The sequence below is a fragment of the Aulonocara stuartgranti genome, assembly GCF_965226115.1.
Source record: "Aulonocara stuartgranti genome assembly, chromosome: 18".
Classification (NCBI taxonomy): Eukaryota; Metazoa; Chordata; class Actinopteri; order Cichliformes; family Cichlidae; genus Aulonocara; species Aulonocara stuartgranti.
In genome coordinates this window covers 14,263,480-14,509,209 of record NC_138954.1, presented here as the reverse complement: position 1 = coordinate 14,509,209, position 245,730 = coordinate 14,263,480, and the positions used below count along the sequence as shown (strand labels likewise).

General features: G+C 39.5%; 12 protein-coding genes and 1 long non-coding RNA gene across 28 annotated transcripts in view; 7 read left to right on the top strand and 6 right to left on the bottom strand.

Moving 5' to 3' along the window:
* The first annotated feature begins 9,360 nt into the window (after positions 1-9,360).
* Positions 9,361-10,883, top strand: LOC309693327 (chemokine XC receptor 1-like). Its single transcript, XM_082512435.1, has 2 exons — positions 9,361-9,472; positions 9,877-10,883. The coding sequence occupies exon 2, from the start codon at positions 9,887-9,889 to the stop codon at positions 10,856-10,858; it is 972 nt and encodes a 323-aa protein (XP_082368561.1). The 5' UTR covers positions 9,361-9,472; positions 9,877-9,886; the 3' UTR covers positions 10,859-10,883.
* A 14,953-nt stretch (positions 10,884-25,836) lies between these two features.
* Positions 25,837-29,381, top strand: LOC309694479 (chemokine XC receptor 1-like). 4 transcript variants are annotated; one of them, XM_082514585.1, is made up of 3 exons: positions 25,849-25,883; positions 26,098-26,203; positions 27,371-29,381. In XM_082514585.1, the coding sequence occupies exon 3, from the start codon at positions 27,403-27,405 to the stop codon at positions 28,414-28,416; it is 1,014 nt and encodes a 337-aa protein (XP_082370711.1). In that variant the 5' UTR covers positions 25,849-25,883; positions 26,098-26,203; positions 27,371-27,402; the 3' UTR covers positions 28,417-29,381. The 4 variants fall into 4 exon arrangements, with proteins under 4 accessions (XP_082370713.1, XP_082370710.1, XP_082370711.1 ...); XM_082514587.1 differs by lacking the exon at positions 26,098-26,203 and having other exon boundaries at positions 25,837-25,883; XM_082514584.1 differs by having other exon boundaries at positions 25,844-26,203.
* An 833-nt stretch (positions 29,382-30,214) lies between these two features.
* LOC309694086 (chemokine XC receptor 1-like) lies at positions 30,215-31,651 on the top strand. The gene is made up of 2 exons (XM_082513833.1): positions 30,215-30,241; positions 30,388-31,651. The coding sequence occupies exon 2, from the start codon at positions 30,398-30,400 to the stop codon at positions 31,406-31,408; it is 1,011 nt and encodes a 336-aa protein (XP_082369959.1). The 5' UTR covers positions 30,215-30,241; positions 30,388-30,397; the 3' UTR covers positions 31,409-31,651.
* Positions 31,652-33,224: 1,573 nt separating this feature from the next.
* On the bottom strand, positions 33,225-35,408 carry LOC309694417 (pescadillo-like). The gene has a single exon (XM_082514495.1). The coding sequence runs from the start codon at positions 35,275-35,277 to the stop codon at positions 33,529-33,531; it is 1,749 nt and encodes a 582-aa protein (XP_082370621.1). The 5' UTR covers positions 35,278-35,408; the 3' UTR covers positions 33,225-33,528.
* Positions 35,409-39,667: 4,259 nt separating this feature from the next.
* LOC309693335 (chemokine XC receptor 1-like) lies at positions 39,668-43,358 on the top strand. Its single transcript, XM_082512441.1, has 2 exons — positions 39,668-39,717; positions 41,375-43,358. Exon 2 carries the CDS (start codon positions 41,415-41,417, stop codon positions 42,396-42,398), a length of 984 nt encoding a protein of 327 aa, XP_082368567.1. The 5' UTR covers positions 39,668-39,717; positions 41,375-41,414; the 3' UTR covers positions 42,399-43,358.
* A 21,230-nt stretch (positions 43,359-64,588) lies between these two features.
* On the bottom strand, positions 64,589-66,182 carry neurod6b (neuronal differentiation 6b; the record flags this gene model as incomplete). Its single annotated transcript, XM_082513832.1, has 2 exons — positions 64,589-65,598; positions 65,954-66,182. The coding sequence occupies 2 exons, from the start codon at positions 66,180-66,182 to the stop codon at positions 64,589-64,591; spliced, it is 1,239 nt and encodes a 412-aa protein (XP_082369958.1).
* Positions 66,183-81,562: 15,380 nt separating this feature from the next.
* Positions 81,563-84,488, top strand: LOC309693263. The gene is made up of 3 exons (XR_014272603.1): positions 81,563-81,592; positions 81,676-81,852; positions 84,285-84,488. It is a non-coding gene; the product is annotated as an uncharacterized lncRNA (long non-coding RNA).
* A 321-nt stretch (positions 84,489-84,809) lies between these two features.
* pde1cb (phosphodiesterase 1C, calmodulin-dependent b) lies at positions 84,810-205,347 on the bottom strand. 9 transcript variants are annotated; one of them, XM_082512253.1, is made up of 20 exons: positions 205,105-205,347; positions 204,672-204,916; positions 171,686-171,733; positions 170,900-171,065; positions 148,614-148,640; positions 115,415-115,528; positions 110,717-110,899; positions 108,685-108,751; positions 108,343-108,459; positions 107,911-108,051; positions 105,969-106,069; positions 104,264-104,392; positions 103,700-103,801; positions 96,574-96,694; positions 94,964-95,045; positions 93,941-94,061; positions 91,494-91,669; positions 90,765-90,998; positions 89,704-89,766; positions 84,810-88,054 (listed from the first exon to the last, which is right to left on the bottom strand). In XM_082512253.1, exons 1-20 carry the CDS (start codon positions 205,161-205,163, stop codon positions 88,038-88,040), a joined length of 2,313 nt encoding a protein of 770 aa, XP_082368379.1. In that variant the 5' UTR covers positions 205,164-205,347; the 3' UTR covers positions 84,810-88,037. The 9 variants fall into 9 exon arrangements, with proteins under 9 accessions (XP_082368379.1, XP_082368382.1, XP_082368381.1 ...); XM_082512256.1 differs by having other exon boundaries at positions 90,856-90,998; XM_082512255.1 differs by having other exon boundaries at positions 204,672-205,009; positions 205,105-205,159.
* Positions 155,232-157,168, top strand: LOC309693223 (uncharacterized protein). Its single transcript, XM_082512262.1, has 4 exons — positions 155,232-155,483; positions 155,606-155,754; positions 156,470-156,634; positions 156,712-157,168. Exons 2-4 carry the CDS (start codon positions 155,698-155,700, stop codon positions 156,877-156,879), a joined length of 390 nt encoding a protein of 129 aa, XP_082368388.1. The 5' UTR covers positions 155,232-155,483; positions 155,606-155,697; the 3' UTR covers positions 156,880-157,168.
* A 2,700-nt stretch (positions 205,348-208,047) lies between the features above and the next one.
* On the bottom strand, positions 208,048-213,265 carry viml (vimentin like). The gene is made up of 9 exons (XM_082514494.1): positions 212,639-213,265; positions 212,299-212,359; positions 210,463-210,558; positions 210,030-210,194; positions 209,309-209,434; positions 208,894-209,114; positions 208,732-208,775; positions 208,570-208,655; positions 208,048-208,472 (listed from the first exon to the last, which is right to left on the bottom strand). Exons 1-9 carry the CDS (start codon positions 213,163-213,165, stop codon positions 208,431-208,433), a joined length of 1,368 nt encoding a protein of 455 aa, XP_082370620.1. The 5' UTR covers positions 213,166-213,265; the 3' UTR covers positions 208,048-208,430.
* A 7,048-nt stretch (positions 213,266-220,313) lies between these two features.
* Positions 220,314-234,294, bottom strand: LOC309693215 (uncharacterized protein). 2 transcript variants are annotated; one of them, XM_082512241.1, is made up of 4 exons: positions 234,222-234,294; positions 229,779-230,462; positions 227,601-227,760; positions 220,314-227,199 (listed from the first exon to the last, which is right to left on the bottom strand). In XM_082512241.1, exons 1-4 carry the CDS (start codon positions 234,252-234,254, stop codon positions 221,120-221,122), a joined length of 6,957 nt encoding a protein of 2,318 aa, XP_082368367.1. In that variant the 5' UTR covers positions 234,255-234,294; the 3' UTR covers positions 220,314-221,119. The 2 variants fall into 2 exon arrangements, with proteins under 2 accessions (XP_082368367.1, XP_082368368.1); XM_082512242.1 differs by lacking the exon at positions 234,222-234,294 and adding an exon at positions 231,394-231,486.
* An 85-nt stretch (positions 234,295-234,379) lies between these two features.
* tcea1 (transcription elongation factor A (SII), 1) lies at positions 234,380-243,385 on the top strand. 2 transcript variants are annotated; one of them, XM_082512244.1, is made up of 10 exons: positions 234,380-234,763; positions 237,429-237,491; positions 237,579-237,684; positions 239,739-239,841; positions 240,189-240,334; positions 240,439-240,495; positions 241,048-241,202; positions 241,636-241,782; positions 241,952-242,023; positions 242,985-243,385. In XM_082512244.1, the coding sequence occupies exons 1-10, from the start codon at positions 234,689-234,691 to the stop codon at positions 242,991-242,993; spliced, it is 933 nt and encodes a 310-aa protein (XP_082368370.1). In that variant the 5' UTR covers positions 234,380-234,688; the 3' UTR covers positions 242,994-243,385. The 2 variants fall into 2 exon arrangements, with proteins under 2 accessions (XP_082368370.1, XP_082368369.1); XM_082512243.1 differs by having other exon boundaries at positions 234,383-234,763; positions 240,186-240,334.
* A 1,383-nt stretch (positions 243,386-244,768) lies between these two features.
* rgs20 (regulator of G protein signaling 20) overlaps positions 244,769-245,730 on the bottom strand; it is a 13,497-nt gene continuing 12,535 nt past the window's right edge. For all 3 annotated transcript variants that reach the window (XM_082512245.1, XM_082512246.1, XM_082512247.1), the window contains one exon: positions 244,769-245,730. This exon is cut by the window's right edge. The gene's annotated coding sequence lies outside the window, so the exon portion shown is untranslated.

The window sequence follows — 245,730 nt, the reverse complement described above, 5'->3', positions numbered from 1 at the left end:
CCCCCTGACAGTCCTTTTGGTTAAGAGTCACCTCCTCGTGGTTGGCAGATATGCGCTCAAATTTCACCTCGCATGGGTCACCCTCAATGCAGCGGCCAGGACTAATAATGCCTAGTCTAGCCTTAGGTGGAAGCCAGACATCCTCTTGTGAGATGTTCATCACCTGTACTGGGAATACCAGGCTGTTAGTTGACACTAGAGTTGGGATCACCAATAAGCCACCTGGGAGCTGAACATTCCCTGGTTCAACCAATGCGCTACCAAACTGCTTGCCATGGCCCCTTGCATAGACAGTGGTCAGGGATGAGGCAGGCACCCGCACTTTGTGTTTGCTTGCAACACGGGCAGTAGACACCTTTTCCACAAGCTCAGCAGCTTGTACGCAGTGGCAGGCCTTCCTCCAGCTGGACTCCAGCTCTCCCCCTAGAGTGGTGTCAAACTCTGAGAGTACTAACTGTCTACATCGTTTTGCAATGTTCATCCCTATAATGCCATGGGGTGACAAATCCAACCATTTGGGATTGTCTCTTTCTGTTTTATCATCTTTGATTATAAGAAAACCACATTCAGGTATAGTGAGCCCCATGACCTGTACATCTAACTCTACATAGCCTAAATAGGGCAGCGGCAACTGGTTGGCTGCTGTGATTTTAAGCCACTTGGCAGTACAGTGCATATCTTCATCCTCTCCCTGGAGATGATTTCTGAAAAAGCTTTCTGTCAAAGTGCTTACATTACTTCCTGTGTCAAGCAGACATCTAAGGGATACACCACCTATCTGGATATCTACTTCAGGGCACTGACCAACAGCATGTTCTAGAAAATGTTCCTTGGTTAGAGCTTCCTTTGAGCCTTCTGATTTGCCTCGCATTGCCCGGCTCATAGCAATGGAGGGTTCCCGTTTCCCGTTAGCGAGGAACTGGACATGGTTGCAGACTGGCTCGTAGGTTGTTGGGGTGCATTACAGTGTCTGGCCATATGTCCCACCCCTTCACATCGGAGACAAATAGGCTGACCCTCTCTAGTGTACTTAGGCTTGGGCTTAGCTTTAACACCTCTACTGTCTTCAGAACTGGCAGTCTGTGTTGTGAGCTCCCTCACTGCATTAGTTAACTCCCCTATGGCTTTACCCTGTTGTGTGATTATTTTAACCATCTCTTGCAGAGCCATGGTAAAGTCTGTCTGTACATCACTGGTGGAGGTTGTCTTTTCACAGCTTTCATCTGGCCTGTCACTCACTATATTTCTATGTCTGGCTACATTAGTGCTGCGTGGACGATCTTCCATAGTCCACATGATTGCCTCCTCTCTAACATCAAAGAGACTACACTCAGGCTTGTCCCTAGTGAGCCTACGTAGTTCACGCCGAAGATTTGGGGCATGCACACCTTCAATGAATTGATCCCGAAGTGCCAGCTGTGTGTTGGGTACTACATTAGGGGACTGCTGTATTGCAGCGTTGAGCAACTGAGAGAGTGCATGTGAATAATCTCGCAGGTCTTCCCCATCTAGTTGGCGGCGTGCATAGAAAGCATGCAAGAGCTGTGGTGTGGTGCGCTTCTCTCTAAATGCCTCCCTCAAATATGAAAAGAGATCACTCGGTTGCTTCACCTGGCCTGCCATACGTAACTTAACTTCCTCTAGGGCAGACCCTTTCAGCTGTGAGAGGATAAAGTCGGTTTGATCCTCTCCACGCAGACCCCTAGTTCTTATTGCTCTTTCCACCTCTTCTATGAATTCATCAACAGTGTAAGCATCTTTAGCTGGTTCCCCACTAAAAGGTACAATCACCTTTTCTCTTGGAAAGTACACGACAGATCTGGTTGGAACATTACCCATGTTAGCAATACTAGACATAACAGCATCATGTTTCCTACTCAGTTCGTTAATCTTTGTTTGTAGCTCCACCAACGGGTTACCTGCACTGTCAAACAACGAGGCAGCTTGACTGTCTTCAGTGGGGATAGCTCCGGCCCCTGAAGGACCTTCCCCTTCGTCCTCTTGCGACATACTGCAATGTCTCTGAGTCTTTACTGCAGCAGATTCCCACAGTCACTTGTAGATGAGATTCAACAGTCCAAAATCTGTGTCAGGCGCCCTCCTCGTCCAATGGCTGAAGCAGGCTCCTGTTGTACCAACTGCCACTGCACCGAACCACCTCAGGACGTCCACACTGCGATTGCCGCCCTCTGGGAAGGACTGGGATCTTCTAAGCCACTACTGTTGTCTATAAAGCCCCACTCACTGTGTCTCTCTATACTGAAACTCAAAACTAACCTGAGAATCCCACTTCTGACACCAAACTATGTGGCCCGGTCATGGGGAATGAGACAGGACACAGGAAATACTCTTTTGTGGGCTTTTTTATTCTCCGACTGTACTCGGAGGAGCACAGTTTTAATTCTGTAGTTTTGAGTGAAACGGCAAAATTTAACTATTCCACTGGCTCAGCCTAAACTGCCTTTCAGGGTCTGAGACAACAGTAACTATCATATGTACATGTTAAATCCAAACAGTATAGACAACAGTAGTGACCTGTCAAGAAACAAATACAACAAAAAAAGAGAAAACAAAACAAATAAACACATTGTTTACATCCCACAACTTCGCAGGTCAACTGGCAATAAAGTGCACTGTAAACTCTCTTTTAAACATACATTTCTATGGGAGAACATCATGAACTCACTTCGGTTTCTCCACACAGCTACTGTGCTAGGACAAGTACACACGCAGGAATCACACAGCAAGTGATCTCCCCTCTGAATCAAACAGAAACATACAGAGTTATGCAAAGTGAGTAAAAGTATAAACTTAACAACTTTGAAATCTGTTAGGACACTGTAACTACTCACGCCAACCCGCTCTTCAGTCCCTTTCACAGCACGTGACCATTAAACATGCACCCGTCGCGCGTTAAGAACTGTACAGAAATGGTCACAAACATGGAGTCATTGCTAAAGAAACTTAGCTAATTACAGTCTACTACAACACTGGTGACAATATTTTGCAGTATGCTACACTTTTTAGCACATTTACCTCGTGTGTAGCTAGCCACAGAATCTTTTGCAGTCTCTAACTCTCCAGTGCTCCCGCTCACAGCGCTCAGTGTGACACAAACTTGAGTGCATGCGTGCTCTGGCTTACGGCGGCTCTTAAAGGGACAGTATACCCCCAAAACGCGAGGTCTAGTCATCACCATGACAACCCTACAACAGACCTCCGGTAGACAGGCAACCAGTCAAAAACACAATTCCCTCTTTTTAAACCCTTTCCATGCGTAGTATTAGTTCACTTGGCTACATTTAATTTAACAAGTGGCTGTTTAATGGAAGGTTGTGCAATTCCAACTGAACGGCAGATCTCTGTGCAGTGAAATCTACAGTCTGACCAGTGTCTGTCTCTCTGTTCTTCCTGCACACATTTTCACTGCGCAAATGATTCAACAGATGCTTTCACAACTTCTGCGAGAGCATACACATCAGAGGTTTTACCCAGCAATGAGAATACGTATGTTTTTCACAAATATTGTAAGCGATATGCTAGTATTCCTGTGCCTTACAATCTTTGGGTATATAGAAAGAGGTGATTAAAAGCCAAATATGGTATGGCCCCCAGCAAATGAAAAAGGCTGCAATAATAGAGTGTTGCACCACCCTCCAGAGAGTGGTGCGGTACTCTGAACGGATAATTGAAGGTGAGCTTCCCTCCCTCCAGGACATCTACAAAAAGTGGTGCCTGAGGAAAGCAGGGAGGATCATCAAAGACTCCAGTCACCCCAGCCACAAACTGTTCAAACTATTTCCGTCAGCCAGGAAGTACTGGAGTATCCGGTCCCGAACCAGCAGACTGAGAGACAGCTTTTTCCATCAGGCAACTTTGACATTATGCATACATCTATGCAATTTCTTTTGCACAATATTCAACTGCTGACCTCTGTATATTTTATTTTATTTTATTTGTATATATATAATTAGTATAAATATCTAGTAATGTGCATACATTCTTATATTTGTACATATATTTATTCTTAAAATTCTGACATTCCTGCTCTTACATTTAGTTGTGTCTTATGTTTATTGTATCACATCTCTGTTGCTTGTGAAGCTTGCACACAAGCATTTCACTCATATGTGCTGCACCAGTGTACCAGAACATGTGATGTGACAATAAAAGCAGAGCTATAATCCTGTACCTCTCTGCCACCCTCAAGACGGTTTTGCGAGGCTTAGCAAAACCTTGCAAAACTTGCATAACAAATGTATACAGCATGATCACTCACTTTGTCATCAGTGGATGTGAAGTTTGCCATTTTGAATTTTCTGGTAAATATGAAATTAAAACACAATTGAACACAATGATTGAGCAGTTTTCTCTAAAATGACAGAAACTGTTGATTTTGGTTCTATTTTGTATATTATATTGTGGCAGAGCTTTGTGTGCGGTGCAGCTGTGGGGGAGGTGAGCGGTGTCAACACACACACCTCACCGGCATAAATAGACCGAACTAGGTCCTGTTGTGGTTGTTGTTGGTATGTGGTCGACAGTGAGCTGAAAAGCATGAAAATGCGTTTGGGTCTGTTGTGGATCTTTCACATATATCACACCAAAAGGACTAATAAAGTACCAAATTTCAGAAAACAGACACAACAACTTACTTCAAAAAACAACTGTCAAGTCTTCCATTAAATTTCACTGTTGTGAAAATGCTGTGAAATGGATGTTCTTTTGAAATGTATTAGTTCCTGTTTTTGTTTCCCACTGAGTCAGAGATTACACAAAAAACCCAAAAACGACATCATGAAAAAAAAGGTTTAAATTAACTTGTGCAACAATTTTTCACATGAAAAATGAAACTTCATCAAAATAATCCTGGGAAATAACTGTCTATTGTGCCAGCTATACAAAACCCATATGGTGACTTGAGCAACATCCTCTTTTTTCTTTACACTGAAAATAAACAATAAAATCTTTGTTTATTTTATATATTTTTTTACTAACTGAAACAGACTCAAAAACAAATGTAACTTTTGTTCTGTTTTTTTGTGTAAAGCATGAGGGTATCTAAAATTAGAATAAATAAAAAGGCAGAAACCCCAGTATCCTTTTGGAAGGAAAGTATTTCTTGCTGAAAATATGTAAACATGATATTACAGTTTTTACCGAATGCCTAAACACTAACTGTGATTCCTGTAGCACAATTTCTAAAACTAGTCAGACGTATAGCAAAACCACTCACTGAGTGTGCAAAACTAAAAGCACAAAAACTGCTTTGCACTCAGTTTGCAATTTTGTAACACACACTTTGCAAGACTCTAGTCACAATTCACTGCACAACACTCAATTTCCAAATTTCCAACACACTCCTAGCAAAAGTATACACATGTATGGCTATCATTAACACTAATTTGCCAACTGTCTGGCACACTTTCACATGTGAAAACTTTCTTAGATAATTCGTTCACTTTGCAATCAGCCTAAGCACTATAATCCAGGTAAGCTGTGTGTGCGGAGTACAATGGTGGGAGCAGAAAGAGTGAGAAGTAGAGGAGGCCGAGGAAGAGGACGTGGAGGTGAAGAAGTAGGATGAAGAGGACGACAAGGACAAGGAGGAGCAAGAGGAAGACGAGGAGGGGGCAGAGGAAGCATGTTCACTGCAGACCACGTAACCCATATAGTCATTATGGCGATTGCAAATAATCCTATACTTGGAAATAAACACTTGTGTTTGTTTTGATGTGTTTGACTAAACACCAGTACTTGAAGTTTGGATCCCTCCATGCTTATGGATCTATGACAGAAGTATGAGCTCAAACTGACATAGCCTACCTTGTGCACAGAGAAAGCAAACGCCAGATGTGTTTTGTATTCATACCATCGGTGTGCAGTTGGCGCATTGTGTGCTTAGTAGATGATGGCTTGTGTGTACTGTTTGATACGGAAACACCATTTTTACAAAGGTGTGAAGAGTTAATCTAGCTGTGTTTGCTTTTGCAAGAGAACTACAATGTTTTGATTATTGGGTGACAGGTTTTCTTATTTGTGTGAAGAGTTTTGCTAAATTAGCCAATAGTTACAAAAAATGTGCTTAAGCAATCAGAAAAAACTGTAATACACATAAATGCAAAAACATAACATCAAACACAGATCATCAAACTGATATGGGTTAATGACATTTCTAAGGCATAAAACAGGAGACAAACATACTAAAATTAAACTAGCACAAAGCTACAGATTTTATTTCCATGTTTTTTTCCCATGGTTCAAATTTTCAAATTGAGATATTTTCCTCACATGGTATATTGTGGTTATTTTCATATCCTAATTTCATTAAAAATGATTCCTAATAAATTCATACAACTTAGACCAGGGGTGCTCACACTTTTTCCGCATGTGACCTACTTATAAAATGACCAAGTCAAAATGATCTACCCACTACAAAAATCCAAAACATATACTTATTTATAAATATATTGAGGATTCTTTATATCTACAATGTATATACATGCATAACCGCAATATCCAATATTTCACAACACAATTAACTATGTAAATTTTTTGTCATTACCTGAGTTTACTCTGATGACTTGCACTGAATTGAATCAGCCAGGGATGCATAGTCCGGACAGTAGCTGCTGACGGCCAGGTTTAAGAGAAAAAACCAAGAGCTAAAAATTGGAGTTAACTCGCTGACTAGCTTGTCAGTTTTACTACACTTCGCGCCGCTGTTTGCGCATGCGCAGCGACCTAAGCGTCAGAAAAAATCTGCTGTCATCTGACTGGCTTCCCTGTATCAATCAAGTGACGGGATGGATGATAGGCTGGCATCTATTTTTTTAATGCCATGCGATCTACCAATACTACCTTTGCGATCGACTGGTCGATCGCGATCGACGTATTGAGCACCCCTGACTTAGACTTTTTAGGTTGCTAAAATTTTGTTAGATATACAAGCAAATTACTCTGTCATTGTAACAGGTAGGTTTTCAAAACTCACGAGCTTAGTGTTAAGTGAAGACATGAGCTGTCCACTGATTATCACTTGGTGATTTGCTAGATTACTTTATGGAGGAAGAAATCCTGGGCACCCAGACATATTAGCTGTGCCTCAATTCAGGAGTTGCATCCTTTGGAGGACCCGGCCCACATAGACCGTGAAGGCCGGGTCCTTCAAAGACCTCTGAAATGGGACCGACTAGCCTTCAGATTTGCATCACCGCTGTCTCGGTGGAGTTTAATAAACCCAGCCGTCTGCTCCTTGTTATCTAAAATATAACAGGACAATGGAGTAAATTCTCGACCATCTCACACTTTTGTTTAATCAGTTTTCTGTTTGATGTTTATTCAGCTGTATAAAAACTGTAACTTTAATCTCAGCCAAACCAATTTACTCGCAAACAAATAAAACACTGAAAAAAGCCAAACAATACAATTTTAAAGTTATCTTAGTGACTTATATATCATGTTTAACCCGAGTAGCAAGAGACCCCGCGGGGTCTGAAAACGATGTGCCGGGAGTCCGGTGTTAGCCGGCTCTATTGAACCTTGACCACCTGGTCAGCTATCGAGTTGGTGGGTAACTCCGAAAACGTCAGAGCACTTTTGCAAATATGTGATGTCTCGATAAACTGAGCAGATATTTGAAGTTTACACAGCTACATTCTCACCTAAAAATATGGGAAAAACCTGTCCCAGAAAATTCTGGGATAGGTTGGACCACGAAGGATACACCCGACCCATCGTTCAAGTGCAGCGAAATGAAGGACGCATTTGTCGGCCACATTTGGAGCAGCGTTCGAATTGGGACAGCCTTCGTCGCCTTTCTGTGACATAATCGGCCTTGAAATGTGGCCTCCGAAAGATGCAGCCCCTGAACTGAGACACAGCCACAGTGTGCTATTTTCCACCGTTTATCTTCTACTGATGAGGAGGACGTCACTACGTTGAATTATTGAGGCAATTCTTCTTATTGGATGAAAAACAGAGAAATCCAAGGTAACCGGTTTGGATCCGTATGAGGCAGAAAGGTGAGAAAAGAAAAACAAAACAAATCAAACAAAAAAGAACAAAAAACCTAGTATAAAAGTAGGTTTTCAGTGCCATTAAAACCCACTAACAATGTTTAATAATAGTTAAATAGATGCATGAAATAAACCTTTAATTCAGCCAAAATTACTGAGTTTTGGTTATGTAAACTATGAGCACCATGACTGACCTCACTCGTGCATTAACATCCTAATGAGAGCGTGTGATCTGCATGTTGGAATACGGTTACCAAGAAGCCTTGATCATTTTAAGATATTATAATGTAACATTTTTATAAGTAAAATAGCTTGTTGCTGAGGAAGCTCCTGTTAGTTTACCCAGTTATTGAGTTGTTTATAATGTTTATATTTACTTTATGTATTCGTTTGTGTATTTCTGTGCCTAGTTCTCATTTTCTTCAGAGTTTAGTTTTTACCTGAGTGTCCCTTCCTCTTGTGTCTAGTCTTTTGTATTTAGTCCAGTCATGTGTCTGTTTTCCATGTTCCTTTATGAATTCCTTATGCTTTTGCTTCTAGTTTTGCAGCCATGACTTCTTCTGCTGTCTTGTTCGGCCGTCTCCACTCATATAATCACCCATTTAGTCGCTGTCTCCCCTTTTTCTCATGTCAGAATGTCTGATTGTATTTCAAAATCTGCCTCATGCCTCATTTTTTTTGGTATCTCCGGTGTGTTTTCTGTAGTTAAATATTTCAGTCTGTGTATTTCTTTAATTTTAGGTTTTGGTAGCTGTAGTTTCAGTTTCACTGTTTTGGATTGTGTTTTTTGCCATTTTGGCTTTTGCCTTTTTGGATTTCAACAGGCTGGTAATTAATAGCTTGCTTTAAAATTTACCTCACTCTACCTCTGCATGTCTGCATATTGGTTATCCATTCAATATTCAGTCTGCATGTCTTGCAAATTACGACAGTTAAATTAAATGCAACCACAGTTTCCTGAACAAGAGGACTGATATCTGATACTTAGTTTGTGACTTATTTCACAGAAGTGGCTCTGAAAACAGCCTAACATTATGCACAGTATCATTTTGGAGTCTTTGCAGTTATATTTCTATACTGACTGCACTTGCAAGCTGCATAAATTTAACAGAAAATATATTGGGTGTTGTTGTTCGGCTTATTTTTATTTTTTTTTACTGTTGCCTTGCTTAAATGGTTGAACTGCTGCTATATCAGCCTATAGCATCTCTTGCTCTCACGCTCAGTGCACAACCTGTATGTTCAGGCCAAATGTAAAAAAAAAAAAAAGCGGTGATTGTTTTCATATTGCATCATGTGGGGAAGGAAAAAGGTTGCCCAAGTGATTTTGTTTTTTCATGACATGACATGGTTTTTGTAACGCGGCGTCTCTTCTTGTTTTTTAATCTCCAAAAACATCACAGCTTTTTCGTCACACTGAAATTCAACAGAAGACATGACAACTGATGCTTACGGTAAGTTTATCAGTAATAGTTATACTCTGAATTTGGTACTTAATTACGCTTCATGCTTTACTACTATACAAAAACTAAAGTACATGTTTCTCTCATTTAAGGCAGATTTGCTAAGCTAATGTGTTTAATTATAGAAAATTAAAAATGGAAAACAACATGACAGCTAATGATGGAGTGAGGGATCCTGTACATTACATTTGTAGAGTTGAATTTCCAATTTTTACTGGGACTTTCTTCATCTTAATCTTCATCAGTGTTTTTTTCAAAAATTGGGTACTTTAATCCCTTTGGTTTTATCTGTTATACAAAAACTAGAAACAAAATCAACAGTTTCTGTCATTTTAGAGAATTGTGATTGTGTTTGGTTGCATTTTATTTTGTATGTATGTTTTCTTTTTTTCCAGAAAACTGAAAATGGCAAGCGTCACATCTGGACTGAGTAATGATGCTGAATACATGTGTGATACTAATGCTCCCACCATCACTGGACCCCTTTTCATTTTGATCTTCATCCTCAGTATCATAGGCAACAGCCTCCTCTTATGTGTTCTTTTCATCTACGAGGGCCTGAAAAGTATCACAAATATTTTCATCCTGAACCTGGCCTGCTCTGATTTGATCTTCACCATCACACTTCCATTTTGGGCTGTTCATCACCTACACCACTGGGTCTTTGGGGACTTTATCTGCAAATTCATGACTGCTGCATTCTTTGTTGGTTTGTACAGCAGTGTCATTCTGCTGACTGCCATGACAGTGGCACGTTTCATTAGGGTGGTGCTGCCAAACTGGAAAAATAATCGTGCTCTAAGAAAGAAGTGTGCAGTTGGTGCTTGTATAGCTGCCTGGATCATCAGCATCTCAGCGTCCCTGACGGATGCAACAAAAGTAAAGTTTGAAAACTTGGATGGTGAAAACTATTGCTATGATGAATCTGAAGACAAGCTTGGACATTATCTCCAAGTGTCACTGCTATTCTTCCTCCCACTGGCCATCATTATTTTTTGCTATTCTGCAATCCTCAAGACAGTTTTACAAGGTTTAAATAGAAAGAAGCACAAGACTATAGCTGTGCTGTTGTGTATTGTTGCAGCCTTTTTCATTTGCTGGGGGCCATACCATATTATGCTTTTAATTACTTCCCTTTATAAACCCAAAGGTTGCAAGGCAGAGGAACGGTTAGCAGTTGCCTACCATATTAGTGAAATGCTTGCCTATTCTCACTGCTGTATGAACCCTCTGCTATATATGCTCTCAAAGAAGTTGCGAAAGCATCTTTTAAATCTTTTGCGCTGTGAAAATGTGCGCAGGAAGAAGAGAGAGAGAGACACCAGGCAGAATGTGGCTTTCACTGCTGACAGTCCACATAGTCAGTCATTAAATTAAACATTGATTCAGTTTGTAACTGTAAATGTAGAGACTGTATTTCTTTCATATATATATATATATATATATATATATATATATATATGTTTATTTGTGTCTGTATGATTAGTTTTATTCTGATTTTAGTGTTTGCCTGTGAGTGTAGTTTTGATTTTATTTGCATGATTTTATTCTGATATTTGTATTGCATGTTTCTAGTTGTTTGTTTTATTATATAAATATATAACGTTGTTCTAATCCATTGTGGGCTGGCTGGACATGGGACTGTTTAGCTAATAGCAGGCACCTGTTGAGGCGTGAGATTGGAGTTTTGTTTGTTTTTTCCCTCGTCCTCCTGGGACTAGGCTGGGGTGGTCCCCACGTCAGAAGAGGAGTTCCTGTCTCTAACTTTTACACACAAGGAATATTCGTCTTGGGTTGTTGGACAATTGACTGGCGGGAATGTGTGGGATTTTGGTGTACAACGAACAACGAATTTTATGGCAAGTTTCTTTTTTTTTTGTCTTTTAAATCAGGTTTTATTATTGCTTTCTGCATCTGGGAATACTTTTTTTTCCCAGTTAGACGTGTTTGGTCTCTGGGTTTCTGATTCACTTGCTTCCCCGTTGTATTCAAAGGACCTCCTGGTATGACATTTTGGCGCACCAGCTTTAGGTTCTACGTGTGTGAATATATATGCAAAAACTTACATTCACTGCTTTTATTTGCAATGCTGCCTCTGTACAAAATAACAACAATGTAATCAGTCAAAATATAAAATACAGTCAGAATGTTAAATAAAACTTAAAAGTAAGGAAGGAATTGTGCTATTAGACAAATCATAAAAATGTGCGGGTATTTAATTTTTACAAACGAAATGTTGGCGTTGTGATGAAAGCAGCAGTGGGTTTTTGTTTTGTTTTGTTTGTAACGATTCGTTTCATTGAGTCACAGTGACCCCTGTAGATTGTTGTCATTTATAGATCTCTGGTTTCATGTCATTGTGCCGGAACACAACATCTAAAGTTGCCCAACTTATTTAAATTTTAGTCAGTCTTCTGAATATGGATGGAAAAATAAGACATCCCAGATCTGAATGAATGAAATATTCTTATTAAATACTTTGTTCTTTACATAGTTGAATGTGCTGACAACAAAATCACACAAAAATTATCAACGGAAATCAAATTTAACAACCAAGGAGGTCTGGATTTGGAGTCACACTCAAAATGAAAGTGGAAAAACACACTACAGGCTGATTCGACTTTGATGTCAGGTCCTTAAAACAAGTCAAAATGAGGCTAAGTAGTGTTTGTGTGTTGCCTCCATGTGCCTGTATGACCTCCCTACAATGCCTGGAGATGCTCCTGATGAAGTGGCAGATGGTAAGTAAGTAAAACTTTATTTATATAGCACCTTTCAAGATAAAAATCACAAAGTGCTTCACAGAAGCTAAAACCTAAAAATAAAAATCAACCAAAAGCAAGTTTAAAAAGATGGGTTTTTAGCTGTTTTTTAAAAGCGACCACTGAGTCCACAGATCTCAGGCTCAAAGGGAGAGAGTTCGACAATCTGGGGGCCACAATTCCAAAAGCTTTGTCGCCTTTTGTTTTCAGCCTCGTGTGTTGGACAGCAAGCAAGCCCTGGTCACATGACCTCAGGGACCTGCTGGGAATGTATGGATGTAAAAGTTCACTTATATATGTTGGTGCTTGTCCATGCAGGGCCCTGAAAGTCAAGGTCAAAACCTTAAACTGGATTCTGAATTTAACGGGGAGCCAGTGCAGCTCAATCAGCAGGGGTGTGACATGGGAAAACTTGGAGGACTTGGTCAGAAGCTTTGCAGCAGCGCTCTGAACAACTTGTAGACGCTCCAAAGAGGCTTTATATAAACAAGTAAACAAAGAATTACAATAGTCCAGACGAGATGAAACAAATGCATGAAGGACAATTTCTAATTCGGAGCGCGATACAATGGACTCAGCTTAGCAATGTTTCTCAAGTGATAAAAACAGGAGCGAACCAAAGATTTTACATGAGCATCCAAAGTCAGAGCTGAGTCAATACTAACACCAAGGCTCCTGATAGACGGTTTTGCAAATGTAGCAAGTGGACCCAAGTTTTCCATAACACTAGGTACAAATTTTTAGGAGCACAAACAAGAACTTCAGTCTTCTCCTCATTTAGTTGAAGAAAGTTTCCAGCCATCCAACATCTAATGGAGTCTATGCACTTGTGCAAAATCTGTAGCTTGGAAACATCATGGGGCTTAAAGGAGATATATAACCGAATATCATCTGCATAGCAGTGATACGAAATGTCCTTAAAGTGCTCAATAAGTGTTGAAGAGGAAGTAAATACAGTAAGAACAATAAAGGCCCCGAAACTGAACCTCTGGGGGCCTGGGATCTGGGAGTGATCTCCTCCCAGGCCTCTTCCACACTCCCTCCCCTTACCCCCAACCAGTCACGGGACATGGCTGTGCCTCCCTGAGCCTGGTCAAGTAAAGGCTTTGACATATATATCATTAGTAAATCTGGCCCTCTATGCCCCTCCTTCATAATCCGGTGTCAGACTGTTAAAGAGAGAAGTGTAAGGTCATTCATATTCTCAGCAAACCGTTCTTCTCTTTTCCTGAGGGCTTATCAGTTCTCCTAGTTTTCATTGAGGTGTAGGAACCATGAGAAGGAAGGGAACGAAAAAAAAAAGGTTAGGAATAGAAGATACTTTTGAAACGCACCCTTTGTGTTTCCCTGATGATCATCAGTGATACAGATTCTTAGATGCAATTAAGGACACCTACACTATGCTTGGTGACCCCATATCTAATTTATATGTTGACTATATTTGAATGTTTTTTTAAAATATATTTAATCTTTACACTCAAAAGTTTTAACAGCGCTGAGACTGCAGCTGAAACAATAAAAAGAACAAACTGATAACATCCGAAGTGGTTGTGGTCTGAGGTTTCGTTTAAAATCAACTGCAAGCGCAACGTTTTACCTTTAGTTTCACTTTGATCTTGAGCGAGGAAACTGAAGCGATTTTCTTGTTTCCGTTAGCAGGTTGGGAGACATTAAAGTTTCAGAGATGCCGTTTAGTCCTGTATAGGCCATCTCCTCCCTGTATCCGTCTGACCTAATGTAGTCTTAACTTGTTGCAACTAGATTTTGTCGTTTTCCTCTCACTAACTGTTTACTTGTTTTATCATGCAGCACAGGGACTTTAGGTGGTATTTGATGGCTCATAGGCTTACTGTGGAAACATGGTGTCCTCCTGTGACCCAGAGGAAAAACAAGTTATGATACTTATTTATTTATCTTTTTAGAATAATGGAAGCATTGCGTTTAAAACAAACATATTGCATTTTTTTAAAACAAAATTGTTATGTATTTGTTGTTTTTATCATCTGTAGTAGAGTATATTGTATCAGGTGTTGTTTAATCACAGAATGTTGTGATGTAATAATGTCATACATTTTCAAAATCTATGTGGATTTCCGTTAAAGGAAATTTTGTTACATATTGAAGCAATTAGACAGAAGCAGATGTAATTACTAAAATATCATATTGTGGCATGTTGGGAGTGGCTAGTTAGCTCCCATCATGCCTTGGGAATATGTGTTGCTGTTTAAGATGTTTATTGTTTTGTGACTCTTAACTGTTCTTGTTGATGCTGCAGTATAAATTCATTGACAGTTATTGTTTGATGGAAATAATCTTGTACCATGAGTGAGTTCAGGCATGTAGTTATTGACCCTCTGAAGCACAGTGTAATACAGCAGAAGCGTTCAGTGAAGTTCTCCCTTTTTCTGCTTGGGGTAAGATAACATGCTCAACCTCAGCATGGGTTCTTTACTGTTAAGATTCCTCAGTTTGGCACAATATTAACAATAGACAAATAGACTTCTCATTTTAACTTTTGTTTTTGTCAACCTTGCTTCTGCACACCTATACACTCATATCAGTGTTAGATCGTTTCATCCACAAATGTCAAAGGACCGGGAGACAGAAAGGATTTTACTCATAACTGTGGAAGTGGAGTTGTTCTTAGAGCTGTCAGGAAATGAGGTGGAGGAGGGCCAGACATTAGAACAAGAAGGTAAAAACTCAGAGGGGGAACTTTCAAGTTTTGAGGAGCCTTAGAAGTAGGGGTGGGTTTTGATTATCGATTTTCTGATGAAAATCGATCCTAGCTTGAATAACACGATATCGATTCATTAAAATCCTGAATCGATTTTTAAATATAACTTTATTTTATTTTGCCCCGAATGACAGAATCTCAGGTTAAACCTCACCTGGGAATATTAGGTGCTGCAAGCGCCTGGGTGGCTGCAGCTCAAGAGATAGAGTAGGTCACCTACTAACTGAAAGGTTGGTGGTTTCGTTCCCCAAGTTGATCTCCAGTGCGTCCATTGGAAGGTGAATGGTAGATAGAAAGCATTTACATACAAAAAATTGCTTGTGCGAATGACGCACTACGGTAGTCTACGGTAGTGCAAAGTCTACGGTGACTGTAGACCAGGGGTGTCGAACCCCAGGCCTCGAGGGCCGATGTCTTGCAGGTTTTAGATATCACCCCGGGTCAACACCCCTGAATCAAATGATTAGTTCATTACCAGGCCTCTGGAGAACTTCAAGACATGTTGAGGAGGCCATTTACCCATTTAAATCAGCTGTGTTGGATCAAGGACACATCTAAAACCTGCAGGATACCGGCCCTCGAGGCCTGGAGTTCGACACCTGTGCCGTAGAAGGTTACGTCTTTTCATTGGCCCGGAGTCTTCAGTGACTGTAGACACTGTAGACTCGGGGCCAATAGGAGCGCCGAATCCAACTGTAGACTACCAATTGTATGTCGACGGAAGTTGCGTCACCAAAACGACAACACACGGTGGGACAGCAAAGAAGCCGGTGTTCTGGGAAAAAACATCCTACCCAATGGTTCTGCGCAGACGCGGCGCATGCGCACAACACCAACGCCGAATTAACGTCTTTTTCTCTCACCCATCCGGAATACTTCTTAAGGTTATGGTTATGGTTATGGTTAGGGGCAGGGTTAGGTTTAGTCGCAAGTCACCGTCAAATTATAATACGGGTAGGACGTTTTGTCAGAGTAGGATGGTTTCTCAGAACACCGGCAAGTCTGCTATTTTTTATGGAAACTGGAATTTCTTTTATGTTTACAGTAAGTGATAGACTCTAAGACGCTCCTGGATTTAGCTGAAATTACACGAGGCTGAATAGCCCATTTAACTCTTTTACTTCAGGGTACATCTAATGTATTACGCCCATTTCTAGTCTTTTCAGTGGCTACAGCTGATGATGATGACACTAGCAGTTCGTGTTATAAATCCAGATGCCCCTGCACTTCGTCAGCAGACCGGGTGAGAAGTATGGTCTTCACCAAACCTCCACAGGAGCTGCTCAGCCGAGTCGTTGCATTCACTCACGCACAGAAGGTATCCACGCGCCTTCACGTGGTGCTTTCGGTGGCTCGTTACAAATGATGTGAGATATATGAAGTAGTAAGTGTATTGTGTATTTAATGGTAAATGGCCTGTATTTGTATAGCGCTTTTACTAGTCCCCCCTAGGAACCCCAAAGCACTTTACACACCCAGTCATCCACCCATTCACACACACATTCACACACTGGTGGAGGCAAGCTACAGTTGTAGCCACAGCTGCCCTGGGGCAGACTGACAGAAGCGAGGGTACCATATCGCGCCATCGGCCCTTCTGGCCAACACCAGTAGGCGGTAGGTGAAGTGTCTTGCCCAAGGACACAACGACCGAGACTGTCCGAGCCGGGGCTCGACCCGGCTACCTTCCGATTACAAGGAAAACTCCCAACTCTTGAGCCACGATCATGATATCATACGAATCTGCCTAGTATGATATTAATCATACTAGGCAGATTTACTGCACTGCCATTTACTACCCATTTACCCATGTATGGCTATTGTCAGTACATGTTGCTCATAAACTTTCTTTAAGTGTGTAACATTCACAGTGATATTGTTGATGGTAACGTGTATGATTCCAGCATACCTGACAGGCACTTTTGACTTTTTGTACACAGTTAATTATGTAAAGTGTGACACACTAATGTGTGGTCACATCAGGAGTAGTACTTGTTAAAAGAAAGAGAGACTTGTCACCGAAGTGAACCATGTGTAATGAGGTAGTTGCACCCCCCAGCCTCCGGGTGGCGCATTGTTCAGTGAGACAGAATAGCGAGGTCATAGGTCCTCCTCTCCAATATGGCAGAAGCGAGGCAAAGAGAAACTTCACCAGTCGTCTCTGTCTCATCATTTCCCTGTTTTGCAGGTTTGTAACCGGTAAAACTATAGTAAAACGGTTGTAAAATATTGATAAGAAACATAGCTAAATGTGGGGGTATAAATCAGCGGGTAAACGCTGTTATTGGTTACGTTTTATGAAGTAGAAGGACTGAAAAAATGCCAAAGCCCAGCCAGCCGCGGGCGCCATTTTGGTTTCCTTTCTTCACTTATTTCGGGTCGTTTAGCTGAATAAGCTCCTTGTTGTGTCCTGATATTGTGAATATGAATGTTAATCTGCTGTTGGCAGTGAAAAACGACTGTTTACTGGTTCTGAAAAGTGATTTTGAGAATGTTAAAGCTAAAGCTAAGCCTGTCGACATACACATGACTCTTTCATGTATTTGTGAGCCACTAAGCTAAATTGATTTAAGACCAAGCACTGGTATGTTGGTTAAAACAATCAGAATACATAGGTATTTGGGTTAAAAGTTAAAGAGAGGTAAAAATGTATTTGAACATGCATTTCATATTGTTTTGAATTGTCATTCAGAGAGAATAACCGAGTAAATGATGAAGTATCCTTGTTTCCCATGTAAAGATCGTGGTATTGCAGCTTGAACACACAGACGGTTTTACTGTTATTTTTGTTGTATATAGAGAATGGTGATGCTGCAAATTAAAAATACATGTGATTGTATAAATAAATATGGCAGAAGCGAGGCAAAGAGAAACTTCACCAGTCGTCTCTGTCTCATCATTTCCCTGTTTTGCAGGAACATTTAATCTGTTTTACCGGCCCAAACTCTGGGTCGGTTACAGATTCTTGGTGGCCCGTACGGGGATTGGTTCCACATCATCAATGGAGCTGATCCTCACACATCCGTAAGACCTGCTGCGGAGCTGATGGTCCAAGGAGAGTTGGTGTAAAGCGGAGGAGCTGCTATCCACTACAGAGGGAAGATCCAGTTTAGAACTACCCATCGCAGAGCAACGAGGAGGACATCATGGCTGACGGCGTAAGGAAGAGCCTGGTGTGGGACATCAGGAAGGGCCTTTTCGCGCTGATGCCGGATCAGCTTTTTGAGATTGCTGCAAAGGTGGGTCCAGTACCAGGCAAGGATCTGTCAGAGCTGTCAAGTGATGATGCAGAAGGAAGCTTCGAGTACATCAACTCCTTCATCTACAGCAAGGCAATGTTAGAAGCTGAGGACAGTGGGATGGGGAAATTGTTAGCGCTAAAGGACATGGTAGATGAACTTCTGAATCCTACCGACAACCAGACCAGTGCCGTGGAGACAGATGTGGAAACACGGACGCCAGAGCGTGCACCCCACCCTACCTCAGAGCCCAGCCAGTTCAATGCAGCTCAAGTAAACATGGATCAGTCTAACTCTAGCCTTAACATCCCACAAGAAGAACTCCTTAAAATGATTTCGGACTATGAGAAGGTTGGTAGGACATTGCAAGGTTTAGTAAAAACTCCTGCACTACAGCAAGCTCAAGAACAACTCACCTCACAAAGTAATGTTAGACCTCCCCCAGGCCCTGTAGTTTCCCTCAAAGACCTACCTTATCTTCCGAGACGTGAGTTCAAGGTTCAGGGAGGCCAAGTAGGAGATCACATGTCAGACATCAGCTACAACAGTGTGTGTAGGCAGATAGAGGAGGGTCTAAAAGAGAATTTTACAGAATCTGAGATTGTTAGAGGGGTGTTAAAAATAATTAAACCAGGCAGTTTCAAGGACATGTTAGTTAATAAAGATGACATGACAGTTGCCGGGTTAAAAGGATTCCTGCAGTCCCATCTTGGAGAAAGGAGTAGTACAGAGCTGTTCCAGGAACTGATTTGTGCCAAACAGAGAGAAAATGAAACAACACAACAATTTCTCTACCGCATAATTGGCCTAAAACAAAGAGTTCTTTTTGAGTCCAAAAAGACTGATTCTGAGATTAAATATACCCCAGAAACAGTTCAAGGTGTCTTCTTGCACACAGTTTATCAGGGGATCGGACATAAGGACAATGATATTAGAAGAGAGCTGAAGCCCTTGCTGGCGAATCAGTCAGTGACAGATGAGATGATTCTGAAACATGCAATGAAAGTGACCAGTGAAGAATCTGAGCGTCACCGGAGATTAGGTTCCACACCCCGAGCAAAACAGTTCAGTGCTCATGTTGCCCATGTGGATGAAGGGAAAGTCAAACTAACAAAGAGAGAGGTTGCAGATCAAAAGTCAACAGCCGACACAGTAAAGCAACTGGAAGAGAAGATTGATGCACTCACTAGAGTAGTAGATTCACTCGCAGAAAAAATGAAGAAAGAGTCTTCTAGCAGTACAGCTAGACCAGCTGCAACAAAGACTGAGAGACTTTATGCATGTTCTACATGTTCACAGGTGGGCTCTAAAAATTGTAACCACTGCTTCTCATGCGGCGAAGAAGGCCATAGAGCGATTGGCTGCCTCAAACGTCCAAAGCAGCCGGGAAACGAGGGCCGGTTGCTGCGGAGGGACCAGCTGTGACCGGGACAACATCTGAGTCCCACCTTGACACAGAGACTGAATCATGTGACAACACCAAAGTGCACCAAGCTAAACTCAAGACACAGAAATCCAAGAAGAGCAAAAATGAGCCACTAAAAACCACTGTAAGCAACAGAGAGCCAATAGTAAGACTAATAGGGAAAAAAGCAACAACAAAATGCCTTCTTAATGGGTTAACGGTGACCGCTCTTGTAGATACAGGGGCTCAGGTTAGCTTGATAGACCGAGCTTGGAAAAATAAATACATTCCAGATGTCAATGTTCGTCCGATAGCAGAGCTCATAGAGTTAACTGACTATGGGAAAGTGCCAAAGATTTATGCAGTTAATGGGGAATCTCTTCCATTTGATGGGTGGGTAGTATTAACTGTAAATTTGCCAGGCAATGAAGACCCAGAGCTTTCCATGAATGTGCCGTTTCTAATTAGCTCAGTGCCCTTAGACACACCACTCATAGGGTTCAATGTGGTGGAAGTGTTAATCCAGGGAAGCCCAGCACAGGCTGCTTCTAACTTAGCTAAGCTACTTGGGGGTGCACTGTCTATTCCAGTCGATGAAGCACAGGGAATGGTACATTTCATCCAGACACATCAGGAGAACACAGCTCAGGGGCGCTTGAGGGTGGGTTACAGAGACACAGTAATTCCTGCTGGCAGCACAACCTGGGTAAAGTGTAAAGTCCCACCACAGCTTGACCCAAGTGAACGTTTAGTCTTGTTTGAGCCTGAAGAGAGTTCTGTCCAGTTGCAGCAGTTAGGATTAGGAGAGGGACTCTTAGAGATCCAGCCCGGCAAACTACCTTATGTAGCTGTGCCTGTAGAAAACCACACTAGACATGACATTGTTCTAACAAGAAAGACTGCTATTGGTAGCGTCCAGGCAATTAAGAAGGTGATAGAGACAGATTCACCCATTGAAAACGACGCTAAAGTAGAGGCAACTACTGTTTGTCAGGCAGAGACAGGTTCCCCTAGAACTTTGTGGCAGCCACCAGTAGATCTAGGCCATCTTGAGAAACAGCAGCAAGACATTGTGGAAAAGATGTTATGGGAGGAGTCAGGCGCTTTCGCTAAAGATGCTCATGACATTGGTTGTATTCCTAGTTTGCACATGTCACTCAACCTCAAAGATGACGTCCCAGTGCAGAGGGCCTACTCCTCTGTCCCAAAGCCTTTGTTCTCCGAAGTGAAGGAGTACATTCAGGACCTCCTGGCCAAGGGGTGGATTGTTAAATCCAGGTCACCGTATGCTGCTCCAGTCGTCTGTGTCCGAAAAAAAGACGGCTCGTTACGCCTTTGTATAGACTACCGTCTGCTGAATCAGAAGACCATTCCGGATAAACACCCTCTTCCTCGGATCCAAGACCTGACCGACACTCTGGGGGGGCATTCATGGTTCAGTATCCTTGATCAGGGAAAGGCGTACCACCAGGGCTTCATGGCGGAGGGCTCACGTCACCTCACAGCCTTCGTCACCCCCTGGGGCCTTTATGAGTGGGTACGAATACCCTTCGGCCTCTCCAATGCACCTGCGGCTTTTCAAAGAAGCATGGAGGAGATGTTAGATTCGCTCAGGGACAATTGTTGTATCCCATACCTGGACGACATCTTATGCTATGCACCAACATTTGAAGAGCATGTTGAGGGTGTGAGACAAGTTTTAAGAGCACTCCAGAGGCACGGAGTAAAACTAAGACCCGAAAAATGCGAACTGTTTTGCAAAGAAGTAAGGTATGTTGGCCGCCTTGTATCTGCAGAAGGGGTAAGGATTGATCCAAAAGACTTAGACGCAGTAGAATCCCTAAAAACTAAGACACCTCAAACAGTTGGTGATATAAGGCGTCTACTTGGCTTCTTAAGCTACTACAGAAGCTACGTCCAAGACTTTTCGAGGATTGCAAAACCTATCTATGAACTGTTAAAAGTAAAACCGGACATGCCAACCTTCCCATCGCGCCAACTGAAGACTAAAGGTCCCCAGTTGTCATCCAAGGCCCCCGTTGCATGGACTAGTGAACACCAGCATGTACTTGAACAGCTAATTACCATGCTTACGAGTCCCCCAGTTTTGGCCTACCCAGATTTTAACTCACCGTTCTGCCTCCACACAGATGCCTCAGAACAGGGCCTCGGTGCTGTTCTCTACCAGCGCCAGGATGGAAAATTACGGGTAATAGCGTATGGGTCCAGGACATTGTCACCAGCAGAAAAGAATTATTGTCTCCATAGCGGCAAGCTAGAATTTCTGGCACTTAAATGGGCAGTGTGTGAGCGTTTTAGAGACTATCTGTACTATGCTCCACACTTTACCATCTATACAGATAATAATCCATTGACCTACGTTATGAGTACTGCCAAGCTTAATGCCGTGGGCCATCGCTGGGTCGGGGAACTGTCAGACTTTCACTTTGAGATCAGATACAGGCCTGGCCGGGCCAATGTTGATGCTGACACATTGTCCCGTCTCCCTCTTAACATTGACATGTATGTGGGTGAGTGCACTGAAGAGTTATCACCTGAGGTGGTCCAAGCAGCCTGGGGTGGAGCTAGAGCAGCTCGAGAAAGTGATGTTGCATGGATTGCTGCCCTAACTATCGCTGAAAATGCAGCCCGGGAGCCACATCCAGTTTTCCCTGCAATCGACCAAGATGAGCTAGCTCAAGCACAAAGAGAAGACAAAACGGTTGGAGAAATAATGAGGCTAAAGGAGAAAATGACAGTCTTAACAAATGACATCAGAAACACAGTGACTAAAACAACGAGGAAAATGTTGCAGGAGTGGGACAAATTAAATTTCAAAAACGGACTGATGTATAGACAGACAGGTGAAAGGCAACAACTAATCCTCCCCGCAAAGTACAAAGAGACGGTGTTAAAGCACCTGCATGATAACATGGGACATATCGGCACAGAGAGAGTACTGGCACTGGTGAGAGAGAGGTTTTACTGGCCGTACATGAAACGGGACATAGAAAGCTATGTTACCAGGAAGTGCCGATGTATCATTAGCAAGAAGCCAACAACCCAGGTACGTGCTCCAATGGGCACCATCACATCCACCTCGCCTTTGGACCTGGTCTGCATCGACTATCTCCACCTGGAGCCCAGCCGGGGGGGATATGAATACATTCTTGTCGTCGTGGACCACTTCACCAGGTTTGCCCAGGCGTACCCCACCAAAAACAAGTCTGGGAAGACAGCAGCTGAGCGAATCTTTGGAGAGTTCATTCCGCGCTTTGGGTACCCAGCACGACTTCACCACGACCAAGGGCGCGAGTTTGAAAATGAACTTTTCAAGACACTGAGGGAGAAATCAGGTACTGGACACTCGAGAACATCCCCATATCATCCTCAAGGTAATCCTGCCGAGAGGTTTAACAGGACACTTTTACAAATGTTAAGAACGCTAGGTGAAAAAGAAAAGGGGAATTGGAAGGATCATTTGCCACACATAGTTCACGCTTACAACTGTACGCGCCATGAATCCACAGGTTTTTCCCCCCATTTTCTACTGTTTGGGCATCACCCGCGCCTTCCTGTAGACATTTTATTTGGTCTAGTTGGGGAGAAGCAGATAATGTCACACAAAAGCTACACAGACAGGTGGGCGAAAAGAATGACAGAAGCGTACAGGATAGCCAGTGAAAAAAGTAGGTTGTCTAGTATCAAAAACAAGTCTTTCTATGATAAAAAGCTGAGGGGTGTAGTGTTACAGCCTGGTGATAGGGTCCTCGTAAGGAACTGCAGTGAACGTGGGGGACCAGGGAAGCTGCGATCTTACTGGGAGAAAACCATTTATTTGGTTAAAGGGCAAATAGGTGATAATCCAGTTTATGCAGTCTATTCGGAGGGCAGTGATGGAAGTAAAACCAGGGTCCTACACCGTAACCTCCTATTACTGGTTAACGACCTCCCAGTTGAGGCTCCGCCTCCGAGATCTGAGCAGGCACCTAAGAAACCGATTAGACAGAGAGAAGCGGAGTTAAGTGAACAAAACAGACAGAAAAGCGATTCTAGTGACTCAGAATCTGATGAGGATGCAGGAGGGTACTGGTTTAGGTTCCCCAGAGAGGCTAGACATGTTGAAAGAGACATCCATTATAGTCAATCTGGCGTACCCCCAACAAGCCAAAGCCCTGAGGACCACAGGAACCGCTTCCAGTTACCAACTAGAGACAGTGAAAGAGAAAGAACCTCCAGCGAACATGAACAGACAGGAATAGACAGTCAGATGCCCCCTGTCCCTGAGGTACAGGCACAGCCGAATTGTCTGGAAGAAGAAGGTGAAAGGTCCACTTTACCTGGGCAAGCGCTACCACAGATACCAGCAGGTGACCCACAGACTGAGTTAAGAAGGTCAGCCCGAGAAAGGAGACCTAGACAAGTGTTTACTTATGAGTCACTGGGAGAACCGGCTCTACAGCCACAGGCCATAGTATCTGCACTAGCTGCGCCATTCTTTCCATACCAGCCATGGACACTAACACCTTTTGTACCATTTAGCCCAGGGTTTGCATCTTGTGTGCCTTATCCAGTTGGGCCATATACTTACCCTGCACATATGCCATGTTGAGTATTTGACTGTATTACTTTTGAAAATGTTTGTATTTTTGAATGTCAGGAGCCATTTCCATTTGTCAGGGAGCGTGTGACACACTAATGTGTGGTCACATCAGGAGTAGTACTTGTTAAAAGAAAGAGAGACTTGTCACCGAAGTGAACCATGTGTAATGAGGTAGTTGCACCCCCCAGCCTCCGGGTGGCGCATTGTTCAGTGAGACAGAATAGCGAGGTCATAGGTCCTCCTCTCCAATATGGCAGAAGCGAGGCAAAGAGAAACTTCACCAGTCGTCTCTGTCTCATCATTTCCCTGTTTTGCAGGAACATTTAATCTGTTTTACCGGCCCAAACTCTGGGTCGGTTACAAAAGCCCCTTGCATTGCATTTATAATCAAGTTCACTGATTGACTATCCTGCAGTGATGTTTTCCTGTATTCCTGTTTCATCCACTTACATACAAACATACAAGTATAAATAAATACAATCTATAGAAAGAGAAATATGTTTTATATGTTTTTTATTTAGTTGCACACAAATAGCCTTCTCTGCCAACAGGTTCAGAAGACACAACTATGTAGAAACACATAACAGACCAGAACCACAGAAGCAATGTGTACAATCAGGTGGCAGACACAAGTTTTTGTACAACACAAGCCTCTGCAACAGCTTCAGTGTTTCCTGGAATTGATTCGGAAACACTAACAGAGCTATTATCTGTCTGTTATGACACTCAAATTTCCCCCAGATAGGTTGAGGTCTAGTGACTGTGAAAAATATGATCACACCATTTTCATAATCATCTATTCAGTGACCCCTCTTCAAATACTTACGTCACAATACAAAGATAATCTCTCATAGCAACTTTGTACTGATTTTACGACTCGTTTCTCTTTGAGAAGTGGACCTTAACATGGCAGCAAAGTGCAACAATGTCTCTCCGTGTGGGGGTCAGAAGTTCAGGGTATGCCTTTAATTTTCTTGCTTGTACAGACAAGTACAAATGACAGTACAATGGTATGAATAATCCTTCTCAATTTACCAGTATAAAAGTAAAACAATTACATTGTCTCATCGGGGCACTCCTCCTATGGCCAGTCTTTGCACATCATAATAACACAGAAGAAATGAAAGCAATTCATTCTCAATTGCTGTTAATTTCAGGGGATTTTCCAACCTGTTTTGGTTCAAAAGAGCCAAAGGAAAATCCTCATCGATGTTGGAGTAAAAACTAGATGCTTTTATTGTTTGTACACTGATAATACTGTGCTGTCATTGTAAACCACTCAAAATAAATAAATAACACATTGTGATCATACTGAAGACCACAAACAGCAGTCCAGGCATCAGTTGCGATAAAGGAGCTGGAAACATCACCTGATAAAGAAAAAAAAACAACAGACTGAATGAAAAACAGAAGTTTCCTTCATTGCACTATATTCACCAATCACAAGGCTCTTCTTTCCCCTTTTGCCACCCTAGACTTTTGACCAATCACCGATCTGGATGAATTGCACTACCGTACTGTCCATCCCCTTTCTTTTCTTCTGTGTTATAATGATGTGCAATGACTAGCCATAACAGGATTCTGAGCTCCTATCGGGCCAAGTTTTACAGTGTCTACGGTCACCGTATAGACTTTGCGCTACCGTAGACTCGACGGGTATGTTCTCCTGAAATTCAATTGAAATGACATGCATTTTTTCATTTTAATGCGCCAAGTAAAAGTAAAATGTATGCGTTTAAGAATCTGCACTTTTTTACTGCACTTTTACAAGCAATGCTGTTTTTGTAAAAAAGAAAATGAAAAGAAAATGTTGCTGAAATCCAGTGAAGCTGTTTTCACTTCTCTCTTCTCTTTGCACATGTCATGATAGGCTAGACGGAAAAAATGCAATGAAAGAAAATTTCTGTGGTCATATTAGTACGAAGTGTAAGTGTATTAACACAATCAGTGAGGGAAACACAGAGTGCATGCACAAGGTAGGCTCTTCTTGGCTGTCTTTCTCTTTTGAATTAGGTGATAACACTCATGAGAAATGATTCATGTAATAATAAAATATTAATATTTATTATTTATCTTAACAATTATTTATTTATTATTAACAAAAATAAAAGTTGTGACAGAAATATAGGAAATGTAAGGAAATGTAGGAATATGGGGTGGAATTTGATATTACTGCGATATGAATTAACCAGGGAATATTAAATAAAACTTCAGTGCTGTTATGCAAGCAACATTATATGTTGTGACCATTTTCTTCACTGGTTCACAATAACCCCCGTGGACTTGCTTTATTTGCCATTCATCTCTGATGTTGTCATGGTCCGGAGTCTGTGATTCCGTGTTTATGTTTTTATTATTCTGTGGTTTTGTTTATTCTGGGTTTTTGTACTCTCCTTCTTCACGTTTCATGTTCCTGCGTTCTGTGTTCCCCAGTCTGTGTTAAGTTTGTGTGTGTTGTGTCATTACATGTATGTGTTCCTGTTTTACTTTGAAGGTGTCTGTCTGACGTCAGTGCGTTCTGTGTATGTTTCCCCTGCCTCGTCAGCTGTGATGTCTCCCAGGTGTGGTTCCCTCCTGTTTCCCATCCCCTGATTGCTGGTGTGTGTATTTAGTGTGTTCCCTCGTCCTTGTTGCTGGTTTGTCTGCGTCTCTCCGTCCGTCATTCTGTGTATTTCCCCGTGCCTCCCTGCATCTGGTTAGTTTTTCCCAGTTTAGGTTTTCTTAGTTTCATGCTCACCCTCGCCATCTCTGTTTGTATCTACATTTGATTAATAAACTCACTTGCACCACAGCTGCCGCATCTTGGATCCTAAATAATTCGCACACTGCTTGCCCTGGCAACCCGTGACAGATGTCATATCATTCTGATTAAACACATTTTATTTAAAATGGTTTATTTTGAGACAAAATTCAGTATCTTCTGTTTTTATTCCATATTCTTGTTTCTACATTTAATTTTTCCTGAATGCTGTTGAAGGTATGAATATTATGCTGTTTAACTTTATAATCATTGGTTCTAAACTGCTTTAGTTTTTATCTTGACTAACATATTTGTACCAAAATGCATTAATTATGTTTATATATATAAATAAATAAAAAAATCATCTTCACAGTATAAGATTTTTTTTTCATTTCCTCAACAGTACTTTCCTCACAAGACCTAAACAAGTAAATCATGGCCTTGGACAGTGACAGTTATGATTACATACACTTTAATGAGACTCACAGCAGTGAGACCGAGTATGACATTAAGATATCAGAACTTTACTATCCTGCTGCTGTCAACAGTCTCGTCTTCTGCATCAGCCTGCCTGCAAACAGCTTCCTGCTGTGGGTCCTCTGGACGGAACAAGCTTGGAAGATCACATCGGATATTTTACTTCTTCAGCTCACAGTTTCTAACCTCTGCCTCACTGTGACATTGCCTTTTGCAGCCTGTAATGCACTCCATACGTGGGTCTTTGGAGAGTGGGCCTGCGGAGTAGGTGTAGGGATTTATTTTCTGGGACTATTCACCGCCGTGGTGATCCTCACTGCCATGTCTTTGCATTCTTATGTTACTGTGGTTCAGCCTTGGTGCTTGTCTGCACAGGCCTTAACAAAATATGGTGTTCTCATAGGTAGCATTGTGATGTGGCTGGTGTGTGCTGCTGCAAGCATTAAACTGGCTGTGAGTGGTCGAGTCATCGAAATCGCTGACATGAAAGTGTGTGTAAATTTTGTGGAGTCACTAACCATGAAACTCACTGAAATCTACACACAGATTTTTCTTTTCTTTCTCATTCCTGTCCTTATCACTTCATTCTGTTATGTTCACATGTGGATAATGGCGAAGCAGGGCAGGATAAACAGCCAACAACAGCCTTCAAAATTGATTTTAGGCATAACTGTCAGTACTTTTCTATGTTTGGCCCCTTATAGCATCCACATGTTTATACAGTCCTTGCTACTATTGGATTTTTATGAGTACACACATGAACTGATATATGCATTGCACTATGCTTGGTTGATCATTCATTCCATCATTCACATCTACTGCTGCTTTATCCCTTTGGTGCATTTAATAGGAGTACAAAGGTTTAGGAGGTATCTTCCCATGCCGTGCAATACATTATCACTGTGCAGAGATGAAACTAAAACTGACAGTCCAATGGCATTAATCCCTCTCCAAAATGAGGAAGAAATTTGAATTTACTGTAGCATGCATGCATTAGGATGAGACGGGTAGATGCTGGAGAATTTGATTAGATAAATTAGCTGAACTTAATATAGTACAAGCAAAAAAACAACAAAAAAAGTTGGCAGCACCTATTAATGATAGAGTCTGACTTTGTTGATGCCAAAGGGGTGTACCACACAGCAAGATTAAGTTTTCTGTTACAAAAGTGACTTTGTTTTTACCTGGCTAAATCACCATGGCAACATGCTTAATCGAGGGCCAGTGTCCTGCAGATTTTAGATCTCACCCTGGGTCAACACACCTGAATCAAATGATTAGTTCATTACCAGGCCTCTGGAGAACTTCAAGACATGTTGAGGAGCTCATTTAGCCTTTAAATCAGCTGTGTTGGATCAAGGACACATCTAAAGCCTGCAGGACACCGGCCCTCGAGGCCTGCAGTTCGAGACCCCTGATATAAAGAGAAACAGAAGTGACAATTTCAGTTTGACATTGTGTTTCAATACCTTTTCTTAATGTTTTTAACTGTGTTTATATACTTTCTAATCAGAATCTTCTATTTTAAACTTCCACTACTCCAAAATGATCAGTTGATTATACTGTATTGTAGTAGTGATACTGTAGATTGGTCACTATGATTACATGTCTCCAAAAGTTGAATCTGTTCATCTGGACGTAGCGTTTTCAGTGGGAGAAATGTTTTGTCACTCATCCAAGGGACTTCTTCAGTCTCAGCCGACTGCAGGTTTCCCCAATCTTATAAACAGTACATTTGCATAATGACTGAAACCAGCCAACTGAAAGAACAATGGGCTGGGAGGTCAGTTCCTTCATCATAAATATGCAAATTCTCATGACCATTGATCAAAGACCACTGATCATTGGCCATGAGTACCATTCACAGAGAGTTGGGGAATGGCTGCGAACACAGCATTGTAAAATGGCAAATGATGTAACCTTAGGCTCCCTCCTCCTTTAAAAAAAAAAAAAATCACTATAAAAGTTGTTTGTTTATATACATTTGATATTATGATTATTTTTCTCAATGAATTTCATTAAAAAAAATTAAACTAACTTTTGTATCTTGTTGAAGTTTATTTATTTTGAAAGAGATACCTTTTAATATTTTCTTAACAGCATACTTTCTTTTTCAACAAGCGAGCAACTAGCAAATAGACCTGTCGACTTAAGAGGTCGATTTTGTAATCATGTTGGACCAAATTCCTGGTGCAGATCAGTTAGAGTGTAGTGTGAAGAAGCCTCAAATAACTCACTTAGCATGATAATAGAAAAGGCTCAACGATTGATCCAGTGTGTTAACATCTTCCATGTTCGGTTCAACAAAGCAGGCAAGTTCAGCAGGTGCAGACTCAGCCATCAGATTAGCATGTATGAAAAACAAACTAGGGGTTTTAGGGGTTTATGTTATTATATCAATTAGTTTTACAAAGTTTTTTTTATTGTTTCCATTATTTTCAGCAGGATATATTTTCTTCCCAAAAAAGTAGCTTATTTTCAAACTTTATATCATCAGCATTTTAAGGCTTTACCAAATAAAAATAAAAAATCAGATAAATAAAACTTTATCTTTATCTTTTGATCAGTGCAGCAAAACTGTAGACAATTAGTTGTGAGTGATATTGAAACATAGGTGTAATTTTGTTTAAGTTTCATTTTAAATGTGGACAAAATGTTTGTTTGTATTTTTTTTTGGTTTGGGCGTTATCTTGAACTTAGTGTGAAACAGAAAGAGGAACTGTTGGTTTGCTTAAGATCATCGCAGCTTTTCCTGAACAGTACAGTTCAACAGAACACTTGCTGGCAGATACAAGAGGTAGGTTTCTGTGTTTAATCCCCTTTATTAGTCTCTGTTTTACATATTAAACTAAAATCCACAGTTTCTGTCAGTATAGAGAAAACAGCTAAGTTATAGTATTTAAATGTGTTGAAAAAATCTTATTTTGTGTTTATATTTTGTAGAAAATCGACAATGGCAAACAACATGACAAGCGATCAAGTCCATTTTCTTTGTGACAGTGACTTTCCCAGTATTACTGGCCCTTTCATCATCTTGATCTTCATCCTCAGTATCATAGGCAACAGCCTCCTCTTATGTGTTCTTTTCATCTACGAGGACCTGAAAAGTATCACAAATATTTTCATCCTGAACCTGGCCTGCTCTGATTTGATCTTCACCATCACACTTCCGTTCTGGGCCGTTGATCACCTACAACAATGGGTCTTTGGGGACTTTGTCTGCAAATTAATGACTGCCGTATTCTTTGTTGGTTTGTACAGCAGTGTCATTCTACTGACCGCCATGACAGTTGCCCGTTTCATTAGGGTGGTGCTGCCAAACTGGAAAAGCAACCGTGCTAGAAGAAGGAGGTATGCAATCAGCGCCTGTATAGCTGCCTGGATCATCAGCATCTCGGCATCCCTGAGTGATGCAACTAAAGTAAAAGCCATAAACTGGGATAATCAGAACTATTGTGATGATGAATCTGAAGACAAGCTTGGACGTTATCTCCAAGTGTCACTGCTATTCTTCCTCCCATTTGCCATCATTATTTTTTGCTATTCTGCCATCCTCAAGACAGTTTTACAAGGTTTAAGTAGAAAGAAGCACAAGACTGTAGCTGTGCTGTTGTGTATTGTTGCAGCCTTTTTCTTTTGCTGGGGACCATACCATATTATGCTTTTAATTAACTCTCTTTATAAACCGATAGGTTGTAAGGCACAGGAACAGTTAGAAGTTGCCTACCGTATTTGTGAAATGCTTGCCTATTCTCACTGCTGTATGAACCCTCTGCTATACATGCTCTCACAGAAGTTGCGAAATAATCTGTTTAATCTTTTGAAATGTAAAAATTTGTGCAGTAAGAACAAGGAGGAAAATATTGGCCAGAAAACCTCTGGTATTCAGAATGTAGCTTTCACAGTAGACAACTCTTCTGTTAACACAGAACGACGCAATGATCCATTTAAAAGTCCCTCTTGAAAGTAAACACTGATTCAGTCTTCAAATACTTTTACAAAACAAAGGTTGTATATAATTTGACATGTTTTGCATATAGTCTTGATATCATATACACAGATTTTGTTTTAGGCTTTTTAATGTGCAAGGTCAAAGATGTTTGTAAAATTGTGCATTTCGCTGGTGTCGTTTTATTAGTATTTTTTGTAGAAATGAAAATGTTTCTGAAATACAGTGAAGCTTTTTTCACTTCTTTGTTTTTGTGGTATGAAAAAAATGCATTGACAGCAGTTTTCTGTGGTCACCGATAGAGTCAGAGTAGTGTGTAGTATAAGTATATTAACATATTCACTAAGGGAAACCGTGAAGCAGAAGGGAAGTCACTTGGGCCTTTAATCTTTCTTTGAAATGGATAATAATGTAATGAGTCGTGTAATAAAAAATGAGAAACGTTTTGGAATATGGACATTAATATTACAGGAATATAAATCATAATAGAAAAAAATTACAAAATGTTAAAGCTTGGACATATGGAATAAATTATGCTTAACTGACAATTCATACAGGTTTGCAGGTATTCTACAGGTATGCTAACTCTTTGTTTCACTGACTCACAGTGACCCTAGACTCACTTTATCATTTATAGATCTCTGATGTCATCACATTGTTCTCAAACACAACATTTAAATTGCTCCACTTTATTAAAATTCCATTTAGCCTCCTAATTTTTCTTCCATATAGTTGACTTCATATTTTTTAACTGTCACTGATGACAGGACACGTATGCTGACATGCTGGATAAATGTTATGATCATTCTGGATGCTTTTGAGCAGGGTTAGTTTCATCTACCTGTGGCCAATATAGACCTGACACAAAAAGTGAGGCAATGTTTGCTGTGCTGGAAATGTTGTAATATTCTTAAGCAAACTAATAGCTTCTCTGTCATAATCTCCAGGGTGTTTAGATTTGAAGGTGAGTTGAACCCAAATGCAGACATGAGCAGAAAGAGGTTAACAAAGCGAACTGTGTATTTGATTGATGGCAAAAAAGGAACGAAAGCAGCAAACATCCAAATGGGTGAAACAAAAGCTCAATGGGGAAAACAGAAAACTAAACATCTACGAAAAAACACAATGAGGTGGCATGACGAAACACACTAGTACTGAGAAACACAAAGGACAACGGAAAAAGGAACTACAACAGATACTCTGACAAAGGACAGCGCGCAAAGGACACAGGCTCACTAAAATAAAATAAAACAGGAAGCATAAACACAGAGAGACAAGATACCCAAACTTGACATTGACAAAACTTAAACATACATGGAGACATGAAAGACTTCAAGGAGACACAAAAGAATAAAACACAGACAGATGTCTAAAGGGGCAGGAGGAGAACTAACAGACAAAACAGACTAAACTAGAGACATAAAATAATAGAATAGGGAACTAGTGGGAATAAAAAAAAGTCATAAGCACAAGGAAACCCAAACAGAACTAGAAAAAATTTGCATTTCCTGTGAAAATGCTGTGTGGATGCCTTAACGCTGAAGATGTCTGCTGAAAAAGAAAAAAAAAAAATGTTGCCCTGAGCAGGATTTGAACCTGGACCTTGTGGTCTCAAGGCAGCTACTCATGTCACTGCACCAAACTCTTGCTCACAAAGAAAAGGTGGAGAGACTGACAATTCTGCTGAAATGAGCAGAAGCTGCTGAGAATTGTGGTGATAAGAGGTGAAAAGGCTGAAAACTTTGCAGAAAAGAGATGAATCAGCAGAATTTCTGCTAAAAAGAGGTGAAAATTCTTTTTTTTTTTTTTTTTTTCTTTTTCTTTTGCAATATCACAAGTAACAGGTTTAATTCAGTCCGTTTAACTGTAAAATGTTTCGGTTACAGATTTTAAAATAAACAGGAAGTTGTATTGTACAATACAGAAAAGTGGAGCACAGATCAAACAGTTACTTTTACAATAATAATCACACAACTAGCATTTGTGACAACCTGCGCTGTTTGAAGTTCTGCAGAGGTCATTAGAGTGCATGTAGCACGCAGAGCTCTACTGCACTTTCAGGTTTTATGGTATGTAAACCTGCAATGCACTGAGTCTCAAAGTTAAAAAGAAAGTCAGTCTGAAGAAGGCACCAGTTATTTTCGGGCCTTTTTCTTTTTTGCTTTTTCTGAATCATCGTGAGCCTTCCTCTTGGCAGCAAGCTTGTTAGCCTCACGGACTTTTCTTTTCTTTCCAAACATGATTTTGTCATAGAGGTACTTTTCCTTTTTCTTCATCATCATAATGGCCAGACGCTTCTCCTCTGCTTTCTCCTCCTGCTCCAAGCGTGCCTTATTTTCTACCTTCAGCTTTCCAGGTGTCACTTTGACATGTAGAGACTTGCCCTGGGATCTTTGTTCTTCCATTTTCTTAAGGTTTTTCTCTTCTGCTACTTCCTCTTCATCATCCTCTTCATCACCATTGTCATCCTCTTCTTGTTCTTCTTCCTCTTCCTGTTCTCCCTCCTCCTCCTCTTCTTCCTCATCCTCCTCTTGTTCATTGCCTGGTTTTTCTCCTCGCTGTAAGGCCATCATCTTCAGTTTCTCTGGAGGCACATAGTCACCTTCCTTCTCCTCCACAAACGGAGACAGGTGAGGGGGTAGAGTCACCCCAAGGAAATAATCCTCCACAGGCAAGAGAATTTTGGCATTGACACAGTCGTATAGCCACTGGGGTTGGATGTAGTATCTGTTGATATACTGTTTGCCAACACTGGGCCTGTCAATAATTTGATGAGTGATGGTCTCATCTGTCACATCGTATGTGCTACCAATGCACACAGACTTGTCCCAGGATACCTGACCTCCAAAACACCTGATGACGAATGCCAGAGACTCTCTGGGAACTTCTCTGTTGAGGTAAAACTTGAGTCCCTCAAAAAGCTTCTTCTGAGCTTCTTGCTGTTTCAGTTCCTTTTCCCTAGCCTCCATCTTCTCCATGTCCTCCCCTTCACTGGGAAACTGGTCCAGTTGAGCCTCCTCCTCCTCATCTGCCAGACTGGCACTCAGAGCTGACAGTTTCTCTAAGTAACTTTCTGAATTCATGGCATAGTCATCCTCACTCTCTTCCTTAGGCTCTGACTCTCCATTACTGTCCAGCTTTGGTGGGTAGACCAAGTTGAGGGAACTGTAGAGCCTGAAACTGACAAAGCCCAGCAGAGTGGTGTACAACTCTGTGAATGTTGCCATTACTCTGTAATCAACATCAACGGGGTGAACATGGGAGAACTGATATGGCACCACCCATGTAATGAGCTGTCCCATCACCTCAGCCTGATAATATATTCCCTTGATGGACAGGAAAACCTTTCGGAGAGAATGTGATGCGATCACATAGTTCATCCACTCCACAGTAAGGCGCCTGCACAGCTGGATTGTCTGCACATGACATTTTCCTGTTCGAGCAAAAGTAGAGAAGAGGAAGCACATGCAGAGGGCATCGTCGATATCACGGAGGGCATCAATGAAGGTTGGATACCTTTCTTTGATGATGTGATCCAATTTATAGGTCGGCTTGTTCTCTCTCAGTCTTTCCACTGCAGACCACTCTGTTTTTCCATAAGCCTTCTTAAGCTTACGCACAAATATCTTGTACTCTCTGAACTTTCCAACAATTGGCTCATGGAGCAGAAAGCGGATGTCTTTGAGCAGGTAGAAGGTCCTTGGGGCTGTAGATCCCTTGTTCACCTTCTTCTTGTGTTTTGGCTCATGAGGGTATATGCCTTTGAGAATGCAAAGTCGCCTGAAATCTGGGAGGCTGAGCTGCAACTTCTTTCGAGCTCTGTTTCTTGTGATGTAGTTGGTGGCAGAGCCCCTCTCAAACTTTTTCTTTTGAAGACCTCCCATTTAGAGACAGTTTCTAACCCTCCACGGAGTTTTATCCAAATGTAGTTGTGTACAAATTACACAATTCGCAAGGGTACACAACAACGACCGACACAACACGCAGGAGATGCACGTGTGGCTTGACATGCGCGAAAGAGGGCCTCTCTTTCGCGCATGTCAAGCCAAACGCAGTAGGACCCCTACTGAGGTGAAAATTCTGCTGAAAAGAGTTCAATTAGCAGAATTTTTGCTGAAAAGAGTTCAATCAGCAGAATTTCTGCTGAAAATAGTTTTTTTCTGAAAAAAGCAGAAAAAACTGAAAATTTTGCTGAAAAGAGTTGAATGAGCAGAATTTCTGCTGAAAATATTTTTTTTCTGAAAAAAGCAGAAAAAACTGAAAATTTTGCTGAAAAGAGTTGAATGAGCAGAATTTCTGGAAAAGCTTAAAATTCTAATGAAAACAGCAGAAGAGGCTGAGATTTGTGCTGATAAGAGGTGAAAATGCTGAACCAATCAGAGGTAGTGCTTCTGTCTGCTTCATCAGGCTGTGTACTTGTATGTATTTCTGCCATGGACTGTTAACAAGAATCTGAGGTCCATATTAGAAAAGCTGGTAAAATCATAAAACTTTGCAGAATTGTAATAAATTATTAATATGAATTACTTGTCTGTGATAGTGTATTAATTTGTAGTGAAAAAAAAAAAGTCGAACAAGGTGGGATTGAACCCAAAAACTTTGGTCTGAAGATTCGTTTCATTACCAATCGACTGTATCTCGGTTGCGGAGATATGACGAGAGAAGAAACGGCTTCATTTTCGGAGTTTGAAAAATGAGAGGAGGACAGATTTCCTCCCCTCAAACAAACGTAATTTATGGCTCAATGGTAAGATGACTGTAAAAACTGCTTCGACCTTGAGTGTCAGCACTGTCTGAAGATGAATTGGCACAAGCCTCGTGTCTTAACTTAAGGACATATGACGATTTGAAAATGCCTCTCATTAGAGAGTTCCAGCTGTGATTTTGAACAAAGTCCCCATTCACTTTGTTTGGAGAGTTTTCAGACATTGTGTTGCTCTGAGGCGATTTGATAAAAATCTGTAACTTCCACAACAGTGATAGTGACATTTTCTGAAAGCCAGCAAAAATACCTACGTTTTGATGTATAATTTGAGGAAGTTGAGTGGAAATTTAGCGAGTAGCAAGAAGTTGTTTGGACATGAAGAGAAAATTCACAAAGTTTCACTGTCCACTCTGAGTTAATTGCATAGCAACCATAGCAACACATGTATTTTCTGAAAAATCACAAAGCTGCAACTGAGAACTTAAAGAGGCATTAAATAAAAACGGTAACAGATATGAAAAAGCTGAATCAGACAGGAATAGCCCAATCATTTGAGAACGTTTTAAAGTTTGAATGGAGTTTCCAGGTGAAAGTATGAGGAAGAAGTTAGGTTTCAAAGACAAGCAAGTTTTAGCAGAATTGTGGAAGTTTCCCATTCATTTCAATGGGACAAATTAAAGGAAAAAAGTGTAATATTTTAAAAAGTATAATAGTAATAAGTACCCGTTTGAATGGTGAAAATCGGCTGAAAACTGAGGGAGTAGTTAAGCGGCAAAGAAACGGAGCAACTAGAATAATAAAGGATAAAGAATAAAGAGAAACAGGATCTCAACAGGATCTCAACAGGATCTCCACACAATTAACAGAGTCTGCAAACAAAGCCCACATCACAAAATCTGTAATGAAATTGCAAAAGCTCAGAACCCTTGGTCACCTGACCCATAACCATGACATCCTCTTTTTGTTTTGAATCAACTCAGAGATACTTCCTTAACTACAACAATTTACTTAAATGTTTTGTCAGTAAAAAGACATGCGTGCCTAAGTTGGTGCACCAGCAGGTGCATCAGAGTATTCCACAATCCTTTCCTATCTGACATTTCTGCTGATGAAAAACCGCTGTGTGGCGTGAAGACAGTGAAGAACTGAGGAGTTGTGGGTAAGACAGTTTAAATATATATAAAACTGCATCAGTGAAACTAAAGGTCAAAGGTAAAAACATAAAGGATATATGACTTTGACTATGACTGATTTCAGGCAACTTGTTGCGATCCCTAGAGTCCGGTGCTCTTCCCAATCCTCCTCATTCACTTACTCTCTGTAGCTTTCCCTCTTTTGCTCTCTCCTTGCCTCCTCCTCTCCTGCATGCAGGCATCACTACATTGTTCAACTAGTTTGATATAAGGATCAGTTTGGCCTTAACGTGATTTTAGTTTGAAATGCTTATTTTCTCCCAGGGAAACCTCTATGTCTTGCTGTGCTTCGTGCTTTCCTCTTAGATCTCCCCTTGGCTGCAGTTTGGCTCTGAAACCATGTTGGAAAATAAAAAGGTGTTAAGATGATAGCGCCTTGCTTTCCTCCACCATCTTGTGCAGCAGATTGATAAAAGCACTACAATGTAGGAACCCTGTTAGATGTCTGCCTGGCCATAATATCCTGCAGTTTCTGCATTTCATTCTCTGAAAGATATAAACTAATACAAACTCCCCCTTTAGTTACAACTATTATAGCAAGGTGTCATCTTAGTAAATAACTGAAAGTTTTCTGGCTGGGTCACAGTAGGAACTTTCTCAGTGGACTTTGAAGTACTCACTACCCCCCACAGAAAATGTCAGCTATTTTTAGAACACAAAAAGGAAGTCGAAAAAGCACAAAAATTTATAAATAATGTGCAAACATGACCCATTTGAGTTTCAGAGAATTCTGAAATGTAAGTATACCATCAGAGTCTAAGGAGGTGTTTAAGAGAGGAAGAGAAACACTGAGCACCAACAACCACAGGGTACTTTCAGTTTTTCAAATGATGAAATAGGGATTCACTAATACCTTACCAATGCTTAGTAGTGTGTCGTTTACCATATCTTATGGTGTAACAAGTTATAACAAAATAAATGTGAAACTCTTTGTGTAACTAAAATGTCTAACAGTATGCAGATTTAATGGGTAAAGGGTATTTTAACATTACAGTTTCATCATAAAGAATAATGTAAAATTTCCTGCTTCAAACTCAGTATGAACACAGAGAGAATGCAGAGGTAACTACTGGGATTGGCCTGTTTAAGATGGAAACATGGTTATTTCCCTTTTCCCTGTTGTTCAAGTAGCAACATACATGTATGCTGCTTACTTGAACAACAGCACCTGAAATGACATGGCCTCCTAAAATTAGCCAGACCAGACTGAGCTAGAATAACACAAAAACTTGTTGGTGTTATTTTTCATGGTATTGCATCAGGTTTCCTGAGTAATTACACTTTTATTAATTTGTTAAAAGTATTAGCCTTCAGCAGGAGCTTAATCTTAGCCAGTATAGAAGGAGCTTAGTCAATAGGGATATTTTAGCTTTCAGTAAACTATTGCCCCCTGCTTATACTACAAGGATACAAGTGTGACACTCACATGATGTCCTCTAGTGGACCAGCCAGTGTAGTACATATTTTTTCCATCTTACTGGGCTGCTGGTCTTTAGTGAAATGAACTGACTACATGTTCGTTTATAAGCTAATTTAATTATTATTAGTAATCACCTGTACGATAGCACTGATACTGGGTTGTATGAAGACCAGCAAAAACTGCAGTGGGTCAAAAACGACAAATTAATGCAGCTTCCTCATCTGGATGGATCCTGCACTCCACCTGAGAATGACTATATATCATGTAAGTGCAGTTTGCAGTTGAAATTAGGATTAGATGCTTTGTGTTAGAATTAGATAAATTACCTGAAATTTATATCAACATCAGATTTGTTATAATAAATAAAGCTGTAACTTTTCAGATCATTTTCCTTAACACTTCTTTTGTCTGACAGTCAGAAATTACTGATGATTGGGTCTTTATCTTTATTACTGGTTGCTTATTGCTATCATTTGATTAAACATGAATGTACTAATTTGTTCATTTATAAGGTATATTATTTCAGGTTAAAAAGGAATGTGACCTTAGTGATTTTAACCTTTTAGTTCCATAAGAGCTGGCTCAAGGACAAGGACTCAGTTAAATGTTACCCATTTTGGTACTTACACAGCTACATCAGGCATAACATGAAATATGTTGTTTTAACCTTATATTTTGCACAATTTGCAACAAATTATGTCCCCAAAACTCTAATCATGTTTGTATGATTCAATTGAATGCAATTTAAATTTGCTTATTGTTTTCTTTGTGAGTTGATCTCTGTGTAGAGATGTAACTTAAGCAGGAAGCAGTTTTCACTTCTCTGTTCCCACAAAATGATTTTGGTATGTCACAATAAACTGGACTGGAAAAAACAAAATGCTCAAACAGCACTTTTCTTTAGTTCATGTTAGAGTGAAATTAGTGTGAAGTTTACGTGCATTAACACTATCACTGAGAGAGGCTGTGAGCAGGACCTAGCCTGACACATGAGCACATGCACAAGGTAAGGAGTCGATTTGTGTAAATGGGAACGTTTGGGAAAAACTTTAATGAAAAATCCAAGAATATGGAGTGAAACTTATATTACAAGAATGATAATGAAAATGGAAAAAAAGTTAAAATAGACTCTTTTTTTTTTTCTTTTTTTTTTGCCTGTCCCGTTTGGCTCTTTTGCCATCAGAATTGTTGTCTAAAGGCAAAGAAAGATGCCCAACGGATTTACTTTACCAAATTGACCATCCCAGCCTTGCCGTAATGGTCCATTTGATTCACCTTTTATTGTTCATTTTATTTTCACTCACTGAATACGGGACAGACTTGACTGGGGGAAAGAAGGGGAGAAAGAAAGAGGGAAAGAGAAACAGCTGAGAAGAGGGACGGGGGAGAAGGGCAAAAGACAAAAACCAACAGAACGGGCAGAGAAAAAAAAATGCATATATCGATCACCTGGATCACCTGATAGATAGACTCTTAAATCATCACCATGAAAAAAAAACATTTTGATGTTGCTATGCATACAATAACACTTGTTGTGACAATTTTTTTAATGACTCACTATAACTCTTACAGAATAGGTTTATGTGCCATTTATGGGTATTATAGTGCTTTAGCACATTTCATTTTATGTGGTTCATTCTAAGTTAAAGGCATGATATATACGGAATTGTGATATTTCTAATAAATATCATTAATAAGCATTCTGATCACTTTGACTGTTTATGGTTTGCCCTACAAAAAAGGCAGTATAACACAACCTCTTAAACACTTAAAGCAGTTCAAGCTGTGTATTAAAAGATAGGATCTGTTACGTTAGGCTACATTAGTCTTTATCTAGGTTGGCCTAAAAATAATTACTTTATTAATGTATATACTACTACTAATAATAATAACAATAATATATTCTCACTTCTTTGCTAGATCAACAGTAATGTCCTCACAAAGACTCATAAAGAAAAGCCTCAAACGGTGATCTTAAACTCTTAATTAGACTAAAAGTCTAGGTTGAGGTTGAGCTTCATCATGGTTTCACTAGTAGGGATCCCAAACCCAACTACACATTACAATGTTTAGTGATCATGAAGCAACAAGCTGCAGTGGCTTCTGGACTTGGCAGATCCCCAAAGGGAGCCCTTCTAGGAGCAGAATGAATGTACATGCACTTGGCAGGTGGTCCTGAGTGTAATTAGAATGAAGAGAGATGCATTTCGTGCTATAGAATTGTCCTGAAACCTGACAGCAGTGCGTGGAAGGTGGATGAAAAGAACCGGTGTCTAAATTAGACAAAACTGATGCCACTGTGTTCACCTTTACTACACATTATAATTCACAGGAATAGATGGGGATAGGATACAAGCGCAAAAATTACATGTTGAATAAATATTATGATTACTTTGAATTAACTGCTATTACATTAAAAAGCACTCATGGTATTTCTTATAAACATTACAGTATAACACAACAGTCGCTCCAAACAACAGATTTCCAAATCATAACCTTTAACTTTCAACACTGTTGAAGTTTGTATAGTGTTGTGTCTATTACACTGGACTGGATTAGTTTTTATCGAGATTTGTCTGATAGATTTAAACCACAACAAAAAATGTAATCATTTATGTATATTTAAAAAAAAAACTAACCTTATATCTTTACTTCTTCAATAGGTCAGCAGCTATTTCCTTACAAGACCTCAACAAGTAAATAATGGCCTTGAGCAGTGACGAGTTTACATTCTTTAATGAGACTGAAAGCAGTCAGGATGACTTTCCACTGTCGGCGCTCGAATGCTATTGTGCTGCTGCCATTATTATTTTCTTCTGCATCAGCCTGTCCGGAAACAGCTTCCTGATGTGGGTCATCCGAAAAGAACAAGCTTGGAAGATCACACCCGATATCTTACTTCTGCAACTTACAATATCTAACCTTTGCATCACTGTGACCTTGCCATTTGAGGCCTGTAATTTACTCCGTAGCTGGATCTTTGGAGAGTGGGTCTGTGGATTCATGACAGCAGTTTATTATCTAGGACTGTACGCCTCTATTTTAATCCTCACTGTCATGTCGTTGCATTATTATTTTTCTTTTGTTCAGGTTTCACGTCTGTGTGCACAGGTCTCAAGAAAATGTGGTGTCCTCATTACAAGCATCTTGGTATGGCTGGTATGTGCTGCTGCAAGCATTAAGCAGTTCATGTATACCGAAGTCATATTTGAGGTTCAACTGTGTCTGTTTGAATGGACCCAAGCTCGAGTCTACACAGAGTTTTGCCTTTTTTTTCTCATTCCTTTCCTTATCACTACATTCTGTCATGTCCACATGTGGATAATGATGAAACAGGGCAAGATAAACAGGCAGCAACTGCCTTCAAAAGTGATTTTAGGGATAACTTTTGGGACTTTTCTTTGTTTGACTCCTCTGCACGTCTGCGACTCTGTAATGTCATTTATAATCTGGGGTTTTGTGAAACACACACATGCAGTGATGGAAGCATTGCACCTTTCTTGGTTTATCCTTTATCCTCTATCTCAGTTCTGCTGTTGCCTTAGTCCTCTGTTCCATATAATTGGAGCACAAAGTTTTAGGAGGAATCTCTCCATGCTACGTAATCCTTTATCACAAAGCAGAGACGTTAGTAACGATGGGAGTTCAGTTGCATTCATTTCTCTAAAAAATACAGAAGAAATCTGAATTTGTGATGCTTAGCATTAGATTAGATGTTTTTAGTTCCGATAAGATATTACTAGATCTCTAATTAGATTAGATAAAAACAAACAACAATTAAATTGAATAGCACCTGTTTATAACAGAGACTGATTTTTGTTAATGTGAGGATTGAGGAGGATATTATGCAGTGGTTAGTGCTGACAAATATACCAAAGATACGCAAACCGCCAAACTTTACAACAAGGCCAGGTTTCTTGTGCCTCATTCATTTGTGAGTGAGGTTGCTGGAGTTCTTGTATTAAACTTGAGAGGCTCGACAGTTCCATGTATTTAGTTTTTCTAACAGGAAACATGCCTAAATTGTTCTAATAGTTTTGTATTTTTCAAAGGTTTTTTTTCTCCACCAGAATGCCAATTTATTTTAACTATTATAAGTTAACCTAGTTTTTTGCTTTTTAAGAGTGTGACCGTGATAAAAAAATATCCAATACTAATTTATGTTTCACAACCTTTTCACTTTAAAGAAAGGGGCTGGTTGAACTTGGATGACCTCGCGTAATACGTGTAATGTGTAACGTGCTGTGTTTCGTAACGTTTTGTTTTTTTATGTAAATATCCGTGCCGATCACATTTCTGATCAAACTCTGTTGTGATCAAGATTGTTTTTATTTTAATTCTCATCTTTTCCATATTTGCCTTAGCTTATATATTTTATCTATCTTACATGTTTTTATTTGCCAAGTCAAAAATGTATGTTTCTGAAATCTGAATCTCATTCCTGCATTTCATTTGCTGTTTCTGAAATGCTGTGAAGCTGCTTTCATTTATCTAAATAGTGATTTGAGTATGTTACAATGAGCTGCACTGAAAAAATTGCAATGACTAAAGCTAGTTGATGCTACACTCTGGTACTTTGTTTTGTTTTGCTTTAACAAAAACAAACAACAATGAAATTAATGGCAGATGTTTATAACAGAGTTAAAACTGGACATTTGATTTCTAAGATTGAAAATGAAAATGAATTTTAAAAAAAGAAATAAAAATAAGTGCTCTGACAATGTTTGATTGATTATATGAATAAATAAACAGCAAAAGGAACATTATTGTAGTACAAGTCAACAATATTAATTGAAGTATATGTCAGTAAAATGCAGACAGCTCATATTTTCCCTGACCTTTGACCTTTGACAACGACTCCTTTAGTTGTGATAGGACACTTTTTCAAACTTTTTTCCTTTCTATATTATGTTGCACGACAAAGGTTGATCAAATATATGCTGGTTACAGTACTGTTTGTAGGAAAGAGCAAGAATGACTTAAAATTTATCAGAAAAAACATGTGACTTGAAAAAATTCACTTTAGGCCTATAGCTAAAGTAGATTATAATGAAGGAAAACCGTATCACTGCAAATGATTTAGTTTAAAAACAATGAACAAGCTCATCAGTTTATCTTGTAGCTGCAGTTGGCTATTGTTAAGCTCTGCTTGTTTCATACTAGTAGGAAACTGTAGCTATCTCAATTTTATGTGTTAAAGCTCCTACAAACATATGAAACAATATGATCCTGGACATGGACATTACACAGAATATTAAAAAAAAATAAGAAAGAAAGAAAGAAAGAAAGAAAGAAAGAAAGAAAGAAAGAAAGAAAGAAATCACTATTTTAGATTATTATTATTATAATTTGTATCTCAAGTAGAATGAAACGTACAAGATGCATTTTACTACTATTGTTATTATTTATTACTATAACACTGTAACACTATTACCGTCTTTTATCTCTGATATGCATGTCATGAATGATAGCATAACTGCAGGTTACATCAGTGCTGGTAATCTAACTGTTCACTGATCAGATTTTTGCTTTTCCAAAGACAAAATTCAACCTCTAAAATATGGAGGGATTACCAATTTACTTTACCTGTCTTGCTTAAACCAAACCTTCATCTGCAACACAATAATAATATTTCATCTTAAACTGTAGGCTAGTCTTTAATTTTAATAGAATTTCAAAATAACACACATTGAAAGGCATCAAGGGTAACAAACAAACACAAAAAACCCCAGCTCATTCATTGTCATATGTGTAAAAGAGAAAAATGTGAAAATTCTAAAATTAAACCTTTGTATATTCTCAGTTGTAGTTCTTCTAATTGTTACTATCACTGTAATTCTGTAATTACTGTACTGAACAAATCAACCCACAAGGTGGCAACAAAAATGACCGTAATGACAGAAAGTAATGTAGATGGAAATGTCTTGTTGTGTGTTTTTCTACAGAGAAAACAGACATCATTATTCAATGTTATTATTTGTGATTATTTTTATTTTAATATTGTTAATATTTTTGCTTTGATTTAACAAACTTAAAATCAGATTTTATACATGGTGTTTATACAATTTAGCCCTATATTTTCAATTTAACAATAAAAAAGCACAACAAGACAAAATGACTGAGAGTGTTATAAAGCATAACAACTGCATTTGTTAAAGATCCGTGTTTTGTGTTGTGTCTCTCACAACATATTTTCAATCTGTAATTTTTGCAATAGCATAGATATTATATTAGTTTTCTATTCTCTCTGGCATGAGCTTCACTATTTGACACACATGCAAAACAAATTAACTCTCTGAATTATCAGTAGAATAATAAATTCTCCATATAATTGATTAAAGTCAAATGAACATTCTGACATCCCTGCATTTACCTCAAAGTATGTTTGGGAGAAAGTCAGTTATGCCATATTATTTCAGTAATATGAACACTACATGAACCAATTCCCTGTTTATTTATGGCCCAAATATTTTAACTTTAATATAAGCAATGCATCACTTTTGGGGTCTGTCAGTGTTCTTGATTATGGTTGACTTGTAAGGCCATGATGGCTCCACTGGGGGTCCTGAGAAGAGTGTATAGGGACAGCTCAGTGGGCCTCTCTAACAGCACTCATATCTGTCTCTAGGGCTAGATTAAGCTTAATTAACTAAACCATCCAGCACGCTTGGATGAATGGATACAAGTCAAGGGCAGAGCAGTCGGGAGTGTGTTCACACTTTCTCTGGCAGAGAATTAGGGAGGGTTTTGTGCCAGATATAATTTCAGTACATGTTGTTTGTGTAATAGCAAAACATGAAATTATACTGTAGCATGATCAAGTTATGTTTGCACAACTCAGCAAAAATAATGGGCTTTTTTAACGTGTACTATCAGTGACCCATCAGAGCCTACATTTGGTTCCTCTTTCCACACCAATTTGAGCAATTCTCTTGAACAAATTTTGGAGTTATCAGCTTTTTCTCTATTTGAGAAGGAAGTGAAAGAAGTATTTATTGATCAGATTGTATCCTTTCATGGAGACAAAAGTTTCCTCTTCTTTCTTCTTTTTTTTGTATTTGTGTTTTTACATTCACAGAAAACAACAGATTTAATAACATCAAAGACTGCAGAGAAAAGACAAAAGTCTAAAACCTACCCCACAGAGTCATCCCATTTCTTATCTTTGAGCCAGTACAATCTCTTTTCCCAGATCATTTTCTTAGCAAATGATGTTGTTGTTCAATCCTGTTTTTAGCCACGAGCGAAACAGCTGTTGTTGTTTTCTTATGGAGTTTCTGCTACTAGCCTCCCTGGCCCTCACATTCACTCCCTGCTCTTCTTTTCTCCAGGGCAACTCACCCTCCTTTTTCACATTGATATCTCCCCTTTCATTTTAGTTATCTATAACGATAATTACTCCAACCATATGTGAATTTAATTGATGCCTAGCAAATGTGTAAGTGCGTGTGTGCATATTGCTAATAAAGTCTTATTGCTTGTTAATCTGGACTGTCAGGGAAATGCGTGCAAATCGATTAAGTGTGTCAGCCTTATAATTACAAACAACTGTTTTAGAGAGACAAATATAGATGACTTATCATTTCGTGACACACAGTGGCATGTAAGACATTTCACTAATGCACCTAATCCTGATCGAATTTGTCATGGTAGTCTTTTTGTCTTTCCTTTTTGTTTTAAGGCGTAAAATACTTAAATTTACACTTACCATACACACTTTGCAATTTTTTTTCAATCAAGAATTCAGGTGGGTGACATGGAGCTTTTGAAGTTCACTCTTAAGAAAAAAAATATACCTAGAATTGATCATTTGCCATCTTTCATCCAGCATCTTGGCCTGTCTTCTGCCAGAAAGAGTCCTTTGCCACTTGCAAGGCTACAAGTCTCCACTAGAGGGGACGTTGGTACAGGTTTATGCTGCTTCTTTCTCCACAGTATAACTGAACCAATTGTACTTTCATTTGAGCCATAAATAAATGAAGACAGAGATGTATGCTTTAACAGATCTGACAAAAAATGAATATTCCCTAAATGACTCCACTGCTGTGAGTGGATTTCTGTGTTTATTTTGTTGACTGAACAACTTTTTTGGCTGCTGGCGTGTTTTTCAAACATGAACCACAAAGAACAAATGCAGCTTGTCTCCACATGTATCAGATCTCTATATTGTAGGGTCATTCTCCTCTTTTTACCTGCTGTTGTCAGATGGGGAAAAAAACAACATGATTAACTACCATGGAGACTTAATTAACAAATCAAACATCTGGATATTCAGACTTAGCCTAGCTGCCTCAGAATGGCCATTTGATGTATCAAACAGTGCGTCCTGATGTTTCTTGCAAAAATTTTCCATCTGGCTTGTTTTGTGTCTGGACTTTTTCAGCTTCTCTTACTTTCTAACTTTAATTTTTAATGTCTCTCATTTCTAAGTTTTCCCCTTTTTTCTGTTTACTTACTTCTGGCATCGTGGAAGAGTTCATCATGGATCAGAGGAGAGATGCAGAATTAAAAGACTGAAAAACTGCCGATGATGACCTGAATGCAACCAAGTGACAACCTCTAGGACTATAAATTAAGGAGTGAGTCCCAAAAGCTGCACATGATAACATCAGAGTTTGATCAAAAAGTAGATCAGCACGGACAACTACATAAAGAAAAATGTTATGAAACAAAGCACATTACATATCTGTATATCAACTGGATGTCTCACATCTCTCCTGGTTTTAGTGCACATTATTCTGTTGTTTTGAGTCACTGTTAAGTTTCTAAGGTAACTTCTCAATGTAAGCTGAACCCAAATGTGGTTACATATAATTATAACAACAACAAGAAGGCGATAGCCAGAAATTCCACATTTGAAACTTCGAAACATTAGTTCACAAAACAGTGGCTGACATGGTGGCTATATTTGCATTTTGTATTACACTGTAATAAAAAAATGGATTAAAAATAATGACTTTATTTCAAGCATAAACTGGTCAAAAAAGGAAAAATGAAGGTAATGAATATGTGCCTAAGGCTGCATTACTTCTAATGACCAGTAGGAGGCAATTCTTTTGCAAGTCTCAATTTATAGGACTGAAGGAAAAAACCCTACTGCCTCAGTCGAGCCTTCATGGTGGTCTCAGTCGCTAGTTTCAGATCAAATTGTATACTCATTTTAAGTTAAAATAAATGATAAAACAGAGTATTGTTTTTGTTTGTTTGTTTTTTTTTGGGGGGGGGGGGGGCGTAGTTTGTGATTGACAGTTCACTCCCCTGTGAGCGTGTAGGATCCTCGGTTTCACAGCTTGAGGCGTCACTTTTACATTAGTTTTCTTTTTTATTTGCTTTGTTTGTTTATTTGATTTTTATTATTATTATTATTATTATTATTTGGGGGTGGCATCTCTAAATGTGATAAATATTTTTATGTAATATGAATAATATGTGAACAAAACTCCAAGATGAACTAAACTCGTCTATTTGGGACAGGACCTTGTTCCTGAGTGTGAAAGCGAAGCCGGCTGTTCCTACCCTAAACTGCAGTCATGAGCTGTGAGATCAGAGACACAAGTGGCAGAAATTAACTTCTTCTGAATGGTGTCTGGGTTCTTCTATAGGACAGGGTGAGGAGCTCTGTCATTCAGCACGGGCTCAGAGCTGCTACTCCACCCCATTGAAAGGATCCAGATAGTTGAAGCTGACTAGGATGCCTCCTGGGCACTTCTTGGGTGAAGCATTTTGGACTTGTGCTACTGAGAGGATGCCTGGGGCCATCCCAGAACACAGACTGCTCTCCCTACAAACTGGACCTATGTAAGTGACAAAAAATAGAGACTAGATGGATAACAGATACGGTGGCTTGCAAAAGTATTGGGCCCCCTTGAACTTTTCCACATTTTGTCACTTACAGCCACAAACATGAATCCATTTTATTGGAATTCCACGAGAAAGACCAACACAAAGTGGTGTACACGTGAGAAGTGGAACGAAAATTATACATGATTCCAAACATTTTTTACAAATAAATAACTGAAAAGTGGGGTGTGCGTAATTATTCAGCCCCCTGAGTCAATACTTTGTAGAACCACCTTTTGCTGCAATTACAGCTGCCAGTCTTTTAGGGTCTGTCTCTACCAGCTTTGCACATCTAGAGGCTGAAATTCTTGCCCTTTCTTCTTTGCAAAACAGCTCCAGCTCAGTCAGATTAGATGGACAGTGTTTGTGGACAGCAGTTTTCAAATCTTGCCATTGGATTTAGATGGATTTAGATGGACTTTGACTGGGCCATTCTAACACATGGATATGTTTTGTTTTAAACCATCCCATTGTTGCCCTGGCTTTATGTTTAGGGTTGTCGTCCTGCTGGAAGGTGAACCTCCGCCCCAGTCTCAAGTCTTTTGCAGACTCCAAGAGGTTTTCTTCCAAGATTGCCCTGTATTTGGCTCCATCCATCTTCCCATCAACTCTGACCAGTTTCCCTGTCCCTGCTGAAGAGAAGCACCCCCAGAGCATGATGTTGCCACCACCATATTTGACAGTGGGGATGGTGTGTTCAGAGTGATGTGCAGTGTTAGTTTTCCGCCACACATAGCGTTTTGCATTTTGGGCAAAAGGTTCCATTTTGGTCTCATCTGACCAGAGCACCTTCTTCCACATGTTTGCTGTGTCCCCCACATGGCTTGTGGCAAACTGCAAACGGGACTTCTTATGGTTTTCTGTTAACAATGGCTTTCTTCTTGCCACTCTTCCATAAAGGCCAACTTTGTGCAGTGCACGACTAATAGTTGTCCTATGGACAGATTCCCCCACCTGAGCTGTAGATCTCTGCAGCTCGTCCAGAGTCACCATGGGCCTCTTGGCTGCATTTCTGATCAGCGCTCTCCTTGTTCGGCCTGTGAGCTTAGGTGGACGGCCTTGTCTTGGTAGGTTTACAGTTGTGCCAACTGGTCACAGTAGATGGCCGCCCCTCCCTGAGCCTGGTTCTGCCAGAGGTTTCTTCCTGTTAAAAGGGAGTTTTTCCTTCCCACTGTCGCCAAAGTGCTTGCTCATAGGGGGTCATATGATTGTTGGGTTTTTCTCTGTATCTATGAAGCGCCTTGAGGCAACTTTTGTTGTGATTTGGCGCTATATAAATAAAATTGAATTGAATTGAATTGAATTGAATTGAATTTCCATTTCTGAATGATCGCTTGAACAGTGCTCCGTGGGATTTTCAAGGCTTGGGAAATCTTTTTGTAGCCTAAGCCTGCTTTAAATTTCTCAATGACTTTATCCCTGACCTGTCTGGTGTGTTCTTTGGACTTCATGGTGTTGTTGCTCCCAATATTCTCTTAGACAGCCTCTGAGGCCATCACAGGGCAGCTGTATTTGTACTGACATTAGATTACACACAGGTGCACTCTATTTAGTCGTTAGCACTCATCAGGCAATGTCTATGGGCAGCTGACTGCACTCAGACCAAAGGTGGCTGAATAATTACACACACCCCACTTTTCAGTTATTTATTTGTAAAAAAATGTTTGGAATCATGTATGATTTTCGTTCCACTTCTCACGTGTACACCACTTTGTGTTGGTCTTTCACGTGGAATTCCAATAAAATTGTTTCATGTTTGTGGCTGTAATGTGACAAAATGTGGAAAAGTTCAAGGGGGCCGAATACTTTTGCAAGCCACTGTATGTATGATAAAATTAACTGGTATACTTTTGACTTTTGATAAATACAACTAAGCAAGCAGGTACACCACATCAGTACAGTCCTCTGGAATTTTATTATTATTATTATTATTATTTTAATAACAAATATTTAATCCTCTTTGGAACAGTGCTGACTGAGCAACAGAATAAAAGTTTCAATAATTTATTCAAGGAAAATATAAATATATTAAACATTCTGCAGTGGAAAACAAAAGTACAGCCTTGGTCTCTTAAGTAGGTAATACCTCCTTTAACAGAAACAGCTGAATGTAGGTGTTTTGCATAACTGTCTTGGTGAAACAGTCTTTCAGTTAAATGTATCTATTTAGTTACATGCATTTGTTTAAAGTCTCTCCCTCAACATTTCAGTAGGATACAAATTCTGGGCTTTGTTTAGCCCATTCTATAACACTCTATTCCTCCTGTTTCATTCATTCCTAGACAAGATGTTTGCTTGTGGGTTTACAGTCATCATCCTGTTGAAAGGTCCCCTTCCGGTTCAGTCTTAACTTACAGACAGATGGTCTCATAGCACTTTAAAGTATATTGTGACTTGATGCAGAATTCTGAAGCTGAATCAGTAACTAGAAGCTTAGCATTGCCTAAGGCAGTGAAACAACCTAAATCTATAACATTTTCATACTTCACATTTGGAGCTCTTCTCCTGAGAAGCTGCCTTTGGTCTGGGCCAAACAGAACTATTCTTACTGCTGCCAAACGGCTCTATCTTAGATTTCTCTGTCCAAAACACATTATTTTAAAAGATACTTGCCTATAAACTCTCTCTGAAATGAGTTTGTGAGTTTTTCATTTTTTATGGACAGCAATGGTTTTTTTGTGACACGTTTCTCATACGAGTAAAAATTGTGCTATATCCTTCTGATTGTGCACAAGTGTACTTTGACACCAACTGTTACAACAGTTGCCTGCAGATCCTGTGCTGGACAGTTGGGAAGACTTTGGGGAATGAATTTACTGGGGCAGTCAGTCCTGGACAAACTGGCAATCATTAAAATTTTACCCCACATAGTGACAGTGCAATCACTGAGCTCAAATAATTTGGAGATGTCTTTAAATCCCCTTCCAGATGAAAGGCATCCAAAATATTTTCTTTTTTTGTAGGCCTCTTTCAAGCTTGGCATGAAAACCTCACACACTCCAGTATTGAAGAGAAGAGCAAGCCCCAAGGGTCAGAGGTTTAGATGAGACAGGTTCCACCAATCACGTCACCTAATCTGGAAGCCAGGATTCAGAATCATGGTTTAAAAGAGCAACAAATGTAAGGAGCTGCAGACTTTTTCTCCATATATATTTATGCATTTAGATAATAAAATATAACTGTTAATAATTATATTATGTTATTATATAATTATATAATTATAAATTGTAAATGACATTTGAATTAATAACACTTTTTCACATATATTTTGCACATGATTGAATTTTCTATTATTAACATAACATATAACATAACATGTATGAAATGCTATATTTCTGGTCACACCTTCATATAAGGGGCATAAAATAACATCACAGGATATGCCATGAAACGTTTCCTCCACTGTTGTTTTGCAGACAAATGAAAGCATTAATCGACATAGACTAACATGACTTATATTTAATGTCTTAGATCAATGATGGATCTGCTGTATTCCTATTTATATATTTCTGTACCTATTTTACCATATGGGAAAACACCTGGTATATATGCTGCTGGAAATTAAAGATTAAGTCATTATTTAATCATTTATATTATGAAGTGCATGTCATGCATCATATTACATGACATACTTTTTGCTTTAAAGTGCTTTGCATTAACATGAATGAAAACATTTTTATCTTGTATGGTCCCAGTGAGAACCTCCAGACCTGGCACTGACTCGTCAGTGCTCTATTCACTGAGCAAATATCCTACAGACCCTGCTTTTTGGCTTACCCTTCCTTAGCCTCAGGCTGCACCAGCTGCTGTCTACCTCCGACCACACTTCACGCCCCTGATATGTTGTCCTCTACCTACCTCGTCCCTCCTCCTCCTCATTTGTAGGTGTTCTATCTCCGATTTTTGGCCGCAACTTTCCAAAAGGTGAACAGAAGTGATTTTCGATAGCACCGTGCATGACTAATGGTGGAAACATGTTAAAATCATCGCAGAAATGTCCTTGGGAAGACAAATGAATTTTCAGCAGAATAATTAACTTAATTAACAAATTTGCATGCATATTCATCAGGGCCATTGAAGTCTTTCCAGCTCAGCTTGATGAACGTTGCTGTGTAATAACCAGCTCATTTACATTCTGCCATCCACTGCCATTTGTGTGGATTACTGAGAAAAGGCAAAGTGCGTGTGTGTGTGTGTGTGTGTGTGTGTGTGCCTGCATATAATGCTAAGGCTACAATCTATGTGCGCACACTTTCCTCTTTCCTTTAACATCTCACACTGAAAGCTTGATGAATTGATTTGACATACAGTTTTGTTGGATGTACGCCCCAATATTGGTCCCAGCTGTCTTTCCTCACATACGCAAACACGCGCTGATAAGAGGAGAAGCATTCATATACGTACACATGCATGCACACATACCATGAGGGAATGTGCCGAACAGAGGCCTGACTTTATGTGCGCGTGCTCCTCTACACCCATAACTCTCTTCATCCCCCTCCCCCACACCTATCTCTCTGGTGGGCAGTTCTTGGCACCGATCCTGAGTTGTAAACCCTCCTGGGTTGCCAGACTGTGCATTGTTAAAAACGTGAGGCCCTCCGTACCCCCTCCCTGTCTCTGCAGGGCAATCTTTAAAGGCAGCAAGGTGTGACGGCACAGACTGGCAGCTTGGCAGCCATGCCCGAGGATACCAACACTCTGTCAGCCGTGAACGGGCACCATCACATGGGCTCGCCTAACTAATATGCTCGCCGTACATGTGCCTTTCTCATGCCTCATCTGTGCCAGTCAGAGACAAAGGAATTCATTAAGAAATTTCACATGGCATTGTTTTGTCATTTTGTCGGGATATAGTTAATTGGGAATTTCACACAAATAAGGTAACTGAGGGAGAGATTAGTTGGGAAAAGTTAATTACACTCACTTGGCTTCCATGCCCTTGATCAGGTTGGGCAGAAAAAACAGGAAAACATACTTGTAAATGATTTTTCTCTAACAATATGTTTCTCTTTCACATCTTGTTTTTTTTTTCTCCCTCTAATTTAGGAGCTGCTGAACACCATTAGAAACAGATCCTTCCCAGCATGTTACTTTCCAGCCTGTCAGAAAACTGCTGTACCAATAGAATTTTCCCCCGACATAAACAATAATGCAAAGCATATTTCTTTGCACCTTTAACATAATCAATATGGTGCACTGTCCCGAGATTTTGAAATAGTAATTATCACATTTAGAGGAGGAAAGAAATGCCTCGCTTGACATATAAAAACTTGCGATATTCAGCATACTTTCCTCTCTTTGCCTCCGTGATAATTTCTCCTTCACTTTTTATGCAGACATATGTGTGGCACTTGAAGCTGTTATCATAGCTCGAAGTGTGAAAGAGAATTGTTGCAGTAATATGCTGCTCTTGAGTGTTGTGACAGGAAAATGCTTTTCAGATACAGAATTGGCATTTTCAAGCCTTGTCTGACACAAAACTGTTTGTCTTCCATACTGATAACAATTAAGCCAAGTTTGCAAATTAATTTCTGCAGCATTGCTTTGATAGTCTCTTTGGAGAACAAGTTGTGTGATATGTTGAAAGACTTATTGCATTTTTAATGACATGTTTTACTCATAAAAAAATCTCGTTTATAGCGCTGTCTGACCCTCTTTGTTTTGAAGCTTCCACTGAAGCAAGACGAATACAAAACACAAATGGACCATTAAACTGACCTTCAAACTGGGCACTATGAAAATCAAATGGCTGTCAACACAATGATGGGGAAATTTACAGAACTGCAACCTGTTTCCCTCCAGTGAGACTATGAAAAGTACAGATCAGATACACATTTTCATGATCTTCCTGTTTGAAGTAACAACTCTCTCAGCTCAAGTGAATAAATTCATGAAAGCTTCGATCACAGAACATGAAAGGGGAGTTTGCTTGGATGCAAACGGAGAGCATCCTCGGCAGACTTGCTTTGTTGGCCCGCTGATGTGATTGTTGCTTTTCTAAAGCAGCAGCACATTATCGTTAAAACTCTGATCTCTGGCACAAACTCCTGTTCCATCGCAGACATGTCTGAAATTAAAATAAAACCTGGTTTGCCGTGGAGGAATCTGGATCTCCCTTCCAGTCATCTTCCCTCTTTCAGCCCGTGCTCTGACATTTCTGTGCACGTTAACAGAATACTGCGACTGCCACATTAGCCTCGCTAACTCGCCCAAGTATATCAGAAAATAAAATCTTGTAACTTCTTTGTAACCCCTTCTTTGAGGTAGAGGGAGGCTATATTTGACTATGGTGCCGTTTGATGGTGCAATTGATGGGAAAGTTCTGAAGAAAGTCCCAAAGCCTCAGAGGAATTTGATTACCTCCATCCATTATCTGCACAGTGAGCAATCGCGAGGCTCACCATCTGTCATCCGTTTCATTTGCATCGTCAACACCTGCCCTGCCTGTTTATGCCTTCACATTTTTTATAAGCTGCCTTTCATGGCAGGGAAAAATGTTGACTTTTCCTTCTAAATGCATTAATTTCACAAGTTCAAAGAACATATTGAAGACGAATAACTTTGTTTATGTCTAATAGAATCTGGAAATGCTTCATTTTTATTTCTGCATTTTTGCAAAAAAAAGACAAAAAAACAAGTTTCTCTTACAGCTCAGTGAAGAAAGATAGATAGATAGATAGATAGATAGATAGATAGATAGATAGATAGATAGATAGATAGATAGATAGATAGATAGATAGATAGATAGATAGATAGATAGATAGATAGATAGATACTCAGTTTCAAGTCCTCCTGTCTGTTACCAACACATTGTGCCACATAAACTCCCTCTTCTCTCCCTCCCATCCTCCTCAGTCCTCCCCCATCCATCCATTCCATCTCCCATATCCCCAGGTGGTGCCGACGGCTGCGGGGCCCATTAGCGACAGAATTCCTGCCTCCAGCAGGCCATGCGTGTCCCGAGTGACACATTTTTGGACCGGCACCAAGAATCCAACCCTCCACAGACAGCTCACTTCCCTCTGCTGCAGTCACCACAGTATGAGCATGTGTGTGTGTGTATGTGTGTGTGTGTAAGAGGGAGGGAGAGAGAGAGAGAGGCCTTGCGAACACAGCATGAGTCCCACAGGAAATACTTGAAAGGCAGTATGGGACAGATTGGTGATGGCATAGAATGGACTAGAATACTAAATACTAAAAAGAAACTGAAAGATTTTCTACAGCACCAAGATCACACACCGATGAGACTCTAACGCCAGGTTGGGACATTTGTTATAGTCGTAACGTCCACAAAATCCCCAACTGTGCATCCGCATCTCTTACAATGCAAACTGCATAGAAGTAGTCTCTTTCATTGAAAAGATTTAATTGGATTTCGCTGATGCACATTGTTGTTTGTGGATGCTCTTTGCCAGCTGATGCATGTGTACCAAGTTTTATCTTACAAACACATCCTGTTCAGGGAAGAGAACTACTTCAAAATGAGATTTTTATTAACTTTGCATTCACTGCATGAGAGTGACACCTCGTCTGAAATGATCTACACAAGTGATATTTGATGCTCGATCAATATTCTTATAAATCATAAGGAGGCGCGATTATGAACCAATACGTTATGAGTTAAGACAGAGGAGCAAGTGGTTTAAGAATAGATATTATGAATGAATTCTTTCTCCATACTAATAGATAGTTAATTATCTACCTAATGACTCCTCACAAAGCTCCATTTAATTAGTCTAGATGAGCCGAGAAAGTTCCTCCTTGTTCTTACATGTTTAATGTTGGTTATTTCTCACTTGCAAATGGGAATGTAATATCTATCTATCTATCTATCTATCTATCTATCTATCTATCTATCTATCTATCTATCTATCTATCTATCTATCTATCTATCTATGTTGAAAAATATCCATATGGATAGTAACAATCTTCATTGTCTTAAATAGAGTGTTTTCTCATAACAAAGTCAGTTTGCTCTCACAAACACTACCAACAGAAATTCCTACAGATCCCACAGGTAACGTTTGAGACATCTCAACATAATCATTTAAAATGGATTTACAGATAATTACATAGAAAATGTATAATTTATTTGACAAAAAATGGAAAAAGGTTTATTTTGATACATTTAATCTAAACCATGTATCATGGGGAGTACTTATTACTTAGCATCCTGGACTAGTAAATTGAAATGTCACTCTATAACGATGGTCTCTGTAAATATTATTTTATTAAGGGTAATAAACTAGGTATTTATTTAATGTGGAGTTTACTTTGCATTTACAGTTTTCTTACTGTGTTGTGTGACACTTACCTTATCCAATACCACTCAAAGAATTCACAGAAATAGTGGTCCTGATGTCTAAGCTGTCATTGCCCCAAACCATGACCCTTGTGGAAATGGGAATAGGCATGTTTTCTGTTTTGTTTTGTTTCATTTTGGGGAGGTTGCGTGTGTTAGACTAATTTTGTTATCTGATTGACTTTTTTCTCCCTAAAATTAAATGTTTCATTCAGGTTCATCCCCAATGAATGCTTAGACATCAGTGGGTTAACAGGATTAGGTAGCTGTTCACTATCAATGTTGCCTTTTCAGTCATTCTCCCATCAACTTCCAGTTTTTCTCAATGTCTCATTTTTGAAGTTCTCAGCAGACTTTAGACTTGCCTTTCGCATCTTCTAAATTGAATAAGAGTCTTTCCCCGCAGTATGTTTTCTCCTCTAACACTGAATACCTGCTGTCCAAAACTATGATTTGGAGGATAACTGCTTTTGTGTATGAAACTCAAGCAGCTTCAGATGCTGATTCATGAGATCAACACAATACATTCTTCTTTTCAAAGCAAAAGCCCGCCTACATGTATTCCACATTATATTACAGGAAAAAAATTTCCTGGGAATAGCTGACTTACTGTACATTTGGCACCAGTTTCTCAGCAAACACCTAAAGCTCTCCCTTACAAAGTAATGGAAGAGATTCAATGTTTCACTGGTTGTTTTCTCCACATTCTGACTTCACTTTCTCCTCCAACCCCAGTGAAATGAAACTACAATAATTACAGACACAATTTGTATCTGTGGAACTTAAAATAATTTACTTATTTGGTAGATTAGAATTTACACGATGCTAACATATTTTGGAGGGTAAAACTATTCAACTGAGAAGCATAACTTATTTTGGACATGCAAAAACCCAGGATGTTTTTTTCATGTTGCACTTTTTCATTTGCCTAAATGTGTTAAAATGTTTGCAAATTGTAACAAAGAATGAGAAAAACTCTTTCTGCTGTGAACAAGCATCAAAATGTTGTGAAAACGTTCGCATATTTTGTCAAGAATTGAGCCAAAGCAACTGAGAAAAACATTCTTCTCTCCTTATTTAGAAGAGCTGAATGGTTTTTTTTATTTTTTTATTTTAACAGATGACTGCTTGAGCTAGTGAACAGTGAGTAATATGATTAATTCTCCAGAACACCAAGATAACAAACATGACCTAAACACTGCTCTTCAGAAACACCCTGTCTGCTTGCCTCGGTTAGAGATCGCGTAGCTACAGCTCTGAGGATGCATTTCACTAAACTAACCTAAAACTATAACTAGTGTTTCACAGTGAAGTCAAGCATTGCCTACACAATAAAAAGCTCCTGGAGCTGTGTGTAAACCAAGGCAATCAAAATATTCACTTTAACAGAATGACAGCGGATTCTGAAGGTGCGTCTCTCACATTTAGATTTTCTTGCAGTCTCGCCCTGCGTCTCATCAGTGTAACCGAATGCCTGCTGTATTAAAATGCCATTTTTTTCTGAGGATAGTTAATTTGGTTAGTGTAGGAAAGTGAATAACCTTCAGATACTGATTTCAAGAACTTAATGTTTCACATTCTATTTCTGTTAAGAAAAGGAAGTCTGTCAGTTGCATATAATGTGAGGAGAAATATATTTGCATACAGCTATTTGTCCAACACAGTTTCAGAAAAACAAAAAAATGACACAGAACTGTAAAGAACAAAGCAACGTGTAGTATGGACAAAAAACAATGGTCTGCTAAGTGCAATGGAGCGTAACACGAAGAAAAAAAGTGCTGTGATTCTCTGGACATCCTGTATCTCCTGTCCCTTTGGTCACAGACTCTCATCAGCGCTCGTCCCTTCACCGATTCTTCAGTTGATTTGCAAAGTAATGGGAAACATGTATGTTTGAACCATCCTCTGCATTTCCAATTGTTTTGAGTCCAAAGACATAAAAGAAATATGCATTCAAAATTCACTCATGTCCACAGTCGTGTGCGCACTTTACAAACTGTTAAACCTGTCAAACTACTCCTGGAAATATAATAATAAAATATTATAGTGACCGATCTTGACCAGTGTGTCCTCTGCTGTGCTAAATTTAACCAACATGTTATCCAACATTGTACAAGCCGCATGTAAAATGACTGAGACAGGAGTCTCTTCTAGACACTCTAAACCCACCAGCACAATGTACATTTCAAATTCCTTTAATTTTAAATATGTTCATATTGTCTATTTTGTAAACTCCTCAGATTGTCTACTCTTATTTAATTCGCTTAATATACAGAATTCACCTGCTTGCTGCATACATGCTACTACTGCACATTCACCCAATGTATGTATTATATATAATGTTCTCTCCCCACCCCCTTTGCACAAGTCGAGGAGTGTGTCAGGTTACATTTCACTGTGTGTTATACTTGTATAAACGAATAAAGAACCTTGAACCTTGAAATGCAAAATGATCTGGCGAGTAATTCAGCAGTTATGAGCGTTTTCGCAGCAATAGTGAAACATTTCTTTTTGATTGTTTATGACAGTTGTCTGGAGCAGTTGGGTGCATCTGAGGATTTACACAATATCCATGCTCATAAATTTTGCCCTTTATCACATTACTCATCATCTGACTTATCCATCTTACTTACTTCTCATGTGAAAGTAATATTGAATCTATCTATCTATCTATCTATCTATCTATCTATCTATCTATCTATCTATCTATCTATCTATCTATCTATCTATCTATCTATCTATCTATCTATCTATCTATCTATCTATCTATCTATCTATCTATCTATCCAGCAGATGCTCGCATTCACAGTCGAGGGAATGAAACCACATCACCCAGTAGCACCCGTCTCTTTCTGCCCTGAAATAGGGTGTTGCTGGGGTGTCAGAGGATCACACCCCTATGTGTTTCCCACCTGCTCCAAAACCCACCCTATACTCTCTGGTATTGTAGCCACAGACACACAACCCATACACGCTCACTCGCACACACTCAACTACAGTACCCCTAGACAAAGAGCACAAAGCACAAAGGTGATGTAGTGACAGATGCTCCTGTCACATGCTTAGCATATCTCCACCTCCAAAACAGCACAAGTGCAGAAGTCAGTCTGTCTCTCTCTCTCTCTGTCTGATTTCACTCCGTGGAAATCATCAGCGCTACTATTTTCATGCATTTCTACTCCCCAACGGATAAAAGCGGCTCTTAAACTGCAATCCTTTACCCAATATTTATCCAATCTGACCAAATACTATAATTAATGCCTCTGTCTCTCCTCTTCTCTCTCCCCGAGGCCAATATATCCCCCACATCTCCCTCCCTGTCTAACCTTTCAGTGCCAAGTTCACAGATAGAGAGAAAGTACTTCCTGTGAGAGGCCGGGCTGGCTGCCAGAGAGACTGATCCACCAATCTGACACGTTAATGAGATCCTGGCCCGTAGTACTGGAGTGTCAGGCCTCCTCTGCTGCAGCATCAGCCCTGGCGTGACCTGCGCCACACACACATCCACGCACACCGAAGCCTCTGCTCATACGTATAATTTTTCTCACACACTCACAGGAATATAAGCATAAATGAATCAGAGTGTTTCTACACACACACACTTTAAAGGAGAAAGGGGGGCTCCAGCTCCTTAAATCTGTCTAATTAAAACACCAAATCCCTCTACTCCCCTCACCCACCATCCCAATCCTCACTTCTCATCCCCACCCCACACCCCCCACACCCTTCTTCTGCACACACACAGGCACCCAGCCCTCCTCCATCCCCACTGCCACCACCCCCGATTCCGCAGGAGAAATGATTATTAGGAATTTAATGGGGGAACGTTTCCCATCCCACACCATCTGGGGCTTGGGAATGGCACAAAATTTGAGGATGCTTGCCGACGTGGCGGGGAACATTATTTTCATTTTTCTTGACTGGTGCTCAGATTTTCAGACATCGCAGGAAAATGTTCCTGATTACAATAAATTACCATAATATATCACAAAGCAGTATATTTTTATATATAAAGATGCATTTTTTGCGCACGCGTTTTTCTGCGCGTGGAGATTGCACTAAACTCTTCACAACTTCTCTGATGATCATTGTCATTTTGCAACTCATCGCTATAGAAACGCGATGATTGTTTTTGCACTAATTATGACACCACGTCTCCGATTACAAATGTACCTCCGTACAGTACCTATATACCCCACATTACTGTCCTTCACCTCCCACACAGAGCCGGGCCATATGCTCGCTCGCACCCTCTCCCCCTCTTTCTCTCTTCCCCTCTCCATTTCTCCTTTACTTCTTTCTCCAACTGTCTCTCTCGCTCTTGCCACCAGGCTTAATGAGCTGCATGAATTGAATGCGCCTGTACACGTTTGACCCCGTGCTAAACTGCAGCACGCCGCCCTTTGAACCCTGTGGGCGTGTGGCACCCTCCTCCCTATACTCCCACTCACCCTCGTCAGCTTCTGTAGGGAGCTCCACGAGGGATTTGAACCTGCTTCTCCTCAAAAAGAAAAAAAAGAAAAAACACGCTCGCAGACACAGACACATACACACCTACACTCGTGTTAGTTGGACTAGGACTGGGAATTTAAAAAAAAAACGGGTGTGGGTTAGAGGGGAGCTCTAGCAACTCTTTTTTAGTTAAAATAAATTTTAAATTGAGTTTTTCTTCACTGTTTTTTTGTGGGTTTTTTTATTTGATTGTTTTTTGTTTTTTGAGAGGATGTTTCTTGATTTTTTGGAAATAAAGTTCTGTAAATACAGTTAGAGTTATACTTTCGACATGAACGTAAATAACAAAAATAAAATGAGTTTGGTTTTGTCTGGTTTGTGAAACCACTTAGAAGTTTGAAATCTGACTGTCACTCCCGATTTGCGATTTTTTTCCATGACGGAATTGGACATTTATCAAATGCACCGACAAAATTTGCGCAGTTACTTTAAGTCTTACTTTATTTGTAACACACACACACACACACACACACACACACACACACACACACACACACACACATATATACATATATATATATATATATATATATATATATATATATATATATATATATATATATATACATATACACACACAGTTAGGTGATGATTTATAGCCAAACTTTTCACTTTCGGTCCTCTAACTTCCGACGAGTTGAACAAAGAGTTCTTCAGGTTCTCACGTCGTTCATGTTAAAAGCTGTACAGTTAGCCTGAGTTGTTTTCTGCTAATTCAATCTTTCTTCAAAACGTAAATCCTGCAGCGCCAATAAGGTGAAACTGCTGAGAGTTTAACTAAAACAGGGAATTGTAATATTTATTGTTTCATCGTTGATAGTGATACAGTAAAGAAAAAAATGAATAATGAGAATAAAACCCCGGATTCGTTATACATCTAAACCGCACAAATAATACTACTAATAACAATAATGCGCTATGGAGGGCGAACTGTTCTTTATCGCGATGACATAAAAAGGAGGAACCTTCCCTTTCCCACTTTTTTTCAGTTAAATAAACAGAATAACTTCACATGAAATTTTAAATCACTTTGAAAAAAGTAACTGTAAAAATGTCCCGACTAAGACGGTATCAGCAAGTGTACCCTCCGTTAAATTAAATCACATCATCGGAAGAGAAAGAAAGGCATGTACGGAATAATTTTAAAACACTGGAAATGTATCTGAAGTTATTGTTGTTGTTGTTGTTGTTATTTATTGTTTTTCTTTTTTGCTTCTCTGTGAATTGGACTGTCGGATTCACTTTTTTCCACACCGGGAGCTGTGGGATTTGGATGATAACCAACAGCTTGTGGGCATTTGACACAAATCAACCATCTGATCAGCTGAAATTAAATTAAATTTTATCAGGAAAATCTTTTTAGACACAGAACTTCAAAATCAAATTTTAGAGTTCTTCAATATTATTATTATAATTATTTTCAATGTAGGCGTGTGTATTTTTAACATGGCTTGCTGGAAACTTGAGTCTGTGGTCGCTACGATAGCCCTGTGTCACCTTCGAGGATATTTCACGATTCATTTTCCTAAAAATAAATACATAAAAACGCTCGGGGCATTCTTATATTCATTTTTTTTCTAACCATTATTATTTTTTCTTAATTGCCGTCTGCCGTCGATCACTTTCACAGAAAGCTGAGAAGCTGGGCTACCACATGAAGCCTCTCACAGCCTCTACATTTTATTGCGACAAACACATCACAAAACATTAACACATTACTTCACGAATATTTCGATCCATAACGAGTTTTCGGGAGTGCGCGCGCGTGTGTGTGTGTGTGTGTGGTTGGGTTGAAGGGAAAGGTTATCAGTAAATGCAGAAATAAAGGAGAAACATCCAAAAATCATTCAGCATTCGGTTAAAGTTACAAAATCAACAGAATTTATGAGCAGTCACCAACATTGTGCAGAAGTACATGAAGTGCATCACAGTTGCTCCTCGGGAGGAACAAGGAAGAGTAAAAAGTTCACATCAAACTATCCAAAACTTTCATTTCGTTGCATATTGATGGTCATCGTCTCTTTTTAAGGCATGTTGTTAGGATTCATAGTTTTTGATGCATTTTGTTCACCTGACAAAAATGCATTTCTGCTGCCAGTGCTGGACTTTCAGCTTGTGGTGAAATTTATCACAATGCAATGCAACGTAAACAAACTTTAAATGCGTGGAAATGCACATAAGAGTCAACACTGTTGATTTTTTTTACAATATTTTTATAATATATTATTCACATTCATTAAATAAGCTCAAATAAATAAATACAATAAAAATTTACATTCACCGCGTTAACACACTCACCTCTCCAAATACGAAAGCGTTCAGCTGTGACGTGTTTCCCCCCGCAACTTCCTGTATTTATAGGAGCAATCCGGATGACATCATTGGATGACATATCTCCTGAATTCACTGGCTTTCTATAAAATATCTATGTGGCTGTAATTGCCGTCTTTTCAATTAATCTTAGATTAAGCGGGACGCCTTGTGAGGAGAAGTAGACATATATTATTTTTAATAAGCAAAGATTGCATTTGGCTGCCTTGCATAGCTAAATTGACCTTTATTCCTAGGAGACTGAATCTCTGAACTCCAATCATGTCTCAGTAAACGTCCCCGATAAACTTTTATTTGTTTTAATTTTGTTTCTTTTGTTTTGCCTCAAAAATCGTTTTAACTGACTGCAGTAATGTTTTCAAATAAGCAGAAATTTTAATTAATCATATCGGCTTTATGTAAACTCAATTAGCGACATCTGCACTATGGCCATTAACGAACACGTACAAATAATGCACTGTAACTGCAAACGATTTACTCCAAATCTGCACCTTCAATTAATTATTTTAGACCACATCAGTTTGAAAACAAATGCTCTGCGTTGTACCAGTAAATCATTAATTTGGGCCTTCAGACAGATTTCCCCCCTTTTTTTACGAAACAAAACCTTCAGGTGGTGGGGTGTGTGTGTGTGTGTGTGTGTGTGTGTGTGTGTGTGTTTAAAGTTTATATTGAGACGAATGAAACTGAACAACAACAAGAAACTTGTGAATCCCTTTCATCTGAAATTCTGGCTTCGTGTCATCTTTCAAAACACACAAAAAATGACTTGTTTCAGTTGGCATTTTTGCAGTGCATCAGCCTGTCTGAGTCAATTTCATTCCACTCACGACATCTGTGGGGGGAAATTGCATCGCTTCTCAAGCTTGAACTTTGTCCAGCTGATTGATTAATTGTGGAAAGAGCCATTAACTTCTCCTTGTGCTTGGAAGGACTGGCTGCGGACGTGCAGATCGTAAGGGAAACGGGCCTCTGGGGAGACTCGGTACATGGAGTTATGCGCAAGAGCCGTGCGCCCTGGCGCACCGCAGTAGCGCATGCCATAGTGGCTATTTTTGCCGTACTCTGGCGGGTCGTCGTGTTTTAGGGAGAAAATCCCGTTAAAGTTCATTGGTGGGCTCAGCTGGCCGTCGAAATGCGGGCTCCCGCTCTCCGGGGACTGGTTCTCATAGTAGGGTTCGTAGGCGCTGCTGTAGCTGTAGTGACGGAACGGCTTGGCGCTACTGTCCAAGCTGCTCCCGCTGTGGCCGGGGGGTGTGTTCATGTCTGATCCAGGATACGGGTACATGGCATCGTAGGGCGCCCTCCCAGAGAACATCACCTCTCCGTTGTGGTCTGTGAGGAAGTTTCTCGCGTTCAGCTGTAAACAACCTGCCACCAAATTGGTCGTTGGTTGAGATAATCCTTTACACAAAGTCTGTACGAAGGCGAGGAGGTCCGGTCTCTTCCCTGCGCTAAGAGTCTCTGACAGGGCCCAGATGTAGTTTTTAGCCAGTCTGAGGGTCTCAATCTTGGACAGTTTCTGAGTTTTGGAGTAGCACGGCACAACTTTACGCAGGCTCTCTAGCGCAGCGTTCAAGCCGTGCATCCGGCTGCGCTCTCGGGCGTTGGCTTCCTGGCGCCTGAGTTTGGCCCTGTCAACCTGCTCTTTGCCCGGTTTCTTTTTTCGGGGGCCTCGCTTTTTAGGAAGCCCGTTTTCATCCTGATCGTCCTCTCTCTCGTCCTCATCTCTGTCGGAGATGTCGTCCTCGATCTCCCTCATGTCTGAGTTGGATCTGTCAGGGTTATGTTGTCGCTCCTGCTCCAGGCTCTCAGGTAAGCTTTCACGGGGATAATTGGCACCAAACCGCGGCTCACACATTATATGAGGTTCCTCGAATGGCAGTGTCAACATATTTCCTGTAAAATCAAAGCGGAAACATAAACTATAAGGACAAGGTAGAACCCCGACGTCTTTTGAAGGTTGTCAGTTAATTACCTCGTGAATGAGCCCTCCCAAGAGGAAGAGTAACAAATTGGCAAGCAAGGCCAGTGTCACAGCTTGCTACCTTTTCAAAGGCATTACACTTAATTGCCTTTAGATTTGTGAAAAATAGCCATATTTTAAACCTTATATTACATCACATTAAAGTTTATGTTTGCTCCAAATCAGAGTCCAAAACTAGCCAATTGTACGCCACGTATTTAACCACGTTTTAACCCAGAATAAAAGCGCATGATCAGTCAACAAATTGCGAACAAAAACATTACTAACCTCTGGTCAGCATGTACCTTGCATGTTCCCGAATATCTCCTCTGAAACTGCGCCTCAGCTTCTTCACTTGCAAGCTACCAAATTGGAAGAAAGAGCTTAATTCTGCGCACTCTCTTTTCTCTGCCTTGCTGTGATCTGCTCTTCCCTTCCCCTCTCTCACTCTCCCTCCCTCTCTTCCCTTTCCCTCTCTCTTTGAGGAATGACACTCATGCCAACAGCGGGTACCCATGCCATCTGCCGCTGACGTCTTGTGGCAGCCGAGACCACGTGTTCATTGTCCCACGGGACCTCCGCTCCGTACCGATCATCTGGCAGCTCCGGTAATGGGCACCGGGAGGCCCGCGTTTACCGTCAGAAACAGAGACCGGAGAGGGATAACAACTAATATCTGCATCTCCCCGTAAGAAAGATGAATTAATGTCTTTTTGTCTGGAAAATTGGAGGGAGTTTGCAGAGATTCTCAACAGGTAGACAGATTATGAATTTCCGCACTATGTGATCCATGCAGAGCTAAGTATGCGCAAATAAAAGCTGTGCGGCGGAGATGGAAAGCTTAAAAAACCCTCTCCTACATCCCAAATTAAACTACATTAATAAATTAATTAAAACAATTGGAAATGTATTTGGGTGCAAAAGTAAATGAGGGGGGCGGCGGGGGGAAGCTCTTATATTTGGGTCAAAGGGGATTCAATAACAGCGTTTAGTCTAATTTTTTGATAAGGGTTCAGGACCCACTTTAACAGCATGAGCGTCACAGGTTTTGTGAGAATTCCTCGTGAGCATCATTTTTACTTGACTTTTGGAAATGACTCATTGCGTGTCTCAGGAGCAGCAGCTGTAAAACAGGTGAAAAACAAAAGATGTTCTACACATGTGAGTGAGTGAATCTGTGAGTGATGCACTCTTTGCATCATGACTTCTGTCAAATATTTCCAAAACATTACAAAAAAAATAATCTTTGACCTCTCTGGCATCTACAAAACCCCAGATTATATCAGTAACAGTGGTAACAGTGTTAATTTCTGTGTCTGGTTCTTGTGCTTTTGGAAGCAAAAGCAATGTTTTTGTTAATGCAATGCTCATATGGTCAATTTACTATTTAATTACCCTCACTGAATGCACCGCCCTCTTGGTGGCAAAGGGAAGGGTTACTTCTAAAACGCTTAGTTAGTTAATGAATACTTTTTTAAATTCTCCTCTCAAGAAACAAAGGAGAAGCTGTTAATGCAGTTAGCAAACAATGTACTTAAGCTGGAGTGCATAGAAAGTATACATAATGATTGTTACTTACATAGATGGAGTGTTTGGGTCTAAGGTCATATCTCCCATATTACCATCACTATTCTGGCTGCCAGTCAGATTTTGAACTGATTTCATAATTGTTTTTTAGGCATTGCTTGGGTTGGCAACTTTTTACCTCTCTAACCTTTGAAGTTGGCATGCTCCCTCCAGATTACGGAAGTCTGAAGCTGAGCAAATGTTCCTAGCTTTCCCGAGCTCCCGATTAAAGCACAGAGGAGATCGAGCGTTTGCAGCTCAGAAACTGTGGAACAAACTGCCCCTTCACATCAGGACCTCTCCATCATGAGACACTTTTAGAACCTGTTTGAAAAGCCATTTTAATTCTTAACTTTTGAAATCTTTTATTTTAAATTAAGTTTTCTCATTTTATGTTTACATATTAGAAAGGTAACATATTAACTCGAGTGGTATCCAGCAATGCAGTTAGGCTTTCCTGTATTTTATTATTGTTTACTTGTTTTAGTGTCTATGAGACAACCAACACTAAGATTAGTTAGCCCACAAAAGAAGTCATCTATTTATCTGGTGAACAATACTTGATTGTTGGGTCTGTGAAATAAAATAGTTTTCACATTTTCCAGAGATGCCTTTCCTTATCCAAGCACAAGTCCAAATCTCCAAGATATTCAGCTTACTGTGATGGGAAAGATAGCAAAAAACAGGTAGGTTCAAAATGGTTTAAGAAATTCCTACAGAAACCTCAAATGCAAAGGATGGTAAAGAGGTGCCTTGCGCAGTGTTATTACCTCAGTACCATAGACATTAAGCACACCCAGTGGAAAAGGCCCAGTGGCACGCTGCCAATTCCACACTGGGGCACAGCTGGCACTCGATATGGGTATATGCACACCTCAGTTATGTGGAACACACATACACAAGCGCACTGATTCACACACACACATGCAAATGTATGTGTGTGAATGACCTTGTTGAAAGGATAATCAATTAAAACAACTTATCAATCTCTCTGTATTGGACATTACAAGACATCGATCAGCAGAATGAGCCACGGAGAGCTGATTACATCTTGGTTTGACTTCCGAGCACTGAGGCCCAAGTAAGTCGCAGTTTCTACGGTGACAATGACAGCATGTACACACAGCACCGAATGTGCAAACACTTAGTCTAATGTGTGTGAGACAGGCTAGTGTGCATGTGGGCCAGCACATATACTTTACAAGAACACATCCAAAGTACATGTATAGATCTATGAAAGAAAAAAAAGCATCACTGCCTTCCCCCAAAAATGCCTCAGCTGGTCTGCTCAGCGTTCTGGTCCAGCAAACACACACACACACACACACACACACACACACACACACACACACACACACACACACACACACACACACTGAAGAGTCAAACTCCCCATCTCAGACTAATCAGTTGACTGCACTAATTGCAAATGCAAATATGCAAATTTATATTAATTAATTACTCACTAATTAGTTCTCTTGTCTTTTCAGGTAATAAATCATGGTGTGGTTGAGAGAGAGAGAGAGAAAGACATGGCAGTGATCTTTTGTGTGTTAGAAACCCTTGTTTCAGATGTTTACTGGGCAGATTTTATCAAACTGTCATCCACCCAGACTCCTTAACTTCTCCTTCATTCACAGCAGCTCTAAATTCAGTCATTATTGCATTTGATATAATACGTGTACACTTCAAGGGTGGAAGCATTGTAATTTGAGAGGTTTAATAAATAGCAGAGGTTGGTAAATCAGAGTGTCTCGCTGACAGTTCTTGCTGTCAGCTCTTTTAATTATCACATTATCAGCTTTTATAGGCACGGTGCGTGGTGCAGAGCTGCAAATGAAGGCGCCATGGATCGCACGCTGAGTTGCAAGCATTTCTCAATTGATGTCAGCAGTTAAGGGGAAATTGTGTCTGGATGATGAGTGTTAGGTGAAGTGGTTGGAAAAGATGTCAACGGTGTGGTAGTAGAACGTGATCCTGTCCGAAATGTAACGTGGAGTTTCGTTAGAAAAAAATCTCTGCGTCTGACTCTGATCTCACACTGACGATGTAATGAAGCCTTTAATGCCAATTTTCAGTGTCTCAGTGGTATCTTTATTGCATTGCCTTAAACTGAGCTGCATGTACAATTACCCCAACTCAAAACACAAAAGCTAAATGAGGAAGTGCTTACAAAGTGCCACATACGAGTGCGAGCCATTTATTTTGAGTACTTGTTGATACCCAGATGAACACTTCAGTTGCTGTTGATAATAATTCACACTATAAACCTGTTGTTGGCACACTTTTTCTTTTAGTGTTGATGATAGCATCCTCCCAAATCTATTTTGCTCTTTCGTAAAGCCTCAAGAATATACTGTCCTTTTTACTCTTTTCCCCTACATTTAAATAGACCAAGCTGCACAACCTACAGAATCAGTCACAAAATATAATGAGAACAAAAACTGAATTTTAAGTAAATAAGTCAAAGTAAGTCAGTTTTAACTGTTTTAAATTCCTAATGAAGCCCTAACTCTTTCTGAACAATAGTGATTTTAATGCCCAAGAATAAATATTAGCAAAATAATTCATACTTTTGTAATTGTGACCAGATATTGTGCGCAGTAGAATGCAGTGGATGTTTTACCAATAGACTCAGCATGAATGCTTGAAACTTGCAAACAAAGAAAACAAAAGGTTTTTTTTATTATGATTGTTATTATTATTACTATGTAAATGCATTGTTTACAAATACAACAGGCATTATGTTTGTTTGTCTGTCTGTCTGCTCATTTTCTGTTATTACGATAGTAACGCTGGTCTGTTTGTCAGGAGTTTCTATGAACATTGTGCTTCACATATCCAGAATAAAAACAATATTTATTGAAAAAGGCTTTGGTTAGGAATTTAAGCTTTCGATCATATTAAGCATTTAGTGGACGTGGAAACAGTGTGAGGTGATTGCCATCATTTTCTGGGAAACATTTGTAAAACCTGACAAGCAGAACCCAGTTTGCAATCTCAGCATATTGGAAAATAAATAAATAAAAACAAAAACAAAACAAAGAAGAATTTGTGATTTTTATTTCTTTGTTGTGGAGCAGTCACTCCATGACTTGATACTGACATCGGCAGGGGAGAAAACAGTTAACCTTAAGCACTCCGGTATGCAGGGAGTTAAAAAAAAATTGAGCCCTCATTTTTGGATTAAACATGGCTATATCATGAGAAGAAAGGACACGTGTTTATTTTAGATTTATGTGTCCATATAATACACACATACATAAAAAAAAAAAAGAAAAAGGTAAAAAGAAAATTTAAAAAATCTATGGCACACTCTGGGCACAATGGAAAGATTGCATCGTGTGGCTGGTTTGGAATCATCTTGTTGTCCTCCTGGAAAAGCCCACAATTCAGATAAACAGGAGAAAAGTGGATGGATGGATGGATTTATTATATATTACACAATATGTTTTAATTTGAAGTTACTGGCTACCTTTCTCATTACTTTTTTACACAGCTCATAAAATAAAAGACCTTATCACATCATATTATATAAAGCAATAAAACGGTCTGCCTTGACCATTCACAGCAGTAAAGTGCTGCACGCATGCAAGCATTGCTGAAACAGGAGCCGTTCAGAATTCTGAGCTCTTTTAATTTTGATATTTTGCCTTAAATTCATGAATGAGGTCTTCTTATTGCACGCTGTGTGACATTAGTCTACATTGAGTCATGCTCCAGCTGAAAACCTCTAAGTGGACAAATTTCTTGTTGGTTACAGTGTTGAGACTGAACCCCACCTGCCCGCCTATCAGTGGCTTGTATGCAGCCTGGCGGATGTGCAGAGGAGGGCTGAGGATTGTGGGACTGATTACCAGAGGCCAGGTCCTGGACTGGAGTCCTCCAGCTGTGCTGTTCTACCCAATTAGAAACTCCATATGCTGCCCCACTCAGCTGCTGAGTGGCCACACCCCCCACCCACACAGGTGGAGCATTGTATGTGTATGTGTGTGCACTTGCCTTGTTACCTATCAACAAAATCACTCTGGTTCGAGGTAAAAGGGAACTTTCTCCAGAGTCCTTTTGTGTTTTGAATCTAAAATGCCCCAGTATACAGCAATAAAATCACCTCATAGATCTAATTAAATTTTATGTGATGGTCGACCACTGCACCGCTTTCTTAATCTCAACTCATTTCTTTATGCACAAAGTAACTCAGACTGTCACTGCTCCTTTGATAGCAGACACCCAGGTATTTAGGTGGGTGGCACAGAAGTGCTAATAGCATTAAAATATGGAGATATGAATAATGGATATGTTTTTGAAAATGTATAATGTAAAGATGTTGGTCCCGTTTTCAGACAGAGTCGGGACGCAGACGTGAGATGTTGCTGCAGGCGCTCGTTTCTTTTTCAAAGCACAATCTGTTCACACACGCTCAAAGTGGCTGCGACAATCTGTTGTGGTAGAAAGCCACACTTCCATACACAGAAAGTGATAAGATAAATAAAAATGTGTCAGATATCATATTTAAGTAAGACTCACATCTTTACTTTTATATAAGCATTGCATGATATGGATGAGAAATACTATTTGCTGCAGTAGAAAAACAGAGGCGGTGGCGCCTGACACCAGCAACTATATACAGTGTGTCGACACAGAGCATAGGTGGAGAGACATGAACATGATGCATAAGGCAGCAGACAGAGTGCTATTTTACTTTACTGAGGGATCAAAAATTTCAAGTGTTTTTAGCGTGTGCACGACTTCAGTGATTTGCCAACTTTTACACATTTTTTTTGTAACAGCTCAGGATTTTTTTTCTCAAAGGCCTGGGATGATATGATTGACAGGGCTGTGATGCTGTTTCCTCACCTAATTGACACTTTTGGTGTTGATATGACTTTTTCTTCCTTTCCCCTTGGCTTCACTTTTCATCTTTTAATGTCCTCATCCATTCCAGCAGTTCTTATTTTTTTGTTATGTTTTTAGTTTTCACTCATCTCCTGTGGTCTCTTTTGCCTTCTTTTGTTTTTCTGTTGTCCTTTATGTTTGCTGTAAGGCTTTGAAATTTTTAAAGTTCTTTATAAATAAAGCTTTTGAAACTGAACAGTTTGAACATAAAAGAGAAATAATTGAATTTGATCATTTTTAGTTTAATTCAGTTTACTTTGTAGTGGTAGATACTATTGTGTCAACTGTCACCAGCCTGCAGACACATTCGTCTCATTACTTTTAGTGTCAATTTTTGGTGTAGGCTCAAGCTTGTTTTCAGTTTTATTCAGGAAGGGAGGGTAAACTGTTAAAAAGATATAAATGCTCCATTTGATTGGACACCCTTAAGAGCTGGGTGATATGTTCTGTAAAAAAAACAACATGTCATCCTCCTTGTTCTGGGTACAAAATCTACAATAAATATTTCTGCAAAAAGACATCTGGAAACCAGGTCTCACAAGATTTTCCTAACAGAGCTCATATTCACTGATAAAGAAAACATTTTGGCAAATGTGCATAAACATTGTCTTGCCAAATGAAAATTGAGTATCACTCTCCTGTCTGCTTATTAAATATGAAAAAGATGGTAGAAGGTTGGCTTAGCGGTGTTTGGCTCTGTCCAAATCTCAGTGCCAGTCCTGAAGGATCAGCTGATAATCTTTTACACATCCGATTGATAAATCTCAGCGTGCTATTTAAGCTGCTTTAGCCTGCTCACAGCTTCTGCGTAGCTGCAAGCCACTTCGCCACCCACCTCTACACCAGCTCCTTCTTTTGCACTATATCTTACCAAATCATTGCCATTTGTCTCATTACCGATGGTACTGTTATGTTGCTGCTCCTCTCCACCCCATCTACACATGGAAAGGCAGGGTGCCATACCAAATATAAAATTACAGCAAATGGAAATAATGTTCTTTTGATTGTAAGGGTGCACACTTAAATGCCAGTCATTTGCTGACAGTCTATATATGATGGACAAAACCACAGTGACCCCACCCAGTGATTTTTTTAAGCCCACTTTTTGAAGCTTTGGTAGTCACAAGGTCGTGACTTTTTGCAAGCTTAAAAGCATACTCTACATTATCCTCTTTTTCAGGGAACATAATTTGCATAATTAACATCATGTTTTATTCAAGAAGACCTGAAATTAGCGATTGAGATCATCAGGGAACTATTTGCTGAGTCAGAGATTACAATAGTAGAGTTGTTTTCGGATAGACTTCAATAAAATGTGATGTTAATTTATTTTATTAATTTAAATCAGATTGTTTTCCACCCTGCTGAACTTCCTCATTGTCTTCACAGACTACTCCATCTTTCATTTACTGGCTGCCACTAACACACAGCTGCTTAAAAAGGTTATTTAAAATGTATATATTTGAGTCTTAACAGACAGAAATTCATCTTAGTAGGTATCCCAACACATTTATGACCAGCATCAAAATATGTGGTCAGCCACATGCAAGTGGATGCTCAGTTATAGTCTAACAGATAGACATGATTACTACCTGAATTCATGGGTCATGGGTTACCAAGTTTCTAACCCCGTTCCTGTTTCTTGTCGTCATAAATAAGAGTTTCAGCCTTCTAATGTGCTGGTCAACAGAGCCTTTAATATTTATTTAAAAGCCAATCATCTAAACTATTTTTAATTCACTGTCCAACATTAAATGAATATTTGGAGATTGTGTATTTTCTTCCAGAGAGTATATGTGCTGAAGTCTAGAGGAATGAACTGGGCTTAGAACAAAGACTGTGAGTGTTGGGGCTTTATAGTCAGGCTTTAATGAAGGTTATTGCCCGAGGTACCTGTGAGACATGAAAAATGATCTAGGAAGTCCACATCACCTAACAGTTCTGTGATGCTGAAGGTTATTGAAGGATAATAAAACACTCACACGTTTGTTTGTTTTCATTTTAAGACAGGGATTCTCAGCTCTTCCTCCCAATGCTGGGGTGGTACTGTCTCTGTGCTACAGAACTGCTTTCTATCAATGGAAGAGGCATTTAAGATGGTCAAAAACAGCCTTATTAATGTGCTTGTTCATTTCATTAATGTGATTAATGTTTGTTCATTTCTGAGGGGAAGTTTTGAAAGCAAGGATTAATGCTTAGGGGTCCATCACCAAAGATCATTTTTCAGTTGTATATAAAAAAATGCATAAATAATTTTGTTTCTTTACAATTTCATGCACCATGTAATCTGAAAAAATACAGTAAACATAACAAAGAAACATTAGTAAATGCAAGCAAAAGATAACAGGCTTTTAGTACAGTGACATCACACAGGGCCAGTTCAGTTCTCACATTGGATGTATTTAGTTCGCAGCTGAACACAAAATACTTTTGATATATCTTTTAATAGAAGGTACAAGCTAAAAAAATGTTCGACCAACATTCATGAAACTAAGAATGAGTAAAAACGTGGGTCCAATGAATGTTAGATAAAATAAAACCATCACTTTAAAACATCCATGTAATTTTCTGTCAGTACATTATCTGCTCTTTTTAAATCAGAATCAGAATCAGAAAGGGTTTTATTGCCAAATGTTGAGCGGGTTTACAACATTAGGAAATTGCTGCGGTGCTTCAGTGCAAACATACTGTTATAAATTAAGCTTAAATAGACATGAAAATAAAAATGAGAATAAGAATTAAAAGTGCTAGATAGATAGATAGATAGATAGATAGATAGATAGATAGATAGATAGATAGATAGATAGATAGATAGATAGATACATGAGTGCAGGTGGTGAAGCAGATAAAGCAGATTATTTTTAAGTTTCCATAAATGGTAAATGGCAAAATGCATTATTAACATGGAGGATTTCTTCATTTTAAAATGATTTAAAATTTATCATTCACCTTCTTATAATTAAAAATTTGTAAGAAATTAGCACAGTATAGTACAGTATCGATTAAAACAAGTCACCCATCTCCCAGCTTGAGGACTTGTCTTTTATATAAAGATTGAGGCAAAATTGCATTTGTATACTTAAGTAAGGTGGTGTAAAGATTTATAATAATAATATATGCAGTGTTCAAGACAACTCTTCAAAACACAGGAAACCTCCGGTATAGTCACACTAATCCACAACAGAGGACAACAGCAGGTGGCTGGAACAATATTGATTTAATTAGTGATTTATTTTTAGAGTATAACATATCAGAAAATATGAAAATGCCATTATGAGTGCTGAAGGCTCAAAGATTATTTTCAGATTATTTTTTTATTTATTTATTTATTTTTAATTTAAAGTAAAACGTTGTAGAAACACATTGTGAAGGTCAGTAGTGACCAAACAACATAGCAACAAACCATATTTCTACAGCTCCTGTATGCATAACTAAACAACTGCTTTCTGAATTAAAATGTGTTCACACTTGCATTCGCTGCTCTTCCAAATGAGCTGCTCACAGTTGTCTGGGATGTTGGAGTTTTTCTAAGCCATTACCGCTGTAGTCTTTTACAGAGGATCTTTGTCTTGAGACATTAGGGAGCTCAGTGCCCTCTGTGACTTGCATCATCTGCTGCGTGTCACAATGCTGCAGCCATGATGAGGGTCTGTCCTGCCCCCTGTGCTCACCTGAGGGGGTTACAGTTGGCAGCCACCACTCCTCACCTGACAGGCTTCCAGAAAAGCAACCACTTGGCTGCCAGTAGAAATAGCTTCTTCCTATTTGGGGGTCGGCCCCCAGTCAAGATGAGGAAAGCTTGGCTCTTTAAGATTTGGGCCAATTCCCAGACACACTAGCAGCTCATGCCACAGGCCCCTTTGATTCTGGGCTCTCGATCAGTCACTCTAAATACAGCTCTGTGCGCCTTCCAGTGGATAGAAAGGGTTTAATTTTTATTAAACAGCTTGATATGCAATGTCTACTTCACACACCGAATCAAATGACCGCGTGTAGTTAAGTGGCAAAAGCGTGCTGTTAATTCTGGTTAGGTTAGAGAATGGCGTCCTGAAAGGTCAATCGTTGTTTTGCTTCAGTGTAGTACCATCGCATTAGTGCTCCATTTGTTTTCTTATGTGATGGTAAACTGAACATATTTCGATTGTAGATTGATAATGTTACGACACAAGCGATTTGCAGATGTCACTCTTGAGTCCTGGGAGCATTTGTGTCTATTTTATAAAGCAACATCATCGATGAAAATAATCTTTTCTCTTTTTATTAACATTGCATTTGAGTGTATGAGTCTAAGGGTGTTTCCACATCAGTGACATCAGTGCTGCTGTTATTATTAATATGCAATGTGCAGTTGAGCATAGCCTCTGTGCAGGTGTGGCTGTTTTCCTTTTGATGAAAGAAAAGCAAACAGGTCCAGGTAACATCAGAGCAGCGGTTCCTGCCAGCGGCTGTGTGATTAAATTACACAGAGCAAGTCTCAGACAGCCGGGTAACGAAGGTAAGGGCCAGTGGATGCCTTCACACCCTCCTCCCACCACACTTCCTCCTACTCTTACTGCATCAAGCAGAACTGGAGCTAAACCCGAGCCTGAGGAGTTGGGGAGGACCACGAATACCAGCACATGCTCCCTCACACTGTATGCACGTAGCCCTTTGCTGAATGCACTTCTCTTCATGACGTGTACGGACTTCTGTTTGAGCACATTTGAAGACCTAAAACATACAAGTCATGAGCATGACTCCACAGTGCACATGCACAAAGTAAGAAAAGAGTGACAATATGATAAAACAATCACCACAGGATGCACACTCTATTCAGTCACCCTTGACTGGAGTTAATACAGCAAGGAAACCCATTTGCACATTATACTTCCAAGCTGCTTTAATAGAGCAACTACAAAAAACAACAACAGCTCTGTAAATCAATAGTGAGCCAAAACAACAACAGCAGCGGCAAAAATCTCTCAAATCTTACATTTCAGCAGCACCAGATTCCTCAATCAAGCCAAAAATAGGCATTAAAAGCTCTTTAAAATACTGTTGATGGCTTTTGGTTACAGGCAGTCTCCATTCTCATGCCTGGCAACGGTCTTTTATGGCTAGGGACCTAATACAAGATTTCTGTTCTAGTGCAAACACAGTGGCCATGGGCACCAAGGAACAGCTGCCGTATAATTGAATTAACATTCGCCTTCTGCTCCGGCACTCAGCACTGAGCTGAGAACTCGTACACATCCCTCCACGAGCTCCATCAACCTGCCCATGAATATGCATGCTACTGGTGATAAATATGCAGTCACGGTGTAATGTTTGTGGAGTTGCCTATATGGTGGATAAAGAGCTATACATGGACTATCTTGGGAGAGTGACACAATATACATCAAGTCCGTTGATCATTTTTAGTACCACAGGCCCTCCGAGGGAGAGAGCTGTGCTGTTGGTGGAGCTGCAGTTTAATTCAAGGTCTAACAGAGACACCTAGTGGACTGCGTATTAGCAAGTAAGTCAAGATACAGTTATTGTCATTTATAATACATACCGTGCACACTCAGTAAATATTAATAATATCGGACAAAGACAAAAATTTCTTTTTTTTCTTTACATGTGTATCGTGTGTATGTAAATCTAAAACAAAGAAGAACATTATGATGATAAAGTTATCTTAAAATGACAATGACAGAACACATGGCATTTAATTTGACATTTTAAAATGGGACTTAGTCATTTAAACACTAAAACAATAGGCACGAGGACATTTCTGAGTGACATATTGTGAAATATTGTGTAACACTGCAGGAATGCACATGCAGGAATATTGGGAATGTGCATATGTTACGTTTCGGTGTGTCAGTGTTTTGTTTTTGCATGACTTATGTATTTCCTGCTTTACTTTGAAAGTCTGTGTTATCTTAGTGTGTTCAGTTTACATTTTCCCTGTCTCGTCAGTTCTAATTTGCCCCAGCTGTGTTTCCCTCCTGTGGTCCATTTCCTGATTGCTCCCTCTATGTATTTAAACCCTGTGTTTCAGTGTGTCATGGTCGCGATCTCCCCCGTGTTGTAAATAGTTTGGTGTTTTGTTGTAAAGAAATAGTCTGTTGTAAATAGTTGTGAATGGGTTTGTTAATACTTTCGTCATGGGATATTTTCGTTTTGGGATTTTGGTGGAGAGCCTTCGTGGTTTTATTTTCCTTATCTTTGTTTTTCTACGTTGCACCCCGGTTGCCTAGGCCGGGGTGTAACAGCATAAAACAACTTGTAAATACATGGTGCTATTGCTTCAGTGCATTCTGGGAGGTTTCCAAACATAGCTACCTTGGCAAACGTAGAATTGCACCTGTGGTGGCTTACCAATTATGTGTACTAACCTGTCACATATACACTTTATTAGGTACACCTTGCTTAATTCTTTGTGGCATAGATTCAACAAGGTGCTGCAAACGTTTCTCAGAGAGTTGGGCCCATATTGACATAATAGTGTAAGGCAGTGACTGGAATAAGGCATAAGGTGTCGCTGTTGAGCTGCATATATATATGGTAGATCTAAGCAATTTTGACCATTTGTCTCTGCAGGACACCGTAGTTCAGATTTCTCGTTCGCGCGGGCGCCATCTTGGTTCAGTGTTTACTGTGATTTGCAAAGGTAAGCACTGTCAGTGGTGTACTGCATTGGTTTTTTGTTTAAAAATAAGTGTTCCACTGTGTAAAATGGCGGTTTGCTAAGCATATATTGTGTTTGTTGGGAGGTTCATGTATTGTCTGATAAGAGTATGAGCAGTTTGTGTGCATGTTTCATTTGGTAATATCTGCTGCAATTTCGGGCTACATTCCCGCTAGTTAGCAGAGCATTCATTCGGGCAAAGTAATGCAAGATGAAGCATTAGCTTTTCAGCTACAGTTTGCTGGTAATCCTGCTATGTTAGTTTTGTGTCATACTCATTCCTGAGACCGAGGAATTTTGTAAAGACATGATTATTTTTGCTTAATGTGTTTTTTATATATTTGTTGTTGGCTTTTACTATGTTGATAATCACGCAGTGTTTACTGTGATTTGCAAAGGGCCAGCAGCAGAATTGGAGTGGTGTTTGCCCCAGCATCTGAATAAACGGTGCGGTCCGAGCCACAAATTGAACGCCTGTGTCCAACTGGTCTCTCTGCTGTGCACCCCAATCCAACACAAACTTACACAACGTAGAGTCCAGGGTGTAGGGAGGCCCCTGCACTGGTTGGGTTACAATAGCAAAACACAGTTCCTGCAGATTTGCAGATCCATAATGCAGATTTTCCATCCCATTCTAATATGATTTAAGCTTTATGACATAACCTGCTATCTTGCTAGAAGCAGCCATCAGGAAATGGTTACACTATGGTCGTAAAGGGATGGACATGATCAGCAACAATGCTTGGGGGGTCTGTTGTGTTTAAATAATGCTCAGTTGTTATTAAGAGGCCTGAAGTGTGCCAAGAAAACATCCCCACTCCATTACTGTCACGGCGGGGTGCGCTGGTGTATTTTTTGAAACAAGACCCAAAAGCAGATGTGGACGAGGAGTTGCAGGTTTAAACAGAAAGCGATCCTTTATTTGGATGATAGCAGGAGTAAAGCATGGCACCCTAAGTAAACTAAAAAATACTAAGAAACAAATACTATGAAGTTCTATGACTATAACAATGACTAAGACAATGCTGGGGATAACAGACAATCTGACCACGATATTCAGAAAACAGAGGACTTAAATACACACATGAGGTGATCAGGGGAAGTGGAGACACATGAGGAAACAGCTGACTTGGATATACATAATGATGCACAGGAAAGAGTAAATTAAATGCAGTAAACAAAGAACAGACTCTTTCAAAATAAAACAGGAAACACGGAGGGGAAGATGACAGAAACGACAACATGAACTTGACAACATAAGACACACAGACATAAACACATGAACGGCAAGGGAGACTTAACACAAGGGTAATATAATAAGAAATGAGCTAGAATAACTTAATGAACCTAAACAAACAATAAACATCAAAATAGACTAAAACTCAAAACACTGGGTCGCATGACCCAGGTCCATGACACTTACATCATTTCTCAGCAGCTTCACTCGCTCACTGGATATTTAATATTTAGATTTTCCCAGGAGGGTGGCACGGATGCCCCTCCAGTGGTCCTCCTTGGGCTCTCACATTCTGGGGCCTCTGGATGTCTGGATTCTGGATCTCCTCCATGCCTGCTTCATGCCCTGGGGGACAGGGCCCCATTACATGGGGAAACCTTTTGAATACAAGCGCACTGATCCACACAGGTGTGCACACAGGTGTTCACTGTTCATAGACATAAACTACACCTTTATTGGCTGCTATTTCCAAGCACATTATGCACTGTCGGTCCTACAACAACATTCAATATTTAGTATTTACTGCTGTTTACACTTAGCTAGATTAACGTGATGGTGTTGTGTTTAGTATGTTGCTCTGTTGTTGTTGTTTTTTGCTTGTTTTCTCGTCTTTTTCTCTCAACAGGTGATCCAGGAGATTTTTTTCCTCTTCTTTCTCTTTTTAAGTGCCCTTTCTCACTGTCCCTCTTCCCTTCTGTTTTTCTTTTCCTTCATCTTTCTTTCTGCCTTTCCTATCCCTCAGTCATGTCTGTCCCATCTGTAACAACTGAAAATAAAATAAAATAAATAATAACAACAAAGGTCGATCAAATGGACCAATACGGCCAGGCCGTGATGATCCATTTGGCAAAGTAAATCCACTGGGTCTCCTTGTTGGTCTTCAGACAACAATTCTGACGGCTAAAGAACCAAATGGGACAGGCAATAAATAAATAAATAAAAATTTAGATTTTCAGACTAGTCTGTAAATTCCAGAGGTGGTAGTGTGGGAAAATCCTATTTGGCACCAACAACCATGCCAATTTCAATATCACTTAAATCACCTTTCTTCCTCATTCTGGTGCCTAAATGCACTGAGTTGCTGTCATGTGATCGGCTCATTGGATACTTGCATTGATCAGTGGTTGAACAGGTGTACCTAATGAAGTGGCTGGTGAGTAGGGATGGGTATCGAAAACCGATTCTTGTTGAGAACCGGTTCCCACTGTTTCAATTCCTTGGAATCGTTTGCCACTTTTAAAAACGATTCCCTTATCGATTCCAGTCGCCCCGAATGACGTCATCACGTTGAGTAGCGTCTTTTACCCAGTAGGAAACACGGCGCCTGAGCGGCACAAACGCTCAAAAGTTTGGTTACACTTTATGAGAAAGGATGACAACGGCGCAACGTGCAATACTTGCAAAGTAGAGATTTCATCAAAGAGAGGAAACACTACGAATATGCAAAAGCATTTGCTCAAAAAACACGCGATTGCTTTCAACGAATGTCGTGTTTTTGATCCGCTCCGGACTAGCGAAGCTCAACCCAGCAGCAGCGGTAGCATTTCCACGTCCTCTCCCGTTAATACTGCAGGTAACTAATCAATTAGCATTGCATATTATGTTAGCGCGATTTACCTTATTACAAAACCTGCTATTACTGTGGGTTGCATTTAGATAACCATGATGAGAGAGACAGAGTCTGGCTGGCTCAGATGCTGGCAGTTCTCGCTGCAGTCTACCGGTAGCGTCTCCTTTCAGGCCAGGATAGACGAATGTCACCCAGCAGTGTCTAAGTTTGTGGTCAAAGGCTTGCACCCATTTGCCACAGCAGATGTCCCCGATTTCACTTTGGTAAGTGAATGTGTTTAATTGTAGGCAGGACATTACTGGATATTCTTGTGTAATTGCTACAGAATAATTTATGTTAAACTTTGTTATTGCTACAGGAGAATATTTATTTTATTATTTTACATATACTTTTTTTTTTCCTGGGGACCCTGTGACACCCCATTGAAGAGCCATAGGCTGTGGATCTCTTAAGATCTCACTGTTGGGTTTGTAAGGCCATGTTACTCCTAAATTTCTATCTTGTTCAAAGAGAAGATATAAAACACAGTTCTAAGCTAATCGACTTTAGTGTTCTCCTTTTAAAAAAAAAAGAATCGATAAGAGAATCGATAAGGAATCGAATCGTTAAACAGAATCGAAAATGGAATCGGAATCGTTAAAATCTTATCAATACCCATCCCTACTGGTGAGTGTATAAAAGTGCCTGCTGATAAGAGAAAACATTGCTCAAAGTCTGTTATACACCATCACCTTAATCTAACTAAAGTGTGACTGAACACTGTAAAGAAAATAAAACTTTCTGTCAGAAAACTTTTCCTTTCATACTTTACAAAGTTAACACTCCTAGTTTGAGATGCAGATTCTCCTGTATTTTGCAGCTTAAGCCAGATCTGTCATGCTCATCTCAGCTCCACTGTTGGACTTTCTTCTTTTAGTTTTGCATAACTCACGATTTTAAGAATTCCATACTTTATATTGGACTTTCATGAGTTCATCTACCTTGTGAATGTACAACATAAGTGGCAAATGTATGCACAATTGTCACTAAGTTAGTAGTGAATATACTGTTGAAAATATTCATTTAACTTCTTTACTTGGGTTAAAGTAAAAAAGTACAGGCTCTGAAAAGTTCTGAAAGTGTAAAAGTAAAAAGTCTTTGGAGCACCTTTCTACAAGATATTTTTGTGCAAAGCTAAAATAAAATAATATTAAGGAAACCTTTTTCAACTTAAATTCTAATTCTAATGAATGTTGACTGTTTAAACATCTGTCACGTAGAACAAAGAATTGATTTATTTAATAGCTCTTTTTGCTTTTGGCTGTGTTAATACAAGGTTAATACATTGTGGATGGATGACTTTGTTTCCACACCTTAAAGTGTGGTGTGTGCTGCAGGAACTCCAAGGCTGGTTGTAGTGACTCATTGTGGGGAAATGAATCAATTATTAAAAGTCAGAATAATTTCTGTTGTGAGTGGCAGTAGTTTCTGTGTACAGCCTGTGATCAGCTGACCTGTGCTGCTGCTCTTGTTGCAGATGTTAAATGAGCTATCGAGGCTCATTTCCAACTCCAACTTAAACAGTATAAACTAGTACTAGTACTATAAAAGGTAGAATTCAGTGAATCAGTAATCATCTTAAACTTAATCTGATATCTGTAAACTGTGATCTAAGCCAACATTAACCATGAACACCACAAATGAGCTGCACCACCCCAGTACAGTGCCTAACTGTAACTCCAGTGCAAACTAGACAGTGTGGCCTGCATTAGACGTCCTAGTATTTCCCTCCAAACTGAAAAATGCACAGCTAGCATACTTAACTTTGTTTTACAGTGCATCTGACAGAACATAACTTCACCAACACATGCATGGATCTTATGTTTATTAAAAACAAATGCCAAAATTAATAGGGACATTAAATGTAAGCTTTAAATTTCCAGTTTATCAAATATCACTGCATCCTTACCTTTAAACACATCCTCTCTTCTTGCTTTTTTGTCCTGTTTTCTTTTTCCATCTCCAATTAAAGTTATATATACAGCAACTGTACCTTTAGCTAACAGACACACTTTATGCCAAGCAGCACAGAAGTATTTAGTACTTAGATAACACTTTATAACATGCCCCACATGCTGTATCATCGAGTGTTGCAGTACTTGTACTTTGTTACTTCCCACCTGTGCTGTACACAGTATAAAAGTTAGACATATCCACCATGGTGTCACAAATTGGTGTCTGGACCCGACCACATGGGTCTTTCTGGAGCCAAAAGTACCCATATTTGTATAAGGGGGAGAAATTGTTAATCCGAACAACTTTGGTTAAAAAATGTATCTCCATAAACTATACTTGTGTAGCATACAGACACAGACACAGATGAAATATTAGAAATGTAACTAGCAGGCAAATAAACATTCACTCACCAACACTAAAATCCTGTCCCAAGTCAATGGACATATCCCAGATAATCCACCTTGCTGGAGACTTGAATGACCCAAATTCAGATACTAGATTTAAAACTTTATTAATGGCTCTAATTAATCAATGGCTTTTGGTAGTTTACACATCTGCAATGTGGTTTAATCAAAAGAGGAGACAAACTTTTTTAGAGGATCATGTCTGAAAAGAGATCTGGTGTAAAAGTCTACCAAATCAAACATGTGGATCTACTTGCTGTGACATTCTCTTATGCTTATTACCATTTTATTTACAGCAGCATGACCTGAAATGAAAGATTGAGCCCATAAACTCATCAGGAAAGTGTTTGTGCAGGTCAAGTCCAAGTGCTGTTTTCTCATAGACTTCTATGGGACCAGAAGTCTTTGAAACCAGAAGATTTGCCCCTGAATGGTAAAAGAAAATGAAAGAAAACAATGCAGGTTTAACACAGATCAGGACTGTTGTCTGTGAGGCCAAAAGCAGCAAAGCCCACAAACTGGCTGTTTCACATATTTTTACTGTCACCTGGTGACAGTAAACAGCTACAACATGTAGATGATCTGTAAAGCCATTTATGTGATCAAACACATCCTGTGTCATGTAAGAAAAATTACTTTTATATATTCTAACCCAGTGATTTGAAATTTTCACCATGATTCAGTAATGACTTTTATATATATAATTGCTCCGGTCATTTTCTTGAAAAAGATACTCTTATGTATAAAATATGTAGAGTATCTTTATATCTTTAAAAATGTCAGATGGTGTTTTGCAGAAATGAAGACAGGCAGACATGATCTGAGCCCTTTGAATCAAGATTTATTGATACGGCTGTGCAGTCACAGAGCATGGTGGCACACACGGCCGCCTGGCCGGCATGGGACAGCAACACACACGCACGCACGCACGCACGCACACACACACACACACACACACACTCAGTCAGTCTGTTTATTCAGGGATGTAGTAGAGAGTAGTACAGAACAAAGTGAAATTCAACATCTTTAAAATTATTATTTTTATGTCACCTATCCTTTTTGTCTCAATTTAACTTTGATATTATGAATGCTTTTTATAAAAGCAAACATATCAGGAGTATTGGCCTGATGGAGCATTTAAAACTAATACTAGAATAGATTCAAAATGAATTGTTCACTCAGGTTTACACAATCCACTGCATCACTTTTTGTTTCTCTCCCACAAACACTCATCTCATCATACTCTCATCAACAGAGAAGATCACAGTGAGGAGATCAGAAAATGCACATTAAGTATTTTGTGGCAGTTTCTCACACACAAAGACGCACACACACGCACGCACACACAAATCCTTCAAACCCATCTAACCTCAGTCATTTCAACAGTTTGAGATCAGTCATTATAGAGTGAATCAGACTAAACAAGGAGGAAAAAAAGCATTAAATGAACAACAAATGATTTGTTTCATAGTAAACATTACAAAACACCATGTTCAGAAGTCTTTACATGTCATAACAGCTATGTTTCCTATTATGGTTGGTATAAATTCCTGTTACATATTCATACAGTAGGCTATCACAGTAGCTAGTGGAAGGTAGAGCAAACTACAAGACTGTACATGTGTTGGTCCCTCAGTAGGGCAACTATAATCTGTTTTACCAAGCAGCCTATTGTGAGGATGCAATAAATTTTTCTTTTCAATCTAATTTGGCAAGACTGTTAGAATAGAAATTTACATTTATGAATCTCTTGAATTTTTCTGACTTCAAAGTTGGTGCAAGAAAACATCACAGTGACACAGATAGAGGAGAAACAAAAAGAAGTCCCTACATGTTACAGACGCACGTTTTTGACAATCCATCCTCCAAGACAAAGGAGGAGCAAAACGGTACAATAAAACAACAGAGGGACAACATACGTACAGCACAAAACAGCCAGAATAAACGCATCTAAATGAAATAGAGCAAAATATGCGATCATAAATACATTACTTCTGCTGACTTTACAGAGACAACGTGTGTTTTTCAAATCTTGAGTGTGTTGGAAGATATTAACTGGTTTGTTTGACCTTAACCGGATCAGCACAGATTAAAATGACATCACAAAATTTTCCTACAGATGAAAGGTGTGAAAACGGAAGTACAGATAGAGGCACACATTCAGTCAGTTGGCCTGATAACCAATGACTCTAGTTTTTTCTTTTCTTATTTTTTCCTTTTTTTAGGTAAAAAGCAGCATGTGATTACATCGCGTGAAAAACTGCCATACCCCTCCAGAGAACTGATGTTCCTGTTACAATGAAAAAAATGAAAGGGGGAAAAGGTAATAACCCCTTTTAGAACGCAGGATAATATATACTATACATATCAGTAGCTGTGTACACATGTATAGTATACTTACAACTTATTGTAAAAGCCAGCTAAATGCCAGGAATTTGACCTTAGCACAGTCAATTTGGGAATTTCCAAATAAAAGAATGCAAGGAAAATAAAATAAAAGTGCACTATTGTGGAGAAAGCATAGCCATCATACTGCAAATACTGCCGCAATGCTTCTTTTCCTTTCTTCCAATTATACGTATTACATTAATAGTAAAAGCTGAACCTGCATTGCAGTGGTTTAATATGTTACATTTGCACAGTAAGCAATATTTGCATCATCTGTACACGAGATTACAAGCCTTAAAAACCTTGGCAAACAACCAAGAAGCGATACAGTGGGGACTCATAGCCTGTGATGCATCAGATGGATTCAGCCTGCTAATAGGTGTATGAGCACACTGTAAACATGTACATTAAACACTACGCCCACAACCTAGAAGGTGAAGCTGCTGTTATGTAACTGTGCTGGAAAAGGAAACAAAAATACATATAGAAGATTTTTCAGCAAACAATGTTGACATTTTGCTACAGCTTTCATCCATGTAAGAAGGCATCGAGAAGAAGACAAACTTTGTGAGGATCTTAAAACACATCTAGGGCATGATTCATACGTGACATGAGCAATACAAATTGTTTTACCAAAAAAAAAAAGTACTGAAAAGAGAATTTTATATCTTACAAAAACTTGAATGGATTTGCGTGTGTGATATGTCTTAAATTGCACAAGAGGCATTCCCATTGTTTTCAACTATTATTTTAAACTATGTCAAAAATTGTGGTGGATTGTGGATAGATTTCTACTCCTTCTCCAGACATATACAGACTGTCTAATATATACAGTAAAGAGGACATCAACAATATGTTCCTGACTGCAAGGAGCACAAATGTGTTAAAACTTCACAATGTCTGAGGAAAGCACTACGGAAGGAAGCATTGTTCAGAGGAAAATGAGCCACAACCGGTGGTGAAGATTGCATGTTAATGTGTCTAAAGTGGCTTCAGCGGCCATAAGAAGCTCCCAACAGGAACTTCCAAATCAAAGGGGTAGAGCGTTTTACGTGAGAATAAAACAGTAGTGCTGTACACATGTCCGTATACTGTACATGCTATGTAGCAGATAAGAGTCCCTCTGAATGTGCATTTACTCTGCATTTCAAAACAAGTCTGCGTTTTGTCTGTGATTGAAGAATTAAAATATGTGACTGCTTAAAAACACAAAAAAAGGTTTTCAGTTTTATAACCAAACCATGAAGAGAGCTGCTGAGGCAAAGTGGGACTTGTACAATGGCTACGTGTATGTGGCTATGTGAAACATACTTATTGAACATACTTGGAGAAAAGTAAATCGATGGTATACTTTAAGAAAAAAAGAAAAAATCAGGTCATTAAATCATCTTAGCTGGCTTTATCAGTAAGCAGGAAGAAAAGAATAATGCACGTGAGAGCCTGGGAGCAGAAACGTGATAAAAGCAAAAGAAAAGAAAAAAAAATGGCTGATTATAAAGACAGGGAAGCAAAGGTGGCTGTTTCTCAGTGTCCTGTAGAGGGCGGCACAGTCCAACTAATGACTCTCTAACGTGAGTCTGAGTTCTCCCATGCAAGATTTAAAGCAGGTTTAAGTTGCAGCAACAGTGACAACAGAGTGGCACTGGTACTCCCCAGCTTACTTACTCCATCACGACCTCTGTTTGGGGGCAAACAGGAAAGAGATATTAATCATTTAGGGAAATAAATGATATATTTGTGTTATCTTCTAATCAAATACTCCAACACTGTGATTCACAAAATTAGTAAGTTACCTTATTTCAAGGGAGATACAGTGGTGTGGAAAGTATTTGCCCCCTTGGTGAGTTCTTATTCTTTTTGCATTCCTCACAACTACATGTTTCAGATCACTGAAACAATTTTATTATTAGACAAAGATAACCCAAATAAATGCAAAATGCAGATTTTAAACAATTATTTCATTTATTAAGGGAAAACATTTTATCCAGATCTGTGTGAAAAAGTAATTGCTCCCTAAACTGGTTGAGTCGCTTTTGGCAGCAAGAACTGCAATCCAGCATTTGTGATAACTGCCAATGAGTCTCTCACACCACCTTTCAGGAATTTTGACCCACTCCTCCTTGCAGAATTATTTTAATTCAGCCACATCGGAGGGTTTTTGAGCATGAACAGCCTGTTTAAAGTCACGCATCTTAATTTGATATAAGTCCAGACTTTCACTAGGCCACTGCAAAACTTTCATTTTGCTCTTTTGAGCCATTCAGAGGTTGTCTTGCTGGTATGTTTCAAGTGAACTTCAGCTTCAGGGCATGAATTGATGGTTGGACGTTCTCCTTCAGGAATGTCTGGTGGAGAGCAGAATTCATGGTACCATCACTTACAGTAAGTCCTCCAGGTCTTGAAACAGCACAGAAGCTCCTGAGCATCACACTACCACCATGCTCGACTGTTGGTATGATGTTCTTTTTAAATGCAGTGTTAGTTTTACACAGATGCAACAGGAATAAAACCTTTCAAAAAGTTAAAGTTGGTATTTTTTGGTCGACAGCATTTTTTTCAGTCTCTTTCACGTTGTTGAATCATGAACACTGACTTTAACTGAGGCAAGTGAGGCCTGCAGTTCTGTAGATGTTGTTTTGGGTTCTTTTGTGACCTCCTGGATGAGTCATTGTTGCTCGTGGGAAGGCTCTATGCTGTTCCATGTTTTCACCATTTGTGGATAATGGCTTTCACTGTGGAAGCCTTAGAAATCACTTTGTAACACTTTACAGACTAAAAACTGTTTGTGTCTCATCTGTTTCTTTAAATTGTGGCATGACTCCTTTGAGAATCATACCACGGCTCCTTTTTGAGATCTAGCCTACTTCACTTTGTCAGTTTCTATTTAAGTGATTTCTTGATTCAGCAGGTCTGGCAGTAATCAGGCCTGATTGTGGGTAGTGAAACTGAACTCTGAATGCTTTCCAAAAAATGTGGTTAATCACAATCATTCATGCAATCATGTATGCATACACAATTGTTAAATCATGTACACGTACTACATGTATGGAGGTAATTACTTTTTCACATAGTGCCTGGTAAGTTTGGATAGCTTTTTTTCCCTCTTAAAAATGAAATAATCATTTAAAAACTGCATTTTGTAACAGGTGGTCTTTGTCCATTATTAAAGTTTTGATAATCTGAAATATTTACGTCTGAAACAAACAAAAAAAAAAAATCTGGAAGGGGCAAATACTTTCCACAGCCCTGCATACAGAAATAGATGGAAATAAAGATATTTCAGTTTTATTTTCTATCAGTAGCTTCAGGCTGCAGGGTTACACTCACCCTCGACTGCTTTGTTTTTGTCTTTTTCACCTTCTGGAGACTCGGCCCCTTCTGACAGCTCTCCTGAAAAAAGAAATGGTTGTGTTACTATTCTGACTGTACTTATACATTTAAAATCAGCATTTAAAAACATGCAATAGTCCAATGAGTAATTCTAAAATACAGACCCACAGAATGGTCTGTATAACGAAGGCAGCATTAAATTATGTACAATCCCCAAATCTACAGAATTTAGTCTGATGGAAAGTTGCAACTTCCAAACAGAATATTTTGCTCAGTGTAAATGTAATGCTCTGTATAAAGAGATGGAACAAGCTGATAATACTGTCAGAAAAACTGAATATGATAATATTTTAAAACTTGAAGCAAACACTGGGAAAATGAAAATGGGGAAATTTGATGCTCATAAGCTAAAAATATGATTAAAGGAACTTTGCATTTGCTCTCTTTTTTCAAAATTTAAAAAATTGGATAGAAAAAATCCTCCTTGTGTTTCTCATTCTGTTCTAATACAATAACAAACCTATTCTTGGATTAAAAAGCTACAACAATCCATCAAACTGATTAGTCAGTCCAAGTGACACGTATATTTTAATTTCAGCTTTTCATATGTGCTGATGTGAAGCTTTTTCATCTCAAATGGGATACTGTTCACAGTATCTGGACTTCAGAGTGCTGCTTTGATGAAACGAGACATAAAGATCCCATGATTTGCTTTAAGGGTGGGTAGTTTTTTATTCTGACTTTGAAGGGAGGGATTTGGTCCAGTCTAGTTAGGAATTAACAAATATTTTGTAAACATTCATATGTACTCGAAAGATTTCATTAAAACGTTACATTTTGGAAGTTAATCTAAGACTACACTGATGCACTGATCAATATCAAATTCCATGGAAAAGTTAGCTATGTTCTGCAAACTTTTATGATCACTTAAGCTCCCAGAAAAAGTTTGCATGTCAGTAAACTGTATGTACTGACTGCAACATGTAGAGGATCAGGCCTTAGGTCACGTCTTTTAAAAGCCGGCCATGCTGTGGGATTACATAGTTTAAAGGAAGTACCGTTCTGCAGTGGGGGGCTCTTGTGCGTGGCACTCCCAGGCTGTGCTCCCTGCTCTGTTTTCCCTGTGTTACCATCTGGTGGTGTGCTGACCTCTTCCGACTCGGGCGACTCTCCCTCCAATTTGTCCTCCTTTGGTTCAGGCTGTTCAGATTCTGCTTTGACCTCCTGGGGCTCCATCGACTCTTCCTGCTGTGCTCGCTCCTCTGCTTCCTTTTTAGCTCTTTCCTCTGCTTCTGAGGTAAAATGGAGTATGGGAGCAGTTTAGAAATATTCATAACTCCTTATTTTTTACTTTAAATGAGGAAAATTCGAGATGAGGATTAACAAACAGTGTTTTTGTTAACACACTGGAGCTGTACTTTGTGGACTTTAAATGTAAGTCTAACATTCTTTCTTTTAGCTCTGTTTTTGGTCTCCACCAACTCACAAGACATATGTAGCTTCAGTCTAATGTTTTTTGTGCTACTGTAGTATGAAGTAAATTAAATACAAATTAATCCACACTGACATACTGATCAGCAGTGGTGTATTATTTCATCATGTCTCAACAGATCATGTTCCCACCAATGCTGTTGTTGTGCAGGCCAGTTAAAACCTCCCTATAAGTCGAAAGCAGTGCAGCTTTTTAAAGCCAATTTTCTGTGGAGAAGGTCATGATCTGTTTGGACAGATCAGATTTACCATGGCCATAAATCACCATATTTTCACTAGATCGAACTGTACTATACCTTTAGCGGCCTGGGCTTTCCACCTCTCTCGGTTTTGATAAACTTCTTCATTCCACAACGCTTTGAAGTTCTTCATGTCCACCGTCAGGAGAGAGCCCGGGCCCGATGAGCTGCTGTCGGAGCCCATGCTCTTGACACTGTGCCTTTTGCTTTCATCTGAACTAATACTGTTCAGACTGGACAGACAAAAAAGAAAAATGTAAACAAGAGATAAAGTATCTAGAGGTATTCAAGCAGCTCTGAGAGACTGAAATCGGGCCACTTTTACCATCACTGGGCATGTATCTGCTGAAAAGAGGTTAATGCAGTTGCATGGCTGCAGCTGGTGGTGTTTAAGACAATGGAAGCATTAGCATCATTGCACAAGACTGGCTGAAGATTTTAAGGAGTTTTCAAGAACAATTTCCTAACGGAAAAGATGTCAGATATTTCAGTCAAATAAAAAAAAAACACATTGTGTAGATCATCTGGTCTTTCATGGGAGATATTGATGAAAGACTGATTATGCAAATCATAACCAAATTGTAATACCACAAGCCAGCAAAAGCTGTTTTAAATTAGTAAACCAATGTGCCTACTCAGTGAGCGGCAAAGTGGCAAAGCACATACTTGAATTTGTTTCTTTACTTTTACCATCAGCCTGTGTGTGATTCTGTAGTGATATAGAGAAATTAGTTTGGGGAGTTGACAGTAGGAGGAGGTGCCACTGAAAAAGAATACCCCAGGGCAGCGCAATAAAAAAATATATACTCAAAAAAAGTTTAATGCAATCTGGTCTGATGACATCTATTAGCCTGGTATACAGTATTTAGTTTATACCAAGGACATCTTTCTTAACAATTCATTATGTGAATAAATGAACCTTTGATTTTATACATCACAGTTACATTTTACTCGGAATTATTGCTTCATGCTTTTTGAGGGTAAAGAATCGTTGTTTTGAATTTATCTGACCTAGTTCATATCTGTGATTGTGAACTTACTTCAGGTTGGTTCATTTTAACTCTTTGACCTTGCTCTTCCATGTTAATGTACCAATTGCTGCCATCATATTTGTTAATCATGTCACACTTTGAAAGCTCCTGTTTTTCAAACAAAAGTCGGGCATTTAGAAGGTGCTCATGACTGACTGAACAATGGGACTTTTTATTACAGGCACTAAAAGTCACAGACCTCCAGCTGCAGGGAATTGCAGTTCTACACTGCTGGAAGACCCCTTTTAATGGATCAGAAAAGATATTCCAAATCTATTATGTAAGGTACAAGAACGTCAGCTTCCTGCAATTCTTTTAATAGTTGCAGATATTTAATTCAAAGTTACTAATGTCAGTGACGTTAGCCCTAGGAAAAAAAAAATCTATGGGATCTTAAAAGTCAGAAGGAATCTGTCTCTGGGGACCATAAATGTCAAAAAAAATTCTTTTTCAGCTAAAAAAAAACTTGAGCTTTTAGATTTGTCTGCGTGTTGAAAAAGCAAGGAAGAAGCAGAGGTGGATAATCATAGGAAGCGAGACAGACATAGTTACAGGTGATTGAAAGCAGCTATAAACGGTGTGAAGAAACAGTCCAAGGAAAATCAAAAGCACCCAGGTGTGTACGTAGACAAAGAGACTGCACAAGTGGCAACACTATCTGAGATTTCCACTCGGTTAGCTTTGACTAGAGGCCCACTGAGTGATGCTAATGACTGCTGTTGAGGAGAACAGGGAGGATGATATTGATGTGCAGGTGCAACAAAAGATGCAGAGCCAGACTCCCCAAGTACTGCTTTATTTTGCAATGAGCCCACTTAACAAAACATAAAGTTTAAACAATTTACAGACTAAAGTTTTTTAATTATCTTTCTCGTTATAGTTTAAATATTATGAACAAAAAAGCAAGCGGAATGTACTTTCTTATTTGGGAACTTTGAAAGCCTTGCACATACGTGATTGAGTACGAGGCCGGAGGAAAAGTATTGAGCCAATTAATTAAACCAGTGAAGGCAAAATCGCTTCCTTTTGTATCTCGAGAGGCTTTTGTGTATGCCAATCCAGCACCACAGCTCATTCTCGATCACGGACGGTGAGGTGAACTCGACTAGCATCCCTAAAATGTCAATTTCAAGGTGTGTAGCTCTGCTTGATGAAAGGTGGAAACATTTCCACGCACAGAAATGGATTACTCATGGGAGACTCATCTGCTGTTCTCAATACTTCCATTAGATATGCCGTTATTGCAGCAGGGTTGTTGAGGTCTAATCTTGTCATTGAGCAAGTAGTTTCTTGGAAAGGTACACGAGGAGAGAAAACAGCACGTTTTTTTTATTCTTGATCGACGAGGCTGGTTGAATAAAATGTAATGTGATTTACATACAGTCACCCACTTCCATCTGCTTGGTTTTCCGACTGAGCTGCACAAACTTTTTTATTCCTAAATGATCTCTGAGAGAAACCACTGCAGCTTACCTTGAGCGTCTGAAACCAGTCAAACCGGAATGGGAGGCCTCCTCAATGAGTGGCGTGACAATGCGCTCCATCATGTCGGTGAGCACAGTAAAGGTTGGCACTACGATGAAGTCTATGAATCCTGGAGATGAAGACGTCGGCAAAGGTAATGTTAGCATGTCTGCGGTATATAGTCACAGTCTATTTTGTGCTATTAAAGGTTAAAAAGAAGAAAAGAAGCCCAGAGCAAAAAAATAATAATCTTTTTAACGTTAACTAGTAAAACGGGCAAACAGCAGTTTGATGTAGTGTGTGATGTAGATGTAGATTGCACAATGTAATAATTATAGAATAATGACACATTCAGACTGGTTGGCTATAAGCCTTCCTTTCTTCCTTGCCACTGGGTAAGAAATCTATCGGGAAAACTAAAGCAATAAAAAACAGAAAGAAGACAGTTCTTTGATTTTTCCAGTTAGTTGGAGGTCTGAAGGACAGAATTAACTAAAAACTATACCAGGTACAAGAAAATATTCCTGTTGGCGAAGCAAATAAAGAAGTCAAGATGAGAGAATGATAGAACCAAAAGTGAAATAAGAGTGAACCTCAGAGGGAACTCAAAACCTGCCTGCTTATCAGCAAATATTAGCTGCTGTTTCAAAATAGATGCCAGTTTCCTATATGATTAGTGTTTCTGTGGAGACAGAATAAAATAGCTTATTTTGGTTTATTTTTATTTCTTTTACACATTTTTCCGATATTTTCTTGTTCAAATGTGGCAGACTTCAATTACTCGAAATAAAAATTAGCCTTTTTAATAATTTGTGATGCAAAAAATATCAATAGATTCAGTAATCTTCTGTGAAAACAGTAAATACACCTTTGGCCTATGTAACCTCTACACTTTTAAACGTGTTCTAGCTAGTTCAAATGTTTGTCCATTCCTCAGTGCAAAATTCCTTCAGTTGCAAGATGTTTTTCCCAAAAAAAAGTGGCGTACTGTATTGTGCAGATGGTTTATGTGAGGGTGGGGAAGCCTCTCACCGATTTGTGACTGTGCCACCATCGTTGACTTTCGGTCACAGAGTGGAGAGAACGGCAGCCCGAGCTCAGCTTCTTTGTCCCCCTGGAAACACAAGAGCTTCTTAAGTCAAAATCCTCCTGTCTTTGATATTTTTGGGCAAATACGACGCACCCTGCAGACATGCACACACACATCTTTGCCTACACACTTACCACTGCACACCATATGCTCACACTTCTATCAACAGACCTTGGATTCGTCTGAGCCCCTCCCCGAGTGCGTTTGGGCCGCAAATGTGTTTCATTTTCTCCTCTGTTTTGTCACAAACAGATGAGATGTGGAGTCGGGAGGCAATGTTCTTTGGAGAGGCTATTTATCGGCAATTCGTATCCCCAGAGACAAAAGGCTCGTGAAAGCAACCACAATAACAATAGCACTGATAATGGGAACAATGTGGATTAATAATGGACGAGATTTAAGCAGTGTGGCACCATTTAAACGTCTGTCCTTCTTTATGAGATTTACAATTATGCCATTTATTATTTATAGCATAAATTCATTGTCACGCTGTACATTTTAATCTTCTATGGAGCACATTGTTCTTTTTAAAAACACATTTGCTGGTGTGACTGCATATTTCTCTTGTTGGTAGTGTTTTGCAAAAGCTTCACATTAACAGCATTATTTCCCAATATTAATATTTCATTTTTTTATGTCACACTCACATGAAGTGTGTTTCACACTTCATGTGAGTGTGACTGAATCAAAAGAATAAATCGCTTTTGTTGACATAGCACCCAAAAACTAATACAATGCACCAGCGACAAAGATGAGCAATGACTAAAACCAAAAGATAAATAAACTGCATTTCAAATCATGTGTTTCATCTATCAGCAAGAAATCTCAAGATATTATTTCCAATGCCTCTCTTCAACCTCATGTCTTCATTAAGGCTCTGTTGGACTGCGCAGTAGCACCTCAGAAATTTTAAATCTCACGCCAGCATTTAAAAGTCGATAAATCTTGCACGCTAGATATTCAATTCACCTCTAGGTGCTTGATATTGTAAGGTAAAGAACCTACAATAATACAGAGAAAACCCCAACAATCAGACAACCCCCTGTCAACAAGAACAAGGCAACAGTGGGAAGGAAAAGCTCCCTTTTAATAAGAAGACTCAGAGAGGTGAATCCATCTGTCGCAATCCGCTGGGCATAAGGGGAGGGAAGATATCATTTTTAATGTATAACACCTTAGGTGGTTTTTTTTAATAAATTAATTCAGCAAATTTAACAGGTGTCAGTTTGTCAAAATATAATCAAAGTTATAAAAAACTCAAACATAGATAGCTACATGTGGCTTATTGATCATGGCAACGATATACTTCCGATTTATGACCCTGAATTCCAGAATTTCATGAAATTGGAGAGCATGATCTTCCCCCAAAGGCTTGATTAGTTCTCAGCATGACTACCTAGTAAACTGCCAGCTGAGGGTAAATTTGACCTTTGTGTCTGAGGTCAACTGAAAAGCATGCCATGTTCTCTCTGCATACATTTAAACTACCACTAAACCATACACTGTACCACCATCATCCAACATGTTACTCTGACGTAACAGAGGAACTCACCTGTCTGAAGAACTCCTCTAGTAGGGAGGTGGTCCAACGGTGATGGAGGTCCCAAGTCTTGGCCGGGTGGCTGATGTCTGCTGTGTGCAGCAGCAGGGACAGCGCCTTTGGCTTGTCGATGCTAAGAGAGAGAAGACAGGCAGTTTTAAAAATTGCCATCACGGCTGTTTTCTTGAAAAGTCTAATGGTTTATGTTTTGTATGTGTGTTTTTATAAATGAAAAAAGAAGCTATTGTTAAAGAAAAAAGAAAATGATAGAAGGAAAGAAGGACAAATAACCATTTGCAATGCAGCCAATTGATTTTGGAGGTATCATGATAAACTGTATTGATTGAGATCATTTTTGTGTTTCTGGCTTTAAAAAATGAATGTGAGTCAGAAGTACAGTGGGGCAAAAAAGTATTTAGTTAGCCACCGATTGTGCAAGTTCCCCCACCTAAAATGATGACAGAGGTCAGTAATTTGCACCAGAGGTACACTTCAACTGTGAGAGATAGAATGTGAAAAAAAAATCCATGAATTCACATGGTAGGATTTGTAAAGAATTTATTCATAAATCAGGGTGGAAAATAAGTATTTGGTCAATAACAAAAATACAACTCAATACTTTGTAACATAACCTTTGTTGGCAATAACAGAGGTCAAACGTTTACTGTAGGTCTTTACCAGGTTTGCACACACAGTAGCTGGTATTTTGGCCCATTCCTCCATGCAGATCTTCTCGAGAGCAGTGATGTTTTGGGGCTGTCGCCGAGCAACACGGACTTTCAACTCCCGCCACAGATTTTCTATGGGGTTGAGGTCTGGAGACTGGCTAGGCCACTCCAGGACTTTCAAATGCTTCTTACGGAGCCACTCCTTTGTTGCCCGGGCGGTGTGTTTTGGATCATTGTCATGTTGGAAGACCCAGCCTCGTTTCATCTTCAAAGTTCTCACTGATGGAAGGAGGTTTTGGCTCAAAATCTCACGATACATGGCCCCATTCATTCTGTCCTTAACACGGATCAGTCGTCCTGTCCCCTTGGCAGAAAAACAGCCCCATAGCATGATGTTTCCACCCCCATGCTTCACAGTAGGTATGGTGTTCTTGGGATGCAACTCAATATTCTTCTTCCTCCAAACACAACGAGTTGAGTTTATACCAAAAAGTTCTACTTTGGTTTCATCTGACCACATGACATTCTCCCAATCCTCTGCTGTATCATCCATGTGCTCTCTGGCAAACTTCAGACGGGCCTGGACATGCACTGGCTTCAGCAGCGGAACACGTCTGGCACTGCGGGATTTGATTCCCTGCCGTTGTAGTGTGTTACTGATGGTGACCTTTGTTACTTTGGTCCCAGCTCTCTGCAGGTCATTCACCAGGTCCCCCCGTGTGGTTCTGGGATCTTTGCTCACCGTTCTCATGATCATTTTGACCCCACGGCATGAGATCTTGCGTGGAGCCCCAGATCGAGGGAGATTATCAGTGGTCTTGTATGTCTTCCATTTTCTGATGATTGCTCCCACAGTTGATTTTTTCACACCAAGCTGCTTGCCTATTGTAGATTCACTCTTCCCAGTCTGGTGCAGGTCTACAATACTTTTCCTGGTGTCCTTCGAAAGCTCTTTGGTCTTGGCCATGGCGGAGTTTGGAGTCTGACTGTTTGAGGCTGTGGACAGGTGTCTTTTATACAGATGATGAGTTCAAACAGGTGCCATTCATACAGGTAACGAGTGGGGGACAGAAAAGCTTCTTACAGAAGACGTTACAGGTCTGTGAGAGCCAGAGATTTTCCTTGTTTGAGGTGACCAAATACTTATTTTCCACCCTAATTTACGAATAAATTCTTTACAAATGCTACCATGTGAATTCATGGATTTTTTTTTTTCACATTCTGTCTCTCACAGTTGAAGTGTACCTCTGGTGCAAATTACTGACCTCTGTCATCATTTTAGGTGGGGGAACTTGCACAATCGGTGGCTGACTAAATACTTTTTTGCCCCACTGTACTTTATCTGCCAAGTTCCAGCTTCAGGTTTTGCCAAAAACCTGGCAAAAAATAAATAAAAAATAGAAGTTGTTACAAAGACATTGCAGATTAATCTTGGATAAGATTAATGAAAGACCCCAGAAAAGATGCAAGAAAATGCCAATAACGGTAAGTATCCCTGGCACAGCTGCACAAGAGTCTGCAGCTGTCCAGAAATGAGTCTGTACAAGAAATTCAGTCTAAGTGACAGGTTAGCTTTTTATTGTCTTTTATGTTTTACTGCACATTCACTGGCTTGAGTTTAGTTTTTCGTCCCCAGTCACTTAGAATATTAAAAAAAAAACATTATTCCAACATGACAGCAAGACAACAAAACTGGTTTTGTTTTCACTTTGCGAGTCTTCAAGTGTGTGTATGTGTGTGTCTATGTGTGTGTGCATGTGCAATTATAGTATAACGAGGTCCTGGAGACACCAACTGTAGTGAGAACTACTACAAAGGCGGCTGTGAGGAGTGTGGCAGGTGTTTAAACAGTATGACTGCATATCTGTTGTTTAAACGTAGATTATTTACTAAATGCGATAACATAGTTGGTATTGTTTGCACCTTGTGGGTCTGTGTGTATGTGTGTAATCATAGCATAATGTGATCCTGGACATAACAAATGTAGCATGATCCAGAAAGCCCGTAGTCTGTAGTCGATTTGAGTTTTTATGTCTTTCTGTTTCTGGGCTGACCACACGTGCAGTCACAAGGATTTACAGATATTGGCTTGAAGCCAAAATAACGGCCAATTGAGTGATGACTGTGTTGGTCACACTTTTGTGACACCAGTTCTTAGATCACAAAGACATAATCATGGGTATCACAGTAACATATAGTACAATACATACAATACATGTATAATTTTGTATTTATAACTATCTTAAGTGATCGTGGCTCAAGAGTTGGGAGTTCGCCTTGTAATCGGAAGGTTGCTGGTTTGAGCCCTGGCTTGGACAGTCTCGGTCGTTGTGTCCTTGGGCAAGACATTTCACCTGTTGCCTACTGGCGGTGGTCAGAGGGCCTGGTGGCGCCAGTGTCCGGCAGCCTCGCCTCTGTCAGTGCGCCCCAGGGCGGCTGTGGCTACAATGTAGCTTGCCATCACCAGTGTGAATGTGTGTGTGAATGGGTGGATGACTGGATGTGTAAAACGCTTTGGGGTCCTTAGGGACTAGGAAAGCGCTATACAAACACAGGCCATCTCCCATTTCCATTAAATCTAATTTTCAGTACTCAAAAAGATGAAATGCACTATTTTCATTACAGTAAGGAACCCCCTACCTCCAGCACTATGTGTCTATCTGTATAGTCTTCCATCCAGCCATCCAAAAGTCCTCTTCATTCATATTACTTCCACATTAAAACACAGTATGAAGATCATCTCAGCTCTAGAGAAATCGCAACCTAATATCAAAATCTCATGGTAAACGGACTGAATCATGAACAGACGCATATAGAAAATAGGCAGTCACATGAAAATGCAGGCACAATAATACATGCATAGCAGAGGTTAAACAGAGGTGAAAAAGACTAGCTCACGTTTTTTCCCCTCATTCCATTTGTGGCAGATTGGGTCTTAAAGTGCACTCTAAGCAGGCCTGCAGCAGTCTGGTTTGAATTACTTCACATTAGAGTCTATTCAGCATCACAGCTCCCTGCAGACTGCAATCTCTTATTTTGGTGCATGCTTGCGTGTGTGCGTGTGTGTGTGAGCACCCAATACTCTCCCTTGACGATTACCTTCAGGTCAGCAATTTTCAAGTTATATTCACAAATACAGGGAACACAATATTGTTGATACCAATATATATTTTTAGGAAGCCACTTATCTACATATCAGTGCCTTCTGAGTAATTTTCAGATAAGTGCTCGGCATTATCACGGTGAAAAGAATACCCTGAAGGTCAACATGTTTCTTGTCAATGCGGCAGCTGCATCAGCACTGATGAGTCATCACATTGCTTGATAGTGTTTTTATTTCTGTATGCACGCTGATAGGTTTGTAGCTTGTACCTATCCGCTGGAACGTTGAAGACAATATAATTACACTGCAAAGCAAGACACAAGCAGGCTGGTTTACTCATGCATGAGGGAAATCTGGCTGGAGCCAAGTGTCGTCCCACCACCTAGCCTCCATCAGACTCTCAGCCAGGCTCCCCATAGCACTCCTTTTATTGTGGTTACATGAATATGCATAGGGTCATTAACATATGACATCTTACATAGGTATACATGTGAACAAAGAATACTGTGTGTGTGTGTGTGTGTGTGTGTGTGTGTGTGTGTGTGTGTGTGTGTGTGTGTGAGGTCCAGATGTGACCCTGTGAAGACTCCCCAAAGCTGGTGCCAGGAGTCTAGCGGTCCATCTGAACAAAAGGCTCTTATACTTAAACAGATATACGTGTGTTTGCTATACCATATATCAGCAAGAGAAGATACGGCCTTTCCTAGGAGGTGTGTAATCTATGCCGGAACACTCTGTAGAGGGAGTGAACGCACTCCCCCTTCATGCTACACAGAGCTGTTACTTTAGGATGAAACATCCTTTCAATCCACCAATGATTATATACACTTCTAAGCATATATGAGTAAATATTTCTAAGCATAAATGACAATCAACAATACAAATCTAACACACGCTTCAGCTCAGTGTCTGCATGTACAACAGTTATCGGTCACTGCAGTCGTGTTAGGGTGCTTAAAGTGCTTAAAAAGATGCACACCATTAATGCACTTAAAAATACCAACAGAGTATTATGTAGAACTTCTAAATGAATCAGGCACATATCTAACGTCATTCACTACCATTTAGTTTAAGCAAAGCAGGGCCTAAACTTTGTTTTTTATATAGATTCACTGCAAGAATTTTAAAGAGAAGCAAAGTTGTAGCCATTCTCTCTCGGATAACATTAAGAACCACCTCAGCATAATTTGCCATCCATATTTTTTATGTGTGGGTCTTTTCTCTGCACTGGTTCACAGCTCTGTGGCTCGAGTCATTTTTTACTCAGGAACAGCAGCCTGATATTAACTGTCAGAGGTACAAACCTAAGGTGTCCATCGCAGTGAGATTGGATATTAAACAGGCCTTTATATACAACCCCTTTAGTACGACATCCACATAATATCCGACCAAGCCTATGTGAGAACAGAGCAGGCAAATATCTACTGAATTCACAAAAGGCGTCACGTGTCCTTCCTCTTGCACGGTCTCTCCAAACATTTCCCTTTGCCTTAAGCAAACAGAGTATTTGCAGTAGTGAGAACGCATCTTAAGTGCGCAGTCTTGCTGAAAAAGGGCAACTCCTGACATTTTCTTACTTTATTCTCTGGATATTTTCCAGAGTTAAAAACCTAAAAAACAGCGTCTTTGCAAGGTCACTTGCGAGCTGTAGCCCTACTTTGGCTCCCACTTCGCCTCATTAACGCTACATCACATCTGTTGCCAATCTATGAGGTTTGTAAAAATAAAAAAAATACACAAGAGATTGCATGGTAGCCTTCTTGACAAGTTTACTTCATTTTGTAGTCTGTATTAGATTTTGGGAATGCACTTATGAAAGTTTATCCCATAAGTGACTTTGTTTTAATTTTACTCTTTTCCTTTTTTTATGATTATTCCATTCTGGGATGAAATTGTGTACCATTTATTTTCCCTAGTTTGTGTCAGTTAGGCATCCCTGTGGCATAATAAGAGATAAGAATATAAAATGTGAACATCAGCAGTTCACAACAGCCAAGTCAGTCTGTGAGAGAACCAGCTCTGTTAGATACTTTAGTTTTTGTTTTCTACTATCAGGGACATTATCCTGCTTGGGAGGAAGCTTCCATCAGATAGTGTGTAACAATGTTTAGGTGGCTGGTGCATGTAAGAATAACATCCACATGAATGCCAGGATTCAAGGATTCCCAGGGGAACATTGCAAGGTAGAGAGATAAAGAGTGTTATTCCCTCATTGTTTCTGGGTGATGTTATTGATAATTTCTCTTCTTGTCTTCCTCTTGTCTAAATTGTTTAAGAGAGGAAACAGTTGAGAAGTTCCTTTTTTTTCATTTCTCCATTTTTGATTCTGCTCATATCTTCTGCTGTGCAAAGGATTTCTGATATTCTTTACCAAAGTATAACACCCAGAGAATATTAGCGACTGTAAAGTGTGAGGGAGCATTAATGCTAAAGAATACAAGCAGCACAACAATAATTCTGTCAAAGGAAGTGCTATATTTTTTTTCTGTGAAAACGAAACATTTTCTGCTAGCTCATCAGCAGTAGCAAAAGGACCGCATGCCAACAAACCTGCCAGCAATTTCTGGCAGCGGCTCTTTTTTTTTTAGCCACAGTGTGTAAATAAATTTCACCCTGCCAAATCTGGTGTGACTACACCGTAACTCTGTTGCAGACGTCCAGCACAGAGAAGCAAGCTGCGTTTGTGCCTGAGAGGCACCGTGGTAATTCTCTGTTGAATACCTGCACTGTGTAATGTGCGACATTTGGTACTATTTGGCAGCAAATGACTCGTTGAATTTAATTTTTTTATGTTGAGTAAACAAATGGCCTGTAAATGGCCTGTATTTATATAGCGCTTTACTAGTCCCTAAGGACCCCAAAGCGCTTTACATATCCAGTCATCCACCCATTCACACACACATTCGCACACTGGTGATGGCAAGCTACATTGTAACCACAGCCACCCTGGGGCGCACTGACAGAGGCGAGGCTGCCGGACACTGGCGCCACCGGGCCCTCTGACCACCACCAGTAGGCAACAGGTGAAGTGTCTTGCCCAAGGACACAACGACCGAGACTGTCCAAGCCGGGGCTCGAACCGGCAACCTTCCGATTACAAGGCGAACTCCTAACTCTCGAGCCACGATCGCCCCACAACACCTGAGCAACAGAAATCCTCCCTTGTTTTTCATTCCAGAGGTCCACCTGATATAAAACAGGCCTGTTTATAGTGTTTCTCTCCATGTGCCTCCTTTGGGGCAGGATTAATTAGGTTGTAAATGGCAGGTGGTTAGTAAATGGTGGCTGATAGCGGGGGTAATGGGTATGTAAATTGCAGGGGCAAGGGCGCACATTATAAACTGTAATGAAGGAAATGGCAACTGACCCCTCCGGTTGTTGTAGGAAGTTCTTCATGGCCTTAACTTGCTGGAAGTGGCAGGACATGTCTGTAGCCAGCACCATTTCCACTACTAAAGCCCGCAGCTCTCTAAATGAAAAAAGGAGAGAAAACGTGAGCCATGTGCAGCATAAAAAACGGTCAAACCTGCGGCTAATAAAAGCTGACTTATTTTGAAGTCTTTGTAATTAGATGAAGGCGGTTTTTGAGAACTATTTATATCTGATTTGACAGTAGCTTATGCTGTATGTAATCAGATTAGAGATTCATATAACAGTTCCATTTCTATAAAGTTGTTGAGCCTTGGAGGTAATCCAGCTTTGCTGATTTTGACTCTGTGTTTCTACTGTGTATAAGTAGCCTGGAAAAACAGGAGCTCAGTTTACTTTGAGTAGATGTTCATTGTGAGACTGCTTGACCTGTGCGCTCTGCTTGGTTTTATTCATGCTTTGTCTGTTCTTATGTGATATTTTTACATCTGACTTTTAATCCCCTTTGCTGTCACTCACCTATCCTGCACCCTTCCTATCATTCTCTGTCTGTGTTACTGACCTCCAGTCATCCTTAGAAAGGTTGTAGAGGATGTTCATTTCATCGTCGTCCTGCAGCAGGCGATAGGCTGCGCTGACATGATGACTCTCCAATACTGAACGATCATTATACAGGATAGCTGTGTCTGACCTGTCAGTCCAAAAGAAAGAAAACTCTTTTCTTGGGCTATTGCAGGGAAATCAAACAGCTCAGAAAACACACGAGGGATCCACAGATGTTACTAAATCCTTTAAACATTTTTGCAGATGCTAGTCAAAATCAAAGATCCAAATTGGTTGCCTACTTGAGATTCATTTAGCTGCTTCTGTTTTACTTTAGTTCAAAAACTGTAGCTTGATGACACTATAAAGAGTGCTGTGCTCAAAACACTGAGTGCACAACAAAGCTATTGCTGCAGTCTGGTAACTAGTGAAAGATCTGACATATTTCTTTCCTGGCAAATCCAATACGACATGGTCAAAGACTAAAATTTGGTTGAACTCTCACCTGCCAAATGCAACAGAAAAACAATGAAAAGAATAAACAGAAAAAATAAAGAAATAACATGTGGAGGGTATTATTTACTTAAACCTGCATCAAAGCTAACATATTTTTTAAAAAAAACTTTCATTATTTATTGAAAGGCTAAGGAACACTGACTCTTCTAAGGTTCTAAATCAAAATGAATAAAATGACGTTCATGCATCCTAAAAATAGGAGGGCACTGGTCAAAAGAAATAATTTTGTTTCTCATAATAATAGATTTTAATTGTTGTGTTAGGTGAAATGCCAAAAAAGTTTCAAAGGACTCTATCTGCTGCTGTGAAAATGTAAGTACACCCCCATGATTTTAGGCCCATATTTTGCCCTAAAATGTTCTGTGGCTGAAAAACAAACCCAAATCATCACCTCTCTGCCACCATGCTTGACAGCTAGTATGAAGTGTTTGTCATGATATGCTGTGTTTTCACGAAATGTGACACTCTGCATCGTGGTCAGACATCTCCACCTTGGTCTCATCTGTCCAAAGAACACTTTTCCAGATGTTTTTGGGTTTGTTCAGGCCCAAAAAGAGAAGAGGTTTTCTCCTGGCAACCATTCCAACTCTGCAGCCTTCTTCCAACTGTACCGTCAGGAACATTAACATTATATCTGTGTGAGTTTGATATTGTCTTGGGGTTTCAAAATTTCTCTTAGCACTGCAAGGTCTGACCTTGGGGTTAATTTGCTGGGGCATCCACTACTCAGAAGATTGTAACATGTTGTTAACAAACACCTAAATGCTTTAGACCTGTAAGCTGCCAAAACTTCTGCTTTTACAGAGATGGTCACAGTTGCTGATGATCAATTAATCAAATGCATTTTATTATCAGCACCTATCAGCTACTTATCTTAAGTCCTATAGAAGCTGTAATGGTATACTTAGTTTTTCATAGCTGTATATAGAGTCCTGTGAATTGTTTTTCCTTTTTTTTTCCAAATGATGGTAAATGTTTTTCTTTCAAGTTGACAAGAGTGAAAAATGCTGAGCAATTCCTTGTTTTGTAGAACAGATTTTTTTTTTTCAAGAGGATGAGTTTTGGAGTTCATCTGGACTCCCAACCAGCCCCAGTGTTATTACTGCACTGCAGGCGATCACAGTGTGATTGTAAAGCCCTCTTGCTGCAAATGAAAACATTGATCGGGCGAGTCAGTGCCATGCATTTATGATTTAATGATCCATTACCTTGTCTGAATGTGGAAGTTGTTTGTGGTCCCCGTGTGCTCGTAGTCATGCACCGCCGCCGCAAAGATCATGGCAAAGATCTCAAGCTCAGTCAACCAATGCTGGAGGCAAAAGAAGAAGAAAAGAGGAGGACAAGGGAGCGAGGGAAAAGGAGGGGTGAGGTAAGGATGATGATGAGGAGGGCATTAAGACGGATATATAAGAGGGAACGGTGTTCAGGAGAAGAGGTAACGACATGGAAAAGACAGACATTGACAGGAAAAGGAGGTGGGGAAAGTAATGAACAGAATGGACAAAAATTAGAGAAGAGAGATGAGAAGCAAGTGAATTGAAAAAAGAGAGACGCAGGGAATAGAACACCAAGCCATAAAAATGTAGAGGCGAAAAGTGATATAAAAGATCCAGAGAAGTATGCAGCATGAGAAATACATTACCGTCAGGGATGAAAGGAAACAAATGGGAAGAAGGAGATAGAGGAAAAGGTTAGAAAAGCAAAAAAGAAAACTTCAGATAAGACAAGCTCTATTGAAAATTGCATTTTAAACTCTCACTTCATCACTTCTGGTTTCAGTTTCTCTGTGACGGTCTGTCAATCTGCTTTGTTCCACATATGTCACCAAATATTACAAAAAAAACCCCCACAAGTCTCTTTTTTAAGTTTACTATAAGTTTAGTGTCACAAGGTGAGACTACACATCACACCTTCCTATGTGTGTTTTTGGGGCATGTTGTAGCTGTTTGATGTGCGATTCATGATTACAGCAAAGAAGATAATGTCAGTGCAGCAGCACACTGTTGCAGGAATAGTTTGAGATAATCTTATTTCATTTCTGGCCAAGATGTCAGTGAGGAAGATCGATAACAACTCTTCAATATATAATTAGTTAATATTATTGGTGGATTTGCGGATTTTTTTTCAGTGAATCAATCATTAGTTTCATCTATAAAATCTAAAATCTAATCTGTAATCAGCACACTGTAATCAGGGCTTTTTCCCCTCTAAGATGTGCATGCATCTGAGTGCCCTCACATACACAGAGTGGGGATTTAGCTCAGGAAGCCCAGTCGATATTGGTGACTAATCAACAGTGGGGGGTGGAGGAGTCATTAAAAACAGGGTGGATGCATGATGGCTGATCCACCACTCACTGTATTTCCTCATGGGTCTGCTTTATGAATGACCTGTTGATTGTTGATTTAATGGAGTCTGGAGGGCCTGCAAAATGATAGATGTCCCTCACCTGCTCTCCAAGGAGCCTGTGGTTCTAGCAGTAATGTGGTTTTCTCCGCAAGGCACTGCCCAGAGAAACATACCATGTCGACAGCTGTCGCAGCCACCTTATTAAGGTGATTAAATAAAAACACTGGAAGCGGGGGCAGCCGGCTGGTTAGGGACTTTGAACTCAGGCTAGTGTTTTTTATTCCTTTTTTGAATAAATGCTGCATCAGAAACGCCCTAAAGTCACCTCGGTGCAAAGAAGTGAAATAGGTCACCTGATAGTAAAAAGAGCAAAAGCAGCAAAATCTATGGAGCAGCAATGATATACCCAGGAAAAAAAGGCAAGAGGTAATATTTTATTTTATATTCGGTGCCTATTCCTTAGATGTTTTCAACCTTCCTAGAATTAATTTTGGCTCTTGTTTATTTTTTTGTCTAAAAAGATGGTTCATGGATTCTTCAGGCTAAAAAAAGCCATATTTAAAAGCTGAATGTCAAGCAAAGCTGCAATTAGGCTGACAGAGATGTTCTGAATACCATGTGGATAAAATCCCCTCACTTTCACAGACTAAGCTTCGATCCCGTGAGCCTGCTTTCTTGGAACTAAACCAAGATGGTCAACAGTTTTTTTTGGGGTTTTTTTTTTTGCTTGTTTCTTTTTAGCAGGTTACTGTATGTATGTGTATAACATTATGTTACCTAACTTGTCCATGTTTTACTCACCACCATGCCAGTCTTGAGTAGCAAGTAGTGCACAGTCTGTGTGACATCAGCAGCATGAACCAGGTTGTGGTAGGGGTTTTTATGTTTGCTGTATCCGACCTCAAGGGCCTCAACAAATGACACCACCGCAGAGATTGGGATCTGACATTAGACAAAACAACAAGAAAATGTAAACAGGAAACCCTTCTCCAAGATATCTGGTGACTTGAATGATGTACTATCAGTTGAGATGAAATGTGGCCAGCCCCCTTCATATAATGATTAAAATTTAGTGAGATAATCTTATTCTAAGGTGGAGAGGAGAGTGTGCCCACATCCATCAAATAAGGAACAGTGAAGATTCTTACTCATACTGAATAGTTTTTCTTGTTTTAATGGCATAAACCACCACATATCAGTTTCAGGTGGTACATTATTTCCTTGGGGCTTTACCTTGAAACGACTAATGAGATCATATCTTGTGAGCAGCTCGTAGAATATGAATTTAAGTGCGTGGTCTCCACTGGCCTCATTCAGAGCGAAGACATCAAACGACCACTTGTCAACATTCTGTATGAAGGAGAAACATTTAAATAATGACACCATCCTTGTCAAACAACTTATTCATCCTCTACCAACACAAAAGGAAAACACACAACACAAACAAACGGTGCCAAAAGTCCACTTCATATAAATATTTCAGAGTATGTCGATTTTCACAGCGTGTATGTGTGCACCAAGTAACTTTTCCTTATGCGTATGTTTCTTTTTGAATGTGAGTGCGCACGTTAATACCTTAAGCACAGATATGACAGAGGCCGGGTAGCTGAGTCCCACCATATTGGAGGTACGCCGGTACATCCTGTTTGAACGAGATAAAAACATCAAATGAAAAGCACTGCTGAGTGCAAACAGCAGAGGTTACTACACCAACCCCAAACCACAGCCTGCTGGTTTCCCTAAAGCTTCAAATATGCACAACTCACTGTGAAGCTATATTAGACAGGTTAGGTTGAGAAGAGGTAAATGCTTTGCAAGCTAGTCTTTTTTTCTTTTTTTTTTTACATGCAAAAGCTTTATCCTCACATATGAGGATAAAATATGGTTTTACTTCATTGCAAGCTGCAACACAAGCTACATAATTCCCCATGAGACCAACGAGTCATTAGATTCAGTTGGATGGCTACAAAATTAGTGTGTGGTGCTCAGCATCTCGCAATTTAGTGGAATAAGAACAGATGCTAGAGATTCAAATTTAGCATCACAATAGTTGTAATGAACGGCAGATATCTATACAGATAGTGGACAGCTCAGAGTGCACCGCGCTGTTCCACATTTTCACTTTAATCCTCCATTTTCCAATATGGCTTCACTGTAAAACAGATTAAGAAAGATTATAACTCACATGTTAGAGGCTTACTGATTTAAACAAATACATGTTGCATGTTACTGTGTGATAAAGCACAGCCTAGAGCTGTATGCAGCTCTCCGAATGATTGTGCTTAGCCAGGCTTGCCAAGGAACTGATGATGTATTGTTGACTCAGGTGAGAGAGCCAGCGTTCCGAGGATGCACACACATTTCCAGCAGATTGAAATTTTAACCAAAGAGTGTGGCTTTAAATTTTGAATTATTTCCTCTCTCTCCTACTTGTCAGTCGCTCTCATTCAGTTTGGTGCTCACACGTTCAGATAAGGCAGTCTTAAGTAAGAACTTCATCACCTATCAGCAATAATATACCAGAGATTTACATTGCAAGACAGAAAAAATATATTATTTACATATGTATATATATAGTAATTGAATAATAAATATGCCAAACGGTTTGCCTCTCTCACCTTTACTGCTTTGAATCCTTCCTCCCTCTGCTGTATACCTAAGTATTTATTAAAGCACCAACAGATGTAAATAAAGAAAAACCTAAAAACAGACAACCCTCCTCCTCCAGCTTTTGCTTATCTATTCTAAGAGCCTCTTATATATGAGCTTTACACCTGCCAAAAGTAAAGTCTCAAACTATTTTTTTGGCTACAAAGAACTACTATTTCCCTCGGTAAAGGATTCTACTTAACCTGCACCCCTGCCTCTCACTATAAAGTCTTTTTTGCTTTTTAGACACCTCATACGTCTTCATCTGAACTAGAGTAAAAAGACCTGCGGTCAAAGTCTCCTGTCATGATTTGATTATCTAAAGATTGTAAACAATGACCAGAGGAGAGGCACTAGTTCCCTTCCAGACCACTTGAATTACTATATGCTGAAAGGTTATTATTGATCTTTTTGTCTAGTAGTGCCAAAAACATGTTGCCAACCCCCAGCTTTAATAACTACTCTTAAATTATGTACAAAAGAAAGTTCTATTACTGCATTTTAGTATTTGCCTTATTGCCTTCAAATGTTTTTCATGATTCATCTAAAAAGACTTATGTCATATCAAATTTACACATCAACATATCATCTATCCAGACACAAACAAAAGCAAACAGCATGTGCAATAAAATGGGTGACTTAAAATAAGTTTCGAGCCTCTGCATAACTCAGTTATTTACTATTCCTCATTAAATTACACAAAACTTTGAACTACTTTAACAAACAAAAGCAAACAAAACAGCTTTAGAACACCATGTCTTCTATCCATTTGTTATGCAAGGCCAAACTAAAGACGCTGATTGAACTGCTTCAAGTCGTGACACTGATTTGGATGCACCAATAATAGATTGGCAAGGGGGGAAATAAAAGGTGATAGGCCATGAATTATTTAGGGATGATGGCTCCAGGCTCGGATGTGATCGTGGAAGTGTTTTTGTGCGACACAAACAAATTCTACCTCTCAACAAATATTCCAGCCTGAACGGCGTGGACGATGCTTCGGAAGCGAGGTTTTTCCTCGTTACGTCTTAGCATCAGGCCCATCTGTCGGGTAAAGGTGGAGGCCAGCCAGTCTCGCACTTCTGAAGGCACCGACTCGGACTGAATGTCACTGAGTTCATCTTCTGTGTCCACCAAGCGCCTGGAAGAAACCACATCATTATTATTAGTAGTAGTGGTAGTAGTAGTAGTGCAAGACAGAAATAAAGGTACAAAAAAGGAAGATGCAGAGACCAAAGATTTACTAAAATATTTATTGTTTATTGCACATTTACATTCACAAAGGATAGAACTCAAATCCTAATGCTGTCCATCAAATAATATTGCCTCTTATGTAAGATCAAAACAACCCAGGCCTCTTGAAACACCGGGACGCAGAATACCAATCCAATTTATAATTCTCCACAGCCACCCTGTTGTGTTGACATGTATGAGGGATCAAGAGCAAAGCCTGCAAACCCTCTGAACTAAATACATGCTCGCATGGCAGAGAGAGTGAGAGAGAGATGGAGAGGGGGGTGGGGGGGAGAAAGCATTCACAACATAGGTTTTATGGCGCTACATGGATTCTGCACTGGATAGTTCATCATCCTCCATCCTAGGGTGGCGCTGCCATTGCTGACCCTAATCTGACTGGATCTAGATGATGAGAGGTTTTCAAAATTCCATAAGCCTGGTCGTATCTCAGATTTTGGACCTCCACTGGACTTTTGAAATATACTGACCTACTATATTTCCTAATAATAAATGTTAAAATGTGCAGTGACACCAATGATTCTATGACTTTACCCAAGTAATTTTCTATTTTTAAACTTGGCCAGAGGGGCAGCAGAACAGAAATTATTTGTATTTTGTTCTTTTGAAATTTAAAGACCACTTATTAAATGTATATACCCCTTGCCCATGTTTGTCACAGAAAACTTCAGTGGTAAGTGAAGTACATGTATTTATACATTGATGAAGAGTAAATTTCTCACGTTGAAGGTAATGCAGGTCATTTAAGGTAAAAAAGCAAACTTGTACCATCCCTTTGTCTATCTGATATTGATGCTTGGCCAATCAGCAGCTATGTCAACCTCTGAGAAAAAGATCTGGCTGCCACTTGAAAGTGTGAAATGCAAAAATATTGATTATGTAAAATGACTCTGATATCTAGATGATGAGAGGTTTTCATAATTCCATAAGCCTGGTCTTATGGAAGACCAGGCTTATGATCCAACTATTATATAGTTGGATCATTATTATTGATCCCTAAGTGGCTTATTACCTTGTTGTGGCTGAGGGCTTTATCTTTTACCCCTAAACTTCAGAGGATTCCCTGGTCCTTCAGGTAAGATCCACCAATCATCCAGCCTGGACTGGTGACTGTATTACAGAAATTTTTATTTTTGACTATACATGCTGTCGGTTAAATGTCCTATAAAAAGAAACTATAATTGGAAAAGAAAATTGTATCAGGAGGTCATACTTAGAAAAACATCAGAAATTGTAGTTGTTGGCCAAGAAATTGCAATCAGTCCATTTATTAACATCCCTTTCCTGTAAAAACATTTGTTGTTATTGAGAAAATGATGATGAGAAATCCACATCTGTGTGTAAATGCCTTCACTTGCCTTGAAGAAACAAATGAGGAGGGCTTGTTGTTCTCATCATTAATTAACGAGCTAACTATCATTAATTAACAGTAGTAACAATATTTTAATGTTCCATTAAGCTGAGGTGCAGCAAACATTAACAACTTATCTACTTCTGGGTAGTTTATGTGCCCCACGTTTTATGTGATAGACTCCAGCCTCACTATGACCCTGAACTGGATACACATGAGAAAATGAATGAATGGATGTTATAAAAATGTGTTGCTTGTAAGAATCTGATCCGAAAAGTATGAAAAATCTGAAAAGCATTGATCAGCCTTTTATAGTATCAGGATGATTATCAGAACTGATGTTCTGAATCTTTCCAGTTGTCTCCAAATATTTACTGCTTACAATTTATTACAATATCCTGCATTATAACATAGCAGCATTATCAGATTGTTAATATGCCATAAAAGAAAGGAGAACAGGAGGGAGTTGCAGTGTCGAGACGAGGTGTTATCTATGGTAGTACAGATGTTGCTGAGGCAGACGTAGATGTCCACATTGTTATGATGTATTTTAATGATGGCAGTTTATTTACATGGCTAAGGTTAAGCCAATGAAAACAACCAATCTTCTGTTGCTGTGTAGCATGAGCACACTAGCAGAGAACCTGTTTCACACAGCCAGCCAAACGTGTCTCCAAATTGCTGTGTCAGTGCTGGTCTGGCAGCACACATTTTCATTCTGGTACAGGAGGAAATCATTCTGGCTTCTTTATATTTCTTTAACCCAGTCACACCTGTCTCTGGTGGCACTGAGCCCAGGATGCATTGATGCAAAACTCCACTGGAAAAATCTTGTTTTGGTCTACAGGAAGGCAAGCACCAATATAATAATGATCAAACTCCTACATGTAAAGATGCCCCCCACAGGTTTTAGTTTCTTTTAGGTAGCTAGCTTAAAGGTTATTTTTTCCAGCTGCCAGCAAAGAAGGAGATTTAGAATTTGCTAACATACAGCCAGCAGGAAGCTACGGCTGAGCTAGACTGAATCAGCTGGAGAGATGATCTGTGTGATTAGTTGTTATGTTGTGAGGCAATGTGGGGGCTGCTTTTCTGTGATTAGTTATTATACCAGTGGCTGTATGTAAGTTACTTGTCAGACATTCTAGCACAGGGTAGAAAATTAAACCAGTATTTCAAGTTCTGGTCTGTAAATTCTATTTAGAGTCATAAAAACTAATTAAAATCATGACATATGACTATGGAAGACATCCTGCATCGTCCCGGTCCCCAAAAAGAACCGGCCCAATGAGCTGAATGACTTCCGACCGGTGGCACTGACGTCACATCTTATGAAGACTCTAGAGCGGCTCTTCCTCAACCTCCTCCGACCACAGGTACAACATGCCCAGGACCCACTACAGTTTGCATACAAGGTGGGTGTCGGAGTGGAGGATGCCATCCTGTACCTCCTACACAGAGCCCACTCACACCTGGATGGGGGAAAAGGCACGGTCAGGATCCTGTTTCTTGACTTTTCCAGTGCCTTTAATACCATCCGGCCCTGTATGCTTCAGGAAAAACTGAACAGGATGGAGGTGGACCCCTGCCTGGTCGCTTGGATCTCCGACTACCTCACCGACAGACCACAGTACGTCAGGCTGAAGGACATCACGTCTGACACAGTGGTCAGCAGCACAGGAGCACCACAGGGAACTGTGCTGTCCCCTCTTCTCTTCACCCTGTACACCTCTGACTTCTGCTACAACTCTGAATTATGCCATATTCAGAAGTTTGCAGATGACACGGCCATCATGGGGTGTATCTGGGATGATCAGGAAGAGGAGTACAGAAGTCTGGTGAGGAACTTTGTCGCATGGAGTCACACAAACCACCTGCAACTCAACACCTCAAAGACTAAGGAACTGGTTGTGGACTTCGGGAGGTCCAGAGAAGGTCCACTGCCAGTTCAGATAGAGGGGGAGGAGGTGGAGGTGGTCAACAAGTACAAGTACCTCGGGCTGTGGGTGGACAATAAACTGGACTGGTCATGCAACACAGAGCACCTGTATAAAAAAGCCCAAAGCCGACTGTACTTCCTCAGGAGGCTGAGGTCTTTTAACATCTGCAGGAAGCTCCTGAGGATGTTTTACCAGTCAGTGGTTGCTGGAGTACTTTTCTATGCTGTGGTGTGCTGGGGGAGCAGCACAGCAAAGAGGGACTCATCCAGGCTGGAGAAACTGATCAGGAGGGCTAGCTCTGTGGTCGGCATGAAGCTGGACACTCTGGTGACAGTGGCAGAGAAAAGGACATTAAAGAAACTGATGGACATTATGAACAATGCTGGGCATCCTCTGCACACGGCCATTAACAACCAGAAGAGTCTGTTCAGTGACAGGTTGCTTCTCCCCAAGACAAGAACTAACAGACTTAAAAACTCCTTTGTCCCACACGCCATCAAACTGTTTAACTCCTCTCTGGAGGGGAGAGGGAGGGGAAACAGGAGGACAAAGGAGGGGGGAACAACTAAGCTGTAGTGCCTCTTCACCTCACTGTACAATACCTTGTGCAATACTTTTTGTAAATAGTCAACAGTGCAATAGACTCAATACTTGAAATGTGCAATTCACTTGTATTTTTATTTTTTATTCCTATTTATTCTATTTATCCCCTTTGTATATTTTATTTATATTTGTCTCTGTATTTATATATGTGTGTGTGTGTGTGTGTGTGTGTGTGTGTGTGTGTGTGTGTGTGTGTGTGTGTGTGTGTGTATGTATATATATATATATATATATAACAGTTCTGTAACTGTAACTTCGGTCGTTGCTGTGCTTTTTTTGGAAGTCGAATTTCCCAGAGGAACCCACCCGAGGGATTAATAAAGTTCTATCTTATCTTATCTCTTATCTTATATGAATTATTCTATAATCTTTACTGTAGCACTGATGCCAGATTACTTAAGCCAGTTTCCACTTCAGCAAATTCTGGCCTTAGAGCTGCAGGGTTTTCTTGATAAATGGACCATTTCTTGATAAATTAACCATTTTAAAGCAACTTCCAACATTTTCTTACCTTGTTTCCTCGATGTAAACAGATTCCAGCACAGACGCCGCATACTCAAGGTTTTTCTTGAGGTCAGTAAGTGAAGCCTCTCCTCTCTCCAGTTGCTTTACCAGACATCGTAATCTAAAACAGAGATCCAAAAGTCATTTAACAAATGGGATTACACCTATGACATATGACATGATAAACTATCGTAAATGATATTGGATTAACCCCATCTGGGTTGTGTTCCTTGTGTGTGTGTGTGTGTGTGTGCCAGTGCCAAAACAAACCCGTATTTGCAGTACAAATTGCAAAGTAGGCAGCAATAGACCACAAACAAAATACAGCTTGACCTATAAGCTAGATTTAACTGTGTTTTTTTGGAGACGCGGGTTTGTCCGCCCACACAAAGTGACTGAACAGCAGTACAGCAGCAGAGAACCAGATAAAACTAAATTCTCAAACTTACAAGATGAGATTCACCCTCCTGTCCTTTTCAGACTGGGATGAGAGAAGTTGGGCTAGAATAGCGTTAGATAGCTTTTCTCTTTTCTATACTTTTCCATCAAAACTTCCTTGAAAATATCATGTCCTGTCCAAATGATTTGTATAGGTATAATACCATCCAGTGGGGCATTTTCACAAGAGACATTCTAGTCAAACACGGGTAAAAAGCAATAATGACTGCATTTCTTATATTCGTGAGCTACAGATGGTTGTTATTTTACATGCTGGGTCACTGCTGGGACACTTAATTGGAACTGAACAATTGTTAACATTATTAGTTTCACCTGTGCTTTTTTCTGCTCTGACGAGAGACACTGTCTGCTGTTTGAAAGGTCTCACCGTTCTAAAAATTGCACATCTTTGATGTGTGCACACTGTGTTTTGACAGTTGGCTATTTTAAATAAAGCAGCTCTAATATTGCTGTTCCAAGTGCTCCCAATACGTGGCTTTTGACACCAAGTCTTTTAAAAAAAAATTTTTCATGCCTGCAAAACTAGGTTAGAGTCGCATGTTTTTCTTAGATAGTTCAGATTCTATTATGCTCTATTATTAAGTAATACATGTGACTATAGACCCATGTGCAGAGTGTAATATCCTCAAACCCTCAAGTCCAATAATAGAATTAAAGAGAAAAGCAAGTTCCATCTTCCATTCTTGCACAGAGTAACCAGTGTGTGCACCACCTGCTGCTGTGCTGGAGGTCATGCTTTACCTTTCACAGTGAAAGCCCAGAGAGGCTACGCTTGTTGTTGAATTATTAAGCAGAGCGATGGGGGAATAGGAGCGTTTCGATGCACTCATTGATTACATTCCCTGACAGCAGTAGCAAATTTTACCAAGCAAAGACTCCAAAATGTTTCTGTGAAAATGCATCTCCACCATTTTGGTTTCCTTTAGACCACTGAAAGACGTTTTCACAGAGAAAGAGAGAGAGAGCATGCATTTCAACATGTATACCTGACAGCAAGGCCAGTAACACACACTTTGCTGTACAGAAACATCAAAATCAGCTTGATTGGCAAAAGATTTGTGAGAGTATTTATGTTAGTATGTTAAGTTACAAGGCTATAAGTCATTGCTGTTATGTTGTGTTTGGTCCCATGTTGTTATTGTTCATTTATGTGATCGCCAGTGTTTTCACAGCTTAGGGTTGTGTTGAGCTTGGCTACCGATGATGGAGGCTACGTCCACACTAGCCCGGATAGATTTGAAAACGGCGTTTTCGTCTGAAAACGCTCCGCATCCACACTAGCGTTTTCAGTCGTTTTCACAGAGTTGCGCGTCCACATTGAAACGGCCGAAAACGCTTGCGCTCCAGTCCTGTGCATGCGTGAAACGCAACAAGATTCGGCCTGCATCATTTCTGTCTGCCGCTTTATTACTTTCCGGCTCTTTGAAACATTGCGGCAAAATGTCGAGGAAAAGCATGGAGTTATTTAAACGGACTAACAATGAGGTGGAGTTGTTGCTGCGAGTAACACAAAAGTACAAAGTTGCCAAAGGGAGTGAGAATGAAAGAATTTGAAGAAAAGCTATCTGGAGCATGTACAGACTGATATACAAACAGAACAACTGCTTTATAACAACTGCCCTCTTGCTATCTTAGTTTAATTGGTCACATGACTGCATCATATGACTAACATGCGTCATCGTTTTAGAAAGTCTCTGTGTTCGCTATCCACACTGCAACGCGAAAGCACAGTTTTCAAATGTATGCGTTTTCGAGAGCGTTTTCAAAACACTGCGTTTTCCATAAGCGAAAACGCCATGTGGACGGGAGGCAAAAACGGAGAGAAAACTATGCTTTTTCAAATGAAAACGCATTAGTGTGGACGTAGCCGGAGACTAGTGTTGGAGTTTGTGACCCCTGGTCACTGTTCCTGTGTGCACAGAAAGCAAGAATAGAAGCTGAAATCTCTGTCTCCTGGTTCCTTCTCTCATGTGAGGTTGCAACATTATGCAAACAGAGCAAAATCTGAACCATTATTCATTTTCCTAATCTTAGTAGCATTAAGCACAAAGTGCTGCTTTAGGTATGGGAATAAAATACATTTTACAGGCTTTAAACCAAAAAAATAATAGTACAATGGAAGATGAAATCAGCCATGACCACCTGCATGAAGTAGCTTGAAGATGCCTTAGTGAAAATCTACATTTTAACAATCTAATATATACACATATAAAATAACTTTTGGGCCAAGAACCAAGAAAGATTTATTGTAGTGCTATGCAATCTCCGATCTCCACAGGTGATGGACATATGTTGAGATAGTCTGGACCACGTGGTAAAAGTATATTATCGTACCTTGGGTCATGCAGCTATCCAAAAAAAATAATTAAAGAAAAAGACAAAAACTTAAAGCATGTGATTATATAAAATGTTGTATGAACAAGGTCAACCAGCAACTACTATGTTTATCTTAAGGTGCTGGCACCTATTTTAAGAATCAGGGAGACATGAATGGATGAAGGATAAGATGCAGCTCTAGAATCACAGCACATTTGATTTGGATGGAAGTAATGATGGTTATTAAGAACAGCTGTGTGCCAGTGAGTCTCCCTGCTAATACACAAGAACAGAGAAAACACCCTACCGCCTTGAACAAATCTCACTGTCAGACTATAATTCCCAATACAATGTTCAGTTTTCTCCTGTTGGTCATTTGCTCTGACTTCACATCTGTTATTGCTGTAGTGCTGGCATGCTGCGCTTATCTGAAAAGTCAATGTTCAGTGACATTGGAACAAGTACTGGAAGTGTTTGGGTACAAAAATAAAAAAAATTAAAAAAGGAAAAACCCTTGTTCCTTGAAAATGTTTCTACACTTCTAATACATTCACAGAACCAGCAAATTACCCAAACTCTACTGTAAATTATAAATGTCAGTTTTAAGTTTTGCCCTCGGAGATAAATTTGAACATTTTTGTGATTCAACATGAGCTTCAACAACACTTATTTTTCTACCAGATTGGGTTGGAGTTTATACTTTCCATTCAAGAACCTCAAAGAATGATTTATAACCTGAAACTGTTGCTGAGCGTTTTACAATTTGTAACAATTCCCACTGAAAATATGCCATTGGTGAGGCTTAGAAAGAATAATAGAAATGGTAGCAATGCATTACTAAAAAGTTTTCCAACTTTGCAGGTTCAGTGAACTAAATCTAAGTTTTTATTTGAACTTTTTCGAGCAGTATAGGTTGTTTGGTGTAGAATGATTGTCATAGATTTTCTTCTTTTCGAAAACAGACTAAATTAAATGTCCGCTGAATTTTCTTTTGTTCAATAAAAAAGAAAAAATAAACTAGATAATAAGCATCCAGGAGGGCTTTGTAGTGATAATGATTTCTGTTTTGTGTTGAGATGAAAGAAGAAACATTTTCTCCATTGTGGGATGCAGAACAACGGTGAAAATCACACACAACTATTCAAAATTCACTTTGACAAGTCTGCACACTATTAAAACGTGATTTGAAGAGACAGAAAGAAAGGCTCGTGATGATGACCTCAGTGTCAGAACGTTCTATAAATTAATGTCTCTGCCAAGCACAATAAAATTGGCTCGTTTCACCTGCTGTCACTACCAAGGGAGGCAACATGCGGGGTTAATAGCATAGGTCAGACCCAAAGTAACTCGTGGGCACAGAGCCAACAGAAAAATCCCATTTAAGCCAGAGAAAAAGCTGGTCGGGTGGTGGACTGACAGCCATGTCATTTGTTATGGCTGAACACTTAGTGGTGAGGCACTGAACTAATTTCCTCACTTCCTTTTATTATCACCAACAGAATGGCTTTATCTCAGATCAAAAATATGCTTTCATTACAGGAAGTAAAGGGGCACTATCTTCTGTAATCCAGTCAAATTGGACCACAAGGATAAATCTTTTAAAATTAAAAAATATATATAAATATAAAAGAAAAGACTAAAAATCAGACTGGTCTGTTTTAAAGACTACAGGGAGTGCAAAATTATTAGGCAAATGAGTATTTTGTCCACATCATCCTCTTCATGCATGTTGTCTTACTCCAAGCTGTATAGGCTCGAAAGCCTACTACCAATTAAGCATATTAGGTGATGTGCATCTCTGTAATGAGAAGGGGCGTGGTCTAATGATATCAGGTGTGCATAATTATTAGGCAACGTCCTTTCCTTTGGCAAAATGGGTCAAAAGAAGGACTTGACAGGCTCAGAAAAGTCAAAAATAGTGAGATATCTTGCAGAGGGATGCAGCAGTCTCAAAATTGCAAAGCTTCTGAAGCGTGATCATCGAACAATCAAGCGTTTCATTCAAAATAGTCAACAGGGTCGCAAGAAGCGTGTGGAAAAACCAAGGTGCAAAATAACTGCCCATGAACTGAGAGAAGTCAAGCGTGCAGCTGCCAAGATGCCACTTGCCACCAGTTTGGCCATATTTCAGAGCTGCAACATGACTGGAGTGCCCAAAAGCACAAGGTGTGCAATACTCAGAGACATGGCCAAGGTAAGAAAGGCTGAAAGACGACCACCACTGAACAAGACACACAAGCTGAAACGTCAAGACTGGGCCAAGAAATATCTCAAGACTGGTTTTTCTAAGGTTTTATGGACTGATGAAATGAGAGTGAGTCTTGATGGGCCAGATGGATGGGCCCGTGGCTGGATTGGTAAAGGGCAGAGAGCTCCAGTCCGACTCAGACGCCAGCAAGGTGGAGGTGGAGTACTGGTTTGGGCTGGTATCATCAAAGATGAGCTTGTGGGGCCTTTTTGGGTTGAGGATGGAGTCAAGCTCAACTCCCAGTCCTACTGCCAGTTTCTGGAAGACACCTTCTTCAAGCAGTGGTACAGGAAGAAGTCTGCATCCTTCAAGAAAAACATGATTTTCATGCAGGACAATGCTCCATCACACGCGTCCAAGTACTCCACAGCGTGGCTGGCAAGAAAGGGTATAAAAGAAGAAAAACTAATGACATGGCCACCTTGTTCACCTGATCTGAACCCCATTGAGAACCTGTGGTCCATCATCAAATGTGAGATTTACAAGGAGGGAAAACAATACACCTCTCTGAACAGTGTCTGGGAGGCTGTGGTTGCTGCTGCACGCAATGTTGATGGTGTCCAAGCATTTCACTACATATCGTACTGTGTATGACTGTGTACGTGACAAATAAAAATTTGAATTTGAATTTGAATTTGAATTTGAACAGATCAAAACACTGACAGAATCCATGGATGGCAGGCTTTTGAGTGTCCTTGCAAAGAAAGGTGGCTATATTGGTCGCTGATTTGTTTTTGTTTTGTTTTTGAATGTCAGAAATGTATATTTGTGAATGTGGAGATGTTATATTGGTTTCACTGGTAAAAATAAATAATTGAAATGGGTATATATTTGTTTTTTGTTGAGTTGCCTAATAATTATGCACAGTAATAGTCACCTGCACACACAGATATCCCCCTAAAATAGCTAAAACTAAAAACAAACTAAAAACTACGTCCAAAAACATTCAGCTTTGATATTAATGAGTTTTTTGGGTTCATTGAGAACATGGTTGTTGTTCAATAATAAAATTATTCCTCAAAAATACAACTTGCCTAATAATTCTGCGCTCCCTGTATCTACAGTGCTAGTCAATGCTGAAGTTCAAATGGTCTATCAGAATGTGTAAGAAAGGTGATTTAAGTAACTTTGCGTGTGGCATGGTTGTTGCAGTGTGGCTTCTTACTATACTACTGAAATTGTTGCCTGATATGTAGGAAACAGTGACTCAGACAACTGCTTCTTATAGCTAAGCTATGCAGACAAGACAACATGTTGAACCGTGAAACAGATGGGCTAGAGCAGCAGAAGACAACACCAAGTGCAACTCTCAGTTTTTTCTTCCGTAATAAACAGTGCTTTTCTTTTGCAGTAAAAAAAACGTCTTGTCACTGCAACCTTTTTATCTGTGTTAGATTATGGTGACATTCTGTATATGAACGCTTCTTGCAGCAGACTGTGACAGCACTGAGCAGCTCCTTCAGTGGGAGACTGCGGCACCCACGGTGTGGGACGGAGAGATTTCGCAGGTCTTTCCTCCCCACTGCTGTCAGACTCCATAATAAAGACTTTAACTGATCAAGCACACACATCCATACATATGCAATAATACTAAGTGCAATAATCCTTTCTGTCATCGTTGTATTTTTACTCAGTTGTATATAGTATTTGTATTTGTATTCTATTTTTATCTTATTGTATATTTATTTTATTTTATTCTATTCTGTACAGTTGTGTACTGTATTTATTCTTATTGTATTCTAATTTTTGCCTCATAACTTTTGCACTGTCCACTTCCTGCTGTGACAAAACAAATTTCCCACGTGTGGGACTAATAAAGGTTATCTTATCTTATCTTATCTTATCTTCTTCTTCTTCATGTCTTCTAATGTTGGACACGATGTATCATGCTTCCTTGAGGTTTATTACCAACTGTAGATATCTGACCCATCACTGTGACTTGTACTTAAGAGTAAAATGGCCTTCTTTGGCCATTAGAAGACAGGGGCATTGGTACACTTTTATTTACAAAGCTATGCTAGGATTGCTGCCTCCTTATATTTGTACTTTGGTCACAAGGACAAATAGTGGTTCTTACTCCTTGCGTTCAAATGATCAGCTGCTGCTGTCTGTTCCCCTTGTCCGCACAGAGTTGGGTAAGAAAGCCTTTGTCCACTCTGCGCCTTTTTCGTGGAACCTGTTACAGAAAGACTGGAAACTGACTGAACTGTTGTCTTTAAATGTTTTTAAAACTAAACTCAAAGGCCTACAGACTGCCTCAATAATGTGTAATTGTTTTGTGTAATTTTTTAACTTTGTTTGTTCGTATGTATTTGTTTGGAAATGTGCTGCCTCTTGGCCAGGACTCTCTTGAAAAAGAGGTTTTTGATCTCAACGGGACATTCCTGGTTAAATAAAGGTTAAATAAATAAAATAAAAAGAGCAGGAAACTGAGACTCGCCAGTACTGGACACCAGAATATTGGAAAAACACTGAAGTCTCCAGATGAGGCTTGACTTCTGCTGTAACATAAAAATCATGACAACATTGATCCATCCTGCCTTGTATCAACTGCTCAGGCTGGTAGTGGTGTAATGATGTGGAAGCTATTTTCTTGTCATATTTTGAGCCCCTTAGCACCAACTGAAGTGTAGCAACTGTGTGATGCTATCATGTCATTATGAACCAGAATTTCTGAGGAATGCCACCTTGTTATATCTATGGCACAAAGGATTAAGGCAGTTCTGAAGGTGAAAGGGGATTCAAACCAGTACTTACACGGTGTACCTAATAAACTGTCTGGTGAGTGCAGAACTATGGGAATGTGGTTAGGCTGAACATTATTATTTTCATTACCGGCTATTATTAAACATTGATTGAAATGTCAAAAAATTCTAATAGTGATGATAAAGTATTCCTTCAGATGGAGGAATAGTAGACAAATGTGTTCCTGTTCCCCTTTTTTCTTCTTTGACAGCATTTTTGCATGGCAAATGACTAATCTGTCAACTAATCACTAAAATTGTTTAAGATCCAGATGCTTTCACTATGAAAAATATGCTAATTACTAAAAAGCCCATATGCTATGCAGCAGTGACACTTCAGATTAAAAGTAAAAACTTGAACAGGTGAGAGGATATTATCATAAGGATAAATAGAGAGTAGGTCTAGCCCAAGAATATGGCCTTTTATATGTATATGGAGAGAGAAAGAGATAGATTAGTAATGTTGGAAAAAGGCAAGTGCACCCTTACATTTATCACACCTTTAACTTCATAAAAGCAGAATGAGGGCTTCCAGAATAAGTGACAAAGTTTTGAATCTCCTGAACAAATGACAGATGATACCTGGTTTCTTTAAGCCTATGACATCTGATGTCTGGTGCTTTCACTGATATTAAATACTGTGGTTCCATCATGCCACATTTCAAACAGCTCTTTAAGGCTTTTATAATTCCCGTATGGGATTAAGAAACTTCTCAAAATTGTTTTAAATAAATCACATTGTGATTACATTATCATATTCTATTCAGAACAAGAGCAAACTGCTTTAAGACAGGATCTGCGCGTGCCTTTTATTGGAGATGTAGGGGACACAGTTCACACTCAGTTCCAGTGCACTTAAGCAATGTCTCCTGTTTGACAGCTCAATATTTTACGGGCACCTGCAGTCAGACAGGGTCAGCTGGTAACGCCTGACCTGTAGGAAGTGCATATCCAAAGTACTGGAAAAAAAAAAATCCTGTCATGTTGTGAGAAATGGAGCTGCAATGCAACGCTGAACATGTCATTACAAACTTCTGTATGTGAACTGTGAGCTTGTGCAGGCTAGGAGGTAGATTAGCACGGCGCTCTTCCTGGTGTTCTTGACTGCAGAGGACCGGTAGAGAAAAAAAAAAATGCATTAGCATGAGCATCAGAGCCAAGAAAACACATTAATAAAAATCTTTACTTCTAGCTGAATAAAAAAAGTTATACATTTGTCTGCTTTTAATTTGAAACCAATTATTGAAGTTTTTGATTTTTTTTCAGCATTGTGTAGGACATTATTCATTATTCATCTACAATTATATAGCCTCCCACCAAGTAAATAGTTTAACTCCTAACATCCCTGAAATTGCGTAACAGATGCCTCTTTCCCCACAAAACTGTCAAGTTTTTAGCAGCCGCTGGGTTAAGCTGGCCTGTGACGGAACGAAACAAAGACATCAGCCTCCAGCTGTCTGCCTCTGTATCTGAGAGATTTATTTGTTTTCATAGGGGTGAGCACAGAGCTCTGAGAAGAGATTAGAGTTGGAATTCAGGTTGAGAGTGTTTTCCTCCCCTATTCTTATGGCCTCCAGTTCTTTGGCCTCAACTGACCCGCTCGGAGAGAAGAATGGAAAAGGACTGAAAGGACTGGAGCAACCTAGTGTCAAACTGAAGCAGTGTACAGTGTGACTCCACAATCCTCAATTTCTCTATAGCAGTTGTGACAAGCAGAAGTGAGCATGAAACAAAGAGAAATTAAACAGCGGAGCAACGTAGTAACGTAGCAACAGCAAATCTCCTTCCTCCAACAATTGTTTTGTCACTTAAAGCAAAAAATATATACTCCCCACGTGCTCGCTAAATGAAATGTATTGTATTCTGACCTAACTCATCGTGAAAACAGGTCCAATTCTGTTTCAAGAAGCTGCAGCAAAAACCAGAGCCTATTATCCTCGCAGCAGAACACAGAGGAGGGGATAAATGGGGCTGGCTGAGGAGAAGGAAACGAGCAATGCCGGGATGCAAAAATTGGTCACCGCCTGTGTTCCAATGACAGTGTGTAATCAATGGCCTGGGGTCAATGTAATCACCCAGGGAGATTAGCGTGCTTTCAGAGAACACACACAGGTTTTGGGCTGATAAGCAGAACAAGGCCTGTAAAAACACAATGTCTCAGTGCAGCCTCTGCCATTATTTGTGACTGCAGTGTATAAAAGAGATTCATCATTAAAATACCGTAGTCATGGGACATCTATGTTTTAACAAGATTGATGAGGTGAAACAGCAATCAGAGGGATGGTATAATTTGAACTGGTGGCTGATAAACAACAACAAAACAGCTCAGTGTTTAGCTCTGATCAGCTGAATTGAAAAAGAAAAAATGAATAGCATCCATCCGTATAGCAGGTAACCAACCCGAAGAAGATTTTCACATTGTTTCTATCAGAGCAACCACTGACAAGTAATCAGCTGTGTTTGAGTTTGGCTCCTTGTAGCCAAAGGTTTGCCTGCAAAGTATGCATGTTACTTTCTTAAAGTCATTGTTCATGCTCACCAAATGGTCCCACACGTTTCTGTGGTGTAATAGCTAGAGGAGATTTTCATAGTTCACAACCAAAGCAAGACTTGTGCTACATACAGTACCAGACTGGCTGACAGACCTGTTTTGGTTTCCAGTCATCAAGATCGAGATTTTCTTTTCTCCGTTACATACGCTGTAAGTATGTGAAATATAGTAAAGCCAGAAACCTGTACTCTGATAATAAGTGGAGGGACCAGTAAGGTAAACGATGTACGTCCTGACATACTCGGTAACTATGGCCACTTCTTGTAGACTCTACAAGAAGTGGCCATAGTTACAGAGTTACTCTACAATGTAGAGTTTTGAATTTAGTCTTTTCTGTGATTAAACATCTTTGACTAAAACTCTTCATCATCAACTAATGTTTACTCAACTATTAAGAGGCAACCCTAGTATTTTAATAGGCTGTGGCAACTTCCTAGTAATGTTAACTAAAATGTTATATTTTAATTTGTTATATGATAATCCACTGTAGGATTAAGGGGAAGGCAATTTAGGCAAGATTTTTCATTTAGGTTCATTTTCCCTTTATATAATCACACTTTTAAATTTAACAAATGAAAAAAAAAATACATTTAATGTGGTTGATTGAGCAAACTTAAGAAAGCAACACAATAAAATATATGAATTTTAATCAGTTTAAAAATACATGGGCCAATGCTGCCTTGGGATTTAAAAATCTAAAGGATAATGTAAAGGGCAGACAAAAAAGAACTGATTTGCTCCACTTAAATGTTGTTAAACTCTTTTTCCCCCATTGTGTTTTGTTGTGGAAAATGAGTAAAAGTCTTAATTATATGTAAATATAAATGTTAATGTGACACCCACACTGCGTTGGCAGTCTATCAGTTTTAAGTGGGAACATCGACAGCAGGCTCAGCCCGAATGTTTCAGTTGATAGCTCTAAATAAACTTACAAATACTGCTACAAGCAAGCAAGCTCTAAGCAATATTGGTAACTCCTTCAAAAAGTCCCAATATCTGTTCCAAACAAAGCCTCTCCTGTGGGAGGGTTGCAAATGACAGATATGACAAGAAAGGCGTGGGACAGAAGAAACCTTAAAAAAGATCAGTGGTTGGCTAAAAGCAGCCCACTCATGTCAAAGCCTGCCAATCAAATCCACAAGATGAAGTTAAAAAAAAGAGAAAGATACCTTCAGTAAGACTGCAAATATAAGAAACAAAGTAAGAGAGACAACCCTTTGGTTGAACACACTTTGTGTACATTGCAGAAGCTAAAATATACATCCAGTACTTTCCATTTAATGTAGCATAAAGACAAAAGCAGAATGTGTCAAAAACAATGCTGCAGATGCAAAACAAGATTGCAGACATTTAGTGATTAGACCCTGTAATATATTTACTGTGCAGTATTCATCTTTTGTGCACCAATCAAAAACCCATTAGCTATTTTGAGGAGGCACACTGTCGCTTTCACTGTAATCACTGAAATAAACAGAATTAGCAATGCTGTCAGACACAATAGACCCTCAATGTAATACCAGAGCATTGTTCAGACCCATTGCTGCTGAGATTATAATGTTACTGGATACAATGTCACAGTGCTTGACACGATACACGTACATTTTTTCTTCGAAAACTGTCACAACTGTATTAGTTAGTTAGACAAAAAAAAGAAGTGCATATGGCATTTAATACTATCATCACAGTCTTGCGTATTTCCTACTCTTGGGGAATGACTTAAGTCAACCCAATATAACTTAGGAATTTATTGGAAACAACTTGGTTAAATTTTGTGCCTATACACAGAATAAATTGCAATGTGAATGTGCTGAAATACATATTTCTGATATATTTCATAACTGCATTTACATTAAAAAGGAAGTAATCCATTATCACTTGACCTCAGCCCTGCGTGCCACCACCTTCAGCAGTCAGCTCTATTTGCTTTAAAGCTGCTCCAGGAAACATTTTCGTGGAAAACAAATATTATATCTAAAGTGGATTATGAAGGACAAACAAGGTCATCCACCTTTATCTCAGATGCTTTAAATTCTTCACTGTCTTCTTCTTCTTTTTCCAAAAAACATCCAAATGTATAGTGTGAGCACTGGATAGAGGACTCTGACAGGTGGCAAAACAGACTGTCTAGAGTTGACACAGCAATATGAGTTATTTAACATATTCAGTCCAAATAAGAAACACTGGAATTTGGAACATTAAGGCAAATGTGCATATGCTTCCTTCATGGTAGCACCAATATGCACATAAAACTGGAAGAAAAACCAGTTCAGCAAATTCCAGCCTGCACAAAGAGAGTCAATGAGAGGCGGTGAACCATTTGGCATCAGGGCTGTGTGGGTGTTTGATTTACCAACAGCCAAGTCATCATTTTAAAAGGCTGAGCATTCATCTGCCATATGGGCTTTTATTGTACCGCTTAATTCTTTATGAATTTCCAAGCTCCATGTGAAAAACAAGCACTATAAATTCACAAAGCAGCCTAGGAATTTTAATTCATGCAGACCCAGATATCCAGATAAAGTTAACTTTACGGTCGATAATGTTGTAAGAGTGAAAAATGGCCCGAGTCAAAAAAACAAAGCAGCTCGTGGATCAGAAAGTTGTAAGCTGGTGGATTTTTTTGTAACTGAATTGCTCACTTCTGTAGGTGCATATATACATATGAACATTTTTTGAAGTGTATCTTAGACAGAAGGCAATGAGAATGACATCATTTTTAAATTGAGAGCATGGCAGAAATAACTACCACTGAGTTCTGACATGAGTTTATAGCGTCTAATAATTTGAATGCATTGGTATAAGTGTGTTTTAGCTGTTGTATACTCTGTTAATGAGCAAGTGTATTTGTTTTGAATCTGCAAGAATCAAAAGCCCTTGTAAATACAAACTACGTTTTCTTTAATCCCAGTAAATGATTTGTTGAGTTCTGGGAAGTCATTTGTTCTGCAGGGAAATAAAACAAAGCCCGCAGCTTAACAAAGTGGTTTGAGTGTGTGTACAAGCAGCATTACAACACAGAGACCGTCAGCAGTGCAGACAGCAATACTGAACCCTGAATACCTGTGCGAAGTGAAGTGGGCCTGAAGCACCAATAAAATAAATAATTTAAAATACTGTATCATATCATATAAAAGAGTACCAAGCAGTTTATTAGAGTGCATATCTAATGATACATACCAAATAAAATTAAGCGGTCATGTTCTAGGGTTTCATCAGGCTACTTCCTGTCAATCCAATCTGGCAACAGTGCTCCTTTCTTTCCAAAAATTACATTTCCATGCATACAACCACAGAGAATAACAAGTCCTCAAACATGCATGAGACCTGAAAAAGCAGACATGGCCAATTAATGCTGTCTTTCCATGACTCACACCATTATTAGGTACAAGCTGGGGAAAAAGTTTAGTGATGGAGATGAGGTCAAACACAAACAAATGAACTTGCGGAAAAAATGCGAGCTCACCGGAACGTAGACACAACTGAGGGATCGCACAATTAAGGATTTAATGGACTCAATAATGACAGTACTATTGTTCGTCTTTTATTTTATGCCTCAAGTGACAGCTAAGAGAAGGGTTTGAGTAACACATTATGGAAAAATGAGAGCGCTTTTGAAGCTTGATTAGCAAACCTTTTTTTTCTCATTGCAGGAACCAGTCAGAAGCCTGGTGCTGTTAAAGACACAAATGTTTGACACCCTTAGAAATATGCTATATTTCAATAAGTGATTCTTTTTACAATAGACCAAAGCAGTCAAAAAGTTATTACCGCTTCTCAACACATTTGATCCTGGCTCTTAGTCATGTTTTCTGTAGTGCATAGTCCACTTTTAACCTCAATTTCTGCACTTGAGCTGTTAGTATGCTTTTGCCATTTAACAACATGCATATTACTAGTTTTCTAAAAATTGCCATTGACCTCTGTTTTAAAGTTGTGCATTTTAGTAAAGCTGAAAATTTTTATTAAAACTGATTAAAAATCAACATTGTTTTAAGGATTAAAAACACTGGGCCACTTCTTGCATTAAAAATATGAAATGGTTTTCAGATATGACTGACTGTATTAGTATTGAGATAGCCCTATTATCACTTAATGCTTGCTTTATCAAAGACGATCTGTTTCACTGAAGTTTCAAGTCAGTGCAAATCAAAGCACAGCCATTGTTGCACGTTGCACAAAATGTGGCCTGCTTTAGAAATTAGTCAGCAACAAGTGAAGTGAAACAAAATTGTAATACCTGTGTGGAATCAGAATAAATCACTGCTTCTTTAATATGCTAAACCTGCCATTTAACAGACTTTATTTATTTTATTGTTTTGTTTTTTTTTTTAACTAAACCCTGAAACCTTTGTTTCCTGGTAGTGTAGGAAGTATGTTGTTGATAATCACCACTGCGAAACAACATGTGGTTCATATTTGCATAAATAGCTGGAAATGCAGCACCAAGATAACAAGCCCGTGTTTTTCTCTCTATTATACTTGATTAGCAGAGCCAGCAGAGTGAAGCAGCTCCATCACACTACCTCACAGAAACTCAGGTCTGTTAAAATGCAACAGACAGGCATGTGAAACTACGGAAACCTTGGTCTGTAATCAAAGTTCATTGACCTGACACAACACAAGCCAAGTGCATGGAGCTCAGTGAGATTCTGTACAGCTCCTGTAACTCTAACCATTCACACTGTATCTACATTATGTTCTTCTACCATATGTCCTATGCCATATGTGACATGAGTTTGAGTTTACTCTAGTGACCATACCTATAGTACCAGTGGCGATGTCAAATATGGTCTCTCCATGAACATGTGTCAGTAGCGAAGTGTAATCCCTACCACACTGTAGTGCGTGAGTTGTGTAATCCCATAGATTAAAATGCATCCCATGACCTGTAAGGGTCTACAGAGACAGAGGAGAGGGAGAGACTGTATGTAGATATATTGTATAAGACTAATTAAAAACAAGAACCTTCATTTAACCTGCTGTCATGTTACTATTTGCCTAGTACTCTACTGTAACTGGACATAACTGCATGTTGTAGGTTGAAAAATCAACTATAACAGAAAAAAAAATCACACATTTGAATATTTGGATGTCATTGAATATGCTTGAATGAGCAGGATGATTTTTCACTCACATAAACCATTCAGATATGAAAAAATGGATACAGATCAGAACAGAGCTGCTATTCTCAACTTAATTTCTGATTCTGAGTCTCCAATTTGTAACCAGCAGTGGGCTTCAGGTACACGACTGACTGCCAAAAAAATACAGAGAATGTGCGTAAGTGTATGTTTACATACACACATAAAACATGAGTAAAATGGGAGCTATTCAGCCACCTGTGTCCTGGGAACACATCTTTTCATGTCAGACACTCAAGAGATAGTGGAAAACACCTTTACACTTGTGTTCTCATTCTTTCGTAGGCACTACTTAAGCAATTCCAGCAATACAGACAATAACCAGCAGAGTCATCAACAGAAATTTGAGCAACAAGCAACAAGGATTCCACTTGTGGAAATGTTGACAAGGCTTTTCCCACTCAAATCCAAACAATCCCACTTAAACAAACATCTTTGAACAATAATAGAATTTTTGGACACACTGGAGAACTGGCTGCACAGTTTTATAAACACAAATATTTTCCCTCGAAAAAGAGATGTTAATCTCAAGGGACTACTTAGTTAAATAAAGGTTGAATAAGGCATTATAGTCATCCTTTCCTTGATATGCTGTTGAGACTTTCTGTTACTAAAGTATCTTCAACTCACAAAAGTTGACTCTAGAGGACCTCAGAAAGTGCTCTGTGATATCAGGCTCCGAGATGCTGTACAAGAGTAGAAGATCTACTAATTTCAGTAAGTTGTGAGGTGCCGTAACTGCAAGCCACACGTTTCCAATTCATCAACCAAAGCGTAGTAACATGATGCTCTGAGCCATATGTAGAAATTGTGATTTATTTATTTTTTGATTCAGAGGGTGCTAGCTATTTGACTTCAATCATGTTATGATCGAAGGTGTTGATCTTCCATAGTTTTTCCACCAGAGGGCACTCTGCAAGTTCCCTGTTGGCAACACATACTTGGAATGCCACAAACCACAAACACAAAATCCTGGAGAATCAGCTAGTGTAAAAAAGTATTCTGTAAATTGTTGCAACAACAACACAACAATATTTTAAACTACACATAACCAATGTTGGGGGAATCTGTTTGGCAGATTTTATATGTATGAAGGGGAAAAACATATCAGCTGACATAGCAGGTTTTTACCAAACATCCATGTCAGTCTTAAAATCCTATATCAGTCAATACTTTATACATACTATAAATAGCCAAATATTTTACATACAGATAAGAATAAAAGTCCAGAAAATGTACTATTGAGTTCATTTTGTATTTTGAGTAAACATGGTTTTGGTGTGAAAAGCCAAAATAAAAATTTTGCCTATTGCAGGACCGAACATGGTTCTGTTCTAAAATAGGACCATGTTTGGTCATGTTTTGTCTGAACATTCAGAGCTGTCTGCCATGTTCTGGGTTCATAACAGGCTCATTAAATACCAGTAATTCACTTACAACAATCTAATAAGGCAAAACATCTAATAAGACAAAACCAGATCTTCAAAGGTCATTGAATTCCCATGTGAGATAAGTCATGCAGGCTAGACACTAGGAAGGCTTTCTGTCTGTGATAGCAGTGTTGCTATAGTTTGCAAAACTAATTCTAAAAGTACATGTTTCACTGCTTTAAATCCCAACACATAGCTGTCTTCAAGAATCACCAAGCTAATGAGTGAAAGTGTGGTTTCTCCTCCTAAAACTGCCACCAGGATGTTCTTGGGCAGTTTACTGTATTGAACCTCAAGCTGCTTCAATGGTGCTGCTCTGTTGCCAACAGTAAATATCAGACAACAACAAAATCAACATAATGAAGTTAGTGCTGAGTAGGCTGGTGCAAATGGAAATAGAAATATATATATATAGAAAATTGAATATTCAGGTAAATCCTAGAACTAGGTTTATAGCAGAAGCGCACAGCCGCATAAAGAATGTATTTGAAAATGAGATCTAGGCACTGTGCAACACTTTGAACTTCTTAATGATCTAAGAATAGTAATTAACCCAGGAACACTCCGGTTATTTTTAGGAGCCTTTCCAGAACTGACTAGCCTGTGCCACACTGGATGCCAGTAACAGGTGTTGCCATTGCGAGTTGCTACTGCTAGGCTAATGGTTTTAGCATGGATTTTCTCCGAACTGATGGACTCGTGGGCAGAGCAAACTCAAATCTCAGAACAATAACAACCAATTTAGGACAAATAAACCATGTGAAAACCTTTTCTCATGCTTTGGAAAGCAAAGGCAGCTTTACACAATCACAGCTGAAGCTGAACATTCTGAATAAAGCCGTCACACAGAAGGATAAAAGTAGTTCACAGAAAATAAAGGACATTCACTGATGTGTACTAGGTCCCAGTCAGATGTGAAGTAACCCTATTACCTTCTAGAATATAACATTAAATCAAATCAGAGTGTAGAAATATTAAATGGTATTATTGTGGCTTATATCAGTAAGGAAGGTGGACAGATATTAACTTATATGGTAACTTATGGTAAGGGGTGGGATTAAATAAGTGTGCACTTCTTCCCACTCCTTTTTGATATGTAAGTGAATCAGAAAAGGTGAAGCGATACTGTAAGTGTATTTTGCTTTATTTTGTATAGCCTTTCTTTTATCTTTTCTTTTCTAAATGAACTTCTGTTGTTTACATAACAGGAATAAAATGATTACAAAAAACAAGTTTATTTCAGTAGTTTTGTAGATTATTAAAAGGGAAAAATGCTTAACATTTTGAGTAGCACTGCAATAGTGCTTTAAAAAAGATCATCTATGGGCGATCGTGGCTCAAGAGTTGGGAGTTCGCCTTGTAATCGGAAGGTTGCGGGTTCGAGCCCAGGCTCGGACAGTCTCGGTCATTGTGTCCTTGGGCAAGACGCTTCACCCGTTGCCTAATGGTGGTGGTCAGAGGGCCCACTAGTCCAGCAGCCTTGCCTCTGTCAGTGCGCCCCAGGGTGGCTGTGGCTACAATGTAGCTTGCCATCACCAGTGTGTGAATGTGTGTGTGAATGTGTGTGTGAATGGGTGGATGACTGAATGTGTAAAGCGCTTTGGGGTCCTTAGGGACTAGTAAAGCGCTATACAAATACAGGCCATATGTCTATGTCATGTAGTGATGTATGTTGATCTATTTCTGTATTTCTGTATCGTCTATGCAGAGATTGATGTTTTATAGGTCCAAGAGACTTTAAAGAAGCCAACACAGAAATCTAAAAAAATTGAACCCAACCTATTTTAACAGACTTATGCATCAAGAAAGCCTATTGGTTGATCCATCTACGATATAAAGATACTTTTTAGTCATAATGACCCCATAACTCTGGGCCTCATCACTGATATATTTTTTTCTTCAAAGGCTTTTATTTATGGACTGAGGAAGTGGCTCATCTTCTTCTTTGCTCACTGAGTTCCTCTTCAAGCAGTTCATTGAACATTTTTACCTCTTTAAGCTCGTAATGAAGCATTTGAGCTATAAAACTCTTCATTTATATTTTTTCTGCTTCAAGCAACTCTTTGATAGCCTGTAGGAAACCCTTAATCAGAGCTGTTCTATGTTTTCCACTCCACTTGCACCTCTTAGCCTTCTTGGCCCTACAGCTTAAACCCTGCTCTTCTATTCAGTTGCCTGACAGATGGCTGCTTCTTTCCCTCTTGAGCCTTAAGTTTCATACTGTGCTTCATTATTTTCACCTCCTGGAGGAGTTTGAAGTCCACCGTGTCAACAGACCTTTCAACAAAAGGTATTGGATTTCAGTGAAAAGGTCAGCTGTCTCAGGTGGTTTGCCTGAACACGAGCTGTCACTGGGTGTGGACTGAAAAAGCTATCATTATGGTGGTCATAGATCTGTTTGTGAAGTATCTTATCTGTCTGTGCTGAGGGCATTATTATCCATTTACCATGTGTTTTTTTTTTTTAGCTTTTCCATCAGCTGAAAGATGTTTGCTTGACATATGACTTCAAAAACTACAACCGAAAATACTACAAATGAGCTTTTTGCACTGCACAGCTTTAATTTATTCTTTTATCAATAAAGATTTATGCTCTCTATCCCACAGAGAGCATTCAGTGGTCACGCTGGTCACAGGTTAGATGAATACAACAACAACTTAGTATCCATTATGTATATGTTTTTGCATGAAGCTAGATTAAACAGAGAGAGCATTAATTTAAATTTTACCTCAGCTGCCATTAACGCCATTAGAATATCTTCTTCCTGAGCTGAATGATAGTGCTGCACTATGGGGGTGGGGGAGGCTGGGTAAGACTTACATAAGAGTTGCAGATGTTGTTTCCTGTATTTAGCTAAAATGCAATATTTATTCAAATATTACTATGTTTAAACTTTTGTTTTATTTGTATATTTTTTAGCTCTAAACAAACTCTAAATTCCCAAGATTTAAGAAGTGATTTAATGTAAGCTGAAGCTTTAAATTAATAACAACAAGAAAAAAAACTTTTATTTTAAGAGATATTCCTGTGAGGGGAAGTGAGGCCATGTTAAAATTCTGGCTTGAATATTTTTTGTGTGTTTATTCTATTTAAATGTTTGTTGCTTTGAGATGTCCCCTTGTGGCTCATTTGTGCCTCCCTCCATTTAGACTCTCTGTTTAAGCGCCAAATAAAGTGCCACTCAGGTTTTCTGTTGGGTATTCCCCATTTTCAGGAACCAGGACTGACTTTAAGCCACATCATCAGATACCCGGCCAGCTTTGCTGTTGCCTCATTGATAGATGTGCATATTAGACATAAACGATTGATTTTCACTCTGTACATGTGCCATTTAAAATGCTGTCTGTAATATGTTTTATGATGACCCTGGTGAAAGCCATAAGGAAAATATATCAGTAAAACAATAAAAATGCTCTTTAAACTAAGTGCTGCAAGAGCTTTATCCTCCCAGAACCTCAGTCCCACCTGTTTAGCTGAAAATGCAAAGCAATCTACCTTCATTACTGTAATAAACTGTACAGAAATGGCTGGTTAGATTGCAGCAGTGCCGCATTTTGGCTGCATAACACTGACAATAAAATAAAACAGCTCCATAATACTACTTTTTAATCATTTACACTATTGTCTGAATAAGCAGAACACTGGAGATTGGAGTGTGAAGTATAGCATGTACTGTTTAACCACCTTTTAAAGTTAATAAAGCTTTTTCTATTGGTAAAAAAAACAATAAAAACATTGGCAAAAGGACATGCAAGGCAGTAAGATTGCTCTTTGTTTACTCCAGGAAAGGCCTTGTAAGGGAAATTGGTGCATCACAATTGACTTTGACTGTCCTTTCATGAGTGAGTTCAGTGTGTTATCTCATGTAGAAGACCAAGAGGCTCTGAGAAGTGCAGATGTGAAGGTTTCTGACAGATAAAAAGGGAGGAGCTGTGATAACCTTATACTGTATCTACTGTAAAGGCAGTTACATCGATAAAGTAAAAATGGCATAGGTCACTTATGGACAGTGGGTCATATGCAGACACACACACACACACACACACACACACACACACACACACATGCAAACACACAAACCAATAGGCTAACGCAATGAAACAGGCGAGGTAGAGAAAATAGCGCTTACAATTAGATTATCTCTTTGACTCTAAGCCAGCGCTCCAACATAATAACAGATAGCACATAATGGCATGAGTCTATCAGATTATTACCACAGTAATCCGGACACAGTGATAGCTAACTATAGTTGCCCCAAAGCTATACAGACAATGAAAGGTGTTCCAACAGTATATCTTGATAACAGATATTGAAACCCATATCGAGATAATTTTGGTTAATTCTAAAACACAATGAGAAGGAGACAAAGGGAAATAAATAAATAGGCCAGAGGCATGATAGCACAGCAGTCTCTGTCTTTGTCCTTGCCACACACACAACACACAACCAAACAGAAAGATCAATAAAAGCTAAAAAGCGTTGCATTGTGGTTAGTGCGGTCATCACGATGTGTCCTTCAACCTCAGGGCAGTCAAGGACATCAGAGTGCACTTTGTTTAGCAATGCACCATTGCATATACACTTTGCACACACACGTACACAAAAAAGTCCTCACAACTACAACCTTTATTCCCAATAAACCACTCTTCAGTCCTGTGTAGGGGACTGGGGAGTGGTTCATATATAGACGTTTTATCACCCATGCCTGTAAAATACATTTAACAACGCTAAGCTGAGAATGCTGTTTTTTACCCACAATCCACTTAAAAACCCATAAACAATCTCTTTAGGCAAATTTGTTAAGCCTGGTATTCTCTTACACTGGTGCTGAGGGTGGTTCTCTGTATAGGACACCTGAAACCAATGTATTTTTATAGGAATTAAAAATTTGAAAAAACTCAGATCAGTCTATATGTAACAACATGATCATCATGATATTAATCAAAGAAAGGAAACTAGCATGACTTATCCACCTCTAAAACACCCAATCAGCTTGAAACTTCAAATAAACTTATCAGACTGGACAGAGTGTAGGAGTCACTGACTTTTATGATGTTTGACAATATCTGAAGGCGATAAGCTGTTTTGAAACTGGTGGTCTCAAAGTATTTTTTACCATAACAGCCTCCAGATTTTGTTCAGAAAGGTGTGAAAAAGAAAACAACTGGGTAAATGTGTCGAAAAAGCACAAGCAACCTGTTACCTGCTCTTTATAACTGTAGTGAACAAAGAAGCATCTCACGATTCAGAATCTTGTTACAACAGCAGAAAATCCTATTATGTTCCATTCCTGTCAGCCAAGAAAAGAAATTTGAAGCTGCAGTGGGCACTCGCTTACTAAGGCAGGACAGGTAAAGACTGGAAAATGTAACTTTGTCTAATAAATGGAAAATTTCTACCAAGAATGCAGATGCTCACCTCAGAACTTGTCATCTACAGACTGATTGGAGTGTGTGCGGAGACTGTTTTCCTGGCAAACTGTGCTTTGGGCCTTTAATCAGACAATCAATTGATAATCAATTATTCCTTGAATGCCACAGTCTGAGGATTGTTGCTGACTAAGTCCATTACTTCACCTTCCCTAAAGGCTACATCCATCAGCAGAAAAATGCACATAGTTATCACACACTGATTACTGTCTCACACTAGTAATCTCACACTGGTTTTTAATAGAACAAAAGGTTTGTCATGAAATGTATCCAATACTGTGTAGAATGGACATAAGGATCTTTTGGAATCATAGTTCTATCATTTGTACCAAATGTTTTGATTGTTTAACTTAAGACAAAAAGGAAAACTTTTTCATTTGATGTTGCTAATTAACTCAGTGGTGTACCTGCCCCCTCTTCCTCCGCTCAGTGGTGGTAATTGGACATTCACACCTTTTCTTTTGGTATGTTTTTTCCTGTGGATGAGTTTATGTACTATTCCAGGTGAGGTTCTGGCCTTATTTTTCTAGAAGCTCACAGACATCCTGAAAATTTTGTTTATAGCTGAAACCTGGAGTCTTCTTTGTGATGACAGTTGGTACCGTTTTTAAGATTTTGATCATTGTTATAAAAGTTATAGATATAGGTGCCTTACTCATTCCCAAAGGAAAATGTAGCCTAAAATTAAATTCAGTTCAGGCACTAAACATTTAAGAGAAAATATAAGGTCTACTGGGGAGAATCCAGACCCTGTACCCCAATATCACTACAAGCTAGAGGGAGATGTGATTTTGGGGTGAACTTTTCCTTTAATATGTAAACACAGATCTGTTCAGTGTTTTTTTTTTTTTTTTTACTTTTTTTAATTAATTTAGCTCATTCTACATTCTACATGTAGAATTCATTAATGCAATTCTTTGTGTGTTTTTAATTACAACTGATCAATGGCAGCACAAATGAACAGCATTAAGGACCCCTTTATCACCTTATCATCAGGTGCTCTAATGCAATGCAAAACAGTCTTTCAATTATTACCTTGAGAAATGTTTACTTACCAACAAAAAATACATAACACAAAAAAGAAAAACCGAAGCAGTTCCACTAAATCAAACTATCTCTTTAAGCCATCTCAAAACACTGAGTGTCTTCATCAAACACCATGGTTACCAAAATTAGCATGCCATTTATGACTCAATTACGCTTCATTATATCCAGCAGGAGCAAGCAGCAGTGTAGTGATGAGAGGATTGTTGAGCTCACTGGAGACTCCTCTCCAGCCTCGTGTCTTTGCTGCTGCCCTGAGGGCCACTTATTTAGCTCAGATTGTTGCACTGAGGAAGGAAGTGCTAGTTAGACACAACCAGTTTGATGAGAGCCTTTGCTGATGAAGTAGCAACTAGCAGTAGACTCATCCTCACCTTCTACACATGGTTATTGTTCACATAAAAGTTTGTGTTAACATCTGTTTACAACTATGCACACTTATAGCCTGTTATAATAACAACATTTATTAAATGATCACATCTACTGCTTAGGATTCCTGTATAGAGGTAAGTTAAAGATTTAATAGTTTGGGAGTGGTAGCCTAATTGAATGAAAGCCATTTGAAAGCCTCGAGTTCTCAGAACAGCAATTTAACCTTGAGATTTAAATCTGAGCCAAGGTAGACCTGAAATGTAGAAGCATTCCATATCTGTTTATATTCAGCCTATAGCTGGTTTAGATAACCTTTAGCATTGCAAGAGATAAGTGCTTATCTCTTGCAATGCTTTGTTTAGTCGTTCAAGAGAAGAACAGAGTCATTTCTGTTGTAAAAGTAAAACTGAGAATTCATTACCATTTAAGTATTTTATTTGGTCCAATTAATATTCCAAAGCCCAGAAGTTAATTTACTGTTTTACATTTAGCACCAATAACAAGTGCTTTTTAACAAGTGAGAAGCTACAGACGCCAAATGTTTGGCCTTTTTGCTTTTTCTTTTTTTCTTTTTTTTGCTTAAATTAAACTAGATTGGAAAAGTATACAACAAGTCAGTGATTGACATATTCACTTAAACAAACCATGAACTTGAGACATTCAGTCTCAGTCCCCACGAGTTTAACTGTACAACAGTGAACTACTGTACTGAAAGTTTATTTTCTGGAAAGGATGTTTAGTCCAGCCTGTCCAAAAGAAAGTTTGAAAAACCGTGACAGAAAACAGACTCCTGGGTGCGTGACTGTTGTGATTTCTAGCTTCCCTCTTAGATTAGCATCAGAGAAAACGCCACAGCAGTTTATCCACATGCTCACACATTTAGATTAAAAAGAACAGAAAAGCAAATATGGTGCATTTTTGCAAATACAAACAACAGCAAGTGTTTATTAATTTTCCCATATGCGGCCAAGAGATTTTCATCAATTGAAAAGCAACACGTTTCATTTTGCAATGAAATCCTTCAATGTTTCCTGTTTACATAACAACAAAGCACCAACAAGCTGCAAAGCACCACATTACTAATCAAGCCATTAACTCCTTGGCTACCATCCAACAGTGGCTAATGCCATATTTGTTTTGACACAGCTCACTCATTGCTTTTAACTTAATTTTTTTAATTTATCTGCTGGGCTTTCCATGAGGCACAGGGTGAGGCAGGGTCTCACTACCAGATGTATATGCTAAATGCTTATAGAGAATGGTACAACAAAATACAAACTATGATAAATGGGAAGTAAATTCCCTGATTTCACCAGAAAATGTTTTATTCAGATCTCCATACTTCACTCCACACTTTCAGTTCAAGTTTTACTCATATCGCACCAAATCACAACAGCAGTCACTTCAAGGCACTTTATACTGTAAGACAAAGACCCGAAAATAATGGAGAGAATCCAACAATCAGATGACCTCCTATGAGCAAGCACTTGGCAACAGAGGGAAGGAAAAACTCCCTTTTAACAGGAAAACAAAATAAGCATCCATCTGCTGCAGCTGATTGAGGGTGAGGGGACAGAAGCAGAGGAGAAAAAACGAATTAATATTAAATCACTGGGTTTGATCATTTGAGACACAGATTTGCTAAACAACCAGTTATTATCATTACCAATTACTCAAACTCCCTCATAGTGCGATTCCCAGTTACTGCTTTTCTGTTTTTTTGTTTTTTAAAATCTCTTAAATCGTCACCATTGCTGCTTAAGACAATTTTGAATATGTTGTCTTTCACATTGGTAATGACAGAACCTGTGGGCCAGATAAAGTATTTAAATAGGTCATATGTTAGATCTGTGACTCCCACTAGAGCTGACTGAGAAATCTGAAGATGAATGAGATGATAGCTGAATGGAAAGAAAATATATGCAGCACACACAAACGTATTCAGACAGATGCCAGACAAAGCATGTAGTGTATTTTTAAGCATTCTCAATCAGTGTGACTGAATATTTTATCTCAATATAAACTCATGGACACTAGTTACACATTGCTGCTCATCTAACTGCCTCTGTCCTGAAGTCATGCCAAATGGACAAACAGGCAGTAGGGACCGGCACAGGGGTGGAATGGTTAGATGAAGGATGGTTATAAACAACCAGGTTAAGGAGACAATCTGCACCATAAATCTGGAATATTATCTGCTGCAGGCAGTAGGAAGGGGAAGCCTGGTGAATTGGCACCATTAAAGCATGTGACGTTTATGTGCTCATCTCTCCTATAGATTCAACTTAGGATGAAAGCCTTTCATTTAGGCTTTGTAATTAATCTTCACTGTATCAATATACTTAGCTTAATGATGGCTCTCTGAGGTAGGCAAAGAGGAAGAAAATAATCAGGGTAGAAGCATATCGCTGTAAAATGAAAATGAAGCACTTACAGTAACACATTCGATTTCTCTGTTATGATGACCGGATTGCACAGACAACAATTAGTGTGAAAGTGATTTGCTCTGTTTGCAGATACTGAAGGGTATTATTCAGTCTAAATGGAACCTCCATACCATTCCATAATAAAAATCTACCACACCTGATGTCCATGAAACCAATGACAGGTAAAAGTGTGAAACCCGGGGTCCTGGCATTCATGCGGATGTCACTTTGACACTGCATCCATCTGAATATTGCATTGTCCCCACACGTTCCACACCTGAGCTTTGGCACAATGGCACTCCACAGTAGCAACAGCATTCCCACAGAGAACAAAATCACTGCAACTCCAATCACAGCTGCCTCACAGAAAAGGACAAAAAAAAAGCCAAAGCATTGATTTTGCCTGTAATCTCTGCAGATAGCAGTATCCCCAGAACAAGCCTCAACCAAAGAGCCCAACTTCTCAGTGGTAAACACTAAAGGACTTCCAGTGTTCAAGCCGCAAAGAGTCAAAACTGTCTTTGCTGCATGAGGAGTACCAACACAACATAAAAACGTGGCTTTAATTCTCTTTTACTGATGTTGTTCATGGTGCTGAAAATGCCACATGTTGTATGCATTTATGAATATTAATGTACAGAAGTAAAATAAATTTGTAAAAAAATGCATTTTACTACAGTACCAGCATTTTTTTTTTTAAGAAAATGCGACGTGGAGTGAATCAGGAAACAGTAACGCATGAAAAGGAAAGATCACCTGATGAGAGGCAGAGTGGAAAGGAAAGGGGGGAAGAAGAAGACTGGATAAGAAGAATGCAATTAGGCTAAGCTTTTAAATTCATTTGAGACAGGTAATTACCCCTCTAGATAGGGAAAGATAGAGAAAGGAAGAACAAAAGGAAAAGCAAGCATAAATATCAATACATCTGAGCTGGAAAGCACACAAGCAAAAAACTGAGCTACAAAATTGTCCTTAAAAAAACATATGTTTTACACTACTTCTGCTACTTTTGGGATAATGTAAAAAATTGTTCACGTGTTCTAAGCAATCATTCTCAAAATGTGTAATTCATAATAATAATTAATGTTTAAAATGAGGCTGTTATCACAAGTGAGCCTGAAGTGACATTTGTGTTTCTAATTTTTAGGTGATTAATGGCATCATCTCTGTTTTTCATCTATTATCTCAGCACATCATCATCTTTATTGCTGTTCTAATTGCCCCAGCTCCTTACTGCTCAAAAGACAATCGGGTTGTTTTAAAAGACATGATTATATTTGTTCCAGTGGCCGATGAATCCACTCATAAAAAAACCAATAACAAGATAACAATACACCAATGTTGCTCCAAATGAATCATCTTCAATAGACAGGCCAATAGCTGCGGTGACTGACAAATGGCCTTAGACCGCTGTTCTTGAAATGCCAATCCCAGGATTTGCTCCGTGATTACTGACATTCAGCAAAGAGTTCAATTTTCCCCTGTGACTCTCAGCCTGACTATATCTGTCCACCTCTCTATTGCTCCTTGCCTTTTTTCTTCTGTTAATGAGCTGTCTTTTTTTAATTCACCATTCATTTTATTTGTATTTTTATTTCTATGAGTTACTACATAATGACACAAATCAGCGTCACCAATTAAAACCCCTGAAAGGTGAAGCAAATAACATTGATCACTTGTTACAACGCAGTGTCACAATGCCATGGGAAACCTTGTGTCATGTTGTCATGTAGATATTAGACACGTATGACCCCCCTAAACATTGTAGAAAATACACCCTGTCCCAGCGGCAAAGGCACTTTTCATGATCAGCTGCCTCTGCCAGGAGGAAAATGTGCCAAAAACTGTTGAGTTATGCTTCAAAACAGGACAAAGAGCCCAATATTGACTTGCCTCTTGAGCTTCTCTGATCCCAGTCCAAATCAGCATCGGGACAATGTTCCAGAAATGGCACAATCTACCGAGTCCCACCCTGCAACCCTTTAGGACCCAAATGATCTAATGCCAGCATCCCAGCGCCAACAACAAATACCCCAGGAGGTCCAGTATCCATGTTCTGATGAGACCATATTAAAAGAAAAGTCAGGCAGGTGGATTAATATTGCTGTATAAATAGATATACAGAATGAAGACTGATAACAAATCTTAGTGCAGTGAATCTTCAACATGTCAAGTGTATACTGATTTAAAAAAATACAGTCATAGTTTAAAACTGTATAAGGCCTCCAAAATTCTCCTGAATTTTCCTAAAGACATGTCCCAGTTTTTTCCTTAATATTATTCATTTTTATTTTCTGTCAGTCATATTGTTGCCTGTAATCTGTATTGTCTGTTCAAAAACTTTGAGTTTATGTAGACAGAGAGGCCTTGAACTGCTGCTGAGGTTCGGTAGTAAGAAATGTGGTTATTACTTGGCATTTAAATTTCAGCTATCAATGAGCGATCAGATAGTATTAGAAGGATTTTTTCTAAGTAACAACAAGAAAGGGAAAATTAAATGGTTTTGTTAGAAATTTGATGCGGATCTGCGAATGCAATCAAGTGGAGTTTAGATTTGCTACTTTTTTTAGTTAGTGAATCACAACTACAGTATGAGAAGAAAATGAAATTTGGATTATAGGTAATTATATATACACACACACACACACACACACACACACACACACATATATATATCCCTGAAAATCTGTCCTAAACAAACTGGCATTTATAAAATATACATAGACAGGGTGCCTGATATTTATGGCAGAGAGGAAACGGCTGGCTTGTGCTGAAAAAGTTTTGCCACAGAGAACATGATGTAAGGCCTTGGACAGTTTTAAAGGCTGTGATCTGGACCAAAACACTAACCACGAGAAGGCTAAATGAGAAAAAAAAAAACCCCAAAGAACCCCTTGTATAAGCGCGCGCACGCGCACACACACACGGTTACTTACAAAGACCATTTAAGGCTGGAGACCATTTAAGGCTGGAGGCCTGTCTGGATCAGATGGCAAAACACTTAAAAGCTAAACTACAAGCAGTGACCACTGTAGCATATTTACAGGCTTAAGTAAAAGCATGCTTAATTCAGAGTAGCATTCAAGCGCTTGTCATGAAATACAAAGAGACACTCAAGTCCTCTACTTGTAGCTTTTGGCGGTTGATGAATAACCACTGTAAGTGGTAGCGTTCAGATGATCAATGCCTTTTTGGTAAACATAAGAGAAAGTGCTCTTTTCTTCCTAGTGGCTCCAATCAATCTGCTTTCTGACACATTCAAAGGGATTAGTCAAAGAAGTAACAGATTTCAAACAAACCATTCACTAAACCTCATCCACTGGCGGATTTAGTGAATGGTCAGTAACAGGATTGTAAGGTCTTAGTGTGTATCTGGCACTCACTGAAATATTCAGTACTTCTTTTTTCAGTTTCAGGCTGCAAACTGAGGGCAGTTAATTTACCATGTATACAGTGCTTAATAAATTTTTAAGGCTACCACCCAATGTAAGGTTTATGCCACAGTTTCCCTCAATCACTTCTTTAATGAAAATTACATGCCTAACGTTAAAATATAATTATTTCTGTTATCCATACATTTTTAAACTTACTGTTTTACAAAAAGTTTTTTCTTTTTTAAAGTAATGCTTATTATAAATTTTTGATTCATTTTTTGATTTCATTTTGATTTTAATTTCTCAAAAACATCCAGCGTGCCAGCCCAAACATGGCAATAAAAACATGAAATCAGTGTTATTTGCCTTATACATAATTGTATACAAGTTTCTAAAAGACAGATTTCTAAAACCTTTTCTTGTTTTTATGCCACGTAGTCTAATACATTTCTAAGCATTACAAGTTAACAGGGTTAGGGTTGAGGTTGGGGCTTAGGGGGTTAGATGCCATGATGTCACTATCTGTGACATAATCTGATCTTCACTGATTGGCTGAGAGAAATCCATGTGGTTTGACAACATCACAGTGAGCCGGAGGAAGCCAAGCTGAATGAAATCAAATAAGGTTTCTGACCAGATAATGGATTAAGAGTGTTGTAAGGTTTGCAATGAAGCATAAATCTTACCTCTGTCTTTATAAACTAAGCATACAATGACAATAACAACAAAAAATGTTGTAGTCTATTAACTGTATTTATTGTAATCATCATTGCAAGGCCAGCTAACTGCTGAGGCTAAGTGAAAAACACATAACACGAAAAATCTGTTTTTGTTATTCTAGCTTTTATATGTACTCTTAATAAAAGCCTTCTTTATTATTAATAAAACAGCAACAGTTAGCTTGTTTTAGTCTTAAACAACTTTGGATTTAAATTTGGATTATTGCTCCAAAAATTGCAAAATGAAACCTGCCATTGCCATCTTTGTAAATTGCAGATGTGCTGTGCTATGAATGGAAAGCTTGACAACCACAGCAACAGTAACTAAGTGGGAGGCGGGGCTTACCAACCTGCCAACTGTTGAAAGAGAAGAGCAGAACACAATAGAGATCATGTGATCAAAAATGATAACCTATACAGAAGTAGGCAAACTGTTTCCCTATTTCCAGCACCAACCCCAGATAAAACACACAATCACAGGCCTACACAGACTATCTTCTATTCTTTTTACAGCTTTACTTTCATCCCTCTTAACCTCCTTTCTATGTGCACATTCACACAAACACTCCTCTCCCTCGTCACTCCATGCCTCCCTCTGTGAGGAGGGCAGTCTCTGCTTCCATCTGTGTGTGTAAGGGGTTGTCCTGGTGTGTCAGTAATAACAATTTCCCAGTGTTCCTCTCTGCCAATTAGCCCGGCCGTAATTACACAGACACATATGGAGCTGTCAATCACCCGGCTCCTCCACACAGGAACTCACCCACCCAGCGAAGAGAGCGAGAACGATAGAGAGACTGCGGCAGGGAGAGAGAAGGAGTTTCCAACAGCTAAGGCTATACCACTCTAAACGACCACACACTGTGCCAATAACATGAGCAGTATTTCTCTGACTGTGCAGCAATCCATCAGTTCCCAGGAAAGTGCCATGAAACAGGCTGCAGCAAAAAAAAAGTGTTTTGGAATTTCATTTTGTGGAGTGTTTACAATTTTCTTGTTTACTACTGATCATGATTTGTGCAAATGGTGGAAAAGTAGGTGGAAAAAGAAGCACTGTATTCCATGAAAGAATACACTTAAGAGGTATGACTGAAATTGTCTTAATGTTTGTTTTTTTTTAAACTTTGTTTTTTCTATTTTTCAATAAAAAAAACGAATGAGCTGAGCCTGAAAAGCAGGAGAGTTAGATACTTTTGTCTATACCGGCATACACACAGGGAGAGACTAGCAGCTATTTAGCCACCGGAGACTCTATGAAATGCCACCGTAGTGATGACAGTCAAAACAAAAAACAAGCAAGTGAAGCAAGTGATAAAAGCAAGTACCGAATGGAGCGAAAGATAACAGTAGCTGACATATGATGCAACCAGAGCCTAGAACATTCCTCTAGTAACCAAATGTCCGTTTTAAAGAAGCTGGTGAAAAGCAGCTTGCTTTTTATGTGGACGCCATGCTGTAGTTTACTAGAATGAGGAAGAAAGGCGACTTTAGTGACATAACATGACACGATTGCTGATGCAAGACAGGCTGGTCTGAGTATAACTGCTGATCTACTGGGATATTCCTATACAACCATCTCTAGGGTTCATAGATTCTGATTCTGATTCTGATTCTAGATGGTCTGAAAAAGAGAAATCCAGTGAGTGGCAGTTCTCTGGGAGAAAATGACTTGTTGGTGCCAAAGTTGAGAGGGAAATGGTCGGAGTGCTTCAAGCTGACAGGAATGCACAGTCTGTGCCATGAAGTATTAAGGTGGTTCTGAAGCCAAATGGAGTCCAACCTGGTGCTAGCGAGTTATAACTAAGAGGTATACGAAGAGAGGCCGGTGAGTGTGAATTAATATTAGAGCACAAATTTTAAGAGAGCACAAATCTTAGTGATAATGCTGATTTTTGACACATATACTGTAGATGCTGAAAAAAATAATTTCTTGTGTAAAACTTCAATAAAATTATTTTTTCACTCAACAAGGTATATTGTTTATTTTGAGAAAAGACATTACTCTTTTATAAAGAATGTAGGAAGATTGTCTCAAACAATACATCAGGTACAAATTTCATTCACCACAAAAGACTACCGTTTCACTATGTGGCACTTTGGATTACAAAGCACATTTTTGAAGGTATGTATAAAGCCTTTTAGTTTTAAACCTTTTGGGTCACCAAGCAATAAAACATGTCTGTTGCACCAAGAAAAAAATAACCAGATACATAACTGAAAAAAAAACGCATGACACCCATTTAATGTTCAATGCAGTAACATCTGTAATAAATGACACTTAAACCTACATTACCCATTTATCTAGCAACATTAATTAATCCCCGCTTTTACTCTTGTAAATAAATGCATTCATGTCTCACTTAATGCAGAGCCTGATTTCCCCTGAGCATCTCCAACAGAAGAAAACAAATGAAAGTTTAATAAAAATGAAGATAACATTGAGTTATCTGTCAGGCTTTCAAGTTGTGTGCGTGTTCTATGGTAAACTGTGTCGCCCTGATTTCTATCCATTGTACTCAGTCGACACTTGAATCAACCCAAGAGGGAAAGAGAGAGTGAAAGCAAGAGTATCTGTGAATGCCCGCAAGTGTGGCAAGGTGTGCTTTACTTGTTTAGGTACTATATGTGGCTCTCGGGATTTAAGGTGGTGAACAGGGGGATAACAATAACAATAGTAATAAGATACTAATCATAATAATAATAATAATAATAACAACAACAACCTTTATTTAAATTACACATTCATAACAATACTGCAAAAGTGATTTTGCACTGAAAGCAACAATGAATAATTAATAATAATAATATTAATAAAAAGTTATTTCCTAAGGTCCGGTGATGCAGATGGCAGGAAATGAAAAGAAGACAGGCAGAAAGTGGAGGGGGTAAAATATGAAGGGGAGATGGGTAGGCACAGGGTTAAAGGAGGAGGTCCAGTCCCAGCAGCAAGTCTTACCTCTGGGATGTCTTCTTGTACTTGCGCCTGCCAGAGAAAGAACAAACACGAGGAGAATGAGGCTTCGGAAAGACAGGACGAAAAGACATCAGGGTCATGCAAAAACCAGCTGAACATTACACTATAAAGATGATGACTGCGCTATCGCTATCTTTCTTGAGCTGAAAATTTCATGTGAACCAAGCACAATCTGATTTTTTTTTAACAAAGGAAAGAACTACACATTTACACATTATAAAGCTTATTTTAATGAATATGAAGTAAAACTGAGAATCCCAAATAATACAGATCAGTTATCAAATTAAAAGGAAAAATCTCCAGGGTTCAGGAACCCTATACTGAAGACATGACGTGGCTCCGTTATGCTTTACTGAGCATTTTGCTCAAATGGTAAGGCTCCACATTTCTCCTTAGAGGAAAAGGTCATGGCAAATCAACACAAAGTTGTTTTAAAGTGATCAGCTTTATCCTAGGAAGACATATTTCAGTCCTGACGGGAGTGTTTTCTTCCAGGATGGCAATGTCCCCATTTTGAGGGTACAATCATGTGCTATGTGCCTTTGCATTTACCAGATCTTGACTGAGAGTTTCGAGCGACATTGCTCTCCACTGCAATCATCAAAATGCCAAATAAGGAATGTGTTGCTCTCTCCGGTGGTGTTCCAGAGGCAGGGAATCGATACTAAGGTGTATTAAAAAGTCTTTAATGTGCATATGGTGGCCCAACAGCTTGCTAAAACAATTCATTTAATTTAGTTTTTTTCCTTTTAATTTATCACTGATCTGTATATAAACTTAATTGCAAATTGCATCATCAACTTCATGGCTTACTAGAATTGAAGCATATCAATAGTGTAAATGATCAAATCTCACAAATGCAAGCCTGCTCATGGCATTTATTGAGATGAAATGGGCAATTTAGCATATGTTCAATGGGTCTAATTCCTAAACTTGACTACCAACATAAAAAGTAAGAGCGCAGTACGATTAGAATAAAATAGTGACTCATTAAAATAAGAAACTTTTTCACTGATACTGGATCAAATGGGTACATTATAACAGTTACCTGTAAATAAGTGAAGAGCTTTAGAGTCTACTTTTTTGAGTCTACTGTTACAGTAAAGAGAAGTAAGAATGCAAATGCTTACAATCACTTATGCAGAAAAGGGATTTAAGAGTGTCATACCAATATGCAAAAAGACACACACACACACACACACACACACACACACACACACACACACACACACACACGGCATTCAAACTCCACTTGATCCCACCAACCTTACTTCTACACACACACGTACAAACATTGGGAAACCTACACAGCTACATTAACACACCTATTCTACTATCACTTACGTTTGGCCCTAAAACACACCCACACCTCCATGAAGTGATAACAGCATGGCTCTAAAAGCTGAGGTCATATACACACTCACTCACACACACTTACAGCACTCATGACAGCAAACTGGGGGGGAGGCATAAACTCACAACTGTTTGACTACAGACATCTATTTAAATTCTAGTCAGGCACAATTCACAGCACTTAGCTTGATTTGCTCCTCCATTGCTTTCAGTATCAATCTTTTAGAGCTCAGTGCAAAACTGCAAGCTAAGGAAGTTAATCCCCGTAAAGAAATGTTGAGAGCTCCCTTGAAATTAGTGGGAAAGGAAGAATGAATAAATCATTTAGGGTTGATGAAGCCATTGAAATGAAAACAAAATGAAGTTCCACAGTTTAACAGGGTAAACAATACAAAGAAAGACTAAATAAATAGTTTTAGGGGAAATATAATAATGAGACTTAAAAGACAGATCAATACTACATTAAGTAACTACGGGGAAAGTCAGGAGGCAAAAGCAGAACTAAATGCATTATTTCTTTTTTCTAATCTTAGGTCACAGGTTTTGCCCTTTTACCCTCTTTTGGTGCGTGGGTCTTCTAATTAATTCTAATTAGATGTGGACAAGCAGTGAGGATGGGTCAGAGAATTCTAGGAATTATCACAATTATAAAGGTTAAACATTATAGTAAATGTAACCTTAAAATAAACTAAACATGATATTTCCATGGGGGGCAAGGGGGACGACTCGTCCATCACTAGGGGTGAAGTCACTAAGGCAGTTAAACTCCTTGTTGGCAGGGCCTCAGGGTGGATGTGGGTTGGTGGTTCCCATCTTTAAGAAGAGGGACCAGAGCGTGTGCTCCTACTATAGGGGGAACACACTCGTCAGCCTACCCGGGAAAGTCTACGCCAGGGTGCAGGAAAGGAGAGTCCATCTGTTAGTCGAACATGAGGTACAGGAGGAACAATGCAGTTTTCGTCCCAATCGTGGAACACTGAACCAGTTCTTTACCCTCTTGGGGGGTACTTGAGGGTGCATGGGAGTTTGCGAGTCTACATGTGTTTTGTGGACTTGGAGAAGGCATTTGACAGTGTCCCTAGAAATGTTCTGTGGGAGGCACAGGAGTATGGGGTGTCTGTCCCATTGCTAGGAGCCATTTGATCCTTATAGAACCATTGGAAGAGCTTGGTCTGCTTAGCTGGCAATAATCAGAATCAGAATCGTGTTTATTGGCCAAGTATATGTGCAGACACATACAGGGAATTTGGTTCCGGTAGATGGTGGCTCTCAAGCACAGTAATGTAAATCACACACACACACACACACACACACACACACACACACACACACACACACACGTCTATATATACACACATTACACATACATACACAAAGCTGCATGTAAACCAACTATAAATAACGAATCTAAACTTATATACATAAAATACAGAAATGAATGAGGTGGAATGAATACTACATTACAAAAAAAAAAAAAGTAATGAATACTACAAAATGTACATAAGGTGCAGCTGCAGTCTGGCAGTGGGAGCAGTGTGACAGGTCAACTGTTAAGAAGGGAGATGACGAGGGGAAAGAAACTGTTCCTGTGTCAGGTGGTCCTGGTCTGCAGGCTTCTGTACCGTCTGCCAGAGGGCAGCAGATCAAAAAGTCTGTGTCCAGGGTGTGAGGGGTCTGTGATGATTTTCCCTGCCCGTTTCCTGGTTCTTGAGAGGTACAGATCCTGGATGGAGGGCAGGGGGGTGCCGATGATCCTTTCTGCTGCCCGTACAGTGTGCTGCAGTCTGCTCCTGTCTTGTTTAGTGGCTGCTCCATACCAGACTGTGATGGAGGAGCACAGGACAGACTCAATGACCACAGTGTAGAACTGGATCAGCAGCTCCTGTGGAAGACTGTACTTCCCCAGTTGTCTCAGGAAGTACATCCTCTGCTGGGTCTTTTTGAGGATGGAGTTGATGTTGGTCTCTCACTTCAGGTCCTGGGAGATGGTTGTACCCAGGAACTTGAAGGTCTTCACAGTTGACACAGGGCTGTCTGATATGGTGAGGGGGAGCAGAGTTGAGGGATGTCTCCTGAAGTCCACTGTCATCTCTACAGTCTTAAGAGTGTTCAGCTCCAGATTGTGCTGACTGCACCAGAGTACCAGCCGCTCAACTTCCTGCCGGTATGCAGACTCATCACCATCTTGAATGAGGCCAATGACAGTGGTGTCATCTGCAAACTTTAGGAGTTTGACAGCCGAGTTCTTGGAGGTGCAGTCGTTAGTGTAGAGGGAGAACAGTAGTGGTGAGAGGACACATCCTTGAGGGGCACCAATACTGAGGGAAGTGAGACTCATTCCTGGTGGGTGTCAGACTCCCCCAGGGCTGCCCTTTGTCATCAATTCTGTTCATAAAGTTTATGGACAGAATTTCTAGGTGTAGCCGAGTGGTGGAAGGCTTCAACTTGGGCAGTCTCAGAATCCCATCTCTGCTTCAAATCAAATTCAAATTCAAATTTTATTTGTCACGTACACAGTCATACACAGTACGATATGCAGTGAAATGCTTAGACAACTGCTCGTGACCTAAAAAAAAAAGAAAGAAAAAAAAAGGCTATGAATAAGATAGAAAATAAATATGAAAAATTAAAAAGGGTAAATTTAACTAGGAAGGAATGAAATATAAATTAAGGTTAAAAATGAAATAACTGTACAACACAATTTAGAATGAAGGGTAAAGTTAACTGGGAAAGAATAAGATAAAATATATAAATTAAAGTTGAAAATAAAATAACTGTACAACAAAATACACAATACACAGTATAGAACTATATAAGAATGTATGAAGAAATATAAATAAATAAATAAATAAATATATATATACACAATAACAGCAGCTGTACAAGTATTAACTGGAAATGAAGAACATAGTGACCAGTGTTGTGCAATCCACATTATGTCTTGTGCAGTGCAAATATGCTTAAAGTGATTTAAGTGATGAAGTGAAACAATGTCCAGAATGTCCAGTGTGTGTGTAAGAACTATATGTGTGGGTCAGTACTGTGTGGTGGTGTGATTGAGAGACCGTATCGCCTGCGGGAAGAAGCTCCTCCTCAGTCTCTCTGTGTTGGTCTTCAGGCAGTGGAATCGCTTTCCTGACCTCAACAGAGAGAACAGTCCGTTGTTGGGATGGCTGAGGTCCTTTACGATCTTCCTGGCCTTCGTCCAGCACCGCCTGCTGTAGATTGAGTGCAGGTCAGGGAGCTCGGAGCGGACTTGATGATGGTGGTGGAGCTGGTAGTGGCCACACAGTCATATGTGTACAAAGAGTACAGCAGGGGGCTCAGAACACACCCCTGGGGGGCTCCAGTGCTGAGAGTGGTGGAGGCTGAGACATGTCCGCCCATCCTTACTGCCTGTGGTCTGCCAGTTAGGAAGTTGGAGATCCACTGACACATAGATGAGCTGAGTCCCAGATGCTCCAGCTTGGTGGTGAGTGTGGAGGGAATTATGGTATTAAATGCAGAGCTGTAGTCTATGAAGAGCATTTTAACATAATTCCCCTTTCTAGTGTCCAAGTGAGCGAGTGATGTGTGGAGGAGATGAGAGATGGCATCGTCTGTGGAACGATTTGGACGGTAAGCGAACTGTAGTGGGTCCAGTGTGTCTGGTAGTGAAGAAATGATGAAGTCCCTGACCAGGCGTTCAAAGCACTTCATCACTACTGAGGTGAGGGCTACAGGGCGGTAGTCACTGAGAGAAGCAGGGTGGGGTTTCTTCGGGACAGGAACAATGATGGACTCTTTGAAGCATGTGGGGATCACCGACTGAGATAAAGAGATGTTGAATATCTCAGTGAACACAGGAGCTAGCTGGTATGCGCAGTCTCTTAGGATACGACCTGGGATGCTGTCTGGTCCTGCTGCTTTCCTGGTGTTCACTCTCTTGAAGGCTCTCCTTACTTCATGCTCAGAGATGACGAGCACGTTTCCGGTGCTGGCAGTATCTTCCTGTCTGCAGCCGTTAGCGCCGCTAGCATTAGCATTGTTGGAGTCCTTAGCTGCAGCCTCGAAGCGAGCATAGAAAGTGTTCAGCTCGTCTGCCAGAGTCACGGCCGCGTTCGTCATACCGGTTGTTGGTGCTTTATAGTCCGTTATTGTCCTTAGTCCCCGCCACAGGCTCCTAGAGTCACTCTGTTGGAGTTGTGACTCTAGTTTCCTCCCGTAGAGCTGCTTCGCCTCTTTCACCGCCCTCCGCACGTTATATGACGCGGCTTTGTACGGGTCCATGTCCCCCGTCATGAGTCCCGTGTTGTAGGCAGCGGTGCGGGATCTCAGAGCGTCGCGGATGGTTTTATCCACCCACGGCTTCTGGTTGGGAAACGTTGTGATAGTCTTTGTCTCCACGGTATCATCCGCTACTTTCCCGATGAATCCCACAACCGCTTTGATGTGGTGGCAGATTATGTGGTTCTGTTTGCTTCATCAGGTGGTGTCCTCCAGCTCGCACTGGAGCAGTTTGCAGTACACTCAGAAAAATTATGGTTCTTAAATGGTTCTTCAGATGGCTTCATGGTTCTTTAAAGAACCATCATACGTCAAAGAACCTTTTTATTTTGTGGATGGTTCTTCAGCTATTACAAATGGTTCTTTAAAGAACAAAAGGTTCTTCATCCTTAGCAATCTAAGTTTGATGGTGTAAATGGCATAAATATTTATTCACTATAATGAGGCTGTGAATTATACTGTGTGTTTTCTTTGTGTGCATGTGTGTGCGAAGGGGGAGGGCGGATTACCTGGCAATTACCCTTTAAGAGAAGATGGTAGGAAACTGAATATTCAAATAAAAGTTAGAAATATTTGCTTAAAAATATACTGGTGGCAGGGGTGGGGGCCAAAGCCTAAAGACCCTAACCCCCCCCCCCCACACACACACACACACACACCCCTAACCCCACAAACACATTATGAATATGGTGAGTTAACAAACAGTAGACACAATACACACATTCAAGTACTGTACTTTAGTTTTAAATTTTAATAAAGCATTACTATTTTCTTTATTCTGTATGAGCTGTATAAAATACAGCTATGCATAAGAGTTTTGAATGAATAATTAGATTAGATAACTCTTCATTGTCTAATCGAATTATATAGAAATGAATAGAAAGTGGTTCTTTAGACTGATGCCATAGAAGAACCTGTTTTGGTGCCACAAAGAACCTTTCAAACAATGGTTTCAAACATGAGAAGGTGTGTCTTTGACTGTTCCTGCATAACTTAGTTTCGGACTAGTTGACAAGTTATGCTCCGGTCATTTGATGTTTCCAAGATAGATGTTCTTTTGTAATATAGTTAAATTTTCTTTGTATATTTCATTATCCACCATCATACATACAAGCTAAGAAGAGGTCGTTATACTAACAAGAGGTATCAACGCTGGGCCAAAGTTCAGCACATGGTTAAAGTTTGTAATCCAGCCAGGGTGTAAATATCACTCAGCAGCCAGAGCTGAAGCAGGTAGCATCAACACATAAATCTACTCTACCCGGCTTAAATCACAAGAGCACCTCTGACCAAAAAGCTGTAGATTTTTCTTGTTTGCACAAATTAATCCAGATTCACATTAACTGTGTTCACAGCTCCAACAAAATGAGGAAGAGGAGGGGCAGAAACACAATTAGATTGAATTACAATTGGATGGAAGTTGAGGACAAGGAGAAGGAAGCTTTGGATGAGGAGGAAGAGAAGCAGCAGGAGCATCTTTAGGGATCCCTATGATGTCATTGAGGTTTGTTTCATTAATATGGTCCTCTCACAAAGAACGATGACATGTTTTAGTTCACGTACTTCCTGTATTAAATAGTGATATGCAAAATGTTGTGAAAAACCATGGAGCAGGTACGTATAGTGCATCTGCAGGTAAATGAACATCAAATCTCTAAGACAGACTGAAATCTGTATATTTATCACCCTTATGATAAAAACCCATGTCAGCCATTGGTTTATGGACTTTGTATTTTGAAGCCTCAACATTTGCATTATTGCTGTTGCTATGTTGGGACCATATTAGGATGAGGGATCAGAATCTGGAGTCATGCACACTATTATTTCATTTGGTGTGTATCCATAAGATTCGTACAGCAGATCCAAGTTGTGCCTTGAAAACAGGAAAGTCGTCTGCATAGAGGAGAACTGTAATAGCAGGCTTGTACAAAGTGAGGCTTTGTGCTCACATTTGCTGCAAAACACTCATTTTACCCTGTTTTGATGCAGATTTCACTTGAAATCAGGCAAGAACTGGACTTATTTTTTACAATGTGTTCTTGTGAATTGATTGTGTATAGCATTTGTTTGATTGATTTGACTTTCTGCAAGACAACAGTCGTCCACTGGCCAAAACAATTTTCCAAATACCTTCACGTGATCTAGCCTGGATTTAGAAAAGAATAGCAAAAAAAATCTGCACCTCCTGCTTCAGATGCAATTTGTGTTTGTGTGTTCAGAGGCAGCGGCGAGAGGGGAGACCTCGGGTCATCCAGCTGGAGAGCCTGACCAGGAGGAGTCGAACATTAACTCAGCTCTTCCAGGGCACCCTGCAGACTCGGCTGTTGGCATCGACGAGGGATGACGTGAACGCCAAACTGGAGTCCATCACAGGTCAACTGCAGGTATGCGAGTCAGACCTTCTGAGGAGGGTTTCACTTTTCTCTCTTCTTTATAATTGACTCTTTTCTCTCTCTTTCAGCTCCTTGTCTCAGAGTGGGAGGGATTTGAAGCACAAAGGGAGGAACTTGTCATTTGGTTGGCTGATATGGATGTCCGCCTGAGTGAGGTTGACCAGCTGACAGGAAACACCAGTGAAAAACTGAAACAACTGCAGGTGTGGGCTTGTTTTGATATGACATATATTTGATATGAAACATACGTCAGAGACATTGTCCTAAACTGGACTAACAAAGGACCATGAGTACAACATGAAAAGTACATTACATAGCGTAAGGCTGAAGTTCATTGATCATTTTAATCATAAACTTGTTGTTGAAATGTTTTTACTGAACATGCAAATATCTGCTGATGAAAATGTGTTGATGGTCTGTTATGAAGCTATTGCTATTTCTAATGTGTTTTATCACTTTCTGATGTTTTATTAATTAAACAATACATGTATTATTTGTTGTGTTATCTGTAGATATAGTATTTATATATATATATTTATTTATAGTATAGCCAATATATTTAATTATTACTGTTTAAAACACTAATATGTGACATGTATTAGTAGTGATGTTGTGCTGAGGGTTAAAATGCCTTTTTGTCTTTTGGTAACTACAAAATGACAATAAACCATTAATATATGTCTATGCTGTGCTCGTATTTATTTTACCCTACTCAAATTCAATTTATGATACATTTTATTTTGAAAGATTTAAAATGGTTTTTTTAAGAACCACTCAAAAAAGGTTCTTTAAAATGGTTCTTTTAAAGAACCATTTGAAGGACCTTTTTAAAAATGGTTCTTTAAAGAACCATTTTTAAAAAGGTTCTTTGAAAAACCATTAAAGGTGCCCCAAAGAACCATTTCTTGATGGTTCTTTGGGGCACCTTTAAAGGTTCTTCAATGAACCACTGAAAGAAATGGTTCTTCAAAGAACCATTGTTTGAAAGGTTCTTTGTGGCACCAAAAAAGGTTCTTCTATGGCATCAGTCTAAAGAACCACTTTTGGTTCCAGTTGGCACCTTTATTTTTCTGAGTGTACCGGTGTTACTAACCCAAGTAGAGGACTTCTAAGGGTTACGAGTGGGTGGAGAGGGGAGTGGGAGGTCAATTGACGGATTGGTGCTGCGGCTGCAGTGATGCGGATGCTGTACTGGTCCGTTGTGGTGAAGAGAGAGCCGAGCGTAAAAGTGAAGCATTCAATTTACCTGTCAATCTACATCCCTAACCACACCTATGGTCACAAGCTTCAGGCAGTGACCAAAAGAACAGGATTGAGGATACAGAAATAGGTAAAAGAGCTTTCTTCAAAGGGTGGCTGGCCTCTCTCTTAGAGATAGGGTGAGAAGTTCAGCCATTTGGAAAAGGCTCAGAGTGCTGCCGCATCAAAAGGAGCCAGTTGAGGTGTTTCAGGCATCTGACAAGGATGCCTCTTGGGGTTGGTGTTTTGGGAATGTCCCACCGGGAAGACCCAGGAGTCGCTGGAGAGATTATATCTGTCGACCACCCTGGGACTGCTTGGTTTTCCCTCGGACAAGCTGGAGGAGGTGGTCAAGGATAGGGAGTTTGGGGCTTCTCTGCTTAGGCTCCTGCCCCCGTATAAACAGAAGAAAGTGCATGGAGGGATAGATATTTACACTGAATGTGGTCCTAAATAAGACAGAGATTCAATCGGAATGCTCAAATTAGAATTCATGACACTTTTACCTCATTGTCTGGCCTGTACATCTTGCCAAAAGAGTTATATGGCAAGGTGCTGATATTTTAACCTCCTGAGACTCTCTGCCCTCATATGGACTCATAACATTTTGGTTCATTTTATCCATATACTTAATTTGTATCATTTGTGTTTTCTTAAGCAATGGTGACTTTATTGTGCTGTTCTTTAAAATAAAGCCTTGTCCTCATATGAAAATATACTTTTTAAAAAAAAAAAAAGAAATATCTTCTGCTTTTCTGTTACTATATCATTAGTTATAAAGTATTTTATAGTTTATTTTATACTTTATAGTTTATTTGTAGCTTTTTTAGTTAATACAGTATAAGTCCACACAACTATTTGTCATGATATTACCATATACCAATTATATCTTATGCACATAATTTTTGTCTTTTGTCTATGATTATATATTGTTATTTAGTTAGTCGATGTATTAGCCTATCTTATATCATCATAAGAAATGGATAAGAATGAATGTCATGTTTTATAGCAGGCGCAGAGCTAGAGCTGAGGAAGTTCTGGTAAATATTGCAATGTTTTTGGACAGATTTAATAATTTGTGGTTACCAAAAAGTTTTGAAGCGAAATTCCATTTCAGTTTGCACATAAAATAAATTTTCTATTTATTTACTTACATTAACATACATAAAACCAGAGCTCTGCAATTTTAATTAATATAAAGACTTGTTTTATTTGGTCGCCTGCCAGTGGCATCACATCTTTCTCAAACCCTGTAGCGATAAACCTCCCAAGGAAGCACAGTAAATACCGGATGATCAGGCTTACAATAAAGTTATAACATTACAGTAATATTAGCTCTTCTCAATTACTTTGACTGAAGATAACAGCACTAGGCAATCCCACAACTGAATCCAACACATGGGATGACAAATATTTGCTCTAATCATTTAAGTACTAATCGTCTCACTAATCATTTTACAATCTGTTAAGTATTTTTAACTATAACAAGCAAAATACACTGCTCAAAATAATTCAAGGAACACTTGATCATCACAGTTTAACACAGAGTCACTTCAACTTCACAGAAATCAGTATTTCTAGTAACCAAGCTTAAACCATTGTGAATCAATTTCACTTGCTTTGGTGCAAACCCAAGTGTCTGGAAAGGCATCAACAAGACAACCCAAAAACTAGGGACGGTTTTTCAGGTAATGATCAAAGATTATTGCTCTGCTTTTTTTCTTGTTTTTGTTGTGGGTGTCCTTGTCACTACTAGTAGCACGAGATAATGCCTGCATCCCATTCAAATTGTACAGGTCCAGCAAACCTTCTTGCAAGCCATTGAAAAAAGCACAAATTGTGATTTACTGAAGGACAGCTGGACAAGGCTTAGAAGTGCATCAACCCAGCACCAGGGCTGGTATTGGTGACTTCGTATAACACGAGGAGCACTGCCCTTTCTCAAGTGGGCTACTCATGTGCACATTTCTGATGGGCTGTGATCAGAGGTCCGACTGAAGGAGTCAGTTTCTCACCATCTTTTCAGAAACACAAGAGCTAGTGCCTTCAGGTCATTTTGAACGGTTCTTTCAGGAGACCTCCTTAACCTCTTTGCACAAACTAGCAGATACACTTTTTTTAAATAGCCCATCTCCTGGTGCCTCCTCAACACTTTTAAGACTCCGCTGAGAGACAAAGTAAACTTTCAGGACAACACCAACATGACAGCACATATGGATGTGATATCCTGGAGAAGTAAGACTATTGACGACTTATGTATTTTGAATGAGCTCCAGGTACTGTGTGTGCTACCAGTAGTGACGGATACTAGCAAAAACAAAAAACTGGAGAAAAATCAGTCAGAAAGGAAGATGAGGAGAAAGCAATGATCTGTGGACAGCACCTGCAAAACCATTTTAGGGGCTTATTCAGTGCACGCCAGTGTGCTCCAGTGCACTCACTGATATATTACATATAAAAACAAGGGCCATCTGTTACAGGCTGGTGACCATGGTGTACTCCTCATCATTGAAGACCGAGCATAGAGATAACTGTCCAAAACATATGCTCTGTCAATCCACACATGTTTGGTACACTCTGTGGAGTACACTGTGCCAGAAACTGTGCTGTGTCAACCAGCAAACTCACATACAAATCACACAGCTGACAAACAAATCTAGGGTAAGCTAGCAGCACCTATAGTAAATATCCCCAAGTGGACTCAAACATGTCCACAATCTATATCACCCACTCGAACACATGCACAGTCATCCTTTCGCAGTCGCAAACACCTCAATGCTGCAACATGTTATCTAATCCCTATTAAGCACAGAAAATATACTCTGCAAGTTTATGTTGTGAGTCTGTGTCAACATCTGTGGGTGCTGCCTGTCAGTTGGGGGCTCACTCTTTTTAGACAGAGGCTTTTTGTGAGATTAAAGGCTAATGTGATCTCTGACACACTACAGGAGCCCTCAGAGCACCCAGCCAACTGCTGTGTAGCCCTTTAAAAAAAGAAAAAGAAAAAGAAGGAAGGGGGGGGGGGGAAGGCTTGAGCTCCCGTTACATTCATCTGACTCACTATCCATCAATTATCCAAAAAGACAGATGGTTATGACAGTGAGCAAATTGAAGAGACAATGAAGTCATCCAAGGAAACTAAATGTGGCAGAGGATGGTGGTGGAACATCAAGCTTTTAACACAGGAGAGATAAACAATGCATACTCACGGAGCTATATAATTAAATACTGGCAAATAAAAAGTAACTAAAATATTTGGTATTAGAGTTACAGGAATTCTAACTGCTGCCTTTATGTGCAGGAGGGAAATGTATTTCATTGAGACCTTGAGCAGCAGCATTAAAGATATCCTTCATAGCCCAACCCTCCTAGCAACAGTGCTGTCTCCTCCCCCTGCTGAGTAGGAATGATGTGAACTGAAAATGGATAAAAGAACATTTCACACTTCAACTTACATATAAAGTGCTTTCCTCTCAGGGAGAAAGGTCATAGAGGTGTTGATTGGTGGTGAATGTGACAAAGTAAGTAAGAATCTTTAATGAAACCAGCAGCAAATGTTAAAAGAAAAAAAGAATGAACCCCATGACACACCTCAGTATCTGAAAAATACACTCTTTTAGCCACTGAGGTTTAAATGTACAGACATGCTGCACAAGTCTGCATGGGCAGCAGGTGTTTATTGCACATCTGATGAGACAGTGAAAACATAATGAAAAGTTAAGGAGAGTAAAGATTTTCTTGCACAAGAGTGAGCAACACTCGAGCTCCGATGTTCTTCTTCCTTCCTGTTCAGTTAGGCAAACAAACCATTTGGAAATGTATGGTTATGTTTGGCCTGAGTAATTACATACACACGCTCCCTCTCTGTTTTTCTTTCCATTTTACATTTTCACTCTGGGTTCTGTCTCCCATAAATTGACATACACACAACACAACTGAAACTAAGAAATGAGTGTGATGGTCACACTTTTATAATAACAACCATAATAAAGGCGACAGAAACTGTGCCTCTTTTTTTGTCAAAATGTGTGAATAATTCACACGATTGCAGATCAACTCACTTCTAAACATCAAATGCCTCATTCAAACACGCTGAAGCATGCACAGTGCTGCTTCACACACTTGTTGAAAAGAATAAAAGTGGATATACTCACAATCCCCGGAGCCGGAGCCAAATCTTCTCTATCTGTTCTGGCTGGAGGTACTTCAGGGCCGTGCTTTCAAACTCCTCAATCTCTTTGGTGGGAGACTCCATGTCTGACGGAGTTACAGATTTGCCAGCAACAGATCAAAAAAAAGTTTAATCCCTGTCAAATGTGAACAGTGAGGAAGGTGCAACGCAAAGAAGAGAAGTGCTGCGATGTGTTGGAACCCGGGATGTGACCGAGGTTTCCTCTCTTACAGTAGTTCCCACAGCTGCGACAAACTGGCTGCCATCCCTCCTGTTTCTCTCTTTTCCCTCTAGTTATGTGATAGAGAGTGTGTGACTGAAACTAAATAACACTCAAGCAGCTGTGGTAGTCATGAAGCAGTCCAACTGTACCTCTTTCCTCTCTCCCTCTCTTTCTCTGTTACTCATTCACTTCTCTGTCGTGTCAGCGCAGGGGTCCTGGAGCCGTGCCATGCTCTCCCAGCAACAACGGGATGCAGACGGCAGGGCAGCGCAATCCGGGATTAACGTTCACTGCCGAGCCCTCCGCACATGAGGGAGGGAGGGGAAAAAGAGCACCAGTCAAAGAGAGGGAGGAGTCTGGCTGATAATGAGAAACCATGTTCTGTTTCATCTACTGGAAAACTGGAGGGAGTGAGGAAGAAAAATGAGTGGGGACAGACATGAGGAAAAGGAAAAAAGCCTTTAGGAGAAGACGAAAGCGCAAGTGCGGTGAATTCCTGTGTAGAATTTGCTGGTTTAAAAAAAAAGAAAAATACTTGCAAGAGGACATTTTCTTTTGAAATGTCAAAACAGTGACACAGCATTATCTTTTTTTAAGCATCTAATTTACAAATGCAGTCGCTCAACATTTAACTCATTCACTAAAAATGTGGCAGCTTTATGACAGCTGAAATGTAGATAATGCATGTTCAGTGCAACATATTAGATGCCATGCCAAGAGGGATTAAATAGCATGCAGAGAGTGTGCTGACACTGATTTGACAGAGATTACTTTGATCCATCGAGCACATTCAGGACCGCCCCACATTCAGCCCCCTAAAAATGGAGCAATTTAAAACATGGAATATTATTCCCTTTGTTTATTTTCCTTGCTTTCTCTAACAAAAACACTCTACAGTATCTAAACACCGCAGTGCTCTCTGCCAAGCTCTTGTGGGCAGAAATGTCAGCCAAGCCAGCAATAAGTATAATACTGTCACAACTTTATAAGACTCATACCCATCGTTCTACACAGACTTGCATATATAGTGTGGTATCCTCGTATAAAATAAAAAGCTTTGTCTGTAATTACCTACAAAGTAGTAAGTCCTCAGTGCTGGATAGTCTATTTTAAACCTGCATCGTGCATGGTGCATTGTGTGCTGGAAATATATTCTATACAAGCATACTAAACTTTTTGTGCTTGCTTAACAACTAGTGAAGCATATTAGTTATTTTCTTAGGTTTCGTTTATTTATCCTTTTCCAAGTCCAACTGGAAGATTGCTAGGATGACTCACCCCCCTTATCTGCTCCCCTGAGCCCCTTACCATACTCTAAGGTCTTTCAATTACTTGATGCAGGATGTAGGGATAATGCCGGGGCGCCACCTCAAAGGGGCTCTTTCTTTCATCTGGTGAGATGCGTCCTCCATGAGGACAGAAAAGAGGTTTGCCTGAGTGCCACGAACCTGCTGATGTCCTCTTTAAAGGTGCGTTTATGCATCTGTTTTTTCCTTTCCTTTCAGATTCTTTCCTTTCCTGGCTGCCTTTCTTCATACCATTCTTTGTAACAATTCTTCTACCTGTCTGTGAGGGTATGCTGCCCCCAGGAGATATCAAGCCACATTCAGAGATGGCAGGTTAACCTGAGCAGAAACTACAATGACAACTTCACTAGTGACTGCTTCTGGTTCACAGATTTGCACCCCAGGGATCGTATGCACCGTGTAGTCTGTATGTGCGGTGTCATACTGCACCGGGAACACAAAGATTCCATCAAAAACGATGATTTCAAGGAGCTGGTCAATTTAAACTGTGCAGCAGTCACTGCACCCAAGAATCAAGTGTGTTGCCGAGAAGGCAAATAAATCTGTGATTCTTGGTGAGAAGCTTGTGAAAATCAGAAAATGTGTGGACCCTTGCTAAGGGTCAAATTTCCATTTAAAACACACTCAGTAGAACAATTTTGACAATTGTGGACAATTTGGGTAAGAATTACAGCTATCATTACTATTATTATAGCATTCCATGATAGCTGTACATGGAAACTGCTGGAAATATTGTACTGATAGCAATCAAACCATGGTTAAGGTGTCTGAACATTCAACCCCCTACACCTTTTCAATAATGCAATAAAATCTCAGAATCAACATCCACTTTATGCAGTGAAGGGCAAGATGTGCAGCCTTTTCTCACACAGTCATTTGGCAAATTAGTCTCCTGTAATTACTCTCAGTTTTATACATAAAAAAGTCCAACAATATGAATATGATTGAGGAAACAGGTCGAAAGTACTTTCCAGCCTTTCAGGGTACCTTGAAATGTGGCTGTTCAGAGCTGCTAAAACACTTTCTCCTTCAGACACAGTTAGATGCCATATCGTACAAACTAATTCATGTCAAGGGTGCCCACAATTTGATGGATAGGCTACCTACAACATTTGTTTAAGGTTAGACATACGGCAGACCCAAACCTGATCTTAGAACATAAACGACAGACTGTTTCAAGCACTAGCAATAAATGTAGGCATGGGAAGTAAACAAGAAAGCATTGAATCATCTTTAATTATCTCCGAGAGATGTTTATAACAATAAACCCCCCTTTGGCATAAACTATCTTTGGATCGCTCAGTCACATTTAATTACCTGACAACTCGTTGTAGCTTTGGTTAATTATTGACAAATTGTTTTACCGTTACTAGAGGTTTAAGGAGAAAATATTTATAGCAACTCACACTGACTAGAAAAACGCTCAGTGATTTATGAAATGCTATGATAAAGAATGCAGCCTGGTTAAGTAGCCTCCAGCCTTTGCACCAAAAGAATCTCAGACAACACTTTAATTACATTGCCACCTGATGAATGAAACACCTTCCAGCAAAAAAGCACTGTAGTAATGTGCCGTGTTTGTGCCACTGAATTGCAGGAGAACGCGATACAACAACGATGAGTATGTGATGAAGTATTGGGAATTCTTTTGCTTGCTGCTGAGTCATCCTCTGTGCCACTGTTGCCAACGAATTTGACTATAAAATTGAGAATATTTAACAGGGTGAGCAAAGATGCACAAACACACATAACAAGCAAAATGTGTCGAGTGTAACAGGGTAAAACAAATATGATGAACCAACAAAAGCAAAAAAGCGATGATGGTCCTTCACATAATGAAACTAAATACTGAAAGTCCCTGATAATTACAATTACAAAAGCTGTTCGCCAAAAAAAGGAATTCCAATTAATCCTGTTTTACAAAAATGAATTATTTGCAAGGATCTGCTGAATATTACACTCTGCTACAGCTTCCTTGTCAGAGTGCTTGAGTCTTCTTAAAGCTCACACATCGAAATCAAGACATTAACAGCTCTGGCCATTTGGCGGTACATGAAAAATTCAAATCTCATTTAAATTTCTGGGAGAGTCGATAAGGATATCTATGCATCAAAATAGCAGGCGCCTTTGCAGTAATGACCACGTTTTAGTAGAGATCATGAATCACAAAATATGATTACGCATCACTGCTTCATTTCTGGTTTTGTATTGGAAGTACTGTAGATACAGAGATGGGTGGGAGAAATTGAGGGCACCCAGCTGTAAAGCTATATTTATTTGCAAAATGATGGCGGTTGAGAATTACTTCAGACAAGAAATTTGCTATTTCTCCATCCCCACGACTGATTCAGATAAGTCAGAGGTGATGGAACATCTGAAGAGAAACCCAGGGTTAAGGATTAATGTGGTCAAGCTCGCATAATGTAAAAGCAGTTTACACAAGGACAAGCCTTCACTTCCGTATGTATGGTTGAAAAAGTCCAGCTGATTACGGCAGCTTAATCTGGGGGGTTTTGTGCCCCTCTAAAGGATCTAACTGGGGCAAAAAACTTTTCTGCTGTCGTGTCATTCTATTCACTCTTTGGGCCTTTTTTGTACAGCTATTCATGGTCCCAGAGGATGACTCTTGAACCTCTCTCTCTTGATACTCTGCATAACAATAGCCTTCAGTGGTAAATTGCATAATAGTAATTAACATTTTTTGTTACACATACATATTATTTAAGGTGTTTACAAGAGGATTTGAAAGTGTCTGGAAACTTCCATTTTAAAAATTTCACATCAGAAATTCTGTTACGGTGACTTGCTAAATTCTCAGCTTGTCCTCAGTAGCCCTTATTTATTTGCCATCCACACTGAACAGACAGAGAACCGGAGGTTGTGTAAGCTCATTAGTTGTAGATAACTATGGTAACAGGAGGGGTTAACAGGGCATTAATCTGTTTGAGAGACAACTACAAACTAAATACAGACTGTTTAACCTCTCAGAGAGCTAAATGTAGCTTACAAGTGCAGATCTTGTACTAAAAATACTATTGACTATTTTTAGGTAATTTCAGTCATTTTCAAAAACACAAAAAGTATTACTTAAACTCATTCAATTTAAACATGTTTTGCTTATTGCTACTCCACTACTTAACAGTGGGATGTTCAGGCTCTAGGGAGGCCAGTCCATTCATAGAGCAACATTAAGTGATCTAACAAACCAAGATATTCTAAAAAATGGTGAAGTGCAAAGACTGGACTGAAAATAAATTAAACAGCAGAAAAATGTCCAAAAGAAACCTTGGAAGAATCTTGGATTCTGGCTCCTTTGAAGCAAAATATAGAGAAATGTGGGACTTTTGCACAACACTATAATTTTATGAATGTCAGTCTTTAAAAATTATTATCTCTTATTTATTATGTACCATGAAATGTCTCTGAAACAATTCTATTAATGGGTTTTTTTCTAGTTGTCATGTAAAGCATTTTGGTATTTATCTAAAAATTAAAATAGCTTCCATAAACCTCAAGCAGTGAAAGAAACTTATGGTGGATAATATTATTGTCAGACAGGGGTAAAATGATGGTTACTATATAATAAAATCCAAATTAATACTTTAAAAATAATTTAAATTAAAGTTTTAAAGTTTTTATGAGGGCAGGCAATCTTGTCGATATTTGTGGTTCTTTCCCCCATCACACCTCTGTTGTTATGCCTCTAATATTCCCTTAAAAAGTCTATGATAGATGGTGATTTACTGCACAGGGATAAAGCTAAGGAAATGTTGCACTTACTGTAAATAACAGCTTAAAGTGACAAATGCTGCTGGAAATTTATGCTACATTTATGCTAAAGAGAGGAGTACTCATGTAATGGGTGATTATAATGCACAGTGTATTTAAAAGCTGTTATGCAAGCAGAGAGAAGACACTATTACTGAGTGAGGTTAAAGGGAATGAGCTAAGGGAATGGGCAGAATCATAGAAATTGTCTCTGTGGAATTTTTAGTCTACTTTCAAATGTCATTTTATTTAATTACTACAGTGGATGGCAATGCAGACACACATTTTTACCCTTATTGTGCAAAAGCAAATAATTTAAAAAACTTGGTTAACTTTATTTTGGGGATTTATACACCTATTTCGTCCTAAAGTAAAATGCAGTATCTTTCTATCCCATTAACATTTGAATTTTCTAAAAATAATACATTATGACTACTCCTGCAAGTCACCCTAATGCATCTACTGATCTATATGTAAGAAGAAAGAAAACGGCTGTAGACAGTAAAGATTCAGACTTTGGACGACACTGCGTTCTGCATATTTTAAAGTTTGACTTTTCTCCCTGCTACACATAAAACTATACTCCATATCAAGCTGTATAATATCAAGAAATATGTGCTACGCAGCAGTGACTTTTCCCAGCAGACCCTCATTAACCCGCTAGTAAGGCTAGTGATGGAGCTTGTTGCTGCGGGGAAGATGTCAGCGGGGGGCTGCGAATCTGCGGCTGCAGCCAGTGGAAGGGTCAGCCTCAGAAACTGTTGGATGGCACGATGAAGACAGCCACCTTAATCAGCTGTGCAATGTTCACAGCAGCGAACAGCATCCAATTAAGCAGTTGCCAAATCCAACTGAGGACCTCAAAAGAGTGCCTGTCCAGGTTTTGGCTGCATGTGTACATTTATTGAATGTTTGTCTGTGCTGAGTCTGTTTTTCTCATCATTTGGTAAGCATCTAGCCACCCTTGTAATCGTTTTCACTACCCTCTATTTATCTTTTTTTTCTGCTGTTTTTGAAAATGCCTTCATTTGGTGAAACATAGACTTGACATGAATTTTTAGTGCATTCCTATCAGTCACTACCTATCCATAAGGACTGTCAAAAAAAGGGGTTCAGAAAAAAAAGCACAGTTATAAATCTAGCACTAAATCTCAAAGGACCATTAGTGTAATAAGATTGGAATATAATGGAAATTAGTTTCTAATAAAAAGGCAATTCTAGCTAATGAATAACAACCTCTTCCCAAAATCTTTCACTCTTCCTCCTATGGGACGATAACAAACTAATCCTAATGGCTTTTTTGTATCATACCTCTTCAAAGATTTGGCTTTCAAAGCAGTAATTTTGAAAAGAAAAAAAAGTCAATCAATTAAAGAAACGATTGATTCAGATAGAGAGTAAGTGCTGATCAAAATGATGGTTCAGAAACTCTTGCACACTAATATCGTGTTTGTGTTGCATATATCAAGTTCCAGCAATTAGGAAAATGAATGCAATGGCAATCTATCATCTTCTGACATGGCAAATTCTGCAGGATCCAAAAAAAAAAAAAAGACAAAACAATTTGATTCTGCATAAAAATCACAGGTTTCCCCCTCTGCATGAATGCAAACTGCTATCTATTCAATTGGTAGCCAGTGCTTTAACAGAATATGGTTTCCATAATGAACAGAAGAAACAGCGTGGCACCAGCCGAGCAGATGAGTCACCGTGTGTTTATATACTAATAGCTCAATATTGTGTTTTAGTCCTCCCAGTTTGTGTGTGTGTGTGTGTTTGTGTGTAAACTGCAATCCTAAACCAGTTGCAACAGCAGCCACGTAAGCACCAGGCGACCTTTCAGATTGAAAAAGAAAATCAGGTAATCAAGTAACTGCGGGATTGACTAGAAAACAATTAAATTATATTCAACTAAGTCCAGTTTATGACAGTCAATATGTTTTAAGGCTCTCCAATCCTTCCTGCTAAACATCATGTGATCTTGCTCTATTCTCCAATAAATCTAATTATCATCACCCGGAGGATATCGGCCAGAACCGGCCTCGGAGGTGACACTGTAGTTACATCATTCCATGGATTACTGCTAGTTCCAGTGTCATTTAATCACCCTGTGCCATAATCTGGCTAGTTGTCATTAAGATGTATATCCCTGTGACTCCCTGCAGTTTTGGCCTGTATTAACCACAGCTGACATGGCCGAAGACGTCCCCTGACTTTCAGTAGGATCAGGACAAAGGTAATCATTGAACAGTATAAATCATTGTAAGCATAACATTGCCCTTTTCCACAGCTAACATTCACCACCTGCTATCACTATTTCACCAGCCAACACATTTTAGTAAAAAAAAAAAAACAAAAAAAAGACTGGAGTAATTCCTAGCATATTTTATTTGTTTTAAACTGTTAGCGCTATTGAAAAGAATCATTCCCTTGCCAGTTCTTGAAAAACATAGGCAAACTGTTCATCTTCAGCCAAGGATGAACAGCCTCATGCTTGGCAATTGTTCCCGCACTCTGATTGAGGCTAAAGCTATGGCTAAATGACAAATGAACTGTTTCCTCTATGGAAGGTAGGAGTGCTTTCAGCTGCCCCAGTGTTTTCTTTTTTAATCTGAGCTATAGGTTTTAACTAAAGGACTAGCCTATGTCCAGTCAAGTGGAAAATCACTTTCTCCTTGTCACCACCCTACTCTGGAAAAGGGATCTGTGTTCCAGGGGAGACTGGCAGAGAACAACGACACTGTAATTTGAGATAACATAGAGAAGAGCTGGAGAGGAAGCATTTGTTACTGCAGACTGGAAACGAAGGAAAACCCGAAAACAACACTTGGATGGGATTTGAGAAGTCACAAACTGAGCACCCGATAAATTGTAAAATTGTGATTTCTGTGAGGACTTGCTAAACCAAAATATTGGGAAAACTAGTGAAAATCATCTGGCCATAACTCCCTGTCTATTTTCTGTACTATTAAAATCTTGTTATCAAGTACTAAAGTGCACTTTTAGTATCCTCTGACAAATGCTTACTTGTTGCCAACTGAGACATATTGCCGTCTCCAGGGCCATCAAGGTTAATTGGAATCAGGTGTTAAAAGACAAGCAATATTCTAAAAGTGACAACAAATTATGTTAATGGTAGTTTGAAGTCCTTGTTATCAAGGTGGAATCAATCACGCCCAAGTCCCTCGAGGTCAGCAGCCTTAAATAGCAATTAACAGAGTAAATGTGAGTGTGCATGCGTATGTGTGTGCATCAGCTAAATGTCAGACAGGAGATTATCTTCTTCATTAACAAAAAAAAACAAACCTGAAGAGGTTCAACTTTAAATATCGCCTGCTCAAGTTCATTCTGATCCAAAAACAGAAAACAAATACAAAATACAGAGCAATGCCTGATGGTGCACGCTGCCACATTGTAAGATAATAAGATGAACATGGCTGCTGATGTCCCACTGTAGCACCACGCAGGATGCATTTCATGATAATTAACATATAATGAGCATTACTTGTTCTGGCATCATTACTGGGATATTTCTGACAGCAGCAAACCTGATGGCAGTTTTCTCTGTGGCATCTGGTTCATCTGCTGGAGGAAGATCATCGGCCAGAATCTCTTCAGGACTCCGTGGGTCATTCAGGGGGGGCTTCTGCTCTTTGCCTTTGATCCCCATCCCTGCAGTGATGGCATTCCACAAAGCACTCTGGGACTTTGAGCCTAAATAAAACAAAAGCCTGCTGGTGTCACAGTCATTTCATACAGTGAATAAACCGTTAATTTGTTTCAAGGTGTTGTTTCACAAAAGATATTGAAGCATTGGCTGCAGGAGTACGTTTCACTGAAAGGGAGTGACAGATTTCAGCGCCTCTGTAATACTGCCCTCATGTGGATGATTGTCATTAGTGCCAGTGCGCTCACTTAAGAGGAGAGGAGGCAACTTTTTTGCTCAGTTATAGGTTTTTCAGTTAATTAACCACTCCTACATCCATACATTTGCATGAGGAAATCCATACTGCAAATATATTCTAACATATTATTACATATCTTCAGTTTAAGTCTCTATTATTTACAAAACACTTTTTAACCCTTTAACTTTCTGGTCAGGCCAAACTGTCTCTAAATTATCTCTGCAGAAAAGACTTCCTATAAAAATCTATTGTCATAACAATAACAAAGAAATATGAAGTATGGTTGCAAATATTTCAAAACAGACTTTCAGCACTTTCTTATATTCATTTTATTGAGTTGGTCAGAACTCTTTAAATATCTCAAAAACTTGGATGGATGGAAATGTGATGAGTTGAATAACAATGAAGTATAACAATGGTGATACTTACGTGCAAAACTGGCCTGAGGTCTTGCTGAGCTGTCTTCTTCATTTGCCACTAGAAGGAAAAACAATTAAATAAATAATTCAACAAATGTTAAAATTGTGCATCAAGAATGATAACTTGAAACCTCTTTAGCCAAATCCTTTGATTAAGATGTTTAGTACATACAGTATCTGTAGTACATTATTTTTTACATTGTATTTGTGGTGAATAGGTGTTTGACTTAATGCTTTCATGTATTTGCTGATGCTATCTCTGTACTTTTGCTCAGCTGGAATTTTAACAGTCCCTTAAACATATTTGCACAGTATGGTAGTGAAGAACACACTCATTAGCTACATCCTTAGCTATACATGTTCCACTGCCAGTTAAGGCAGATTTCTGATCAGCAAACCACGTGGCAGCAACTTTTAATCATGTAGGCAAGTTCAAGATGACCTGCTGGAGATCAAAGTGAGTATCAAAAGTGAGAAGAAAGCGAATTTAAGTGACTTTGAATGTGACATGGTTGCTGGTGATCAGATACTGCTGATCTACTGGGATCTTCCCACACCTCCATCTGCAGGGTTTATAGTGCTTGGTCTGAAAAGAGAAAACATCCAGGGTGTAGCAGTACTCTGGGTGGAAATGCCTTGCTTATGATAGAGGTCAAAGGAGAATGACAAGACTGCTCCAAGCTGGTAAGAAGGCAATAATAACTCAAATAACCACTTACCAAGGTATGCAGAAAAGCTCTTAAAACACATAATACGCCAAATCTTGAAGCAGATGAGCTACAGAACCAGAAGATCACACAGAGTGCCACTCTTGTCAGGCAAGTACAGAAAACTGAGTTTCACATGAGCTCGGTAAAACTTGGGAAGATTGACAAAACATCCCCTGGTTTAATAACACTCTATATCAACAGTTACACACTATATAGAATAACTTTATAGAATTATATTTGTATATATTATATACAAATATAATATATACAAATATAAACATATATACAAATACAAATATAAAATATTTTATTTTATATTTGGCAGCTATCAGCAAATAGTTATCAGCTATTCTGAAACAAAAAAAAAAAGACACTTTTTATCCATAACAAAAACTCCATAACAGCAAATGAACTGTAACACAGAAAATACAAATGCTATTTATGGTCTCATCACAACAATGATAAGAAAAATAAACTGGGCCAATATGGCATGTTTGTTAATACAGGGATGTTAATGTGATCTCTGGTCTCCCACTCAGACACACACGTCTCCGAGTGTCCAGCATTCAGACGGTTACCTGAGAACTCGTGAGAGAAAATCTGCTCACACAGATATGTAGAGCCAAATACTGTAAATAATGTCCCTGAAATGTTCTGAAGACAGTTAACCTTGTCAGGTAGTGATGTCCAGCAGTTGAAAATGCAAGCTCCATGAACACGCACAGCTGTGAATTCCAGCTCGTTCGTAGTTCTGCAAACTTCAAGTCGAGGTTTTCACTTCAATCAGCTGCATTTCGATGTCCTCTGTGTCCAGCCAGTTAATGCAAGACAAATCCAGCTGCTCATGAAAGCTTTCTGGTTTGATCAGAAAAGAAAACATTGGTCCATACACCTGAAAATCCAGAAAACACATTGTGAATTCTGTCTCGAGTCTTTGGATGTATCCATGTATTTACGTGGTGCTGATGCTGCGCTGAGCGGAGAGCTCCTGAAGCTTTTGAAGTGGAAATTTCAACATTGCTTGAAAAAACTGCCAGCTAGCAACGTCCCTCTCACCGGTAAGTTATTTTTAGCCAATTACAAGTTGAATCTGATAGTTGGGGTTGTTAGCTAAGATACCGTCATTAAGAAGCGGCACAACTAATGTGTTAACTAATGTGTCTATGCGAGCTAATTTGTGATGTGCACCGCTTATTTTTTAATGCACCTTCTCAGATTAATTCACTGCGTGTCGTGCCCGGGGCTGGACTGGGACAAAAAAATCGGCCCGGGCATTTTGACTAGAGACCGGCCCACCAGGTATTATAGGAAAAGCCATAAAGCCTTTGAATGAAAACATACGCTGTTGCGACAGTGATGTACACTGTCTTGTTGGTATATGTATGATTTCTATTTTACATGAGATAAAAACTTTGGTTGTAAGATTCAGATAATCATTTATTAAAAGCGAGACATTTTAAATGAGAATAAGAAAGAAAGGTATTTCCTTGTGCCCCCCTTTCCCTGTTAATGCCCTACATGACCCCCTGGCAACACTTTGCTAGACCCACCCCTGCTCAGTTACCAGCTGTCAGCTACATAAAAAAGGATCCTGGTGTTGTTTGTCTCTCAGAAACAGTTCATAACTTCCCTTCAACTCATTCATGTCACCTAAAAGGTAAACCTGTTTCTCCATCACCTGTTCAGCTCTGATGATTCAGTAAGGACATCTCCTGGTTTCATCTTCATGTTTCCCTCTCACCACATATCCAAACCGATATCATGACCAGCAGCTTTACAGCTGTGGCTCCAGCAAACATCAGATGATACTAGAAATTAATATTAAATAAATTCTAACAACAGCTGATCAAGCTTAAACGCGCTGCTGTTGTTTAGCGCGACATCCGCTGGTTTCCTCTTTCCGGTGGACGATAAATAAACAAGAGGGAAAAGCCGATCAGCTGATCATCGATCAGTTTCATGATTGAAGTAGCAACAGGAAAGGGAGGGGAGAGAATGAGAGAAGAAGAGGCAGCTGTGCAGCGTAACGACAGAATAACTCCAGCTTTGTGTCTTTTTCATTGTAGCTAAAGTCCGGGACAAACTGTTCCTTTTCACCTCAATACGAAACACGTAATATTTTCTCTGAATACGGGACGATTCTGTCTTTTTACGGGACGGTTGGAAACTCTACTAACTAACCTTATGAATAAAATAAAGTTCACTATCAGTAACATCATAGCACCCAGCTGTATAGTAACTCCGTCATGCTAGCTAGTTATTGCTATTACTAGTTATTGCAACTGACAACAAAAATAAACTCCACCTAAACTTGGTTTATATCTGACCCAGATAGACTGCAGTTCATAACTTCTTACCTGAAGTTCAGTTCACCTGACAATCGCCTCTGGTCTCTCTTCCTCCTGCCTCCCCTTTCCTTCATCCACCTTTATTTTATACATCGGCCAGCATCTGGCCAATCCACCACCTCTTATTGTTTATACCGCTACAAAAAACAACAACAAAGAAGCAAAAAAACAAAACAAAAAAACCCCAAAAAACATCAGCCCATAAAAACTAAAAATCACCATTGTGCCATCAGTTAACCCTTTGTGTGCCAGCTGTGGCACGCGTGCCCAGGGTTGCCGACCCCTGCTTTAAACACTACAGCCTGAATTCACATAATGCATATGCACCCAACAAAGGAGCAACTGTGTGATGTTATAAAGTTGGACTGAGGAATGTTTCCTGCACCATTTTCTGTACCATAAACATTAATAAACGCAGTTCTAAAGGCAAAAAGGCGTCCAACCCAGTATCTACAATGTGTACCTAATGAGGTGGCCAGTGAGTGTAAGTTGACAGGCAGCCAGGAGCTATGTTAAATTCATTCATGTCATCATATAAACATGGCAGCAAGCTGCTGACCAAGCCTCATAAGGGGTCATGTGATGTATTCATTAACTCAGGAGGACATGGAAGAATTAACAGCCAGGATCTTCTTGCTCTGAGGCAACAGTGGTAACCACCTCACCAGCAAGCTGGCCCACAACTACAACTTTTTAAAGTAATTTCCAAATGATCAACACAGTATAAATGAAATGAAACAACAAAAAGTTAATTATTTTGTATTTGGCAGAAATTTACAGGTTGCTTAATTTTGTTATCAGCAGGACTAACGCTGTAAGAGAAGGGCTCTGGGGTGCCAGTGTTAACCAACTAAACAGCCTCTCAAATTCAGGCAGTGTGAATGTTGCAGCTCAACCCCGCTCAGGTCCACCAACACTTCACCACAATCAATAACTCTGGCTGTTCTCCAGCACAGTTATTCTGCAACGCCGCAGTTCTGTGAGTTCGTTAAGTGCATCAATGTGAATTTAACTCATTAGGTAAAGCTTTTCACTAAGAGAACTGCTCATTTGGAAAGCTGAGAAATATTTACAGTAGCAGCCATCATGCTTTATGAACCACTGTAGGTCCATTAGTGAGTTCTCGGGCATTCTGCTTCATTTTTTGTCTTTTGTCAGAACAATTCTGCTTTTGCAGGCCCAATTTTAAATTGGTTTCTTTAAGAACCATGGATAAAACATTATAAAACAAAACAGTTATAAATTTATAAAACATTGCTTACATCCCATTCCAGCAGATCTTCAAGGGTCTTTCAAAAGAGCTTGCGAACACTTAAAACTAGATTTCAAATCAAAATCAAATCAAATCAAATCAAATCACTTTTTATTGTCACATTACATGTGCAGGCACACTGGCACAGCACATGCGAGTGAAATTCTTGTGTGCGAGCCCCACAAGCAACAGAGATGTGCAAACACAACAACACAAACGAGCAAAATACAAGAATGGCCAACCTGAAACTAATAAATATATGTACAATATATAATAGTGTATGCATTTCTGGATGTGTATACTAAATATTTTCCTACGTGTGTGTGTGTGTGTGGTGTGTGTGTGTATGCACATTTTTACAAATTAAATAGTTAAAAAAAAAATAAAAAAAAAAAAAAATAATAATAATAATAATAATAATAAAATATATAAAATATACAGAGTTGAATATGTGCAAAACAAGTGGCATTACTGTACAGTATGGAGTGCATAATGTTGAAGTTCCAGTAGTGAAGCTGAGGTGTCTATGACGTGTTCAGCAGTCTGATGGCCTGATGGAAGAAGCTGTCTCTCAGTCTGCTGGTACGGGACCGGATGCTGCAGAACCTCCTTCCTGATGGAAGCAGTCTGAACAGTTTATGGCTGGGGTGACTGGAGTCCTTGATGATCCTCCCCGCTTTCCTCAGGCACCGCTTCCTGTAGATGTCTTGGAGGGAGGGAAGCTCACCTCCAATTATCCGTTCAGAGCACCGCACTACTCGCTGGAGAGCTTTGCGGTTGTAGGCGGTGCTGTTGCCATACCAGGTGGTGATGCATCCAGTGAGGATGCTCTCAATGGCACAGTGATAGAAGGTCCTGAGGATGCGGGGGCTCATGCCGAATCTTTTCAGTCTCCTGAGAAAGAAGAGGCGCTGCTGCGCCTTCTTCACTGTTTTGTTTGTGTGTACTGACCACGTAAGATCCTCAGCCAGGTGTACGCCAAGGAACCGGAAGCTGCTCACTCTCTCCACAGCAGCGCCGTTGATGGTGATGGGGGTGTGTACTTCTCTGCACCTCCGGAAGTCCACTATCAACTCCTTTGTCTTTGCGACGTTGAGGGTGAGATGGTTGTCTTGACACCAGTGGGTCAGGGCGCTGACCTCCTCCCTGTAAGCTGTCTCATCACCGTTGGTGATAAGACTCACCACTGTAGTGTCGTCCGCAAACTTCACAATGATGTTGGAGCTGTTAGTGGCTGTGCAGTCGTAGGTGTAGAGTGAGTATAGGAGAGGGCTCAGTACACACCCCTGTGGAGCACCAGTGTTCAGTGTGATGGGGGATGAGGTGATGCTGCCCAGTCTGACCACCTGGCGTCTGTCAGACAGGAAGCTAAGGATCCAGCTGCAGAGGGAGCTGCTCAGTCCTAGATCCTGCAGTTTCCTGTCCAGCTTCGAGGGAACGATGGTATTGAATGCTGAGCTGTAATCTACAAACAGCATCCTCACATACGTGTCTCTCTTCTCCAGGTGTGACAGGGCAGTGTGTAGTGTCAGGGCTATGGCATCATCAGTGGACCTGTTGTGGCGGTATGCAAACTGTAGAGGGTCCAGTGAGTCGGGTAGTGCAGAGCAGATGAAGTCCCTGACCAGCTTCTCGAAGCATTTGCTTACGATGGGGGTCAGGGCTACAGGTCGCCAGTCGTTCAATGAGGAGATGGTGGAGGATTTGGGTACAGGGACGATGGTGGCCATTTTGAAGCAGGCTGGGACTACAGACAGAGAGAGGGAAAGGTTGAAGATGTGCGTGAACACTCCAGCCAGCTGAGCCGCGCATGACCTGAGGACGCGGCCGGGAATCCCGTCCGGACCAGTAGCTTTGCGTGCGTTCACCTTCCTGAAGCACTTCCGCACATCCTCCTCAGACACAGTGTGCGCACTGACGTCATCCGCGGTGCGCACACTGTCCGGTCTCATGGTGTTCGCTGTGTCGAATCTAGCGTAGAATACGTTTAGATCCTCACACAGAGAGGCCGTGGTCTGCGGTGTGCTGGTTTTCCCTCTAAAGTCTGTGATCGTGTTTAGTCCCTGCCACATACTCCGAGGGTTGTCAAACTGTTGCTCCACCCTGTCCCTGTACTCACGTTTGGCTGCTTTGATCGTCTTCCGGAGTTGGTAATGTGCGTGTTTGTAGTCCGATGTGTTCGCGGAGGCAAAGGCGGTGTTCCGTGCCGCCAGTGCCGCGCGAACATCTCCGTTAATCCAGGGTTTTTGATTTGGGAAGGATTTGACTGTTCTGGATGGGACGACATCTTCCACGCATTTCCTGATAAATCCACAGACTGAGTCTGTGTATTCATCAATGTCTCTGGCGGCCACGTGAAACATTTCCCGTGATCAAAACAGTCCCGCAGCGCAGACTCCGATTGGTCCGTCCAACAGTGCACCGCCCTCCGGGTTGGAGCTTCCTGTTTCAGCTTCAGATTTCTGTTCATATAATGAGTAATTACAAATGGAGAAACTCCATATGCTTTATTAATCACATACTAACATTTAAAACCAGATACAAGATAATCAAAGTGGAACATGATATTTATTAATATCTTAAAAACACTTCTCACCGTAGACATGTAGCAGACTCCATACTAAAACTGCAGGGAGCTGAACTTCACAACCTGGTGGCCTGAAAGGTGTTGCTACAAGGCGCTTTTAACTAATCATGACAGATAAATTAAAAAAAAAACAAAAACATATTATTCAAGGTGCCTTATCAGAAGGTTGTATTCATTTTTTTATATGAACGTAAATATAACAAAAAAATTACTGTGATTCTATCTTTCATCTCTATTAATGAATTTGAATCTATTTATTGCCTCCTGTTGGTTTGACTTACAGCAATAAAAACAGTGGTTTGTCCCACTAATAGAAGAGTACCCCTATAACTAGAAGATCTGTTGCCCAATTACATGGCTAATGGAGCACATATATGCAGACTTAAGGGACTGCAGTGTCCTGGGTTTTAACAAGAAATAATTTTATGCCTTTGAGATGTGGTCTCTAAGTCCAATTTTAAACGTTCCCAATGTAATTAGCTGTACTGCAAAAGTTCCACAGTAAAAGAAGGAAGTTAGAGGTTACGTTATTGCATTACTGTGGAGGTGGCATAGAGGGTCATCATATAACATTGACACAACTCATTACAAAGCCATTAATAGTCTGAGTGTATTGGAGTTTACTTCTTCACAACAGTTAGTCCAGCTACAATTCAAAAACTACATTTGTACACAATGGCTAAAATTTCCTATCAGAAGAACTGCACAGATGTTTGATGGTATCTTAGTTGCTGACAAATTGCATCCTTTCCAATATTATGAAGCACCGAAAGTCATTGACCCACTATCTGACCTACATAAGGAAAAAAAACAAAAAAACCCACCAGGGACATGTTCAAGACTCGGCTACAGAACCTGTTAACGTCCACACTCCAGAATCCTGAGGAAGGATGTTGCATTATTAGAGCATTTGTCAACAATATGAGAATGAAAGTGACCTTTCACCTGCTAATAACATGAGATGAAAGAGTATCTTACAAGTTCACCAATGCAACTAGTACACCACAAACTCACAGTTGCCTTAAAATTAAGGCTAATTCACGTAATTTAAGTTTCATTAGTTCGTTACCCTGAAAAAGCAGCAGGAAAAATCCTTTATATTCTGCTACAATAATTACTATCATCTACACTGTTTTAACAACCTTCAATTAGTGTTTCAGTGACTGCATTTCTAATTTTGTCATCACCAGCTGACTACAGAGTTTCATTTGTGTTTGTTAAAGAACTCAGATCTTGAGATATTTCTTATACTCTTCTCTCTTCATCATTCAGTCTGCAGTTGAACAACTGTGTCTTGAAATAAACTTGTTGTTGTGTCTAATTGTGCTTTGGGACCTAGTGTATTATTTTGCTTACAAAAACGTCATGCTCTGTTAATCAACATGGGCAACTGAAGGATAAACGATTTAGAAATGGCCTTGTGGGATATAACACTGCATTTGGACTTCTGTGGGCCTCCATGAAATTCGACTTCTAGTAGATAATAAAGCAGGTGAATAAAACTCATCATCAGCTTCCTGTGACAAATATAAACAGCATTGTTTGATTTTGGCCTTTGGTGTTAATCAGATTATCCGCCCTTGTAAATAAGGAACTCTAAGGATATGAACAAGGTTAGATGCAAAAGTCAGTGTTCCACGTTTCAGCACTGTAGCCACGAGTGGATCATAGACTCATGAGACTAAAGAACACAGTGAAACAAATCCCCTCTAATCTTTTTGCTTTTTACCCTATATTAATTGTTTGTTTTACTCTATATGAAGTGTTTTTCATCTTTTCAAATTTCCATCTTTTCATTTTTTTCCTTCCTGCAAAAGATAAAATATATTTTAATGCCTCATTTTGAATTTAGGGGTAGTTACAGGAATTTATTCCACCAAATGTGTTCTTGCGGATGGACAAGCCAAGACAGCCATTTATGTAAAACCCCATTTGATCATGAGACTTTTAGACCATTAGTGGGTAGTTAGAGGAGAAAAATCGCAGATGTGTGCTTGGATTTTAGCTGGCAAAATGTTGCTTATTTTTCCAAGTAAGCAAAATGTGTTTTGTTTCCAGTTTATTTAATTTAAGGTAGGTGAGAAATTCAATCACAAATGATGGATTTTATTTAAATTAGTCATTTAATTAAACCCATATAAGCATCTTTCAGACATGCACTCTGATCCAGCATCTGAACATGCTAGCTTCATATCTAAATGCACACCATGATCACTTTAAGGCAAAATACACAATGATCTAGTAACATTTATGCATCAGAAACATTGTGTACAAGTAGTCAATTTAGATACTGTACAAGTCTGAACAGTTAGACAAGAACAGTTGGGCACGCACAAGATTACAACTGTGCATATGTCTCTCCCACATCTTTGTTAGTGAGCTGAACAACGCACAAACATGATTTCTTTGGATGATGCCCTAAACAGTAAAAGCAGAGCAGAAAACTGTTGCCTACTCTCATGCTTTTGGCATGAGACACCCACTTTCACTCTCCTCCTCACTCTGCTAAAGCTAGTCTCACAAACAACCCTACTCTCGTGCTTTTGGCATGAGACACCCACTTTCACTCTCCTCTTCACTCTGCTAAAGCTTGTCTCAAACAATCACTTTATAAACAACATAAAGTGCATGCATACAGTGCCTGATTTCTATTTTATTTTTGCATATTTGTCACACTTAAATGTTTCAGATCATCAAACAAATTTTAATATTAGAATAAGATAACCTGTAAATACACAATTCAGTGTTGAAATTGAGAACCACTATCTACAAAAGGAGCAAACTTGGAACAGTGGTGAACCTTCCCAGGAGTGACCGGCCTACTAAAATTACTCCCAGAGTGCATCAACGACTCATTCAGGAGGTCACACAAGTACCCAGAACAACATCTAAAGAACTGCAGGCCTCACTTGCCTCAGTTAAGGTCAGTGTTCATGATTCAACAATAAGAGAGAGACTGGGGGAAAATGTCACTGCTGACCAAAAAGAACGCAAAGGCTTATCTCACATTTACCAAAAAATATCTGGATTATCTGGTGGAAAACACAGCATTTCATAAAAAGAACAGTCAAACATGGTGACAGTAATGTGATCGTCTGGAGCTGCTTTGCTGCTTCAAGGTCTTGCTGTACATGATGGAACCATGAATTCTGCTCTCAACAAGGAAATCCTGAAGGAGGATGTCCAGCCATCAATTTGTCCTCTGAAGCTCAAGCACATTTATGCACCATGAAACACCAATGGCCAATGAAGTGGCCTCAAAAAACCTGGACTTAAATCTTACTCAGATGCTTTGGTATGACCTTGAACACAAACTTCATGATCAAAAACCCTTCAATGTGGCTGAATTAACAACTCTGTAAAAGAAGAGTGGGACAAAATTCATGTGAAAGACTCATTGCCAGTTATGATAAATGAGTGACTGCAGCTGTTGTGCAAAGAGTGGCACAATCAGTTATGTAGTTTAAACCATTCCTATGTAAATCTTTGAGATTTTGCACAGGAACATCCCAGCAATTACTGAAATACTCCTGCTTATCTGGCATCAACAAATATGTCACATTCACAGTCACTAAAATGACCCTTCTGATGTCCATTTGTCTATGCTGAAACACACACAGTTTTAACAGCAGACATTTTAGACCTTTAACATCAGTGAACACAGACTCCATATCTAGTTTTTTTCCATCCCCTTTGTTGTTTAGTATAACACTTTAATGTTTTTTATAAAAAATACAACTTTAGGCAGCAATATTTACTGTGGTAATGGCAGGACCTGTGGCAGCTGGTCAGATTAATATGAGTCGCCATTAATGAAAATATTCCCAGTTTAAATTTTTAACAGTAGCTGAAATTAATTGTAGCTATAATTTGACATTTTAAGTGTTTGCAGAAAATTTCTGAGAAAATTCTGACATTATTATAGGACATATATGGAGCATCAATTTCCAAAGTGAGTGTAAAATAAGTGTAAGAAAAAGAACAAAATACCACAGCACTAATTTTCCATTTGCTTACAGAGCACAAGTCTGTTAGGTGGTGAATAGGTCACTACATTTCATCTAACCAGTGAGGTAAATGGGACTGACACTGTCAGTGTTAGTTTTTCCACTTGACCTTCACTCTCCTTCACTACATCCTGCTGTTTTCCAAAAAAGTAGGTCAAAAGTCTGCATTGGAGCTGTGTCACATCGCACTGTCCACACTGGTACTGGTCTAATGTTTTATTCGATATGAAAATGTCATACTGGGATATCATTGCTATAGCAATGCCATGTATTTACATTCCCTAGTGTGTAAAACAATGAAACGAGCTCGGGCATGTCCGAGAGCAAGTGTCTAAAAGAGATAAAAAGGGAGCTACTTAAACAGCCTCCAATAATGTGAAATTCTTTGCTAAAAATGCAAGAAAGCTGTTTCCGCTGAAGGTGGATAAAACTATATTTCAATGCATACCCATTGAGTACAACCAGGTTGTGAAGGAGGAGACACTAACTGCTGTTGATTTGAAATGTAAACAAATGACTCAACACAGTGCTCACAAGTTGCACTACATATGACAAGAGGAGCAAACAGTGGATGGAAATTACTGTTCTGGTTATATGGTGGAAAAGCAGTGCCATGATAGGATGCCACCTGTGCAGCAGGTCAAGTCATGAGTTTTCCTCACTGCTAAATATTCCACAATCAGAGGTCACGAACTTTCAACAGAGTCAATCTCTACACACTTCCAAACTTTATGCTGTTTTCAGTTTAGCTCTAGAGCAGTGAGTAAAGAGCTTCATGGAAAGGGTTTCCATGGCCTTGGAGCTGCATCCAAGCCTTACATCACCAAGCACAATCCATAGCATTGCTGTGGATCGTTGCGGTGGTGTGAAGCACACCACCAACGGACTTTAGCGCAGTGGACACGTATGACCGCATGGTGCCAAGTTTAAAGTCTGGAGAATCAGGGGTTATGGTATGAGGTTATTTTTCAGGAGTTCCAGCAAAAACGCTAAATCCTTCAGCACACCAAGATATTTTAGACAATTTCATTCTTCTACCTGGGAACTGTGGGAACAGTTTGGGCCCCTTCCTGTTCCGATATGACAGGTCCATAAAGACATGGGTGAGTGAGTTTGGTGTAGAAGAACTTGACTGGCCTGCACAGAGTCCTGACCACATGATAGAACACCTTTGGCATGAATTAGAGGGGAGACTGCAAGTCAGGCATTCTCATCCAACATCAGTGTCTGACCTCACAAATGTGCTTCTGGGAAAATGGTCAAAAATTGACATAAACACACTCCTAAACCTTGTGGAAAGCTTTCCCAGAAGACCTGGAGCTGGGATGACATAACATTAAACTATATGGACTAAGAATGGGTTATCAGTCAAGTTCATATGCATGCGATCGTTTATCTGGTATTACTAAAACTACATCACTACTATCATGTTATACCGCTGCCACCTTTTTTTCTATGGATTCACACTTTGAATTAGAAAGTCTGTCAACTGTCATCAGTGAGGAGGGGTTCATTGGAAAAGATGGATGGAAAATTACAGACATTATATATATCCCACCTGTATCCCCTTCTTATCTGTATATAAGCTCAATAATGTTTGTTGCTCCACTGGAGTGAAAAGTGAAGCTGAACATGTCAAATCATTTTGTGAGCACTCAAATTATTATTATGCCTTTTAAATTTCACAATGAACAAACTTTACAAAAACAAGCTTTAATCATAATGCACTCACTGTGATTTGATTTGGATAAATTCTGATAAACAACACTATAACTCAATCAAATCTTACTTTCGGATTTATGGTCTGTTATACTATCCTCCTGGAAATCTCCTCGCTCACTGCTGTATAAAGCACTAATAAAGGAAAGGCTTTAGCAGCATAAAAAAAACCCCAAAAACATTCATTATACAGACTGACTTATTAAGAAGTCACACAGAAATTAAAGAAGATCCACACATTTCGTATAAATAAAGTTCAGTTTTCAAAGGTCGCCTGGCTTATGAAAACAGTCTATACCAGAGAAAGAGAGTCAGTCATCAAGGTGGTGCGAATACTGGCTGGGAAAATGTAGGATCCAGCTGCAGAAAACGATTCACAATTTTTCAATGTCATCAGAAAAAAGAACATAGCAAAATGGCATTACGGTCTCACCATGGAAACAGAAATAAGCATCTGCATCAGCCGTTATCATCCAGTTGTAGTGTTATACTAGAAAATAGGTGGTTTTTATGATATGAAGTCCAACATCCATCAGAGTCGATCACTCTGGAAGGCAGAGTGAAGAGCTAGTCATCACGGAGCAAGTTAACAGCTGAGCACATTTTCAAATATTCTATCCTGGAAGGCATTTAGGAGAGGGGGGGCAGTTCAAGGTACTAAAATAGTCAGACAAAACCACACAAATGCAAAATCAAAAAGTGTTTTAGATAAAGGGTCTTTGAAGATATGCCAGGGTTTCCTTCAGTCTAATAAAGGTTGGCTTTAAGCTGTCCAGGCCTAGCACTGGGAATTTTTGTTTCTTTAAAGACAAAAGATAATATATTTTATTACCATCACTATTATAGTTACTTTAAAAAAGAGAAAAATTATAGGATTTAAAATGAATGGATATTCCCTATGTTGATTAAGTGAGGTTGACTAATTCATACAAAATGTATAATATACATTACATGCATTATACTTTTAAACATGACTCAGTGTTTACATACTGATGTACATTATTTGCACTTCAGGCTGGAATAAAATAAATAAATGAACTCTCCCGTGTCTCTCTCCCTCCGTCTCTGTCTTTTCTTCTCCTATATGCAAAGCTGCACATAAGCAGCTCAGCCTGAATGCTTCACAATTAGCAAATATCTAGACAAAGAGGAGCCAAGGCTGGAAAATGAGGACTGCAGCTTTTTGTGTGTCAAACTGTGTGTTGGCTGATTTCTATCTGTTACGTAATTTTGACATGTATCAGTTCGCAAAAGCAATTAAATAGAACACCCACACACTGTCTCACTTAATGCTAGAATATTTATTACAATGATTCAGTCTATCCAAACTTCATTAGGTATATGGGCGGCATGTCAGGTTCTCTCACAGGAAATGCTTCAATCATCCCAACATTCAATCAGAATACCATAAAAAAGATTATGACTAATGAACACCTTGTACAATCCATCCATCCATCCTGTCATCCATCTTCTTCCACTTATCCAACTGAAGGTCACAGTTGGGGGGAAAAAAAGCTATGTTGATGGATATTGAATTGGAAACAGTTGCAGCTATAATAATAAAATGATTAAGTGAAAGTTTCAAAGATTTTATGTTTTTTATTAGTTACTGATATTGTTCACTGATTAATCCTACATGTCCTTTTGCTATTTTATCTTTCAGTCCTAAATGTAATGTCATTATTTTCTTATTACTGAGCCAATATCTCCATGCTGTCACTGAGAGCAATGCCAGGCTGCAGCACAGGAAAACTAAGTCATTTGATGGTAATATGTATGAGTGTGCCTATCAGATTTAATTGCTCATTACCTGAAGGTGCAGGAACACTGTTCTAGGTCATTAAGGCCCATCCTAACCCCTGAAAATATTATAATTTTAAACATAACGATTGTTTATAACATTTAGATGAAAGTGAGTAAATGCATGAATCCATGGACATCACCAAATACAGTGTTTCATCTTTTAAGTTACTCCGCCAGTAACTTAAAACAGCCAGTGAAAGCATGGGCTGCTGCTGAGGTGATTGATTTGACTATTGAAGAATATCCCATTTGTTTTCATTGAGAAACTCCTTGTTTGATTCTGCCTAAGACTTTGGGTCATTATGCATTTGTATTGTGAAACTCAGTCCGCTCATTTTTACAGCATTTGGCCAGATGAGAGCAGATAATATAGCCCTGTGCCCTTCACAAATATCCTGTCTATTCAAGTCTATTGTAGCTTTGTTATTCTTGGGTGTAATCAGTGATGTGCACCTTGTTGTGTTTCCATCCCTAGGCATTTCTTGACTGTAAACTTAAACAATGGCATGCCTGACACTCAAAGAGTGTCCTTGACTTGGTCAGATGTGAAGTTGTTTTTCAAAACTATGGAAATAATTCTGTCATCATGCACATTAGATGAGTTCCATGGTCTTTAAGGGTTTTGGTGTTGCTGATCTAGCTAGCGTTTTCCTTCTTCTCCTCCTCCTTTTGCTGTCTCTTTGATAGATTTATTTAATTCTTTCAGCCTAACGACGGCCTCTCCCACTGGCGCTGACATCTCTTCAGGCCCCATATTTAAAATTACAGTGAAAATTTGTCAATATTTTATCTGAAGTTGACTGAAAGTCTGCTTCACGTATCATAAAATAACAAGGGAACAGACCTCACCATGAAATTGCTGTTCAGTTAACTGTCCAATTATTTCTGTGCCTCTGAAAATGGGGAACTATGTAAAAAAAAAAGTGTCTATATGAACATTTAAAGTCAAATTCTTGTAAAAACCTCTTGAATTAAAGCTGAAAGTTTGCACTTCAATCACATCTTGACTATTTGATTTAAAATACAGTTTGTTGGTGTACAGAGGTAAAACCAAAAAAAAGTGTCTTTTTCCAGTTTAACTGTAGATAGATATGTGATTCAAGTTGATTCATGATGTTAAAGTTAAACTAATTATGTGTTTGTTTTAGATAGATGTGTATTGAACTTAACAGTCTTTATTGTGTTATTTGAATTTGATTATAAAAAACATAGGTTTTTATATAGTGATTATCCTGCAGCAAGAAATGCGCAAGAATGGATGTTTCTGAATAGTTATAAAAAATGTTTGGGGAATAATTGGAAAAAAAATAGGAACTAGGAATGAAGAATCACATGTCATGGATCTACAGTCTTTATAACAGCTATTAATATGAAATGGACAAAGGAGCTTGTCAGCATTTGCTACTTTTGTTTTCAGTAGAAGTTTGCTTTGTTCAAAATTGGCACCCAGACTATTTGACAAAGACACTATTTCAGACACAAACTGAATGGTACAATTAGAAGAGAAAAAGGAAGAGAAAAGATGGTTTAATAAAATGGAAACAGAAGGAAAAAAACAAAACAAAAAAACCCCAAAATGTGTGCATAAAAACAAGAGTCCTGGTGCTTTGTACTCTGACAAATGAGCTGCAAAGTTAAAACTGGCTTTGGCCACATGAAACTCATAACATCAACAGAAATATAACAAATCTAATAAGGCTAAAACTTGACAAAACACCTCAGTGGGAATCTGAGCAGAGGCTGTCAGCTACAGTTGAGGTTCAGAGTTTAATAAAGGAGAAAACAAAAGAGTCCAGCCAGGCAATGAGGACCAGCGCTTAGGAGTCACGCTTCAGAGGAGGTGATTGGTAAAATGCTGCTGCGCGGACTGAAACCTTGACCCAGTGAGCAATTGATTGTGACATTTGTAGGTTACCATGACAACTGCCATGGTTGTGAGTAGTTGGCCATGATATTAGGGCATGTGACTGAGGCAGGTTTTCACAGGTAAGAAGATGCAGCAATGTAAGCGGAAAATCCAAAGATCTGTGGGATCATAAAATCTTTTCATCAAGAAATCATTCACTGCTTCTCTGTTCCTATCTTTGTATTCTGTGACAGTCTAAAGATTGAAACGTTCAATCTTATACTCAGCTAAATGACACCGTCCAGGCATGGAATCTGTGCTAGAAACAAAGAATAGATAGATATGTAATAGTACTAAGGCACTAAGATCTCCATGTTCCCAGTTCAACCCAAGTTAGATTTTATTTTAACATCTCAATGTTTTTAAACTTGCACACACTGGTCTGGTTGTTACTGACGCAAACAGTAAGGAGAAGGTAAATTAAGATGTGTTAAGATTTGCATAAAAAACACTCCAAACTGGACAGAAATGTCCAGAATAGGCAATGTACCCGCTGTGCATTGTATTCATAATGCAAGCACTTCCTGTTATGCACGTCATGTTAAATGTGATTCCTTCGTAGCAAAAAAACTTAATTAATGTATATACAAATTTGAAAGCTCAAAAAGGAAGAGATTTTAAAGTCTTCATTAAGGTAATGAGGAAAATTACCTAGTGCGGTTAGAAGACTGAACTATTTAACTAGCAGGAGGCAACAAAAAAAGTTGTAACAAAGACTTGCCCTTAATAATAATAATGGATTGGATTTATATAGCGCTTTTCAAGGCACCCAAAGCGCTTTACAATACCACTATTCATTCACTCTCACATTAGGCAAGCTACAGTTGTAGCCACAGCTGCCCTGGGGCAGACTGACAGAAGCGAGGCTGCCATATCGCGCCATCGGCCCCTCTGGCCAACACCAGTAGGCAAGTAGGGTAAAGTGTCTTGCCCAGGGACACAACGACCAGGACAGAGAGCCCAGGGATTGAACCGGCGACCTTCCGGTTACAGATCCGATTCCCAACCCCCTGAGCCACAGTCGCCCTTATAAAGCTTCTGTGCCAAACATGATAACAAACAGTATTATATTTACACATAGCACCACCACGTGATCACCGGTTAGTCCAGCATTCATTCCTACTACTGACACGTGAAGTAGCTGCGAAATGCACCACTATGTCCACCATTTAATCATTTTATTCCTCAGTAGTTGATGGCCAGGTTACAGGGATACATCTTAAAAAGCAAGTGGATAACACAACCAAGAATGAACCACAGGCAGCAAAGTTGCAGGCTGTACAAAAATAATAATAATAACAACAATAATAACTAAGCTTGGGCATGTATTAAGGTTGGCTTACAATTCTCCGTGGATTTGTCTCCACAGGCGACCACACTCCAAGTAATCATCTACTCGACTGTTAACGGAAAATTCCATAATGCAAGTTTAATTAAAATGAATATTGAATTCATAAGTATACACTTAGTGCAAACAGTGACAGCTCCGATAGGAGTGCCACAAAAAGTGTTGCGTGTTTTCAGCTTTACATAAAAAGTAAGTATGACAAATGAGAGAGATAGATAGATAGATCTATCTATCTAGATCTATCTATCTAGATCTATCTAGATCTATCTAGATCTATATATATATATATATATATATATATATATAGTTCTACGCAGAGTTTCTAATTCACTTTTGTTTACCAAACTGCAAGAGAGAGCATGACCAAGATTTTGTTTCTCATCACAACACGTTCCCACATGACAAAAGGTCAACACTGCTGTGTATGAAACAAACTTATTCTCATTAACTCCCCCCCATGTTATCTGAGGACACAAGTCTTCTAAGGGAACACACCACAGAACATCTTCAGGACACTATTTTTCACATTGCTTCAACACTCAATACTGCTGGAGTTTTCACAAGTCCTGGGAAAACTAAAAAAGGCAAGTGGCACATAAGTTCATTAACACTCTGGTTGTCAAGACAATAGAATGAATTCCTGGTGACGTCAGCTGCACACAGCTTTAGTCTGAAGTCCCCTTGTTTCCATGGTGTACAGAGGCAAGCAGCAACTTCAGCAGAATGGACTAATGTGTCGAATTGTGCAGAGAAGCTGAAATGTGATGATGTGTTTAACGATGTCTCTGTGCTGGTGCCGAACGCCTCACTGCACTGCCTCGAACTCTCTTACACACCCATATAATCTGTTCCACTCACACACGCACACTTTCGGGCTCCCCTGCAAACACACTTAACCTTTGCTCGTGCTCTGCTTGTTGCTTACATGCTTACCTATGGTGATGTTAAAGCCATCAATGCTGAAGGTGGCACTCCGACCCTTCCTGAATCGATGCTTTTTAGAGTTGGCTTCCATCGCGCTGTCACCCTTCCTCCTTTTAATCTCGTTTTAATGCCTCTTGTCACTTGCAGTGCGTTGTTTTAGTTTTGTTTCAGTCCTCTGACTCCATTTAGTGCCGAGCGCTCGGGGAGAACTGGCAAAGACTCACCACTTCTCGTTACATACGCCGAGCAGGAGAATTTTCTCCACCCCCTGTCTTTGTTGTACATGTCTTTCTCTCGGTCTGTCCGTTTCTCACCCCTCAACAAGCTCATTTCAAGGAGCTTATGGCTCTTGGTTTGCTTTTCTTCTCTCTCTCGATTTCCCTCCTCCCCTCCCTCCCCACTCTCTCTCCTTGTCTCTCTTCCCCTAGAGGTACAGTAGGTGTCTGTGGTGGGTGGTGGTGGTTGGACAGGACCTCTCTAGAGGTGTTTAAATGAACGTGACTCCTCCTACTGTCAACAATTTTTAGCAAAAGCTGTGGAAGCTCGGATTTGGCCTATTAGAGTCTCTTCTAGTTGTGATCACACACCCTCAAACACACAAAAACTTTGGTGCACGAGTCAGGTAGGGAGTGATTATATGTTTTTAGTCAAAGCGAGATCTCAACGCTTGACTTTGCTCTTTATTTTTTAGCAGTTCCATGCTTCTCCACAGAAAGCCGAAGGCCATTACAAGTAAACGCGCACGTTTTTTCTTTTGACAGAAAAAAAACACAGTCTCATCATTATCCCTTTAATGGCAGCGTTTGTAAGAGCAGACAAATTGCTTCAAATGTATTTATTTTTCCCCTTTAAATCCCAGTAGATTAATTGACACCGAAGCAAGGACGCTGCTTTGTTTGTTATCCAGGAAAAATCCTCCCTTTGTGATTCTTTGAACAGCATTTCATTTTACCAGTGCAGTGTGTGTGTGCTTATACGCACACACACACACACACACACACACACACACACACACACACACACACACACACACACACACACACACACACACCTGATTAATAAAGGATAAAAAGCTCCCCATATTAGCACCGTCTGACATTTAGTTATGGAATTTTTCAGTGTTTCTTCCCCCCCCTGATTAGTGCCTGTGAGAAGTCTTTATGAACACTTCTGGCTTGATCTCACACCCTCTCTCAGATTCATTAGTTGTGCCTATAAAAGCATTTACACAGATAAGAAAACATGTCTTTCAACCCTAATTTTGTTCTTAATTTAGGTAAATAGATATTATCTGTAAACATTCTGCTTACGGTGTTCATTGTTATTAAGGATTGTTGCAATAAAACAGTCCAAATCTCTTTTTTTCTTTGCACTTTTTCGAGAAAGCTAATATTGATCTAACTTTGTTCATTGTGTTTGTTCCTTTCCCCTTTGTTGTTCCACTTTCATAATAACAGACACAGTCATTGTCATATAATCCAAGCAATGTTAGGCAGGGGATTTGGAAGCATTAGCACGCCACTGCTTTAATAATAATAATAATAATAATAACAAAAAAATTAATAAGCAACCTGGGCATTGGAAATTATTTTTTATGCAACAAATACATAGACTGTTCGTTTTTTTTCCATTCTAAATTATATGCAGTATAATTGCTGGTCTGATAACAATTAGGGGGAATTTTGTTTGTTTGTGTTTAATTGCATAACGTGCTATATTCATAATGGCATAGACCGTGGCTAACTGTAACAGCATAGATGGGCTTGGACAACAAAAATATGTTGTTTAAAGTCAGAGAAACACCATGGTTTCAGTTACCTACAATGACAACAGCCCTTTCCTAAGAGCTAAGTCAAATGCACTTCTCAGCTTATTGCCAAATGTATTAATTGGTTGTATTTCCGTTGTATTTTTATTTATTTTTTTAAATGTAATCTGACAATAATTACTAGTTTGCAATGAATGATGCATGATGCCCGTGTGCCAAAACACCAAAATGCTAACACCTACTTAAAAAAATCTGCACACCAATCATACATGCAAGACTGAAAATGAGTGTGTAAAATCAACAGGTGACAAATCACTCTTTGTTATACAAGAATTTTGTAAAATAAGGACACACGGTGTAATACTGTCAACAATAATTAATGCATACTTTCTAAATGATGTAGCAGTTAGAGGTGCACGTATTTCATGATAGCGTCTATATTTGTGTGTCTTGTGCCACTAGAGCTGTATAGGAAGCACATGTATCACGGAGAGGGGTAAAGACAGATGGTCAGCAGTTTTTTTTTTGCAGCAGCAGCAGGCAGTTTTTTCTGACTTAACTGTAAGGTAACAGCACACAAACTGTAGCCATATATTTTTGGGGGTTTTTAGGGTTAGCCATGGTTGGGAAGCTTTTATTAAACATCAACATATTGAGTTTTTGTCACGTCAAGTAACATCCTTCAGTTCACCTGTTTCTCCTCAACTCCACGTGCGTGGGAGGGGGCACACATCGTGAAACACAAGCGCACATACAGAGACAGAGAGAGAGCAGAAGAGAGGAGAAAAACTAATGCAGTGCATTGCAATGGCAATACAACAAAGCCAATGAGTGTATTACAATATGCAAATAATAGTGAGCATCTATGTTTTTTAATTTACATAGTGAAAAATAGGATTATTGTTTTATAATAGGAACGGTATCTTCTAATACCCAAAGGATCTGTATCGGTACAGTCAAACAGCTATCGATCACAATCAGAACATCCATCCAATTACAAGAAAGACAGTTTGAGTCACTCAGCTCGGTTTCAGAGGACATATTACACGGCTGTAGGATAATTACACTCCATCTCATTTTGTTGGTGAGCTACAGTAAGAGCTCTTTACGCGTTCCTTCTGCTGTCACCTTGCTCTCCCGAGCCTCCAATTCATTCCACATGTAGCAATTTGTGAAGATCCTAATTTTGTAACACTCTCACTGTGGGTTCCTGGGCAGCTTTCATGTTAATGAGGGCATGTGTGGGAATATTGTAGCTTTGCTACTCTTTCCTTTTGTCAGTGGACTAAATAATTGTTTTTGAAAGGTTCAGAGCGGTTACAATATACTTTCAAGCCTTATTCAGTGTGTTTGAATACACTGTTTAGTGCAATAAAATGTAATTAACAAAATTATATTTCTGCCAATGCAATGACACTGCTCCTTAAATAACATGCCTAACAGAATATGTGAAGTCAGTGTAAAGGTGTTAAATGCCAGGATTCTCTTTGAGAGCGTGTTGCATGAGAGCAGGTGTTTTTATATCATGGTCAAAGTGTGCTGCATTATATTCAGATCTTGCTGTTTAATGCATTCAGGGGTTACAGAAGTTAGAGAGGAAGTTATGTAACACACTTAACTGAAGAAGTGGGCCTCTGCTTTTATTTTCCTGATATTTTAGGAGGCTACGTGCTGTTCCACACCTGTGCATCACCCTATAAAAGTTGCTATGCAGCCTTTTATATAAGCTTCGATTAAAGCCTTAGTACAAATGCAAGCATGGTGGAAGCTTTACGTAGTTTGTTTGTAAGATGCCGGACAACTTTCTCATACATACAACTTGACCCTAACTTGTGAGTGCCATTCAGATTTAGCTGATAATCTTTACACAACAGATCTCATTATAATCATTTTTGTCTTCATCTCGCCCTATCTGCCACACAAATTCTCTGCATGTCCTCCTTCACGATATCCAGGAATGTTGTTTGCGGTCTTCCTGCCTGGCAGCTCCATCTTCAGCATCCCTTGTCCAATGTATCCATCATCCCTCCTCTGCACATGTCAAACTGTTTAACCTCCAAAACACTCAACCTGAACTGTCCCACTGATGTACTCATTTCTGATCTTGTCCCGCCTGGTCACTCTCAATAAAACTGTGCCACCACCAACTCAGCCTCCTGTCTTTTTGTCAGAGCCACTGTCTCCATACCATACATCAGAGCAAGTCTTACAGCCGTCTTGTAAACCTTTCCTTTCACTCTTGCTTTGTGACTCTTCTGTCACAAATCTCCCCTGACACTCATTTCCACGCACTCCACCTATCTGCACTCTATTTTTCACCTCTTTTATACACTGTTCACTGGTTTGGATGGTTGACACAGGTATTTAAACTCATCCACCTTCATTATCTTGACTCCTTGCAGCTTCACTGTTACACCTCTCTTCCTCTCATTCAAAAACAAAATCAAAGTGATAGCATAGGAGGAGCCAAATCAACACTTTGCTTTACTGACAAAAGAATGCACTTCTGAGCTTAGAAACACCAGTGTTTTCTTCTGTAGCCTATGTGTCCACCGAAAAAGATGCTGGTAGATGATTACTGGATCTTTTCAGAGCATCCAGCCAAGTGGAAAACATTTTTCAGGCAGTAGGCATATCATTATCCAAGTCTAACATAACGAGAAGACTTTACAAGAAAAAAAAAAGAAATCTAATCACCCTGTACTGGAATGACAAGAGTAAAAGAACGCTTTGGGAAAGGCTCACTCTATGAGCCCAGTATACTAAAAAAGCACAATTTCTTTAAAAAAAAAATGTGTTGGAATGAGCATAGTTAACATTCATAATGGAAGACAAGTCTCTAATGATAGAACAGAAGACAGAAGCAGGTGGATACATGGATACATGTTTCTGAGACTGGGATACAAATGAGCTCACAACAGTAGGTGATCGAACTGGCAGCCAGAGCAAGGAGAAACTGGAGAACTATGGCAAATAGTCAACAGACATAAGAGGCCACTATGTGGGTGGGTTGCAGGTAGGGAGGACAGGGTATTGAGAGGAGGAAAAGGCAGGCGAGACCACTCTGGAGGTCTACCAGGAGAAGCAGAGCAGACAGGCAGTTCAAGTTAAGAAGATGGAAGCAGCCTGGAGGCTGAGCATGTAGGCTGGACTGCTCAAGTGCAGCCTAGGATCAGGAGCACAGGGGTACTAGATATCTCGTGTGCACCTCAAGAGCTGACGCAGACTATTAACTGGACCAAAGACGGGCATCGGGTAAAGCTGACCTTGAAGAAGGAGCAGGTTAGGGGTCAGTATGAAGTGCTATTAATCTCCAAGGAACTGTTAATAGTAAAGATATAGCTCCTTCTGTATATGCTGATGTTACCTCCTTAAGAAACAGGACACAGGAGATTAGATTAGGAAGCTTGAGTAATGAAGCTTACAATATGCCTGTGTTCAACAAGGTAGCGCTGTATTCACTCATCTGGCTGCATTCATGGGAATTCAGGCTGCTAGTATATTCTTTAAATCACTTCTGCTTTCCCACACTGGCAACATCAATTCTGTCATTGTCACTTTCACCGAATATTTTACTGGTCCACATTCTGTGAGCCAATCGTTATCCTACTTCCTACAATTGTTGGACGTTTTGCCATGTAGCTTCATCAGTGTCCTTCAAATAATCTCTCAATTGAAGTAAAAGATTGAAGGTAATCAGATAAGATGGAAGTGAACAAGTGGTTAAATATACCCTGAAATGACTGATGGAAAAGTAATAGGTCATAATGAGAGAGGAACAGAGAATCACATTAAAATAAAAAAATAAAGAAAACAAAAAAGCAACTAGGCCTAGGGGAGACCGGGGATAGTTGTAACGTGGGTCAGTTGTAACACTTCCAATTTCTTCAATCAGGGCTAAGTTTCAAATGATGTGACTCATCCTGTGCATGCCCAATTCAGTTCTGCTATCACATGTGAAAAATCAGCACATTTTGTCAAACACAGACAATTTAACACGAAAAAAAGTAATTTGTATGCCAAAAAGTAAGTTTTTCTACTTTATTTCAATTTGTAATAGCATTATCTGCTTTGCAGTTAAACTCATCAAACTTAAATTGTGTTATTTGTATGTCTATGGGGATATATTCTGTGTAGGTCTTTAGTGCTAATGTTTTAGCCGTTGGCTGTAATGTTAGCTAGTTCATGGCTATAGGAGTCTGGGTCAGTTGTAACAGCAACAGTCTGGGTCAGTTGTAACAATAATGCAGATGTTACAACTTACCACACTATTACTTTAACTTATATTAAACAAGTTGGGGCAACGACATCAGCAGAGAGAGGTTCACTGGTCGCTTTTGTATATGCGGTTAATGCCATTGGCAACACAATTCCTCCACTGTTTGTGTTCCCACACATACATTATGCAGACCACTGTGTCAGAGATGGACCAGTAGGAAGTACTGGTAGTGGAAATAAATCAGGATGGGTGCAAGAAACAGATTTCCTCATCTTTCTGAAGCACTTTGCAAACCACACCAAGGTATGATAAAAAGTAATGGAATTGCGATGCTGGTGAACAACTACATTTTTTCAGCTTCATTGTTATGTTCAAAATTGGTGCAAGAGTTGTAGGTTCTAATGCCCACTGAGCCAATGAGGCCAAACTCAAGGAAGACCAACCAAAATTAATGAAATATTCAGTTGCAGAAATTTCCATAATTTGTCTTTTTTGGGGGGTTGGAATATGTTCAAAAGTTAGATTTCTGCATTCTGTCACACACACACACACACAGCTACACAAATGGCTCTAAGTGCATTCATGTGTTGAATAAACAAAGATTACATGTTAATATTTTCTTAGTACCCTTATTTCATTGTGTTACATTTTACCCCAGGATATGTTACAACTAACCCAGACTATGGGGTTAATTGTAACATTTCACTCTTCGTGTTTGAGACCATACCATGCAATGGGTAATTGTTCTGCAGAGAAAATAGCTGCACTATTTAATAGCAGAGACATGAAAATACTTTGCATTACATTTTGAATCCACTACCTTAAAAGAGCTTCAATTTACAGACAGAAATGTCAAAAATGTTACAACTATCCCCGGTCTCCCCTACTCCAGGAAACAACAATTAAACATCAGTCAAGCACAAAATTAACTTACAGCAGTGCTTAATCTGTAACTCAAAATACTGGCAATACATTAACAGTGAACAAGTGAATACACTAAGAGAATGTACCTGCTTTCTAACTGTCTATAATTCAATACATCCTTCAAACGTTAGACACAAACCACCATAAAAGAAGCCTAAAAGTGGTTATGGGAAAAGTGAGGCTTTCTCTACATTGACACCTACTGGCCACTTTTTGCTTTGCTATTGTCACTACTACCACTGATTCAAAACAACAGCCACCTCAAGGTGGTTCAATTGTCAGATAAAGATCCAAAAATATTAGATATAGGCCCAAAAAGCCCTTTGAGCAAGCACTTGGCGACAGCAGAAAGGAAAAACTCCCTTTTAACGGGAAGAAAGTTCAGTAGAACCAGCCTCAGGGTGCTGCAGGAAAAAGAGGCAAAATATAGGAGAGAGAGCTAGAGTTGAATCATTTCTAGATAAAGATTGCACAACTCTAAACAAAGTAACATATAGACCAACGACTGCAGGAACCAGCATGTGAGCAGACACATCCTTAAATTTGCCAACGACACCGCCATCATTAGTCTGCTAAATACTGAGAATAACACTGAGAATTCCAAGGACGTGGTGATCAGTCTCAGAAAGCCCCCTCACCCTCGACTGCAGAGCAACATCAAGAGTAAAGCTACTGAACAGGTGGAACAATATAAATAGCTTGGAATGGTCATTGATAATAATTGAAAATTTGACACTAATGTGGAAGCAGTGGTCAAGAAGCGCTAGCAACACCTCACATTTTTGAGGAAGTTGCATGTTTTCAACGTCAACAGAATTATGATAACTCTTTCATTGAATCAGTTTTACCATTTTCAGCTATTTCCTGGCTTGAAAAGGAACAAAGTGAAAGTAGCCAGTAAAGTTACAGGTCTCCCATAGACCACACTGCCTGCTGTATATGAGCAGCAGGTAGCGCGAAAGGCCAGAGCTATTGTTGAGAGCCAGACTCTCCCCCTGCACAGAGAATCTGAACTGCTTCCTTCAGGCTGCAGATACAGAACACCAAGAGTAAGGTGTAACAGGACCAAAAACTCTTTTGTTTCCAGTAAAATAGCAGTCCTAAATCGGTTTGTGATACCTCTACATTACCTTGTACCATTTTTGTGTTTTTACAAATTTTTACTGGATTAAAAAAAAAAAATCACTGATTGTGTATCATTTTTCATATTTTTTATAATGTGGATGTGAATGATTTCTCGAGAGCCAGTCTGTAAACCAGACTGGGTGCGTATTGTGTTACATTTACTCTGATAACCACACAGGTTTTGTGGGTTTGATTGTCTACGCCATTTGCTGCGTGTAGCCAAATAATCGCAGGATTTTTTTCTTTATGGTGAAATGAATTGCAAATGAATGTATTGTGTATGAATGAGTGAAAAATCAAATAAGAATGTCCTACGTATAGGACAATTCAAAAAGCATGTTCTACAACCACTGCTTTGAATCCTTGTCAAGATCCATTTTTAAGGGTCTTTATTAGGGTGACATCACTATCACTAGGCAACGGGAAGACCTTGAAAATATATACTGCACAAAATAAGACAAAAGGTTAATATTGCTAGCTCTGTTTTCTTAAAGATTATTTATTTGGGACATTTTTGCCTGTAATGGACAGCTAATTCAAAGCTAATTTTATTGTCATCTCAGCCAAATACACATATGCAAAAAGACAACATTACAAAGCTCCAACAAACAAAACCAGATATTGTTCCAATAGTCCAAGTACAAAAAAAGAAAATGCAAAACAAATACTCCAAAAATATGTTTCTTTTATTACACATAGTATGGAATGAGATTTGAATTGACCAAAGATGTCCTGGTTGTATGCAAGTACTGTGCAAGACACACACACAACAGTGCTTGTTCTACTTTACTAATTCAGCTTTGATATGATTTTTTGGATACGTATGCATGGAGAAGCTGACGCACCGGACCTTCATCGGCTCATCACGCCGCTCTGCATAAGTAGTACTGGGTCCTGAGTGTTGTTGTTATTGTGGGTGATGTGTCCGGCTGGCAGCGGGAGAGCTGCAGCCGAGTGTGTACAGCAACCGTGGTGAAATAATCAAGTATGCTGAAAAGCATGAACATGTCATCAGGTCTGCCGTGGTTTGTTACAATCGATTATGTGAAAATAAACTTTTTTTCTTCTTTTTAGCAGACCTGTAGTACAGTGGATTGTTGACAACAGAAACACACCTGCTTGCTTTGCTGATGTCCATTAATCATGAACTATTGCTCAACCTTTGATCAGGCCATCAAACAACAGGACAGGCCATCACTCAAAGACTTTAATTAGTGGTGAAGATAAAGGGAAGCTGGGGACAAACTAAAGGGCTTAAAAGCAGTCTGTTGTACTAAATTGATGTTTAAACAAAACCACCCAAAAAGAAACACTTTGTTTCTGTGTGTGTCTCGTTGTATATAACTAAAATATATGATGATTTAAAAAAAAAAAAATCAATATAATTACTTGCTGAATTATAATTGCATGAGATTTTTTTCTAGATGCTTCAAATTTACCGTCATTTTATTTGATCAGTTTTGAAACTTTTCGATTTCGTAATCTGTCCCAGCAGCACATCACAATTCTTGACAACAACTGTGCGATCAGATGGAAAAACAAGCTCATTAGAGATGCGGAATGACATACACTTTGTCAGTCCCAACACCGCTGTCACCACAGTGACACACTCATGTAATTAAGACACACTGGGTGCAAGGGAGCTTGTCTTTTCCCCTGCTAAATACTCATTAGAGGCACCTTTAAGGGTAATGTTAGCCTGTGTTGCAAAGCTGAGGGAAATGAGCTGACAAAACAGAGAGCTCCATGAGCTGTCATCTGATTTCTCCTGCACCAAGACCCTGAAGAGAACAAGGAAAAGCAGTCTTAAGAAACAGAGTCCACCATTTTAGCTAATGATTTTTGCACCAGCATGATTCCATATCAAAGACGCAAAACTAGTTTGGTGAGAGTAAGGTCAGCAAGGAGAACAAATATAATCCTTTTGATTAGAGGCAGACATCTTTCACATCCTAGACATCATTGCGCCGACAGACCAAAGCGACTAATCTGCGTTATATGGACACAGCGTGAAAACCACAGCAGTTCTGCACTTTATGAAAAAGTCACGTCCAGTTTCTTCACAATTTGGAGACAGAGCAGACTGTGCAAGCTGTGGAGCAGTGGCCACAAAGGAAGCAGAATTTGGACTGCATGACCGAAAAATCCTCAGTGTTGGCAGGAGAAACAAAAATTAATATTTGCTTAATAGTTATCAAATACTAAACTGAATACTTTAAAACTAGAGTTAGTAAACAGACAGAATTTTTTGATACTTTTTAACTACTGCTTTTCCTACTAAATAACAGCAAACAGCTTTGATTAAACCATTTAATACTTTTGAGACAGTAAGGAGAGATTATAACTGACTATTAAAAGTTTAACCACAAATGGTGTGAAGTTGAGACACCACTTTTTAATGTGAATACCCCTCCCTGACTTACACACTTGCATACAGATAAATGCACATTAGATGCACAGTGGGGAGCAATGACAGTTTAGTGTTGCTAACTTTTCCACTGAACATCAGCTACATGTAAAGTAGTCTGTGGTTCCTAATTAATCCCTTCTCTCTTCATCTTTTCCTTGCACTCAACAGTGACACAGAGCTGCGAGGATGAAAGATTAGAACATACACTCCCCAGACATTTTATTAGGTGCATCTGTTCAACTGCCCATTAATGGAAATATCAAATCAGCTGATATCATAGTGGCGACTATGATGCAAACATGGTCAAGATGACCAGCTGAAGGTCGAAATGACCACCAAAACAAGGAAGAAAGATGATTTAAGAGAAACTGATTTGAGTATTTCAAAAACTGCTGCGCTACCGGGATTTTCTTTAATAACCATCTCTAGGGTTTATAGAGAAAAGAGAAGATTTTTAGTAAGCAGCAGTTATCTGGGTAAAAATGCCTTTTTGATGCCAAAGGTCAGATAAGATTGGCTAGACTGCTTCAAGGTGATAGTAAGGCAACAATAATGCAAGCAACCACTCAATCCCACCAAGCCATACAGACAAGCATTTGATGAACACAAAGCATGTTCATGACATAAAGCAGAACAGAAGCCTAGAACAGAAAACTGAGGCTGTAACCAAAAGTGGACAAGAGAAGACTGGAAAGCATTGTGTGGACTGATAAGTCTCAATTTCTGCTGCAACATTCAGATGGCAGCGTCAGAATATATGAGTATGAATCCATCCTGCCTCGTATCAACAGTTCAGACTGGTGGTGGGGAGTGTAATGGTGTGGGAGGTCATTTTTTAGCACAACTGGGTATTGTTGCTGACCCTTTATGAGCATAGTGTACAAATCTTCTGATGACTTCCTGCAGCAGTATAACGCGCCATGTCACAGAGCTCAAAACATCTCGAACTGGTTTTCTTGAAAAACAGAGCAGGATGTGGGAGAACAGAAGACTCATAATCATACCTGCACCAACTGTGTGAAGTCATCATGTCAATATGTCCGAAATATCTGATTAGTGTTTCAAGGCCTTTTTTGAATCTATGCCATGAAAAATTAAGATAGTTCTGAAGGCAAGAGCGGGTCAAACTCAGTACAATCAAGGTGTACCTAATGAAGTGGTAGGCGAGTGTACATTTAAATTAAAGGCCACATTCAAGTTAAATAAAAGCGTTATATTTTCCAAGAATTTCTTGTCCATAAACAAAAAAAATATATCACAGTAATTACTTATGGACTTCTACATTTGGAAGCGAGTGATTTCTTCTTTAATTAGAATGTCATTATAGGAAAATCAGCTTTTTTCACGCTGCTCAGAAAAGTGTCCGATTATGTGGATTTAGGAATGAAATTAAGATAAGATAAGATAACCTTTATTAGTCCCACACGTGGGAAATTTGTTTTGTCACAGCAGGAAGTGGACAGTGCAAAAGTTATGAGGCAAAAATTAGAATACAATAAGAATAAATACAGTACACAACTGTACAGAATAGAATAAAATAAAATACTATATACAGTAGAATAAAATAAAATAAATATACAATAAGATAAAAATAGAATACAAATACAAATACTATATACAACTGAGTAAAAATACAACGATGACAGAAAGGATTATTGCACTTGGTATTATTGCATATGTATGGATGTGTGTGCTTGATCAGTTAAAGTCTTTATTATGGAGTCTGACAGCAGTGGGGAGGAAAGACCTGCGAAATCTCTCCGTCTCCATTATATCTTAACACAAGAAGAAAAAATCTCGGATAAAAACATGTCAATAATTTCTTGCTACTCTTCTACAAATCACGTTAAATCTTTTAAAACCTACAATCTTAAATGCAACTTGACTCCTTTATGTAATATGACTGATGTATGCTACAACAGCAGCTCCACCCCCTTTAACACCACTTGAAATCTTATGACCTATTTTTTGTGCTAGTCATAAAATCCGAAGGGTAATTGCAGTTCTTCAACATCAGATGCACGTGACTGTATGACTGGCTGTAAAATAATTCCTGGAACACATGTTGCGTAGTAATGGTAAAAGCTGTTTTGGTACTGATGTGTCCATATTAATCATAGGGTGTGTTTGTCTGTGTGTGGTCTCATCTAGCCATGCTCTAAAGACCCAATATAAAACCTCTGCAGTCCCTTAACATTATAACTAGGCACTCTGATACTGAAGGGATCCAACCAGATAAGCATGATACTAAGGTTGGTGCTTATTTTATTTTTATTTTTTTGCCGTGTGCGTTTTGTTTTCCCCCTCAGGAGGTAGCACTTGAGTGCACAGTCAGGCAGGAGACTCTTCAGCACACATAAACGTCACTGGGGATCAGGAAGGAAACTCAGCGGGAGTCTACACTGTCATATGGTCATGGAAACTGCCCAAAACAGGTGATATTTAAGGAGCCAACCAGGGAGAGGAATTTCCCTCGAGGACAGATATGCGAGGAGTTGTAACTGGAGATGGCAGCGGTAGAGCAAGGTGAAGATGCAGATTCACACTCGTCTGCAGAGCTGAGTAGGCATTAACCAGACAACACAAGCAGCTTCAGCAAGACTTTGTACATTTGTGCATGCTGTATATCTCAGCTGAAACACACAACTGCCAAACTGCAGGGTTAACATAAAATGATAGGACTGTTAGTTTTGTTTATTTCAGTCAGGGGGGCATCTCAAACATCAAAGAGATGCTTTGGTAGTGGAGATATGCTGCATTGAGCCTGGTCTTCAAAGAGCTCAGCATTCATTCGGTGAATACCTTTTGTCAGCAGGATATTCACACGATCCTCTGAAGTGACCAGTTGCTCTCATCTATTTTTAAAAAAAATCCATGAAATGAACCACAGACATCTGCAGTATAAAGTAACACAAAAGCCAGGATGCCCCCCCCACCCCACCACACCACACCACACCACACACAGAGAGATGTTGCTTTCACATGAAATGAACCTGAGAAATTCTATTAATGAAATAGCTAACCTGATCTATGGAGCGGTCACTTACTTTTACTGGCATTCATCAAAACATCATTCCCACCTTTTAGAGTGTGCAGTACATGGCACTCATGACCAAACCTCAGTGATTACTGCATGTCAGTGGTTTTCTAAGAACAGCTCTAGATACTTATTATTAAATACAAGATGAACCTAACGCTTCCAAAGAAGAAGCAAAATGGCCACTATCAGTGCTATGGTGAATGTATGAAGCATGAGGAAATTTTATAATAACTATTATTAAAACCATTTTAATGACATAAGCCTTTCACAGTAGTCCTATTAGAAAGTCATGCTGCAAAACCCTGAATGCCAGACCTTTATGTGGAGTATTTATCTTGTGTCACTGCTTGTTTTAAAAAACTTCCACATCTGCTGCGTGTTACTCGACCCTTCTCAAAGATTACCTTTTGGCAAGAAAACCACAGGTGTAATCAATGACATTAATAAGTGCAGCTGCAATTTAAATTAGCATCCAAATGGTTCTGCTATTGTACACCTGGCTCATTAGGTCTCTTAATTGAACTGAGCCATCATTAATTTCACTACTTCCACCTGTGCTTCTCTGTGTCTTAAAGAGTGATAGAAGAAGTATTCAGATCCAGAACTCACTATATAGATTGGCTCCAGCTGCTGTCTAACTTTATATTATATAATATAATTATATATATTATATTTAATTAAGCGCTATCTTTTATAAACTCCGTGTGTTTTGTAGTTGTCAAATAAGTGGAAAGCAAAATAATTCTGTGTGAAATTTGGAGAAGTTAAAGTGTACTTGCATAAATATAACTGGGTAAACTGTACTATGTGTGACTCTTAAAGTGGCATTAGTATGTGTTGTTCTCCACAACTTCTCCTTGTTATGTGCTATTATGTCGTAAAGCAATCGCATGCTGTGTAACTCACCGCTTTGTGGACTCTCGAAAGCCTTTTTCTTTGAACTCTGTTTGGCTCTGTCGGAGTCCTGTCTGCTCAGGACCTCGGACAGCGACTGCCGGGAGCTCTGCCGTGCGGTCTGGTTAGAAACGTTGAACCGTGTTGCCCTTTTCCTGTCTTTGCTATTGGCCCGGTCTGACTCCGGAGCGGACTGGCTTCTCTCCGGGTCATGGTTCTCCGGCTCTGAGCCGACTTTCACCAACGCGTTCCTCGTCCTAGTTAGAGCAGAAGTCACCGAACCCATCGCTAATTGAAAGTTAAACGTCTCAGTTGGAAACGGTTACTCTGAATTTCATTTTACCCAAAACCTGTTGAAAGTGGCCAACAGTGAAAAACATGTACTTCAGCTGTAAGCTTGGGACTTCATCGTAAAGTTACATTCAAAAGAAAGAAAACTCCGCACTTTGACCGGACCGTGTCTGCATCTTCCTCGTTTTCTGTTTCCTCCGAAAGACACGTCATCTAAAGTTCCTCCTCTGTCAACAAAAGCGCGGATCTCCCGGGACAGGGAGGCGAAAACAAGCGGCAACAATTAACCAGCAAGGTATCCCGAGCTGTTAAAACAGCTGCGCTGACATAAATGTTAATTGCATCATCACAAATTACCTGTAGATTCCCTTCGTCACAGGCGACTTTAGTCCTATCTGCGAAAAGTGATCGCGAGATTTGGGCGTGGTCAAGAAAATGAAATTGTAGTTCCTGGCTACTTCAATTATTAACCGGAGGGAAGAGGGGTGCAGTTGTCTCAATCACTGGCAAACAGCAGTTAAAAAAAGTAGGCGATGTACTTACTTATTTATTTGTGTATTACATTTGCAGCAGCATTTCTATCAGTTTTTAATTAGAACCATGGGGCAATGATTGTTACACTAAGTTTAACTTTTACTAATTAATTTAAGTGCAAATAAGCTACATAGTAACCAACTATGTTTCTAAGATGAAATTAACACTTATTCAAACATATTATATGTTTGTGATGGAAGACCAACACACATGGTTAGGGAAGCATCAGTGTCACAGTGAAAAAAAAGTCTGCTGCAGGAGTCTGGGTACTTAATGCACTGAAATCAGTTGACCTCATTATACTTGCGCCACATTGACCCCGTTGAAAAACTATTATGTAACACTGTGGCTGAATGAGATGTTAACAGCTTCATGTTATAAGGTGACCTGAAATCCCAGTCTGAAGTAACTATACCTGCCAGATATGTCCTGGGGGTACAGAATATTATATTTCACTTGTAAGAAAAAAAGTGTAGTTTCCCAAACATTAAAGTAGATGATCCTTAAGTTACACTTCATAAATTAAAATGTGTCATTAAATGTTAAGGTCTAATTTTAAGATTAACTGTGTGTAGTTTTGTTATATTTACTTCATATATGTTATAGTTGATCCTATCTCAACCAGTCCAGAGCTTTTGATCATATCACATGACTTTCATCAGCAGATGACATGTAACTGTCACATAATTTTAGATTTTTAATTATTCTTTCAGAGCCTAAAACAGTACAAAAGAAGAAGCAGAAGAAGAAAAAGAAGTCCACCTTAGCTTACAAGTTTAGTCAAATACTATTTCTTTATTTTGGAAACAGCAGCTGACAAAATAATCTCAGATGCTATTGTATTTACTGGATTGAACTGAATTGAGTTGAATTGTGTCATAGTGGCCTGGAGCTTCTTCTGTCTCCGATCTATTCAGATCAGCTCTGTTTATCATATTCTGTGTTGTTTATCACTTGAAAAACGTTTCAACAGTAACTAAAATACTCCTGATATATGCCCAGGTGTGTGTTAATTAAACTTGTAATGTATTTTTCCACTGGAACTGTGACAGCGACTTGAATGAACTATCCCCTCAAATGTTTGTGGTCACTTAAAATTGTCCAGTTTTTGACAGAAAAGCACATTTTATCGACTAATGAAATAATTAGATTTTTTCACATGCAGGGATTAACAAGCACATTTGCAGCAGCCGTCACTCCTGTGTTCCAAAGGCACATTGTGTTAACTAATTTGATTTTACTATATTAAAAGGCCAATAGGCTGTGTGGTACCTGATGGAATAAATGCCGTTAGTTGATTATCAAAAGTAAAAATAAAACTATTGTTATGCTTAAAAATATCTCTATTATGTGTTACAGGCACTACAGCACTATACTATAGTTACTATAGTTACCATAGTATAGTAACTAAGAGGACTTCACTCTCAGATTGCAGGCTTACGTGCTGAGCCTTCAGCTTTTAGGCCCCTCCCCTATGGCACAAACTCTCAATCTGGATTTGGAAGACAAATACCCGACTTACATTCATACATTTAAAATTCAAAGTAAAACTTTATTTTTTCACAAAGCTTATAGTTTGGGTTGGTTCAGGTGAACCTAAACCATCCCTTAGTTATGCTGCTATTTGCTCAGGTCACTGGGGTTTTCTTTCTTCGCTTTATTGCATATCGTTAACTTTTGTGTATTTCTAGTATACTGAGAGCTGTCTCCATTACACTGATTCCTTTTCCATGTGTAAATACTTTCAGAACAAAGGTGGTAGGGTGTGATTAGCTGAATCCAAAGACCTCACTGAAGCCCCTGAATATGAACTGTCTCTGGATGAAGCTCCTTAGTAAAATAGTCACTGATAAACATTATAGGCATATAATGTCTCCATCAATACTGCTTGTCTGATAACCAAATCATCACGACCTGAGAGGAAACCTTATGTTCAGTAAGGCAGTAGTAAATTATCACAGCATTACAATCACAGGAGTTAGTGTATGGGATAACTGTCCATCAATACGTAACTGCACAAACAATTGTGCAATTTGTTTAAACACAACAAATTGCACAAATACTGGAAATGTTCCTCTCAATGATTGAGTTGTTTCATTGTGTTCTATTGAAGCCAAGCTGAATGAATTCATTAAGGTTCTTCTTTAAGCGATGACATGGAAGCATCCAAATGTGCATAACATATGCGGAATAAATTAACTAAACTAACAACCTAATAGTTAGGGTTTTTTTATTTTTATTTTGTCCCTATCCCGCACATATTTAGCATGAATATTTAGCAAGTATGTTTATTATGTTTGGAGTCTTACTTTGATTTTCAGAAGCATAATTTAACTTACCGTAACTTACTTTGCAAAAAATATTTTTAATCAAACTTACTATTCAAGTTTGCTTCTTAGCCTCAAGGACACTTTGACAGTTTGATTTACTTAAAATCAGATAAAAGAGATTGTTTTTCATGCAATTCTTTATATGTATAGCATTAGGTATAAAGTATTTTTATACTTTATAACAATAATGCACTGCAGTATTACAAGTATTACACCTTGTGCACAGTAGCGAGTAACAGTCTTCATGGTTTATTGCTGCATACAGGCAATTGTGACATCTTTAGCATACAGTTTTTCTGGTAAGTGCATGCTATATTGATCAAAAATACTACTTTGGTTACAAAGATAGATTTTTGTAGGCCTCAGTGAGAACTGCTGTGTTGTGCTGACTTCATTATTGTGTCTAAACAACTGTGACAAAATACTTGCTGCGGCCAAGGAAGCAAAATACAGTCTGTGTCAACTAACAGGCTTACTGGATCACCACATACAAAGGCACTTCTCGAAGCTGTTTGCTTTTTGTGTGTTGCTGGTTTGTTTGCTTGCTTGTAGCCCGAGTGAAATGTGTTTCTTCTTATTGCTTTTTGTTGGTGGTTTGGTAAAGACAAGGACATTATTAGTCCATGTCATCGTGGTTCTGGGTCGACTCGTTGATCACCTGAACAAGGGAGCAGATGAAGAGAGAAAAAGCGATGAGCAGGGATATATCTGTATGTGCCTGTATGAAGTGAAAGATCTCTTTAAGCGTATTCTACCTGACCATCCCTGGTCTCAATGGTCTTGATGAGAACTTTCTTGGTTGTTGTGGTTTCGATAAGTGGTTTGGATTCAACCATTGTTTCTAAGACAGAGAAGTATCGTTAGAAACTGGCAAAAACTGTAATTCCAACTGTAAAAATCAGCATGGGGAATCTTACCTCTCAGGTTAAGCGATGAGAAGTTTGGCAAGGGGGTGGAGATTCTGCAGACGGAGAAAATACAGCTCACTAATTAAGATTAGCATCTTGAATCTTGAATCAAATGAGTGTTCATATCTGTATTACAGATTAATGCATTTCAGAAAATGCTTCTCCCATCACCTGCTCTCCTCTCCTTCCAGCAGCTTTCTATAGGTGGCAATCTCAATGTCCAGAGCCATCTTGACATTTAGCAAGTCCTGGTACTCGCGGAGGTGACGAGCCATCTCATCCTTCATGTTGTGAATGTCCTCCTCAAGACGGCTGATGGTGTCCTGGTACCCACTCGTCTCCAAGGAGAAGTTCTCCTCCACCTCCCTCATCTGGCGCTCCAAGGACTCATTCTGGGATGGCAGCCAAGACAGAACAAAATACACTTTTGCAGTAAAAGTTAAGAAAAAAGAAATATTTTCCTCTCTGCTTTTCTATTTCCTTAACTTGTGCTCAGTTTCCCCCTTTGCTTCCAGTTTTACAAATGTTGAATATTTTTATATATATTCTGTATCGTCTATATTGCAGCCAAAAACTGGAAACTCACAGTTCCTTTCAGGGCATCCACTTCACAAGTAAGTGCCTGAACTTGGCGTCTGTAATCATTGGACTCCTGTTTGGCCACTCTCAGAGCTTCATTATTCCTGGCTGCAGCTTCAGTGAGGTCAGCAAACTGGCAATCACAGTGACAAACAGAGAGGAGAGACAGAGGAAAAGAAGGAAAAAATGAGAAATCAACTCTTCAATAAATGATGAGTCAGAGGCTGAAGGAGATGGGAGTACGGCAGCTTTCATAAAGTGTGTAAATTATGAAAGATGTAGCCACGACAGAGCCTTGCAGGGATTACCACTGTGGCACCAGTGCTCTGAGGCACTTTTAAGGTTACTGACTTTCCACTAGTGCTCAAACGGCAGGAAGGAGGATTGCTTATACCTTGCTAGTTCTCAGTATTCTAATGTATAATCAGTTTTTAAGATAAGAAAGACTAATCACATAATTTGGACAAATGATGTTGCATTTATACGGTGAATTTGTTAGCAAACACTTATTTTTTTTACCTGTCAAACAAATACAAAGAAACATTAGTGACACTTGTTAGTCTTTTAATGGCCTTCCTGATAAATTTTGAGCCTAATATTTACTTGTTCTGTTGTTTGGTTAGATACATGGTGATGTTATGAATATAAAAACATAAAAAATTCACGAGTTGAAGGTGTAGTTCACGTTACTGCGCTTGGTTAGATATGCTTCTCTAAAATGCCTTTACCTTGGATTTGTACCATTCCTCTGATTCCTGGATGTTTTTGGAGGCCAGGTTCTCATACTGCAGACGGACGTCCCTCAGAGCCGCTGTCAGGTCAGGCTTAGCTATATCCATGTCCACCTGCACATGCTGCTGCTGCTGGATCTGATTCTGCAGCTCCAACATTTCCTGTAGCAAATTCAGCAGAGTCAGTTTATACAGTTAGCACAGAACGTTTTTTAACAGTTATTTTGTATGCTTTTGTGCAATTAGCCTTAAAGACTTACAAAAGCTTTGGAAACTAAACCCTGCTGATGTGGCGCTTGAGCAGATTAACAAATATTTCAAACTATTTGGCCCAGTTTTTCTAAAGGTACCTTTTTCCTCTCAGGCTGCACACGTGCAGTGATTCTGCAGTAGACCGATTTAGCTTAGGCAACAAAAAAGGAAGGCTTACCTCATCATGCAGCTTCTTGAGGAAGTTGATTTCCTCTTGGAGTGACTCCACTTTCCGCTCCAGGTCCAGTCTGGCGAGGGCAGCGTTGTCTACATCCTGTACGATAACACTGACTCTTAATAAGGTGACTTGTGAAGGTGACATGAGTTATGCATAATGTGCTTGCTGACAAAGAAAAAAAACCCTGTTGTGCACATGCTGTAAAAAGCCCTCACACAATCCAGTGCACAAAATGACCCACTGTATGGTTGATTAAGGTCACAAACACATGCATCCAATGAAAATCAACTGTGGGCACATGACATGTCCTTGCAGACGTTGTTAACAGATGAGTAGGTGTTTTCTCGTGTCGTTATACAATTCAGCAGCTGCATTATAGGCAGACATTTGCTCAAATACTTCACATAAGCACTGTAATCACGTTCAAGAAGAAAAGTGACTTTTTCCTCATCTACATTTGTTTGGCACAGTTATTTTATCTTTTGCTCTATGATTCCTGAGCTCAGATGGAGCATGAGTTTTCTCACTTATACAATAAAACAAACCAATGAACCTCTATAGCTGCTGGCCTGACAATCTTTGTGTGTGGGAAAAGGCTGGACAGAATTGAGTGAAATTTTTAGTACTGGAGAATACCCAGAACCACAACAAATTATTAAAGAGATTATTAATAACCTAACCTGCAATCCCTTGCAGTTTTCTCCAGTAGAATTCCAGATCTCCTACTGGTAACTAATTTGGCTTGTTATCATTTCATAACATTACTGAATAAAGTTCATAAAGCCATCTTCTGTTTTATCATACTTAATCATACATACAGACTGGCTGTGGCACCATGGCTTTGTTGGGGCGTTGGCAGGCTGGCAACTGAGGTATCAGCAAATGAAGCAGCTTTGCCTCTGCACTAATGCCACAAACAAAGTGTGCTATTCAGCAGGGGTTCCCAAACAAGCCCAAGGCTGAGAGAGTGACTGTCTGCCTGACTGAGCAAGAGCTGGCTGTGGGCTCTGCATTGTTGTCAGTGTGCCACTCAGGCAAGCCACGGGGACTTCCTTCCTCCCATTCACACAGACAATGCCATGACTGTGTAACGTATGTATCACTTAAAGCAAGTCCTAAAAGGTATATAATCATCATGAGTCTAACATTTAAACTACATTGGTGGGATGACAACTTTCTTTTTCACCTTTTTATTCCATGACAACCTTTGGAAACTGTCTGCATGACTCATCCCTGTGAAAACCAGTGATACGGAACAATCTCTGACAGGACCATAACAAGTGAGATTTTTCTGTGCTGATGCTCTCCCAGAACGAGACAGCCGGATCACATGGTGGCTTGTCTTCTCGCTCTGATAACCACATTGGAGCCACACTGTTGTTGCCCTTGTGTCCGGCTCATTCATTGTGACCAGTCAGACTTAAAAAGATCTCCTCTCGCTGCAGGCCTGATTTAACTCAACAGTCACAACTTAGCCTTTTGTACCAGTCCAGGGTCAGTCACTGCTCTACAGCTATTTTGATCATGCCTAGAATCTGCTGTTGTGCCATCAGAAGAGTGCATTCCTGTCTCCACAGCTCATGGGCAATAATTAGAGAGAGATCACCCAGAAAAGAAATGAGAAAGTTAATCTTCATATTAAGGATAAAGGTTTATCCGATTACTTTCACATCACTTTCCATCAGTTTGGTTGCTTAAACCTTAATTTAACCAAAAACAGCTGAGAATATGAGGCACTGTAGGTCTGCTATTGAGATCTAAGACACTTCTCTTTATCACCCTCAAAATGTCCATCTATTGCAGTTTTTGGCTGCTGTCACCAGTGTAGAGCTGTACCTGTCTAAAGCCCTGCATGTTTGCCTCAGACTCCTCCCGCTGGGAAATTTCATCCTGCAACCTGCAAAGAAAGGCATAAAGCAGAACCTTTATTTTAGCAGCCACTGTAAATATACACTTAAAAATCATTTGCGGCATTTACTTCTCCTTTAAGCACGAAAAACAACTTTTTGCGCAGTGCAGGGTAAGAATTTATGTTTACATACTTTCACTCTATACATAGTCTGTTTAGGCTCTAACTAATAAAGATTTATGTAATGTACCAGAGCTGAATAACAGTTCTAGACAACAAAAGAAACAATACATGGAGTTGAGGACAGAAAAGTGCCACGCCTCCTACTTCTCTCTCAGCCTGTCGATGTCGTCCGCCAGGTTATCCCGGTGAACTTCCACGCGGGCCTTTTCGTTGGTGAGCTGGTCCACCTGGCGTCTCAGCTCCCTCATCTCGTCCTCGTAAAGATCTCCGACCCGGGACGTCCCTTTGCCCCGCAGCTGCTCCAGCTCCGCCAGCAAGATCTTATTTTGCTGCTCCAAGAAGCGAACCTTCTCGATGTAGTTGGCGAAGCGGTCATTGAGGGACTGCATCTGCGCCTTCTCGTTGGTGCGGTTCGTGATGAATTCGGTGTTTATGGCGTCAGACAAGGAGAAGTCCAAGTTCTCGGATGCCAGCCGGGGCATGGCTGCACTGCTACGGAGCCTCTGGGTCTTCGACGCGTATATGGTCGGGGTGGAGGAGAGCCCGAAGGAAACCCGGGATGAGCGCACCGGGATCGAAAACTGGCGGCTCGAGTAGCTGGACCTTACGGCGGTTTTCTCCCCGCCGAACATCTTTCGGTAAGAGGAATGTGGACCTGATCTATAGGCCATCTTGTTTGTGTATTTAAGTACTAGAGCACTGTCGCCGATCTGGAATATATCTTGTTTCTATCAGCATCTGCGAAGAGCGCCTGGGAAGGCGTGTCCTAAACCGTTACTCATTTATAGTCTCCTCCTTATGCAAATACGTAACAGTGACTTGAGTGGCACATTGAGAATCCAATCGCAAATCAGAGCACACATATTTGCCTGTCAGACTCGCAGATATTTACGCCAACTCTTCGCATACAGTAGCCTAAAGTAATTGGATTGTGCTGTTGTGTCCAAGATATTGATCCTGAAGATTTTGCACACATTTGAGACTACTCTCACCAAGTTTGCCCGAACTTTAACGCTCATCTTCATTTTTACTGGGACACCAAACATCACAATGAATGATTTTACACTCTCACTTACTGTAGATGAAACAGTGGCATTTTTAGCACCTCACAAGAGGAAAGGACTTTTTCATCATACAATGCTGAGAATTGTAAAGAAAACAAGTTAGGTTTTTTTTTAAAGCAATGCACCTATGTCAGCACTAAGCACAGTCAGTGTATGACTACATGTCTAAGTGTAATACCGTAGTGTTTTACGTATGTCTACTGTTTTGGTGAAGGGTGTTTGCTTGGGTGAGAAATACAGGTCTAGTAAAGTATGTGCAAGTCAGCAGCCTCACACAACGGTTAATCAGGTTTAAAGAACAAGTCTGATGATGTCACACACTAATCCTAGGAGAGAAAAACAGAGAGCTTGGGGGATATGAGTCAAAGTCATTCAATACTGGCAGGTTTGCTGCATTCCTGAAGCTTTTGTTTGGGGTGTATTATTTGTCACCCTCGTCTCAGACTGAAATGCAACGAAAATAATGAGATATTTCCGTAAGGACTAATCTTTGTGTCCAAAAGCTCTTTCCTTCTTTCCCCTCCTCTGTCTTTTGCCCTTCTCAGCGCACAGGGCTGTCAGTGCTGCAGTGCTGCTGACTTGCTGAGATTCAGTGATTCTGAGGAGAGACGCATGGCAGCAGAGCTGAGCCAATGACACCTAACACCTCCCAACTGTGCTGCACTGGTGCTGCTGAGCGTTATCTGCTCTTTAGTAAACATAAAATAAGTCCAAGATGAGAGATCAAATTGGTTTTAGTGACTTTTTTTTCACTAGATAAGACTGAATGCACAAATATCTCTTTCAGGGAGACTTTCAGATTTTTGGCTTGCGGGTGAGGGTGACTGCGGTTATCTGAAGCTGGCGTGCAGCCCCTGAGATATGACTGTGCAGTAATAAACCCAGCTACTCGGTGAGCTTGTTTGATCTTTGTGACGCAAACTTCAAATTATAGCCTGGCTTTGCCTAAGCAGATTGACTGTTTAAAGCTTTTGGTTTATTCTCATAGTCCTTATCTGTGCCATATTTGTTAAGACTTTGCACAGATGTTCTAGTCGACGTTTGTGCGAGTTAATCAAGTAAGAAGTAAATGGTGATTGTATAAATTGGATTTCACCTCTCTCATTTTGAATAAATTACCAGAACACACAAAATGTTTGCTTTTTGATTTTGATTTTGAATGTGCAGAAAATAATGTGAGTGAGTGTGCAGATAAATGAGAAAGAATCATCTGAATCTATGTTTACATGACTCTGGCGCATAACCTGAAAGGCACTGAAAAGCTTTATGTATGTATATTATCAGCAATATCAGGGGTCAATATTTTTTTTATTCGATTCAATTCATATTTATAGCATGAAATCACATTCACCTCAAGGTGCTTTATATTATAAGGTAAAGAGCCTACAACAATACAGAGAAAATCCCACCAATCAGATGACTCCCTATGAGGAAAGAGTTGGTGACAGTGGGATGGAAAAACTCCCATTTAATAGGAAGAAGCTTCAGGCAGAGCCAGACTCAGGGAGTGTTCTTTTGAGGTGATACAGTACTGTGGAGTACTATGCATAGAGAAATATACTCTCTCTTTCTAGTCCCTTCAGTAGTCTCACTGCAGCATTTTGCATCAACTGAAGGCTTTTTGGGGAGTTTTTCAGCATAGCCTGATAATAATAAATTACACTACTCAATAGAAAAGTAGAAATGCATGAAATATTTTTTCAGCATCACTCTGAGACAGGGTGTTTCAAATTTTTTGAAACATCCTGTGCAAGCTATTGTGCAAGAAAGCAGTCCCACGTTTCTGTTTAATAATTATTTGTCTTTTCTTTATTTGTGCAATTATATAAACAAATCCAATAAAATCACAGTATGAGACGTGAACTGCTTTGAAGTCAATTTTGATACTGATTTGGGGGTTTTGGAGCAGTTTTTTTTAATTTCTTAAGTTAGCATTCATGTTGTGTTGTTACAAGATGACTGTCACTGAATCCTATCCTGAAAAGTGAGATTGTGTAAGTATTTTCTATTTTTAAACAAATCTTTGTAAAGTTGATGAAGTTTATGTGTGTGGTCAGATCTGTATCGAGAGCCATTTAAATTTTTGCTTTTTTTCATGGGATTTAAAGAAGCATCAAATCTTACAAAGGGGCATTTGCCAAAGACATGCAAGGACGAATCAAATAAGGAAACTTCCAGCATAAAGGGCAAAATGCAGTTAAAGGTATCAAGGAAGATTTTGTACAATATGGCCCACAGATGTTTTAGTATTAAAGTGAAACATTAAAATCTAAAGAGAACTTCAAAAGTTCAATTCCAAACTTTTGAAACTGGAGAAGTGATAGGCAAAAGCATAATAACTGAAGCAGTTTGTGGTGCTTGAGCATGCAAACATGAGGCCATGGTTTGAGTAAAACAGTGGAAGCCCATTACCAAAAGCAGCTACGTAAATTCACATGATCAACGCTCACTTAGAAACAGGGTGGGGGCCATGAAAATTCCTGCTCCCAGGCCCATTATGATCCCGCTCTGCCAGTATTGGCCACAGAGAGAGACAGAGGAGGCCTGGATTGACACAAACAGAGCAGGGATTGTGTATTGCTGATCTGTCACCTAACTGCATCAAGAGAATGCAGACAGTAGGCCGTAATTATTGTGTGTAGCACGGCGCTTGACAGTGCAACAGTTTGGGCCAAATAGCTCCCATTCTTGGGAATGTATCGCTTGGTCTTTTTATTTTTGTTGCTGAGATTCCGCTTTTCTGCTCCAAAGCAACAGCCCTGCGGGGGAGCTAATTAAAGGAGGCGTACAAAAAGAATCAAATAAGACTCGACATCAGTCAGAGTCAGTCACTCTGTAATGGCGCAGGGCAACAGATAAGTTCAATCTTATTTCTGGGTGTGGTCCCTTCAAAACTGCAGGGTAAAAGCAAAAAGGAACCCTTTGTTTTATCTCCCATGATGGTGAATCACAAACCCGTGCGCACCAGTAGCCCTAGTGATCATCCCCAACATTATTTAGCAGAACTAAAGTGGAGACAGTGGCTGCACTGTTCATCGATTCTCACAGGACATAAGTGATGTGTTCAGCTATAAGGTTGTGAAAATTAGTTATTGTGGTGAGAAGATTGCAAAAAGTCTCTCTCTCTTTTTTTTCCTTTGGTCTTTTTAAATTGGTCAGCATCTCTGCGGGTCATGACCGCTCAGATTAATTGTAGGCAGAATCTGAGCACAAAGTATTTGCTGCACATGAGTTAATGCACAGAGAGCAGACAGTCATAAATCTTAACGTGAGAAAGAAAGGCTGTAAATCCACGGCAGGGGCTTCTGTGGGCTTTTGTCAAGTCAGTGTGAGAGTCAGGTTATCATCAGTGGGGGAAAGTAGAGCCTGTTTAAAACTGGATTCATGTGGTCAATGCTAATTCTTAGAGAGTTAAAAAATCACATCAAACACCACCTAAACAAGGACATTTATATGTATGTCTTGTCTTTAAGTAGTCTTCAGGAATATTTCTCCAGGCTTTTTAAAGGACATTCAAACCTTTTCTTTGGATGTTGACTGCTGTTTGTTCCGTTCTCTGTCAAGATGATCCCACACTGCTTCAATGTTGACATTTCCAATTTATATTCAGTACTCCATCAGACCTGATACTGATTTTCATAGCAGTTCTTGTGTATTTAGGCATACCTCAGCCTTTTCTCCCTGTTTCCCTTCCTTCAGAATGGATTCCTGATATGCACCTTTCCACTGAGTCCATTTCTGATGAGGCTTCGGCGAACAGTAGATGGATCAGGTGAGGTCAGGTTCTGGAATTTTCAGTTACTTCTTCAGGACATAACTTAGCAGATACTGTTTATCTGGTGTAGATTTTTTTGTCTGTCACTTCTCCAGTTTAGGGTCTTTTTTATGCTTGAGTGATTTATAGTTTAGTCCTAAGTGACTTAACAACCGAACAAACAAAACCAAAAGTCCTCTGAAAACGGTCAGGCTCAAGAACTTTGAAAGACCTTCACAATGCCTGTAGAACTATTCACCAAGAACACTTTAAAAGTTAAAAGAAAGTCTGGCTCCATTAGAAGCAACATATAAAAAAATAATGGGTGTTCAAGACTTTTGCACAGTACTGAACATTATCAGTTTTAGCGATACTGCTTGTTTTACTGCTGTTTTTAAGCTGGATCTTTTCTGTCAATGGTAAGCAAAACACATAGAGCAGGCATGTGTGCTCATTTCGCTTCCACTGGATACCTTTGAACCATGGTAACAACAGAGGAATTAAAGTGCAAGGGCTATTTTCCAAATCTCCATAGTGACTGACAAAACCCTTGGAAAGTATCCAGAATGGTCACTTTGTAAAGACCTCTCTCCCCCATTCTCTTTGTCTCTGTATTTCTTTGTCTCACTCTGTGCTTGTGTGTGTGTGTGTATGTGCGTGTCCATGTGTGTGTGATTGCAGGGAAGGGTCAGGCACAGGGACAGGGAGCGGAAACACCCACACACACTAATAGGATTTCCCAGCATTCTCCCTTCACATTAGCATAAAATCATCATGTGTAGTCTGTCAAATATTTAGCATGTAAATGTCGAAATGAATTATCCCTGTTCAAATTACCACCTGCAGCCGTCTGGTCAGACTTGTTTCAAGGATAAGATCCCTCTGGTCACGCATATTACAAGCTAGCCTGTCAATGACGATCACATCAAGTGTCACTTGCATATGCCTGACTGCATCAGGGGGCCATTGCTGACACCGAGTGACAGCTGCAGATGACTCGCACTCTCCTCTGCACCTTCACCTGCCCGAGGATGAGTGAGACTCAAATAGTGTACACGGACTAAAACACAGACTTAAAACAACAACCAGTAGATAACAATTTTGTATCCAAAATCAGTCTATTAAAGTACATCTTTTAATAGTTTAGAGGATAAACGGAGTAATGTAAGCCTACAGCTCGTTCAAAATTCACATGTTTCACTTAGTTGTAACCAAAGTCAAATACCACCAGAGCCCAGAGATGCTTCTAGGCACTCAACACAAATAGGATTATTTTCACTATTTTATAACTCAACCCTAGAGCTGGGCGATAGAACGATAACGATATGTATCGCGATATAACTTTTACTCGATAGAGAAATTAAGCTATCGCGATAGACCTCGCCGCTCTTGTCCTCTAAAAAAAAAAAAAAAAAAAAAAAAAAAAAGGTCAGCCAATCCAAACTAAGTAGCGCAGAGCTGAACCAATCACAGCCGCAGCGTCACGTCGCGTGACTTGTTACGTACAGCACAAGTGCCAAGCCGCACGTGTGTTTGTTTGGGAAGCAGCCAGCGCATAATGGAGGAAATGAGTGTGCCGACTAGAAAAATCAACCGAGCGTGACCGAAGAGAAAACAGATGACGGTTCCAATGCCGGAGAGATTGTCGAACGGAAGAGCCATAGAAGTTCCGTAGTGTGAAGGTATTTCGGCTATTTCAAGTCTGACAAAAAACAGAGTAGCGTGCACTGTAAATTGTGCCGAAAGCAAGTCTGGAAATACAATAAACTGGTGCATGCGTCACACTGTGCGCCACGTTATTGTTTCGGTGAAATGAATTTCTACAATACTGTTAATTCTACTCTCTGCAGTGTTTAAATGCTTACATATACACACAGTTACTGTCCGTCCACACATACGACTCGGTTCTGCTTCTATGCCCCAGCTTTGTTTACTTTTTCCCACCGAGGCTTCTAGACTTCTGATTGGCCAACATTTCTGCACGGCTAGGAATCTAGCGCCACCTGCTGCTTTGGCATGTTCATAGCAGCGTTTTCCTTCATTTCTGCCTTTATGTGTGGACGGGATTATTTTTTAAAACGAAAACGGAAAATCTCCGTTTTCAAAAATACCCGTGTACGTGTGGACGTAGCCTCAGTCTCTGACTGGAAGCGCTAATTCGTCATTCGGCTTTTGTCAGACTAAAGTAACTGTTAAAACTGTTTGAAAAGCTCAGCTATACAACAAGGAGAGATTGAGAATTTCCTTTTAGTTCTCAGTTTATTTGATACTGACAAAAGTTAGTCAGTTTTGTCTATTCTTCTGTAAAACAAACTAAGATTTATTTTTAGAATTAATATTTTGTTTCTAAGTGGAATTGACAATTTAGTCTGTTTCGTTTGTTCTATTTTGAAACTTAAACGCTTTAGCGGCTGCCTTTTGTGTAGTTTGCAATATTTGCCTTTATTTATCTGAAAAAGTCTCATGTTCCTTAAGTACATCTACCCTGTTGAACTTATTATGGGAAATAAATATTTAAAAACAAGCTGCTGATTATTTCACATTTTACTTGTGAGCAACGGCACATTTAAATCTTACAAATATAGTTATTTGGCTTATATCGTGATAGATATCGTTATCGCCTGAAATGAAAAAAACATATCGTGATATGAAAAAATCTCATATCGCCCAGCTCTACTCAACCCTGAAAGTATTTTGAGGAGACAGGGATGAGTGTATATTTTTTGAGCTGCCTTTTTTAACCCCTACTTATAACTGGGCTACATTAGTCAATTTTCTATTTGAGAGAATAACATCCCACAGGCGTTTGTCACCTAAATCTTTTTAAAAATCAAGCTGACAAACTCATGGACTGACTCACTGATGTGATGATTGATTGACTGACTGGGTGATTGATTAGACGATGGATAGAGTGGTAGACAGGCTAATAAAACCACCAAAAATAATCTCTTCTGTTTCCAAAACTTCTCCACTGTGGACGTGTGAACATGTAAACACAGGCTTTAAACACAGGTACACCTTTAATAGAGATAGCAATGTAAGTTAAATATTGACTGTACATACAACATTTCAACTCACACCCAAAGTGTGGGTGTTAAAAGAAGGCACATAAAAAAAAAAGTAAAAACTCAGAAATGAAAATGTTCACTTTTCTATCATTGGTTATCCTGATGACCACTTTAACACATCCTGATATGTTGATAAAATAAGAAAGCATTCAATTATTACAGAACCAAAGCAACAGTATCAGTTTTGTGTTCACCCAATCAGTTTCACTCCTTTGTACTCTATTTTTGGCCTCAACCAAACCCTAAAGTAAAAAGCCAGTACTACAGTAGTCCAATTCACAAGTAGTATATATCCTGCTGATTAAATGAGCCTGGGTAAGAAACCTATAACTTATAGATTTTTTGCAAGTAAATCAGTTCTTTAATCTAAAAAGATCAAACAGCTATTAGAAACAAATGTTCTGGACAAACCCAAACCAGCAGTAAAATAATACAAGCAATGAAATCTGCTTTCTATTACAGATGACCTTTTTTTTTATTTCCCGTATGATGTTCAAGAGATTTGAGGGAGAAGAAAAATAGGTCTTATTTGTTTACATTCTTCTATCCTATCAAACACTACCTGATATTCAGCACCAAAAAATATCGTAAATTTAGACTTTTTTTCTGTATTCAAATGCAAATAAGAGGCACAACTCTCATGGTTCATAATTATTTACAGATAAAACAACAAATTTTTCAAGTTGCATGACATTAAACAACAAACACAGTCAATACTAGCAGCTGATTCTGTTAAATATCATAGTATGGGGCAGTATTGGCCACATCTCAAATGCAGATTGTCCATTGAGTCTTGTGCTTGTAGTACATGGTTTACGCCACCAGATGTCCTACTTGGCTGTGTCACAACCGCTGACTCGCCCTCGGGATGAACTTTTCTGTCTGGGATTCTGAACTCCACTGACGCAAAGGAAGACTGACTGCCATTTTTATTTGCCCAGGTTTTTGATGTGTCAATAGTAGGTGACACCCTGACACCCCTGCCTCGAGCACTGCTTTTAATACTTGAAGCATCTAAAAAGGGGTCCGAGTCGCTACCATGTGGCAGGTTGTAGTAGATGCACTTTGGAGTCGGAGGCTTCGCCATCTCCTCGAGTTCTGATGAGGATATGGCTGCAAGGGGACTGTGCTGAGTTTTGAAATGGGGCGGGGAATCGTCGCTAGTGTTCTCCTGACCTGTGTCTACGGATGTGCTGTCCAAATTGCTGTACATTCCCAGCGAGACTGGAGGAGATTTTCTTATGAGATGGTTCTCCTTTAGGAGCCATCTGCCTTGATCAATCAAAACCCCATCCGCTGAGTTTTGTGAGACAAAAGAAATGCACTGTGCAGCCTGTGTGGTGGCTTCACGATCTGCTTTTAATGAGCTTGCTGCACTGAAGTAAGAAAGATCCTCCCTTGAGGCTTTAGTACCTGAGTCACTGGAACTAGGAAAGGTTCCTGAGTTACTTGCAACAGACAACTCTGAGCTAGCCAGTTCCAGACTTGTCCTCTCAGCTTGGACAGCTGAATGTGTATAGACTGGAGAAGGTTTCTCTGAAGCCTCTCCTCCACTCTCTGACATAATATCTACAGACTCCTGAGTTCTATAGCTGCCGCTCTCTGATGTTTCTGGTCTGTAATCAGATAAATCAGAGGTGCTCGGGCTTGGCAGGCATTTTAAGCCGTATGAACTGTCTTTTCTGCTTTTCAGAAGAACACTTTGCTTGGTTTTTACAACCTGAGCATTATCAGGCTCTATCCTAAGGTTCCCATCCTTGTCATATATGAATACAAGCGAAGAAGACCGGAGGGCATAGTTCACAAAGTCGAGTAATTCCTGGGATATTTCCCCTGGATGAGATAAACTGCCACTTCTTTCTGTAAGCATCTCTCCTCCTTCATCTGTTTCAGTAACCGTGTCTGTTCCGTTACCTTTGTCATCAGCACACTGACCTTCAGAGGAGTATTTGCTTGGGGATTCAGTGCCTTGTTTTTTTTCCTGGTCTAATTTCTCTTGTGGCTCCTTCTCTTCATCATCCTCCCTCTCCTCTTCATCTCCAGTTTGACCTGCTGTCAGATTTTCATCCCTCTCTAACTCTTCTCCACATTCTCTCTCTTCTGCTGATTCTTCCTCCTGACTACTTTCTGTTTGCTCCGGCTCTCTCCTCCTGTCTTCAGCCTCATCATACTTTTCATCTTCTGTGTCCATGTCCCTTCCTCCGTCTACCTCTTCCTCGTCTGTTGTTGTCCTTGCTCTCTCTTCCTCTGTATTTTTAACCACAGAATCTCCACTACCTTCCTCCTCATGTTCTTCATCTTGTTCTCTCTCTTCTTCTACCTCCTCCTCTTCATTGTTTCCCTCACTAACCTCTTCTATTTGCTGTGTTTCCTTTTCATCCTCAACTTCTAGCTCATTTCTATCTTCATTAAATTCTTCCATTTCCTTGTCATCATCTGCATTTTCACTAACACTTTCCTCTGCATCTGTTGCAGTAACTCCATTTATTTCTGCTTCCACCTCCTCTTCCTCATCTGCCTCAATACCATCCCCAATTTTCTTTTCCTCATCGTCAGATACGTCAGTACCTTCCAGTAGTTCCTGCTCTACATCACCTGTAACAAGATGTAACTCTTCATTTTCTTCCTCCTCCTGCTCTAATTCTACAGTTACATTTTCTACTCCACCCCCTTTATTTGTGTCTTCCACATTGTCACCTTCATCTTCTTTCTCCTCCTTATGCCTCTCCTCATTTTCCCCTCCATCACTGCTTTTTTCCTCACCTTCCTCGCAAACCTTCTCATTTATCTTCTCTTCCTCCTCTGTCTCCCCAGCACCCTCTCTCTCATCTGTTTCTTCAGCACTATACTGAGTTGGGTCCTCATTCATAAAATCTTCATCTGTCTCATCAGCCTCTTCTTCCTCTCCTTCTCCTAATTCATCCCCCAGCTCTCTTTCATCCAGTGTCATCTCTTCCTCCTCTTCATCTGCCCCTGCTCCTTTCTTGTCAAGAGATTGCTCATCACTCACTTCCTCTGATTCTGATTGCTCTGGCTTTTCTTCTCCATCTTCCCCTCTTCCCCTATTTTCTTTTTCAGTCCCTTCACTATCGGCCTCTGTGTCTGTTCTATCTCTATATTGCTGGTTCACCTCATCTACTTCCTCTGTTGTTTCCTCTTCATCTGTCCCTTGCTCTTCTTCATCCACCCCTGCTTCTTCCTTATCAACAGACCCCTCTCCGCTGTCTTCGTCTGATTGCTCTGGCTCTTCTTCTCTGTCTTCCTCCCTTTCTCCATCTTCCTTTTCAGTCCCTTCACTTTCATCTTCTGTATCTCCACCCCCCTTAATCTTCACCTCCCTTTTCTCCTCTAGTTGTTCCTGTTCTCTACTTTCTTCTTCTTTTTTCACCTCCTCTCCATCTGTCTCTTGCTCTTCTTCATCCACCCCTGCTTCCTCCTTATCAACAGACCCCTCTCCACTGTCTTCGTCTGATTCTGATTGCTCTGGCTCTTCTTCTCTGTCTTCCTCCCTTTCTCCATCTTCCTTTTCAGTCCCTTCACTTTCATCTTCTGTATCTCCATCCCCCTTAATCTTCACCTCTCTTTTCTCCTCTAGTTGTTCCTCTTTTCTACTTTCTTCTTCTTTTGTCTCCTCCTCTTCATATGCCCCTCCCTCTTCTTTATCAATAGATTCTTCACTACTTACTTCCCCTGATTTTGCTTCTTGCTCCTCTTCTTCCTCTTCCTCTCTTTCCCAATCTTCCTTTTCAGTCGTGTAACAATCAGCTTCTGTCTCTTTTGTATCTTCATCTTCCCTCATCTTTACCTCTTTTTCCTCCTCTAATTGTTCCTCTTTGCCACTTTCTTCTTCTTTTGTCTCATTTTCTTTGTCTTTTAATAACTCTTCTTTTTCTGTCTGTGATTCTTGGGTTTCACTAGGCTGCTCTGACTTGCTTATTATTTGTCCCTGTTGGGTATAAACTGCATCAGGAGTGTCTTCAGTTACACATCGACTATCAGACTCAAGTGATTGTTTTGTTTCATCGTTACAGTCCTGGACAAATTGCTCTAAATCTTCCTCTGAGTCTGACTGGTTTCGATCAGTCTCTACACACTGGCTCTCTTCCACAGGGTAAAAAGTTCTGATTGTCGAAGCGATCTGTTCCCTGAGGTCTTGCGGCATGCTCAGCTCCTCCATCAGCTCATCAATGCCCGAATGCTGTTCCTCAAATGCATCGCCGCCTTCAGAGACGACATCGAGCGCAAACTCCGTTTCTGACACTTTGGGAGAAAGGGGTTCACTTTCAAGCCTTTCCCTCAGAATCTGGAAATCCTTCCAGCTCTGTCTTAAACGAGAAGATGCTCTGCTTTGCAAATCAGTCAGACTTGCTCTCTGCTCTTCCTCGTCCTCGATGGCCGAAATCTTCTGCAGGGACTCCATCATTAGCATCGCCTCTGACTTGGTTCTTGATATTTTATCCTCTCGTGGTGTGGAGTCTATGAGGTGATCTCTCAGAGTCATCACTGACAAGAATGACACAAAGGCTTTACACGACGAGCCAAACACTGAGGCTACTTGTGTCGGGAAATCGGGAAGGCTGTTAGATTTTTCAAGGTTGGATGCCACGTTGGTGTCAGAGGCTCTTCTGATGCACTGAATGGATGAACAGAGTTGTTGCAGGGCAGGCTTTATCTTTGCTTTGGGACTCAAAAAGTTAGATGATGAAGATGTTTCGTCGCCAGCTGGACAGATGGCCTCTGCAGATTTGTGTGGCCTCAGTCTGTTCTCCTGATGTTCAAGGTCAGCTCTGACATTTGGCATAGAAACACTTAAACCTTGTACTGTTGTTAGTTCTTGGTGGCTAAGAGGAACTGATAGACAAGATGATGATCCCTTTATAACATCATTGGAGGATGGGTTATTTTCATCAAAATTAGTATGGCATTCATTTTTTTCATCTGATTCAGAATCTCCGCCTATCTGAAATATAACCTTTGTTCGAGATTGTGTTTCCTCTGTGATCACCTCCTCTGGATATGGCACTTGGTCTGGGGTGACTTTCTCCAACCAGTTCTCAACATATTGGTGGATCTCGGAGGGTGAAGGATCGAGAGAAGGCATCGAAACAAGCGGTTTTGTTGGTGATATTCCGCTTTCAGGCATGGATTTTGGCTTGCTAGTTGTCTTTTTAGTAAGAGATTTGTTGGGTTGCAAAATGTCTGACATGTTCTTTTTCATTTGAGGCCTTCCAGTTGGAGTATTTACATTGTGGCCAATATCGCTAGCAGCTTCTTTGCTTGTGTTTTGTCTCTGTGGTGCTGTTCTAACTAATGAGGCTGAGCTCTTTGTTGGTGTTTTTTCACCTTTATTGGATTTCTTAGATTGGAGACTTTCTGCTTTCTTTTCTGCTCCTTTACTCTTTTGACCACTTCTAGCACTTTCAGAAGAATTCACACTCCTTTTCCCCACACTGACCTTACTGCTTAGCTTGTCAGCAGATGAATGCTTGCTATCTTTTGAGGGGCTGATTAGGCTTTCCTTCGGTTTTTTATCCGTGTTACTTGTTGAAGTTGAACTCTTCTGGCTCCTGGCAGACGTAGTCATCTTTTTCTTCGTCGTGCTTTTTGGAGTGTTGTCTAGTTTTACTCTCTCTAGAATTTGAAGGTTTCTCTTGGTTTCGTTTTCACTCGGTGAAGACAGATTGTTTGTATTCTCATGTGTCAGAGATACTGGCTCTGATGACAGTGATAGCATCTCCTCTTTCTGCCTTTGCAGTGAGTCAGCAGTGGGTGGCTGCCAGCTACAATCTATATCACAATCATTACTCGATGAATGAGGCCCTGAGTCAGTCGACTGTTTACTTTGTGGTGCCAGAGGGGAGCCATGTAAAGGAACGCCATCTACACTATATTCCTGATTCGCCAAATAGTTGTCATAGCAGCCTTGGGTCTCATAAATATGCATCACAGTCTCTCTAAACTCCATCCCATTATTCTGTATCTGAAGGACCTCAGCAACTCCTGATGACCTGATGGAGGAGGGGGTGCATTTGTTGCTCATTCCTGCGGATGCTGTTTTGCGAGGTTTTGGGATGGGTCTATTGCTGCTGCTGCTGCTGTGTTTGACAAGGCAGTATCCCTCCGTTGTTTCGCCATCGGCTGTCCTTTCCACATAGGAATAATGTCCCAGCATGCTCTCTTGCACCCCTGACTCTGTGACCCTCTTCACACTCTCAATAGACGCCTTTTTATTAACATGTCGAGGACCAGGTGTGGGAGTGCGTTTGACACTTTTTTTCGCCTTTCTCGTAGCTGTTGAAGTGTATCCTTCACATGTTCGCTCATCATTAAAGCCGACGCCTCCAGCTGCGGAGGGAAAGTTCTCCTCTTTCGTTTCTTCCTCGCTGATACTAGAGGAGTCTTTGGGAATGACATTGTTCGAGTCAGGGGAGCGGTTGCCTGACTCAGAAATTGAGGCACAAGCTGCCCTCTTGCTAAGGCTGGTGCGGCTGAGTGTGGTTGTCCAGTGGAGCATCTCCTCCTCCTTAATGGTCAGACGAACTTTCATCTCCACAGTCATGCTGCCATCTTGATTCACGCGGAAAGACTTTTCAATGTCATCATCGTGAGGTACGATGCAGGTTTGATTCACGTTATCTTCCCTGCCAGTTCCGGACATCTCCATAGATGTGTGATGCTGATTGGCTTCTGCTTCAAGTACTCTATTGTGGGGATGCAGGTGGCCATTTTGAGACTTGTTTATCTGGTTCACAATATATCGCTCTGATGACACGGAGAAGTTCCTTGATCCTCGTCCGCTCGAGAAAGACTTTTTATTCTCTGCTTTCAGAGATGTTTGGAGAAGAGATGGGACAAAAAAGAAAGAAAAAAGATCTTGGGTCACGTAAAGATTTTGCAGTAGTGCTTCAAAGAATAGAATAGCAGAAATTATAATAAGCATGCTTATGTGCTTCACTCTCATATCTTTCTTTTGAAAATTAATCCGGACACCCACAAAAAATCTACCATTTTTATTTTATACCATTGTTTTGGTATGAAAGTAAACAAGATACAACGTGAGATTACTCTGTGCTTTTTTAAGAGATTTGACACTTCAAGGAAAAGATTGTATAGATTCAAACTTGCGTACAGAGAGCGTATGAGAGAGGTATGAGAGTAACTGAATAGAATAACAAAACATAACATATTTCCTTTTCCCCGTGGCGTAAACTAACACTTACGTGCTCTAGGTTGTAACATTGATGGTTCAGCAGTTTCCAGGAACATGGCCTGTGCCATCTGGCCTGTTCTGTGAAAACTATAGTTTGCTAATCTGAAAGGCTCGTTGCCTGCTGCCACAACAACTCCAGAGCACAAGATGATAGCAGCAAGACCATCAACCTAAAAGAGGAGAAATGAGATTGACATTCAACATGGGAAACCGCAGATTTTCTTCATCTTATGAATGCATCACTTACTCTATATGTGACTATTCTAAATTATGCACTTCTGAGCTTTTTTTTTGAATAACACAATTTTAGTCTGTAATTTATATCCCTTAAAAACTGCCGAAAATTAGATTCTTTTATTTTTGCGTCATTCCTTCTCAAATCAACACTGGTCTTCTGTTTGATCGTCTCAGATTTGCATATTTTACACACATTTTATGGTACAAAGGTTAAACATATAGAACGAGTCCTGTACAATTTTAGCTTTAATCTCCTAGGACCTGGCGTCCACATATATGGACATCACATTTTGGATTATTTAGACCAAAATACTCAATTTTGCTGATATCCACCTACAAGGACATTATACTGCTACTGTTCTATTGAAATTTTAAACGAATATCCTCATATGTGGCTCTCATTTTTCTTAGAAACACAAATCAGGTTTAAAAAAAAAATCTGGTAATTCTTTGTTTATACATTCATCGGGTCCCAATATGCCCAAATATGAAAGAGAAATTAAAATGCATGCCGTGGAAAAGTTCGGGTCTTAGGAGGTTAAATATAATTTTTTTAAAAGCGAACCATCAACCTATTTTCATGCCATCAGAGGCGATGTTTGAACACAAATATCTCAAAGATCATTAAAAATAAAAGCCTAAAATTTTCACTCTTTTTTTCTTACCATCAAAATGAATCAGGATTTGTAACAGATACATCAAAATAATCTCTAATGACACACAGTGGTGTGTATATTTTTCATTTTCAAAACCTGAGTAACTCAATTTAAATATTTCTTGGCAAATAATCCTTTAATTAAAAAAACAAAACAAAAAAAAACATTTAAACTAAAAGACTTTATCCTCATCATCTCAAAGGTACTGAGAGAATTAATTTGGTACATTAAATGTCTATGGAATAATCGGATGTTTGAGTATCTACGATTGCGTGACAACTGAGAAGACTCCACTGATCAGCTGATCGCCTGACCTTGTGTCGTGGTTTAAAAGTCTGGCAGAAGCCCAAGTTGCTTCGTCAAACACAAGCACAAGAGTAAAAAGTCAACCTTAAACATGTAATTAGACTGAAAAAATGTGGATAACCACTTTGTAGATTTGTTTATATCTGTCTGTCTGTAGCTTTTTTTTTTTTTCCATCCTTGTTTTGTGCCAGGCAGACACACCTTTGCTTAATATAGATTGAGGTGTCTTTGGAAAGAAAGTAATATACTTACTGCTATACATAGAAAGTATAATAAGTGGAAAACACAGGTCTCACACAGCAGGGAGCCAATTTAAAATTCACAAAAACATTGCTCCTTTTAAACCCACATAGACAATGAAAAATGCATTTCCAAGTTCTAAGCCTATGTGCTTGTGTTATTTTTGGCTGTTATAGTTAAATATTCGAACCATCAAATTCTATCTCCTTTCTCTTCTCGTAAAACTTTCTTTTAGAAATCACCTACAATCCTGAGGCAATTGCACAAATTTATTTTCACTGATTGCAGAGTGAGATTAAAATGAAATGTAACTGCGCTACATTTACTTAAAAGAAAAACACCCTACATTTGTCGGTATCTATCTGAGAACAATACTAGTAGGTGCATAGCTCGATCTGTTTCTATCCAAACACACACCTTTAGACACATTTTTTTCCTCGCTGAGCTCCTGATCTAACAATGTGGGTGAGGAAGGTGTGGGTGGAGGGAGACACCTCTGTGGCTCCAGTAGAATGAACTGTGCTCTGTAAAACTCATGAGTAATCCAGTATTTCAGATATTTAAATCCCTCCATCCCTTTTGTTCAGAAACTAGCAAAAACATCTGGTTTGTAAAGGATAAAGACTGAAAACGTGGACAAATAGCAACATGTAACATGTAACACTGATGACATAAAGATTTATTTTGGAAATTTTACCCATTTCACAGGACTAGTGATGATTCCTATTTTCAGTTTATCGAGAACTTACTCTTCTGCCATCTGTAGAGTAGAGTTTCAGCACTGGGAACTGCAGGATCTGCGATAGGTAATCCAGCAACGCATCAAATGTTGGAGCTGTTCTTCTCTGCAAAACAATTGTGCGTTTAACACTTGGATCCCTGTTCTTGATGACCATAAGCCTCTTTGGTGTCCGTACTGCCACCCTTTCAGTGACCTTTGCTGGCCTGATGGCTTCATTCTTGCTGCCAAACTGACCAAATCTGAGTCCTTGACGCCGCCGCCGTCGCCCTGCACTGAGCGGTCTGGTAGTATTCCAAGGTACCTGCCGCCGGTTCACTTCATCCAGATTTATTGGCTTCACACGTTTCTGGTCAGAGCACACATAAGCACCTCCATCATGTAAGTCATCTAATGCCTTAACAAGGTGAGTCCCCCGGGGTGTGGTGATAGTCCTCACTCCAAATGCCAGGGGCACTTTCTTGGAAAGAACATCCAGTAGAGCATCAAAGGTCTTAAAGGTGCGGGTATTGATGACCATTCGATGCCCTCCAAACTGATAGTCACCGCTTTTGTAGAAACATACTCTTTTAGAAGCTGAAGGGTCAGACGAGAGCTGCAGGGGTCGGGAGGGTAAGGTCTGCCCACTCCCAGAGGACAGTCCCTGGGTAGGGGGTTCCTGGATAGGTGTAGTGCTCATACTGTCTGGAGGGAACTGAAAAGAGAACAGAGAGGCCATTTCAGTGTAGTCAAAGTCGCTTTTATCCTTTTTTTTCTCTAATTTGATGAAACCAAGATATATAAAAGTTGCTTATAATATAGACAATAAGAGAAATAATACAATAGTAATAGGGAAACTGCACTTTTGGCTTAGTGCAAAGGACATTAGCTGTTTATGTGAAATATAATGAAAAAATAAAATAAATGAATATCAAACTACCACAAACCATTTTCTTTAGAATTTTCTCAGTGTGTAGGTTTTAGGATGCATTTAAGTTGTCGTGAGTGAAACTAAACTGACTGCAAATGTACATAAAGAGGGCTGCAGAATATAATCATTTTTCCTGAGCAAATTCTGTAATCCATTACAGAGAAAACCTTTCAACTTTAATGTAAGGCGAACAAAGTAATAGAAACACCTCTGGTTATACTGCAACAGAGTTCAGTGTCATAAACTACATGCTAAAACTCCACAAATACAGGATTTAATACAGGACAGTTAGACTGAATTACATTTAGCTAAGTGTACCCAATAAACTGGCAACTTTATTTAGATTATATTAATATGATAATACAATATAAACATTTGTATATTATAAGTCAATATAAACACTATCTAAAATTTAAAAAAAGACACATTGAAAGAGCACCATTTGTACTTCAGAGCCTTTGTTGCTCTCATCAATAGAAGATACATATATTAGTGTACAGTAAAGATCGCATGGAAATGATGATGAATAATGTCTTGTAACTTATAACTTATAAACAGTAAACAAACAACAGTGTGATCAGCAAGTCAAAGTGAACGTAAACACAGGCCCTTCACACCCCACCCATACACTAGATCAGACAACCCACTTGAAACACATTAAAATGACTGACTGGATAAGCAAACATGCCGATAGATGAAACAAACAAAATCTTACCGGATAGTTCCCATTTTATCCTAATAATAACAGCTAAAACAACAGAAAGCGTGTATCTGTTGCTCCTCTGAGCGCTGGTCAAAGCCTCTCAGCAGCGTTCGAGGGCTATTTTAGGACGTGCAACATCATGGCCAATTTGCCTAATCTTTGCTCACACTTAATCAGCACATAAGGCAGCAAAAACGCGAAAATACGTAGAGAGTGTACCACAGAGGACTAGAAGAGAATGCTTTTATTTGTAAGGAAGTAAATAAATGATTATGTTATTGTATTAGAGAAAGTGTGGGATATACATGTATATATTTATCGAATAGCTTATTTTGTATTATTTCCAGTAGGAAATCTCCATTTACAATACAGAAATGATCTTATTGGCCATATTTACCGGCGATAAGGTTTTCTCAGCCTTATTGGCCATAAATACCTCATCTCTCCTTTTCCTTATTTGCACTTAAAGACAAAGTAATAAATATTGGGTGACTCAGAGAAGGGTCTAGTAAGTACCAGAATAAGAAATAAATGAAGAAGATGGTGGGAAATGAAAGTATTCCTGATTTCCAGTTTAAATGATATTAGTGAGTGTTTGCCTCTTCCAACAGATACCACAGGTGGCTTGGACTATTTCTAATTTGCAAGCAGTCTGTCTAATCAGATTTGAGAGGTCTTCGCCTAATAGGGATTAGGTTAAAGATTTTGCGCGCTGCTGACAGCGTGAGGTAGAATAAAGTCTTTAGAGAGCACTTTTACCTCACAGCAGGTATTGAAAATCCACCATCAGGACACATGATGCATCAGTATTTAGAGTTCATGCAGTTTGTGCAGCGGGGCTTTAGTAAATAAACAAGAAAGTGGGGAAATCTGTAGCATTGTATCTACACTTGGATGGGGCAATTCATCCAAATGCATGTTGTGGATTTTGAATTTTGGCCGTTGGGAGAGAAGCTAATGTTCGAGCACATGCATCAGGAGTCGAGAGCTGTGTCACTGTACTACAGCTCCCATACGGTATGCCAATTCCTAATTGGCCCCGACTGAATAAAAGGCATTCATATCTCCTGCTAACGTGTACCATCCTAGAAGATGGAGACAGTGGTGGTGAAGAAAGGACATGTGTAAGTCGTCAGGATTAATCCATTACATTTTTTGTGTAAATAAATGTAAATAAGTACAATTATTTTTCATTACCTCATTTCTCTTGCAAACTACATGGCTTTTAGCACTAATTTTAGCATTTAACCTCTCTTTGCTATATACTCTACATTGTATGTACTGTAGCTACCAGTGTATTGCACTTTCTCTGTTAAATTATTCAGAGTGTTTGCAGTGTTTGCCTAACCTTCAGTCATTAGGTGGTAATGTCACATGCTGGTCTCTTTGGATTACAAAGATCCAAATTAGCAAGTCAGTCGTATCACTGTGTAAGATCAACAGTCTGCCATCACTGTGGCCTGGATTGTGGTCCTCAAAGGTTACAAGTTTGAACTACACAACAGTCGTGCCTTCTTCAAAAGCCCAAGTCCATCTAATAATTCCTTCAGAAAAACAGGGGCTCTTTCATGGGCTTTTAATTACACTCAGTAATACATTATTCACCACTGCTTGGGGCAAATCTAATAGATATTGTATATTTTAACCGCTTGGCAAGATGGCAGCATCTGTGTTTTCACATGAACTTAAGCTCCCAAACCACAGCTTACAATGAAGCCATGACACCACCACTCTGCATGTCCACTTAGTCCAGCAAACTGTGACATTGTTTTAACCCTCTGCAGTGGTGACAGATGTGGCCAAAGGTCTTCATAATGCCTGTCTATCTGTCACATTCTCCTGTAAATTATTTATTTCAGTCCTTTCCTAACTTTTAAATAAAATATTCCTCATATTGTATCCTATCCCTTGAAGGAATCTGTACAAACACATACTTGCACTTAAGGATGAACAAGCTGGATCTTTCTGATTTTTTGTCTGCTTTTTTTTTTAATGCCAAATTCACCTGGTTTCACACATATGTCTAATAGGATAACATCATTACATTTTATATCCAAAAGGTCAGATGCCAACTTTCTTTTCTGATCTATTAGAATGAGCTTTGTTGACCAAATATGAACACATGCAATGAGTCAGTAAACTTACACACTGGTAAAGCAGGGCAATGAAACTCAAAAATATGAAGTCTAGTTAAAAATATAGCCTAGGCGGGTTCCACAATAGCTTTGCAATAGATTAGCAACATGTCCAGGGTGTACCTTGCCTCCTGCACAATGGCAGCTGTCTTGTGTAACTTTAGTTTTTTAGCTTGAACTGAGTTTCTGATGCCAGTAATATACAGTAATATATATGTCAGTTACTTATTATTATTATTATTATTATTATTATTATTATTAAAAAAAACTATTTAACTAACTAAAATAAAAAAGAATGGAAAATTGAAAACACTTAAAACTAATTGAAATTAGTTTGTAAATTTGGAAAACTAGCTAATAATAATAATATTAATAATAACAATAATAATAATATAGAGAAATATAAGAGGTTTTAGTATTTGTTAGTTTGGTAAAAAGAAAATGTTACTAGATCTTGCCTAGTGACGTATTGATGGACTAAAACTAACCCTGAAACTATTTTAAACTGAACTAAAACTATAAACATTTTTACACAATAAAAACTAAACTGAAACGAGCAAACCTGCTCTGGAAACTGAAAGAAGTGAACTGCGTCAAAAACAATACATCGAAACAAACAGAAAACAAACAAAAAACAAAACTAGAACTAACTAGAAAATACAAAGCGATTACAACTTGTGAATTGTGTAAGTTCTGGACAGTAACCTGTTGTGTGAGTGACTGTTTTTGTGAAAACATAAAGCCGGAGTGTTTAGGCTGTTGGTCAAGTTGGATTGTCTCCGATTGTGAACCTAGATCCGGATGGCACTTTGGCGCTATCTAACGACAGGTCGCCATGCTGATTTTAAAAAAATCCAGGCTTTGTACGAAGATAAAATTGGCAGATGTTATGAAATATAGTTTTATCTCGGTATTCGGAAAGTCTCCTCTTTGATTAAATTGTCTAGGTGATAGCTGTTCTGGGATATCAGGCTTCCAGAAGGTTGCATGTCGATTGAGTTCCCTTGAGCTCATCGTGCATCTACTAGTCAGGTCTGCTGCGGTCGGTGTGCGGTCCCGGTCCGCCGACTAGCTGTCACTGCCGCTGCTTTCTGTTCAGTGGCGTGGTCTTTGTGGCAAATTTAGTTTCTGGCTTGGTTCTAATTCATTTGGACTTTACCAGCTCGGTCACCATGGGCAAAAAGGAAGAAGAGGAGGTCATCAGAATTGCGAAGAAGATCGATAAAATGGCGCAGAAGAAAAACGGGGTAAGATGTGTGTGAGGGAATGAATGCCGATCTGACTGATGGTGTAGCTAACATGAGCGCTAACTGGAAAATCCAGTCAGGATCGGGCTCAACGTGTGCTAAATAACCCCAAAGTTGTCAACAAAAATTCTGCACTGTTGTGTTGTTCCGCTGACGATGGTTTTCCGGTCCTTGCCCTCAGCAATTAGCTCCAAAGCTAACCTACCTGTTGTTATGACTAATGGGTTAGCCGCTAATAAGCTCCCCTGCGAGTCTGTTTATGTGAATGGCAGGTTTCTATGTTGCTAGGACTTAGCCACGTAGCATCCTACTAACCGCTGTCAGCTTTATGGCCTCGCAAGGCAATAATACAATTCTAGATCTGGTCACTTTTAGCTAATTTAATGACTGAATATCAAATCGTTAAACAAATTAGAGTGATATTGTTCTGTTATCCTTCGGGTTAGGTTTCATTTTCGGGCTTGTTTGGGGGAGGTTTCTTAGTAGCTAATTGGCTAACTGTTAGCTACCAAGCTGCCGCTCCTGTAGTCCAAGCATCATTGCATAAACATAAACAAAGCTGCAGCTAATGATTATCCGTTAATCTGCTGATTATTTCCTCGATTAATAAACGGAACCTTAAAGTGTAAAAGATAATGTAATCAAAAGACTGTAACAGTCCAACATACAATCTAGAATCCCCCAAAAAATGAAAGTCGGGAGATTGGAAGAGATTACCATCATAGTGTAAGGAAAGAGTTAGCTTCATAGTTTCAAGTCAATTGTGAAATGGTACTCCGCACAGAGCTTATAAATAGGAGCCTAAACGTCAGATAATATAGACAGAATACGTGTTCGATGCCCAGCGTACATGATCACTGAAAATATCTTAAAATGACCCTATCCTGAAGTATAATTACACTAATCCAACGGCACATGAAAATAGTATGATTTCTCTTGTGCTTAATTAAAATTTAGAGGGGTGGTCTATTATTAAAAATGCTTACTATACAGAGTTTCTCCTCAAGAGCTGTTTTTCTTGTGTGTTGTGTGTGCGAAAGGAAGTGTATATTGGGATAAGCTCATATAGTCTGTCAGTGAGTTTAAATACTACATTTTATGTTAAACGAGAATTTGAAAAAATGTGAGATTCAGTAAACTTCAGAAGTTTATACCCCTAAAAAAGGTTTTGAGCTTGGACCAATTTGTAGCTTGTATAACTTTCTTTTGTAAAGTCTGTAATTTCTCAAAATAAGTAGGATAACATCAAATAAAATTAAAATGTCTTTGACAAATAACCCAACACAATTACATGATTTTGTTAATAGCAATTTGTCATTATGACTCCTAAAATTTAGAGTGTGAAACCTCCAAAATTTTGTAAAAGCTTACCCCATTCATAACCCTACTGTTTTCTGGATACACGCATGTTCTACATATTTTTGGTTTCTGTTTGAGTAAAATACCATAAAATTCGTTTTTCCACTATTTAACAATAACATATCTCATTTGTTATGCAAAGAAAATAGATTTCCATTAAGATTATTATTATTATTATTACTATTATTATTATTATGATTATTCTGTTTTTTCCCAGTTCACTGACAAAGCAATTGTACATTTTTCTATCTGCTTAATATAAGTACTTCAGGCTTAAATCCAAAATATGACCCCCCCCCTTCACTTTGCTTTTGTTTGTTTAAATGGTAAATGGACAGTGTTCCTCTGGTGTTACTATTATTAATACTATTATTAGTAATAATAATAAAGGCAATCTGTTGCACATGCTTCAATGAGATTACTCTAGCAGAGCTGGAGATCTAGCTACAGTCTTCGTTTAGCAGATGTCCTGCCCTGTCTCTTGCCTACCACATTTAACACATTTAATTTCAAAGAGACATGAGGGGTAGTGCCCAAAGTCTGACCTGCGCAGGCCAATCTGCTCAGTGTCTTCCTCAGTCAAACCAGTTACCACAATTGCTGCAGAAGCACCAAAATAATGTTGACTGAATAATTAACTTTGCACTGCAGTTAGTCATATAGGTGGATACGTTTTTCATTAATGTAACTTACATTTTAAATGGTATCAGAATAATTTAGCCAATGGGGCACAGTGGCTTTACTCGGCAGACCTGGACCTCCGATGATGTGACCCAAAAGATAAACACTGGTCACAATAACCTGGATGTGTCATCTTACTTTTTAAAAGCAGACGAGGCTGAAAGGCCAGTATCAGTTGTTCAGACTGTTGCTGCTCAGCTTCCATATCTAAGGATTCCTAAATTACATATAATCTGGAGTAGATTGAATCCAAAGAAGCTGCCAGTTTGAACAACATTTGTCTTTTAACTAGTCTTTTATTTAAAAGTGGCCAAAAGGTGTTAACAAATTTTTGCTCTTGGTGTTTGTGCCAGATGTGCAAATGTATCAGCGGTAACATGTGTATAGATCCTGCCATATTACTGAGACAGTGCAGAGTGTTGAATGAGCTGCCATTAGCACAAGCTTCCATAACATAGCAGGATGTTCGAAGCACCACATTTTCCTTTTTTGTTTTACTATGTTTTCTTGTGGCTAAACACAGCTCTGGTCTTACTCATGTTGATGATAGAGCTGACTAATCAGTTTAGAGAAAACAAAAAGTGTGTTATGGTCTAAATGATCATCCCTCCGCTTTATTCTGCAGGCTGGAGCTTTGGATCTCTTGAAGGAGCTGCGCAGTATCCCCATGACTCTGGAGCTACTGCAGGTATCATTGCTCATATGTTCTCTGGCTCTGTCCTGGACACAGGCAGCGCCGAAACCCAGATGCTCTGACACCATGTCTTTTCCACAGTCTACCAGAATCGGGATGTCCGTTAATGCCATCCGTAAACAAAGCACAGATGAGGAGGTTACATCTCTTGCAAAATCCTTGATCAAGTCATGGAAGAAGCTTTTGGGTAATTATTATTTTTGTCTTCTATAATGTACTTGGAGATATCTTTTGCATGTCTAAAGCTGTTAGGCATGCTTGTATCAACGCCTATCGATCTTCATGAAATCGAGCCAATTTTGAATTCCCCCCCCCTTTTGTTTTTTACTGTAACACATTGCACTCTGCCGGGTACACCAGCTGTCAAAAATGTCCTCTTGTTCTTTTTATAAATTGCTGACACCAATTCTCAACCCACGGAGTTGTGAGTAAGTGAGCTGTTCAGCAGCACAAACAAATGAACAGCAGCCAGCAGTTTGAGTGAAGATTTGAGTAAAGACAAGCATCAGCCAGAGAAGATTAGAGAGAAGAGATGTTTTTATTGAGGTGTAAAATAGACATAATACTTATAATTTTTCTAAATGCCTAAAGAGTTTGTGGTTTGTAAAGTGAAATCAATACCGCAGCAGGGGATTAAATGTGTCTTTTCTTTTATAATTGGATCTATACCTAAATCTGGATTTCTCTTTGAGTTTCACTGTTTTTTGTTTATTATCCGTTTAGAATGTCATAATGATTATTGATACATAGGCCACTCATTTCCCAGCCTTATGTTTACGCTTTAAGGGAAATTACAATGTAATATTAATTTTGTTTAATCTGGCTTGATTCCTCCATTCTTATTGCATACCTTTGCCCTTGCTCACCTTAAGGCCCTTTCCCATTGGATGCGGCACGCACAGTGCTGTGCTCTGAAACCCATTCATTTCCGGCTGCGAAAATCAAGGCGCGTCAGTACTTGTGCATGCCATGGTCATCTTCATCTGCAGCGCACTGTGATGTTTCTGTTGGTTGTGCGAACGACCAGTAGAAACGAAGCCTACTGCTGCGCCAGTTCAACCACATGACGCAACCACACAAATTTTGGATTCTTTGCTCTAGTTAGCGGTAATTGCAGCCCATGCTGCGTCCGATGTGAAAGGCTCCTTATGTTTTATGGCTGGCTGCATTTGTGGTCAAGGGCATGAATGTGATGGTAATTTTGGGCTTTTAGTAATTTCTTTGAACTTTTCTTTTTCTTATTTCTTTTTAATGAGAAAAATCAAAAACAAAAAAATTGGGTGTAAAAGTTTGAATTTATTTTGGATTTTCTTTCATCCACATAGGGTAAAAACACATCGGGTCAAATACAGCCTCAAATATATACATACACTCAAATCTTTTAAAACATGCTGAAGCTTCTGCAATGTCTTTTTAATTTGACAAGGCCTATAGTGATCATGATTGATTGCATGCTCATAACTACAACTGGTAGTGTGTCTTTGCCAGCATAAAAATGATTTGTTTTACAGGACTCATCAGACTCTGCAATACTCAAAACTAACTCCAAGGAATTCAGTGAAGATCTAAGAAGGAGATTTGTAGATTTATTCAGCTGGGAAGGTCTCCTCTAAACAACAACAGGTTCTAAAATTATCAGTTCAAATAAGAACCACCAAGCCTCAAGCCTGCCTTGGAAACTGCTGGAAACACCAGTGTGTTCACTCGACAGTGAAGCAAGTTTTAGAGAAGTTCTCACCATCTCAGTCCACTGAGAAGGTGAGAACAAAGAAAGAAGCAACTGCTCCGAACTTGAAACAACACGAGCTCAACTGAAATTTGCAGCTGCCCACATCGACAAACCAAATACCTTGTCGAAAATGATGAGGTATGAATGGAGGAGTAAAGGTGAGGCTTTTAAGCCTAAGAACACTGTCAAGCAACATCGTGGGAGTGGCATTATGCTCTGGGGCATAATGCTACAGTTGCTGTCAGTGCTACTGGTACGTTGCACAAAGTTGATGGCATAATTATGAAGCAGAGCTGCCTCCAAAATTTGCAACTTTACCCCAAATCAACAACTTTATGGTTGAAACTTGGACACAGTTGGGTGTTCCATCAGGACAGTGAACCCAAAAACACATCATAACTGGTTTTGGGATGGATAAAGCAGGCTAACATTAAGCTTCTGGAATGGCCTTCCCTTCACCTCTCACTTCCTTGATTCTGATGCCTTCTTAATTTTTCTCACTCATTCTCCAGATGAGCCAGGAGCTGGAGAGAAAGCTTCAGAGGAGAAGAGGAAAGAACAATCAACGCCTGTCGTCTCTCCTTCACAAGGAAGCCCAGAGGCAAAAGAAGAAAGGTAATAAGGAAAACTTTTTTTTCCTCATGCACGCTTTTAGCAATGCTCTCCATTTTAGTGTACACCTGGAATACATCTTTCATACTTAGGAGTTGGAGAAGATATAAACCAAGCCTCAGCTAAGCTAGTGTACTCATAGTTCAAGCCTTGAGCCTGGATAAATGGGAGAGTTGCCTCAGGAAGGGCATCTGGTGTAAAGTCAGCATCACATCAGACATTCAGATCCATCCACTGTGATGAGTCCTTGGGAAACAAGTTAGCAGCTGAAAGCACCTACTATATCTTCTGCTTCTAAGTGTGTTTTGCTTCAGAACTGATTATGACACTTCTTATTGCTCCCATAGCAGCTCCAGCAGCAATTCCAGCAGCAAGAGTGAACCCAGTGAAGTTGCTCCCAACACATTAATCAACACCTTTCCTCGTGCCCCGAGTACCTCTGACTCCATCAGGCTTAAGTGTAGAGAGATGATAGCAAGCGCTCTGCAGACTGGAGGTAATCTGAAACGTTAATATCACAAACTTTCCAAAGCACTTATCTGTAATTGTGTTTTCTTACTCTTTGTTTTTGTCCACTGCCTGATACTTTTTCCTTTACAGATGATTATATCGCTATTGGTGCTGATTGTGACGAACTTGGAGCACAGATTGAAGAATATATCCTTTACATTATAATAATGTATACTTTATTGATCCCCGTGGGGAAATTACTAATCAGGTGTCCGGGGAACACTGTGTAGGGACAGTACCTTGCTCAGGGGTACCTCAGGGTAGCTGTTCGGTGGATTTGAACCCCCAACCTTCCGATTATGGGGTGACCACGCTACCTACTGAGCTATCTCTGCCCTCTGATTGAACTCTTTAGAGTTTTGTTATTTCATAATGTTCTGGATATAGCTACTGTCTTCTCAGTGTCTGTTGTGTATTTTGGTGCTGGTGATATAAATGAGCACATTGTGCCTTTCATCTTTTGAATCACTTGTTTTGTCTGAACACTAGCACCCTTTAATTATAGCGTGTTACACAAATAAAGAGACACTGGAGAACCTAAAACAAAGAACGGTAGGCATGCTTGATAAATGACTACATTAACCACTCTAATAATCGACTAGAAGCATCAGCACTAAGCCACCTGAAAGGCCGGGGATTTCTTTTTGTTGTTATTATATAAATTCATTGGTGAAGTTGAATTCTTTGACCTGCAATTACGCATCTTCCAAGAGTTTAAGAACACAGACATGAAATATAAGAACCGCGTGAGGAGCCGAATCTCAAATCTGAAGGATATGAAGAACCCGAATTTAAGGAGGACCGTGCTGTGCGGGAGCGTAACCCCTGAGCGGATGGCTAAGATGACCGCAGAGGTGTGTGAGCTGTTGATGGCACAATCTCAAGAGACAAACAGTGCCCTTAGTAATTGTCACTAATTATATATTTCGCTCCCTCACGATAGCAGATTTAGTTTACTTAAACACTTATTGGCACTTCTTTCTTTCTTTCTTTCTTTCTTTCTTTCTTTCTTTCTTTCTTTCTTTCTTTCTTTCTTTCTTTCTTTCTTTCTTTCTTTCTTTCTTTCTTTCTTTCTTTCTTTCTTTCTTTCTTTCTTTCTTTCTTTCTTTCTTTCTTTCTTTCTTTCTGACTGACTGACTGACTGACTGACTGACTGACTGACTGACTGACTGACTGACTGACTGACTGACTGACTGACTGACTGACTGACTGACTGACTGACTGACTGACTGACTGACTGACTGACTGACTGACTGACTGACTGACTGACTTTTTCCACCGCTGTAGGAAATGGCCAGTGATGAGCTGAAGGAAATGAGGAAGAATTTGACCAAAGAGGCTGTCAGGGACCACCAGATGGCCACCACTGGGGGCACTCAGACTGATCTGTTCACCTGCGGCAAATGCAAGGGAAAGAGCTGCACCTACACACAGGTATGGATATGCAGGCTGCCTATAGAGGTCTTTGTGGAGGTTGTAGTTATTTAATTTGTTCAGACAATGTGAAATCTGATAAAGCCATGTATATTGGTATTGATAGAGCATACGCTGATTTAGTAGTCTATGATTTTAAGTGACTTTCTTTTTCCGTTTTCTTTCCCAGGTTCAAACTCGTAGTGCTGATGAGCCAATGACCACGTTTGTCTTCTGCAATGAATGTGGAAATAGATGGAAGGTATGTGCCCTAATGCAGGTTTTGTTGAGTCAGTCTTGGAATGCATTAGCCTGTAGACTTCCATCATCCATCAGACTTAAACTTCAGCGATAGAAGTTTAGATAGTGCACTAAGCTCGTTTACAGCAGAGATGTACCAGTTGTGGAACCAGTCAAATGGTTAAAGATACAGTTTGGCAGATGCGTAATGCTGATGTCAATATTTTGTTTGTTTTGTTCCATCTTTTGGGTCACGGAAACAGAGTAGCTGTCTTTTGGTGTTAAATTAGCAAAACATTTATTTTCAAATTTACACTTTTAAGCCTCAGTCCTGCTTATGTTATTAATGTAATACAGGTTTGGGGTATACTAGTAATTAAGTCTTCCCAAGTTCTTGGTCTCAAATTATATTGATATTTTTCCTTTAAAAGAAAGGAGATGAAAGACATTTTATTATGTTAGCCAGTTCGAAATGATTAAAGAAAGCATTTATCTGTTTGTCAGGTACCTTTAGAAAAACGGCTAATTGATGCCACATTCAGGCTCATGTTGATTAAAATCTAAAAGGGCCTGTTTGTAGAGGTCAGATTATCAGCCGACCATCCATGGGAATAGATTTTCCATGACTGCAGGGTCTGCAAAGACCGCACTTGCTCGACGTGTATGTTAATTGAATGTGTGATAGTGACTAAATACACAGTGCACACATATCTGGTGTGTGAAGCTGTTGTTGCTTTTATTGCAATTTGTTGCTCTAAAGGTATGCGTATGGTGCCCTCTGCTCTGTTTATTTATTTATTTTTTAATTTATTTTTTAAATAAACAAATGCCATGGCCAAGAAGAAGACTCATGACTCTGCCTTCTATCTACTTGGTTGTAACTTGAAGATCAGTGTTGCAACAACAAAAAATCCTATCCCATGATTTTTTTTGATTTTTTTTTATTTGATCATTTTTATTATAATAAATTTTTTTTGTTCTAGTTCTGCTGAATCTGCGGCATCATCCACGGCACTCCTACAAGTAGCAAAATTCCTGGACCAGATTCTGTCTATCTGCAACAGATTGGAGCTTTCTATTCTGTGGTACATGGTACACAACATGCCATACAAAGATGCCACTGCGGTTATTGTTTAAGTAAATATCTTGTTAATAGATTGAGCTCATTGTTGGTTCCCTCAACTCCTTCCCCTAAAAATTATTTTACTAGCGTTATTAGTTGTTTCTCACCGTCAGATATATGCGATGGATCTTATCATGCTCTTTTATCTGCATTTTTTATATGTAGTTTTAACACTTTGGACAATGTTGTTTTGCTTCCCCCTCACAACATTGCATTGTTTTATTTAATTTCCCAATAAAGTGTAATCCATTTGATTAAAAAGAGCTGCTTTTCATTAGCTGTCTTTTATGATGGGTTTTCAGTCTCTTCTGGTTATTTAAATCTTTAAAATTATACTAAGCAGGTCGGATCTGAGAGAACAGACATCTTCTGTGTGTGTGTGTGTGTTACAGAGTATACATTTGTAATTGATGGAATATTCATCACATCAAAGCGAATGCTGATGCATGCATATTAATCCATCCAGGGACAGGATAATATCGTTGGCTGGAGAAGGGAAGATGCACCAATTGTTTTCGGCTTCCTCCAGGATTTTTTTTTTTTTTTTTAAATAGCCAGGTGCAACCACTTTATGTTGATGGACTGTTCTGCTGCTTCACCACCACATAAAGTGAACAGTAATACAAGATTAAGATTTTTTTTATTCACTGAAAAGGGCTAAAACTGAGGAAGGCCTGGTGGTAGACATTACACTTCTCTATATGTTTTATCTCACGTTCTTATTTATTTTTTAATTGAACCTTTGACGAAACAACTTTTTTTTTTTATTGTGAATTCGATGACCATTTTTATGAAAGAAGCTCCCTGTATAAAATTCAGACACAGCAAAATATTCCTATATAGTTACAATTAGGTCCATAAAATTTTAGACAATGAATTTTAAATCAAACTGTCAATGTGTGAGTTAAGTAGAATTTATCTTATTTATTTAATTAAATGGGTTTAACAGAGTGTTTGTACCTGTCAAACTATGTTACCTTTGTACCTAAATATAGAATTTAAAATTGGTTCTATGCTAGGTTGTCTGTTATGTGTAGACACAACAACACAACACTGGTTCATCTCTTGCTTTTATGTTTCACAGATCAGGGTTAAGTGGCTTGACAAACAAACAAAACAAAAACTTAAAAGATAAAAGCAGCTAATTCTCAAAGATAAACTTTAAAAGACCTTCAGGAAAAAAAAAATATTATACTGTCTGAAGATGCGGCTCAAGACCTTTGCACAGTACTGTGAAAGAGTATGAACTTTTCAAAGTTTATAAAGCATTTCAAAATAGTACACAAGTAACTGCATATTGCTACAATCCTCTGCGCACTTAAATTAAAGTGTTTTTGTTTAATTCTAATTGACATGTTGTGCTCATGTGAACGTTACCGTGTATTTCAAGGAGTTCACAGAATTCATTACTTTTGATTTTAAATGTTCTTAATTAGGATTTCACCTGATCTGCGTTATTTTTAAAAGAATCATGAATTTAAACTGCTCAAACTTACACAGGGGCAGATGTACTGAAAGAATTCTTCCATTCCTATCAGTGAACCGAGTTGGTTGAATTTGCTGTTAGGACATTATTAAAGTCGTTTCCTGACACATTTTACTGATATTGGTGTCATGCAGTTTGCTGATTAAATCATTCCAGAGTCAGTAAAATTATTGTGCTTTATTTTATCTTAATCGAAATGCCCACAAGTCATTATTTTCTCGAAGAGTAGCAGAAAAAAAAAAAAATCAACCATTTACTGTAAACATTCACATTATTCGTATTTTTTTTAAAAATGTATTCTTCAGTAATCTCAGCGCAAAATAACACATTTCATATAGTAAACAGAAAAGAAAGAAACATTTATAGGCATCACTCCAAACCACTGGCTTAGGTTGTGTTTTGAGGTTGATCCGCGCAGTGAACCCATCAACTCAGATTGCACGCAGGTTGGTAAGAAGTTCAGATCAACCGGCCTGTCCGCCAATCTTTGTTTGACATGTGCTGTCGTCAGCCTCTGCCCTACCAAAGTGAACAGATGTAGTCACGACTAAGAAATCAAGACAAAACACTTAATATTTTGGCCAATGAAAGGGACAATTTCCAGTAAACTGACTTCACGCTCCAGTAACCACGCTTACGGCAAGCGTTTGAAAGTAACCGCTGCCCATGAGAAAGATGTCGTAAAACTGAATGTCAAGGCACTTCCCCATGTGAGGATCTTGTCTTTGAGTGACACGTTTGTGAGGCAACAAAGTAATTCAACTGAAACTATTAGAGTACATAAAAGTATTAAACACTTGGCAACTCCAATTTTACTCAGTGAAACACTCTCGATAAAACGTATGAGCACAGTTTACATGGTAGCTTTGGTGTTGCTGCTAAGCTGGCCGGAAACCTACTGTCACTGATAATCATGTCAAATTATATATCATAGACGAGCTATGTAATCTTAAATAGTGATTTTTTTGGTAATTTCAAAGTGTATTCCAGAAGGTTCCCTAGAAATGACTTTGAATAAAGTCTAGTTAGCCTGAGAAGAAAGTCAAATAAATACGAGCAAATACTTAAGCGGAAATTGAGAATGAAAAGCTTTAGATTTAAAACTTAAGAGCATCATAAA

Coding starts and splice junctions, on each gene's coding strand:
- LOC309693327 (XM_082512435.1), top strand. CDS start 9,887: ATGGCAAGCGTCACATCTGGACTGAGTAATGATGCTGAATACATGTGT.
- LOC309694479 (XM_082514587.1), top strand. CDS start 27,403: ATGGCCTTGGACAGTGACAGTTATGATTACATACACTTTAATGAGACT.
- LOC309693223 (XM_082512262.1), top strand. CDS start 155,698: ATGAGGAGGAAGAGAAGCAGCAGGAGCATCTTTAGGGATCCCTATGAT. Junction 155,755..156,469: donor ATCCCTATGATGTCATTGAG/GTTTGTTTCATT, acceptor TTGTGTGTTCAG/AGGCAGCGGCGAGAGGGGAG. Junction 156,635..156,711: donor CCATCACAGGTCAACTGCAG/GTATGCGAGTCA, acceptor TCTCTCTTTCAG/CTCCTTGTCTCAGAGTGGGA.
- LOC309694417 (XM_082514495.1), bottom strand. CDS start 35,277: ATGGGAGGTCTTCAAAAGAAAAAGTTTGAGAGGGGCTCTGCCACCAAC.
- pde1cb (XM_082512253.1), bottom strand. CDS start 205,163: ATGACGTGTCTTTCGGAGGAAACAGAAAACGAGGAAGATGCAGACACG. Junction 171,066..171,685: donor ACCTCAGGCCAGTTTTGCAC/GTAAGTATCACC, acceptor TGTTTTATTTAG/GCTCAAAGTCCCAGAGTGCT. Junction 148,641..170,899: donor ACAGAGAAAACTGCCATCAG/GTTTGCTGCTGT, acceptor TTTCTCTGGCAG/GCGCAAGTACAAGAAGACAT.
- tcea1 (XM_082512243.1), top strand. CDS start 234,689: ATGGGCAAAAAGGAAGAAGAGGAGGTCATCAGAATTGCGAAGAAGATC. Junction 239,842..240,185: donor CCAGAGGCAAAAGAAGAAAG/GTAATAAGGAAA, acceptor TTGCTCCCATAG/CAGCTCCAGCAGCAATTCCA. Junction 240,335..240,438: donor AAGCGCTCTGCAGACTGGAG/GTAATCTGAAAC, acceptor TTTCCTTTACAG/ATGATTATATCGCTATTGGT.
- viml (XM_082514494.1), bottom strand. CDS start 213,165: ATGGCCTATAGATCAGGTCCACATTCCTCTTACCGAAAGATGTTCGGC. Junction 210,559..212,298: donor ACATGCAGGGCTTTAGACAG/GTACAGCTCTAC, acceptor GTTATCGTACAG/GATGTAGACAACGCTGCCCT. Junction 208,776..208,893: donor CTGGAAGGAGAGGAGAGCAG/GTGATGGGAGAA, acceptor CTCCGTCTGCAG/AATCTCCACCCCCTTGCCAA.
- LOC309693215 (XM_082512241.1), bottom strand. CDS start 234,254: ATGTTTTCACAAAAACAGTCACTCACACAACAG. Junction 227,761..229,778: donor ACTCTACAGATGGCAGAAGA/GTAAGTTCTCGA, acceptor CTCCTCTTTTAG/GTTGATGGTCTTGCTGCTAT. Junction 227,200..227,600: donor AATGTTACAACCTAGAGCAC/GTAAGTGTTAGT, acceptor CTCTGAAAGCAG/AGAATAAAAAGTCTTTCTCG.
- LOC309694086 (XM_082513833.1), top strand. CDS start 30,398: ATGGCAAACAACATGACAAGCGATCAAGTCCATTTTCTTTGTGACAGT.
- LOC309693335 (XM_082512441.1), top strand. CDS start 41,415: ATGGCCTTGAGCAGTGACGAGTTTACATTCTTTAATGAGACTGAAAGC.